The following is a 260,494-nucleotide window of genomic DNA, read 5'->3' on the forward strand; positions in this document are numbered from 1 at the left end:
AGGTTTTTTAATGCTTTTAAATTTTAAAAAACAACCTAAACCTCCTCCCTCAACCTTTTGGGAACAGCCCAGAGGTCCAGCCCTCTAGCTATCTGGAAGTATGTCGGGGTAAGCCCCTTAATGCCTCAATGATGCTTCTTGAGGACCAGCCCCATAGGGACATCTGCTGGGAGTCAGCCAGCAGGAACCTTAGGAGACATCATCTGTGCACACACACACACACAGCTGTCCGAGAGGCCTGGGAACTTCAGTTCCTCCTAGACTGTTAGAGGGACTTCTCAGTGCTGCTCTCCTGCCTAGAAACTCTTCTCAGCAGAACATGGACCGTTCCAACAGGTGCTTGGGAAGGGATGGGAGGGACATCAGTTCCACGCCCTCATGCTGTGCATTCCATTATGCTGTTGCTTTGACGCTGGCAGGGGCTCCGGCGTGACAGACGGGTTAAACACAGGTGCTGCTGTGGGAGTATGTCACTCATGCCACCAGCGACTCCATTATGTGGACAATTGATTGCCACGCACAGCAGGTTGAGGCTGGTACATGGAGATGCTACACCTGACGGTCCCAGGGATAGCTGCTCTGACAACTATGAAGCATTGAGTTGGCAGATCATCACCTGTTCTGAGATTCTTTGGGGTTCTAGAAGCTTCTTGGACGAATTAAACTCGAAACCCAAGCTCCTCCTGGACTCTGCTCCCCGAGTTCCTTTACTTCTCTGAAGTGACTTCGACTGTGGTCAAATTTGATACCCAAATGGGAGGGGCAGCAAGTAAATAGGACAGAACCGAACTGCAAAGCGGCCAGGAGAAAATACAGCCCCGGGGCTGCAGGCCACAAGAGGAAGAGAAATACCCACAGGTGAGAGGTTTTTGTCTGATATGTTTTTTCCCAGTGAAAAATGGCTTTTTGGTCCTTCATTTCACTCACACTCACACACAGGTCTGATATGTTCCAATTTGAAAACTACGTTTTGAGGGGGTTTCTTGTGTATTTATAATGAAAATCAAAAATCTCTTTACTGCATGACTTTTTTGTTAAGGAACAAAAATCCATTTCTATGATCAGCTCTCTTGAAAATATGCACTGATCTCTTTCATATCCAGCATTCTATTATCCAGACCTCTCAAATAACTGGCATTTTAACCATTAGTAAATTTGTTACGTTTTCCATAAGTACAGCACAGTGAAAGTAACTACAAATAAATACAGCAAATACTGGATAAGTTTACAGTGTGCGATACTACTGGTGTTGGTAAACAGTACTCTGCATACATTTTTGTTGCTTAATATCTAATCTTGTTTGTCTTAGTGTTATGCATTGCTAGGTATACCTCTCTTATCCGGAAGATCTGAATACCTGGCAATCTCCCGGTCCCAGGGCTGCCAGATATGAAAGTGTTTACTGTACAATGGGAGATGGTGAAAGCCCTGTCACAACTAAACAGCGCCTCCTTGTGGCTCATCTATGGAATTATCTCTATCTGATCTGACTCCCATTTGTGTCATTCCACTCACTCGTTCTCTCCCCCTCCACTTCCTCCAGAGCTGCAGCACTTTTCTCTTCATAGCGTAGTAGCTCTGGGCTTTTATTCTCCCACCCCTCACAACTCCTTCCCTGGATTGCTTTTGACTCCGTCCTTACAGCTTCCTGCTCTTCTCCCTTGCACAGGGGAGTATGACTGAAGGCTTTCCCCCATGCAGCCCACCAATCTCCTCAATGCATAGCTCCTGCCCAGTGCTCCCCCAGCTGGACTTCCTCAGCTGTTAGGCCCTCCTGTTCGCTGGGTTTGCACTCTGTGCTGCTTGAGGATAACTGGCCTAATTTACCACCTCAGGCATGTGCGCTGAAAATTGATCTTCCACTTCTGAACGATTATTCTGGCTTCTTCATAAAAGTGCACAGTTCAATTATTGATAGCTTCTAAGGAGTGAAAAGTTATAAAACAGAGTCAAGGGCATCATTCCAGGTGACCCGCTGTCATCCAGACAAGTGCAATGTTCTGCATGCTGTCATGAGAGCACAGGAGGTGGGGGACTTGCCCTTTAGACATAATGAACAGCTGTTTGGCATGTCTGCAGCCAGCTCTGACCCCTGTATACATGTGCATGATGGAGGGAGAGACCTAGTTTCCTAGGCTGGACAATGTGTTAAGGAAAGGAAAAATATTCAGACTGGGGGGGGGCAGGAGTTTGACAGTTGTAAGTATCAAAGTCAAGCAAGAAAAGCTCTTTGCCCCTTTGCGACTGGACATAGTATTAATTCAGAAGTGGAAAGAGGACTCCAGTGAGTGTTTATCCAGACTTCAATCCCACCATGCCATAAACACACGTGCCACTACCTGGTAGATCCTGCTCAGTAGGAGCATAGGATTAAGCTGGGAATGGGGGTTTTCAGGTCAGGACAGAGTTGGTTGTGAGACCTTTACAAAGTGCCTACCCCTGACAGTGCCTAGCTCAAGCCAGAACAATTAGCTCTCTCTCTTTTTTTTTTTTTAGAGGCCCAAATTCAAGTTAAATGTGAGTACACGGCAGTGTCTATTTGCCGTGATGTCAATAAATGGAGAGTAAGATATGGCTTAAAGAACAGCAAAACTCCCTGTGGGTGCAAACTCACTTAGAGATGGGGGGGGATGCTGAATTAATGTCTGTTCCTTTGTAGGACCCAATAGAATCTGCTCTTTAATTCTAAGATTGGGAATCATGGGACGCCCATGAGATTGTTTGAATTTAAGAAGAAGCTTGCTATGGTATCAATCATTGTTTGACTTGCAGTCAGTAGGAATTGAAAGTGCAAGGAACCCAGAGTCAGGCCCTCGCTAGTCTGAAATCAGATGAAGTGAATGTTTTGAAATGAAGATTGTTCATTTGAATCAGTTAAAATCTTTCCTTCAAGGATATCAGCACTTTTGACCAAACATTTCCTAACAAGGCTTTTTTGCCCAAAATCTCTCACAGGAAAAAAATGAGCTAACTGGTTCTACTACATGGATCCATTTCAGTGGTTTTTAAATATGTTTATTATAATTACTCTCCCTCTCTGAACTTTGGACACTTAAGCCCATGGTATGAAGGCTGGCTGGCTTAAGCTGGCTTTCCAGGAGTAAGGATACAAAATACAGTCCCAATGACAATTTTTTAGAACATCTTGAAAACTTTTCCAATATAAGCACCTAAATTCATATTTCGGCTTTTAAAGAGCAGTGGTCTGATTTTTCAAAGGCACCTGTGGTTCCCACTGACTACAGACCACTTCTTTTTCGATTTTGAGGCCTACATACAAAACCAAGTTAAAAGTATGGGATGAAATGCCTTGTCCAAGGATTCTCAGCCTGTGATCGTAGCAGATTAAAACCTGGTATCCTTTGAGTCCTAACCTCTGCTCTAACCATTAGAAACACTTAATTACTCTGCCTCAAATAAGTAGAGTAAAAGGATGCAGAGAAAATCAAGATCCAGCACAGATGCTATTTGAATAATGAACCAGAAACCATTTGTCTCCTCACCTGTTGAGTAACTGACCTTCTGGAGTTTTAGTGCCAAATTGTCTTGAAGGACACTGGTGTTATTCAGCTTTAGCAACAGTAAGGCATGGGAATGCTGTAACCCAGTGCATGGTCTGAGACCTGAACGTCATTGAGAGCAGCAAACTCACCATCCTGTGGGAGAAGTAGCAAGGACTTCCCCAGGCAACATGCTCCTTACCTAGATGTTGGCCATGAGGAAGAACCTGGCCTCACCTGGAGGCAGATGTGTGGGTTTGAAAAGACTGAAATGTAACTAAAACTGAGGACTGGAAATGAGAGGCAAAACAAAAACGTTTATTAAAATTACACTAGCGGGAACTTCTAGTGTCATAGTGACAGAGATCTGGTCATGACATTAACTGCACCTGAGTCCAGGCATCCAGGGGCCTATCCTGCTAACAAAACATTCTGTTAATGGATTCTTGCGTCTGTAAGATTTGTACTTTGCTCAAGGGAAATAGTCCAAATGAAATGCATATATTACAAAATAAATAGACTAAGGCTTTCCAAAATGCTTAGCAATTCTGGGTGCCACCTCAGACTGAGTCCTCCTGCAGACAATTTCAAGAGGTGTGGTTTTCAGAGGTGTCCAGTGCTGCTTGAAAATCTGGGTCCTTTTTGGTTGACTCGACTTGGGCTTCCAAATCACTTCACTTTTGAAAATGTCAACCTATATCCTTTCCTGTTACTCACACTTGCAATCTTAAAGCTTGCTAAATTATTGTAGGAGCTACCCTTTATCTGTTGCATGTCACTTAGTTAGGAAAGTAAAATTAGTAAGTGAAATTGGTAAGTTTCACCATTTTTCCCCCCAGTCTCTTTCAGTTTCTTCTTCTCCTGCCCTAGAAGTAGGGTGTTGCATTCCAATTGGATATGACTAGGCCAAGTTTAAATCACAAGAAAAAATGAAATTTTTTAAAATGTAGTGCAAATATTTATTTGTATTTAGTGATGTAAAGGATTGTTTTCAAAACAAAACCTGCATTCAAAGGAGCCACTTAAGGATGGCCTTTTTTGATTTACACAACTGTAATGGTTTTTCTTTTCCACTTTCAAAACAAGTATGGTGCTATGTGGAAAGCTGATGGCATTTCTTCAGGCGTTAATAGTTAGGGTTACCATACAAAAAAAAACATCCCTGAGAGGGAGTGTATGAGTGTCTACCAAACCACACTACAAAGCACGTTGTATTAATTAATTAATTAATTAATACAAATCACGTTGTATTAATGTTTTATAGTAATATTAACACAAGGTGACTTAGTAGATACTGATACTCCCCCTCTTAGGGGTGTCCTCTCCTTTGAAAGTTCAAATAGGGTAACCCTATTAATAGTGACACTAAGAGACCATAACTATATCAAACTGCAGAGGGCGTTGAACTCAAAGGCCCCCATGATTTATATTTCAGTGGCAGCTGTGTAAACTGACGTTTGGCGTTACTATCAACTACACCCTCTAGGCTCGCCAGAGACTATACATTGGACTGACCCACTGAAACAGGCCTAAGCTTGTCACGCATTGACAACAGTGTCAAATAAACTCCATGGGGAGCCCTGAAGCTCCTGCGATGGTTTGGGGCAGCTGTTCATTCGCCTGTGATTGTGCGACAAACGTCCCCTGCAGAGCCTGACTGTTACCTGGATGCACTATTGCCATCACAGCTGTGACTGCTGGCCCCTGCCTGCCTTGGCCGCCACCAGGACCCCCTCCTGCACCCCTACTGGGACCGCTGGCCCCTGCTGTGACCGCTGATAGACCCCCTGCTGCGGGGCAGGCCCAGAGGTCCCCGCAGGCCGCTGAGACCCCGGCCCCGGCCCTCCCGCGCGGCGGAACCTGGCGCTCGGGGCTGCGTTTCCGCCCGCGCCGCTCGCAGCGCAGCGCCGCCCTGCGCCCGGCACTTCCCGGCGGGGCCATGCAGTGAGGCGCCGGCTGGCCCATGGCGTCCCCGTGCCCGGCGTCGGCCGGCGACAGCGGCGAGGAGCCGAGCCCCGGGGAGGAGTCGGCCGGGCCGGAGGGGGAGGCCCGGGCGCTGGCGGAGCTGTTCGAGCGCGCGGCCGAGCGCCTGCCGGGGCTGGTGCAGGCGGCCAGCCGGGAGCAGCTGCTCTACCTGTACGCCCGCTACAAGCAGGTAAGGGCCGGGGCGGCTCCCGCGCGGCTCGCTGCGCTGTACAGCGCCGAGCACGCGGAGGCGGGGCAAGCGCGCCCTCGCCGGGCTGCCAAGGGCAGGGTCCCGTGGTCCCCCCGCCCCGCTGGCAGCGAGGAGCCTGGAAACTGCATCGCGGGGCGGCGTTTCTCAGCCGGGGTGCGTGTAGCCCTGCCTGGGCAGACCGGGCTCTTGCAGGGGTGCAGCAGCTCGGCTAGATCTGCGCCTCGTCGTAACATCCCGCTCCAGGAAATCCCGGGGAAAGTCAGTGCGGTCTGAAGTGACTTGTTTGTACTGCGTCGTGTGCCCTGCGCTGAAGCGTCAGCCCAGCGCCTCTGTTCCGCTGCTTGTATTCCCTAAGAAGGTGGTGGACAGTCAGCAGGAGTCTCCCGGGGGATTTTGGCAGGTTTTGGTTAAGGAAGTCGTTTTGAAGGGAGGTGTAACTTGGTGGCATGCAAAACACATGGGACTCCTGCAAAGGGTGCGGTGATCTGGAAAGGTTGAATGGCATTTGTTTCAAGACCTCAGATCAACTTTACCGCTGTACCACAGAGGTAGCCCTGTTCGTCTGTATCTTTGAAAACAAGAAGTAGTCCTGTGGCACCTTTTTGAGTAATAGATATTTTGAAGTATAATTTTTCGTGGGCAAAGACCCGCTTCATCAGATGCATGAATTGGGGGGGTGGTTTCAAAGGGGTATTTAAAGAGTGGGGTCCCTGTAAAAGGGAGGGCCGGAGCTGACCAGGTCTATTCAGTCAGGGTGGAAAAGGCTCATAATCAGTAGTACGTATGAAGAGAGGGAAAAACAGTTCAGATAAGACAGGGGGATATGGCCGATTGTCAGTCTAATGTGGAGATGTTAACACCTAGGGCAGAGAAGCTCCCTTTGTAGACTTAAGAGTATGTGTGTTACTGAAAAAAAAATTTTCGTGCCGCTATTCAAAGGGAAACGGCCGAGCTGTCTTTTTATATTCAAATTCAACACATTAACATGTGGTTTGAACCGGGATGGGAATTTTCTGAGTCACTATAGGGGCTTATCTGCATACTTGGCTTCATCTAATTCTTGACCTTCCCCCCCACCCCTCCACTCTCTGATTTGCTCATGTTGATCATTTTTTTCTGATTTGTCCTCCTTGATTACTGTTTGGTTCTCTGTGCCTTAAGTATTGAGTCTGTTCTAGTATGGCTATGGTCTGAAGAAGTGGGTCTGTCCGACGAAAGCTCACCTAATAAATTATTTTGCTAGTCTTTAAAGTGCTACTTGACTGCTTTTTTGTTTTGATAGTATATAGACTATCACGGCGCCCTCTCTGTTCCTTTTGTAAGGTGCGAGCCACTCCCAGTCTCTGTTTAATCCTTGGTTAATGGAGTCAAATTTGCAAATAAATTGCAGGTCAGACATTTCTCTCTCCATTTGATTTTTGAAATTTCTTTGTTTCAGCACTGCCACCCTTAAGTCTGCCACTGAGTGTCCAGGGAGATTGAAATGTTCTCCCACAGGCTTCTGTACATTACCATTCCTGATGTCTGATTTATGTCCGTTTATTCTTTTACATAGAGACTGTCCAGTTTGGCCAGTGTAAATTGCAGTGGGGCATTGCTGGCACATGAAGGCATATATTATATATTTATTTATATACATTATATATTTACCACTGTGTTTCTCAGCTTGTGGTTTCATACCTTAGCGGTATGCAAGAGAAGTGCTGGGATACTTATTTTTTTTTAAAGGGGTAGTTTATAAAAAATGCTGAGAAACACTCCCCTAAAGGCTCTGGATCTGGATAGTAAAGGGCGGGTGGGGATCTCTTGCATCTATTTATTGCAAAATCTCAGCCATTATAAAGGAGATTGTGGAGGTTTGTATTTTTCTTTTTCCTGCCTCACAACTCTTCAGTGCTGGGGGATGACACTGCTGTACTCTGCCTGGCTTTGAAGGGTATTTCAGCCTTTGTCCAGCCCTGCATGGACCACGTTGCATTGGGCTGGGTGCAGCAAGATAGAGATCGCCCGTTGTCAGCTGATGGCACAACGCAAGTTAGTTTTTCCTTACTTTAGGTCCCTTGTGCAGGTGATGAACCCCTCATTCAGTGAAGGGCCATGTGGGAGCATGGATGCACCCAGGCAGATCCTTGCTCCTGGACCATCAGTGCTCTTTCCACCCTTGTTTCACACCATTGGATATCTCAAATGGATCTGAGGACTCAACATTCAAAAGAACAAGCGAGTCGTGTCATCATGGAACAGGCATGTGAGGTTAATGAATCCTCTCAAGCAGCCAAATTTTGACAGGATAATCCACAGGGCTTCTCCGTTGATGGTGTCAAATGCCTTGGTCAGATCTATAAAGATGGCCAAGTTCTGCTCTATGCATTTTTCCTGGACCTGGCAAACAGCAAAGATTATGTCAGCGGTGCTGCAGCCTGGGTGGAAACCACACTGCACCACTGGTAGGTTCTCCTCTGAGATGCTGGTGATCAGATGGTTGTGGATGACTTGAGCTAAGATCTTCCCAGCAGTAGAGAGAAGGGAAATGCCCCTGGTAATTTCCACAGTAAGCTTTGTTGCCATTGTTCTTGAAGAGCAAGATGATTGTGGCACCTGCAAAGTCTTTGGGCAGGTCTTCTTCCCCGATGCTGGTCAAAATGCTGTGAGAGGCTTCAAGTGACACTGGTCTTGCTGCCTTGAAAATTTCAGCAGGGTTACCTTACCGTCCATCCAAGGGGCTTTGCCAGAGCTGGTTTTTCTGATTGCTTTTTTGACCTCGTCTGTTGTAGGGGCAGGTCAAGACTGTCTTTCGTGGATTTCTGAGGGATCTGGTCTAGGGCTGCAGGGTCGACAATGGAGGGTCTGTTGAGAAGGTTGCTGAAGTGCTCTCTCCACCTATTGTTGATGCTTCTCCCTCAGGAGGGTCATGTCATCTGCAGACAGGAGAGGTGCAGTACTTGGCTTTGATGGTCCATATACAGCTTTGATAGCACTGAAGAACATTTTGGAGTTCTTGGTGTCAGCGCAGTATTGGACTTCAGCTTTTCTCTCCCACCACTCATCTTACGTTTTATGAAGTGCAGTCTGTACCTGGCTCCGAAGGAGCTTGAAATGGTCATGTTTGGAGATTGAGGACTGACTGTTTTACCATAACAGAAATGTTCTGTTTTTCCTCTAAGATCTTCGTGATAGTTTTGTCATTTTCGTCAAAATGTCCTGGTGAACTCTCTTTTTTTAGTCCTAGTGTCGAGTCGACTTGGCTGACTCTGTCACCAGGGTTTTAAACTGGCCCCACTTTTGTATTAGGTCTTCAGTCAGAGGTCCATGGGATGGCAGCACGTTGTCAAGGCAGGCTGCAAATTGCTCATGATGACCAATATGTTGCAGCTTCCTGATGCTGAAGGAGAGTCTGACAACCTTGAACTTCTTGTGGTGCAGTGGTGTGATATGCAGCACAAGGACAGATCTGATGAGTCTTTGATCAGTCCAGCACCCAGCTCACCCCCTGGCCCTGGTGATCTTAACATCACAAATGTCTCGCCTGTGACTGATGACATAATCCATCGGGTGCCACTGTTTTGATCTCAGGTGAATCCAAATGGTCTTGTATTTATTGGCGTGCCTGAAGAGAGTGTTGGTAATCATTAGGTCATTTTCTGCACACAGGCTCAGAAGAAGAGTTTACTTTTTCATGTGTTAATTTTTCAGATGTAATAAAGCATGGTTAAACCACAAGATTGCACTGACTCTCGGGTGTAGTGTGTTTTTTAATTGTAAAGTATACTGTAGCACTGCTTTTATGCTGGGTCTGGGTCAGTCTGAGTGACATCATTCTCCTTGTGATCTAAAGGGGGAGCACCATGTCACCACCTCATGCCTCTCTGGCTTTCAGGGTTTAGGATCCTTCCTAGCTGGTAGCTTATGCTGTTCCTTCTCCTCACCATACCAGTACTTGCCAGTTTGCAGGCTGCTTGCATGGAGATGGTCCCATTATCGTTTAAGACTACCTTTAAAGCTGTGCTACCAAATTCTGAATCTTGGGTGCAAGATTGACTAACCTCAAGCAATTTGGTGGATGTGAGCTGATAACCTGAAGTCTGGAGATCAGCTGCTTTACTGTTTATTTCATTTGCTGAGTAATGTGAAGAAAACAGATCACAGAGCATGATTGTTTGACGTAAATTGGAGCTTCTGGCTTCTTCATGGCAAGGACCATGGCTTAATAGAGACTTCCATAAATCCCTTCCATTCAGAATTGTGTGGGTCATCTCCCCAGGACTGACTATCACGCAACAGGGCTGTGACAAGTATGAAAATTGCCAGCATTGAAAAGTGATATTAGGGAAATCGTTAATGTATTTGGGCCATCTTTTAATGCAGTTTATCAACTTTAAACAAGGTGGGCCAGCAACAAGTGACCAATCAGTCGTCCATGGACAATGGTGTAGGAACCTCTGACTTGAAACAATATTTGGAGCTCATGTTTTTCTGCTAGCTCTGTACCAGAAGCATTCTTAGCCTTCAGTTTTAAGGGCAAAAAAGCTGAATTTTTCACAAATTGTTTTCTCACAATTGTTTGCCAGGAATTTGAGTTAAACACTCAACTAAAAGTTCTTCTGTTCTCGGCTGCTCTGGTTTCAGCCTCGTGTAATGTCAGAAGCCTACTAGTTCTCCAGGGAGTTGAAAAGCAAAATGTGAGAAGTAAAGACCTGATTTTAGCGTAAAACAAATCAGGCAGTGCCCTCTTCATGCTCATCCCCTGTCTTGTTATTGGACATAACTCCTGTAAGCCAACTTAAGGGGAGGGATAGCTTAGTGGTTAGAGCACTAGCTTTGTAAGCCTAGGGTTGCGTATTCAGTCCTTCACGAGGCCTTTCAAGGTTCTTGGGCAGTTTAGATTTTTTAAACTGCAGCAAGGGAGGTTTAGGTTGGACATTAGGAAAAAGTTCCTAACTGTCAGGGTGGTCAAACAGTGGAATAAATTGCCAAGGGAGGTTGTGGAATCTCCATCGCTGGAGATATTTAAGAACGGGTTAGATAGATGTCTATCAGGGATGGTTTAGACAGTGCTTGGTCCTGCCATTGGGGCAAGGGTCTGGACTCGATGGCCTCTCGAGATCCCTTCCAGTCCTAGTATTTATTCTATGATTCTGTGATTGATTCCATGATTCTTAACATGTCCTAATACCTGAGATCAACACCACATTTTTTCCTTTTGCAGATCGTTTTGAAGTCCTATATCTGTGTTGATATCAGTCATGCTGTTGCTATTGTACAGGTGGAGGGAGGCAATAAATGCCAAATTTAAAGTGAGGAAACTATTACCATGTTTTGAAGAGGCTCTTAGGCTAGGTCTACACTAGACCTGAAACTCAATTTCAAATACAAAATTCTAGCTACAGCAATTACGTAGCTAGAATTGATGTATCGGAAATCAACTTTTGTGACCGTTTTCGCTAAGGCAGATCAACAGGAGTGTTTCTCCCGTTGACCTCCCTTACTCCTCAGGATAGCGAGGAGTAGAGGGGTGGTCGTCAGACCCCAGACAGATCGATTTTGTGCGTCTCTACCAAACGCATGAAATCAAACTCTAGAAGATCGACCCTGATCTTCGCAGAAGTGTTGACGAACCCTGAGTAAATAATTATTAAAATATTAGGAAAAGTACATGAATGTTTCTCAGACTGTTTTGTGTGCAATTGGGATATTGGGCTATAGGATAGCCAGGTTGAGGTACGTTACTTTTATGGTAGGTCATATTTTATTTAAATTTATCTGTTTCTATAAGTATCTACTCAGTACCTCAGAGGGCAGGAGAATCATAGACTGGTAGGGACCTTGAGAGGTCATCGAGTCCAGCCCCCTTCCCTCATGGCAGGACCAAGTATTGTCTAGACCATCGCTGATAGACATTTATCTAACCTGGAAACTGGGCCCCCTAGAGCTGAGTGTAGGTGCCTGTACAGCTTGAGTTAAAGGCCAGCCAGAGAAAATGTTTAAAGCACAATCTACATCAAAGTCTTCATAAGATAGGGTTGACAACAGTTTAATGAAATTATATCCAACTCCCCATCAACAAAAACCTGTTTTAACCAAATACCTTGCTCTGAAGGACAGCTGAGAGATGTGATTCAAATGAATAACATTTACCATGAAACAGTAAATCAAATATTTTAGAAAACTTTTCGTTTTTAAAAAAAAAAAAAGAAAACCCTATTACAAGTGGTCAGCAACCAAAATAGCAAGAAGAGCCATTTTTTTCAAATGCAGTAAAAAACTCAGTAATTCACAAACCACAGTCCATGTGAATGCGACTTTATTAGCAAGCCGATCGAAACACTGATACAGTATCATGTCCCACAGTGCAGATCTGGATATCTGATGATATGAATTGATTAATAAATTATAATGATAAATTAAACTTTATCTCTCTCTACTATTCATTGTAACAACTAATCTTTTTCTTCTTTAGGTCAAATTTGGAAACTGTAATACTCCCAAGCCCAGCTTCTTTGATTTTGAAGGGAGGCAGAAATGGTAAGTAGAAATCCTTGCAATTCCTAACAATTTCCAATTTTATGTCGTATCTTTTAGACTGCTTGAACTAGAATATTTCTTTGCATGTATCTCTCTTACTCTCACGACTAATGATTACAATAATCCTTTAGGGAATTATTAAATTGGTGTTGCTGTTCTGCTAATTTACTGTTGGGTTGGGTTGTAAATCAGCAACAAATAAACATGAGTGGGTGAAAGAGGTTTTTTTCCTAAACCTGTCTAAAGGATTGATGGCTTCAAAACTGGGTAAAAAATGTCTTCCCGTTTCTTGGTGTATGTAGGTAGGCTTGCATTAGGCCTGATCACTGTGTTTCATTGGTGACAATGAGTAAGAGCTGGATGTATCCGTTCCACTGAGTGGGTCATTTATGTTTTGCTCTGAACCCAGGGAAGCATGGAAAGCGTTGGGAAATTCAAGTCCACATCAAGCAATGCAAGAATATATTGCCACAGTGAAAAAACTGGATCCCGGCTGGAATCCTCAGGTAGGATCAATCGAAATAAATAGTATGCAGAAATCAAGTAAACACACATCTTTTTGCATATCTAAGAGGGTGCCAGGAAGATGTAATTCACTGCAGAGGAAACTTAAAACTACTCCATCTAAAAAGTTAAGTAGTATTTCAGCCCCCAGGTTTGTCACTTAGATATATAAAGGTTTCATAGACTCTCTGGTGTATGGGCATTGTCTCATTTTAAGAGAACTGTTCTTTTAACCGGTATCTCCTTTAACTGGGCACCATTACAGCATCAAAATAGTCTTTTGTATGGTGTGTGACTTAGAATTACAGAGGCACTATGGAATGTCTACTTGCTCTTTTACATCTTGATTTTATGACAATAGAAAACTTGTGGTTTTGTTACTCCTCTACCTTAGGAAAGAGAGTTCTTGTCTGAGTATAAGACTTGAGTTCTAATTCTGGTTTTGACGCCTCCTTTAGCTTTACAGTAGATGCAGCATTTCTGTGCCTCAGCTTCCTTGTCTGTAAAATGGGGATACTAATGTTCCCTTGTCTTAGAAGCATGTTGTGCAAATTACCTAATATTTGCAAAGTGTCTGGAGGATGAAAAGCATTATAGAACATCTCTAGAAAAGTAACTATGCTCTGTACAATCCCATTAACATACAAATGTCAAAGTGATTTGCCATCCTCTACCTCACATAAAATCTTGTCTGATCTGAAAAAGCTATGCAAAATAAGGAAAAAAATCCAATAAATATTGATCAGTTAAAAGCCTGAATGAACAAAACCACCTTGCAGCTCAAGTATTTCTCATAAAATGGGGGGGGAAGACCCTTTCCATAGCTTATAGATGCAATCACTGTAATTCAGTTTCTCTTGATACATAGAAGTCTTCCCACAGAAATGTCGTGGAATGCGGCAGGCTCATCCTCTGTTAGTGGCCGGTTCTGAAATGCGTGGTAATTCTCTGCAGCAAATAAAGGAGCTGGAAATCTGGCTGGTTTTCCTAGCAAAGAATGAATGTGTCCAAGCATGATTAACCCCCCAGTGTCCTGCACTATGCATTCTGCCCCCTTGACTCCTCGGGGAAAGGTGGATAAGCAGAAGCCAGGGTATGTTCTGGCCATGCTAATACAGCTGTTGGAGGTGGTTTCCTTGATTGCAGTGTTTGGGAGGTGAAGAGTTAAAAGGACACTGTCAAAAGCGCTGGACTTAAAAATGGACCTGCCTTGATTGTGCCAGTTCAGAGTTCTTTCCTTGAGGAGTTAATTGCGGCATTTTCTTTTGTTTCTCTTCAAATTTATGTTTTAAAAGCATATAAATTTCATATTGGGAAAGAGTGCTGAATGGTTGAACTCCTCTATTCATATGGAGAGCTGGCATTGTTCTCCACCCTGCCTATTGACCTAGAGGGGAGCTCAGTCCTCAACCTCATTTAATCCTGGGTGCCTGTGAGGCTACTAATAGCAATAGTGATTTTTTCCATTTTGCACCCTTGTCCACTAGGAGGTAAATTGAGATCAAAGCCCAAAAATACAGTGGTGTGACACTTTGCAAATTGCATTTGTTAAATGCCATGCAACTTTGACAGGTGTGTCAGGCGGCAGACCAGTTTGGTCTGTATCGTAGGTCAAAGCAGTAGCATGCAGACTTGTTTGTTGGGAATTTCACATTTCTCCATGCATTCTTCTTTCTCCATTTCATAGAAAAGTTTGTTTGAGGGGTTTGGAAGTGGGTCACTCTTAAGGCAGGTAGGACCCATCTTGTCTTACTTTGCTAATTTTATGCAGGAGTAAGTGCCTCTCTCCAAGAGATTTTAGCGGTCCTATATCTTTGAAACCACAAAAGCGGATGGTTGAGGCTGTGTGGATTTCCTTTTCAGTAGGTATTTTGCTATCATACTTCAGCAGACTTGAGTGTTTTAGATGGTCACATATGCAGCTGTGAATTTCCTTGTCAAAGCTTCAGCGATAATAAGCGTTTTCTACTTGCTTTCAGAATTCTAAATATGATGACAATGAAAATAATATAATGATGATAATGTAAGTCATCTGGCTTGGCGTGCATTCCCCATAGCTTGTACCCTAAATTTATATCCTGGTTGTGTCTGTTGCTTTGCACACCCCTTGTGAGCGAACCAGCAATCAGCTGAACAAGGCAGGGAGGTTCAGCATTGGAGGAAAGTAGCCAAAAATAGAATGGGGGAGAAGAGAAAGTTGCTACGTTCTGCAGAACTTGTGCAGGGAGAAGGTGATTTTTAAACCACAGTTAAGAAGGAGAGAATTATGAATTAATACATTAAACAGCAGTCTTTTGTGCCCATGTTGTTTTCCATTAATTGTCTGTTGTTTAACCAAGTTAGTAATGGCACACGAATGAACCAGCCCTCCCCTTCTTTCCTCTCTGGGGGGCTGATCCCATGTTCTCTGTACAGTTTCATTTTGTTGCACCAAGGCTACTGTCCTGCAGCCACAAGAGGGAGCTCTGTCATCATAATTGCTAAGGTATATTTTTCATGGACAGGTGGTAAAATAATCGTCATTATAGTCTTCAAATTTAAATAGAGTTTAAGAAAGATGTGTGCATATGGTACAAGATACTTAGTCTCTGTCACTATCTTTTTCCTCCTTACATGGTCAGCTGGTAGGTCTGCACTCTTCGGTTGGTTTCCATTCTAAATAGATTGTGAATCAGAAACAATAGTTGTGTGCATCTTATGGGCTTTTTGGAGAAGAAAAGGCAAGGTATCTTATTAGGAATCTGAGAAGTTCAGCTGTCCAAGCGGGATTAAAAATGCCAGCTTTATATTTTAAAAATAGCACTATCAGGTTATAAACTTCCCTTGAGAGTCTGTTCCAGGGGTCGACAACCAAAAGTGGAAGAAAAGCCGTTTTTTTTCAAATTTAGTAAAAAAAAACTCAATAATTTAACAGCTGCAATGCATGTGAATATGAGATGGTCCTTAAAAATAACATCAAACCATACTTTCTGTAACATCTGTTTTAAGAACAGTGCACACATCCCACAATCCAGTGCGCACATTAAGGGGGGTGTTATCTAATGTTTTGAGATCACGTGTTGTTTGCTATTTAGATATGAGTTGCTCATTGTTGGGCTTTTAGATGTTTGCCAAAACATTGGAAATAATCAGGAGGGTTTTTTTACTTTGCAGTTATAGCATCAGGAGACCCAAAGAAGTCCTTAAAGAGCTGCATGTGGCTCCGGAGCCTCAGGTTGCAGACCGTAGGTCCACAGTGTAGTATGTTTCATTATCAGCAACACTTTCCTGATGTTTATATGCATTTTCCACTTAATTTTATAAAAACGTTGTAAAAATACAACCTTTGTTCTCAGGGGATTTCTGATGCCATCACAAAAGCTCCTTTCAGATTTAAAACTCAACGCTTGTCTTACAATTTTAAAAAAACTATGGTACAAGTATTCAGAGACTCCATAGTTCTCAGGTACAGAGTGATGAGGGCTGCAGCAGGGAAGGCTGGCAGAGGTTCCTTTTTGTGCTGGTGTAGTCAATTATATCTGTCTGTCTCTTTAATTGACTAGACTTTATATGGAATTATTTATTCCCCACAAATCTGCAATGCACAGAGGGACAGACCAGAGTCTGGCTGCAAGCAAAGTTAGGGTACATTCTGGGTTATTGCTTCTCATACCGAGATGAATATCAGCACGTTAAGTGCTTGGCACACAGTTCATGCAATAAAAATAAATAATGTAAATAACTCAATTTCTTTCAGCTCTTTCTTCAGTTCAGGCCTTCCATTTGCCTCAATTGGCTGAAACTTTGGCACTTCATGGCTCTCAATTCTCCTCCTTCCCGTTCTTAGCTTGCAAATCTGTCTGTTGTCATCACTGCAGGTCTTCCTACATTCAGCATAGGCTTATTTCCATCTTTGTTCAATCTTCCTCCCAGCCTTTCTTCCTTCTTGAGCCAATGCAAAGTTCATTTCTGTGTGGCCTCAGGTCTCCACTGCTGCATGCCTCTTACTAGGAACAGGAAGCATGATCACATTTCCCTGCGTCCAGAATCTATTACTGCACTGAGAGAAGCATTTACCTGGCTTATTTTTTGCAGCATGGAGCAGTGGAACATTTGACAGGGAAATGTAAAGGCCCAAAGAAACATCAACGCATTTTCCCTTTGTAATGGAACTCTGCCAGTTTTTTATGTCACTTGCGGTTTACTAGCTTGACCGATAACGCAAAACCTGGAATTCTTCATGTGTAATAAGGAGTCGGGTCATCTAAGGCCAGGGCAATGTCTGCACACCAGCCAGGCAAAGGAAGAAGAGAGCTCTTGATTCCAGAGGGGCCCCAGGATTTCCAGATCTTGCTGAGACTAGATTCGTGTCCCCCTTAACATTGCCAGCTGCCTTATCATACACATACAAACACCCCTGTCTGCTCATCCCATCCTCCCTCCCTCCCTCCATCACTTGTTCTTCCCCACCGTCACTCACTTTCACGGGGCTGTGGGAGGGGGTATAGGCTCTGGGCTGGGGCAGAGGGGTTTTGGAGTTGGGGAGGGTGGTTCCAGGCTGAGCCTGAGGCAGAAGATTGGGTTGCAAGAGAGGGTGTGGAGTGCAAGTTCTTTGAGAGTGTTTGGGTGCTGCTGGGGATTCAGGGATGGGGCAGAGGGCCTCAGTCGCAAGAGGGGCTGTAGGATATGGGACGGGGTAGGAGGGTGCTGGCTGTTAGAGGGGGTCAGGGCTGGTGAGGGGGGCCAGAGCTGAGGTACAGGAAGAGCTGAGGAGTGCACTCCCTGCTGTCTTGGCTCTGCACCGCTTCCAGAAGCAGCTGGCATGTCCTTGCAGCCAACAGGGTGAGAGGGCTCTGAGCTGCTTGTGGCTGCAGGCACCTCCCCTGCAGCATCCATTGCCTGCAGTTCCTAGCCACTGGAGGTTGCAGAGTTGGCACTCGGGACAGGGGCAGCACACAGAGACACCTCCCCAGTCTGCCTGCTAGGGGCCGCAGGGACATGTTGGCTGCTTTTGGGGAAGACAGGAAGCCTGCCTGAGCCCTGCTGAGCCACTGGACTTGTAAATGGCCTAAAATTTCCTGGTTTGGCTTCAGTAGACTCTGGGAAATAGAGCCAGGTTCTTTGACCCCCACTGAAACAAGGAGCGTGGGCAACCCTAATCCCCCTTTCTGAGCCCTTCTGGGCCTTCCAATTCCAATGCCGAGATTTTCGGGGAACAAATGCACAGTTATATTTAAGGCTGTGCTGTTTTTAAACTCTTCCAATGTACTTTATGATGACTAATTGACATCAGTAAAGGACAAGTGCTGTCTTGGTTAATGAGCAAGCGCAGAGCCCAGAATTGAAAGCAGCCACCTGTGGATCACTGGAGACACTATACATCCCTTCTGATAAAAACCCAACAAGCTTGAAAGCAAGTGAGGTTTTGGGAGTAACATATTGTTTCTACAGGCAGAGAGTGGATCTGTAAAACCGCTTGTTTGGAATGAATGGGTTTTTGGTTGAACTCTGTTTCTGCAGAATGGTCTGCAGGGGGCAGTATTTCATAACATGGCAGCTGGCCATTATGATGTTAATAGGTTTGAATGGGTTCCTGTCACTGTTGAAATAGCCTTTCTACACCACGTTTAAAATGTTATTCCTCACTTGCTTGTACCTAAAACGCATAAGAGAAAATTCACAATTCAAGTATACTGTGAAAGTCTGGAGAATCCGTTTCTTAAGCACAAAAATCTTGTCCTATACTATGACTCTAGGTCCCTCAGATGGAGCTTGATGTTATACTAAGGAAATAATCAAGAAGTGAATACAGCTTGTTTTAAATTGGTTAGTATTTCATATTTCTTAGATGTTGGTATGAACTAAAACTCCCGACTCCAAACTCAGAACCTCCGTAATGACCCAAATCAGAACTTTCTGTATCCAAATATCCCAAAACTTTGAGTATGAAATCCAAACCAGAGGATTTACAGAGCTTGGTGCTTAAATGTGGCTTGTTAGAGGGAGTTTTGAACAACAAATTCAGATTTGCGGTTTTATATTGGGCTCTTGTCTAATGTTTTTATTAACAAGGGGGGGTGGTAGATCAGGCTCATGTTATTCCTCTGAATCTACAAGCATGTTACTTGGTGTCCAAGGTAGAGAGAACTGCTGTAGTGGAAGAATTTAAGCAAATAACTTAAGTAAATTTTATTGAAGAAGCTGTGGCCCATAAACAACACCAGAGCACTGATCATGCCTTCTGAGCTTTTCCATCACTCAAACAGATGTCACCTTGTTAATCTGGCCAAGCAGCCGCAGTTTACAGTCGGGAGTGAAAAGCAGAGTGATTTGGGAAGGATTACAATGGGGGTGGAGAGAGTATGCAAAAGATGTGCTGGGTCTGTGCCTAATGTGAAAATACCATTGATTACATTCTCTTATATTTTTGCTGAGATGTAAATATCTCTATTTGTGGTTTACCATCCGACAGGAAAAACTAGCTCCCTTCCGAGAACTAAGCCACCTTTAGCATTCCATGCATGTAAAGCCTTTGGAAAATTGCAAGTCCATTTTGTTTTTGCTTTTTTTTTTTTTAAATAACAATGTAATTGAAATGTCAGAATTAGGTCTGACACCTTTTTGGTTAACTCACTGCTTTCTGCCTTGCTGTTGTGGCAAATATAATTGGGTAGGTGGAGTTCCCTTGTCTCTCAGATCCCTGCAAATCTGAACTTAAGGATGGATTTCAGATACAGTTCTGAACTGCTTGGATTTTGTCTTTGTGTTTTAATTGACTTTTTTATGGCGATACCGCCTTTTGTGGCTTTTACCTGAAAATTAAATTGGTCCTTAAGTAAAATATCAGAATCTGTTATTGGGGTATTGAAAAAACACATACACTTTCAACAGGAAAATACTTAATAGCTGTCTTTTAAAGTTAAATAACTCATATTAATGCCAAAACCCTCCAAAAACTAACAGTAATTATTTTTTAAAAAATTGCTTCAATTGGTACTTGGGAGTGGCAGTGCTGGATGGGAAGCACCAGAAGCTATAAAAAATGACTGCGTTCACCATCATCCCACTCTATGATCTCATTTTTAGCCATCTTGTAAGGTGTGTTTTAAATTTACATCTGGATTGATATGTGGCAGATTTCACCCCCAATGTAAATTAGAATGGTTGTGTTATGAATCCTTCCAGTACAAGGTTTATAATGGAATCCAGCGGCACACTCGTAAATGTGGTGTTATAACTGGTACTGCAGTTCCAGCCCACACCATACTTTTTAGTGCTGGCTGTTTGACAAGCTGATTCATAGCTAAGGTTTTGCTCCCATCCTCCAGTGTTCAGGCAGATTTATGGACTGGTATTTTTGTGATTCGACACCATGAATCCATTCAGTTGGATTATCTGCTGCAAGGCACGAGATTTTTAGTATACAGTGAGATTCTTCAGCCTCATTATTTTTATGCCAGTTGGAAGAGGGAGCATTCATACCCTGGTAGTTAAGGAAGAATGTCTCTGAAAATGTGTGTGTAGGGAATAAATGGAGGGTTTCCTCTTGTAAGAATCTAAAATGCACACAAAATGCGGATGAAATAAAGCAGATGATCCTGACCATAGACCTCCTATCAGTTCTTTGTCAGCACACAGCTTTAGAACATTAGTACACATTATATACTAACATTTCAGCTGCTGGGCTGGAGATCTCATGAACCCCTGCAGCTGCAGGTTCTGTAACGTTTGAGTTGGCTCTGCCCAGTGAGTACTTGTTGTTTTAAAATCCTAACTGTGAAGTAAGGTGCTTTTGGTTGTAAGAATAGTAGTACGTGTTACTATAGATACTCCTGAAAGTACTTTTCTTGGTCTTAGGGCAGTGTTTCTGTAGTGATTTGTGGGAGCCCAAAAGAACTGTCATGACCGATTTGGTTTATTATATGTACAGGTTAAGCATTTATGGACCTTTACCAATTTGATTGAAAATATACTTTAATAAAAACAATTTCTAAATCATTAATGAGGGGGATGCCCATTTACGCAGTTTTATGAAGCAACATAACACCACTTCAGAAGTACTAGCTATACTCATAACACCCATGCAAGGAAGGGTCCAAAGTCGTCATGCCCATCTTTGTGGTGGGGAAGTAAGAGAGAGATTACAGAGAAGGAGCCTATGTCATCCCCAAGATTAGGCTGCTACAATCTGGTGGATGACATGGACTTATACGTAGCACCTCCCTTAGTTTTCTCACCACTGTGGGGTGCGGATCTTATTGTTGAGGTACTGGTGCTGCTGCAAGAACCCTGTCTAACCCGCTAGTGACAAAAAAGTTAAACGTCTGATTCCAATTATTGGCCAGAAATAGGATAGCTACTGTGAAGTTGAACCTTATCTTAGGGAATGTCTAGTATAACTTTTCAATTTTAAATTAATCCTTCCAGGTCTGAATAATGTTTTAAAAAAAAAACCAACCACAACTTTTTGTAGGTCCTACTCATAAACAGAGCTGCACGCAGAGTCCATCAGTTGTCTGACTGGACCATTCTTCATTATATGCAACTGCATTGTGTTCATGATTAGTTTAAGCTGTAATTCTTTCCAGATATGAGATGTCATGTTACCCACCTGAATTCAATTAAATTTCAAGTTAAATGGTAGCAGCTACAGCTCTTTAACTTACAGGTTGAAAACATCCCTTTTTAAAAGTAAATTGTCTCCTGTCTCATGCATGCTAGTTTTAAAACAAACTAATGCAGATTAGTGACCACTTAATAATGGACAACAAAAGCCTTAATATACTACTATGAACATGATACACCAATAAATGGAAGAGCGAAAAAGAATAGTAGAATGGTTTTTCTTTTGTTTTTGTCTTCCACTGACAGATGTCTCTGTGACAATCTGGCAATTATCCTGCCTGAATCTGTAGTCTGAGATGGAGGTATCTAAAGTGCCGTACCTTGGGCTGAGAATGCACTGTTCTAGCTAGTAAATATTGTCATATGCCCTGAATGCTAATATTTGTGGGGCTGTCAGCAGTGCTGTTCTAGGTGGCTTTCCTTGCCTGCTGTCACTGGAGCCACAATTTACAAGGAAGTGTAGAAACAAAAAGCTAGACTTGGAGTAGGAGTTCCTGTTTCTCTGAAATCTGGTTGTAACCCCAAATTCCAGATAGACAGGAGGACTTAAATGCAGAGGTAGTATCTTATACAGTAAATATAAACAATCAGAATCGGTCCCGGTATACTGTACTGCATGAATTTGTGGGCTGTTTTGTGTTGTCTTTGATTTTATGTCTCCTTAGAAATTTATCGTTTCTCCATTTTATTTATGACATTGCAGTCCTCTTTCAGGCTGTTGATTGAAATAAAACACTGTCAATTTATAGCATGTGTTTTATAAAGGTGTAAATTTGGAAGAAAGCAAACTAGCGGTACAAATGCTTGTCCAGATCAAGACGGCTGGAAACTTGCTTTGTTAAAGTTCTGCTCTTGTATATTGGTTCTTTTACTTACCGTGTTCTGAAACTAATTATAGAAGTCCACTTCCTTGGGAATTAAAAATCTTAGTTGGCTCTTTGGAGAGGTAGCAAAGATAAGACTAACTACACATGAAATCGTTTAGAGAGAAGAAAATAACCTAGTAAATCCTATCAGATCTTGCCTGGAAGCGTGTTGCATGGCAGACGATGAGTTGTCTCAATGGTACTCCAAAAACTGTGTGTTATTGTGGTGACGACTTTAATAAACTAATAGTAGAAATGTTCATTTTTTTCCTAGTTGAATGATCTAGTGAATTCACTTGTGTTGCTTGATCTCGTTAATTACTAAAGGTATCATGTACCCCCTATAATATATTTTAATAACAGTTTAAAAATGGCGGCGTTCTTGTGACGTCTTAATGCTGAGCACAGTGTCACGATGTTCTTCCTCTATTTAACCTGAAGATTGTCCTTTGTATTCTGTGTTTGAGATAAGTGGAACCACTTTTTAGGTGGCTCAGCAGTAATTGCCATGAATTACAATTTAACATTTTAATATCTGGATCTAGTTTAACTCAGAAGAGCCCTATGTTCTACAGAGGGTCTTAATCTGCCACTCTCTTGCATCCAGGTGTAGTTCCTCCCCCCGCCCCCATATAGCTGCTGATAAGTGCAAGATTCCACTGAATCTTTATCTTTCCTTTTGGTCTCTCCATGTATTTGTAGAAAAGTTGTTAATGTTTGTGAATCTGAAGACTAAATTAAAATAAAAGGAACAGACAGCAGAAGTCTTAAACAGTGAAATTTCTGTATGAAATTACTGAGTGCATCAGCTACTCTTAAATGCATTTTTTGCCCGTGAAAGCATATGCCCAAATAAGTCTTTCAGGCTATGTCTACACAAGAGGTTTTGCTGCATGCCAGGTTCCGTGGAAGTGTGTAACAGTGCTTTTCTGGCACATCCAACAGGAGATACTTTTTAAGCTGATACATACAAAAGTTGTTTTGTATCTACAATAATTGTTGAAGCCTTTTTTCTTTTTAGTTCGACATAGGCAAAAGGCTGTGGGTGTTGAAGTGTTTGGCCATTGATGAAGTTTTGTTTTTAAAATAGTGGCAAGTCTAATTTTCTACACTGTGTGCAGAGATTGTCTGCTTTTGCCCAAAATACACAATTGTATGTGTCTGTGAAGGAAGACATTCAAGATGCTGGCATCTAGTGATATAAACTTGATAAAAATTTACATCGGTTCTGGTTTTTAAACTTCTTGTACATTTAAAGCAAGAAACTGTTGAAGTATGTTTTGTTTTGTTTGTTTTCTTATAGCTGGTCACAAGTATCACATCTGATTAAATTAGCACAGAGAATTATTAGCAGAGCCTCCATATAGTCTGTGATCCTGTGGTCATGGAATTTCCTATAGAATCCATTTCTTGTTGCACAAACATGGCTACCTCTCTGTTACTATTCAGAATCTAAGTTGTCATAGTTGTGTGGATAGTTGTAAAAACAAACTGAGCCCAGGTTGAAACTTCAAATTTATTTCTGTGTAATTACATCACTCAGGGGTTTGACAAATCCATGCTCCTGACTGATATTGTTATACTAACCTAACTCTGATGTAGGTAGGTTTGGTTAGAGCTTCCTCTGTCAACATAGCTATCTCCAACATGATGTTAATGTAGAACATTTTCACCAGATGGGCTACAGCTGCATCACTGTAGAATTTTTAATGTAGATTAGCTCTAAAGTACTGCAGCAGTGCAGCTACATCTATGTACTTGAAGATGAGCCCTTCATCTGTGTACGTGAAAATGAGCCCTTAACGGTAGATTACTTTGATCTGGCCTGCAAAATAGAAATTGGTCCAGTAAAAGATAGTACCTCACCCATCCAATCTCTTTACTGTCTTGGGACTTACCCAGCCACAGCTACTCTGAAGGCAACCATCATGCCACAGCATTTTGGGAATTTATATGGAGGATATGGGAAATATTACTGGCACTAGATCCAGTGTCAGCCAGTAGTAATGCCTTGTGCTCCCTTTGCAAGATATTCTGACTGCTGTAAGTTAATCTGTGTCTCCATTCTGGATGCTTTTCAAAGTGTGTATATTTTCAAGGCTTTTGACCATGCAAAGATGTATGAAATCACTGAGTGCAGCTACTGTTTGCTGAGCTTCCGGTTGGCCCTCCTGTTGAGTGGCTGGGGAGTTTGGCCACTCTGTCAACAGAGCGGATTGCTCTTTTGATCCACTTTTGTGTATGGACGTGATTTGTCAACAGAAGTTTTGCCGGCAGATCTCTTCCAACAGTAACTTCTGTCGACAGATCTCTGTAGCATAGAGGTAGCCTTAGTCTTTAAGGTACAACAGGACTCCTTGTTACTTCTGTTGTCGTAGACATACTACCTTTTCTCCGTAGAATAGCTAAGCACTAATCCCCAAATGTGATTACGTCACAATTGTTAATGAATACATTGAAGATGAAATGGCTGTCATATTTTAAAACCAAAGCTATTTTTGAATCACAGTCTCCTCCAAATCATGACATTAGTAAGTATCTATCTTTTTATATTGCCCTTGTCCTGTAAATGTAGGCTTAAAATAGTCCATGCAGGCCTAGCTCTTGTTTACAAGGTGAGTTTTATAAGGACCAGAAAAATTGGGGGGGTGAGGTTAATGGAACCATTGAAAGAGCTTAAATAGACTGTTGCTATAACATAAAATGAGTGTATATTGTACTGGAGAACAGGGAGAGAGTTTAGAGAACAGTTTGCTCAAATTGAACAGCTCATCAGCGGCCTTTTGAAAACGTTCCAGGTGCTGAGTCATGCGTGCACTCACTTGCTGAGGCGGCTCATTTTTTAGAAGCATTTTTTTAGAGAGCAATATTAAAATGGAATGTTTACAAAGAAAGCTGTTTGGGAGGGTTCAGTTGTCTTTCGTGAAAGTTGATTTTACAGAGGAGTCTTGTAAGGGGGCTGCTATTTTAGTGTGTGTGTGTATTTTTGTTTTGTTGTTATGAATCTGTGTTCAGCTGTTTAGATTCTTCAGTGGGTGGTGTGGAAAGATTTTTATGAGTGCTCTTGGAGCATTTCGCACAATGCTTGGATTTTTTAAAGGGTAAAGATTCTTTGGGTTTTCAGTGTGGTGAGCTCCAAGCGTTAATATTTTACCCTCACCCACATCGTATTATAGTGTGAAGTTCACTAGTGCCCTGCACTGCAGACTAGAAGGAAAATACCGTGGAATAGCACATTATTTGTTCCTTTTTCATGCTTCATTAGCCATCCTGTCAAAGGAAGCACCATCCCGCATTGTTGCTGTTTTGGTAGCCTTCTTTCATATATAGAGAGAGACACCCCTCTTTGAGGGCTTTGGGTCCTGGACCACCTGCAATACTCTCCTCTCATTCACTCTTTGGGTATTGGCCTTAACTAGTAAAGGAAAAGACAGCAGCAATTACAACACACACAATTAACGGGCTTCTAATCTCCAGCCTTGCGTGTAATTGCTGCTGTCAAATACAATTAGTGTCTGCCTAAGTTTCCTTCCTTGGGGGATGGCCAGGCCATGACACAGAGGGAGGAAGGGAGTGTCTAAAACTTCAGGAGGGTGTACGTGTTCATGCTGCCTCTCTAACAATCCTTTTTTAAGTTGTGTCCAGGTATGCTAGAGCATTGTGTAGTAAGAGGAACAAGTGAAGTAGGCATAGAAACCCCCTTACTGGATTTAAATCTGTGAAAAGCTTTTCATAAGCTCTCCTGCCCCCTTTAAACATTATACGCTTCCTGTGATTGTCAGCCCACTTCAGGATTTTATTTTTACCATTATAATGCCACAGGTTGCAGGGCTCTGCTTTAGATCAGCATTGTGGAATTAATTCCTCATTCAGTACATTGAGAAATTGGTGCAGGCAGTGTTATGGGTTGCCATTATTGCTAATAGGACTTATCCATGTAAATCCACTCATACTGGATAAGAAAACAGGCTTTTGAAAGCCCCTAATATTGACATGCAAATGGAAACTGATATCCTAAGATTACCTGAGAGGGTGAGTGATTTTTAAGATCATTTCAGTGCAGTGTTTGTGGTATACTTAGCTGTTTCCTCCCTTTCTATGATATTGGTTGAGGGTGAATTGAAGAATAGCTGTCTTGCAGCTGCACTACTGAGTTCTAAGACGAGCCTGGGTTGGTGGGCAGAGATGTTACAGATCTATTATGAATTTATAAAGTAACATGTCTGTTCTGTCAGGTTTTATCAGCAAGAGGGTGAGAAGGTCCCAGATGGCAAGTGGTAAAGCCACAGGTGAATTACGCCGCTCATCCAAAATAGGAACTGATAAAATGCGGCAGGATCCTATATTCTGTATCCTGCGGAAACTATTTTAGAAAAAGATTGTGGTTGTCTTTGGTTTTGTTGGAGGCTTTTGTTTGTTTTGTTTTTTTTATTGGGGCTTATTCTGCTTGTAAAGCCCAGGTACCTTTGGTTACTATGAGTCCAGCAACGTTGGACTTAAAGAACAATGAAAGCAAATGTGTTAAATAACTCTCTAAAGGTCTCTGAAAATAGCTTTTTCTTTACATTAGGCTAGTGATTCTCAGTCAGGCAGGTTTGAGGGGCTCCGCCAAGCAGGGCCAGCATTAGACTTGCTGCAGTCCAGGGCAGAAAGCCAAAACTCCACCCCATGGAGCTGAAGCCCAGGGCACCAAGCCACACTACCTTGTACTGAAGCAGAAGCCCAAACAATTTAGCGTTGCCGAGTCCTGTGTAGTGTGGGCATCTGGGTAGGTGCCCTTCTTGCTTCCTCTTACCACTGGACCTGGGATTTATAGAAAACCAGATGTAGCAGCAGAAGTGGGGCATGGAGTTTTTGTGACATGTTGGGGGGGGGTCTCAGTTCCCTGGGCATTATGCTGGGAACTTCCAAGGATAAAAGCAAATGAAAGCCAGGAGCCTCCCCTGTTCACTTATGTAAAGCTCCCATTTTTAGTCCTGTAAAGTCACATGATTTTGGACGTTTGACCATACTAGTGATGCAGGCCTGAATATTGACAGGTTAGAGCCTTCACCCAGGCTACGTCTACACGTGCAGCCAACATCGAAATAGTCTATTTCGATGAATAACGTCTACACGTCCTCCAGGGCCGGCAACGTCGATGTTCAACTTCGACGTTGCTCAGCCCAACATCGAAATAGGCGCAGCGAGGGAACGTCTACACGTCAAAGTAGCACACATCGAAATAGGGATGCCAGGCACAGCTGCAGACAGGGTCACAGGGCGGACTCAACAGCCAGCCGCTCCCTTAAAGGGCCCCTCCCAGACACAGTTGCACTAAACAACACAAGATACACAGAGCTGACAACTGGTTGCAGACCCTGTGCCTGCAGCATAGATCCCCAGCTGCCGCAGAAGCAGCCAGAAGCCCTGGGCTAAGGGCTGCTGCCCACGGTGACCATAGAGCCCCGCAGGGGCTGGAGAGAGAGCATCTCTCAACCCCCCAGCTGATGGCCGCCATGGAGGACCCAGCAATTTCGACGTTGCGGGACGCGGATCTTCTACACGGTCCCTACTTCGACGTTGAACGTCGAAGTAGGGCGCTATTCCTATCTCCTCATGAGGTTAGCGACTTCGACGTCTCGCCGCCTAACGTCGAAGTTGGTGCCGCTACTTCGAAGTAGCGTGCACGTGTAGACGCAGCTCCAGGGTAATTTTCTAAAGGAGCTGGGTTTTACTGTTTTGAGGGAGAAACAGGAAACATCTAACAGGGTTTTTCGCCTCTTTTACAGTGTGCATTAGAAGCCATTCAGGGATTTGTGATCTTAGCTGCACTAGGTAGAGTGCAGGTGAGGCAATCAAAGGTATGTGCTAAATGCACTTTATCACCATCACAGCCATATAAATGTAGGGCAGGAAGGGACCTGGAGAGGTCATCTAGGCCATTGTCCTGCACCGAGGTATACACAGGGCCCTACTTAATTCACAGCCATGCAAAATGCATGCTGGATCATGAAATCTGGCCTTTGGTGTGCTTTTATCCTGTAGGACGTAGATGTCATGTGGGAGACCAGTGTTTCTTAAATTGGAGGTCCTGACCCAAAAGGGATTGCAGGGGGATCACAAGATTATTTTAGCAGGGTCACGGTATTGCCTTTCTTACTACTGCACTCCATTCAGAGCTGGGCAACTGCAGATGAGCGGTTCTGATGGTAGCTGGGTGCCCAGCTTTGCAGACAGCACCTTGCCAGCAGCAGAGCAGAAGTAAGGGTGGCAATACCATACTGACAGAGACAAGCACCTGCAAGATCTTTATCAAGCATTCTTAAAACTAACCTGGGTTAGTACAGAAGCAGAATGATAGAGCCGGATGAGTACCCAGAAGTCACTTCAAGATAGGCCCAATAAGGAAAATAACAGAACTCCTACAGCTAAAACCCCTCCAGCTAATCATTGACAGTGTATGACCTATCTGTTCACATGTCTATACGAGTGACACCATCACAGGACCCAATGACATAAGCCAAAACATTAGGGGTATATGCACCTGCACATCCATTAACATGATATATGGTGTCAAGTGCCAACAAGGCCCCTCTGCCTTCTATATTTGTGAAACCAGACAGCCTCTGTGCCAAGAGATAAATGGACACAAATCAGACATCAGGAATGGTAACACACGCAAACCTGTAAGGGAATATTTTAACCTCCCTGGACATTCAATAATGGCTTTCAAAGTAGCCATTTTTCTCCAGAAGAATTTTATCACCCAATTACAGAAGGGAACATCTGAAATGGAATTCAGTTAGAGATTTAACACCATCAACTTAGGTTAACACATTACGAGTGCCATTTCCCACTATTTGGTATCTGCATTCTATATCACATGCTATTAATGAGACACATCCGGCTGAATTTGCTTCATTAACGGGTCCTACTAATGGCAATAACTTCATTTGTGTGGTTTTTTTTTGTTTTGTGTTTTTGCAGCTATGCATATGTTGTATTCTGTAATTGTAACTCCAACTCATCTGATGAAGTGGGTTTTACCCTCAAAAGCTCATGACCTAATAAATTTGCTGGTCTCTAAGGTGCCACAGACAGTCGATTGTTTTTACAGTTACAGACTAACATGGCTACCATACCATGCCATCCTTACTTCTGCACAACTGTTGGTGGTAGCTCTGCTTTCAGCGATCACTGCCTGGCCAGACTACAGCTGTCCAGTTCTTAAGGCAGTGTGACTGCCAACAACTGCGCAGAAGTGAGGGGAGCAATACCACAGTCTCTATACAATAACCTTTCACCTTCTCCCCGCAACTCCTTTTTGGGCCAGGAGTCTTACATTTACTACCCATGAAAGTTCAGGTTAAATAGCTGAAATCATAAAATTTACCATTTTTCAAATCCTGTGACCATGAAATTGATCAAAATGGACCATGAATTTGATAGGGCCCTTGGTATGTGTATTCATGTTGTACAAACATGTTGTAAACTGGCAGAGTTCCTACTGTGTCCCGAACAAAGGCTAGACCATAGTGTTAACTCCTTCCTGGGATGTGGCTTTTTGGGTAGCTCTGATTTATAATAAATGTAAATTTCAGCCAAAGCTTTCTCCCTAAGCGTGGCTATTGGTAGGATTTCTCTGCCCCTGTTTCAGTCTCAGACAAAGACACTGAACCCTCTTTTGTTCCCAGATGAGTTGTGCCCAGTGAGGTTCAGAATTACTTAGAGCTATTGAGCAGCAATTACTTTGTGTCTTCATGGAGGATTTACATTTGAATTTATGTTGAATCAGCAGAAGGCGGCTGAATTTCTCTATAGACCACTTTGTTGCATATGTGTGTGCATTTTTTTTGTTGTTATAAAAATGTACATCCAAATAAAAGTGCTTATCTCAAGCTGTGAGCTCAATTAATTTGTTTACATCTGTGCAAAAATAACAAATCCCAGCAGTTTATCCTCACCCATGTAACTGGCATTAAGAAACAAAGAGTTACCTCTTAACATTTCTCCCTATTCTGCTGGAATACACCAATTCTCATCCCACTGTCTGGAAGCTCAGAAAAATAAGTTAGCTTTATTATATACTCTCAAAGTTAGCAAATGGACAGTTTTTCAAGGAGAAAGTGCACTCTAAAGTCCAAGGCTTCCCAGAGTGCATATATGTCTGTGTAATATGTTGTTTGTTCTTCCTTTTTCAGAAAGCTAAGCATGATAAAACCATACTCTCTCTCTTATCTTTCAGTCATAATTAGTCTTTCATATTGTCAAAGCTTGTAACTGGATATGAGCTGGTGTCTCTTTGAAAAGAAGCTAGAGCTGGAATTGTCAGTGAGGCATTGGGCCGGGTTTTTAATGTGTCTGTCATTGTATGTTAACCTCTGAACTGGGACCCGACACCTCTTTTATGGCTGACAACAATTTAAAGGTATGCTTCTTGACATCATGCATAAAGGAGTAAGGAGGAGTGGAGAAGAAAATGAATTAATGATGTTAGCAAATATTAGTCCCTATATTTCCATTTCATTCAGAAAGAGACTGTCAGACCTGCAGTCCTCTGGAAAGCATTGCCGGTGACAGCCAGTCAAGGTCTGATTGCACCTTGAATGAAATGGGTCTTTTATTGACCTGTACAGTGTATTGAGAGAAGAATCAGAAGTTGCTGTCTTAATGTTGCAAGACACCACTTGCTTTGCTTCTGGAATTCTTGATGGTTGGCATATGTGCTACAGTGATCCTTATTGGCATAATGGAGTTGACGATGCCTGTGTGTGTACATGCAACCTGGGGCGGAGATGTATAACATCTTTAATGTGTGCACAGACTAAACATGCTCTCGTAGGAGAATATGGTGTTGGAAGGTTGAACCGGCAGATGAGCTCTGCAGTAGCTTCTGTCAACAGGGCTCTAGTGCAGTCTCTGTAGGAATGTAGGACTACCTCTCTGTAAAGGAACCGGAAGGGAAGGTGGCCGTGAGAATGCTGCCTTCCCCTGCCGTGAGCAGCAATCCCTCTTGGAGCACTGAGGGTGTGATGGGGTTCAGGGGTCCCCCTGCACTGCACCCCGTCCGCTGGCAGGAGTGACTCTCACTCAGCAGGTACAACAGGAGGTTTATTAGGCAACAGATGCCCAGTTTCTCACAGAAGCGACAGTACAGCAGTCAGAGACAGTCCTTCCAACCCGTCCTGGGGAGAAGACCCCGAGGGATGCCCCTCTGGGGTGTAGCTTTCCCCTTCCCCAGGCTGGCTGCCTTCCAGCTCCTCTTCCCCTAGCCTCTAACTGCCGCCCCCGATTCAAAAACCCAGCTCGGCTCCTCCCTCCTCTTTGTTCAGGGCAGAGGTGTTACCTGCCAGTTGTAGCCCCAGGGTCATCCTTAGCCACTGGGAGCCGATCTGCTTGCCTCTCACATCCAGCCTGACTCACACATGCACACCCCCCACTCCATCACAGAGGGTCTTGCTAGTTCAGAGAGGTGCAGAGAAGTGCAAACTGCAGACCAAATCAAGTCCAAGCTGTCCTTTGACTTTCTGAGACCTGATGGTGAAACTGACCAGAACATGGCACTTTAAAGCTAAGGCAGATACTTAGGGCAGCTAAGAAGCTAGGGAGCAATGAACAAGAGTTCAGAATGGAAGTGTAAAATATCAGTGCCCCCTAAACACATCTCCTTCGTCTCTTCTGGGTGTCTTTTTTGTGTCCATCCATGCTTGTGACTCAAGAGCTGTCTGATGACCTAACTCTCATATTACACAGATCTTTTAAACTTCTGACTCAGGTATAACCCTTTCCCCACCTTTCCGTCCCTTTGTTGTATTGTTGTTCCTCTGATTATCGCTTTTATGGTTCTGACCTGTTTCCAACTCTTTGGGGGAATTTTTGCCTGGATGGAATTTAGGTTGCAGGCTTTTTAGGTTTGGGGCTATGTTATCTTTTAAATTACTGCATAGTTCCAGATATATCTGTATGTTACAGAAACAAAAAAAAAATTACCAGTGCACAGCGTTTGAATTGCATAACTCCCATTGGCTTCTGTGGGAACCCCCAGTGAAGTAACAATGCATGGTTTTGAAGACAGAAAAAAATAAGGGGAAAATGAGAGCTTCCACTTTGTGGTTTTTGGTGGTTTTCAGCAGGTTTGGACACTGTGTAATGTTACTTTATACAGACGTTCAGCTGAAGACCAGGGTTCCTTTCTGTGTGTAGGATGTGGCCTAAAATGAGTGATTTTTACTATGAAGAACAACTGTAAAAATGGCACCTTTTGATTCATTGGGCCTGCTGGAGTCTGCGTGTGTTTGGAACCTTGTCTGTTCATGTGGGTGACAGTCAGAAAGCTCTCCAACACCACATTCTAGAGGCCACTGTCTTCTGACCCCACTGAGGAATAGCGAAAGAAATTACACTGTCTACTCAAGCAACTCCCTCTTGTAGCTCGGGACCAAATCTACATAAGCACATCCCCAGAGCTCCAACCTGGGGTAGTCTGTCTGCCACTCAAGATACGAAAACCTAGGAATCCTGGACACCCATCATCTCAGGAATTGGAACCCTTAAAGTGGGACTGTCTGGGTACATGGCTTTCATCCTCAGACCTGATGTTATCAGCATACTTAGCTTTCTCTGAGACACCACTGATTTTCTGAGGACACTAAAGTGCATGGGTAGTCTTCCTTGAAAACACCCTCCTGGCCACCTTGGATGTAGAATCTCTCTACACCAATATTCCACATGAGGATGGAGTACAAGCTGTCAAGAACAGTATCCCTGATGATGCCATGGCACACCTAGCAGCTGAGCTATGCAAGTTTGTATTCACCCGCAACCTTTTCCACTGTGGAGAAGAGCTATACCTTCAAATCAGTGGCATCATTCTGGGTACCCGCATGGCCCTACAGTCTGCCAACATCTTCATGGCTGACCTAAAACAATGTTTCTTTAGCACCTGGACCCTAGTACCCCCTCCTCTACTTGTGCTACGTTGATGACATCATCATCATCATATGGACCCGTGGAAAGGAGAACCATGAAGAATTCCACTGGGATTTCAACAATTTCCTCCCCACTATCAACCTCGGCCGGGACTAGTCCACATAAGAGATCCATTTCCTAGACATTACAGTACAAATAAATGATGGTCACGTAAGTATCACCCTATAGCATAAAACATACTGACCGCTATTCCTGCCTGTATTCCTTGAGCTTCCATCCACGACATGTCACATGATCCATTGTTTACAGCCAAGCCCTAAGATACAACTGGATCAGCTCCAAACTCTCAGACAGAGACAAATACCTACGAGATCTTTATCAGGCATTCTTAAAACTTAAACAACCACCTGGAGAAGTGAAGAAAAAAACACCAGAATTTACCTTCTTTAGGATAAGCCTAACAATACAGGCGACACCATCACAGGACCTAACCACATAAGCTACAACATCGGGGCTTGTAGACCTGCACATATACTAACATGGTACGTGCCATGAAGTGCCAGCAATGCCTCTCTGCTATGTATATTGGACAAACCGGACAGTCTCTGCATCAAAGGATAAACAGGCACAGATCAGACATCAAGAAAAGGAATATACATAAACATGTAGGGGGGCACTTTAACCCCCCTGGGCTGATCACCCTAATTTACAATGGCTAGTAACTTCCTTCTTTTGCAGTAATTTTCTAATATATACACCTGCCTTGTATTTCCACTCCATTTCAGCTGTTGAAGTAGGTTTTACCCATGAAAGCTTATGCCCTAATAAATCCGTTAGTCTCTGTGGTGCTACAGGACTCCTCGCTGTTTTTTACAAACATAACTTGTTCGTACTGCAGGTCTGATGTAATTTAGAGAGCATGAGCTACAGTTTCTGTCCCATCGTCTACATTATCACAATAGTTTGCTAAGATGTACTTAGTTAAACCTGTGCAAGTCCCTTGAAGACACTGGGGTTTCACATACAGTAGAGTGGAGATAATTGAGGGAGAGATGGGGGGGTATAGGGTTTTCAGTAAGGCTGCGATGGGAAGAATGTATCTTGTATCTGAGCCTAGGCTGTGGTAATGGAGCTGTCAGTCAGGGAGAAAAACTTTTTAAAAAAAATCTAGGGACAATAAATAATGGAGCTCCACAGTGCCATTTTTATCACCACACAGACCAAAAGCACATTTAACAAAGTATTCTGAGTAGAACTGAGGCTTTTCCTGCTGCATGTGGTTCATACACTTTTTTCCTTCGTGTGAATGGATATGAAGAGGCACATAGTTTGCAAGTTCATTGAATAGTCATGGGCTACATATAAGTTTGTCTAAATAGCTCTCTCCTAATGTACTTCCCGAATTATTCTAAGAATAAATTCAGACAAATTGGGGCTCTCTCGCTCTCTCTCACACACATATATAAGGAGGCCCTTATTAGTGTCCTGATAAGTTACTACCCTTTGTGACAAATTACTCTGTGTTGTAACTTGATTGGTTGCTCTGGGGTTGCAGTTGTGATTCGTTTAGCCCAAAGAGTTTTCTGAGGTGTGAAAAAGGTGATGTATTTTCTTAAGTGTTTTGTGTGTGTGACTGCAGTAAGCCAAAAAACTGTGTGGGAAGAAACAAATCTATCAGAGTTACTTTTTTTTCTTTATTCCTTCCAAGAAACATAGACAAATGATTGCTGTCCTTTATCAGCATCGGAGGGGAGAGGCTGGCTGTACATAGCATCATGTTATAGAAAGAGCTCTTGCATTTATTAGCTGATGAGCTGAAATTAATTTTCATCATTATTGTAGAAGTAATTGATGGATGGTATATAAATGTGAGGTTTTGTGTGAAAGACTTTTTAAAGGGAAGTAAAGAAGCTAAAATCTTGTGGTTCCAGGAAAACGTGTTGTATCACTTTGCTACTGTAGTTCTAGGAGCACTTTGTGACATATTTGAATAGTTTGCATAACCCTTACTCATACTCCATGATTTTGTAGCTATCTTTCAGTAACTTCCCAAAGCCAGCTACATTTTTTTGGTCAAAGACCAGGTTTAAGGTGGGCCAGTGATGGAAATCCTTGCAGAAACAGCACCGTATATATACTTTCACAAAAGCCATAAGATACCCTTAACCAATTTATTTCTCTCTCATGTCAACAGAAGTTAGTCCAATAAAAGATATTACTTCCCCTACCTTGTCTCTCCAATTTCATTTAAACATTTTAGTCCACAATTGACAAATTGTTTCTTTAAAAATACAATTTCCATCTTCATATGTGTTTCTGTGGCTATGTTATTGACGCATGAGAATCCAGAATAAATAACTGTGTATGCAATTTGGGAGAGAAGAGAGAGAACATATAATACACATCTCATGTTATCTTCTCATTACTACCCATTCACAGATTTTCCTTTCTCGCACACAAAAGGCATTTTGTATAGCTTCTTCCTTCACACAGATCATCACACAGCACTTCGGAGCAGGAAGGAAAACTGTTTGCAAAACTGGACTCTTACAAACAGAAAGGAGGAAACACCATACTGGTTGGCGGTTGAAAGTAGAAAAGGGATGAAGTGTTAAATAGTAACAGCGAAAGTAAATACTCTTCAAGCTGCAGTTAGGGAAGCCTGGAAAAAGAGAAGCTCAGGCTGTGTACGAATAGGTCTAACCATTCAATTAAAAAGGACTAACTATTCAACTTTATTTCCACCCTAAATGATCTACGGAGGGTGAACAATGATCTCACTGTCGTGGACTAAGCGTAATCATTATTAACACAGTGCTTTATGTCCCAGTCCTTTAAAACCTTACAAGTCCAGAGGGAACTTGTCTTTGTGAAACATATTTAAAGAAGATAGCAGAAGTCCTTACCTCAAAGCCTGCCTTAAGAAAATAAGATCATGATTCAGCAAGGTTCTTTAAGCATGTGAGTAGTCTTAAATACATTAAAATCAAGGGGACTATCCATATATGTGAAAGTTGGGCATATGTTTATGTTCCCTACTGAACTGAGACCATTAAAAAGACAGGCAAAATTTGTGATAACAGTCACTACTTACATGAATGAATAATTGCGTGAATCATTGCAACCAACAGAGAAATATAAATAATCTTAAACATGCTGATTATTAAACTAGCTTCTTATAATTCTTTCAGGATGCAGGTTTCTAGAGACTGTTCAACATGGAGTGCTGCAAGATGAGTGTCTTGTGCTTTAGTCTGAACTTGGAACACTGTTTATTCAAAATGCTTGAAAAAGTGACAATTGTCCTTCTAAAACAATGGATAGTTACATGCTGTGCAGATTAGCTTCATTGATAGTGTTCTTGTGCCTCGTCTAAAATGCTGGAGCTTGTAGACTCATACCAGGACTTCGGCTTCCAGGGTATTAAGACCCCTTTATTGGAACATAAGCTTTCATGTGCAAAAACCCACTTCATCAGATGCATCTGGCGAAGTGGATCTTTGCCCACGAAAGCTTATGCGCCAATAAATCTGTTAGCCTGTAAGGTGCTACAGGACTTCTTGGTTTTGTGGATACAGACTAACACGGCTACTCCTCTGATGCAAGACCCCTTTGACGCACAGACTATCACTGTATGTTCGATACATTGGCTAAGTAGTTTTTAACAGTATGCAAACACGGTGACAGCTGTAGCCGGATGACAAATAACAGGAAAGAATTTATTAGAAAATGTCTTTTGATAACCTATAGGGAAAATCAGAGGCATTTCCATCTGTTAACTGTTGTGTGTTCACTCTCCAGTGTTGTCTCCGTATCACACATTCAAGGAACAACAGAAAAGTTACATGAGTAGTGTTATTAATTTCAATGGGATTCTTTGTATAAGATGGAGTTAGCCTGACATTGAATAAAATTTGACCCAAATTTCAACATCGTGAAAATATTTTTTTACAAACTGAAAGCCAATGGAAATGCTTCCTTGCCATTTATTTTTTCTAAACAAGCATGTCCGTAGTGTTTGCAACACAACATGGCAGTATTGTGATGGGATAGGAGAGCCTGAAATTGAAACGAACTAGTCCATACTCAGAGGAATGCAGAAAGGAAACATGCAATTAAAAGTAAACTAGATTTTTAAAATTTTCATTTTAACTAATCTAACGTGCTGGTAGCAATAGAGGGAAATAAACCTGGACTTCAGATATTTCACTTTTTAATAAATCTGTAAATTCAGGGGTCATACCCTTTGACTGGAGAAATGTTTGTATAGTTACTGTTTTTAACAAAAGGAACACAATGATCTAAGAAACCAGGGCCATAATAAGGCCTCACCTGAAACAGTGTGTGCAGTCCTGGTCTCTTACATTTCAGAAGGATGATGAATTCTGATTGAAGCTGGTGCAGAGAAGGGCTGTTAGGATGATCTAAGGCAGAGATGAGCAAACTTTTCTTGTTGGGCCCCACTTTTCATCCCTACAGTTAGCAAGGCCCCTCAGCCTGTCTAATGTAATCTAAACCAATGGAAACTTCACTTATGTTCATATGAAAAAAATAAAACAAACAAACAACCTTTTGGCGTGTGTAAGAAAATAAGGATATAGAATGTAAAACCTTTATTAATGTGAGCACACAGACATAAAAGGAGTAACATATGAAGTTTCACACCACTCTGAGCCGGCCCACCCCTTGCTTCGCTCACCCCCATCTAAGGAATGGAAAACCTCTAGCTTATGAGAGACTGCTCAAAGGGATTACTTCGCTTTACCCAGCCAAAGAAAGGCTGAGGGGATATAAGATTTCTCTCTATAAATATAACAAGAAGTCCTGTGGCACCTTATAGACTAATAGATCATTTGGAGCATAAGCTTTCATGGGCAAAGACCTGCTTTGTCAGACATCTGATGAAGCGGGTCTTTGCCCGTGAAAGCTTATGCCTCAAATGATCTGTTAGTCTATAAGGTGCCACAGGACTTCTTGTTGTTTTTGAAGGTAGACTAACTCGGCTACCCCTCTGTTACTTGTCTCTATAAATACTTCAAAGGCATGAGTACCATGGAAGAAGAGGAGTTATTTAAGTTAAGCGCCAATGTGGGCACAAAACCAAATGGTTATAAACTGGCCATCAACAAGTTTAAGCTTGAAATTAGATGAAGGTTCCTAGCCATCAAAGGGAGGGTAGTTCTGGAAATCGCTTGGAAATGCTACCCGTTATACGATGTAATTTAATTCTGTATTAAATAGATTTATAAAGGTGAGCTTTTCAGTCTCGTAATCTGACATGGTACCTCCCAAAGGATTAGCCTAAGTGGTCAAGGCCGAGAACGCTGTGCCGGCAGTGCACTCATTCTTGTGAGGTGGGAGGGGGAGAAAAGGTGCTTCGTTGGGCCTCTCAGGAGACTTCCTCTGAATGGTACTCAGAAGAGCACAGATTGATTTTTGAAGCCCTGAGATGTCACAGGAACGTGAAGTGTTTGAGCCTGGTGGTGGGGAAGCGAGAGAGAGGACCCTAGAGAACCATGCCCTGCCCCCTAAGAAACAGTTGCAGCATGAGGCAGAAGAAGTCCGAAAGCCATGTCACACTCTGTTTTTGTCTTTCAGATCCCAGAGAAGAAAGGAAAGGAAGGAAAAAGTGGCTTTGGAGGCCCAGTGGTCAGCTCGCTGTATCAGGAGGAAACCATCAGGTGACTCTTTCGTCTTTTATCAGTAATATGTTTTCAGTTTCACTTCCTTGAAATTTCCTAAGCATGTTTTTAACCTCAAACAGACGTGGTGTCAACTCCGGCAGGATAAGAACGGAAAAGAACTTTCCAGGTCTGTGGTCATATAAATCAATACAATCTGTATCACTGTCAGGTGCTAACTTTTCCCAGCTTGAGGTGTAGAGGAAAGAATGTGTCTTCTGACTTGGCTGTTACACAGCTACAGAGGGCACTGTCTGTTTATCCGCAGTTATCCAAAAAGGTTTTATTTTCACTTACAGTTGTTTCCGTTAATAATTTCAAATTTATGTGTAGCAATTCGTATTTTATAAATGGACACTGGGCACCTTCATTTAGGAGGTCTGTCATGTATCTGATTTAATTTTTTCCCTTTTCCAGCTTGCACAGCAAAAACTACTAAGCGAGAATGGCTGCTGTTTGATAGCTCAGATGCTTCTTCTGAACTAAAATATAAAAGAAATTTCAATGTAAAATAGATAAGACTGAAGCATTAAAATATCAGGTAAACTGGAAAAAGTCACAAAAAAGCAAGCAGTCCTGTAGCATCTTAAAGACTAACAGTTTTATTTATTAGGTGATGACCTTTCATCATAAAACCCACACAAGCTCATTACCTAATAAATAAAATTATTAGTCTTCATGGTAATACAGGACTGCTTATTTGTTTGTGAAGCTACATGCTAATATGACCTGTCCCTTTGAAAAAAATCAGCAAATGGAAAATTAAAGGCTCTTAGAGCAGTTGTTGCTCTCTCGTGTTGCAGACATGTGGCTGTGTGTGTTTTCTCTTCCTGTGTTATGTGTCTTGCATCATTCTGATCTCGGAATCAAAATATAAGTAAACTTTGACTTTCTAAAATATCCCACGCTTGGTGGGAAGTATCTTAGAGTTCATCAGTGACATGGCCTTTGTGTGACTTGCAGTGAAAATAAATCATCAATAGATGGTTCTAAGGTTCTGTACAGGGCCCTGAGCTGGGTATTGATAGTGCTTTTTTTTTTCTTAACTAGCAAACACAGCAACGATTTTGTGCTTCAAACACTTCTTTGGGCATAGCATCTTATTTTACTGAGGACTGGAGGAGCTGGCCAGGACTCCACAGTTACCTCTCTAGCCTGTGCCTCAGGGCCAACAGATCTTTAACTTCCATTTGAACAGTCCCCAAAGATGGGCAGATGTGACCTTGGTTTTGCATATCATCTGCAGAACAGCAGCTCTAGATGCCAGCAAACTCTCCTCCTCCTATCTCAGTGGTGGGGAACCTGCAACCCGCGGGCCTCATGTGGCCGATCAGGGTTCTAAGTGTGGCCCGCAAGACATTTTGTTTATTGTTGCCCATGGCAGGGTTGCCAGTTTCCTCTGGTTTCTGTCTGCATGTTTTTTTTTCCCCTACTGGTATTTACTAAAGCGACATGTATTCAAAATCAAGGGCACGTGAAGTGAGGCCTGTACTGGCTGCACTCAACGTTGACTGTGAGAGCTGTGTGCTCCCTTCTCATCCAGTCAGAGCGCTGCTGTGGTTCAGTCGTTGCACCTCGCAAATTCTAGGTACGCACGCGCAGTAAACAGAACTACCCTATCCCAGGGGACCGTCTTGGTTGTTACAATCTTGCGGCACACTCAGATGGAGGGCCACTCATGTGACCCACTCGCTAGCCTAGGTTGCCCATCTCTGTTCTACCTTGTACTGCCAACGTTAGGTCTGAACCCGGGTCCTTGAACTCAGAACCACCTGACGCGGAGATAAAAATGCTGCTGACTGAGCCACAGTGGCACGTTAGACTCTGAAACAGACTAGTCAGTGCTGGATGTTGATCTTCAAGTATGTTTAACTCCATTATCCTGTCAGAGTCCATGGCTGCATGGGTTAGTGCCTCTCTCCCCTCTTATTCTTGTTGCGCAGCAAGTATGGTGGTAGCAGAAAATATAATTCTAGGTGGTTTCAGTAGTCGGAGGAACATTTTCTGCAGTACGTGTGTAGTAATCAGCATGCTAGTGGCTGAGCTGCCTGAATGTTCTCCTGGACCTTCTACAGAACATTTTTGTTCTTTGCACTCTAAGACCTTGTCTACATGCACAAGTTGTACCATTTTTGTTATTCTGGTCTTGTTAAAGTAGTACAGCTCCAAGAGCGGGCATAGTTATACTGGTGTATTATTTCTCTTTGTATATGGGCATAAATTATCTAGGTATAATCACATGCATAGCAGGAAAGCAGCATCCACCTGGGGATTGTATAGGTATAATTACATTGGTCAGAAATCATACTCATAAGTGGCATAGTTTTGCCAGTACAAAAACTATGGGTAGACCAGAGCTCTCAAACTCATGGCCCACAATCTGGCCCCCATGGAGCTGCCAGCATGTGAGTCCCTGCAGCCCTGGAGGGCGAGGGATGCTGTCCCTACCCTTCCTCTAAGCCCATCCCCTGCTCCACCACCACCCTGCCTCTTCCTGCCCCTGCTCTATCCTCTCCCCCTGCCTTCACATCCCTTCCATGAAGCCCCCTTCCCCAATGGATGTGGCCTCAGGGGATTACTGGAGAACTCCCCTCCCGCACTCACTGCAGTGGCAGAAGCCGTAGGGAAGTAGAGCGATGCAGCAGCCTGTGCACTGGTCTGGTGTCATCTGGAAGATGGTGGCAGAGCAGTGCTCCAGGCGGCTGTCCTGATCCATGTAATGGACTGGAAGGCTCTGCATACACCTTTCCTGAGCCACCAGGATGTGCTAGCAGGTATCATTAAAAAAGAGAGAGAAAATAAGACAAGGAGCGTCTTACTGCCCCTATATAAATCTGTGGTACACCCACATCTTGAATAGTGTGTACAGATGTGGTCTCCTCACTTAAAAAAAGGTACAATGGCACTAGAAAAGGTTCAGAAAAGGGCAACTAAAATTATTAGGGGCTTGGAACAGAACCCCTATGAGGAGAGGCTAAAAAGACTGGGACTTTTCAGTTTAGAAAAGAGGAGACTGAGGGGGGACATGGTAGAGGTATATAAAATTATTACAGGTGTGGAGAGGGTGAATAAAGAGAAGTTATTTACTTGTGCCCATAATACAAGAACTAGAGGACACCAAATGAAATTAATGGGTAGCAGGTTTAAAACTAATGAAAGAAAGTTCTTCTTCACTCAGTGCATAGTTAACCTGTGGAACTTCTTGCCTGAGGAGACTGTGAAGGCCAGGACTATAACAGAATTTAAGAAAGAGCGAGATAAAGTAATGGAGGTTAGGTCTATAAAAGGCTATAAACCAGGGGCTAGGAGTGGTGTACCTGGCCTCTGATTGTCAGAGGCTGGAGATGGATGGCAGCAGACAAATCGCTTGATTATTGTCTTCGGTCCACCCTCTCTGGGGCACCTGGCACTGGACACTGTTGGCAGACAGACTGCTGGTGTGGACGGACCTTTGGTCTGACCCAGTATGGCCATTCTTATGTTCTTATGCCTAGGGACAGCAGGCAGGGCTGAGGGACATGCAAGTGGGGATCGTGCAGAGACCTCTGTCAGGAGCCCTGCCAGAGGTGGGTGTCCACTGGCCCTCCAGGAGGATCTGAGGACTGGTGCTGGCCCTAAGGTATTTGAGTTTGAGATCCCTGGCATAGACCAAGCCTAAGAAAGAAGGAAAAGGCATACTAGGCAACTGAACCTATAGAAGCATGAGCACTGATTTTTATCAACGTGTCACAGTAAAGTGGGGTTCACACTGGATATAGAGTAGCATCACCTTGCCCCAGAAGAGGGGTCAGCAACCCCCGGCATGGGTGCCAAGAGTGGCATGTGAGCCAATTTTCATCGGCACATGAGGCAGGAGCTCAGCTCCACCCCATCTCCCCCATGCAGCCGGGAGCTTGTTCAAAGCCATGATGCCTGTGGGTTAACAAACGGCCAGCTAATGCTACCTAAATTGTAAAGCTCTGCATCTTAATAATTTTATTATTATTACTATTTATTTATTTATTTATTTATTTATTTATTAATGACGCTGTTGTAAGTAGGACTATTAGAGACTTTTAAAAGTATCACCAGCACTCAGACCATATATAGAGCTCAAAAGGTCAAATGTCGGCATTCTGCCTTGGAAAGATTACTGACCCCTGCCCTAGGAGTTGGATAGTTGGGTTTAAGGCTGTGATTGAATGTCTCCCGCCACTCTCTAATAACAGCGCATAAGCTAGAGTTGCACGCAAGGGTGTCACTACACGTTATGAAGCGTCTTGGGTTTTTTTCTTTTTAAGATGCCTTGTATGGGAGGGGGAAGAATCAAAATACATTCTGATCCATGTTTGCTCCTAACCACAGGTTCTGTTCTCTTGCCATTGCTTCAGGTGCTCAGTGATAAGCCCTGTTTTTAAAATGTGAATGCCATTATATGGTGAAATTTGTATTTTCCTATTGCACACCAAAGGCAGTAATTTCTTTGCAGTAGTCAGTCACGTCAGGAACTATGGTTAGAGTGGTGTTTCTTAAACTTCTTGGCCACATCTACATGGCCCGGGTCATCAGCTCCGCTGCTGGCAGAGCCATACTAATCAGGTTTCTGGAAATTGCAAATGGCCTCTCATTTGCATACTCACGCATCTAATTAGCATAGCCATGCAAGATTTAGCTCTAGACAGAGGAGTCTGCCGGCAGGAAAGGCATAAGCGACTGGTGACGCAGGGTTTAGCTGGCAGAGGCATGTCTACACAGCCTCTTTCCTGTCAACAGACCCCTCTGCCAAGAGCAAAATCTCTTACAGCTGTGCTAATTAGTCATGCAAGTATGCAAATAGGAAGCCATTTTCAATTTCCAGAAACCGGCTTAGCATGGCTCTGTGGGCAGCCGAGCTGACGACCCAGGCCGTGTAGATGGGGCCTTTGAGACCACAGAGCAGCAAACACTAATATTTTTTGTGTGGAATAACTATGAAAATTTTCTTCAAAAAATGGTTGTCAGACCAAACAAACCCAAACCTATACAGTAAACCCAAAATGAAGTAATTCAGTTAGGCATCATAGCAACGAAGTAACATTGTATCTGGTTTTAACAACAGAAAATATATACATGCGCTGCTGCACGTGGCTGCTAGTTGCTATGCTGCTGCATAGATAGGCAAAGAAGATTAGAAGAGAGGGGAGGCTAGCACAACCCTAGTCCACCTAGCTGTGTTGCTAGACTACTTCCGCTTTTGGAAGATAGAGGAATAAAATTATGTTTCAATATTCTCCATTGTTGTTGTTATCATTGTAAAATGGTTATTTATTGTAAAATTTGGAGTTATTTTTCCAAACCCCTGTGGCACAGCTGCAAATTGTTCATGGAACACCAGTGTTCCGTGGAACATCGTTTAAGAAATACTGGCTTAGATAATGTGGTGCTTCTCAGTAAAAGATATGCAAACCTATTGTGGAAGAGCTGTAACTGTGGAGCTGTATGAGGGGAAAGAACAATTTAATATCCTGATCTAGCAAATACTTAAGGACATAATTTAAGTACATAAATTAGTCAGTTGTCTTTGGTAGGGCTATTCACATGCTCATAACTAAGCACAGATTTATTTGCAGAGTCCTAACATCTGGGAAAAAGACACCTACTGTAGAACATTCATTTTATTGAATCCATCATCATTGTCACAAGATGACTGTCACAAAACTTAGTTTCTGCGGGCCACAAGAAGCAAAGAATTTCAAAATGTACTGTTGTGTGCTCCCCAGAATTCAATTGCTGCAGAACACATAGGGAAGAGGGTATTTTTTGAGCGAGCCAAAACCTGAAGTCAGTGCTTCTTACATGACCAGTATCTAGACTTGTACCCGAAAATAGACAGAGGACCAGTGGAGAATCCTGGTGTTTGTTTAAGAGGCAGGTACTGTATTCTACCGTGAAGCCTTTGAAGGGTCCTCAGACATAGTCCTAAATAGAATGCATCACAGTAGCCCCACAGGCTTGGTTACGTGCCAGGAAACCGTATGAGAAATGAAAAGTTGCTGTCTCCAGGGTCAGGTGCAGCTGGTACAAGACACTTTAGGCTATTGAAAATATGTTGTAACCATTCCCAGTGGTAACAAGAATCAGCCTTTCTTTAAGGAAATAGCTAAAAAGTATCAATACTGTACAATGCAAAATTATAATTAGTTATTTAAATCAAAGCGTCTGGCATTCTGATTGAAATCATGATTAAAATTTGAGATTTAAATCAACCCACGCTGCTGCCGGTATTTTTTCCATCTTCAGATTAATCCAAACAAGCCATCTAGCCTTTATTCAGAGCCTAACTTTGCTAATCTGCTTGAAAATGAAGGAATCCAGATTTAATGAGAAGATAGATGTGGACCTGGGTATCTTGAACAAATGGCTCCTATGTCCAAAACCTCATAATCTCTCCTGGCAGCATCTATATACATACATATTGACCAGAAACCGAGTGACAAGAAGGAATCCCTGCACGGGTGCTGGAACAGTTTCTGGTTTTGGTTTTTGTTGTTTTTATCCCAGAGGTCGGGAGACCAAAGCCACGTATTCGGCTGTTTTTACTAAGTCAAGTTAGCACCCCGACAGCCTAAAAGCCTGCATGTGAAAGCCATGCAGGAAAATGAGCAGTTGCCCACCACAACCCTTCTCATGAAGAAACAAATGGAGCAACAGTAAATCAATACCATCTGCTGCTAAAAGGAGCTGAGGATGTACCACCGACACTTTGCAATTCTCTGTGTCGGAAGCTGTTGAAAGCGCTAACAAATTCATCCTGGAATACTGTACATCAACAGGTGATTATCTGCTAGAGAAATAAAGAGAGCATTTTCAAAATTGTGTTTAAAACTGTGCGCTTAAATGCATATTTAAGTGTCTAGTATGGAATCACGTGTCCAGTTTTAAAGTTTGAAAATGTTGGCGATTCTGCAACATCTTTGTCATGTACAGGACTAAAGCCAGATAGGGACCTAGGAGTCTAGAAGAATGGTATTGTTGATGGACTTGGCTTTGGTACTTTTTCAGTGATTTTCCTCAAAGGGAAGATGTGAGGCAGAATGAGGAAAAAAAAAAAAGGCAGAAAAATATTACACCAAGTCTGCAAGTACAAATAACAACTGCTTTAACTCAGCCAGTTTCTAAACTGATTTAAGAATGTCCACACAAGGAAATTGCACTTACTTATCTAGATCGGTTTAGAAACAGATTCAATTAACCAGTGCATTTAAATGTGTATAGATCAGCCCTCAGTAACAAGAGGAGGTTTCTTCTTATTTGTTTGGGGATGACATTGTCCTCCCTGAGGAGTCATTAATAATTGTGTCAGTAATGATCTGGAGGGCCCCTCCCCAACTCACGTAGAACAGTTGCCGCCAGGTTGTAAGGTGGTTGAGATCACAAGCCTCCAGGTCAGAACTGTCTCCCCTTTTCATTGTTTGTAAATTGCCCATCACAGTTGAGGCATTAGAGAAAAACAATAAGCAGTGTTAAATGGTATAGCACAGTGTTTCTCAAACTTTTTTATGAAGTACTGCTTTTAAAAAAAAAAAAAAAAAAGAAAAAGTAATTAGAAGAACCCCCACTACCTACAATTTTCAGACACACTTTTTTTCTACCATTACAACACATTTGTTTAAACAACTTCAATCATGACTGGTTGGTTGGAAGAAATTGTTTATAGGCAATCGACTTGCCATTGGACTTAAGATTATCCTTTTTGCACAAATAAAAAAAATTAGATGACAATAAAATAAGTCCATTTTTATTAATGAAAAAGATTGAGACACACTGAGATAATGTACCCTCTGGAAGAGCTCTGCATACATGCCATGGGTACATATACTTCTGGTTGAGAACAACTAGGGTGTGTCTAAGCTAGGCACTACTTTGAAGTAGCCCGCAGAGAGTCTGCACACATACTTCAAAGTTAAAGTAAGGGAGCCCAACTTCAAAGTTCTTTCTCCATTCCCGGGAATGGAGTAGTGCCCTACTTCAAAGTAGGATGTGTGTAGATGCCTAACTTCCAAGTCTGTTACTTCAAAGTTGTTCTTTGAAGTAAGCAACTTCGAAGTTATTTTTGTAGTGTAGACACAGTCCTAGTGTGGCAGAACTTGACGTTTCCTCTTAAATGAAGGATTCAAAATTTTCTGTTTCCAAGCCATGTGAAATAATGTAAATGGTCATGATATTTCCTGCCTTCACATAGCACAAGCATTATTTCTATCTTCTGTTTTCTTAAAACTCACATTGCTAGTACAGAATTGGTGAATAATGGAACTGATTTGCGAACAAAGTTGCAGCTGAAACTTCGGAAGTTTGGTCAATGAACACTGAAGTAAGGTTGCCTTCTGTGTCAGTAGCAAGAAAAAAATAGTAACATACAAAATGAGGGACCGCACCAAAAATACCATGGAACTGAAAGTAGTCACTGTAGGGTTTTTGTTTTTGCTATGTTTGATTTTTTTTTTTTTAAATATAAGCAAAAATAATTTACATCTGGTATTTCCAGCAACAGGTAAGCGTTGTGGCAGAGACTAACCAGGAATATGAAAATAATGCAATACTGCTGTGTGGCCACTTCTTTTCATTTAAAATAAGTAGTTCCTCATAGTTCTGCAGGTGGGGCTTTTCACATTAGCTGTGTCTACACGTGCACGCTACTTCGAAGTAGTGGCACTAACTTCGAAATAGCGCCCGTCGCGGCTACACGCGTCGGGCGCTATTTCGAAGTTAACTTCGATGTTAGGCGGCGAGACGTCGAAGTCGCTAACCTCATGAGGGGATCGGAATAGCGCCCTACTTCGACGTTCAACATCGAAGTAGGGACCGTGTAGACGATCCGCATCCTGCAACGTCGAAATTGCCGGGTCCTCCATGGCGGCCATCAGCTGGGGGGTTGAGAGATGCTCTCTCTCCAGCCCCTGCGGGGCTCTATGGTCACCGTGGGCAGCAGCCCTTAGCCCAGGGCTTCTGGCTGCTGCTGCGGCAGCTGGGGATCCATGCTGCAGGCACAGGGTCTGCAACCAGTTGTCGGCTCTGTGTATCTTGTGTTGTTCAGTGCAACTGTGTCTGGGAGGGGCCCTTTAAGGGAGCGGCTTGCTGTTGAGTCCACCCTGTGACCCTGTCTGCAGCTGTGCCTGGCACCCTTATTTCGATATGTGCTACTTTGGCGTGTAGACGTACCCTCGCAGCGCCTATTTCGATGTGGTGCCGCGCAACGTCGAAGTTGAACATCGACGTTGCCCGCCCTGGAGGACGTGTAGACGTTATTCATCGAAATAGCCTATTTCGATGTTGCTACATCGAAATAAGCTATTTCGATGTTGGCTTCACGTGTAGACGTAGCCATTGTGTCAGATGTGCTTCTTGAGCGTTGGTTTTCTCAGACTTCAGTTTCCTGATTCGTCGTTTCTGAATAATTAAACTAGATAGATAGTAACAGAGAGGAAGCCGTGCTAGACTATACACACACCCCCTACCAGCAACAAAAGAAGAACTCTAGATAGATAGGTTGGAGAACATTCATAGGGCTCTTTTAAGAAGGACACCCTTTTCTAATAAAAATCTCCGCCGTGTGTGTTCAGAAGGAAAGGTCATTGGTAGAGTGTTGTGTACTTCCTAAGAGGCTCTGATTTAAGGGTTAGATATAAGGGTAAGAACTGGACGTAGAACAAAAAACTAAAATGTCAGCAAATGCTACTTCCTTTTCCCCGCCTACCCCACTGCAAAGATTTGATAGTCCCCATCACGCTTAGTAGTACACCTGATGCCACATAAACCATCAGAATTTTATTAATCTCCCTAACAGAGGCAGCCATCTGGCCCCCGCTGAGCCAGACCACGCTAGGGCAAAACTGGAATGATTGATGGGCTCTGGAATTGATTAGTTGTTCTGAGAGACAAATGAACTGTTTTGGCAGAAAATACCAGGGGTCACTGCCTGTGGTCAGACACAAAGGCCTGCAGAATTTTAAAGAGTTGTTTCCCCCCCTAGGCTTGTAAAGTTGCTATTTCTTCCCGGTAATGGATTTTGAAAACATCCCAGTGATTTAAGAGTGTGTGTTTTCTTCTTTGGGAATGCGTTAATCTTATCTGATCATAAAACTGTAGAATTAAGTGTAAAAATGAGACTGACTGTTCTTGGTTCGTTGGAAATGAAGGGCTCGTGTATTGTTTGTGCATGCAGAGTGGATGCAGCGCAGGCTGTCACTCACACAAATGTTGGGCTATAAATTCCCTCTGAAAGAGCTCCTCTGATTGGAGAAAACCAACCAAGCTGCAGTAGTATGCATGGCCCTTTTGCAAACAAGAGCAGTGATTCAGAAACAAAAGACCCCCAGATCCAGGCAGGCTTTTGAGGGTGTTTTTCGGCTTAATGTTGTTTTGGTGCAGCCCCTTTCATGTGACACGTGTTACCTGGAACAAGACTATTGAATGGACGTTTCTGTTGGTTTGCTCTAGGTTTCGGTGCATCCACTTACTGCCTCTTCCCCCTCCCCCACATGGCTTGAATTCGTTTTCAAATACTCAGCTAGCAAAAGACATCCTTGGGCCGGGGACGAGCAAACTTTTTACATTGGACCCCACTTTTCGTCCCTGCAGTTAGAACCCCCCCGCAACCTGTCTAATGTAATCCAAATTAATGGAAATTTCAGATGTGTTTATATGGGGGAAAAAATCACCCCCCTTTTGGCACCCCCTGTATGAAAATAAGTCTGTAGAATGTAAAAAAGTGTATTAATTGGTATAGAAATGTGAATTCACCTACATTAAAAGAGTAACACATTTCAAGGTTTTTAATGAGACGGATGAACCTGAGACCCAGCAGCCAGTCATGCTGGGCCCCCTTACAAAATTTCATGCCCCCCTCACGAGGGGGCCCACTTTGCACACCCCTGCCTTAGGCCATGGCACCCTGTCATAGGGAGAAAAGATGCTGTTAAATGGCAGGCGCTGTTTGGGTTTTAATCTGCTGCTCCTCATCCAGCAATGCTGCTCATCTCCAAAATTGCACGTGCATTTTTCTGAGGGGCGGGGGAATTGGCTGACACATGTCTTATTACGTCCGGAATGCTCCCTGAGGACAGCCTAGGAGTGTGCTGGCAAGTGGGTAACACCTCCCTAGGGGGAGCCTGCCTCTTCAGAATAAACTTGAGTTATGGATTTATTCAGCCTGTAAAACCTCAGCTGGCATAAATAATAGAGAAAGCCCGGGTTTGTTCTGTGGTGCATACCTCGGGGACGCCTGCCTGCCTCCCCTCCTCCCGCCACCTTTTCTTATGAAAATGATCCCAGTTGCACTGATAGATAATAACAACACCAAGCAATTAAAAGCGATGGGTGGCTGGAGAGAGGAGAAAAGGTTCAGTTAATGAGCTTTTCCTCTTCCTGTGCCCAGGAGAGCCTTCGAAGTGATGAGGCGATTAAAGCGAAGAGATAATTATAGATTAGGTGGAAATGGGTCCCTTGGGGCGAAAGGGCCTTGACTCAAATAGTAACTGTTGCAAGGGTCTCCTGGCTCCCATGGTCTCCTTCCTCGCTGTGCTTCATTGAGCTTCGGTAGGCTCAGCAGCTCAGAGCCAAGCACTTGGGCAAAGCCACCTGTTTGCCGCCCACCACTCTTCCTGGGCAAGGTGCTGTGCTTCGACCAACTCTTTTTGCACAAAGCCATTTTTGATGAAGTCAGCGAAAGGGAGAAGGACAGTGACAGTGGTGGAACATGGGCATCTGTTTGCTGCTTTATTTTAAGGATGACCTGCAAAGGGGGAGAGTCACTGGGTGATGCGCTTTCTGATGTAGAAAGGTCTGAAAGCTGTGGAAGAAGAGAAATTCCTTACACTGTTTACACGTAAGCTATGTTGGTGACTTCCATTTTTTTCCTCTGTGGATGAGTAGAGAACCAGTATGAGGAAGCAACGTCTGATAAATTGATGACAAATTGTTGTATTCAGGCGCTGTCAAAAATCTTTGGTTTAACAGATGCTTAATTCAAACACCTTATAGAGAGATGGAAGAAAAAATCTGTTTAAGATTTAGTTCACCTGCCACATCCTCTCTTCTAAGAGCTGAGGAGGTTCCCACTCCACATCTGCTGCCTCCAGTGAATGCTCCAGCAAATTCGGGGAAATTCAGACTCCACATTCCTGGTAGTTCTCTGAGGTGATGTTAGTGGTGTGAGAGGTGCGGGGAAACACCTTCTTTTTTCCTGTCTTTGGTAGCAGGAGTGGGGCTTCCTTTGTTCATAATAAGGAAGCAATGGGAGCACAACTTTGTGGTCAATTTTAAGCAGACACTGATTCCAGCCGACTTCATTGGTTCAGTAAAATTAAAAGGTGACTTTAACATTACAGATATAATTTACGGAGGGAAGCAAAACTTCAGCTCCCATTTCACAGCTTCCCTATCACGTCTGCACCTTTGCAGTAATAAGTCGTGTGTGTGTTTCCATGAACTTCAGTTTTGTGTTCTTTGCAGTTTGTAGCTACCTTACATTAGGTGTTGTCTGTCACTTTTGTAACTTATCAAAACAAAAAAGAAGACAAGTAGCACTTTAAAGACTAACAAAATAATTTATTAGGTGATGAGCTTTCATGGGACAGACCCACTTCTTCAGACCATAGCCATACCAGAACAGACTCAATATGTGATCTGAATCGGGATGGGAATTTTCTGGGTCATTATAGGGGCTCGTTTGCATACTTAACTTAATCTCATTCTTGACACGCCCCCCCGTCCCTCTACTCTCTGATTTGCTCACGTTGATAATTTTTTTTCGGATTTGTCCACCTTGATTTCTTCTTTTGGTTCTCTGTGCCTTAATTATTGAGTCTGTTCTGGTCTGGCTATGGTCTGAAGAAGTGGGTCCCATGAAAGCTCATCACCTAATAAATTATTTTGTTAGTCTGTAAAGTGCTACTTGACTGCTTTTTTGTTTTGATAGTGTATAGACTAGCATGGCTTTCTCTCTGTTGCTTTTGTAACTTAATGTGGGGGAAAAGTGTCAGATTAACAGGGTAGTGTTTTAAATCTTCCATTTATCCTTGGTACCACTCCAGCAGCATCAGTGAAACATTTCCTGTCTGACTCTGCTAATGTGCTTGGCTTCTCAACTGGCCGGTAGGCTCCATGGCTATTCACTTCTTGGCCTCTGCGGAATCTGCCACCAAAGGTATCAAGGTCATTTGTGGCGTGTACAGGCATCAAAGAGGGATCATATTGCTACTCAGTTTGCACATTCTCTCAGACACTATTTTCCAGTAAAAATAAATAATTAGAAAAAGCCAAATCGTCACCATTCCAAGTCTCCACACCTGGAACTCCCATTGCATATTCCTTATATGTGTCCTCTACAACCTCAAGCCCCATATCGCCACTTAACACATTAATAATTCCAGTCTTCATCTGCATTTGGTTCAAGCCACAGAGGTGAGAGCCTCTGGTTCCCATTATTATTCTCTCAGGAGCCCAGCTTCTTAAAAAACTAGACTTCTTTCCTTCTTTAACATGAAGTCTTCCTGTATTTGTGAAAACATGTAAACACATAGGGGTTAGATCTCTTTTTTCATGTCTAAGACACACAGGAAACAACATGAGTAAGTAAAGATTTGCTGTTTTCTTTGGGATTAGTATACACCTTCCTTCCATTTATGTGTATCTGGGACCTCTAACCATTTTGATCATTCATTTGTATATTTTTGGGTCGGTGGAGAGCTGAACTTGTTTTTGTCAAATTCAAATGGAAATGCTAAGGGCATGATTACATGGGAAAATGACCAGCTTAGCTATTCCAGAAATATTCTGCTACAGCATTCCAAAATAATTCTTCCATGTGAACATTTTTCCAAAATAAAAGTGACTTCATTCTGGAATAATTGTTCCCACAGAGGAGGTATTCTGGAGTGGCTGAATCACATAGAGCTAGCTATTATGGGATACCTATTCTGAAATGGCTGCTCTGGTGAGTAGCCTCTGTGTAGATGCAGTTCAGTATCCTTGGGGGAGAGTTGTAGATTTTATGGGGAACTTGCTCTTTGGTGGTCTGGTCTAGAAGGTTTTGTTGGTTTAACTCCACTGGTGTTGTTAAAACAGATAAAGTTGCATTCATGCTAAGGAGGTTATGTCAGTACATCTACTGGTAAAGCTTATGTCTTTACCAGAATCAGCATAAGAGGTACAGGTTGAACCTCTCTAATCCAGCAACATCCGTAATCCAGCAACATTAGTAACCCAACATGATTTTAGTAAACCAGGCATTACTTATCTTGGGTGTGGCCAAATTTCCTGTGGTCCCATAAAGTTTGTTTCCAGCCACCAGTCCTGACTCTCAGTGTTCTGCGCTGTTGTTCAGCTGTAATTTACCTCTAAATGTCTTCTAAGAGCCCAGTAAGCATGGAAGTGTTGGTAATGTGCTAGATAATAGTGACCTCCCATGGTCTCATGAATTCTCTCGTTTGGCGCAGATCAGGTTCCAAGCATGTCAGACAAGAGAAGTTCAAAGTGTAGCAGTATAATTGTATCCACACTAGAGTTTATACTGGTAAGAAGTGGCAACCTTAAGTGACACAGCTGTATCATTATAACTCTTCTACACTAGACCTGACCTACTGCATAAAAAATAATGTACTTGGGTCAGAATTTTCCTGCTCTGAAGTGGGTCTGCCCCAGAAAAGCTCATAACCTGATAAATTATTTTGTCAGTCTTTAAAGTGGTACAGGACTGCTGTTTTGTTTTGAGTTTCTTTTCTGTGACCCAAAGAGAAAAGCTATTGATAGACCCAAAATATTAAAAATTAATGGTGCCTTTCTATTAATCAAGTGAAGATATACAACGTACCTGATATTCAACTATCAATAAGATTTATGTTAGAAGTTGATATCTTAATAATTCTATCCAATGAAGCAGTCGTCATTTGTGCTAAGCATACCTCTGAAGACTGTTCATCTGAGACTTGATCGTAAGTCAGCAGTGTATCTTAACATTCCCAAATACCAGACCTGTAAATGAGCTATCGGACTCTGAACCTTTCTAGTCAACAACTGTGCAGTGCAAGCAAGGTAAATGGAAGGATCCTTTGCGTGCAAAAGAGAGGGTAGAGATACCAAATAGGTAACATTCAAATCGAGCAGAAGGTCAGAGAAATGAGTCCTGGCAATTTTTCTACAGCAGGAGCTCAGGAATGGAATTTTTTTTTTAAATGCTTCACTGGCATGGAGGGAGGAGAACAGAACTGTGATCTGAGGAACCAGCATAATTCACAACAAAGTACTGAAAGATAGAGAGTGAAGTAAAAATTGCTTCCTTGGAGCACTGCTTGTTCTGTACTGACCACACCTATTTCAGCATGTCAGTTCATTACCCCAGAGTTCAGAGCTGTCCTATCTGGTATTAAAATTTCTCTATATTTCTATTCTTTTGGGGAGACAAGTTGGGTGATATAATAATTTTCACTGGACAAACCTGTATTGGTGAGAGAACCTGTCTCTCTGGTAAACAGAAATTGGTCAAGTGAAAGACACTACTTCACCTAACTTGTCTTTGCAGCAGCCAGTGCCTGAAACGGCCACCGCTCTGTTACATACATTTCTTGTGGAGCCCAGGTCAGAGGGCATTAGTTTCCGGTGCTTCTCTTCATTTCCCATTCGACTGCAATGCAGGTGAATGTTATTTTTTCTTTTACTTTATTATTGGTTATTTCAGTCTTCCAAGAGCTAACCAAATCAGCGTGCTGCTCAGGGACAAACTAACTACTGTTGCATTCTGACACCATGGGATTGTTCTTCCTGAAGCTGTCTTACAAGAATGCGGAATCTTCTGTTCTGCATTAGTGGCACCTAAACTAACGAACTTCGTTGGCTATGACCTTTCCCCTGCAAGTTCTCCATTTCCCATAAAGAACTTCCTTCAAGAGAAAGCTGTGTTGCATTCTATTGCTCTGCCTCTAGATCAGTGGTCTCCAAGCTTTTTACACTCAAGATCACCCTCATTCACTGTCATCTAGCTGGGAGGAGGGGATGAAGGTTGCAGGTAGGTGCTGGGAGGGAGTTTGGGTGCAGGAGGGCGCCCCAGCCTAGGGCAGAGTGTTGGATGCAGGACGTGATCAGCATTGTGGGCTCTGGGAGGGGGTTTGGCTGCTGGCTCAGGGCTGACACAGGAGTAAGAGTGTAGGATGTGGTGGGGAGGTGCTTAGCACAAGCCCATCCTGGTCCATAGCATGGTGGGGCTCAAGGAAGCTGCCTCTGACTGCCCCTGCACTGCCCCTGGCAATGCTGGCTGGCTGAGATCAAGCTCACCCTCTGTGTGTGGCCCTGGAGAGGTTGGAGGAGGTCTCCATGGGCTGCAGTGCAGCCTGTGCCTGAAACAGTTTCCTCCTTTGGCCTGTTCCTGGCCAATGGAAGCTGTTTGGACCATGCAGGAGGCAGGGGCAGCCCTGAGCTGTCTCACTCCCCCAGCCCTCCCAGGCTGTTGAGAATGTAGCTGACTGTTTCCTGGACCAGCATGGGGCCAGGAGAGGCAGCCAACCTGAGGATCACGTGATCAATTCACAGAAGCTCCATAATCTACCAGTCGGTCACAATCAACAGGTTGGTGACCTTTGCTCTAGGTGACTGATACACTGCAACAGCAATCAAATCAATTTGCCGGAAATTAGGCACATGTAATGGAACAGCGAACCAGGTCCATTTTTGAATTTCTGCAGCACAGTCAAACATCTGGTAGCAGAGGCAGAGCAGTTTGGGAAGTAGAGTTCAGTAAGGGCTGTGATTTTTATTTTTTTAACCTAATTAGTTATGCTGACACAGTCCTAGTGTGAACACAGTTCTACTGGTATAAAGATGTTTATTCAGTGTAGCTGTTCCCTTTTCCCGTTGGCATAATTGTGGCCACACTAGAGGCTGGCCCTGGCATAGATAAAGTGGAACAACTTCAGCGTGTGGACAAGGTCTTTGCACAATCTGTGTAGTGTCACAGTGGCTTGACTACTGTATTTTATTGAGTCTAAGCGTGATATGACTAGCTGCATTTATACAATACAGAGAGATTGCCACAAAGCTCAATTTGTTCTTAGATCAGTGGCCCAAGTTGAAACTAGCTCATGCCCATCTTCTGCGATAGAAAGCAGATGCATATTCATGTGCAGGGAAATTGACAAATTAAGGTGCTGCAAGTGTCTGAGTTATATAAATAGCTCCCTAAATGATAGGAAGGATGCAATGGCCAGTTACAACATATTAAACCTTCTCTTCTTACCAGCCAGTAGGAAACAGTATTGTTAACAGAGTTAACAAGACATTTAACAGCCCTTCATGGCAGCATGGAAGAGCTTTTTTATGCCCAACAGCGAGGTGTGTATGACAGAGGATGACAAATGGGCCTTTGGTGTCCATTAGACTTAAGGCAATAAATGCTCGTAATCACGGCTGGGGATTTACCAGGGCCACTCCCATTGTATGTCAGTGGGATTTGCAGGGTGAAATAGGAAGTCTTTGCGTATCACTTTGAAATATTATCCCAAAGAAAGCTTTAAAAAATGTTTCAGCAAAGCTGTCCAAGAGATGGTCTCATTTTGGGTCACGTGGGCAGTTCCTGTGCCTAGAGCCCTGCATGGATACAAAATTTGTATCTTCTTCCAATCCATAAAAGCAGTCTGTGGCTGTCTGCATCTGGGGTGCAAGTATCTTCAGATATAGAGCAGATATCTACAGACTTGTAGGGCTCCCCTGTTCTGAATGGCAGCGATGATGTACCCATTTCCTTGGAAGAGTGAGGGTTCTTTCCTGAATACCGTCTTCTGTTTGACACCCTGATGTTGCTGTGAACCAACAGATCCATGTCCTCTTCAGGTTGATGGTGTGTGTTGCTGTAAGGTGAAGTCTGTAAAAATGGTTGCGATGAGTATGGGGGATGACAGAGGCCCCCCAAAATAATATTAAAATGTCACTGAATTTCCCTTCCAGTTATTGGAGGCCAAGGGAGAGGTGCATAGGCAATCTTCTCAGAGATATCCAGTCTCCTCTCGTGCCAGATTTGTCAGTGCCATTGTAGTGAATTATAGTGTCCCAGACACCTCCAGCGAAGGAATCGGGCAGAGAGAAAGCTAATTTTAGAAAAAAAAAGTTTTCTGTCTTTGCCACAGGTGGTGATAGGAGGAGAAGTTTAGAAAAGGCGTGTGACATTTATGTGGGAGTTTGCTTATGTTACTGAGGGTCAAAAAAAAGGACTATGGTGGAATTTCTGGGATTTGCAATAATTTATGCCAAGGCTGAATTTGTCTTATATAGTCTCATGTTCCTGATTTCTTGTGTGAGTTTATTGAATTAAGTATATATGTCTTTTTCTTGCAGAATACTGTTCAAACTAACACGTGTTTCTAGAGCAGCAGGCTGAGTGGTGTTATATCAGGAAAACATATCAGTCTACGGCTATGCCTATACTAGAAGCATCTGTCTACAGAAGTTACTGTCAACAGGGAAATCTCAACGGAACCTCTATCAACAGATTGCTTCTACACACGACTTGTTCTGTCGACAGAGAGCTACCAGACTGCACTGCTCACTGGTGCCAGAAAGCGAAATGGCAGCTCTGCAAAGAGGGTTGCCCAGCAACCGGAAGCCCGCTCTGTTGACAGAGGTGTCTACACTGCACTTCTGTTGACATTATTCTGGCGCGTAGTAATGCCTCAAATTTTTGAGGAATAATACTGTCGAGGCAAGTGCGGAGTTCCGTTGAGAATCTGTGGACAGACGGCCCTTCTGTTGACAAAATTCTCTAGTGTAGACCCAGCCTACATGCAAAACATTGGAATTCTATTCCACTCCAGTGTTGCTCTTGAAATGAGTGGGTCTGCAGCAAAGCTAGCCTCCGTGTGCAGCCTTTGTGTCATCCAATAAGACAACATCTTTTTTTTTTTTTGCTTTTGTTTCCAATCAGGGAGGAAGACAAGAACATATTTGATTACTGCAGAGAAAACAACATTGATCATGTAACCAAAGCCATACAGTCAAAAAAAGTGGACGTGAATGTGAGAGATGAAGAGGTATGGTGAAAAAGTAGTCCATTGATCCTCTGTTGGATTTGTGTTTTAATTCACTCTCCCCTTTTTCTAAATTCCAATTTAGAATTGTTAAAAGAAAGGAGCTAAATAGCCAAATATTGAGGGGAAAAACAGTAATACCTTTCCAGTCTTGGCTGAGATTTTAGTAGTAGGGACTTACTAATAATAATGCCGTGTCTGTGTCAGGATGCTTCCTTCTTGCGTATCTTGAAGACCCCATCTGGGACTCAAAGTAAGAGCTGGAAAAAGCCACATTGGTGCCCAATAGCTCTTTCGCTTTCAGTCTGGCTGGTATAACAAAAGCAGAAAACAATGGGTTTATTGTATGGAGTTGGCCAATCAGTACTGTCTGCCAGGCCATTCAAGATAAACTAGTCTGGACACCTGGGATTCCCTCCAAAGCTACACCAACTTAGACAGAAAGACTGGAGGGTACTTCAGATTGGAATGTGTTGTTGTCTCTCCACAGTTAGGGTGAAAGAAAAATTCTAAGTTTGTCAGTGTCACTAAAAGTGTGCCCACTGTTCAGTGCTTTTCCTGCTTGCAAGCCCGGGAAGCAAAAATCAAATGTCACTAGGTTTCAAAACTGGGAAAGAACGAACGTGGTCTTATCATCACAGGACTTAACATCCACCATCCATTAGGGGCTCCTTTACCTGCACATCTACTAATATAATATATGCCATCATGTGCCAGCAATGCCCCACTGCAATTTACATTGGCCAAACTGGACAGTCTCTGCGTAAAAGAATAAATGGGCATAAATCAGACATCATGAATGGTAATGTACAAAAACCTGCGGGAAAGCACTTCAGTCTCCTTGGATACTCAATAACGGATTTAAAAGTAGCAGTCCTAAAACAAAGAAATTTCAAAAATCAAATGAAGGGAGAAATCTCTGAGCTGCAACTTATTTGCAAATTTGACTTCATCAACCAAAGATGAAACAGAAACTGGGAGTGGCTGGCCCCTCAGAAAAGCCGCTTCTCTGCCCTGGGTCTTAAGATCTCCACATTAGACTCTGACAATGGGCCACATCCCCCCTGTGTGATCTGACTTGTTTTTCCCTCTTTTGATACATACTACTGATAATGGGCTATTTCCACCTTGACGGAATAGACCTTGTCAGCTCTGGCCCTCACTTTTACTGGGACCCCACTCTCTAAATACTCCTCTGAAACCCCCTCACTCATGCATCTGATGAAGTGGGTCTTTGCCCACAAAAGCTTATGCTCCAAAATATCTGTTAGTCTGTAAGGTGCCACAGGGCTTCTTGTTGTTCTCGAAGATACAGACTAACGCGGCTACCTCTCTGATAATGGTCTTGACTAATAATTTTACAACAGCCATAAAGAAAAAAATGAGTATCTATGTTACGAATTGGTCTTGTTTGTCAGTACGCATATCTACTGTAAAAGCAAACACTCGACTGGACAAACACAGTTCTGTTGTTCAATTGGTCTGTGGCTAATGATCTCCCGGCTTTAGCACAGTGGTTTCAATCCTTGTGCACTGCCACCTAGCCCTGCCCCATAATCCATCCAGATACCTTTCCCCACTGTTCCCAGCACATTGTACTTTGGTGAACAGATGAAGTGCTTACACATTCATAGACTGAGACGCCACAAATTCAGTTGGGTTCTCTTATAGCTCTGAGCAGATTTCTGCCCTCTGAGCCATGACAGCCCCGGCTGGGGTGCTGAATGCTGATGGCACAGCCTTTTATTATTAATCAGGAATTGATGTGAATTAATTTCTAGGGGGGGAAAAAGGGAGAGGGGAGTAAAATCAGGGTTAGAATTTCACGTCATCGATTAAAGAAACCGAGACTGTTTGCCATGCAAAGGCAGTAGAAGAATAGTACCAGTCAGCTCCATCAGTCCTGGCAGTGACTACAAGTTAGAAGGTTAAACAGCACAGAAATAGCAGAACTGCTCCCACTAACTACAATGCAGTTTAGGAGTAAAAAAATTACTTGAGATCATGTAGTGATCAGTGTGTGATAGCGTCAAACGAGCGTTGCTGTATTCTCTCAGAAAGGGGAGTCTCTTACATTGCCCCTCTTCCGCAAGCTTATATCTCCCTGAAAGTTCCCCTTTGGATTACAGTTTCCCAACCTTGTTCTCAGCCAGAAATTTGTTACAAGTTGAACCTCTCTAATCTGGAACTCCCTCATCCAACATGTAATCTGGCATGATTTTAATTACCCAGACAACCACTTATTGTGGGTGTGACCAAGTTTCCCGTGGTCCCATACAGTTTGCTTCCAGCCACCAGTCCTGGCTCTCGGTATTCTGTGGTGTTATTTATCTGTAATTTGCTTCTAAATCTCTTCTAAGTGCAGTGAAAGTGTTGGTAATGTGCTTAACAATATTGACCTCCTGTGGTCTGGCAAATTCTCTCGTCTGGCACCAGTCAGGTCCCAAGGGTGTTGGAGTGTAGAGGTTCAACCTGTATTATAAAAGTTTATCAGTCCTTTAACAATTTGGTACACTTACCTTGGTCTGTTTCTGCACAGTGTAAAAACATAGGCCTGACCATCAACCCCACAGCTACTCTAGTTGTGCTGAGGCGTGTGAGACAGTTCCATAGCTGCTGAAGAGCCCTAGGTTTTGCAAAACGACTACCTTTGCCCCATCTCCAGGTGAAGTGAGTATATCTTACTGAGGGTGTAATAACCCAGAGTAGTTTTCTTTGAAGGAGATGTATCTGTCAGTGAGAAAAGAAGTGTTTAGAAATTACACAGCTCTTTGCATATGACAGCAAACACTATCTACTATTCATCACCAGCAGAAGTTTTCCACACCATATCCTGAAACCCTCTGGAGCCTTGTGTACGTTACAAAATTTCGCAGAAAAAATCCCATTGGTCCAAATCCCAGGGCTTTCTGGCCTTCATATTGGGTATGCATATCTGTGCTTTTGCAGAGCATTATGACGTTCACTTAGCATCCATGTGTGTTGTGCTTGTTTCCAGCTAGTATTATCAGTCCCTTGTTTTCGTGAATGCCAAAGTATCACTATATTTTTAATAAGTCAGCACTGCCCCCACTGCTCTCTGTTCAAACCTGCTCCACAAGCAGAAGGCTAAATTATTTTTCTGTGTCCTGCAGCTCAGGTGAAGTCTTTTAGAAAAGAGTATCTATTGAACCTTTGGTACGTCAGTACATATACAGGCATAATCTTATACTTCTATTATCCGTTTCAGTGTTACAGTGCAAATGCATTGAGGTAAGTCCAAAAGGTACTTCTCTTGCGCAGCCAAACAAACCTGACACAGTTGATTTAAATGGATATGCATTTAAATGTTTGTAATGCTGTTGTATCATATCAGGCCCAGGATACAAGAGAGAAAAGCTAGTTAGGTTAATGGTTCTTATGGCATCCACTCCTGTTGTTGGAAGGGACAAGCTTTCGAGGTTCACAGAGCTGTTCTTCAGATCTGAGGGAGGAAACCTGGTTTCCTGGTTAACCGAAGTTAGTCCAATAAAAGATTACCTGCCTTGTCTCTCTCTCAAAACTAATATGTCAGCACAGATACATACAAGTAAGTGCAGCTTGTAAGGAATTCAGTTGTTATGGAATAGGGTTTGCTGACAGTGCAACATTTTGTAAAGAATCTGTGCACATCCTTTTTTTGTAAGATAATGACATTACTGAGTTTTTTTAAACTGTTCAGATTTTTCCTCACATAATGTATTACTAATGCTTATAATTATATCTTCTGCATTTTGTGCAAATCATACCTACCAATTTGGAAATACAAGATTAAAAAAAAGTACAAGATAGTTGTACATACATAAAATGTGAAAACTCCTACTTATTAAAAGCAAAACCATTTCAGAAAAGGGTACTACATATGAATATATTTGAAATATCTATGGTAACCATATCTAATATATATGTAGCTAAGTAAAGTAGTATAAAAAAGATATGGTTAGTATTTTTGTGTGTGTGTGTGTGTGTGTGTGTGTGTGTGTGTGTGTAAATTTGTCAATTATACCTCTAATTACATACGTATTCTTCTCACATAAAGAAAAGAACCTGTTGCTCTTTCTCAGTTCTCCAGAAAGAACACAAGCTAATAGTTCAGGTACAATAAACTTCAGTTTGATTTAAACAAAGTCCAAGAGGATTATATAAAATGCCGGATGTTAATTATTATGGATAGGTTCCCATTTACTATTTCTAAATTGCCTAAAATTCAGCCACATAGGCTGTGTTGGTTTAAAAAGAAATAGGCCCTAATGAAAGCAACTGTTTCATTGTATACAAGGTTGTATGCAAGTGGCAATAATAAAATAGAGGGTCCAGTGTCACATTTTAGCTACTTTGTCACTTTAGAGTTCATGGCATATCCTGATCAGAATGAGATTTTGATGCCTTTTTAACAACAAAACAGTTCCCGCTTTATTTTATTTTTGTTTTGGAAGGTATTCAAGTCGTCTTAGAATGTGTCCTGAGCTGTTGAAATTTTGTTTGTTTTGAACTTGTGTCAGAGCACACAGAAACACACTTTTTATATTATAATAAAAATCCAAGTAAACAAACACACATTTCTATGCACTGTGTTTATATGAGATTCAAAGCTTTTAACAAAGACCCATCTGCTTTATACCGGCTTACCTCCATCTTCTGCATTGAGAGCAGTGTCATTGTAGCCATGGCTCTATCAGATTGTCCATGAGGGGTGGAAGCCTTGAATGTGAAAGGATCATGTTCCACCTCCCAGCAAAAGTTCCCTGGTATTTTTAGGAATGATGGGAAAAGAATGTGGTTTGAAAATTACTCCCCACCCCACTCCCAAACACACGCCATTTAGAGGTCTATGAAAGCTCGTAGATTCCAAGTCAGTTTTGTTCCACTTAGTTTAGCTGTAGTCCTGTTTCTTTCTCTCGGTTAATTGCGACTGTTTTCCAACCTCCTTCTACAAGGACTTGAAAAAATAAATTCACAGGTAACCCCTCCTCCCTCACTTTGTTTTTTGGACAACGTGTGACTCATGGGCTACGTCTACACGAGCCCCAAACTTTGAAATGGCCACGCAAATGGCCATTTCGAAGTTTACTAATGAAGCGCTGAAATGCATATTCAGCGCTTCATTAGCATGCGGGCAGCCGCGGCACTTTGAAATTGACACGCCTCGCCTCCATGCGTCTCGTCCCGACGGGGCTCCTTTTTGAAAGGACCCCGCCTACTTCGAAGTCCCCTCATTCCCCATCAGCTCATGGGAATAAGGGTACTTTGAAGTAGGCGGGGTCCTTTCGAAAAGGAGCCCCGTCAGGACGAGACGCGCAGCGGCGAGGCGTGTCAATTTCGAAGTGCCGCAGCCGCCTGCATGCTAATGAAGCGCTGAATATGCATTTCAGCGCTTCATTAGTAAACTTTGAAATGGGCATTTGCGTGGCCATTTCGAAATTTGGGGCTCGTGTAGATACGACCATGGTGGAACAAAATTTATATGCCATTGGCTTGAGAAACTGCTAGAGAAGTTGGCCAAGCTAGTGGTGTTAATCCAAACAAGCGGAAGATTTAAGAGGCTGGGCCAATACACTGGAGCTAAATTTATGTCTCTTACTCAAGATTTGAGGGACTGAGAAGACTGAATCCTCTTAATAACTTCTACAGCAACTGCGTATGCTCTGCTGTGCTGCTATACCACCGTCACCACTAACATGCATCGTATATTTTGTTTGCATTTTAATTCAAGAAGGACATTGCTGTAGCATATATTTTCAAATTCTAAATGCTACTTGTGCCAATTTGAGCACATCTGTGTTTAAGCATTGTCCAATAAACAGTGCTACCATAATGAAATAGTGATGGAGGGGGCCCTCCAAGAAGTCCTGATGTGTAAGGCCTGGAAAATTTACTATGTATTTTATAGAGTTTGTATCTGTCCTTCCATCCACCTGTGAATCTGTTTGTTCTCCTTCCTGAAGAAACAGTAAGAGCTAAGACCATCAAATTTGGTATGTAGCTTCCTCTTATCATAACTTAAAGCCAGGTCGGGGTTTGGCTGTGCCAGGACAATAGGATTTGCCGGGGGTTTGATGGCTTCTCCTCAAACAGAAAGGGAGCGTTGCAGGTCTTTGGAACCAGCCAAGGAATGAGCCTGGACAAAGGGTGAATGAGAGCAGTACTGAGGTTTGTTTAGTGGTGCAGATTCTTAACGGTGCCCTTTCACTTTTCCCCTTAAACAATGGCATGTTGTCCACCCTGCTTTACAAACACTAAGAACAGAGGATTGTTGGTCCCTTGTCAGCTGTTGCTCAAATTCAAATTAATCCTTTTTTGCCCACATTTACCACCACTCCATGTTACCTTTATTCCACACGTGTATTTTACTAACCGCCCCTATTGGCTTAAAGAAAAAGGGGAGCGAGCTGTCAGGCACACACCCATGCACACTCGTCCTCTTCTGCACTCACACACTTACATAGGTGAAGTCATGCAGGCAAAGAGCAGCGTAGGGACAGCAGTGGAGGAAGCCAAGGCACAGTGGATCCTGTGTGTCGGCCTGAAGTCATGAATCCAGGGTGGCAAGGTGATTGTATGACCCCTGTCCCCCTACCTTGTCAGCTTGCTCATCCTGGGGACAGGGGGAGGGGCTCTGGCCACCTCCTGCCTCCCCAGCCAGCCAAGACTAACTCCTGCAGAGCGGTGATGGCCAGAAAAACTTGCCAATAGCTTTGCACCCTTCTTTTTGTGCATTTCAATTCATAGCTTTTGTCCTGTCCCACTGCCTCAGGATCCTGTATGACCATGAGTCATCAGTTCACAGTAGATGGGACTTCAATCGTCTCTTGATGGGGCCTCTTTCTCTTTCTTGGTTGGGTCTTTTGCAGGCCTCCATTCCTATTATTCTCTGGCTGTCAGGGTGCTGCTGGCACCTGGTCGTCCAGACAGGCTGGCTTTGGGGACTCATTCCACTGCGTGCGCATACATTCATATGAAATTGCAAACATATCTAACTTTCTAACAGCTGGGATTTCTTACAGACTTAAGGTATCTCTAAGCAATTTCTTACTAACGTATATACTGAATACAGACCTAGCAGCTGCTTCAAAGCAAAGCTCATGAAACAAAATATGACAATATAGAGCAAAGCTAAATCGATAAAACAAAGCTACTTTTACGAAGCTTACAGAAGTTACAGGACTGAAAATTCCAGAGCTTGCATCTGCGTTGCACTGGACTGAGCGGAGGCTTTATACAGCTGGGAGGGCTCTGATAGCAGCGTTGGTTCAGTTCCAGAATTACCGCAGGAGGGCAGCAAGTGTGCCAGCCCTGGCGAGCAGCCGCTAGCCACTAAGTGCTGCCCCCTTTGCCCAAGCTGCCCTGAGGAGCAGCTGCCAGGCAAGCAGTGCAGTCCCTGCTGCCCCGGCGGTCCTGGGGAGCCTCCCTCCCAAACCTCTTCCCTGACTCCTGCACCCCTCACACATCCCAACCCTCTGCTCTGACTCCCGCATCTCCACACCCAACATTCTGCCCTGATTCCTACACCCTTGCTCCCTGCCCTCATCCCCTTCTTGCACCCCCCACAGCCCTAGCCCCCTGCCTTGAAGAACCAGAGCAATGCTGGGCAAATCTTCTACTGACTCATAAATTAATGGCTGCGAAGATCAGAAGAATTTAGAGATTCCAGAGCTGATATCCAAGATTCACCCGTTGCCCAGCACTACAACTCTTTATCTATTGCTACCCTTTTTTGGTTGCAGTCAAAGATGGTAAATAGATTTCCCTTGATTCTTTAGGTGTTAAATCCATTAGCTTTTGCTGTTCACGTTTCAACTTGATTTGTTTTTTACGTCTCCAGATGCTCATAATTTTGAGTTTGCTTTCCGGATAACACTTTAATTCACAAATACCTTGGCAATACATTTGATTATGTCGTAATTATATTGGGATTCCTTTGTAACTACTTCTGTAGCAATGATGTACTTCTGTCACTCACTCACTAATTATTTATCCAAAAGTAAATGATTGTCTTTTTAACAATGTACGTTTACATAGTACTTTTCGTCCAGCATTATGCCATCCTGCTTTACAGGCTGCATTTAGGGATTGCTTGCCTGCTACTAGAATGCAACCATTTCTCGAGTGAAACATGACGGTTTCTATAATAGCAGCCAGCTACAGTGTAAACCATGTAGGGCAATCACTGAAAAATATTATAACCATTGCAGAGGAAATATAGGAAAGCAAAGTATAATTAGTGTGACATGCCTAAGGTACGATCCAGACTGAGTAGCTATGGCACATCTGCCTTTAACCTGGGGTTCCCCTTACAGTTTTTTGCTGCTGTAGTCTCCAGCCTGGGCTGTTCACAAACAGCCTCCAGCATGTATGTTACTCCCAGGTGTGTCTTAATGGGTGAATGTCTGCCAGCCAGCCACACCTTGGCTCTTACCAGCCGTGGTTATACTGCATGATGACCACAATATGTTCCCAGTCTTCCGTTGTCTCCCAGAAACGTGTATTTTGTACTGTGCATGTACCTTGTTACACCGAGTGGAGTTTCAGATACACTTCAGGTGCATCTACACTAGGAACTAACTTCGACGTTAGGTGCTACTTTGAAGTAGCCTGAGGAGCGGCTAGACATGTTTGCCCTTACTTCGAAGATAACTCAGAAGTAAAGGAACCCAACTTCGAAGTCCTTACTCCATTCCTATTCGGCGTCCCAGCCACCAATTCCAGAACACATGGGCATCATAGGCCTTCCCGGCCACCTCACACGCATGTCCATGAAGCAGCCTCTCACATTGATCAGGGCCTGGAGGACCAACAAGTGGTACCCCTTCCTGTTCACATAGGCATCTCCGCTGTGGTCTGGGGCCTGGATCACGACATGGGTTCCATCCATCATGCCAAAACAGTTCGGGAACCCCATTTCCTCAATCCTGGCAAAGGCGGCATCCAGGTCTCCGACGGTGATGACACAGTGAAGGAGCACGGTGTTGATAGCTCGGATGACCTTCAGGGATGGAAGGAAGACACGTCCATGAACGCCAGACCGGGTGGTCCCCTTCCCCATGCCTGGCAGGGCCCCCCACCCCATTGCCCAGTAGCCCCCTCCACAAGATGGGGTCTGTGGTCTGAGCCAACCTTACCTCAAGCTGCACGGCCCCAATGGTGCCCTTGCCCACCCCAAACTGATGGCCGAGGGTCTGGTGGTTGTCAATGGTGGCCAGCTTCCACGCTGCTTTTGCCATCATCTTCTGCATGGGGCGCGCAGGCTGCATTCGTGTGTCATGGTGCTGGAGGACTGGGGCGAGACAGTGGCAGAGCTCCTTTAGTGTCCGCCTGGTCGTTTGGAACTTTCTCAGCCACTCCTCCTCCCAGTCCCCCATTCTGTGCAGGCGGGAAAGGCCCATCAGCGCCAGATCACAGGGGGTGGGGGTGGGGGTAAGGCAGCATGGCCCAGCCAAGGGCCTGCACGACGGGGCCCATGTGACCAGTCCTGGCATGCTGCTGAAACACGGCAGCAAGCGGCATGGCCAGCAGGCTGGCCACAGCAGTGAAGGAGATCCATCCTCCAGGGAAAGCAGCTGGCCAGGTATATTGTCCATGTCTTCTCCCTAGCACGCAGTCTACCTTGCAGTGGCCAGCCTGGTAGCCCTGAGCACATGCGGGGGGGGGGGGGGTGTTGGGAGGGGCCCTTTAAGGGTTGCAAGCCCAGAAGGACTTGTCGGGTGCGATTCAGTCTACTTCATTTCCTGGCCTCTTACTTGGACATAGGAGCTATTGGTGTGTAGATACTTCCTTTCGAAGTACTGGGACCCTACTTTGAGGTAAGGGTGGGCAGCTTTTTATGTGTAGATGCTCAACTTCGAAGTTAGCAACTTTGAAGTTATTTTGTCGTGTAGACACAGCCTTCAGTTTAAACACACTGGATTAGATAAAATAATAAACCAAGTTTCTTTTAAGTGAGTACAAAGGATGGGACATAAAAGAAATGGTGGAAGCATGATGGGGCACATGAATGTTTAGAGAACACACACAAATATCTCGTGACATCAGCTACAATAGTACCACGTGAAAGCTCGTTCTCGCTCCCGTGTGACATTGTTAACAAGAAGCAGGCAGCTTTATCTCCTGCAAATGTAAACAGACTTGTTTGAGTGATTGGCTGAACAAGAAGTAGGTCTGAGTGGAATTTGTAGGCTCTAAAGTTTCACAGCATTTTATTTTTGAATGCAGTTTTTTGGTACCTGATTCTACATTTTCAAATTAACCTTTCACGATAAGAGATTGCGCTGCAGTACTTGTATCAGGTGAGTTGAAAAAGTCTCTTGGTTTTTACAGTGCAGATGTTTGTAATCAAAAATAAATATGGAGTACTGTACACTTTTTGTATTCTGTGTTCTAACTGAAATCAGTGTATTTGAAGATGTAAATAAATGGGATTCTGTTATTGTTTACTAGCTTGATTGTTTAATTTTTTAAAATTATGTGATTAGTCACAATTTCTAATTGTTTGAAAGCCCTGGTTTAAAGATACAAAGAATCGTATTTAATCCTTTAATTGCATGATAATTACTGTGTAATTTTATTACCCCACTGCAATTAGATAATCACAGTTATATTATATGTAAGAAGTGTTAAGGCAACTTTGCTCCCTTTAAATGAAGTGCCTCTGGTTCCTGGAACAGTTAGTTGTCTGTAGCACAGAAAAATTTGGTTTACCTGCCCAGTGCATATCCCACAGCTAAAGCATTCATGGATTAGAGGTGAAGTTAAGATACTTTGTCTATCAGTATTTCCCCACTAGGTTGAATTCTACTCTTCTCCTTTCAGACTTCCACTGTGATATTGAGTGTAAGAACATTAATCATTAAATTATACTAATATTGGATGTCAGTGTCATCTGTACTTCCATAGAAAGTAATTGTGAGGGAATTCATTCTAATTCAAGGTTAATTAGTGTACCATTAAAATAATGTGTTACAGAAGTTAATTACTTGCTGGGTCAAAAAGTGTGGTAAAAAGCTGAGTGTCTAATGTCTGAGATCGCATTTCCCGACTCAAAATAATGCTCTAAATCTGCCACCTTACTGAAAAATATCCAATATGAAAAGTGAGAGAGATTTAGTCACTGGTGTCGTCTTGTCCCCCTTCTGCTAGTAAATTTTTGGCACCAGCTCTGGGAAATCAGGCGCACCGCTCCCACTGATAAATGAGTGAGGTTCTCCCTTTGACAGTTTCCCCCATCCCTACCCCCCGCCCTCACTCCTGCAGCATTGGAAGCTGTATGTCAGGGGTAGCTTGTATCTACCCTGTTTTGGTTCTGAAGGGCCACAGGTGCGTTGAAATGTACATTGGAAGAAGCAAGTTGCTGTGAGAGTGTCATAAGGCAGCATTATGATTTCTTGCTTTACCTCAGCATGAGTTTAAAAGACCCTTCTGCAGGCGTGTCACACACCGTATTAAATCTGGAAAAATTTATGTTAACGGGGAGTTTAAGTTAACAGCTATAAAATGTACATGTTATGCTGGAAGTGCAAGTGATCGCTGGGGCAGCACAAATGCCATTTAAAAATACCATCTACTTTTTCTTTGTTTAAATGAAGATCTAAAAGATGCCAATTTATAATATTTTCCATAGTTGATAGGAAACATTTTAGAGCTGTTCATTAAAAGGCTCTATAATTGGTTTCGGTGGGTTTGGATTCTGTGCATGTGAGTAACAAGAAAAGTCTTCCTAGGCTCAGCGGACAGCACAGCTATTGTGGCTAATAACATATGGAAGAATTGTGTTTTGGTTTCCAAATACGAGCTCTTTTTTTAAGCACTTAGAGCTTGGGCAGTTGGTTGGTCCTGTGTTGAACTGATTCTCAGATATAAGCCTAAACAGAGACCTGAAATGCCACACCTCAGATTTTGCAGGTACAAGCGGAACTTCCCTTGTCCAGCACCCTCGGGACCTGAGGTACCTGGCAAGAGAATTTGCCAAATGATGGGAGGTCAGTATTTTCTAGCACATTACCAACATTTGCACTGTTTACTCAGCTCTTAAAAGACATTTGGGGGTAAATTACAGCTAAATTACAGCACAGAACACTGATGGCTATAAACGAACTTCATAGGACTATGGGAAACTTGGCCACACCCATGATAAGTGATCATTCAGCTAACTTAAATCATGCCGGATTAGGAGTTTGCCAGATGAGAGTGTTCCTGATTCAAGAGGTTCAGCCTGTAGTCCCTAGCCTTCTACAGGGTCAGATGAAGACTGCATGTGAACAACCCCAAACTTTGATGAGGGTCAGCTCCAGATCAGGACTTCACGGCACGATGGGCAAGTTGGGATGAACACAGGGTAGGAAATTGCTCCTTTGCGATACATACTGCATTGCCCCATGCAAACTCCCATTTTCCCCCACCTCTCTTTCAGCATCTAGTGCTTGATCACTTGAAGCAGGTTCTTACAGGTAGAGAGATACCAAAAGACAAAGTAAGGACAACTTTTTAAGACTTCTGAATTGCTGAGTGCTTTCTCTTTCAGAGCACATTGTTTTCCAGCTAGCCCCTCTAATTAGGTGAATAAAGATGTGCATTGGGGAAGAGTTGGAATGAGCTTGAAGGGGAGTAAAAAGGCTTTTGTGAAGTGCTCCTTTGACTTAATTCAGTCTTTTGCCTCGGTTCATTTGCTTAATCCCTGCTTAAACTGGCATAAAGCAGAGCGTTGAGTTTCATATGGGAAAACCGTTCCATCCTCTGATCACGACAGCCTCGCCCTGCCCATGGCAGGATGTTAAGCTGTGTGTCAATCAGTCCTCAGAAGAGGACTACTTATTTCCCATGTCCTTGACAAATAGATGGATCTGAACTTCCACTAGTCATCACCTCAACTAAGGTGGGTGGCAGAGTCATTACAAATTGTTTTTGGAGCTATGCCCAGTGACTTCAGATGCAGGGACACACTGAATTAATAAAACAGACAAAAGAAAGGTTTCAATACATTTTTTCTGATCTGATGACACCTGGTTGTCCAGATCCTAGTGACTTAGGCTGAGAATTGCAAAGCCACCAGGGGATGTGGGTGCCTAACAGAGGTGGGAAATGTAACCCCAAAGTTATGAGAGTAAAAGTGCAGTTGCTTTCACTTGTGGATACTTGAGTACATTCTAAATGTGATGTGCGTGCGTGTGTGCTTTTACTCAAGTAATTTTCCAGAGGGACACCGGTGACTTGTACTTGACTACGTCCATCCATCCATCCATCCCCCCTCCCCCTGCCCCAAGCAGCTGCACTTTTACTCAAGTAACTTTTGGGGTACTTTTTCCACCTCTGATGCCTCGTTACCATTACTTTTATTGAGAACTGGGCAGTCATATGCCTTGTGCATCTTTAAAAATCTTTAGCCTTAGAGATCGACCCTGTTCTGTTAAAATCACGTGTGCTGAGTGAAATCCTGATGCTGTTTAAATGGCAAACCATGTTCTGGTCTCTAGCTTTCTCCATTCTCCCTTGTGCTGTCACTGACTTGAGTGGGCATTTTGGGTGCAGAGGAGTGCAGAAGTAAGCCTGTGTTGCCCTTCTGTGGCTGGCGCTCCTGCTCTCATGGTGTAAATGTACAAATAAGGATGAAATGGCCCATTCTAATTGTGGCTTTTTTTAATGTTCTGTTTTTAGTAATTTGTGACATCCAGGGTTCCTGTAGTAGGGCTTTGCATCTCATTACAATAGCTTCAGCTGACTTCATTCTTTTTTTTTTGGTAATATTTCTAGGGCAGAGCTTTGCTCCACTGGGCAAGTGACCGAGGACATAAGGAGCTGGTCTCAGTACTGCTACAGCATGCAGCTGATGTTAACAGCCAGGTAAGGAAGGGATGGAAAACTCACTTAGCAGTGGTGCATGGTACTATATCTTCACCAAAAACTTCATTCTTTGTCCCATCAGTATTCCACAGCAGCCTCTTTGAGTACTGAATACAGAGGAGCCCACCTGAGCAGAACATGTGAGAATACTGAACGCATTAAAACAGATTTCCAAACACAAAAGTGCAGTGCACCTTTTCAGTTAGAAGATGAAATTTCTTCCTGCAGTAGAGTCTTTCACTTTTTGGTGATCAGTTCAAATCTGTCTTGGGCTAGGCAAGACCAGAGATCTTTCCTATTACTAGATGTTTGGTGGCTTAGAATAAATGAGTAGTCTCTGTCCAGTTCCTTAACATCCTATTGTTTCTGCAGAGTATTTGGACACTGGAGAGAGAACTACACAAAATTGCACTGCAGGAAGAAACCTATTTGCCAAACAGTAGAACACAATAGAACATTCATATATTATAAGGTACATTTCTAACCCAGATCACTCGAAATAACGTTTTAGATTACAGTTTTGGAAATTTGACACTTACAGTTGGATCTTGCTTTATAACGTAGATGGGATTTATAATCCTGCTGTAATTAAGGGTTCAACCTTGCTAGTTTTAATCATGTTCAGAAATAATTGTCAAACATGGTTCAAGAACCATGACTGACAGTTGGTTTTTTTTTCTGTATGGGTGGTTGCTTGCATATCCCTGTCTAGTTCATGTGTGCAAGCATGTGCAAGTTGAAAACTGAGCAAGCCCAAACTGATGGTCTTTCGGTATCCTGATAAATGCTTTGGAAATACTTCCCATAGGTCACAGGAGTGCAATAAGCTATGTGGTAGGTTTTTTTGACTCAGTAGTTGCATTGTGATGGTGGAAGTAACAAGGCTGAGCTTTAAACATGTTTAAAATATTGCTATGTGCCCTGCTATGACATTGCCATAACAAGGATACGTATTAAGAGAAATGGTTTGTTCCATTGAAGTCAGTGTGAGGGTTTGGGAAGGGACCTGTGATTCTTTGAGCATCTCATTCCTAGGTTTCTGTTACACTGACTATTTGAGGATTTTATTCAGTGATCCTTCGTGCACCTTTTGGAAAAAAGATAGATTTTTGGAGGGGCCAGAGATTGTTTTGTACAATGCTGGAATTACGTTCATGCTTTCCCTTGCTCCAAGATGAGGCTAGACATCATACCTTCTAATCAAATTGTGTGTGATTTGTCAGTCTGTGAACCTTTAGAAATAGCATGATTTTGGGTGTGTTTTATTCTCTAACCCTAGGGGATATCTGTTGCTTGGAATTCTGGAATAATGGTCCCTGAAAAATCATCTCTTTCTGATGGTTGTATCTCACGTCGCTTAGTGCACCAAGAGTGTCTTTAGCTGTAAAAGTATGACTTTAGCTGGAGGAGAATTATCTGTATTTTCTCTGTTCCGTCACCTTCTATTACTATTTCCTCTTTTTTTAATGTATTGCACATTTTTTCTAACCTGATTATTTTTGGCCAGTAACAAACGTTTAATAATAGCTATAGAAAGAAAATCAATCTTGGATTATTTTTCCACTTTGATAATAAAGGAGATCTTTTTTTTATAGACATATACTCAGAGAAGGCAGACGATTCTTAGACTTGTATTTTCTCTCTCTCCTCAGACTTCTACAAGCTGAGGTAAGATTTTCAGGATTTCATGGCCCAGTGTTTACTTTTCACGTGGACCTTTTCCCTAAAAGAAGTACTGTCTAAAACCCTGTCGGAGGGTGAGTTCTTTGGAGGAGCACCGGAAGAGAGATGGAAAAAGTTGTGCTTGCTAATAGGTCATAAACACTAAAGCCCCTGCTGCTCGTATATATTCGTAAATGCAGTTAATGAGTCGGCAATAAAGAGTTGGGGGTTAAGTATAAGGGACTCTAGTGATTTGCATTATTGGAGCTATCATTTTAAAACAATGAGCTTACCCTGAAAGTTCACATTCCACATGGGCCAGGCTCTATACGAACTCTCTACCCTATGTGCATTGATTTTCTTCCTGTTTCATTCACACATGTTAAACTCAGGCAAAATAACACATAAGACAGATACAGCTCTTGGAGCCTGAGAGTGAGAACACCAGACAGCTGAGAGGGAGGTTTTATTTTTTGTCCGCAGAGGTTTGATACCTTTCTAGGATATTAGAAAATAATACATCCCTCCCAAGGGCCTCCTGCACTTTTTAGTTAGGTAGACGGTGGAAGTTCTTTCCCCTCCTATGTTTCTTATGTATCACCGATGTTCTAGAATAACGGTTAGCACATGGGTGACTGGCACTGGGACCCCTTTATTTTGCTGGTTTAAACATTCTGCCTGATCTTGAGCCAAGACTCAGTGTTTCCTTTGTCTGTAGTATGAAGAACAGCTATTTTTATATGCAATCTCTGAGTGCTAAATAAGTGTAAAGAATTGTTTTATTATTTGATTACATGTACTGAGGTATATGAGCAAGGCCTGGGGGAGAGACTCCATGGTGCTGTTTGGTCTTGTGGTAGTCACAGGGCTCCTTCAGTGCAGTAGTAGATTGACTGTCCTTTTTAGACAATGATGCTGTGAGTTTAAAAAAGGGAATTCATTGTTGTCCACTGAAAGCCTGCATCTCTGATTGTCCGTAATTAGCTTAAAGAGTATGTTTGAAAAGAGGGGGTAAGTGATTGACTTAGGGGAGGGAGTGGCAAGACACAGCAGACTTCCCTGCTTTTTGTTGTAAAGGGACATTTATGTAATCGAATTACCTAAATCCTCAGAGCCAGGGGCCATTTCGAAGTGGGTGGTTGGGAGGTGTTTAGGAATTCTGCTGGAAACACCCAGAACCCAGGGATCCTTCCAAAGCCAGCTTCCTAGTGCCAAGCCATTCCATTTAGAACAACCCGTATTTATTGAACAGCGAAATAAAAGGAAAGGGGAGCTGTTCCTAATGTTGCATTGGGCCTATGATATGCAGGCTGTTAGCCTATGATGCATAATGCACCCTTCTTGTCTTAGAATCAATGAATGAACCTGTAAATATCCCTGCAGATTTCCAAGACCAGCATCTGGTGAAGTGAGTCTGTGCTCATGAAAGCTCATGCTCAAAACTTTTCTGTTAGTCTATAAGGTGCCACAGGACCCTTCGTTGCTGTAAATATCTTGTGTCTCTTATTCATCCGTGGAGCATTGTTTCTGTTGAAATAGGTATGTCTTGCTCTTTGTATGGGGTGGTATTTTCTGTACAGCATGTGCATCTGAGAACAGAGCTCTCAGCTACAAACAGGTTCCCATATCTCTAATAGGAGAGGTCTCCTGAGTGGGTCCCGGGATGGGAAACTTGGTCACTTGGAGTGTTGTGAATCAATTTAAAAAAAAGGGGGGGTGGGGGGAGAAAGAAAGAAAAAGAAAAGAAAATGTAAATGCTATGCATGTAAACCATCTTGTGCTGGAGATCATTCTGGACTTGTTCTCTTTTGCAGGGGGTGCAATAGTTTTAAAGCATATGGGGTTTTACTCCTATTCTATTTCAAAAAAAGGTTATGTGAACTCTGATCTAATAATCTGTCAAATGATAGAGAGCATGACAAACAGTTCCTTCATGATGATAACATAAATGCAATGAGCACATTGGGGTTTTGCCTTTTAGTGGTTGTGTTTCTATGCAGGCCAAACACTGGGAGACATAGGGAATGTGTGCTGTCACTTGCTGCAGCCTGACTTAGGTTACTGAGGAGAAGAAAGATAAATATCAAGCATGAACCTGTTGACACAGCAAAAATTCCATACTTTTATCTAAAACTCCATTAGAGGATGGGTTGACTCTCATTACATGAGGTCAGGTAAATCAGGTTAGGTAAAATGATCCCATACCAAAATCCAGTCTTTTGAGAACCTCTGCTCCTTACAATGTTCTGTTCCAAACTGGGTCCTAGTCTGAGCTGCTGGCTAGGAGGGTGTTTATGTGTCTTTATCAGTCAGCTTTCTGTCCTTCCCTTTGCCTTCTTTCTTCCGTCATTTTGTCCATACAGGTGTTTGTGCATTGGTGTTATTAACCAATCTGTTCTCTTCCTGATGACCAGAGGAAGCTAACTCAGGGAACACCACCATCCACCTATGAAAAGCCAGGACAGGCCAAAATAGGTTACCATACAAATCCAACATTAACTCATATTTTTCATTTTCTCCGTGCAATTCAATGTGAAACAGCAATACTGTGCATTTTGCCACTCTAATGTGATGTGAGAGGCTGAAAGTCAGCAGACACATACATCTGTTCTAGGCAAGTAATACTACATAAGTGTTCTCACAAGGGGAAGAAGTACTGCGGTGTCTCTATCATGTAACAGGGTGGGAAAAGGAAGGTAATTCTGTAGAATGGACCATGCAACTGGTTTATTTTATGTGGACATTTACACCATGGAATTTGAGCTGCACATAAATCTTTCAGAGAAGGATTTAATGTCGTCAGAATGACCTTCTGGACTTGCCATTTGAAGTCCATTCTTCTTCAGCTCTTCCCTCTTCATAAATCCAGTGGATAACTCTTTCTCACATCCAGGATAGTTAAGACAGAAATTGTGTTTCAGTTCTATCCCATGTTACTTATACTCAGATGATCCAGAACGTGTCATCTGCTGAAATCTTCCATATTTGTCCCATGCACAAGGTTAAGTGTAGGTTTGTATAGAAAATTTTTAGTAAAATCCTTTGGTTGTTTTTGAACCTGTCAAGTGTAAAATAAAATCACATCCTTCCAACTTTTAATTAATAAACAAATAAAATCTGACCACACCTTTAGGAAGAAGAACAGCAAAGCCGACTGGTTGGGAATTTGAAAAGTTTTATAAATGTCTCCTGTTCTCCCATAATTCTGGTAAACTCTGCAGCATTTGTGCATATTTTCTCTGCTTTTCTCTCTTTTAAAACATTACGCTCATTTGAAAATTGCAGTGAAAAAATGTTGGTGTACAGTTAAAGAAGCACTGTCCACAAATGTTGAATGCGTCAGCTTTAAAACAACCTAAAAGATTGTCTTCACAGTTCACTATTTCATGGATTCTATTGAGTCATAAAACTAAGCAATCCGTGAAGAAAACCAGTTACTTTGATTTTAATGTTAATAAACAAATTCTATTACAAATATATATTAGATCATAAGTGTGGAAGTATTTACTTAACCATCATTACTAATTGACACCAGTTGACCTTTGCCTGACCAGTATCTTTTAGTACAGAAATGTGCAGACTACTGATGGTTATAGGAATTGATTGGTCTTCGCTCACAAATGTCTGCTGCTTATACAGCTGATGTCTTTTTATTTAAAAAAGCAAGAAAATAAATGCAAGACCTTATGTACAAGTGACATATGATGGTAGCGTAATTTAGTATTTAGAAATCAGGAAATATTAAAATTAAGGGTGAGTGCATTGGTATAGCTCTGCTCTTTACATTATGTAGGTAGTCCGTCGTGTCTGGTGATGACGTTTTGAGCTTCCACAGGCTCAGCAGTTGTGCACTTACATGTGGCTGAGGACTTCAAGCTTTGAACGGCATGGGCGTTCACCGTGGGGGCAAGGGAATTGTCCTGGCTCTGTTGGTGCGGTTGCTGCAGTTGCTTTCTTCCTCTCACAAGCATCAATGAGGCGTACGCGTCCCTGCTCTTCAAAGTTGCCATACTTGTGCTGTACGGGAGCACACCAGCTTGTTTGGTCTTTTGCATGCTACTCCTGCTGATCTGGTTTTAAACCAGCATGAGCAATGTTGGCCTTCATGCAGTCTTTATATCTCTTGCGAGGCCTACCTTGATTCCTTTTTCCCTGGGAGAGTTCACCATGGAGGATTTGCTTAGGGATTCTTGACTGCTCCATTCGTATGATGTGCCCTGTCCAGCAAAGCTGGGCTTTCAGAATCATGGCTTCGACGCTCGTGGTTCCTGCTCTGTCCAGGACTTCCAGGTTCGTAACTCTGCCCTGCCGTCGAATGTGCAGCATTGACCTCGGCTGCCTGTGTGAAAGCGCTCCAGCAGTTTTACACGTTTTCAGTACAAGGTTCAGGTTTCACAGCCATACAGGAGACTGGTCACAACTACAGCCTTGTACACTTTCAGTTTAGTGGGCTGTCGGATACTGTGCTGATTCAACACTCGCACTCTCAGACGTCCTAGTGCCTGACTGGCCTGGCAGATTCTGGCATTGATTTCTTTGTCAAGGGAGCCATCATTGACTATCACACTGCCAAGGTACTTGAACTCCTCTCCTGTTTTTAACTCTGTTCCTTCAATGAAGATTGAAGCGGTGAGAACAGCAGATCCTGGAGCAGGTTGAAACAGCACCTCGGCCTTTCCTAGGCTGATTGTCAAACCAAAGAGGCGAGTGTCATCAGCAAACTTGTTGACAATGAGCTGGAGATCAGATACCTTGTGTGCCGTAAGTGCCCAGTTGTCGGTGAAAATGGCTTCAAGGATGAGCCTCTCAAGCGTCGCATCACTTCTGTCTTGCATTATGACATATTCCTTAATTCTGTTGATCGTGGTTGATCTTAGGACTTGTCTGTATTAGGAAATGGAGCAGAACTGCTCTTCTAGGGGATGCACTAATTATTCCAGAAGACTTCTTTTGCACAACAACACGTCCACATGATCAGCTGTTCTGAAACCGTGGTCCATTTTCCTGAGTGGACATGCTCTAAGATACATGCATCTCTGGCTGCAGATAAACGTATATATTTTGAGGAAACGAGATGTGATCACATGATTGAAGGCAATATTGGGTCTGTGCATGCCCATTGGGGCAGAGATAAAGATGTGCTCAATTCTTTCTTTCATTCCGCTCTACTCTGCGCTGGTTGGGCCACAGTTGGAGTATTGTGTCCAGTTCTGGGCACCGCATTTCAAGAAAGAGGTGGAGAAATTGGAAAGGTTCCAGAAAAGAGCAACAAGAATGATCAAAGGTCTAGAGAACATGACCTATGAGGAAAGGCTGAAAGAATTGGGCTTGTTTAGTTTGGAAAAAAGAGACTGAGGGGGGACACGATAGCAGTTTTCAGGTATCTAAAAGGGTATCATAAGGAGGAGGGAGAGAACTTGTTCTTCTTCGCCTCTGAGGCTAGAACAAGAAGCAGTGGGTTTAAACTGCTGCAAGGGAGGTTTAGGTTGAACGTTAGGAAAAAGTTCCTAACTGTCAGGGTGGTCAAACACAGGAATGAATTGCCTAAGGAGGTTGTGGAATCTCCATCTCTGGAGATGTTTAAGAACAGATGAGGTAAATGTCTATCAGGAATGGTCTAAACAGTACTTGGTCCTGCCATGAGGTCAGGGGGCTGAACTCAATGACCTCTCAAGGTCCCTTCCAGTCCTCGCATTCTATGATTTCCAGATATTTGAATACAGTAGGGTCGCAACATTTGGGAGGGTTTTGTGTTGAGAATGCTCATGATTGTTGAATTTCGCGAATATGGCAGCCACTCTGCCTGGAGCCTGGCTGCCGGCGCTCACCACACCAGAGTCCCAGGGAAGCGGTGGTTGCCAGCGCTCCTGCCTGGAGCCCCAGGGAAGCAGCCACTCGCGAATAATTGAATTCACGAACCTTAAGTTCGCAAATGTGGGGACCTTGCTGTACTTAATTGTGCAACAGTAATGTTGAATTAATTTAGCCCTTTGCATATAACTTTCATCATAAATCTGCCATACAATCCCAGGAAAATCTTCTATCATTGCCTTGTGTTCCTGTATATTAAAAAGTGCTTTTCTCCATAGGATAGTTTCATTTTGTTTCTAATATTGCTGAGAATATCACTGAGAAGTGCTCTAGGTCTTTTCTCCCGGGAGTAACGACATGTAACTTGTCTTGCTAATGATTCTGTTTACAGATTATCAACAGAGATGCAAGTAAAGTGTTCAGGTCTGAGAAACATTGTTTATGCCCCCAGTTTTCAGTTTGTGCCTCAGTGGAGGCATCTGAGAGCTCAGTAGTCAGGTCTCTTGGATGAGATCACATCTTTTGTTCTTTCTTCATCTTTTGTTCCTCCACATCGCTATTAGAACCGTGAGGCTTCTCCCAGTCCTTGCCACCCCTTTAATTGAACTGTGACACAGATAAAGGATGACAACAAATATTCTCTCTCCTCCCTTTTCCACCAGGGCCTAAGAACCCTATTTCAGAAGTCTTTCAGGTTCTTCCCAGTTCAGCGTCCAGAAATCTATGCTCACAAAGACGAGGTCTCCTCCATGGCATTTCAGAGTGTTACAACTAGGCAGCACGATTGTCTTATGTCAAAACTGTTCATCTTATCATTTGCAGCAAGTTAAAAAAAAGAAAAATTGCCCTTCCCTTTGAGGATTGTCTGGCTTGCAGTCAGGCCCATGCATGGAATTTCTGGCTTTGCAAGATTGCTTATGTTACGCAGCCGAGAGCAAGTTAGTGAGTTTCCCACCTGCCTCTCCCTCCCAGATCCATATTGGGGCAGGATTTTTTGGCAGACCACTGGGCTGCTTGAATTGCAAAAAGAAAAGCTTTCTAGTTTCCCTGTCAGAGCTCTTGCCGTCTTCTTTTAACAAGCCGTAGCTTAGTCTTTTCTGTCGATTTGGATGCTAACATGTTTTTGAGTCAGAGAGTTTCCAGATAGCAGGACACAACGTAGCTGCCCCCTTGTAATACCATCTTGCACATCCTTATGGGGAGGAGGGGGAAACCTCTTTTCAGATGGAGACAATACAAACGTAATAAATGGCAGGGAAGGTTCATCTCCCTCATGACTCAATCCTTCTCAAATAACATTATTATTGACTGGCCTATTGGTTGCCAAAAAGGAAAATCAATTTTAGTAGAAGTATTTGCCTGGCTGTGGCTCATGGTACTAACCCAGCACAGACAGGTTGATTTTATCAACTATCTGAAGACTAATTTCTACTATTAGCCAGAAATTATGGATATGTCAAAAATTGCTTGGTATTCTAGCTGTTTTCCCTCTTACGGTGCATGGATCTAAAAATTCTTTTGCAATTCATTGTTCACCCTCCTTCTTATAGTGATTGTACAATAGTGAAGTGCATAAGCTGGCGCATGTGGGTGGGGGTGGGGGGAGCACTAATGTAGATGTTAAAATGTAGCTGGCATTGATGCGTCTTTTCCCCTAATTCGTACCCTGAGGCTATGTCTATACTAGAAGGAAAGCTTCTGTCGGCAGATCACATCCACACATGAAAGCGGATCCATCTTTTAATCTGCTCTGTCAACAAAAGGGCCCCCTGGTGTGTCTGCGTGGCTTTTGGTCAGCAGCTTTTGTCAACAAAACGCATTTTGTGGGTAGCTGCTTTGCGAGTTTTACTGACAAAACCCCAGTTGCGTCTACAGAACTCTCTAGTGTAGACTTAGCCGTAATGTAGTGTGTGCCTTATCTTCCTAGGCACATCCAGGAGATTTGGAGAAGATCGGTTTGTACACCTTGAACCTCCAGGCTCAGGGTCAAGAGGCGCTACAGCTCAGGCTGCACTAAAGATGGCGTAGTGCCGTCAGTGGTGAGTGCTCTTACAGAGAGGGCACCCCCAAAGCGTGGTGTGAACAAGACAGAAAGTTCACTTTGCTATTACTGCAACAGTGCCTGCCCACTTAAACAGGAGAATGAGATTTCTAATACTGCAGTGCGTGCCACTACAGGCTGAATCTTTCTAGTCCAGCCCTCTCTGGTCTGGCAACATCCATGGTCCAGCATGATTTTACTTAGCTGGATGTCCACTTGTCATGGGTGTGGACAAGTTTCCCCACAATCTCATAAAGTTGGTTTCCAGCCACTTGTCCTGGCTTTCAGCATTGCTGTTATTTAGCTGTAATTTACCCTTAAATGTCTTGTAAAGAGCCCAATAAGCAGTGGAAGTGTTCGTCATGCTGCTGGACGATATTGACCTCCCGTGGTTCAGCAAATTCTCTCGTTCAGCGCTGGTCAGGCCCTGAGGGTGTTAGACCAGAGAGATTTAACCTGTATTATGGCAGGATGGTGTGATTGCAAATTACTGAAGAAACTAAAGGTGAGGAAAAGGGAAACCGCAGAGCCCAGCATTCAAGTACCAGGGATGAGAGCAACTTTTACCTATAAAATGATTATCCAAGACAGCTTCCTCTTTTTCTCCACTCCTCCTTTTTCTGTACGGCCCCACTAAGCTCTGATAAGCAGCTCTCCAAAGGCTCCGGAGACATATATTCCTGCACTCTTGACATTGTTGCCAATGGGTGTGAAATCCATTAGCCAAAAGAAAGGAAAGATCTGCTTAGTGACAGAGGGTAGCTTTCAGCATTAAAGCATTGACTTGGTGCCAGTCACACAGTTATTGGAAGTGGCACTGCTCCATGCCTCTCCCGCAGATCTCTGTGGAATGTAGGTTGGCAGCAGGTTGAATGCTAAGTGGTCACCACTCAGCAGATGCTGCTTTTAACTACCAGGAGGGGGAAAAAATCCCTTGCAGCAGAAACATTTATAAAACGTTCACAGGCTTCTGCTAGGACTTCAGCTTCAGTGCAGTGGTTTACCTCAGTTCACTCTTCAGCTTCGGCATATGAGAATCCTTGAGCAGCCTCTGCCGATTGTTTAGGTAAAGGGCTCTTCCTTCCAAAAGTGCTGGATTTTGATGAGTCATTCCTCCGCTTCTCACAGCTTGACATCTGCAGTTCGTCTTTCTCTTGCTCCTTTTAGGCTTTGGAATCACTCTCTTGCTGCTGGATGTGATCGCTCAGTGGTTAGAGCATTGGTCGGCTAAACCCAGGGTTGTGAGCTTGATCCTTGAGGGACCCATTCAGGGAACAGAGTAAATAGATGTCAAGGATGGTGCTTGATCCTGCCAAGAGGGGCGGGGGCTGGACTAGATGACCTCCTGAGGTCCCTTCCAGTTCTGTGAGATGTGTTGACCTGGCAGTGTGTGGCAGGCACCACTCCTGCAAAGGACAGCCAGTCACACACAAGAAAAAAGAGGTGGGCTTTTAAAATTGTTCTGGTGGGATTTTGTGTGTCCACTTCATTCTTCTCTCTCGTTCTCCCCTATACAGCATATGATTGCTCGTAAACCCAGGAGTAATTAGTAAAGATCTGCTGTTGTCTGGGGGTCTCTGTAGGCCACCTGCTGCCTGAACATTGAGTGCATCTTCTGGGGAATTTTAGGCTTTTTTAAAGTCAAGTAACATAATGATTAGGAATTTAGCAGGTTTGACGTTCAGGTACATTTCAAGAGGTTTGGATGTTTATCCCCATTTATGAAACCCTGCCCAAGACCCAGCATCCCCAAATAGCCCCGCTCTCTGATAGAGTCCCACTGTCGATAGCTGCCTCTTTTTTTAGTGGCAGGAAGGCAGGAGAGTTGAATGACCTACCACCCTTCCCTGGCAGTTTGAGGCAGGATTGCAGGCCTATCTCCTCCTCTCTAATGTCAAATATTCAAGGCCTAAAGTTTGACTGGTGTCATATTAGCTTTATTCTCTAAATTTTGAATTTGTTTCTCTTAAGCCATCCTGCTACACAGAATTGCCTCTTGCAAACCCACCCTTGCTCCCACCTTGGTACAGGTGGAACCTCTCTAATCGAGCACCCTTGGGACCTGGCTAGTGCCTAATGAGAGAATTTGCCAGACCATGTGGCATTACCAGCACTTCCACTGCTTACTGGGCTCTTAGAAGACATTTAGGGATAAATTACAGCTACATAACAGCACAGAACACTGAGAACCAGGAATGGTGCTGGAAACAAACTTTATGGGACCACGGGAAGCTTGTCCACACACCCATGATAAGTGGTCATCCAGCTAACTAAAATCATGCCGGATTACGGATGTTGCAGGATGAGAGAGTTCTGAATTAGCGAGGTTCAACCTGTAATTCCAATGTACCTAAGAGCTAAAAAGAACCTACGTTTTGTGTTCTCTCTGCTGCCTCACTGTGTGCGCCATTGCCAGAGCAGTGCTTACTGAAACAAGCTGGAGAAGCAGTTAATTACGAGCGCTGTTGGAAATGCTGGTGAAAGAAAGAAGCCGTTTTAGCCTGAGGAATGAAAGCAGGGAAGAAAGAGGAGCCACAGATGCCTCAGTTCTGTTGCCTAAGTTCTGACCTGCTGTTTCTGACATCAGACAGGTCACTTCATCTCTCTCTTCTGCTTTCCCCCCTCTGAGAACATGGCCCACTTCCTGTGTTTGGAGTGAGGACAGGTTAATAATCGTGCAGTGATGCTTTTCGAGGCATGGCCTCTAGCTGGATGTGGAGCAGGTAGAGCCTCCAGTGAGAACACCATGTCTCGGTGGCAAAAGGCCTCTTGAAAAATCAAGAAGCACAATCTCGCTCCATACCTCATACACTCTTGTCCCTGGGCAGCGCTTGCTGTTTGTTGTCAGCTGGTTGCAGGGCCTTGACTTTGCCCCATTCCTACCTCTCTCCATCCACTGAAGCCAGGATTGGTCTTTGCCTTGTACGGGGGTGGAAATACCACAGTTGCTCAAGGTGTGGTGCAGAGACTGGAGAGCAGATTCTTGTACCTTTACATTCCTCTGCGGAGAAAGAAAACTGTTACCCTGAGGGCTTGACTTTGCAAAGTGCAGGCACGTAAACAGGGCATGTAAATCCAAGATAGAGCATTGGCCTGGACAGAGCAAATGGAACCTGACCCTGTGTTAATGAGAGCTTCTGCACAGCTGCCATGCCACTGCTGTCTAGTAGCAGAAGAGCCAAAGGGGAGACATGCAGCTAAGTAGCTCGTTAGCATGCCAATTACAATTAAGCTCCTGTCTGTTTGGTTATGCCTGTTATCTACCCACACCCTTCCCACTTTTCTTCTGCACACTTAGGAGTACAGAAGTAGTCTGTTACTGTAGGGCCTGAGACTTACCATTCAGTGGTGTGTGCCCAGAGCTTTAAGGCCTTTAAGCTCTATCTCCTGTCCAAGTACTTATTTGTCTTACTAAATGTGTTGTTTTTTTTTTAAATGAAGCCGGAATCTCTGGGCCTTTCTGCATTGTATTTGTTTGTGCTTTGAAATATATTAATACACTTCAGTGCAGCTTGGTGAAAGGTTTTGGCCTCCTCTTTCTCCCCTCCCCCTTTCTCGCTTTGTCTTGGGGTCATCAGAAAAACCACGTGGCCAATGTGTTTAATCACCTGTCTAATTTGCACATACATTGTCCACAATGCTCTAAACCTCATTCAGGTGTTCCCAGCTTAAGGAAGGTCAGGTGTGAAAACACAGATTGCTGCGGGCAGCTGAGCCTGGTTTCCAGGTGAGGTGAGCACCGAGTGATAGAGGCAGCCTGCAGTGGCAAATTGTTTCCTTAATCCCAGGCTTTGCCTTGCAGGGCTGGAGGAACTGCCTTTGCTGCACATCTCAACTGTGCCTCTCTATAGGAAGAGCAGTCCTTAAAACACGGATCACTTTGTGCACTCAGCCTTCCAAAAAAAGCTTTCCCCGTCAGAACAATTTCAGTGACTTTAGAAGTGTTTCATTCTGTCTCCATAAAGGCGCCTGTTTTATAGGTTTCTGCTTTGGACAGGATTGTTTTACTACCCAAACACAGCCTCTTGTTCATGTCTGATTGACTCTCATCTCTTGAGTATTTGGGTCAAAGAAGGATGTCATAATTCAAGAAACCAAACAGATCCTTCTGATTCATTTTACGTGGGACCTTGATCTTTCTTCCCGCTTCAAGTAATCTTTCAGCCACTTTACGTGCGTGGGAGGGGCGAGGGTGGGAGTGGGAGGGAGAATTCCTTTTCTATGCGTGTTAGTTTTCTTCTGTGTTTTTAAAATAAAGTTACTGCTGGCGGTGATTACTTCGTGGCTGTTTGGTTCGTAAGTGAAACAGAGTGAAATGAGTATGACAGAAGTAATAATACATGGAATTGGTATATGGCTTCACTGGGGGTTCTGAACCCAGGCCTTCAACCAGGTTCAACCGAGAAGTAACTGCTTCAGGGCGTTTCCTGTAGAAAACGGTTTCCCAGACTTTATATAGTTGGAACCTGGTTTTTTTCAGTACCTTTTTTTGTGGCCTAAAAATATAAACACACACATAAAAAAATGAAAAATGAATACATTTTCACTGTTTATTATTTATTCACAATGATACATAAATTGTGATATAAAATACTTAAGTGCCTATTACCTTAATTACGTGGAAGAATACAAAATGTACCAAATTAACAGGATCACGTGCGATAATTTGTGTATTTTCTAAGGGTTGGTATTTTTTTCCCAAGGACCAGCGCTAGGCCGCAGACCACACTTTTGGGAATGCTGTTGTAGGAATTTATAATTCTATCCTGAGGTAACTCTTGAAGCTAACAGCTAAGGAGTTCATTATCCCAGGATAGAGTTCCCTACTGAAATGTGACCACATCTTCTTGCCTCAGGGCTTTGATTGGTTGTTATAAATAGTTCTGTATCGATTAGCTTTCTAAAAACTAGATTGTATTGAATACTTGGCGTTAGTTGGGATTCTGACAGGTTGATGGTCAAAAGTGGAGGCAGCTATTTTGGAGCTATCGATTTAGAAATCTGAAGGCAAGTCAAAGCATGGAAATGTTCATAATGTGCTGTTATTGAAAAATAAATTAATCATCATTATGCAGATCAGCTAGTTTTCCTCCTTTCAGCCTATCAGGAACTGCATAATTGAAAAATAAGCGTGTACTAATGGGTCAGTAAATCTGTAGCATGTCTGCAATCTGACTGGTTGGGACAATTCCATTTCGGTATCATCCTACGTAACCTGACTTTTTGAGGTATATTATTGTTTTTATATGGAAAGAGATATAATAAGGATAATGTAGCTAACCCATGTGGTTCAAAACTTCCAGTCGCCGATCAAATTCCTCTGGTCTTCAGCCCATTTTATGACCGTCCCGCAGGCACTCTTGCGAATGTCAGAACATATAGATATTCTCTACTTGGAGACATTCAGTTTTGTCCACCAGCCAATTAACTAGCTCTGTGAAAAGTCTGTATTGGATACTTTCTAATAATAATTCCTGCTTACAGACAAGGCTGCCCTATCCCCTTTCCATCTCCCACTTGTCTATAGTATATTAGCCCTCTTAGATTATTATATGCCTAATGACCATTTCATTATTGCTAACTATCTTGTTGATGAGCTACACTAATAAAAATTAGGGACAGCAATGGAAAAAAGGGTGCTACAATGCACTCACTTCTAAGATTCCTTTATAGGATGGGCACATTTTGGAAGCTGAAGTCATGGGGGATAAAACTCAATTAATGAAGACAAGTTAAAAGAGAAGCAAATGAGGCAATCAGACTCAGAGAAATTGGTATTGGCAGGTTCTGAATGATGCTCCTAGATGGGCGATCTTTCAAAATTCTTCCTTGCACGCTGCTGCTGTCTCTTTATTTATTATTAAAATAGCATGATCCATGAGGCGCTTGGGGTGAGTCCTGGCCTAGCTAATTCTAATTAATCCAGTCAGAGAGAGCACCAGGGTAAGTGGAGCAGTCTATCGGATTGAAATTCATAACTTAATTGAGGTCAGAGTCCTAGGCTGAAAGAACAAAAGTCTTTCGCTAGGACCAAGCAGATCAATAGCAATAAATATCTGGCTTGGATACAAGTAGCTTATAGTGACAGATTACCTGACACTGGCCAGAGGTCTTGGTCTTGTTAACGGCAGAGTCCTGAGACATGTATCCTGTACAAAGACTCTAGATGATGTACCTTCCAAGCCTTAAAGAGCTCAGAATGGAGACCAGTGATATATATGAGTGCAGTTTATAAAAACTCCAAGTAAGTACTACTGAAATGGCACAGAGTTGGATTCAGTTTCTTGAGATATGGGTCTCCCTTTAAGTAGGGCAAGGGCTTGTGTCACATTAGCACTGACTGAGGTCAGAAGAATTTGCCACTGCTTACAGGAACTTGGAGCTAAATCACTAGCTTGTCCACAGAAGGACCTTTAAGATCACAGGGAATTGAGCAGATAGATTGATGGCCTTTTTGCCACGTCTGTATTTGTTGTATAAGTATTTATATAAGGAAGAGAGAAGCAAGTGGAAGGAGCAGAGGGTAAATAATCATTAAGGTATATATATAAACAGTGTTATACAGTCCTGAGAAAGGGAGATAGTGATTCCCCTGCCCTTCAGAATAGCAGTCACAGATCTCAGTGTGGCTCTGAAACTTCCACTCTGGACATACACTCTTATATTTAAAATAAAATTACTACAGTATTCTACAATAATAGCCTCTTGTACTGTAGATCTGCATTTTGGACAGTTACAGTTACCTGTGGCATTGATTCCTGAAATCTAAACCAGGGAAAGCAGCAGGTAGAGCCATGCTAAATTGAAGTCTGAAGGACTAAAGTATGCACATAGGTTTGTCCTAGAAAGTTCTATTGAGATACATCATGAAATGTCACCCTATATTAGTTTGTATTTTTTAGAGGGTTTAATGGTAAGACGTGGCCAGCCTGAGGGACTGATGTCCGCTATGTATAGGACAGGCATTGCATTTTGCCAGAAATAAGCATTTCCCTTGATATTGTCCACCTAATAGATGTCAACACTATTTAGAAGATGCCCCTGTAGGGATTAGAGAATAGGTCAGACTCCTTGTTCATTGAACCTGATTCAGATTTAGTACAAATCTGACTTGAAGATATTCAGTTGCCCTCCTCTAGTACAAGGTCCCGTCACGACGAGTACCAGGCGTTCAAATGGCTGCTAACTCCCTCATGTTTCCTTTACCCCGACTCCAAAGAGCACATACTGTTTTCTGCTACCGGACCCTCGCTTCATCCGGTCTACAATGCGCAGTGTGTGGAGAGTGTGAAGTGAATGTCAGACATTGTGTTCATTTGAATCATCCCTGTTCTGTGTGGGGCTTTCTGTTTTATTCACAGCACAATATCCAGCCTCCTCAGTCTGAGGGCAGGGAGTCCAGCCTCTTCACTACTGCTTTACTCATATTGTGCGTCCCTGCCCAATTTAAACCCCAGGTCACTGGTATGAGGCCTGTGGCAATTAAAGACAGTTGAAACGCATGTCACAGGGAGCAGAGTTAAATCGTAACCTTGGCTTTTCCTCATTTTTGCATATCATATTTCAGCTGAAACAAGTTTTGTTAATAGACCTGTAAGAGACCTTGAGGGGTCTTCAAGTCCAGTCCCCTGCCCTCATGGCAGGACCAAGAACTGCCTAGAACATTCCCCATAGGTGTCTGTCTAACCTGCTCTTTAATATTTCCACTGATGGAGATTCTACAACCTCACTAGGCAATTTATTCCAGTGTTTAACCACCCTGACAGGAAGCTTTTCCTCATCTCCAACCTAAACTTCCCTTCCTGTAGTTTAAGCCCATTGCTTCTTATCCTGTCCTCAGAGGACAAGGAGAACAATTTTTCTCCCTCTTCCTTGTAATGCTCTTTTAGGTACTTGAAAACCACTGTCATATCCCCTCTGTCTTTTTTTTTTTCTTCCTAAATTAAACAGGCCCAGTTCTTTCAGTGTTCACTCATAGCTCATGTTCTCTAGACCTTTAATCATTCTTGTTGCTTTTCTCTGGCGCTTCTCCAACTTCTCCACATCTTTCTTGAATTTCCTATTTAAGGAGAGATGATCAGGAAGAACTTCCACCACATGGAATCATTTGCTACAAATTCCTTTTCCTACACACACATGCCCTGAAACAATAGAAAATAATTAAATCATATTCAGAAGTAAGAAATCCCTCTTTCCTTACACACTGGCACGTGTGTAGCTTCAACGAAAGGCTGTGGAAAGTAGGGGCATGAAAAAATTCTGTAACTAGTGCTTGGCTGAAGTACTTGTTGAGGAAAAAGTTTATCTGGACCACAACTACTTCACTGTGGAAAGGCACATCTGTGACCCAGAGTGTCTCCTTGCTAAATTTCAAAATCCTACCAGCTCCCACTGAGGTCAAAGGACTGTTCACTTGGCTCAGTGGGGTTCTGCAAATTTCCACTGATGTAACTGAGAACAGAATCTGTTATCTTTTCATGAGCTGTTAGACTGATAAAAGTAAATAACACATCACTGGCTTGATCATGTAAACCCATCACATGCAGAACACCCGTTGATTTACAAGGAGGTGATGCTCTGGAGACTGAATTGAGAGTCAGGAGATCTGGCTTCTGTTCACAGCTGACTGCAGACACTTTGCATGACTTCAAACAAACCACTTAATTTCTTGGTCTCAATGCCTCATCTGTAAAATGGAGAGACAGTGAATTCTTCCTCTCAGGAGTTCTTCTTGAAAGGTGCAGAAATGCTGTAGTGATCAGGATCGTAAAAAACCCCTATAAGTGAGATGAAACAAGTAAGAACTGTATTACTTGCACAGAGGATTTGCAGGATCTTACTCCACATCATGCACATTTCCATGCTGCTCAGAAATGTACCAGAAGAGGGAAGACATGCGAAAGCTTAACTTTCAGGGCTAAATGAGGAAGGGGTGTATGAGATGATGTAAGTTGCATATTAGTAAGTGTCTAAATAGTGTAATTTATATGCAGAGAGACTGGAAGAATGTGCAGATTAATGTGTGTCAGAATACCTTAATTTATGCTTTTTTTCCCCCTCCACCTGTAAGCTTTTGCCCCTTCACATGTAAATTATACCCACTTGGATTCTTTCACATCCACTGATGCATTTGTAAGTTTCACTGTCTTACACCTCATTTCTGAGTTTGGTGCAAAGTATTTACTGTGCTGTCGCAGAGAAATTGCTGTGGTTAACTCTGACCAGTGCAATATTTTGGTTCAATTACTGCAAAGAAGCGATAGGGACAAGATGGAAAAAATCAAATTCAACAGGGAGAGAAATATTTTGAACAGATGTACTAAAAGGTGCACCAGGAAGTATGTGACGTTTCCTTCTCCTTAAGTAGATGTATGCTGTTCCTGTTGAGTGCCAGAAAGGTGAAGTGCTATCTTTTATTAGGCCAACTTCTGCCAGAGAGAGAGACAAGCTTTCAGGTGTCTCAGAGCTCTTCCTCAAGCGTGGAGAAAATAACCAGAGTGTGGCAATACCCCAAGGCCATGTCTACATTCAGGGTTGATCTTCTGGGGGTTGATTTTGTGCATCTGGCAGGGATGTGTGAAATTGAACTCCGGGGGGGTCGCAGTCAACTCCTGTATTCGTCACGAGACATGAGGGCAAGGCAGGCTGCCCACTGATCTTCTTCAGTAGGGTCGACCAAGTAAGCCGGGCACAGATATGTCGATTTTAGCTATGCAGTTGCCATAGTTAGAGTTGCATAGCTGCAGTTGACTTACTTTGCCTAGTGTAGACATAGACCAAGCAAAGAGGCAGGGAAGGTGAGAGGATGAAATAATAAAATTGATGATCAGAAAAAGAGTCTTATGTGTGCTTTGCTTCTGACCAGACCACAGTAATTTGTAATGATGATGCCAAGGTTAAGCTTAATGTAGGATTTAAAAGGATAGGCATTATTAATTTTCACAGTGATATACACATGACTCTTCCATTTACGTTAGTGGGAGTTTTACATGCATATCTCACAGCTGACTTTGTCCCTCTTTGCGATCAGCAAAAAGAAAAACTGCAACTGTTGATGATAATCACAGTCTTTGAGAGATAAATTCAATGATGGAGAAGAATTGGGAGAGTTTTGAAGAGGAAAAGAGGCAAAAAAACCGGTTCATTTGGATAGGAATATATCTCAGCTATACTAGGAATTAAAAAATAATCTTGGGATGAGGCAGCCACGTAATACAGACGTTGAGCTTCAAACTTATTTTAATTTGAAACTTCTCATGGTGACACTGAATTTCTGGAAAGATGTGCTTTTCAGTCTTCTTCCGGGCTACTACTCCTATGGCTGGACCAGATATAAGAGGGAAAGAATGCAGCAAATGGCCCTTTCTTTGGAAAGAGAATAGAAGAAGCACCCCAGAATGCCTGGTGTTGGATGCTATGCTCTGGGATGTCATCCCTGGCTTGAATGTAGACGTTTCAAGTCTTATAAGTCTTAAAGATGCTATGGATGACTGTTCTAAGTATGCTTTAGTCGTGCTCTCCCAGTTGGGGAATTATCAGTTTAGGCTGGCCACAATTCATCCATCTGGTCTGACCCAGATTCCCCTATTTTACTTATTAACAATTCCCATGTGATCAAAATATTATGTACACGCATTGCTCTATAATTTCTGCTTTACTTGTGCCTTTCATTGAATATCATTCTAGAGAATTCTTGACTTTTAATTGATGTCAGGTACGAACTGATATTGGGATAGTGAACTTGGAGTTGCTGCTAGTCTGTTAATGGTGCCAGATGATAAGAGAGCACATACGGGATCATTTTGTGTGTATGTGTATATTGTTTTTAGCAACATTCTCTCAAACGTGGGCAGGTTGGCAGCGCTGCCGTTCCATTAGAATGTTTGTTTTCCATTGCCTTAGGCGAGAAAAGGTGTTTCAGTTTTCTGAGAACAGCAAAACTGGAACAAAGGGAAAAGGGAGTAATTATGGCCCATTGACCAGAAAAAATGCTTCCATGAGAACGGGTATCCGTGTATATCTTCATCGTTGTGGTTGCTGGATTTTCCTATTGTGCTGTCTGTCCATCTCCATTTTGTTGAAATATGCCAACCAACTGGAACTCAGTTCTCTTCTAGGTGTCCTTCACAATTACCCTTGGGTAGCTCTTCCTCACTTCCTTTTTCTTTTCTTGCAATTCTAATAATAAATTTTTTTGCAGCTTCATTGTCCAGCTCTTAACTGTTGTCCATCATCTGTCTTAATGAGCACCTGCATTTTGCTTCCCTAGTCCTTGTGGCTAAGAGTACCCACAAATCTCTCTTCTCTTAAAGGTATCTGACTCTCCATCATATTTACTCCATGGTAACAGCTAGAGAAGAGGGAAGGTAAAGCAATAAATAGTTTACCTTTGGCACTGGGGTACTGGCAGTGCTGTAGACGATTTCTGAGCAGTGGATTAGATCAAGGTTCAAAACGCTTTAAAGAGGTATCTGTTAAATCTGTCTTATTTTCTGATAGCCAACAAGTGGCTCCTTTAAACATCTAGAGTTCTCTGGGGATTCATGTTATTAATATCTGAGTTATGATAAGGTGGCTGTGCTGATGCCTGGTTTTATAGGCAGCATGATTAATTTTTCTTTCCTTTTTTAATACTTCTAAGCCTGATGCCTCTGCACGTCCTCACAGGAATGTTTTGCTGCTCTGATCCATTCTCTATGTCACTCTCATTTTCCAACTAGTTGATTCAATAATGTCATGGATTTTAGTTCCACCAGTGGCACAACTTTGGAAGGGTCTGGAAGTGATGGCCTTGAAATGTGCAATTCTGCCCCTGCAAAGTTCCCTGGTAGGTTTAGGAGCTCAGTGCCCGGTGTTCTATCAGGAATGTTTTGTATTTAATATTTCTTTCTTCCTGCTTTACAAACTGTGTACATACACCACCACTGAAATGCAGATATTTCTGGGGTATAAACTGGTCACAGGTAGATAACTGACTCAAACTATGTTGAACAGTTGATCAAGGAGGAAAGATTGCGTCTAGGGTGGCGAGAGACTGAATCATCGCCGAGGCTGTCTCTTACCTTTTTAGGCTGCTTCAGCTCCCAGCCCCAACTCCACGGCAAGTCCCTCCTGACCCAGGCTATGGGGAAGGAAGAGGAAAAGGAGTGGAGGAGGGTGGGATCTCCCGGGCAGGAGTGGAGCTTTTGTGGAGAATAGGCAGCACAGGGGTGCGGCCTTGGGTGGAGGCGGTGGGACAAGGGAAGTTCTGGTTCTTCTGCTGGACTCTCTGGTTCTTAATTATTACCAAGCTGGCAACCTTAGTTTTGGCTGAGAAAGCTAAGACCTTAAGAAATATACTCTGGGGTCTGTGTGGGTTTGATTATTACGAAAGACCTCAGTGTGCTACCCTTACTAAAACAGCAGCTTCTTCCCTTACACAGATCTTGAACATTCAAGCAGAGCAATTCTGATGTCCGGTTTTCAGAGTCTCGTTCAAAAGACTCAGTCGCCTTGGGTTCGATTTCACTAGCTTGGCAAGCTTGAAGGTCAGAGTTGTCCGCGTCAGAATCGGATATGTGGCCCAAGGAGTCAACGTGCTCCAGTCCGTTGCCCGCATCATTCTGCCGCTTCCTCCAGTAAATAGAATAGATCCGTTTTTGGAGCTGTAAAGAATTACATTTGTATTTGTCATCAGCTGTTTTCATCCTGATTGCGCTCGCCTTGATTTCAAGGGATTTTTGCTAGAGGTAACTACCAAAAAACAAGAAGCTCAGCAATTGCTGAGAAGTGTGATTTAAGATGAGGGTATTGACTTTTACATATGCTAATTTTTTTTTAAAGATGGAGGTCTTAATTCGCTAAGCTTAGAATCTAGATCTCCCTAATTTCTTAAAGGGCAGATTTAAATCTATTATATTCTGCTCTGTTTATGTGTAATGCAGCAGTGATATATAGCATAGTATTAACCCTGTTGCAACAGATTTCTCAGTCCAAATAAATTTCCACACAGGGGAATCCAAGCCTCTTATTCTGACTGAATTAATTACCCTTTTTTATGAGAATAGTAAACGATCAAGAATACTGAAGAGTTTTTACTGAACTTTCTCCCCATAATATTTATATTAAATTGACACTACTTTAGATGTGTATTAATCAGCAGTGAACAACAGGCAGCCCTTTAGCCCACAGTAGAGTGGGAATTAAGTTAAAATTACACTGAGTTCAGGAAACAACTGGTGTCACTTTATTGATACATCTAACTGAGTTATATGACACGGTCAAAGAATTGTGACCCAGTAAAATAAATTGTTCCATCCTAATACTACCCTGTCTTCATTCTTTCATCCTAATGTACGCTCTGGGGCTGTTGACTTGGTGCACTGTTTTAGAAATGGCTAACGAGAAAGGGGGCAGATTCAGCTCTGGTCATGCTTTACCGTTCAGTAGAACGTTTCTGAGTGTCACAGCTGCACTAACCATGCTGTGATCTTTGTTGCCATTAAGTTGATTATGCCTGCACAAGGCTTCATCCAGCTCATCTTGCAATATCACAATGGGTGTCTTCACGTTTTAAAACCATTTAAAAAAAAAATTCAGTGAGCTCAACTTTATTGGGCTCTGGAAATGGAACGAGCCATTACAGGAGTCCACTCTTTTTGGATGTTTCCTTAATACAGAAAACTTAACGGTGTTAGTGGACTCAATGTATTCATTAATGGATTCATCCTTGAACCTCGAACAGGACATTGAATGTACATTCGCATAACTGCTACACAGACTGATAGGTTCTTTTCTGAGTCTTGCTGGCCAGAAGTGGACAGGAAAGGAGAGGTTCTTTTGGGAGGAGTTTATCAACTTTCTGCCTTTACCACACTCATGTAAAAAGCTCTTTATTACAACTTTTCTAATTAACATGTTCCCCATCGCCTACAGCCAGCAATGAGATTAAATTCTGTGTGACCACAAAGGACGTTGCATGATTAAAACCCTCTCTTAGAAATTAACATATCATAGCTCTGTAGTGCTGTTCCTCTTAACAGAGAAGGGCATTGTCTCCTGAACACTCATGATGTGAAAAACTCCATAGAAAGCCACTTACCTATTGTTTAGTTTTATCCTGGTGCCCATCACCATGGTATCTGGGTGCCTTCCCTTTAAAATAAGTAGTGATAGTGAAGCCCATAGTTCACACTATGGCACCTCTTTATTGGGTCAGAGCTCTGCTTGGGATGGGGCATTTCGAGGGAGTGGAGATAGGGGCTGGAGAATGAAAAGGGTATTCCAATGGTGTTCCTTAGGGTGGTAGGGCTTTTTGGTTAATTGCTTTGGAAATAGACCTTAGACTGATATCCGAAGCTGAATTAGAGCCAGTGAAAGGGACTTGTGCGCGGGTCTGATGTACTCACAGTGACCTGAGCCGTGGAGAAGACAGGCAGCCCTGTCATGCCAGCTGGCATCTGCACATCATTGTCACGTTCAGCTTCAGATGCAGTGAATTACAGTAAGCCAGCCTGGAAGTGATAAAGACGTTGATTGCTGTGGTCGTTGTCTTGTCCAGGAGGAAGGGATAAAGTTTCCTGTCGGGATGGGGGGTGGAAACTCTTGCTTACCTGGTCATTCAGGCTTAGTGTATAATTCCCAGACCCTGAGGCTTCATGTCTCCCTGATCGTTGGGGAGTAGAAGGTGGAGACAACATCTTGGCCAGTTCTTTGGTGTCTTTCCCCATTCCAAATGAGCTCTTTGGTAACTGGAAAGGCGAAAGAAATGATGCTGCCTGTTAACATGTGCCAAAACTGTTCCCTGTGAATAAATCTTTACTTTTAATGGGATCAGTTCTGCAAGGTGCGTCTGCAGTCATGGGACGTTAGCGCCTTTCACTATCAAACCCCATTTAATTTTGTTTTCCCTTAGACCTTTTCCTCGGCACAGCACTTTGGAAACTACGTAGACTGTAGGCCCAACCCCTGCTGTAACCCTCAGTCACATGAGTAGTCTGACTGCAGCCATTGCGTGCGTGAGTATTGGTTTGGCCGGCCCTATATGGATGGGACCAAGGCTACAGAAAAAAGGTGCACGAGTAGGGATTTTCTAAACAGGCTATATGGACAGAAATTATGCATTACTGAGGTTCTGTTCAGCAGCACTACCCAACAATGGAGGACAAGAAGTGGAGATGACCACCATGTTGCTTATGTTGCCGTGATTGTTTTTCTTAAAGATCTGCTCAGGAAAGACCAAAGTGGTGTTTTCAGTGTTTCTCCAGCTGTTTTATTCTGCGAATTATGGGTCAGATTCTCTCGTAGTGGAATTCATTGACTTGGACTTTTTTGTGTTATTTATGTCTGAGGCCAGCATGCACATTCAAAAAAAGAAAGGGGGAATCACGTATCATGCTTGATTTTTTTTTAAGTAGATATTCAGGTCTTATGTAATCTTATTTTTTTCCTGAGAGAGGTGAAAGTAGCTTATGAAACCACACCTCAAGAAAGTGCTCATTTAGAGAAATGCCTTTTATTTAAGTTTTATGTAAAATTTTGGATTGGTTTTGTTAAAATTTAACTCAAATGCCAGACAAACAGTTGGAAGAAAACCTGACAAGGGTAAAATGTAGCCCCTTAATACCCAGCCCTTTCATTTGATGGCAGACTGTGCACGCCTGTCGGTATGTCTGTGTCTTACGGAAGAAACTTTCTGTGAAAGGCTGACCTGATGAGACATCACTGATATTCTCATCTTAAAAAAGGAGAAAAAGTTCAGGTCTTATTTGAACATCAGGAAGAAGCCAAAAAAGTCACAAACCTAATCCCCTTCTCTCCCTTGTTCAGAGTGACCTTTGAAAATATTGATCTTTTCATGGATCATGCCTTCCTTCTCTTCCTGCTAGTTGGGTCTCAGAACTTTTCTTATTGCAGACCATCACAAAGGGCTCCAAAGAGCTGATTTGATTAAAAGAACCATTGCTGTAGTATGTCCCTGGACTTGCAGGCAGCATAATCATGCCCTCTCCTCTTGCAGCCTCACCAGTCCTTGTCAGTTTTCCTCCTGGGCTAAATGGGTCCTGATTTATTATTAGCACTTGTAAGGAAATGGAAAAGGATGGATTTTTAAAGCACTAATTGGTCTTCTGTTATCTTAGTGCTGCTGTGTTTTAAGCAGTAGATTCAGCCTGTATTACTAAAGCTGTTCGCCAGGGCTGATGTTGTGATAGTTGGAAACAGGCATAATTTCAAGTCTTCCACAATGACATTTTTGAGGCATCCAAGAGGTTTTCATATTGCTAGGACATACGTTATATATAGCAAATGAGGGGCTTTTCTGGAGCTGTGGAGCCTTAGCATTTGAAAATGAGCTGTTCTAATCTCTTCATTTGGCACAATTGTTTCCACTACTCTTCCGCACTCCTGATTTGCTATAATGACAGCAGCTGAATTTAATCAAAGGAACACAACGTGCAGCCTCATCAAGATCTTGTTCTCCCTGTTGTGGATTTACAGATGGGTCGACAGCAAGCACCACAAAAGCACGCTACGTAGGCCAGTTGTTAACTGAGTAAGGCATCTTCTCCAGATAGCTAGCCTGTGCCGCTCAGGAGCCCGTAGTCCCTTGCTTTGTTTCTAAAGTTCTGTCTCTGATCCCAGTTCAGAGCACTGCTGCCATTCTTCAGGCTAGATCATTCTGTGTTCTACATCATGATAACACTTTGCAGCTTGACAGCGTGTCCTATCTGAGGATGTCAGACAGTGGCTTTGAAAAACTAGTGAGTTAAACTTAGTCTTTCTGTGAAGAAGGCAGGTGGTGTTATCACTGATTTACAGATTGGGAAACTCAGGCAGTGTTTATGGCAAAGCTAAGGGGGAAAGCCAAAGATCCTCTTCTCTCAGGGCTCTGCCTTTTTAATTGCAAGACCTTCCTTCCCCAATAGTGCATTTGACTGTCTTGTTGGAAGCATTTTCACCACAAGGACTTGTGTTGTGCTGTACTTTGTGCTGCTTGCCTGGTGATTGGCTCTTCTGTGTTTGCTTTTCAGTTTAAAACATTTTTGCCCTATCACTAAAAGTGGAATTGGGATGGTTTCCAAGAGCACTAACTATTTCTCCTGCCGGCCCTGGCTGAGAATCTGGAGACATTCAGGAGGCTTGGTTAGAACTGTGCCCTCATTTCTACAACTACACCTGATCATGGTCATTTGCAAGTAGTGAAATCGTAAATAATAGCCGCCATTAGAGTGGAGCTGATTTTGGTCAAAATAATGCAAACACCTGGATGGGCCATGTTCTACTCTGTCTGCTGAACTGCTAGATAAAAATCAAAATAATCCCTTTAGATTACCGATGTAATACCGAGTGGACGTTTATTCTACAGCGACTGCCATGCAGTTAACCATTCACACAGTTGCTCATGCAACTCACAGATGCTGGAGTTGTCATTTGTTGAGGAGGGGAGCCAGGCGGGGGGGGTTCTCTATGTTTTAATTTTCCAAGCTGCTGCCAGCTTAATCCCATGAGCTCGCCTCCAATAATAGTAAAGGGTAGGAGCTGCCTTGCCGTGCTGGCTGCCGCTTGAGAATCACTGGTTCCTAAGGGGCGCTCCTAATGGAATTCGAGGCTTTTTCCGAGGGTGCTCATTACGCAGCCTGGGTGGGTTGCATGGGGGAGGAGGAGCGGGACTGCGGGTTCAAGGACACGCTCCCAGCTTAATGTGCACAGGCATGCTCCTGCTCGCTCCCTGATTGGCAAGGTTAACGCTGAGAGGCTGCAGCTTTTTAAACTGATTTGATTAGAACCAGTACTTTATCCCTTTCACTTCCCCCCTCCCCACTACCACCACCTCCTGATCCTTTTAACACAGCCCGTGGTCCAGTAACCATTCGTTCCGATCTCTCCTGCCACCCCACCCCCCGAACTCTTTTCCCCATTTTCTTGCTGAATTTTGACGTTTTGTAGAAGAGATTAAGAGGCAGGTCTTGGAGGCAATATCTTCATCTCTGGGGGAGGGGGGGCGTTCTGACTAGCCAAAAATTTCCTCCTTTCTCCTGTGCAGTCTGCTCATTGGCAGCTGTTGATGGGTGGGGCTCTGATCTCTGCTTAGGAACCAGAGGGCAGAGGGCTTCAACTTTACTGAAGTGACCAGTTCAAAGAGGCAGCTTCTGTTTGTGAAAGGATGCTTTGTGTCCTGTGGGTCCTCTTTGCCGCAAAAGTGACCTGCCTAATTAATTGTGTGACGAGCCATACTTACCCCTCCAAAGTGACCTGCAGAGTGTGTGTGTGAGAGAGAGAGGCTGTGTCATCTCTAAAGCACTACCAGGAAATGTATTGATGTATCATGCCAGGAGCAACAGATATGCCAGTGCCAATCTTTTTTTCACAATAATCTCATTTTCTTAATCACCAACCTTGATTGGTTTTGCCTTCTCTTGAGTAACTTAACATGTGCATTCTTTAAAAAACAAAGCAAACACCACACGCACGCACGCACGCACACACGGCTAACACTGACTTTACTGCTTGTCTTGAAAGTCTGTTGCTGATGTTGGTTTCTAGAGAGTTGTCTGTCATACTAACAGCATTTGATCCAGTTTAATAGTAGTTAAAATAGTTGGAATTGCTTTGGAAGGAGTAGTAATCTTCAGTTGTACTGCTCGCAGTATGGCTAACAGAGTGATGTTGGTGTGAGACGGATAAAGGAAATAGCTTTGACTTTAAAGCTCATGCTGTTCCCAGAGAGCAGCTGTTCAATTTAGGCAGGCCCAGCCTTAAATGAACAGACCATCCTGTTTCTGTCTTTAATGTGTGTTCTCGGGCGAGAAATATAGCAGGAACTGTTGATTTTAAAAATATTAATGTTAGCTACCCACGTTTTGTGAGTGAGCCTGGGCTTAAATTTTGATAATCGTAAAAGAAAATGATGTTGATGGTCACCTCTTAGGCTATGGCTACACTAAGCTAAGAGTTGCCCACAGATATGTCGATTTTACCTATGCAATTGCTGTTGCTTTAATTGCATGTCTGCGCTTGGTTAACTTGGCTGCCTAAGCCGGAGAAGGTTGATAGGAGAGTTTCTCCTGTCAACCTCCCTTACTTCTTGCATCTCGTGAGGAGCAAAGGGGTTGATTTTTGCGCATCTCAAAATCGACCCCTAGAAGATTGACCCTTCAAGATGGTCCAGAGTAGTGTAGACTTGCCCTACTGACCACTTGTGCGAGTACACGGACAGTTGAGTGTTTCAGCAGTGCTGTCAGTGTTGGCTCTGGAGATGCCAAGGCTAGAAAACTAAAAGCAATGTGAGTTGTGATTGTCTTGATCTCTAGGAAGGGAACATTCTTCATATAAGCTCATGCACTACATCTGTCTTGAACCATGCAATAAGCACTGCTTATGCTCATGCATACAGTCTCTAACGTCTGAAATCCCTGGACTCTCTCTCAGTATTGAGCTAGCTTTAGTCATCTTTCAAATGCTCCTGTGAAACTTGAAGCCTCATACCAGCATACAGCCAAGAAGGCACAGGAAAACCTTGTCCATCTCTGCATCAGCCCTGTGGTTTGTGGGGAGGGGGCCTTCATCCACCTGCCCTTTCCTACAGAGTAGCCTGTTTTAGGAGAGAGGAAGGAAGGAAGGAAGGAAATCAGGATTACTGAGTTTCCACATTTGTTAAAAGTGAGTTGCAGAATAACTCATGCGTGAAATATTTGCAGGATAACCTGTCCTTTGCATGTGTGCTTCAGCTCTGCAGAAAGGCATTACAGCTGAATCTGCAACAAAGAGGAAGCCGTGCTAGTCTATACACTATCAAAACAAAAAGCAGTCAAGTAGCACTTTAAAGACTAACAAAATGGTTTATCAGGTGAGCTTTTGTGGGACAGACCCACTTCTTCAGACCATAGCCAGGTCTGGCTATGGTCTGAAGAAGTGGGTCTGTCCCACGAAAGCTCACCTGATAAACCATTTTGCTAGTCTTTAAAGTGCTACTTGACTGCTTTTTGTTTTGATAGTTGAATCTGTGGCATTCACCAATAAGTGCGTGAACCTAACGCAACGCACAGAAGACTAAGCAAAACCCCATCTAATGAAGTAACATAAACAGCATAGAACAAAAACCCTCCCCTACACAATTTATTAAACCTTGACATACTGCATTACTTAAATGTTATCGGGGAGAATTAAAACCCTTTTGACTGGGTTTTGCAATGCAGGGAAATTTTAGTGACATTTAAAAGGTTTCTCTTGTGTTACTCTAATAGGATAAATAAAAAAGGCTTGTTTTAGACCAGCAAATGGGGGGACAATCCAATTTCCCTGATTCCATCAAGACACTCTTAAAGCATTAGCTTGTGTGGTTAAAAAAAAAAAAATGACCCCTCTATCTGATGGTTTCAGAAAGTGTCCTGATGTATAGGTATTTACCCAGCCCAGCAGAGTGTTACGACAGCATGCTTCTCGGAGGAAAACGTCCACCAGTCCCAAATAAACTGTTAGTTCATTATCAAAGTGTCTTAGGAGATAACAGATAGCTGTGCTGTACCCTGCTAGTAACAAACTGCTGCAGAAAGGGGACCAGGAAGGAAACACAGCAGACAGTTTATTACTCACTGTAGCATTAAGCACATTTCTGCTGTATCTATCAGCACAGTTGTATTAACACAGTAAAGCAGCACTTCTTAACATTTGTTCCTCTCATGTCAGGGGAAAAAAAAAGTTGCATGAGATTGAAATATCTATTGTGTTAGAATGTACCCCCAAAAGTGCTCTTAAGTTTACATTTTTAAATAGCATTTTGGCACCTGCTTCTCTCTCTCTCTCTCTCATACACACACACACTGAACACTGTATTTGCTGTTGATATTTGTTTCTGTCAGTCGGAAAGATTAATGTATCAACACTTATTTTTGAGGGACTGCATGGCTCTGGGGATCAGTAATGGGAGAGCAGAGCCTTTCACCTCTAGGTCACCAACTGAACTCCGGCCCTAGTCCATAGTGACTGAAAGTACTTACCATCTACTTCTGTTCACTGCTCTACCGTATGCGAAAGGAGTTAGTCTCAGTTCTGTACATAGTGGGCAGATGTCCATAGCCCAGCAGGCTGTGTTCATAGCCGAACAGGCTCAGTGTTCCCCTAAGCTGGGCATTTGGGCAGCCGGTCAGGAGAAACTCAAATGCCACCCCACTGATTAGCAGCACCCACAGCTAAGTTTGTGTTTTGTTTGGCGGTGCACATTTGCACACCCCTCAGTTAACATAAAATTATTCTGCACATGGGTGGAAAAAATTTGCACATGAATGGGAAAGATTAGAAGGGACGTTGCCCATTGTTCAACTTTCTGTTTACCACCAGATGGACCCCACTCCTTTTGTTAAGTGTGGGCTACACTCGGAAATTAGGTTGGTTTAACTTGTTGTTCAGGGGTGTGAAAAATCTACACCCCTAAGTTAGCACAGTTAAGATGATATAAATCTTAATGTAGAGAGCACTAGCTTATTGGAAGACTTCTTCCACTGAGTTAACCACTGCATCTCAGAGGGGTGTTTTACTACACCAAGAGAACCCCTGTCTGCTAAAATTCCTTTAAGTGTCATATGAACAACAAAGCTGTTGGGAATTCAGAGTGAAACTTCATCCTTAACTCATGTGTATTGCAACCTAACTCTGCCCTAAGATACATGCACACTCTCACCTCAGAAGTGGGAGACCTGGGCATTATGCCTTAACATCTCACTCGGAAGAAAGTAAATATGTCAGAATGCCCTTTCATATCACAAGATTAATTGTGAGAAGGGGTTACCACGCTTGTTTCTATGTATATATTAAAGCAAAAGTGCACATGGAATCTCTGCAATACCACTTCGAGATTACATCAGGTCCCTTCATTTATCTGTGTCCTCCTGAAAGGGATTCTTTTAATTTTAAATTGAGACCACATTAGGACCTTGGTTCAGACTTCCACAAACTTCACGTCAGACGAAATAGAAACTGCAACCCAACTTAACCTGATTTTGGTTTTGCAAAACCCAAACCTGGCTTTAATGAGGTTTTGCAGGACAAACCCAAAGCGTTTTATCCAAGCCTTCCAAATATGCTAATTCTGGGTTTTGCAAAAATCAAGAAACTGGAGTGGTTTTATAGGGGTTCTGGTTTATCCAAACTGTTGAAGGTTTGTGACGCCAAAACATGGTCTCATAAACCTGGATTATGATTAATTTGAAGGGCACATAAAGGAAGCTGAATTTCTTCAGCATTCTGGTTTAGCTCTTGTGGAGTTTCACCTAATCCTCTCTTCACCTCAGCCAGCTGAGGGAAGACGGAGTTGGAACCTGAGTGCTCAGCCAACGTGTTGATTCAAACTTCTTTAGCGTTCAGCCGTTTCAAAATCATTCTTTGCCTACACAGCCATAGCCAACATTGTATCTTTTGGGCTGCTGAAATTTTGTCTTAAAGAGGCCACTTGAAAGCAAGAGGCAGTGCTTTGAAGATGTAAGGTGTTGAAAAATACTAAATTATCTTATAACTGAATTGTTTCAAATGTAATATATCCTTTGCATTTCCACAGGGCTGGGTAGTTGATTCTCCTGAAGGATTGAGAGCCTGTGCCTAGCGGGGGACTCCTCTAAAATGAGCTTGACTTTGCTTCGAAACTGGGGACTGCTACCACCTGCTTAATGCTGCTCTATGCAGCAACGTTTCTGCACACACCTCTCCTCTGTTTTAATCAGCTGCAGTAAGTGGAATGTTGACTTGGTAGCTGGTTTTGGATCTGGTGCGGCTGGGCTTTCACTCTAGCGAGCAGAGAGAGCCTTATTCTGCGAATCGTTTGATGGGCCAGTATGGCTGTGGTTTTGTTTAATCTCTCCTCTCCATTCCCCGCATGCTGCCCTGATATCCGACAGCCGGTCCACATGGGCGCCATGCCAGTGGTGACTTTACAGGCTTTGTGGCAGAGATTATTTAAAGGAGATTAACCCTTCTAAACCCCTTAGATTTTAATTATTTCTGTATGTATTTATAAAACCTGCAGTCTGCTAGTTCCAGGACACAACTGTCTGAGTGCCCATCCTTAACCTGGTTTCACAAATGTACAGTACAGGGCAGCTGCATTACACGACAGGGCCTGGTTTGGTCTGGTTTTATTTCTGTATTGCCATTCTGTTGTAGTTCACATCTGGAGAGGCAAAATAAAACGGTGGCTTCAAATGATAAAAAGGAGCTAATAACCTGAGTGATTTAGAAATCTGGCTATTAACACCATGGCATTCACTGAATTATTAGATTGGTGTAGGATCGTTCATTAATTGCGTTCTAGTGTTGTGCAAGGTGGCTCTTTCATCCCTTTACTCCAAGCACAAAGTTCCTTATTTCTCTTGTAAGGACTGTCCTTCAGTGTGGGGGTCTCTTTATAGTTGACTTATTCATGTGGCTTAGGCAGGCCTTTTATTTTTCTTTCCATCTTATTTCAGGTCTCCTAGACAGCTAGCATCCATAAGAAACATGCAGATTTTATTTCAACTTTGGTGTCTAGAATTTGTCTGTTCCCTGCAGGTGCCACTCAAAGGGAAAGAGAAGGAAGTTAGATGAGGATCTAGCTTCTCGCCTTGCCCCCTGTTTTTTTAATTAGTCCTGGGACAGTGTATTTTTAGGAGGGTCCAGGGGCTGAGGGTTTTTTTTTTTATTGGTGATCTGGGGTGGCCTGTTCTGTTGTGCACATGAGTTATATAATTCCAAACAAATGGAAAGTAATAGCTTTACAGTTTTCAGAGTTAAATGTGGTCTAGCTATTGTCTGATAAGAAGAGGCAAACAGTTCGTTGGAAGGGCTGTGGATGAAACTCTCTCTAAAGGTCACATTTTTAAATCAGCTGCAACCTGGCCACCCCTTTTGCAGTCCCCTTCTGTGCTGTCAGTTAATAGTACCTATGTGTCTGTCATGTGTTTGTGTTTTAAACACAAAAATAGAGGACACCTGTAACAAAGGAGTCTTTTCCATTAGTGCTCAGGAGTGTTAGAAAAATAAAGGCTCTTCAGTTGCAAGTCTTGAAACTTGAGGTTTGCCATTTGTTGTTGACCCTGGAGTTAATAAATAAATGAAACTCTCCTTCGGGATTCGATGAGTAAATTCTGTTCTTTGAAACTCTGTGTAGGTAGTTAGTCCCCCTTGTACCTGAGTTCTTCACAAATACTGCTTTCTATTTGCAGCTTCCTTGTGAGGTAAAGGACACTAATTCCTCTATTGTAGAGGAAAGACTGAGTATGTGAGTGATTTGACTAAGGCCACATAGAAATTCTGTGGCACAGCTAGGAATTGAATCCCGAGTCCTCGTCATCTCCACAGGACCAGCCTTCTTCCCTTATCCTGATCCTTGTCAGGAGCAATCAGACAAAGGCCAGGTCTACACTAGACCTGAAAGTCGATCCTAGATTCACAATTCCAGCTGCAGCTGTTGTGGATCTGGAATCAACATATCTACAGTCGCCTCGTCTGGCCATCCTCAGTAAGGGAGTTTCTCCCGTCCACCTCCCTTACTCCTCGTGATAATGAGGAATACAGGGTCGACTGTCCAGCCCTTGATAGTTTGATTTCATGCATCCTCACTAGACACACAAATCGATCTCCCAGTAAGTGTAGATGTATCCAAAGAGAGGGAGACCACAGTTCCATTAGCTGCTGTGCCCAAACGACATACTCCGATGCTTTTCACTGACCAGGTTCTATCATTCAGATAAAATTATTTTCTCAAAAAAACACTTAAAGGTATCTGTATACCTTAGATTAAGAACTATAAAGAGTTTTCACCTGCTGCTTGGGCTGCATTTTGCACTTTCTTTCCCAGAATGCAGTAAAATCAAAATATCAAGATCTCAGTGCAAGTTCTTCCCAGGCTGCCATCTTTTGTGAAAGAACGGACCTTAACGGGAAACCCATTGTAAGGAAGGTAGCAAAGAGCCATCTAGTCGCAATCAGATGATTAGTCAGACTACCCATCTGCCTCTCACATGGCTGTGATCTTGAACTGAAACTACAGGGGCTCCGTATTCAGACCAACACTGCTGAGGAAACAAAGGGTTAAATTTCCAAGCTGTAGAAGCAGATTGTGTTTTCCTTCTATGATCTGGGCTGACAAGACATCAGTATTCTATTCATCTGTTGGGAATTAGGCTGTTAATCCAATCAATGACTCTTGAGTGAGCTGCAGCCTGCCTCCCCCACTGGGGAACAATCGGATCAGACGGTAGATTGTTTAAGAGCACAACGCTGTCCCAGTGTCAGGTGGAATTCTCCAGCATTCCCTGGTGAATTGGGGATGGGGAAAGCTGTCTCAGCCCATTTATCCTTCTCCTTAAATAACCAGGTATCTGCCTCATCCATACTAAAGCGATAAGCAACTGTGGCTCCCTACTGCATTTGTCTGACTTTGCACTGACTGAGGGGAAGGAATTTCCCTAAGAAATAGTATCTGCGTCTTTCGATTCATTAATGTGTTACTTCAAGGCAGGAGAGACGTTCATTTTGTTTGCTTGGTCTCATTTGGATATCATTCCACGGTAATTGCCCTTCTGCAGTACTGCACAGGCTCGGCCTCTTCTGCAGCTTTGTGAGACGGCTGGTGAGCTATTCAACATTGGTGCCTTTCCAACTACGTCCAGAATTCTTTTTCTCTGAATGGTTAAGGAACACAAGGCCGGCCATGTTGCTTTTGTATCCCACCAATGTGTGTTGCCAGCTGACCAGGGAGCTGGCGTGAGCCATGATGGTGCATGGTTCCATAGTGACGTGCAGCAGAAAATGCTCATGAAAGCAATTTCCCAGTTAAAACAGAAAGCAGCTTTACAGGGTCATCCTGTTCTGCCCCTTTCTTCAATACCTACGTGCATTGTGGATAATCAGGGCAGATGAGTTTGAAAATACGAGCCATATAAATGGAAAATAGGCTAATAGAGTATCTGTAAACCACGCCCAGAGAAGCTTCCCAAACTTCTGCATAGCTTCAGAAAATCACTTCTTCAGCCAAATAAATTCAGTCACCCCTGAGGCGGAACATGGTCACTCTTCAGCCTTGTGGGGAAATGCCACATGGCAATTGTGCTAGGTAGTAATGATGCATGATGTCCAACAGAAAGAGCCCAGAGGAATTTAGGTGTCATGAGAACTACTTTGTTAGCTAGACTTAAAATCTCTGGGTTGGGTTGGGAAAACCTCAGGGCGTCAACTTCGCAGGCCAATGGAGCTTTGGTGCACCAACATCTTGGAGCTTCAGGAAGAGGCAAACAGAGGGAGGTTACTGGGCGTTGCATTCTCTTGGAACTGTCAAAAGCTGCTCTGGAAACTAGTTGCAAAACAAAGTGGCATGACCCATTAAAAAAAACCTGCCAGATAGGCAGCAGTGTGTGGCTAAGAGAACAATAAAAGAACAATGGTCCTTGAGTGAAGGAACTTCAGCTCCCGGCTCAGATTTTCAGTCTTCCTTTCTCTCACATTTCACGTGTAATCCAGTTTCCTTCTCAGTAGTGAGCTCTGCGGTCAGGGTCTGTACCATTACAAATATAGCAGTTGCCTCTCTGTGTGGGACTCGTTTACCTGTGCAGCTCCAACATGGTCTGTCCAGGTACAGGTAGCCAAAAGATTTCATTGCTAGCCAATCTTACAGCACATGTCATGGTGACCAAACTGCAGCTTGTGAGCCACATGTGATTATTTTGCTCTCACATCTTCTCTGCCTGGCAGCTGGGGCAGGGGTGGGAGGGAGCCTCAGGGGCTTCAAGTTTCTGTCCTGCCCAGGTGGTACAGCTAGCTGTGCCTGTCCAGCCGGGAGAGGGTTCTAGCCTCACAGGATATGCCTGCTGGGGCTCAGGGCTTCCACAGAACCAGTGCTGAAGCCCCATCACGTGCAACCCTGAGACAGACAGACAGAGATACACACACGCCTCTTGCCACAGGACTAAGGAGCCTAACTCTCAAACTTCTTAAGATTGTCGCATGCGCCTTGGAAGGTCAGTAAGTTTGGTTGCCCCAGGATATGTGCTCTAATTAGTCTAGTGTATCTTTTGCCCTCCCCATCCCCCTTCCCCTGCAAGAATAGGGGTTGGGAGGTGAATTACAAAGTGATTGGGAGTTTAGAGGGGTTTTTTGCGCCTCGGTGCATGATAAATACTGACTCAATCAGTGCAACACAATCTAAAACAGCAGGTCGCAATCGCGTTTTGCTTCAGTTAAATCAAAAACAGGTGAAACCCAACTGAAATTCTGCTTCATTGTCCTGGAGTCAGCAGTAGTCAGCAGTATGTGGGATTACATGCACTTTGAAGTGAAGATTGCCATGCTCCATAAAATCCAGAGCCTTGCACCAAAGCAGTGTGGTGTAACAGGTTACTTGGGGCGTGTCTACACTTGCATCCCTCTTTTGAAAGAGGAATGCAAATGAGGCAAATTGAAAATGCAAACGAGGTATAAATTTGCATATTTGCACCTCATTTGCATATTCTAATTTCAAAAGAGCTTCTTTTGAAAGAAGAAAGCCAGTGTAGACGCTGCTCTTTCGAAAGCAAACCCCATCTTCGAAAGAATCCTTCTTCCCTTTATTTAGTGAAAGAAGCTCTTTTGAAATTAGAATATGCAAATGAGGTGTTGAATAAGCAAATGTATACCTCATTTGCATTTTCGATTTACCTAATTTTGCATGCCTCTTTCGAAAGAGGAATACAAGTGTAGACACACCCTTGGACAGACTGCTCTAGACCCATGGTGTCCAGACAGTTCTGGAGCAGTAGCAAACTAACAACCTTATTCTGAAAACACATTTATTGTTCATGCCAACTCAACTGACCAAATAGTCACATGTGGCTAATGGTTAGCGTGTTACACCATCACTCCAGAGCCTGAGAAATTCTCCATTCGCCCCCAAAACAGGGATAGTTCTGGCAGTAAGGCAGATTTCATTCCCCTACTTCCCAGAGAACTAGTTACTAAGTTTGATCAGCTCAAACAAATTGAATGTATAGAGAAAGTGGCTTTAGAGTGGCTTTGCCTCTGAGCAATGCCAGTGCCTCCTCCATCACGTGAAATGTTCCTGCTGTGTTTTGAAGGTTACCGTGGTATAGCAGCAAAATAATAATACTCCAAGTCTTTGAAGAAAGATTGTGTTTATGGAACGCCGTGCAAAACCTGTGCTATGAGAAGTCCTACTCCTTGTCCAGCCGATCTGTAAGGCAAACAAGTTTGTTTATATTTATGGCACCATTGTAGCGGTAGTTGCAATGTGTTTACAAGCTAGATAGTCAGAACGTTCATAAGCCCCTTCATGCTTCATCCTGTAGGCACTAAAGTTTTATATTGTTTTCTTTCTGCATGCAGTTATGTAAGAAAAAATCTACATTTGAAAATTGTACTTTCACAACAGCGTTTGCATTCCTGTACGGTAAACTCTAGAAATGCGCGATTTTGAGTTGCGCTTAATTTGCATTAATATGAGTTAAGCACAACTCCGAATCCTGCTACCGCCAGACCCTGATTCAACACCGCCCCCTCCAGCCCCGCGCGGCCCTGGTTGACTCCTAACCCCCAGCCCCGGTTCAAACCTCTGGTGGCCCAGCTGACCACCCCCGTCCCAGTTCAACCTCCTGCAGCCCAGCTCAACCCCCTAGCCCCAGTTCAACATACACCCCCCTGCACGGGTCCAGCTCAGCACTCCCTGCATCCCTGCTGCCCTAACCCACCGCAAGCTTAACCTCCCTCCACTCCACACCCTAACCCACTGCCAGGTTTAACCCTCCCCAACTGCCTCCCTGAACCCCGGAATTTACCTTTCAAAAGGAGGTCCAGGTGCTCGTGCTACTTCCCTGGCTGCAGAACATGCATTCCGCCAGGGAAAAAAGCCACCTCCCAACTTACGCGAAATTCGAGTTATGCGAGGGTGCGTGGGGCCACAACCCTCGCATCACTCACGGGACTACTGTACCTGTCTGAGGTGCGTTGAGAAGTTTCCTTTTATCCATTTTTTCACAGCAGACGTCTGTAACGCGAGCGCTGTACACTTTGTATTCTGTGTTATAATAGAAATTAATCCATTTGAAAATGTAGTAAAGGATCCAAAATATTCTACTGGTGTTTAACAGCGCAATTAAAGCGACGATTCATCACTCCTGTTTCTAATCTCCTGATTAATTGCAATTATTTTTGACCATTTGACAGCCCCAGTTTTTACAGTCATTATTGTGACAAAAATTCCCAACGCTGAGCCTGGGACCCAAACACTCGTGCCGTTCTATCTCCTGCTACGCAAAATTGATACGCATCAGTTGTGGGTGCCACTTACCTGATAAGACAGTTGGCCCAGCTGCACTTTAAACATCATCTTGTCTTGTTTCTTTTGCTTAAATTACTCAGGAGCACAATACAATCCTGTTATCCAATAAAGTGCCCACTGGTAGTTAGATGTTTCTAGGCTGACATCTGCTGCAGACACTGCACGCTGTGAAATTACTTGAGCCTGTGTGAGTGTGTGTGTTGAAGATTTTGGTAGACCTTTGAGATTTTTAGGTGCAGGGTAGCTCACTGTGGAATGGACAACTCCCAACACAGGGGTTCCCGAAAAGCATCTGTATTATATATATGAACCAATAGTCATAATAAACAAAGGTAACTTCTTTCCCCTGGTCAATTTTCTTACTAATTTATGGGGTCCTTGTCATGCCAGAGAACGAGGACACTCCTTTCAAAGCTGATCAAGTCCATGGTATGCCTTCTGCTGTTCTGATGAATTTGCACCTTATGTTAGTTTGCAGGGTTAGGTGCTTTTTTCTTGTATCTCTTAGGTAATCCAGAGTATTTCTATGCAAGTGACTGGCTTCAGGCTCCAGCTTTCGTCCCCTTTTACCCCTCCTTTACTTACGCTACATCGATGACATCTTTATCATTCGGACCCACGGTAAAGAGACTCTGGAAGAATTCCACAGAGATTTTAACAACCTGCATCCTACCATCAATCTCAGCCTTGACTATTCCACACGAGAGATTCATTTCCTGGACACCACAGTACAAATCACTGATGGCCATATCGACACCACTCTCTACCAGAAACCCTCTGACTGCTACACTTACCTACATGCCTCCAGCTTTCATCCAGCTCACACCATACAATCCATCGTTTACAGTCAAGCCCTTTGATACAATCACATCTGCTCTGATCCTGCTGACAGAGACCGAAAACTTCAAGACTTCTACCAAGCATTCATAAAACTTAATTGCCCACTGGGAGAAGTGAAAATACAGATTGACAGGGCCAGACGAATACCCAGAAACCAGCTACTTCAAGATAGGCCTAAGAAGATAAATGATGGAACACCACTTGTCATCACCTATAGCCACCAACTCAAACCCCCGCAACTTATCATTAAAAACCTACAACTATTCTAGATCATGATGCTAAGCTCTGGAAGGCCCAAGGTGACAGGCCTGTCCTCTGCAATAGACAGCCTCCTAACCTAAGAGAGAGTCTCACCAGCAGTCACAGGCTACACCACAGTAATACTAATCCTGGAACTTTTCCTTGCAACAAGCCCCGCTGCCAGCATTGTCCACATATTTATTCTGGGGATACCATGACTAGACCTAACCATATTAGTTACAAGATCAAGGGCTCATTCTCATGTACTTCGACCAATATTATATATGCTATTATGTGCCAACAATGCCCCGCCACTATGTATGTTGGACAGAACAGGAAAACTCTTTGCCAAAGAATGAATGGACACAGCAGACATCAGAAATCTCAATACACATAAGCCAGTCAGTGAACACTTCACTGGAGTGGACCATTCTGTTAAAGACCTGAGAATGTATGTCTTAGAGCAAAGAAACTTTAAAAACAGATTACATAGAAAAATTTGTAAATTGGAGTTCGTATTTAAATTCGGCACGTTAACACTTGGTATGAACAAGGACACCAGTTACCTCATGCATTACAAGGACGGCTTCCCTTCCTTTGATGCTCGTAATTATCTCAGGCAAGACACTTAACATTCCTCACCCCACTCCTTCAGTCCTATGGACTTGATTTGTCAGTTTTTATTGCTGTTTTTTTTGGACCTCTGTACTTTTCAATGTCAGTCTGAACTGGAAATGCTACTGATCTGGTGAAGTGGGTCTGTCTCACAAAAGCTCATCACCAAATAAATCATCTTGTTCGTCTTTAAAGTGCTACATTTCTGCTTTTTTGTTTTGTTAGACTACAGACTAACATGCCTACCTCTCTGTTACTTTCCTCCCCAGTTAGACTCAAGGTTTAATTTTCTATAAAATGAGGGTAGCCACTTATTCTGTGGCTTCATACTGGAAATGTACTAAGCCATCCCATGATAAAGGCCAATATCCCATTATTAATATTGTAACCATATATAGAGGATGGAGTGATTTTAACATTTTCCGTACAGAAGTTTGTGCTTGGAAAATGTTCTAAACGTGAGGATCCCTCGTGTTTACCAGCCTGTGGTAATACCCAGGGTAGCGTTCTGTGGCCTGAATCCTGTAAGAAGCCAAGTGCTTCCTGTGATACACTGAGGATCTGCTTTCATTTTCCAGAGACTTCATATGGTATGTTTAACCTCACAAAATCAAGCTCTTGTTTTCCTAGATGAGACCAGGGAAGAGGGCACTTAGCCCTAGGGCTTTTGCTGATACAACCACTGCTGCAAGTGTTTCCTCAGCAGAGGCCGCAGGCTGTTGGCATATCTGTTCTTCCACTCTGTGAACTCTAGTCTTAACTGCATTATAGCACTCCGAATGCATTGGCCAATAGGTAGCATGTAGCTAGCATGATGTGTTGCTGTGATGCTGTACATCGTTTTAGTCTGAGGAAAGGTTTCCTCTTCCTTCATGTCCATGCAGCCACAGCTTTCTGCCTGTCATGGCCAAGTGTCAGAAGAGGCTGTACAATGGGTCACACAAATTCAGAGCCTGGGAAATGGTTTTAAGTAGTGCAGGTGGAAGCTGGGAATGGAGCATAATGTTTTCCATAATTTGTGTCTGAGGAAGTGGGGGTGCCCTCCGGATTCATTGGTTGCTTCAGATATATTGACACCTGTTCATCTTTTGTTTGTTTGTTTGTGTTTTTTGTATTTTTTCTATCTTTCTGTACTAGCTCTGCCCCTGCATCACTTTGGGCCAGTCGTTAAACTTCCCTTTGTCTGTAAAGTGGGGATATCATTCACTGGAATCTGTGGGAGAAAGTTGCTAGCTTGGAACTTTGAAACAGATAACACCAGGTCTGAAGAGTACTCAACATTAGTGCTTTGGGTTGGATTTTTCTCCCTTTAGTATAATGGCGTTTATTTGGTTGTACTGCCTTCTCTCTTATTTCTTTTTTCTTTTTTGGTTTTTTTCCCCCCAACTTTGGCTTTCACCTGACTCCCTTAAAAGCCTGACATAATGACACACAAGCAGAAGATCTCAAACGATGTCATGGAGTGGAGCAGTCTCCACAGAAATGTCATCTCATGGACCACCCATCACCTCTCTCTTGTGCAGAACACACACCAGTTCCTGTCCTTCTGGGGATTGCTGAGCCCACCTCCCCTTCTGTTCGTTCTCAAAGAATACCCAAGTCATCGTAACGGCTTACTTGGAAAGCAAATATTAGGAAATTAATGTATTTTGGCTTCTTTGTGATTTAGCAGATAGAAAATGGGAGTGTGGGCCGGGGGGAGCTGGTGGTATGTGACCAACCAACTTTCCATGGACCACAGTTTGGGAACATGGGATGTCGAAATACTTTTCTATCAAATTACCAATTTCAGCATTTATCAATAGACTCTAAGTCTTGTAGATAGTTTCAGTTCTACATAAATTACATTTAGTCAATCTTTTAAGCTAAAGCAGGAGAGCTATAAATAACAATGACAAACATCCCTCTGGCCTGGCCACTTGAAATGAAACAAACAAATAAAAATCATGATGCATTTAAATGGAGAAAAATGAACTGAGTCTAGTTGCAAAGCAGAGAAGTAAGATTTTTCACTTACTCCTTCATGGCATTAATTTCCATTTGGTTTTACATATTCCTTCTTACAGATTTCAGCTACCAGTGCAAACCTCCCCTGGCGCTACCCTGGAGGTCTCCTGTCAGGATCACACCCGAACAGCATTGGGCCTGTACCGCTAGTTAATTGCGGAGCTCTTATAGTCCTTTCAATGAGATGGTGCTTGGTCCTGCTGTGGGGGCAGGGGCCTGGACTTGACCTCTCGAGATCCTTTCCAACCCTAGAATTCCATGATTTCCCCTGAAAACCAATGACAGGCAATATCCAGGGGCTTCATGACTGCAAATATGTTCAGAACTATTCAGTGGAACTCACAAGCAGGATTATCAAATGGCCAGTGAACGCAAAACTCTCCAGGTTAGTTTGGGGCATTTAGCAGCAGCCGGAAACGGGGCAGAGTGGCTGCACCACCTGAGGAGAGAGATGGTGGCTCAATGTGCACCGTTCCTCCCCGAGCTTCTGGGAGAATAAATCACACCTGCTGCACTACCTGGTGCTGCCTGCCCTCATGTCTTCGGCAGGTTCCTCCATTGCCTGCTATGGCAGGGGACAGTCTGGCTTGTTATGCAGTCAAAGTTACGTTTGTCTTGCACTGTAACTGCAGGTTGAGCCTCTCTAGTCTGGCGCCCTCAGGACCTGAGCAGTGCCGAAAGAGAGAATTGGCTCGACCACAGAAGGCCAATATTGTCTCGCACGTTACCAACACTTCCACTGCTTATTGGGCTCTTAGAAGACATTTAGGGATAAATTACAGCTAAATAACAGCACAGAACACTGACGGCCAGGACCAGTAGCTGCAGACAAACTCTATGGGACCACGGGAAACTTGGCCACACCATAAGTCGTCATCTGGCTAACTAAAACCATGACAGATTATGGATGTTGCTGGACCAGAAAGTGCCAGACAAAAGCAGTTCAACCTGCAGTGGCTTTTTTGGTGCTTACCCCTATTACAGCAGGTTGAGATGTGGCCCATGCTCCTGGAAGAAGTGCAGATTCCTTGTGTTAAAAAGACTGGCTAGGGTTAATTTCAAGAATGTCTCTGTACTTCTTGATTCATTGTAAAACAAGGAGTGTTTCAGGAAGGCTAATGATATTAGATGATAATCATATCATGTTATTTCCCAGCTAGAACTGTGATAGGTATGTCCACAGCACTATCTGTGATTAGTTTTCAGGTGGGAGCACCTTAAGTTGAAGGATCAGAATGGCTGTATCTTAAGTCAAGCGCTATGTCTCTCTGGCACACAGCAGCTGGACACAGAAGCCTCATTAGCCATGGTGCCACACGAAGATAAATCCAAGAGAGAGAGGGATCAATCAGGGCATTGCAAGGCCCTTGATGAGTGACCATAGCTTCTGCTTTTTCAATTTCATTGGATTAAAAATTGTCATGGAGGAAATAGCAATTACAAACATAACATCTAAAAACTCTAACCTAGGACTGCATTTGGCCAGCATTCAGAATGGGGGGAAGATCCCAATGTAAGTAATAGGTTCTGTTTCTAGAACAATGAATTAAAAATTCTTTTTTAAAATAACACTTTAATCAAAGCAAAGCCTCACAGCCGCTGAGACTTAAATTCAATTCTGGGAATAATAAATGCCAAACAAATGTCTTCAGAACCCAGCTTTGGGTGTGAGTCTGATGGAACAAAAGTATATGGAATTTCTGTTAGCATGGGACATGGACTGTATTTGTATCATATGTGAAGGGAGTTGCCTAAGTCTTCGGTTCACGTGTTTTCATTTGGTTAGTGTAACTCAAATCCCCTTCCATAAAATTCTCTGCATGTATTAAACTCTTCTTCTCTAATAATTAATTTGTATTATCCCCACCTCTTCATCTCTGGTCATTTCCAATACCTTACTGAAGTCCAGAAAAGGGTCCAGAAAAGAGCAACAAGAATGATTAAAGGTCTAGAGAATGTGACCTATGAAGAAAGGCTGAAAGAATTGGGCTTGTTTAGTTTGGAAAAAAGAAGATTGAGGGGAGACGTGATAGTGGTTATCAGGTATCTAAAAGGGTATCATGAGGAGGGAGAAAACTTGTTCTTCTTGGCCTCTGAGGATAGAACAAGGAGCAATGAGCTTAAACTGCAGCAAGGGAAGTTCAGGTTGGACGTTAGGAAAAAGTTCCTTACTGTCAGGGTGGTCAAACAGTGGAATAAATTGCCAAGGGAGGTTGTGGAATCTCCATTGCTGGAGATATTTAAGAATGGGTTAGATAGATGTCTAGCAGGGATGGTTTAGACAGTACTTGGTCCTGCCGTTGGGGCAGGGGGCTGGACTCGATGGCCTCTCAAGGTCCCTTCCAGTCCTAGTGTTCTATGATTAAGTCAGTGCTGTATCTGTAACTTCCGAAGAAAGCATGTGCTTGAGAACCTCTCTGTGGCTCTGAATCTGCTCTGTTCTCCTTGGCAGGTCAAGTCTACCCTACACAATTGTTGACGTAAGTTATGTCAACTTACAACCACCACAGTAGTTCCATTGGTTTTATGTGTCCATAGTACACTGTCACCAGTAGCTCTTGCACCAATTTAGTGGCCAATGTCAGACACTGGGAAATGGTTTCTGAAAGGCAGAAGTTGTCAACATAAGCAGGGGCATGTATACACTGACACTGTGTAGGTGTATGCCTCAAATGGAGGTGAAATTATTAAGTTGGAGTAGTGGGTGACTTACGTCAACGGGAAGAACACTGCAGAGCAGACACTTCCAGAGGTAGGTACACTGCCTTGCGTCGGTCTAACTCGGAAATGTTGACCAGGCCTTAGTATCGAATAGTCAGTGAACGTTGTCCTCAATTGCCTTTATTTTGTTTGTGGTGTCTGCTATAGCAATCAGTTTACATACCCTAGCCAAGCATCCACTCAACGTGCAGCAGCAATCAAAAGAGTGAACAGAATGTTAGGAATCATGAAACAATAGGGAGACAATAAGACAGAAAATGTCATACCGCCTCTGCATAAATCCTTGGCACTCCCAGATGTTAAACGCTGCATGGAGATGTCATCACCCGATCTCAAAAGACGTACGACACTGGAATTGGAAAAAGTTCAGAAAAGGGCAACAAAAACGAACAGCTTGCATATGGAGAGAGATTAATAAGACTGGGACTTTTCAGCTTAGAAAAGAGGAGTAAGTGAGAATATAACAAAGTCTGTGAAATCACGACTGTTGTGGAGAAAGTAAGCAAGGAACTGTTATTTACTCCTTGTAACAGTAGAACTAGGGGTCCCCCAGTGAAAGCAATAGGCAGCAGATTTAAAACGAACAAAAGGATGCATGTCTTCACATAATGCACAGTCATCTCTTACCAGAGGTTATGGTGAAGGCCAAGGCTATAGCAGGGTTCAAAAAAGAGCTAGATAAGTTCACGGAGGATAGATCCATCAGTGGTTATTGGCCAAGATGGGCAGGGATGGTGTCCCTAGCCTGTGTTTTTCAGAAGCTGGGGATGTGCACCAGGGAATTGGAACGCTTGATGGTTACCTGTTCTGTTCCTTCCCTCTGGGGCACTGTCCAAAGACAGGATACTGGGCTAGATGGGCCTTTGGTCTGACCCATTATGGCTGTTCTTATGGCCTTAAGTTTGTAGTCACTACAGCAACTCAGAGAGAAAGTGCCAAGGTTCTTTTCCATGCTGAAGCTGCAGTAGTATTATTTCGGGGGTGGGGGGCATGTTTACACTTCTGGTGCTACCGTGGCATATCTTCAACTCCACCGCGGCAGTGATTATAGAGAAGATGCTTACTACGGCATCAGATTTTTTTTCCATCTTAATAAATCCACCCCCCTTGTGAAGCAATACTAGGTGGAGAAAAGGATTCTTTAATCAACTTAGTGGTGTGTCCACCAGGATTTAGGTTGGCTTAGCTACTTCTCAGAGTATGTATGAGTTTTTCACACGCCTGAGCAATCTAGCTAGGAAGAGCTACGTTTTTTAGCTGTGGACCTGGCCTGGGTTAGAAATACCTATTCTGTTCCTACTTAAAGCAGAATCTCCTAAAACATAATTGTTCCTAATCTGCTGGTCTGAAACATATTGTGGCTGGAGCAATCTCTGGTGGCCTGACAGTCAGTCTTGGATTGGGTCCCACACCTCTGCCCCTGGACTGTAGGTCTGGGCTGTGGCTACCCCTGCTGTTCTGGTTGGTGGCTGGTATCCTTCCCTCTTCTCTCCCTGCCAGAGCTGTCAGGAGGGGAGACACCCCACTCCTCCCTCCCCAACTCTCTTATGGGCACTTTCTTCCCTCCTGATCTGCTTTTGACTTCTTATCTCCCTCGCATTGTCTCTCAAACTCCTCCACCACCTCTCTCGTTCTTCCCCCAGCTCTGTTCGCCTCCCCCGCTTTTAAGCATGCTGCCAATCAGCTAAAGTGGTCCTTGTTAATTGATGGCCTGCAGCCACACCCTATTGCCTCCACCTGGGAATTTAATTAGCTCTTTCTGCTCTTCCCCTAGCCCAGGTTGGGTCCTGAGCTCACTTCCTCCTGGGGTCTGCTGGTCTGACCTTGTTACAATGGTCATTAAAAAGTGAACGAATTATTGTTTGTGTGTGGCTCGTACTGCAACAGGAAGCAGAGATCCACTGGGTTCATCTTCTGGCACAAGCGTTCTGCCATTCAGAGTGCTGCATTTTGGGGTGCTTCCTGCTACTTTTTCCAGCAGGTATAACATGCCTCCCACCATTTGCTGGCAAGCACTGGCTCCTGGTGACAGCCTTATTGCTTGTTGGCTTTGAGACCTGTACGTGCCTTGGAGATCACTGGCTGCATTCTCATGGGGTGTGCTGCACAGGCCGATCCATTAACTAACCATGCTTCTAATCGTGCTTAGCTGCACCTACTCTGATGGAATTTTGCCCAACGAGAAGCAGCTCTCCAGGGCTCTTCCTCTTGAGGGTTGCGAAACCTGCAGAGTGCCGGGCTCAGCTGACCCCCCTCAGTTTGACCTAGGTAATGTTTTTCTGATGGGGGCGGGGGGCACAGCTTTGTGCTGACTTCTGAAAACTGTGCAAAGGAATGTGCTCTATCTCAGAGCTCTTCAGACAGTACTGGCTTAGGGGAAGATTTTCAAAAGTGGAAGACTCCCAGGTCGCCTCGGAGTACAATCACTCCTCTGGGTGGTTCTGAAAATATTACCCTTGCTTGCCAGCTGGCATTCTGAGACTGCCACAGCATCCATTGTGCACTAAAACAGTAGCTCATGTGCAGTCCTGGATATCAGAACCTTGGTCGTTGAGAGAAGTAGTGCTGGCTTTGACACCGAGGTTATCGCTTATAATTCTGAAAAGCTGCCTGGGAATTTTGCCTTCATCTGCACAGCTGCCGGAGATCTTGCTTGTAGAGCACTTCCAGCAATGCACTGAGCCTCCTGCCAGTGTTGCATTGCAGTCAGAGGACTGGCCAGGGACTCCGCTTTTGGCCTCCGCGCTAGAATCATTGATTTTTCTGAACCAGAAGTGACAGGGCTCTGAGCTGAGTTAAACTGATGTTGGGATGTAACAAGCCGTTCTTAGGAGTTGCTGACGTGTGTACGCTGAGTGCCGGGCCCATGGAGAGTGGAAGATTCAGTAGAATTTTGACTGTGGTTTAACATAACCATGCGCTAGTTGCCTAATTTAATAAATTGCTCTGCCTGGTTGGTGGTTTACACCCCTAGATGCTACATGCACCTCTAAAACCAGTTCTCTTTGTTTTTCAGGATGGGGAAGGTCAGACAGCGCTACATTATGGTAAGCTGTATTGTAATACATATTTGCATATTAACTGCATGAGTTTTCTGTTTGAATGAGCAATACAATGTGTAAAGGAAATACACGTTGAACCTCTCTAATCCGGAATTCTCTCACCTGGCAACATCCGTAATCCGGCATGATTTTACTTAGCAGAACGACTGTTTATCATGGGTGTGGCCAAGATTCCTGCGGTCCCATAAAGTTTGTTCCCAGCCGCCAATCCTGGCTGACAAGTATCAGAGGAGTAGTTGTGTTAGTCTGTGTCCGTAAAAACAATGAGAAGTTCTGTGGCACTTTATAGACAAACAAATATATCGGAGCATAAGTTTTCGTGAAGAAATATGTTCACAAACAAGCATGCATCTGACAAAGCGGGTCTTTGCCCACGAAAGCTTATGCTCGAATATATCTGTTAGTCTATAAACTACCACAGGACTTCTCATTGTTTTCCAGTCTTGGCTCTCAGTGTTCTGAGCTGTTATTTAGCTGTAATTTACCCCTAAATGTCTTCTAAGAGCCCAATAAGCAGTGGAAGTGTTGGTAATGCTGCTAGACAATATTGACCTCCCGTGGTCTGGCAAATTCTCTCATCCGGCATTGCACAGGTCCCGAGAGTGCCAGACAAGAGAGGATCATCCTGTACAGTGGTTGAACTGGTTCTGGATATTGTGGCTAGCTGGCTGATAATTTCACAACCACATGATTGGTCTATCCAGCAGTATTTGCCTGAAGCAAAGGATGCAAATTTTATATTGATGTTATTTGTTTTCACAGGTTTTGATCATATTTACTGGTGGTAGAATTAAAAGAGGTCAACTCAAAATCTGGTCCTTTTTAAACAGGAAGGGAAAGTAAGGTGTGAGTTTGCAGCATAGTTGTATCCCACGGCTTTAGGGAGATGAGGCAGGCGAGGAAGTAGAAAAAATATTACCTCACCCATCTTGTCTGCTTGGCCTCTTGTTGCTTTGTCATAGAGCCACATGCACAACAGGGAAGCTCGCACACTGGTCAGGAGAAAGTGTGAAAACGACAATGCACAAACTGCTGTCAAGTACACAAGTGCCTAGGGAGGGGGAGAGGGAATGTTTTTTTCCTCTCCTTTTAATTGAAGTTGCAGTAACGATGGTAGGCGAGCGTTTGGGAGAGCTGTCTAATCACGGCCGTAGCGTTGCTGGGAGTAAAAGCCACTCTCTGTCCGCTCCAAGAAAGGCTCTTTTTAAAACTTGGGTAGGTTGAGTAAAAAATTATTTTAAGAGTGAAAAATATTTTACCTTCCGTTGCTTTTTGACACAATGTTTAATGCTCCCTCTCCCGTCTCCTCCAGGTAGGTATCTGCTCTTCTTAAGGCTCAGAGTGAAGCGTAACAACATTTGCTTGGATCCTTACTTCTCAAGTCCATTCTATCGCCATATGTTGTCCACTCACTGTTCTGCATGTGTCTGAATCCAGTCTCCAAGTCATTTCTTCTCTCACGCCCCATGTTGTAGCACTAATATGTTACTTGAAGTCTGAAAAGATCTGCTTAATTTAAAAACTCAAATGATTATGCTTTAGAACTAAAACTTACTGAAAATCCTCAAGTACAGTTGTTAGCAGGGCTGCATGATGGGGTTGTTAATTGCAGCAGAGAGGTACACCCGCTTGAGCAAAATGGCTTCTGTTGGGTTTGACTGCAGTATCTTCTTTGGCTGCCACTTTACAGTAGGGCGAGAAGTGGTTAATCCCAGGCACGAGGACAGTCAGAGGGGCTGTTTTGGGGGGTTTAACCAACCCCCTTCATGAGTTACTTTCATCTGACAGCTGTCCTTGTGGTGACAGCTCTCCTGATTACAGGAGGTGTCAAACTCGGTCCTAGATGGACTATAAATCCTGCCCCATTCGAATTGGCTCTGACCCTGAGTTTAATCGGAGGTTAAGTGGAGAAGACCCTTCAGCGTGTCCCTCCCAGACAGGCTGCTTATTACACGACCCACCTGCCTTTGCTTCCCTGAAGGAGTCATTGGCTTCTGGGCATTTGATGTTTGTGGTTATGTGCAGTACTTACGGCAGAGTTGATCAATCTGAGCATGATTTCCCTTTTGTAAATGCCCTGCTAGTCTCTGGTTCCTCCTCAGCATCGTTGCCTCCCTCCCTCCACGGGGAATACTAAAATCCAGCACCTCTGTGCCTCCCAGAGGAAATCAAGGCTTCTTCTTGCAGTTGCAGTCATGTGATTTCAGAGTGGGCAGGCTCTGTATTCCCAGGGGCTCTCCGTCTTCCTTGCGAAGCACCATCTGTTCTCCCTGTTCTGCGCTGTGGGAGGGGACGTTAGCATGAAAATAAAAAAAAAAAAATGAAATTCATCATGAAAACCCTGAGGATTAATGGAGTCGGCAGGCGAACTGCGCTGAATGGAAATTCATCTTCACCTGTGCCCGTGTCAGGGCCGCCCCTCTGGCACTTGACAAATCGAGGTTCCCAGGATGCCATAAATTCGGCAGCTGTTCCAACCTCTAGGGACTTGTTTGTGCTTTTCTGAGATGGGCTGATGACCACTTGGCTTTGCCAGTGTAGCAACCACTCCAACCAGTTGCCTGGTGCCAGGCCTGGACATGAGAGGTGCTGATTATTGGCTGAGCAGTTGTTTAGGGAGGAAGGTACTTATTAGGTACTTAGCAGCTAAGCTAGCTATTTTTCTTTGCAGTGTTTTGTGGTGGAGAATGAGGGCTGGTCTAAGCTAGGACCCTAGACTGGTGTGCCTACATCTTTCAGGGGTGTAAAATAGCAGCACCCCTAAGAGATTTAGCTACAGCTACCCAGCCCCTGGTGTAGAATTCATCCATCAGCATAGCTCCCCGCCCTCTCAGGGAGGCAGACGACAGGCTGACAGGCAATCCAGGGCTATCCGTTTCACTAGTGTCTACCATGAAGCTCTGAAGTGGAGATGTAGCTGGTTGTGTAAAGAGGTGTCACTTCGGAAAGGTGCAGGTTCTGAGATGTCTCAGTCCCAGCTGCTCAGGATCACCCAGACTAGCCTCCACAGGAAAGCAGGATTCTGGCTTCCCTCGCATGGCTCCCTCAGCTCTCCTGAAATGTCCCTCTCCTGAAGGTTCCCTGAGGGCTTGTTGGCTGTTGCTGGCTCATGCTTCGCTCCATTTGGCACTTCTCTCTCTCTTCCATCCACCTGCCTGCTGCTTTGTCAGCACTCCCTTCGCTCCTTGTTTTGCCGTCGGCACCGGTCGCGCCTGGAATTTGCTTTGCCTTAAACTTTGCTGCTTGTTCCTTTGGAGCTGTCACAAACTGCAGCGTAATGTAAAGACTGTCTGATTACTGCCTCTAATGCCATAGAAGAGTAAACCATTAAATTTGTCGGAAGGCCTGAAATATAATTAAAGCCAACAATTAATGCGCAGGACACTGCCCTCCTGGCAGATCAGCACTGAGACATTTGAAGTCTCACAGGAAATCTGCGCTACAAAGTTATTTTAAGGTAAAACCCATGAGGCAGATCTTCAGCTGATGTAAACCGGCACAGCTCTTTTCCTGCTGTTGGGAAATGGCCCTTTTTGAGCAACCCAGGTTAAATTGATTAGGGGTAAGATGTGGCAGTCTCGTAGCCAGTGTGTCCTGGCAGGAGGGGAGGGACCGAGAGTGGAGTTGGGTTTTGATTTGCCGATTAATGAGGATTTGAAGAAAAAAAGTCGTCGGTGCCAGCCTGGTATTTGCCACCTACCAGTAATGCTTCCTGCACACATCTTTGTGCTGGTAACTCCTGGGCACCACCCTGCAGGGGCGTGTGTATTTGTGGAGTTTTGGGGTAGCATTTCTTTTTTCCTGGAAGATGCCTATGGGTGGGGAGTTTGTGGGCTGAGGCTGGGAAGTGAGGAAGTGGTAACACCTCTGCAATAAACATAGCTCTAAGGAAACCCTGCCTCCTGCTGTAAGATGAGCCGAGGGGCATGTGGAAAGAAGCAGTGGGTGCTAAAAGCCCTGCCTTGTTCAGTGTGTGAACATTCTCACGGAGGCAGCACTCCATAGGACCCTAGAGTCCTTGTTGCAGAACCTATTAGAAGGTCAGGGCAAAGAGGGATACAGGTTGACCCTCTCTCGTCCAGCGACATCCATAATCCGGCATGATTTTAGTTAGCTGGGTGACCTCTTGTCATGGGTGTGGCCAAGTTTCCTGCAGTTCCATTAAAGTTTGTTTCCAACCACCAGTCCTGGCTCTCCATGTTCTGTGCTATTATTTAGCTGTAATTTACCCCCAGCTGTCTTAGAAGAGCCGAGTGAGCAGTGGAAGTGGTAATGCTGCTAGCCAATATTGACCGGCAAGGTTGGTGGATTAGAGAGGTTCAACCCGCATCTTGTTTGTATGGTCCCTTCCCTTTGCAGTGGTGACTCCAAATCCAAGTAATTCATGCTACGTACTCCCCAAAGCGGCACTGGCCATATCCTGCCAAAAGCCCAAACACCATTTCCTTGCCCCAGAAATATGCAGGGGAAGGATAGGCTGCCCAGTACCCCACCTGAGCACTAACAGTAGCTTGGAGGCAGAGGGCAGTCACCGTTGCATCTCTTGGCTGCCATCGCTGCTGAATTGTAACACCCAATTCACTCTACCCTTTGTCTCCAGCCTCCGCCTGTGAGTTTTTCGACATAGTGGAGCTGCTGCTGAAAGCTGGAGCCGACCCCACCCTCTTGGACCAAGAAGGCTGCCTGGCCGAAGAAGTGACAGACTGCAAAGCAATTACATCCATGCTACAGCAGCACACAGCTGGCAAAACCTAACGAGAAGGACTGCACCGGCACGGGGCTTCACGAGTGGACAGCAATGGCATTAAACCCCTCCATTCTAACCCTCTTTAATATGCATTGTTTTTTGAATCAGGACTGACCTTTGGGTGGGCTGGGAGCCTGGCAAAACTCCCAGCATACAGCTTTGGAAACAAGGGGCTATGGGAAGGAGTTTAGACTCTGTATAATAGAATCCATTTTTGCATGCTCTGGCCTTTATTACGGGTCTGGGGGCGGGTGGGGGGATTCAGACAACTTTTGACTATATTTAGATGTGGCTGCTCTTTTGGGAAAATATACACGAGTAGTGGGAGGTGAACAAATGAGCAGGAAAGAGTCGGATGCGACCAGAGGAAATCTTTGGTAATCAGGTGCGCCACTGAAGGGAGCCCAGATGTATTTCTCTGGCCCAGACAAATGCTGTAAATAAAAGAGCACAAGGCCACGTGTGGTTCCTTTCTGCTTTTTGGATGTTGGGATAATGACCTAATTCCTGCGACCCGATTGACAGCAGGGGCCTTTCAGGTCTCTCCAGCACACGCCATTCCGAGGGACGTTCTACAAAGCGTTCTTCAGAACAAAAATGACAAAAACAGAGCCTGAGCCGGAGCCGTTTCCAAACCAGTTCTGTGGGAGGTAATGGGATTTTTAGTACAGGCTGAACCTCTCTAATCCGGCACTCTCTTGTCCAGCAAGATCCATAATCCACAGTGATTTTAAGTAGCCAGGCAACCTCTTCTCATGGGTGTAGCCAAGTTTCCCATAGTCCCGTAAAGTTTGTTTACATCCACCAGTCCTGGCTCATGGTGTTGTGTGCTATTATTTCATGGTAATTTACCCCTAAATGTCTTCCAAGAGCCCAATACACAGTGGAAGTGTTGGTAATGCTGCTAGACATGTTGGCCTCCTGTGATCCAGTAAATTCTCTCATTAAGCACCAGTCAGGTCCTGAGCGTGCCAGACAGAGATTCAACCTGTATATGTCACTCCATAGTCCAGATATGGAGCACATTAGTGCATCTAAAATGAAATTGAGACAAAACCTTGGTATCTTGCCCTTCTCTTGAGTGAAGTCACAGGGAATAATTTTATCTTTCAGGCAACTGCTTATTAAAGGGAAAATACGTCAGAAAAAATGTTGTTAATTTTATCTCCAGCGTCTTGCCCTGTGGCAGTAGTTCTCTAACAATAAAAACACGGTTTGGTCTTGCAGTGTAGCAAGAGCTGAAACGTGTTTTAACGCTCCATGAGGCAGAGGCAGATACTAGTGAATTGTAAGAGCTTGCAAAAATCTTTCCGAAACTTACTGGCCCCGGAGTGAAGGCTACAGAGCCATTAGAATTTGCCATGTTCTACAGACAAAATTTGGATCCACATCCATATTTACAAAAATGAGCTACGGAAGTCCGCACCCACATCTGCAGAAGCAGATATCTGTGGGTATAAAGTGGATATCCGTGCATTTGCAGGGTTCAATCCATTAGGAATAACTTCCGTTTCAGAGGGGCTTGTGGAAGTGCAGAGAATGTTTATAATTCCTAGTGTGTTCTTACTCTTTGTTAACCATGTCCCCATACCATGCTGTGGTCCAAGTCTACAGTGGTAGCACTGCTCAGGGATGGGCCAGAACTACCTACCCTGCCAGGCCCAGCCATATTTTGACTGTCAGAGCATTATGGCACAAAGAGGCACCATTAGGAGTTCCTCAGTGCAGTCGGCTCGATCTTCAGAGACTCTGAACTGCAGTGAAGAGAACATGATTCTCTTGGATACAGTGTGTCCACAGCCGGAGACCCATTGAGTTAAATGGGAATTGTCCCTAAGGACTGACTAGCAGCAAAAGATTTGTGACTTTGGTCCATTGGCTATTACTGAAATATGGCACCAGAGCCTTGTTCAACCCACCAAGATTTGCTGTGTGTGAGCAAATCTCGCCCTTCCTAGCAGCCAGTTACATGCCTAAACTCAGCAGGTGCAGAGGGAGGTCATCTATGCACATGACAGTGTAGCATGGCACAGCTTCCAGGAGAAAAACCCAGTTTCTGTGCAGTTTAGTGGTTTGTGAGCATGGGATGTGTTCCCCTTATTTGCCATGGGATTTTCTTGATTGTATCCAAGTGTTCTACAACCTCCCTAGACGATGTATTCCAGTGGTTAACTTCCCTGACAGGAGGTTTTTCCTAATGTCCAACCTAAACTGGACTTGCAGTTTAAACCCATGCTGCCTTACCCTGTCCTCAGAGGCTAAGGAGAATACACATCCCCCCCCTCCTCTTTACAACCCCCTTTTTATGTTCTTGAAAACTGTTACCGTGTCCCTGCCTCAATCTCTTCCCCCAGATTAAACAAACCCCAGTCTTCCCTCATAGGTCCTGTTTTCTAGACCTGTTGCTCTTCTCTGGACTTTCTCCAATTTGTCCACATCTTTCGTAAAGTGCAGACTCCAGAACTGGATGCAGTGCTCCAGTCGAGGCCTAAGCAACGCAGAGCAGAGTGGAAGAGTCCCTCCCTGCGGCTTGCTTTCAACGCTCCTCTTGATACATCCCAGAATGACGTTGGATTTTTTTTTTCCCCAACAGCGTCTTACTGCTGACTCGTATCTAGCTTGTGATCCACTGTGACCCCAGATCCCTTTCCGCAATCTCCTTTGTAGGCAGTCATTCCCCATTCTGTGCGCACAACTCAGCCTTCCTCAAAGAAGTACTTTGCAGTTGCTCATATTGAATTCCATCCTAGTCGCTTCGGACCATTTTCCAGTTTGTTTAGATCATTTTGAATGTTCATCCTATCCGCCGAAGCCCTGCAACCCCTCCCAGCTTGGTGTCATCGGCAAACTTCATAACAGCGCTTTCTATGCTATTATCTAAATCGTTGGTGAAGACAATGGAACAGAACCAGACTCAAAACTGATCCCTGCAGTGCTGCATTCCATGTGCTCTTCCAGTTCGGCTGTGAACCACTGCTAACGTCTCTTTGGGCATGGTTTTTCCAACCGCCAATGCACCCGCCTTGGAGCTCCATCTATGCTGGTTTTTTCCTGGTTTGTTTATGGTGTATACGTGCAACCGTATATAGGTAGGAAAGGAGAATTTTGCACCCTAGTTCTTGACATTTTTGCCAGGGGATCTTGGCTTTGATGCCTCTTTCCTGGCTTCAGTGAAGTTGTTGGTCAGCATGTGCCAGTATTACAGAAAATAAACTCCTCCCGCTATTTACCCGTACTGTTGACCAGAGAGCCTGGAAAGGATGGTCTCCACCCATGCTTTAAGCTAGTCTGTAGAGAGGCCCAGTGAAGGACAATAAGACAAAAGTGTGCAGTGTTGCACCCAGTGCTGGGCCTTTTCTCTGAATAAGAACATAAGAACGGCCACAATGGGTCAGACCAAAGGTCAGTCTAGCCCAGTGTCCTGTCTTCTGACAGCGGCCAATGCCACATGTCCCAGAGGGAGTGAATAGAAGGGGTAATAACCAAAGTGATTCCTCTCCTGACATCCATTTCTGACCTCTGACAAGCAGAGGCTGGGGACACCATTCCTACCTACCCTGGCTAATAGCCATTGATGGACCTAACCTCCATGAATCTAGCTAGCTCTTTTTTGAACCCTGTTGAAGTCCTGGTCTTCACAACCTCCTCTGGCCAGGACTTCCACAGGCCTAGTGTGTGTGTGCTGCGCGAGGAAAAACTTCCTTTGGTTAATTTTAAACCTGCTACCCATTAATTTCATTTGGTGACCCCCTAGTTCTTACGTTGTGGGAAAAGGAAATAACTTTTTCCTTATTCACTTTTTCCAAACCAGTCACAATTTTATAGCTGTCTATCACATCTCCCCTTAGTCTCCTCTTTTCTAAGGTGAAAAGTCCCAGTCGTTTTAATCTCTCCTGTTCCAACCCCCCACCCACCACTGTTCCAACCCCCTAATCATTTTTGTTGCCCTTTTCTGAACCTTTTCCAATGCTAATATATCTTTTTCGAGATGAGGTGACCTCAGCTGTACACAATATTCAAGAGGTGGGCGTACCGTGGTTTTATATAGAGGCAACAGCCTCTTACGTATATTTATTAATATTTTTCTTATTTATATAGATCAACAGCCTCATTTGAAGTGTCAGATTCCAAGTGGGCCAGATAAGCACTCATGGCCCTCACCCGGTGCTTGTGAAGTAAACAGGAGTCTTCTCCTTGACCTAATGGGCTTTGGATCTGCTCATAGTTCACAACTTGAAAACTTTAAATGTGAAATTGGGCTTCTGGGCTACACATTTTTTAAGTGTGGTGGGTTGAAGATGCTCGTGTTTGCTTATATACACTGCCAGTCCCTTTAAAATGATGAAGCAGAGGCCCATTTGGAGAGCCACAAATATTAAGTGGAGCTCTTCTTCGCTTTGGATAAAACAGCGGGAGGAAATTATACGTACTGTGCAAAGGTGGTACGTTATATCGGCACTGTGAGTATATGTATGATGTGCTGTAAAAACAACTGCATCAGGTGGCTGTAGTAACCTGGACTCTCACATGCATGTTCTTCAGTTGGGAATGTCTCAATCTAGGACAGAGTAGATATAGTTGTATGGTACCAAAAAGTAATTAGCAGTTGCTGTGTAGCTTAAGAACGAAGAGCACGCCGCTTCAGATTTTGGATATTGTGTGTGAAAGCCTGGAAATGGTATGACTTGTCCTCATTCCAGCAAAGCAGAACAGCAGAAGCTCTGGATTTGTGCGGTAACTTTTTTAAGTGTTGGTTCCTTTTGCGTAGAAAAGACTGTGATTCTTATGTGTCTGTTTCTGTTTGTTATGAAATTGTTTAATCTCTGGCTGGGTCTAACCACATGAGAGTTTTGGAGCATTGGCGGGGATGTACATCCAGGCGATACACATACCATGCTGCTGAGTGGTTGCAATTGCTTCCTGAAGATTCACTAGCTCCCGGGGAATGTTACACAGTAACCACAGAACAGGCTTGGAGGATGAAGCTAGAGAAGTAGCTCCAAACTATCTGGAAGAGTGGAGAAAATTCTTCGGTAATTGCTGTTAAAAATTAAAATTTACCCCCAACAACTAATGGAGTTTAATTGCAGTTACTTGAAGTACGTCTTTCAGCAGCGACTGGAAGAGTCTCTCTCCCACCTACCCCCCTAGCTAGTTTTGATTAAAGCTCTGGAAAATCCAGTGGTATATCCCACCATTCTTCTTGGGAATGCATTACAGTAGTGTGAAATTGGGCATGGCTAAGAGGAGTTGCCAGATCTTGTACAATCACAGAACACTAGAACTGGAAGGGACCTTGAGAAGTCATCGAGTCCAGTTCCCTGCCCTCATGGCAGGACCCACCGTCTAGAGTCCGTAGACCATATCTGATAGGTGTCCGTCTAACCTGCTGTTAAATATCTCCAGCGATGGAGATTCCACAAGCTCCCTTGGCAATTTATTCCAGTGTTTAACCACCCTGACAGGAAGTTTTATCTAATGTCCAACCTAAACCTCCCTTGCTGCAGTTTAAGCCCATTGCTTCTTGTCCTATCCTCAAAGGCCAAGGAGAGCAATTTTTCTCTCTCTTCCTTGTAACGCTCTTTTAAGTACTTGAAAGTTACTTAATGTTCCTTAATCTAGGCCTCTCACTGACCGGGCAATGAAAATGTGAAGACATTTTGCTGACTGGCCACATCTGTCTTTGTGACTCTGGTTTGCAGGGGTCTGCAATATTTTCTTTCCTCTTACGTGAAATGCAGTAACAGCCCTGGCGTCATGTGCCCACACAGGATACCAGTGAATGGCTTTTAAATGGATGTCAAAATGGATGGTAGTCAAAGATGCATGATAATTTTATCACCTGGTTCCACAATGCATCGCAGGACTGTCATTTATTACATGGGGCAGGCCTACACAACAGGGGAAGATGGATTTCAGGTGTGCAATTTCAGCTATGTTAATTATGTAGCTAAGGTCCACATACCTTAATTTGGGCTTCCACACCATCTCCCCTAAGGGAGGTTGATGGGAATCTGTGCTCCCATCAAATTCTTTGACTCCTAGCGGGTGGGCAAGAATACTGGGGTTGAGACAGGCGCTCTACAAATTCGATATAGTGTGTCCCCACTAGACATGCTAAATCGAACTCTGGAAGATCAACCGCAGCAAGGTCGATTGTCCCTGTAGTGGAGACATGCCCTAAATCAGTGGTTCCCAACCTTTTCACTAGTGCAGACCCCCAATTACCCCCCAAACTGTTCATGGACGCCCCCCGTAACTCCCCCCAAGCCGTTCACAGACCCCCCCAATCACCTCCCAAACCATTCGCCAATTCTAGCTTCTGTGTACACTTCATTCAGTGAAAAAGGACACCACAAGACAGATTTTCGGACAGCCATCAATAACATTATTGGAAGATATTTAATTTAAAAATAAGAATAGATTGTAACTTCACAATTTATTGAACACTTATTTTTGATGATCATTTTTATATATCCTTTCTTTTTTTAAACTGACCCCCTTGCATTAGCCTCGTAGACCCCCAGGAGTCTACAGACTCTAAGTTGGGTACCACTGCCTTAGATCTGAACTCTGTGTAAGAGCAATGTGTGTATTGCCCTCTCTCTCATGGGAATGTGCCTCTGAGCAGACTGTGCACACGTTTGTACAGTCCTGAAAGTTTGTCAATTGCTTTTGGATCTGTTGGTGCATGAAGGGATATAAACCCAAGATCACTGGGGTTATTTATTTTGGATCTGTCAGTGCATGAGGGGATATAAACCCAAGATCACTGGGGTTATTTATTTTGGATCTGTCAGTGCATGAGGGGATATAAACCCAAGATCACTGGGGTTATTTATTGTGGATCTGTCAGTGCGTGAAGGGATATAAACCCAAGATCACTGGGGTTATTTATTTTGGATCTGTCGGTGCGTGAAGGGATATAAACCCAAGATCACTGGGGTTATTTATTTTGAATCTGTCAGTGCATCAGGGGATATAAACCCAAGATCACTGATGTTATTTATTTTGAATCTGTCGGTGCATAAAGCAATATAAACCCAAGATCACTGAGGTTCGTTATTTTGGATAGAATGCACTACCACAAGAAATGAAGATGTTTAACTAACTTTGTTACCTGCCTTACACCATTGTGGGACTGGGTAGAGGTTAAAGAAGAGGGAGATCGCCTCCCTGTACTGCTTTAACGTGCAGCCACCCCCTTGTCCTTGCCAGGGATTTATTTTTCTCTTCACTGCGAAGGTTATTCCAGTTTGTGTTTTAATCTTCCCTCGGGGAGGTTTGATTTGATGGACAGTTTGTGTAATAAAAAGCTCTCTTAAAATACCTGTGCACAGCCATGCCCACAGCTTTCATGCAGTACGTTTGTGGCACTCAGAGCTTAGGCCTAGATACGTTTATAGCACTTTAGGTCTGTTTGTGAGTTTGGAGCCCTTCCAAAAAATATCGAGTGAGCCATATATTATTGTTTATAATCTGCTTTATTCTGCCAGGCCTTTCCCCAGCAGCCCTGTGGATTGCTGTTTAAATCCCTCAGCGCCTTTAACTACCGATACACAAAGTGGTTAATGCCCATTCAAACTAAGCTTGGCAGCCAGGCTGGGAAATCACTTTAATTGAGAAGCTTTAAATGTTAAAATGATTAAAATATATAACCTGCCACACCCTGGGGTAGGAAGGGCCTCGCTCCACGAGCAGGAGGGTTTGAAACGCTCCCCCACGCATGAGCTCTAACTGCAGCTCTGGGCAGGCCCCTGACATGGAGAAAGCGCTCATTTCTGTTCATGCTGCTGGCTGCTGCAGTCTTGGCTTGCTGCAATGCTCTGCTCTCTGGCTGAATGGGGCTGCAAGCAGAGCCAACAGGGAGGAGTGGGTGGAGGGCGTGGGAGGGGATGAGGCTCACTTTTACCAGTCCTTTCCATTTTTTTAGCCACACAAAGCTCTCATCTCCCTGTTTCGGTTCCATTCACCAAAGCAGCCGTGTGTTAAGGGCCTCCTGGAAAACCACTGGAATTCCCGCTGCTGGAAGTCCTCTCCTGGCACGTCCTGCATCAGCCCAGCTGGGCTCGTGTTGAAATGTGACTGAGGCCAGCAGCATTGCAGCAGGATGGCAGAGAGCTGAGTTTGGCCCAGGGTCAGGCAGATGCAACATACACCACGGCAGAGAGGAACCTCCCTCCCAGAGTTCCCTGTGAGCTGAGTGCTTGGGTGTCTGCCCAGGAGACATGTGGGTGCTGTCCAGCTGATTAGCACAGCGCCCACAGTGGACAGCATGGGTTTCTATTGGTCATGCACGTCTGTGCATGCCTTGGTGTACATAACAAAATTTATTCTGCCAAGGAAAGGGAAAATATTGAGGGAACGCTGCTCCCTCCAATACCAGCATGCCAGATATGTGCCTGGGGCCATGTTGCTCAGATCCTTCTGCTTTGCAGGGATGTCCGTCCTGTTAGTTACTTTCCCTGGCACTGGTCTGGTCTCAGAGCAAGCAAGAGGCTCAAACAGACCATGGGAGTTGTGCTGTGTAGAGTTGTGGGATGGGGAAGGGAGTTACTATTGATAAAGCAACTCAATTAGCATTTTGAGGCCAGTCAGGCTGGGAAGATTTAACCAAGGCAACAGAAACAAGTGTTGCATGCCTTGTAAGCATGGGTCTGCCAACAGAGGGGGTGGGATAAAGAGATGCAGTGAGCCACTCAAAAGGACGTTGTTCAGACCGTGTGAAATACCATGTGTGTGTTAGTTTTCCTCCTGTTCTACTTGCAGTTTTAATCCCCCACCTCTGCCCCAGTGGGATCCCAGCTGGTGGTGCTGGGTTGGATCCCATAAGAAGTGTTTCTGCTTACCTGTTTGCTCCCACCTTGCCATTCTAACACAACAGAGGCCAACCTGCCTGCGGGAGGGTTGCGGCCCTCTCTGGGCACCAGCCTCTTTGCTGGAAGGGCCAGGCAGAGCTTTGGGGGCTGTGTTGGACAGGTTGGTTTCTAGAGTGATTATTGATGCCCCAAAAATGAGTCACCCCTGACAGGGCATTTCAAGGAAGGCCACAGCCTGTTAGTTGCTCTGGTGCCAGACTTAGACCCAACCCCCTTTGTGCTCAGAGTGTACAAACACAACGGTGTGGCAGTGCCATTTATTAATGACCTTTAGTCACTGAGAGGCAGAGCTGGAAAAACTACCGAGGAAGTTACTTGAGTGAAAGGGCAGCTCCTGGGGTAGAGGGTACTTAAATACAAGTCACCGCTGTCCCTCTAGGAAACTACCTGAGTGCAAATACGCACATGAACACACACAAGTCCCATCTTTATTGTACTCAAGTATCCAGAAGTGAAAGCAGCTGCACTTTACTCAAGTAACTTTTTTTGGGTACTTTATCTGTCTCTGCCGAGGGGTGCCGAAAAGAGCGTGGTTAGGCCCCTAATGAATTCATGGTCCATTTTGGTGAATTTCACAATCATAGGCTTTTTAAATTTGTAAATTTCATTATTTCAGCTCTTTCAATCTGAAATGTCAGTGTTGTGATCATGGGGGGTCCTGACCCACAAAGGAGCTGGGGCTGCAAGGTTATTGTAGGATAGGTTACACCACTGCAACCCTTACTTTTTCACGGCCTTCAAAGTTGGGTGGCTGCAGAGCAGAGGCTGCTGGCCGGGAGCCCAGCTCTGAAAGCAGCAGCAACAAGAGAGAGGTAAGGATGGCATGGTATGTATTGCCACCCTTACTTCTTCCTGGCTCCCCGCAGAGCTGGGCCCTCAACCAACAGCTGCCACTCGCCAGCCCCGCTGCTCTGAGGGCAGCAGCGCAGAAGTACAGGAGAACTGGTATGGTATTGCCACCTCACTTCGCTGCCACCACTGCTGGCAGGCTGCTGCCATCAGAAGTGCGCGCCTGACCGACAGCCACCGCTCTCTGGCCATTCAGCTCTGAAGGCAGCACAGAAGTAAGGGTGGCAATTCTATGGTGCACTCCCCCCCCGCCCCAAAAATGACCATGTGACCCTTCCGGCACCTCCTTTTTGGGTCAGGATCCCCAGTTGGAGAAGTGCTGGTCTCCCCCCTGAAATCTGCATAGTGCAAGGTGAAAGCACACAATTTCCTGGGGGAGACCAGATTTCACAGTCCATGACACAGCCGTCCCATCCGTAAGATGAACTGGGGCAGGCACCCCAGGCCCTGCCCTGTTGGGCGCCCTGTGGCAACCGTCCTGTGGATCAGTCGTGGGAGGGCGCATTGAAGGTGACAGCAGCAGGGAGTGTCCCCCCCCACCAGCCTCCATCCAGTACACGCCACCCAGGCAGTGTGAGCTGCAGCCTGCTTGGCTCCACTGCCCCCTCATGCCCGCTGGGGCTCGCTTCTGTGCAGCAGAGCAGGAGGGTGTTCAGTGGGCCAGGAGTGTGGAGTGCCGGTGGCTGCCCTGAGGCGGAGGGTGCGAGGGGAGGAGAATCCCTATTAATACCACTGCCGTGCCCCACCCCAGGTAAGCCTCGGCCCGGGTGGTCAGGGAAGGTGTAAGGGGACAGGGTGGGGGTGGACCAGAGCAGGGGCAGGGCCTGCAGCATGGGGGGGTTTCCCTGGGGCCCAAGCGTGGGACACTGGGGAGGGTGGTTGCCCCACGGCCCACCCCCCACTTGGGAAGTCCCTAGCTGCCAACTTGGTAGGGCCCTAGGTATGGTACCGTATGCGCCTCCCAAGGCGTTCAGCTGCTGCTCCTGCTCGTCTTTCACCGTGCTCTCCCCTCAGCCCATCCTCAGCTGGCATCCCCTCCACCCCCACTCTCCTCCTCCAGTGGCAGCTCTTCCCACGCTCCCATCTCCCCCGCAGCTGGGCCACGGCTTTCCCTCCGGTTGGCCTTGGCCTTGGGTGCAAGGACTAACGAGCAGTTTGAGGAAGGGCCTCTCGTGGTCAGTGACCAAAAATATTTTCAAATGATAAAAGACCCTGGGGCTGGGGTTCATGGGGGCCGGTTCTCATCGCACAACAAGATCTAGAGGTTTTGTGAAGGTTCTGCTGGGAGATAGGCGCCCAGTTCCCAGGAACTCAAAGGGAGTTGGGCATCTGCCTTTCCCTTCTTTTGATAATTTCAGGCTCAATTTCTCCATGCTTCAGGTTCCCCATCAGTAATACAGGGCAGGCAATAGAGACCTACCTCAGAGCAGTAGGGTGAGGCTTTGGGGCATAGGAATGGCCAGTCTGGGCAAACTAGCTGCCTACCAAATCTCTTATCTTGTCTCTGGTAGTGGTTGGCACCAAAGGCCCTTCAGTAAATGACACAGTTCACTAGTGCTTGGAAGCTCTTTGCAACCTTTGGAAGAAAAGTGCTATGGAAAGGCAACAGTGTTAGGAATTGCCTGCAGTCCATGGGCTTGGATTTAAACTAGGGGCCCAGAAGAACAGGCAGAATACATCAGCTGCTAAAGAACTTTCCACATTTATTTCATGTCGTTTTTTCGTTTAGACCATACACATCTCATGCCAACGCACAGGAGGCATAATACAAAGGAATGCACCAGGCTGTGGTTTGCTTTCCGAAGACACATGGCAATAAGTAAGTGTTTAATGATTTATTCTTTTTTTTCCCCCCCAGGAAACAAGACTTCACTTTTGAAACTGTACAAAATTTACACTGCTGGGGCCGGCTGTGGTGGGCTGGGGAGAAGGGATTGTTGAGCTGTGGAAAGGAGCTGGGGAGCCATTTAACTGCATTTAAAAACAATACAAGCCACTTCCGTGCTACAGGAGCCATGACGCGATGTTCTCTCTTCTGCTGCTGGTGCAGGTGAGCCTTTGTGGGAGACCTTGTGGTCCCAGGTGAGTTCGCTGCAGGGAACTAGCAGCAGGGATTGGGAGGAGGGTCCGGGGAGCTGTATCAGTGTGGCTGGAGCAGCTCTGGTGGAGGGGACCAATCCGGGCACGAGAACGCATGCGTGGCTGAGGATCCTTTTGTTTAGCTTTCAGCGGGTGCAGAGGCCTTTGACAGCTGGCTGCAAGCCACAGCCCGTTTCTGCTGTACTGCGTTCTTCAGCCCACCAGCGCAGTCCTTAAACAGGGGCCTCCTCCTCTCACGCTCACACACCTACCTCTGCTGACTGGCAGGGCCAGAGCAGTGACTTGTGCGCTGCTAGCTAACAGCATGGAAGACCTGTGTGATTGTCCGGTGGAGTGCAAATCGCTGGAGACAATGGGAGGCCCTACATTAGACCAGCATCTACCAGCATGCTCTGATGGAGGACGTGACTCTTCAAGGGCCATGACAGGAGGAGATAGATTTCTGTGTGCTTAGTCAATGCAGTTTCTGGTTGCGAGCCAGTGACTGGTGCCTGGAGGAAAGTTGTGATGCAGAGAGAGTTCTCTAGGAAACATCTGCTGGTGACCTATCAGGTGAGCTTGCGCACTCGGTTGGTCACAAGCCGCAGAAGTGGGGAAGCAATGGTCATCTGGCACTTGGAGGGTGTACTCGATAGGGGGCCGCACATGCCAACTGGCTAGAGAGGGAAGGTGGGACTTCTGAAAGCTCTCAGATGCCTTTAGGAGCACAAGTCTATTGAAAGGCAATGGGACCTCTGCTTCATTGAACCTGAGGCCTCCTTGAAAATACGCCCATAAATCCATAGAGAAAGTCCTGTGGCATTCACTAGAGCATGTCGGCCTTTGGCCATAGAGGGCCTTAAACCACCCTTTAGACCTTGTGCACCGCAAGAAACGAGCTATTGAGGGGATCACTCTTGAGGAGATTCTACAGCATTTTAGAACCATTTCTACTGAGCTCTGGAGCAGAGAGGTGGCCTCAGAAAATGCACTCACCACCCCACTGCTAACGGGGGAGCTTTAATCTCGCTGATGTGGAACACGATGGGAAGGAGGACATGGCCAGACAGGTTCTGGCCGGGATAAATGCCCCAGGACAAGCCCTGCAGGGACCATGGCCACCTCCGTGGGTTGCCAGCCCATGCCAGGGTCCATAGCACGGTGTCTTTACCGCTAGTGTTACCCACACTAACTGGCTGAACGCTAGCTTGGGTTATCACCCATCTGAATTCAGTGTAGCACAGCCGGACACACTGAGGTCTTTCTAACCTTACCACGCCTAGGCTCGACTGGAGCTCTACACTCCATGTGTACGGCTCCATTGACGTCAGGGGCTGTTGTCTCAGATGGGCTTGGTGTGCTCTCCTTTCTGACAAGCTCTCCCCTACACAAGGCTGCCAGCACCATTAGCATCGCAGCAGAAGTGAGGCCATATTACAGCTGCGTGTGCAACACCCCTGCATAGGCTGAGATGTTTCAATGGAGAAGACCCCATGTACCATTAATGGACTGTGGTGAAACTCGCTAGCCAGAGCTGAACATCTCAGCCTGGTCATTCTCTTATGCTTGAGCTGCTACATGCATGAAGGCTCTGCTCTTTGTATTGCTTACCGTGCAGTTTAAGTAACATGTCCTTTTCTGATTTTGATCTAACCTATTTGGCATAAGTGGTTCTTCTCTCTTCCCTGGCGCCATTTCTACTCGTGGCTTTTTATTGCCTTTTATTATTTTTTTAAAGTCACCCGTTTGTGAGTTCTCCCAGCCCAGTTTCACCAAGCAGCTTTGGGCCTGTCACGGGGCAGGTTCATATTCGGGGCCGGGATGCTCAACCATTGCTACAGGAAAGCAGAGGCCCTGTGGCATCTGTGGATGAGTGTGTGTTTGCAAAGAGCCTAGCAGAGCTGGGGAGGGAGAGCACCGGTGTAGGTCAAGATTTCCAGGTGAGCCTGGAGCTAAGGCACCACTCAGGTCACCTTCTCCCTTCCAGCACCCCCGTTGGACTCTCAGCATCTCTGTCCTCCAGCACACAACACATCAAACAGCTGCATTTACAACATAAGAGCCCTCTCCCCTGTCACTGAGACAAATGCCACTTGGTGTTGCTTTCTGGTGATGGGATCCTGAGGAGCAACACCCCTGTGGCGCTGAAGATGGAACCAGTTCCAGCGTTCAGCTGCACCAGGCTTCTGCACGCAACAGGTGGTGTAGAACTGTTGGCTGTAAATTAATGGATCAGGCCCATTCTCCAGGAAGCAGGATGGGAATCTCACGGGAGTAGGCACCCACCATCTCTTGCACTAAAGCAGTTCTACATTGTTCACGTCTCTACGGTAGGCAGCTGGGCAGCCTGGAGTCCCCCTGGAACCCAGTAGCTGAAACCAACCCTGGAAAGCAGACGACGGCTTTGCAGGCTCAGCCAAAGGCACCCCTCGCTAGCTGGCTTGGTTGGTTTGAGAACCATCTTCATCCTCACCCCCATTTGGCTTTACTGACTCTCTTTCCATTACACTTTCTCGCTCTTCGACTTGCTGCCTGATCAGCCAGGCCAAGGAGCTTTGTCTGGTGGGGGAACACCTGGCCGCCTCCCAAGCCAAGAAGTATCTGCTAATGCACCAGCTGGGTGGAAAATGACCGTGGGAGGATATCTTGAACAATCTCCCATGGACGAATTCCAGCTGAGCTTACTCAAGGCCTGAAGAATGAACTCACTTCGGGTTTGTCTGCACTGGAACAAGGTGTCATGTTGGACTGGGATGGCTAGTGTGGTGTGGTAGACTGGCTTGCACAGCTGGGACTGAAGGGACCTGAGTTCTAATCCTGACCCTGCTATTAAATTACCCTTGTGGTCTGCAACACATCTCTCCATTTCTCTGTTTCCTATCCCACAGGTGCCCTGTCTCAGCTGGGACCAGGCAATGTCTGTACAGCACCAGAGGACCTCTGGGCCCATACTGGAATGAGAGAGTAATAACTTTTCTCCCCCTGGGTGGTTGCTATTTACTCCACCCCTTAAGGTCAGCCCCCTGCCTTTGGTGACGGTGTAATGCTCAGTCAGCCAGGCGTGGCTTGGGAAGTGCCACATTTCCATATCTTCAGGGAGCGTTCAGTGCACAGGCGACTCAGGAGAGCAAGGGGTTTGGAGGCATTTATAATTTGTGAAAGAGTGCCAACTGACCTGGAGTTCATAATGGCCGAGATCGGCTGAGCCAGCCAACAGGTGCTTCAGAAGCACTCAAGAGCAAAATGTTTTTGACCTAGAGAGAGTGGATGGATTTGTGGTTTGCTATAAGCCTGCAGCCTGAGAATCACGCCCTACCAGCCAGTATGCTGTGTTCAGAAGGATATCCACTCCCCAAAAGAAAAGCGGGGCTGGGAACCCACACTGTCAACTCACAACCCTCCAGGAACCCTGCAGCGGTGGATTCCCATTGGTAATGATGGAAACTTGGTGCGGTATGTCTAGGATTCTTGGAGGTTGCTTCCTGCCGCTTTTGCTATTCCAAGCACAACTTTCAGGCCGAAAGAACAAGTGGGACGTGGTGGGAGAAGATGCTTAAAAAGGAGGATGATCCATTTCATCAAGCCAAGAGGCAGGACTTGTTGGAAAGTCTGGATAGCCTACGCTGCTTCCTGTAGAAATATCAGAGGTGGGTCCCCCAGCCATTGCTCGGAGCGTCTGGCTTACCCCCTGCCCTCCATGTGCTAGAATTCCCAGATTAGTGTCCATGGTGTAATCCAGACCATTGAGCAATGAAGTATGGGCAGGAAGGGATGATATGGATGATGGAGACTGAGGAATTCCATAGGGGCTTCCATCCCTCAAGTCCTGATAAGATTGTCCTGTCCCATCCATGGAGAAACTTCCATTCATTAACTGTCCACTAGCAACATCCCCAACAGTGCCGTAAATTCTAGTGGTGTGGCCAAGCTCAGAGAGGATCTGATCTTCTGTGAATGAAAGAAGGAAGATCGATTTAGGAGTGTAAAACATCCTGTGGTCATCAGCAACTCATCAGTCAGGGCCAAACGCCTCTGGGGTACACCAGGAACGAGTTGAGCCATTAGCACATGTGCCCAGAGAAAACCGGCCCTCACTCAAGCAATTGCAAAGAATCCTGAAACAGCTTCTCACCGGCTATGAGTCAGGAAATCACCTTGGCAATAGAACTGTGACAGTTTATACCAGCTGTGCTTGTGTGCTGTTGACTTTGAGGAGTAGTTGGCCACAGTCCAACCATTTAATAAAATCCACATCTTAGGTCTACCCTTTTGCTCACCCCATCCCCTTCTGCACCTCAACACTTTGACCCAGTCCTGAGCTCCCTACGGCACCCCCAGTCCCTCATCCATGGCTCACTCCAGCATCTACAACCTCACCCCCTTTGGCACCCAACCCTCTGCCCCAGCCTGCTGAGAGTGAGGGAGGGGCACAGAGTGAGGGGACAGGACAAAGTCGTTCGGTTTCATCTCATGCAAAAGTTGGCAGCCCAACTTGGTGCTACATTTCAGCGCTCTTCAAGACCCAGCCCAGCAGCCTGGGTGCTGAGGAAAGGTTCCACAGAGACAGTCCAGAGAGCCTGGGAGAAGGTGGTGTGATACCAGTCTCCACCTAGGCTGCCACCCTGGAAACTGAGGCAGGAACTGCTCCAGCTAAAACCAGTGGCAGCGATGCAGGCAGGCACTGTGGGCTGGGCACAGAAGGGGACGTGGGATAAGTAGGCTGCCGGTCCTGACCTGTGCCTGACCATTTCATTAGGAGGTTGCCACGTGAAGGCAATGACGACTGTGGACCACTTAGGTGGGGCACCTCGGCTAGTGACTGGCCTGCATGAGTGGCCCTCCTTCATCTCAGTGGGCTGCAATGTAGTTCTGAGTATCAGAGGGGTGGCCGTGTTACTCTGTAGCCGCAAAAACAAAGAGAAGTCCTGTGGCGCCTTATGGCCCAACAGAGATATTGGAGAATAAGCCCACGAAGGCTAATGCTCCAATACCTCTTAGTCTATAAGGTGCTCCAGGACTGCTCCTTGTTCTTGCAGCATTGTTGTACCCACGACAGTCTCCCGCGATAGCGGAATCTTGAATACTTAGAATTGGCGGGGGGGCTGATTGAACCAAAGCAGTGCTTTGATTGGACGCAGAGGGATGCACACGGCTCTCACAGCCAATGCCGTGTGCAACTAGCACGCCCCTCACGGCATGGACACATGGAGGAGGGGGCTCAGGGAGGCAGGAGAGCTCTGGCCGGGCTTGCGAGTTCTGGGAGTGCGGCCGGGGATGAGGAGTTTGGGGTGTACGAGAGGTTCAGTGTTGGGGCTGGGGGGTTCAGTGTGCGGAAGGGGCTCTGGGCTAGAACTGAGGGGTTTGGGGTGCCAGATGGGGAGTGGGGCCTACTCCACGCATGCACTAGTAGCCAGCCCCCTGCTGGAGGGACCTTTGCTCTAGGTCAGCCCAGCAGTTCTTTCCTGAGTAAGCTCCCGCTGCCTTAGTAAGTGTGTGTCAGTTCCTAGCTCCGTTACGAGAGGGCTTCCTGGCCCTGCATGATGCAGGACAGTAATCAGTCATTTTCCTCCTGTGCAAAAATTCCCCCAGAAGCCAGCCACCAGCCCAGAGATTGACTCATACGTCTGCAGAGGGGATGTGGGTTTCGAGGGTCATTCCTGTTTCTGGTACAGGAGAAATCCAGGTGCTCTTATCACCGACGTGGGAGCCCCGAGCTGGGCTTGGGACTCATCCCGCCTGGCAGGTATCTCACCAGGCCCACCCATGTCCTCCCCACTTCACCTCCCAGCCCTTCCTGCCTCGCTCACCTCGGAAGCTCAGCTCACTGTCACTAACCCCACAGTCCTCAGCCGAGCTCTCCTTCTCGTGTTTGCTGCCGCCACGGGTCCGCTTCACGCTCTTGTAGAACTGCCCCCAGCGGTGTCGCCCGGCATCCTTCTTCAGCCGCTTTTCTTTGGCCCGCCTGTTTTGAAACCAGACCTGGAGCAGCAAAGGGAGAGACAAAGTCCCAGAGAGCACCCAAGGGAGCACACGCAAAGAGAGAGAGGGCTTGCGGGCTGGCTCCCCACCTCCCCAACATGCCAGATGGTTCCGACCAAGGAGCCCAGTTTCTCTCTAGCTTAGGGCAGCAGTGCCTGTGGATTCAGCATGGAGCTTTGCCCTACTCTGAGGGGTTCCAGCTTGGACACAGTGTGTAGAAATGGGCCCACGCCACGAGGCTCAGAGCCAGAGACGCACCCAAACCTATCCAAGGTTGAGACGCCGCATTCAGCCCCATAGAGTGGGCCAGTTACCTCCTGCTCCCTGCAGGATCTCCTTGGCAAATGCATCCAACAGGCCGTGCCCATTTTTTTTTTTTTTTTTTTTGCAAACTCGTACCTAATTCACTCCTTACTGCTAAGAAAGGAGATTTAACTCCTCGGACCAGATCCTGTGCTGTGACCAAGGTGGTGGATGGATGCATCCCTTGGAGCTCCGGTGAAGTCAGAGGGGCAGTACTCAGGCAATGCAGTCCTGCCACGGGTTGACAGCCACAGGATGGGGATAGGGGGGAAACCTTACAACTTATCCATTTTTCCTGGCCTGACTTCCTCCCATGCTGCCGTGGGATTCAGTGCGGAGGTTACGCACTGCAGCTTGGCTTGGTTGGACAAGGAGAGCATGAAAGAACCTTCAACCCCAGCAGTCTCACCTGCACCACCCGCATGTCCAGCCCCGTCTCCGAAGACAGCTGCTCCCGCACGTGCCTGGCGGGTTTGGGCGAGTTTTTATAGGCATTTTTTAACGTTTCCAACTGTTTGGCTGTGATGGTGGTTCGTGGCCTCTTGGCTCCGCCTTCTGAATCATCTGGAATAGAACGATCCGTTACCAGGTTGGAACAGACCCCATGAAATAGGAGCTGGCTGATGACCAGCACAGAAAGCAGATTGAAAATCTAAAGCAAAGACGCAAGTTATTTTAATTCGTTTTTGCTGCTGCTGAGCCGGGGGGGAGGGGGGGGGCAGGGGCGGGGGATGGGAGGAGTGAGAGAGGGGCCTGCAAAATTCAGCCCTTGCTTGTCAGTGACCTTGTCTTGAGAGGTTGGTGGCTTGCCAGGTCTTGGAGGACACAATGCGACAATACTGATTTCTCAATAGAGAAAAAAATACGTAATCCGCTCTGTGTAATCTATGTAATATGCCACATGCTCTGTAGTGTATCCCTTCAGCTCCTTGTCCCATTGTACGCCATGGTTATGGAGGGCCAGATCTTCAAGGTATTTAGGTGCCTGACTCCCAGTGACTTCCCTCCATATCTTTGAGGATCTCGGCCTAAGGGACTTGTCCCCACAGATCTTTTCTTCTCGTAAGGATGAACCTAGGAACATTCTAATTCCTCTGCTTCCAGTAAGACAACCTGGCTCCATTTTTACAAGTTCTGGAGTCTACCCACCAGACTTTAAAAGCACGGTGGTCTCCTTAATGAGTTGGGGTAACCCCTTAGCTGGAAAACATGAATTGCTCGCATATATTAAGCACATATCTGGCGGTTTTTGACAGCATAGGCAGAGATGCTGGAAGTGGTGCTGTTTTTCTGTATTACATAATGGTTAAATGAGATTGTGAATCCAAACAAAAAGGAAAAATAAAACTCACCCAAAGGTTCATAACTTGAAAATACATAGCCAGATTTTGACCCAAATTGGCAGCCAGCTGCTAAATACAACTGCCCATCCAACTATGTACTCAAACCAGTGCTGTTTTGGGAACTTTGGGAAATATTTTGCCCCGTGTGATACGTTTTATGCATTTTCCTGTCATTTTTGCCCTTGATTAAGAGAAAAGTCTGTGGTCACATGACAGTAGGAGCTTGTTTGTACCAGGTAATGCATCTAAGTGCTTGTCATGTTTTGTAGAAAAGTTTTTCTGCCTGCTGTTTTATGAATATTGGCTACTACCCAACGACTCCTTCATCGGTAACTGATGTTAACACAGCATACGCCATGTTGAACTGTTTTCAGGATATGTTCTGCTCTCTAGGTCAAGACTGGACCTATGTTGTGTATGGTGAACCAATCTACTGCGAAGCACTGTTAATTAAATAGGGGAATCAAGACAGGCTTGATGATGAAGATGGGAAGAAATGGAGCAGATGCCAGGGGTGCTACAAGAAATTTGATGCACGAAAATGGGTTACAGCAGATCTTTTTGGTGTGGAAACCAGCATCTGTGAGGCATCAGGAAGGCTGTAAGAGGGCAAGTTTATAACTGTGGCATGAAAACCCAATAACTTATGAATGAGGTGAAGACTCACTTGAAATGGGTGGCAGTTGATGATTCCATCAACCATGATGATTGTCTCAAAAGAAGAGAAGAGATGTGTCTTAGAGAAAGCTCAGAAGCATGTGGATGTTTTTGAAGACAGGGAGCAAGCTTATGGAGAAAACAGAGTGGAAGCACAGAGCATTCTGGCAGAGGTGAAAAACAGTACCTGAGCTCCTGGGGACATTGCTCAAGAAAAACGTGTGTAGACATGTTTCCATCCTGGGAAAACAGGCGACACATTGCTCTCAGCTGCTGCTGGAGTACACAGCAGCAATGAGAGACGACAAGAAGTCCATGGAGCTTGAGACAGTTTTCAGCGCTGATCCCACTATGACAGGATGGTCATATGAAGTATGCTGGGTGGGTTGTGTAAATGTAGCAGGAGCAGCTCTCTGGAGGAGGAGATGCCATATATATATTGTGCTTAAGTTGATAGGGTGAAGGAGAGCTCCAGATGTCTGTCTGTCTGTCTGTCTGTCTCTCTCTCTCTCTCACACACACACACACACACACACACACACACACACACACACAGTTTCAGGCCTCAGTGTCTCTGCCATGCACTGAGGTTGCTTGTTCTCAATTCTCTGCCCCGCTCTTGAGTGCGAGGCTGTGGGCTGCATTGATGATGTTTATTCTGCATCCCCTACCCACGTGTCAAAAGCATGCCCAGTCTCAGCTCCCATCAAGAGATGCTGATGGGATGAACCAAGCGTGCCCGTTCTCAACCTCAGGGCTATATCCTTCAGCATGAGCCTTCTCAGGTCCCTTGCAGGCACAGTGCTGTTTGCCTGAAATAGGGACCAAGTACACCCTGGCAGTAAGAAAAGGTTCTCCAAATACATTAGGAGCAAGAGAGAGAGAATTAGTGTTAATGATAAACAGATACTCGGCACAATTAATTGACAATGGGGGGGGAACATCAGGAGAAAAAACGTTGTTCATCTCTGAGGCTAGAACAAGCAGCAATGGGCTTAAATCGCAGCACAGGGATTTAAATTAGCTGTTAGGAACAACTTCCCATCATGGTGGTGAAGTACAGAAATAAATTGCCCAAGGAAGTGGTAGAGGTTGGAGATTTTTAAGAGCAAGTTAGCCAAACACCTGGCAAGGAGAGTCAAGATCAGCAGTGGGTAGCCTAGGCTAGTGGCTGGGTGCATGAGTGGCGCTCCTTCATCATGGTAGGTTGCAAGATTGTCATGACCGAGACGGTCTCCCAGCACAGGCTAGTTTTGCTGACTGCACTTGCATATCTAGAATTCGAAGGAAGTGCCCGTTGAGTCATAGCAGCACTTTGACTGGCTGCAGAGAGAGCACACGGAGCTCGCACACGCCGGCACGTGTAAGCCACACTCAGCTCTCTTCCCGTGCTTGTCCGTTTAGTAATACTGGCATGAAAAAAGCTACCAGAAAGCAGCAGAATCTGGCAACTCTGTGAATGGGCAACAGTTAACAAAATGGGCCACACACAGAACCGGCATGGGCCATACGTTGTCCACCATTGGTCTAGATAATACCTCGTCCTGCCATGAGTGCATTGGGTTTGACTCGATGACATCTCAAGGTCCTTTCCAGTCCTATGAGTCTTTGATTCTGTTCACTAAGAAGATAACAGATACACCATGTGTGCATTAGGCTTATGTTTCCCTAATGGTGGTTTGAGCATTGGCCTGCTAAACCTGGGGTTGAGAGTTCAATCCCTGAGGAGGCCAGTTAGGGATTGGGGCAAATGGATGTCAGGGATGGTGCTTGGTCCTGCCAAGAGGGCAGGGGACTGGACTAGATGACCTCCCAAGGTCCCTTCCAGTTTTAGGAGATGTTTATCTCCAATTTTATTTATATATAATATAACCAAGCAGAGGACATCGAAAAATATGTTTTATAATTAGTGGGTAGAGGCCAGATTAGCTGCATAACTCCATAAAAAGAGCAGACACAAAAGCTTTTCTCAAATCAGTACATTCTACACATAATGACAATCATTTTGATGCATTACGTGGTATAAACAAGCCTGTGCTGTCCTGTGACTACAGGCACTTGTTTTAACTGAAGGCAAAAATGTATGGGATATAGCATGAACATAGCAGCCGAGGCGAAATATTTCCGAGGCACTCCTTTGAGTGCATCGTTGCATGGTCAGTTCTGTTTAGAAACTTGCTGCCCGTTTTGTTCAAAAGTAAGCTCGGTTTCAATAAACTAGTGGCCTTTGGGTGACTCTCTGGTTTGTTCAGATTGGATGCCTGATAACTTGGAAACACCGAGAGAGAAAAAAACAGCACCACTTCCAGCCTGTCCATCCAACCCACTATTGCCAGTCGTGTGTGTGTGTATTATATGGTAGCATTTTTCTAGCCGATGGGTAACACCTTGGTGCCCAAAATAGGCTCAGGTTGGTTGGCTACAGGGGCCTGTGAGTGCCATGGGGGCCTTCCAAAATAATGCCTCAGGCTGGTAAGGCCAGGTTCGGTTTTGGCTGTAAATCTATGTGCCTCGAGGGTGCGGCTCCAACAAGGTGAGGGGAATTAGCATTTGGTTGCGTTGACGACCCTTTTGCCTATGAGCCTAACTTTGTCTACGGAGCTGTGTACAGCCATGGCTCCAGACGTGTCCTGCTCTCAGGCCAGGTCTACACTAGACCTTAAAGTCGATCGTTGATACTGCAATTCCGTACCTGGAATCGACGTATCTAGGATCGACTTATCTGACCGTCCTCCTTGGGGGAGGTTGATGGGAGAACCTCTTGAGATGGAGGAGCTCAACTCTCAACCTGAGTTCAATTTTGGCATCGAACTCCGGGAGATCGATCCTGAGAGGGTGGAATTCCACTGAAATAAGTGCCGAGGCGCCTGCACCTTGGACGGGAAATTTTGTGCCTTTCCCACTGGTTACTGAGCTGTCAGTTGCTCTGACACCGAGCCCGTAATGGAATCTAAGTAATATTACATTTGTGCCCCACCCCCAGCCAGCACAACTCGGCATTGCATCACCCTAAGCAAATTGATTAGGTCAAAATAGAGTCCTTAATTAATGAGAAGTCAGGGCTTGTCAACATGAAATCCATTAAAGACCAGTTCGGTTTTAATTTCAGTCAGGCGCGGTTGGGATGTCCCTGTGGATTTATTACCATTTGGTGATCTATAGACTCACTCATCCTCCCGCCCCCATCCTTGTTTTTTCACTTCCACTCCCCATTGGTTCCCCATTTGGGTCATGTGGCGAAATGGGAGGCACTGTGGAGCGAGGGCCAAATGCTGCTCTACCGTAAGCTGTGTACCCTTCACGAGGGCTGAATGTGGCTCATTTTGTCCCCGTGTCTCAGACCTAGGCCTGGCCTCTCAACGTTCAGCTTCTCAGCATAGTTCTACCAAGATACTGGAGGGGTCACTCGCTTCTGGGGGGAGGGAGAGTTGGAGTCTCGTTTAACAATTAGCTTATTTTACTGATGCTGATGAAAGCCCCGTAGCACCTAAAGACTAAGCAACTCATGTATTAGGTAACGAGCTGGTCTGGGTCAGGCCTACTTAAGTTCGCTAGTCTTTAAGGTGCTACAGGACTTCTTGTTACTTGTGAAGCTACAGACTAAGACGGCCACCCCTCTGAATCCATTCCAACCACAACATGCTTTACAAGCAAAGGTGTACGTTCTCCCCAGGGCTACACCCATACCCCCTCGCGGGGCGCAGCCAAGGGGCAGGATTTGGCCTGGTCTACAGAGTCACTTCATCAAGCAATGAAGTTCAGCAATTGCAGGCTCTGAAATGCTTCTCCGCTGATGGCTTGGGGGCAGGAAACCACTCCAAACTCCCTACCCACCTGAAATAAGGAGGAGAATTTAGGGGAGATGGGCTTACCACACACTAGCGGACTCTCACAGAAGCCTCACTGGGTCTTTTCTGGCCAGAAGTGGTAAGCAGCGCTGGTGAACCTCATCCAACAGACAGCAGCACAGTGCCCCTGCCCCAGGTCTGGTTCTGTATTGAACTGGGGGAAGTCACACCACCTCCTCACCCAGCACCATCACTAGCTATACGACTTGGAATTCCCTAAAGGTCTCCTCTCAGCTCCTTCTCCCAGCTGGGGGTGGGGTAGCTCAGTGGTTTGAGCACTGGTCTCCTAAACCCAAGGTTGAGTTCAATCCTTGACCAGGCCATTTAGGGATTTGGGCAAATAGATAGCAGGGACAATGCTGGGGACTGGACTAGCTGACCTCCTGAGGTCCCTTCCAGTTCTAGGAGATGCACATCTTTAGTTACATGTCATGAATGAGCACAGGGAAGGTGTTAATCTTCTAAGATAACCTGAATCCCAGGTGAGCCAATGGGAGTGAAGTAATTCTGTTTAAACTGAGAACAATTGCCGTTCCCAGGGCTTTTTGTCTCTGCATAGGGTAGGGAGAAAGACCCAGAAGGGAGATGGCTCCCAGTCAATTGAAATAAAACCAAAGTATCCTGACTGTTGCAAAATCAGCCATAGAGGTGTAAGCACCAGGGAAATGCATAGTTAGATGTGTTCAGCTTTCTAGTTATTTTAAATTTGGATGGGCTGTGGCTTGTTACCTTGTTCTCTTACGGCTGCTCTGTTTTTCTCTCTCTCGTGTTTTTGTTTGACTTGAGATTTTCCCCCGTAACTTTTAATCCGAATCCCAGGGAAATATTTTTCTCTGCATCCAACCCCATGATTTATTTTTTCTCCTGTTTTATGACTCAAACACCTTTGTAAGCAACCGATCTGATTTCTGCTCTGAAAGCCAGACTCTTCTCAGGACACAAACAGCCAGCTACTGAATGGGACACGGATTTCTGGGTCCAAGCTCTCTCCTGAAGGGAGGTTTAAGAGCTTGGGGTACCCCCACAGGAAGACATCTGTGTGTCTTCTTGGGGTAGGGGATTTTGTCTCATGTGGTGGTGGCAGTGAAACTACCCCCAGGGCCAGGGAATCTGTGACCCTGGGAAGTTTTAAGTCCAGCTCTATGTGCATTCCCAGGCTCTTTGTTTCCTGAAAGTCGAGCTGCAGCTGCTGTCCATTCTGCACAGGACTTGATAATTCACTTGGCCTGACTGTCATTGCCACAGTAGGGTTAGGAGTTTTCAGGTTGGGAACAGAGAGTAGGAAGGTAAAGATACGTCAGTTTGGTTTACTCACAAATGTTCCCGCTAACCACAATGCAAACTGAAATGAGGCTCAGCGTCCCCCTGGAGCTGCGTGGCTTTATACACGCGAATGGCACAGCTGATCTCAGAGGGCCTCCTCGTGTCTTAAAGAGGGGCCTGTGCCAAAGTGCATCACTGGAGCCAGGAACAAAGCCCCGTTATTTTACACGATAACGAGAGCGGAGCGTGAACTTCAGCCCCCGAGCCCAACACCCCCGCGGCACTGGGAGAACCAGGTCAGAATGGGGCTCTGCATATCGCAGTTTCTTAACTCACTATAGACACCAGCGGGGCCCTTAAAACCCGAAGCTTTGCAGAGGAACCGAGCATCAAAATCTGCATCCAGACACGCCCACTGGCCTCCTCTGGCCCGGCACCTACCATTCTGCTTGGCTGTCTCATAGTCCTCCTTGCACACCAGGCGCCCGTCTTCCATGAGGTAGAACTCGTCGCCGGTGGCCAGCTGGCGGTTGCAGATGATACAGGCAAAGCAGTGCAGGTGATAGACGAAGTCCTGGGCTTTCCGGACCACCTGGGTGGGGGGGATTCCCTGCTGACAGGCTGTGCATTTCGTACCAAAGCGCCTGCAGGGAGGACAAGGGGCCGCTCTGACACGGGTAAAGCAACAGCGCGGAATAAGGGCGCAGGGGAGAAGGCGGCAGCGCTCGATGGAGGAAGCCCGGGCAGAGGGTGGGAAGGGAGGGGCAGAGTGTAAAACACCAATCAGCCTAATTGTGCATGGCCCTTCACGCGGCACAGCTCTGTCTTCCTCAGCGCCAGAGACCGGCCCTAATGGCGCTGAAGGGTTCATTTTTAAGGGGCCTTTTAACGAATGCTCAGAGGTGGGGCAATTTCCCCCCTGCAAGGACAATCCGTATTTCATCCCCAGTCATGCCCAATGAATTAACGGCGCCCGCAGCCAGCATGGCGGAGCCAGTCACAATGAGGGGACTCGTGCACTGTGACAACACCTGGCAGAGCTCCGCCACAGCACAGCCGTGTGTGTGTTTGTTTTCTCTCCAGCGACTCCCCTGCGGGGGCGGGGGGGTCCTGCGTTTGTACGCCTTGGAACGCCTCACTGTGAACAGGCGTGCCTGAGCGCGAACAGGCAATTTGCAGTGGGATGTGAGAGCCAGGCCCTTGCTGTGCCAGCGAGATGGTGGCTGCCTGGGCAGGTCCGACTGACTGTTTATGGAGGGTACAGCCGGAGCCAGTACAGCCAAAGCGTGCACAGGCGGCGCGTGTACAGACGGTGTGTGTACAGTCAGAGCCAGTACAGTCGGCGCGTGTACAGTTGCCGCGTGTACAGCCAGTGTGTGTACAGCTGAAGCCAGTATAGCCAGCGCCTGTACAGTCGGCGCGTGTAAATTCGGTGTGTGTACAGTTGGTGCGTGTACAGTCGGAGCCAGTACAGCCGGCGTGTGTACAGTTGGTGCATGTAAATTCAGTATGTGTACAGTCGGAGCCAGTACAGCCGGCGCGTGTAAATTCGGTATGTGTACAGCCGGCGTGTGCACAGCCGGAGCCAGTACAGCCGGCGTGTGTACAGCCGGCGCGTGTAAATTCGGTATGTGTACAGTCGGCGTGTGTACAGTCGGAGCCAGCACAGCCGGCGCGTGCCGATGACCGAGTGCACGGAGCGGCTGAGCCCGTCTGGCTGGGCGCGAAGGTGTCCGTGTGTACGTGCGCCGCCGGGCGGGTGAGCGGAGGGTGTGTCCGAGCGCGACTTCGTGGCCTGACGCCGCCGCCGGCTCCTTTTGCGCCCCAGCCTGGCGCGCGCGTTTACACACGCCGCAGCCGCCGTCGGCTTACGAGGCTCGCTCAGGACCCCGGGCGCGCGCGTGCGCTCGGCCAGCCGCCCGGAGCCCCAGCCGCCTTCCCCGGAGTGACCGCTGGCGGGGGCGGGGCGACAGGCCACACGCCACACACCCCGTGTGCAAGGGCCGCCGCTGCGAGCCAGGGGGCGCTGCACCTCCTCGCACGCCGGCGGTGGGAGCCGGGCGGGCCGGGGCCTCAGCAGCCGCCGTCTCCTCCCCGGGCGGCCTGAGGGGGAGCGGCGCCGCGCGGGAGCTGCAGCAGCGCCCCCTGCTGGGGGCGGCCGGGTGGGGGTCGGTTTCCCCACAGGAGGAGCGCTGGGAAGGGGCACAGGGCATGGGAGGGGGGCGCGGGAGAGCGGTGCAGGGCTTGGGGGCCCTAGGGAGGACCAGGGGCCATGGGGGGGGACCGGCACTAAATGCAGATGTGCCCAAGGTGCTGCTTTCCCTCGGGCCGGCCCTGGGCAAGACACTCCCCCAAGACGCCCCTCCAGGAGCGGGTCAAGTGCAAGGGACAGGAACTCCCCCCACTTGTCACTCCTGTTTGGGGGGGACGGCTCAGTCACGTCTCCTCCTCCTCCCTCCTGTGAGCCTGCTGCCCCGGGTGCTGCTCCTTGGCAGGGCCTTTGCATGAAGCTGCTTTCCAGGGCCGGGGCTGTGACAGTCACCGGAGCTGAGCACGGAGCCGTGTGTATTCGTGGGGCTGGGGCACCAGCCACCCGTACAGCTCCCCGTCTGGCTGCAGCGTGAGCAGTGCGGCCCATGGGACACCCACCCTGAGCAAGCGGACAGGCCGGTGGCGGGGCTGGACGTGACTTTCTTCACTGTCACATGCAGTGTAATCTGTGCTGCCAGCGTTGTCCCAGATGAGACCGGGGAGCTGAGTGTCTGGCGCTGTACATACACAGAGCAAGGGAACAGTGCCCGAGAGGTAGCCCTGGTCGTCTGTCTTCCAACCAAACAAAACAGCCATTTGTTCGGCCTTCAAGTGCTACGTGGCTGCTGTTTTGATTACGTTGCACGAGAGACAGTCTCTTCCCCAAAGAAGGTACAAGCGAAATAGACCACCCCGCCACTGGGCTCTTAGAAGACATTGAGGGGTAGATTACAGCTAAATAACAGCCCAGAACACTGAGAGCCAGGACTGGTCTCTGGAAACAAATGTTATGGGCCCACCGGAAACGTGGCCACGCCCATGATAAGCGGTAGTCCTGCTCACTAAAAATCATGCCAGATTACAGACGTTGCCGGACGAGAGTGTTCCGGTTTAGAGAGGTCCAACCTGGACTGAACCACATTGTCTTAGGGGCATTTTGCGATGAGACCAGTGTTGAACAGCAAGCATGTGAGAAACCAAAATGTGGTTTGGAAGGGGTGAACAAAGTAACCTGCAAGGCCCCAGGAGTGGGTGAAGGGCTCAGTCTGCCCCTGCTGGCTGGGGAGTAACAGAAAGTGTGTGGCTTAGCCTGGGGCAGAGGGGTGTCTTAGCGACGGCCTGCTTTTGTGAGTGCCAGGAGGGGGGTGGGGTTGGGGGTGGGGGTGGGGGTGGGGGGAGGTCACTGCAGGCTGAGCAACAAACAACCGGCACACCACCCAGCTACCAAACTGGAGTGACCAGACGCACGGTCCACATCTGTTGCACGAGAGGCGTGAAAGAGACCATCTGGTGTAAATTCCTGCTGCAGCCAGCCAGTGATTCATGCCGGGGTCACGCGAGCGCAAGAAAAATGAAAAATAAATGGACTTCGCACCACAATTTTCAGCCAGAGAAGCAATTGCCTTGATTGTAGGATTTACACCACTAGCTCGTGAAAGCGGCTGCAGCTCATCTTTCACAGCCTGCCTGGCTAGTAAAGGCTCACGCTGGCTCCCCCTATGCTACAGCCCTTGTACGTGCAGTTACACCAGTCACAGCCCCACGCCTCTAGAAATGCTGGTTTGACACTAGACGCCTTGTCAGCCCAGCCTGTCATATGGTGCTTGCTCATGCAGCCACCAGCACTCACACGCCTCTGTTCAGTGCCAGCGTCGGCGTGGTGGCAGAGCAGCCCTGACGCTGGTAAGCACAGCCAGCCAGTGAGCATGGCCAGCAGGGGATAGGCCGGGGCATATGGCCAATTTGCTAATTGAGTGCACATAGGTGCAGCGACAGGGGAGTATACAGGGTGCTAAACTCAGTGTGCCCTCTCTTACATCCATGGTGCAGGGCCGAGCCAGTGGTCCCACTAAATTTTTTTCCAGCTATGTGCAGAATAAAGTTTATTGTGCGCACCAAGGCATGTGCTAATGTGCACCACCAGCATAAACACACAGACTGCCAGCTGTGGATACTCTACTAGTCACCGGGCAGGACCTGCCTGTCTCCTGGGAGCATGCCAAGCGCTCAGCTTCCAGGGTCACCGGTCAAAGCCCCCACTGGTATGCATGTGAGCTCAAGCAGCGCCCCCCCGCCCCCCCCCCCGGCCAGCAGGAGGGAGCTGCCCACATAGCCCTCCTGTGTGTATTGTCTCTACATAAAGAAACCTGGACGCATGCGTAAGGCTGCATCGTGCGAAGATCCCACCACCACCATTACCCCAGTCACAGAGTGTGTGTGTGTGTGTGTGCATGCGTGTGCACGCACGTGCGCACATGCATTGTGGCATTTATAGCATAGATCAGAGCACCCCCCCATCACATTCACAGTGCTGAGTGAATGGGCCAGGGTCTCCCAGGGGAAAAAACTGTGTGCGCGCACGCACACGCGCGCATGTGCAACCATCAGCCATGTGCTTGGCATGCTCCCAGGAGAGCGAGAGCTGCTGCCCTGCTGCTTACCAGCATGCCCACAGCTGGCAAGCTATGGGTGGTGCACATCCCTACGCCTCGGTGCACATAGTAAAATTTATTCTGCACATAGTAGGAAAGAAATTTGAAGGAATGTGGCCACCGAAGGTGTTAGCTGTACTAAGGCACCCCTGTGGATACTGTGCATGGCACATGTGTTTGCCAGCTTCGTGCACACTCAGTTCATACCCTATCTTATCGGGCGCTACCTTCCCTGCCTGCTCAGGGTGCTGCATTCAACAGTAGCGACAGGGGGAGATCGTGCAGCTTTGCTCCGTCTGCAGCAGGAAGCCACAGCCCAAGTGGGGAAGAGAGGCCACTGGTGCTCCACCAGCTGTCCCCACCCCCAACCCCGCCTGCTGCCACCACAGCTGCCAGCCTGGAAGCTCCCACCCGCTGCACCCAACCCTTGGGCTGCTGCTGCCCAGACAGCACCAGCCACCTGTGCTGCATGCGGGGGGGGCCGGGGGGGGGCCCTGCACTGGCTTTGGGCTGCCTCCTGGTATCTCAGCAGCCGGGGGAGGTGGGCAGAGTATCTGAGGCAGGTAAACCTTGGGCTTGCAGGGGCCTGGGGGCTGGGGGTGGGGGTTTGTGGGATTGCGGGGGGTAACAGCTTGCCACTTTGGCTAAGCCTGAGTCACCCACCCCTGGGGGGGTGGGGGCGGTTTGCTGGCTGCAAGCCCGCCTTCATGGCAGCCTGATGCTGGCCCCAGGCCGTTCACTGCAAGGACTGTCTCAAGGCAAAGCCTGGCCAAACCTACAGCGGCACTAACAATGTCAAGACAGCAAAGAACATGGAGGACCTCAACCCTGGCCTCGTGGTCCCTGCTGGGGTCGCGAGACGACCATGTGATCAGCTTTTTGGACTGCTAGGAGGCCACACTGGGGTAGAGCAGGACCAAAAGATGGGAGCAGGGTGCAAAGGTGGGAGCAGGCTCAGGAGGAGATGGAGCCTCACGAGCGATGCTGGAGTCACCACGTCAAGGCATTGCCGTAAATGAGGACGTCTCTAGCAGTTGTCCCAAGCACTCACGCCCCCAGCTCATGTCTGCACCCCGCCCACAATGCAATGGCAACCCCAGGGTCCCCTGCACACAGCCAGGTCACAAAGCCTCCAGCAGCTTCTGCCTGAAGGCACAATGCACAACCACACTTCAGTGTTACTGCCTAACTGGCAGGGTGGTGCCACACTGGCACAAATAGCCTTGGAAGATTGTGGGCTCTCCATCCCTGGAGCTCTTTAACCTCAGGTTAGACAGACACTTATGGGCTAGATGGTACTTGGGCCTGCTGTGACGGCAGGGGGCTGGAGTTGATGACCTCACGAGGTCCCTTCCAGTTCTAGTGTTCTATGATTCTATAATGTATCTTTTTGCCCCTGTGAACAATGTGAAAAATGCTCTGCCCGTTTCCAACAAAAAAAGCCATGGTCTTTAATAGCCCTTGTCGGAGTGTATCAAAGACCAGGAAACACAATAAACTATGCAAATACACCTTAGAGGGGGCTACTATAAGGTGGATGCAAAACTGGCTGGATAACTGTACTCAGAGAGTAGTTCTTAATGGTTCTCAATCCTGCTAAAAAGCAAAAACAAGTGGGGTTCCTCAGGGGTCTGTCTTGGGACGAGTTCTGTTCAATATCTTCATCAACTATTTAGATATTGGCATAGCCAGTACGCTTATTAAGTTTGCAGATGATACCAAGCTAGGAGGGGTTGCAACTGCTCTGGAGGATAGCGTGAATTCAAAATGATCTGGACAAATTGGTGAAAGGGTCTGAGGTAAACAGGATGAAGTTTAACAAAGACAAATGCAAAGTGCTCCACTTAGGAGGGAACAATCAGTTTCACACCCAGTCCATTTCTCCACAGGCCACTGCCTTTGGAAGTGGCATGCTAATACACAGCGTGAAAGATCCTAATGAGGCGCAGATGCAAATTCCCCATGTCTCATTAACATAATGTCATGTGATTTGGAGTCCGGAAGACCATTCTTCTGAACTCCAAAACGCTGTGTAGCAACACAGCCCTTGGCGGGGGGGGGGGCTCCCAGAAGGAAGTCCTTCTTCTGGAGACCCCTTCTTCCTGAAAATTTTTGGGAAGAAGGGGCCTCTGGAAGAAGCATGTCCTTCTGGAAGCCCCCCGCCCCCCGGGGGGCCACGCTTCTACACGGCGTTTTGGAGTCCAGAAGACCATTCTTCCGGATTACAAATCACGTGACATTATGCTAATGAGGCATGGGGAATTTGCATCTGTGCCCCATTAGCATCTTTCGCTCTGTGTATTAGCATTCAGAAGTGGCCTGTGTAGAAACAGCCATATGGAATGGGACCCAACTGTCTAGGAAGGAGGATGGCCGAAAGGGATCAAGGGGTTATAGCGGACCACAAGTTAAATATGAGTCAACAGTGTGATGCTGTTGCAAAAAAAAGCAAACATGATTCTGGGATGCATTAACAGGTATGTTGTGAGTAAGCCATGAGAAGTCATTCCTCTGCTCTATTCTGCGCTGGTTAAGCCTCAGTTGGAGTATTGTGTCCAGTTCTGGGCGCCGCATTTCAAGAAGGATGTGGAGAAATGGGAAAGGGTCCAGAAAAGACCAACAAGAATGATCAAAGGTCTAGGGAACATGACCTATGAAGAAAGGCTGAAAGAATCGGGCTTGTTTAGTTTGGGAAAAAGAAGACCGAGGGGGGACATGATAGCAGTTTTCAGGTATCTCAAAGGGTGTCATGAGGAGGAGGGAGAAACCTTGTTCTTCTTGGCCTCTAAGGATAGAACAAGAGGCAATGGGCTTAAACTGCAACAAGGGAGGTTTAGGTTGGACATTAGGAAAAAGTTTCTGTCAGGGTGGTCAAACGCTGGAATAAATTGCCTAGGGAGGTTGTGGAATCTCCATCTTTGGCAGTATTTAAGAACAGGTTAGATAAATGTCTATCAGGGATGATGGCCCCAGGCCGTTCACTGCAAGGACTGTTTCAAGGCAAAGCCTGGCTAAACCTTCGGCGGCACCAACAACGCCGAGATATAAGACAGCAAAGAACATGGTCCTGCTGGACAATGGCTGTTGCTGGACAGGAGAATGCCCGTTTGGGGAGTTTCAGCCTGTACAAGAATGCATTTCTCACCTTCAGGAGCAGCACCTCCCTGCCCAGCCTTTTCCAGCAGCCTCCGTCTGCACAAGCTGAAGCACCATTAGTCGTCATATGACCAGCTAATATGTCCCAGGCCACAAAGCCCCCAGTTTAAATAGCAGCCTGATGGGGGCAGGGGACAAACCAAAAAAAAAGAGGCTTTCTCAGGGGCAAGCAAGAGTGATTTTTAGGGCTTTAGCTAGCCCACCAGTCAGGGAGATTTGTAAAGTGATCAGATCTCCCGGGGCGGTGGGGGGGGCGGGGGGACTGTGTTCCCTCTAATTTTGTCCATCCATGGGTGGAATAAATTTTATTTTGTGCACCAAGGTTGGTGCAGATGCGCACCACCAATAGAAACACGGGCTGCCCACTATGAGTGGCTGTGGACACTGAGCTGATATGCTGGCTGGCACCTGAATCTCTCCAGGGCAGCCACCGAAGCGCTCAGCTTCCTGAGAACGCTGGTGGCGAGATTAGGCTGGAAGGAAGCTGGATCTGCCCAAAGAGGTGGGGTGCTGTGCTGAGGCCCCAGAGCCATTCATTATGCTCATCACAGCATTCATGAACATCCCCCACTTTCCCAGGAGCTGCATCGTACACGGCCTGGTGCAACACCACTAAGCAGAAGGTAAGTAAGCAAAACCAGGCGCTTATTTCTGCTGGGCAGCCTGGGCAGCCATTTCAGCACTGCCAAGAGAGATGCAAAGGGCTGGTGATATGGAGGCCAGCCAGTCGCTGGATGATGAAGCCAATGGATGCCAGCAAGGTGCAGGCAAGTGGTATAGATACAGCCTCCAGAGGGGAAAATAATACATTGGAGGGATTCTTCACTACCAGCCTGGGGCGTTAAAAGCTGTACCGCCACACAGCCCTATCCCTTGCCTGATCTGGGGGCATCGGGCCACCCCCACGGGCAGAACCAGCTGCCCCAGCTCCTGCCGTGTTCCCAAACCCAGAGCAGACGATGGCTCCTAGGTGGGCCAGGCTCGGCCCCACCAGGTTGCAAGACGAGGTGATGATCACTCCTGCTTTGTGCTGGTAGTGCCCTGTGATGAGGTGACGGGACCCTCCGCCTGTGCACCAGCTCTGTGTCCCCTTCCAGTGCGGCAGGAACCTCCAGCCATCCTCAGCCTCAGACCAGGGTTGCCAGCCGGCAGTCAATTTACAGCCAGGCCGCACGCAATTAGCCGAAATTGGCCGTGTCCGTACAGGCCTTAAAAAAATTTAGGAGTCTGTAAATTTCATAAAAGTGCAATAAAATTCCCCAAAACAACAACTATTCTCCAGCCATCAAATGTCTTCTGTGCGGCATCCGCCATTTTACAGCAGCTCAGTGGCAACTGGATGTTTTAGTTGTTTGTTTACCTCAATGGCTGAGGTGATGTAACGTGACTCACATGGTATCATCTTCATTACCCAGCCTTTCGGCCATTTATATCGTCTTCATATCATATAAAAAAATCATGTCTGTAGAAAAATTTGTCTGGCTGTAAATTTTCCCCATTTTTGGCCGTAAATGAAATTGCTGTGGGTTGGCCGCCCTGCCTAAGGCCCACACACACCAGTTCAGCCAACCTTGGCCTCCGGAGAGTGACGCAGGCTTACAGCCCCCGAGGAGCTTGCCCCGGCCCATGGGAGGATCGGCAGGAACCAGTGTGGGGCCCTCTTCATTTGCCCCACAGAGCAGAGGCATTTCTACCTGCCCTGCCTTTGCAATGGGGACCTAACCACAGACAGTGAGTGCTGCCTGACTAGGTGTATGCGTCACCGGCTGTGGCACTGAACAGCCATTAGAAATGCCATCATGCAGGTGGGATAGAACCCTTCTATTACCCTTGTGGCACTATAAAAGCCCCTGTCGTGGCGTGTGCCACCACAGCAGGGGGGTTATTTGGTCCAGTGCTGGCCAAATTCCAACTTGGGCAATTACTTTCTGCTTTGCTAAACTCCCTGGGACTTTTCAGCTGGATACAGCATTGTTCCCCAGCCCGCCCAAATTATCACATAAGTGTTGCTGTGGTACAAGCAGTCAGGAAAGTGCTTAGGGCTGCTCTGTGAGGAAAAGCGCCAAGTCGTTCTGTTTAACGGCCGGGTGGGGTGGGGGGTTCAGTACAGCAGCTGACCCGATGACATGGTGCCTCTGCTAGAAGGATGGGGGGGGGCGGGGGCGGGGTGGACACCTGGATCTTCAGCAGTGCTGCATATAATAAGGATTTTTGATGTGCACGGCCAGCAGTGCCACGCATAACATGAAATGACACAGCCCTGTGCCAGGTCCCCCCCCAGCTTCACAGGCAGGCACCTTCCACAATGCCTGTGCCCTCTCCACACTCAGGCTTGGCCCTGCCACTGCCTTCAACAGAGCTGCCCAACACACATTGCTCCAGCCCGGCCCCCTGAGGTGGTCAGCTCACCTGCCGCAGGGTTCCTTTGCTCACACTCATGTAGCGAAACAAACCAGTGGTCCTGCAGCATGTTGAAGACTCACAAACTAACGTATTAGGTGATGAGCTTTCCTGAGGCAGACCCACATCTTCAGCGCTGGTGCTAATGCTGTACTGGACATTTCCAGTATATCTCCCGTACAGCACAAGCTCAGATCTGAAGAAGTGGGCCGGATGCATCGGGCAAAGGGGGCCGCTGATGCTGCAATAAGTCTGTTAGGCCATAAGGCGCCCGAGGACTTCCCATTGTAATCACAAGGTGGTCACTGACGTCTGTGCTGAAGAAATTTAGGAGCCAGAACGTTGTTCCCCAGCTGGAGTTTGGCCAGAACAGCAGGGTTAGCACACGCGCAGAAACTGCTGTTGGACCTTTTCTCGCCACTGGTGAGCCAGGCCCCAGAGTCATATTTCAGCCATAGAAGGGCACCACAGCCACTCACTGCCCCACCACGGTGTTAGGGAGGACCACAGGCAGTCCCAGGGGACATGGCCCTGGAGATATAAGCTATCCGCACCTCTAGCAATACCACACCAAGGAACCGCCGAGTTACCCCCGCGGGATAAGAACTCAGTCCATCTAGCCAGTAGCCCACCTCCAACTGGGGCCAACATGGCTCCTGCACCACCCACCCACTCCAGCAATGTGCCATGTGTACAGCCAGGCACAAATGTGCAGCTACAGCTTATTCACACGCCCAGACACAGCAGTGCCACCGCTGGGAACACTGTGGGAGACAGAGAGGAGATCGGAGGGTTGAAAAGGACTGTCTCAAGAGAGCCCCAGAGAGGTACAAACCCAGCTCTTGTGTTGGCAACGCTCACCCAGGTCCCAGCCTCTGAGAACCACTTACTACTACAGTTCCTCAACTCACAGCTGGTTACTGAAGTCCCATCAGCTCTCCCCCACCAACACGCTCCTCCCTGTTCCTGGCTGCTTGGCCCACCAGCTGATCCCAATGGCCACTGCTCAGGGCTGTGTTCCAAGGAGGCCACGCGGCTGGCTGGAAAGACAGGCTGGCACTGCAAACCCAACATACGTCTCCTGCAGGGCAGAGCGTACCCACACTCCCCACACTCCTCCTCCTCTGCCTGCCACCGGCTAGGAACACATGGGATCTAACTCCCAGCTTCTGGCTTCCCTGACAGCAAAGCTGGGCCCTGACACCAGGGCATTGAGCCAGTGCTCAATAGAGATAAGACCTATAGGACGGGCCCCGCCTATGCGTGGCAGTACCATGGACAGCTCCACATTCAAAGCTGGTGAGTGGCTACATACTAAAGCAAAACAAAGCAGCAGGAGCATAACACTGGAAGACTAACAAAAGGATTTATTGGGGGATCAGCTTTCGTGGGACAGACCCGCAGGATCTGATGAAGTGGGTCTGTCCCAGGAAAGCTCATCACCGAACAAATCATTTTGTTAAACTGCTACATTTCTGCGGCTTTGTTTTGTTGGAGTCCAGACTAACATGGCGACCTCTCTGTTATTACGTACTATAGGTAAATGTTGATGAACTGGTAGCAGAGCCCTAATCTAAGGGGTGGACTCTGCTGCCAGGAAGGGAAGCTCTGGAGCAGTGGTCTGCAACCTGCCGGTCCAGAGCAACATGTGTCTCTTTAAGGACTTCTTTGTGGTGCCCAATTCTAGGCAAATGCAAAGTGAAAAAAAAAACCTTCTGATTCTTTCCAATAAACAGTGAATGCTTAAAAGCCCAACAGTGAACAACTCATATCTAAATAGCAAACAATACATGATCTTGAAAGGTTGGCTAACTCCCCTGTTTAATGTACATTGTGGGATATGATGCTGTATCTGTGTTTTGATCGTGTACTAAAGTCTCGATTTTGAAAAGGAAAAGAAAACTTGTGGCATTCCTACCGCGAAGAGCAATGGGCACTTTAAGAAAAAAACTGAAATTAAACAGGGCATAAAATTGGCAGAATTAAAGTGGGGTTGGAATGGCTGCAGAAAAGGGGAAAGCTGAAGCTGCAGACAGAGAATTTCAAACTGCATGGACCCGATCCTTTGCATTTATATCGCGATCAGCTGGGATCCTGTTAGGTCTCCTTCGCAATGAGAAATTCACCACCACCGAAAACGCCAAAATGCAATTGCGAGTGAAGAGGTAAAAAGTTTGTCACCATCCTGCATCAAACAGGTGTCGCATTACAAATCATTGTGTGAGCTATTCGTAACGCATGGGTTACAAAAAGTGCCGTTTGACTTTATTTATGAAGGCCCATCTTGTATTCACGTGCATCGCAGCGCTTGAATTATTGAGTTTTTTTAGAGAATTTGAAAAATAATGGCTCTACTTGCTATTATCATAGCAGAGGACGCTACTGAGGGCACTGCCATGGGGCCCTGTTAAACGGATGCCCTTGGAAGGGGGTTGATTGCTGTATACGGCAGGACACAGCCCAGGGCTGAGTTGTGAAAGACTTTCAAATTGACTTAGCACAGGCGCGTACATTTGACCAGATGGGGGCCCAAGTGAGAGGTGACCCCTGCCCCTTTACAGACCCCGCTGCAAGCTGTAAATTGCCAGCCTTGTTCTTAAATTGGATGGGAATTTGTGAGCTAAGACTAAAGGAAACTGACAAAAGCCAAGCACCTCACAATGGTCAGCACCTCTGTTTTTGGATGTCCAGCATGGAGCACCTCAGAGGCGTGATTTTCTCAGAGGCTCGGCGTTTGCTGAACAGAGCGCCGCTTTTCAGAGGTTACAAACTGGACAGGTCAAAAACAAGGAGAAAATGAGCAGTCACTTTTGGAAATCTTGATCAAAATGCTGGCAGTGAAAAGTTATTTCCAGGTGAATCATTACTGTCTGGCCATCACAGAAAGCCGGATGAATTCTGTCCGTAATACGGCATCTACATCATCTCTCTGTCTTAAAGCATTCCACGAAACAGTTGTGAATTAGCTCTCACATCGAGCCTGCCGGGTAGACCAGCACTAGGAATGGTTCAGGCAGCTGTGGAAACCAAGGCTGAGACTAATTACGGGACAGGAGCAAAATATGTGGTCACTGTTGCAGGCCAAGGAACAAAAGTCATTTGTGTGGAGAAGGATTAGCTTACTGAGGCACAGGTGGAAAGAGCCCAGAACTGGAAGGCAGGAGACCTGATTGCTGTTCCCATCCCCGCCAGAGATCGGTTGTGTGCTCTCAGCAAGTCACTTCTCTTTTCTTTCCCTCTTGTCTGTCTCATCTACTTAGCATATATAGTCTTGCGGGGGCAGGGACTATCTCACCTAGCACAATGGGACCCTGGTCTTAGTTGGAGCCTCCAGGTACTTACTGATAGAAGCGTAGAAGAGTAAGGTTGGTAATGACCTCAGGAGGCCATCAAGTCCAACCGCCTGCTCAAAGCAGGAACAATCCCAACGAAATCATCTCAGCCAGGTTTTGTCAAGTGGGGCATTAAAAAACCTCTAGGGATGGAGCTTCCACCACCTCTCTAGGTAACACGTTCCAGTGCTTCACCCACCTCCTAGCGAGTTTTTTTTACTAACATCCAGCCTAGACCTCCTCCACTGCAACCTGAGACCATTGCACCTTGTTCTGTCATCTGCCACCACTGAAACAGCCTGCCTACATCTTCCTTGGAACCCCTCCCCCCCACTTTTCAGGTAGTTGAAGGCTGCTATCTAATGCCGCCTCATTCTTCTCTTCTACAAATCAAATAATCCAAGTTCCTTCAGCCTCTCATAAATCATGTGCCCCAGCCCCCTCATCATCCCATTGCCTGCCACTGGACTCGCTCTTATTTGGCCTCATCCTTTCTGTAGTCGGGGGGACCAAAACTGGAGGCAATATTGCAGATGGGGCCTCACCAGCACTGAAGAGAGGGGAATAATCGTTTCCCTCGAGCTGCTGGCAGGGCGCCTACCAATGCAGCCCAATATGCTGTTAGCCTTCTTGGCAACAAGGATGCACTCTTGACTCAGATCCAGGTTCTCATCCACTGTAATCCCCGGGTCCTTTTCTGCAGAACTGCTGCTCAGCCAGACGGTCTCCAGCCTGCAGCCATGCTCGAGTATCGCCCATCCTCTGCACGTCCTTGTTGAACCAGGCCTGATTTCTTTTGGCCCACACCTAAGCAAGGCGCACCAAAACCAGTGCGCACAAGCTGCAGCCCCGTGAATTAGCAGCACGGTAGTTACAGGGAGTGAGGAACTTGCTTTACAGAATAAATGAAAAGCGGGAAGAGATCTGCATTGGCCGAGTTGCCCTACAGAAGTGCAAGGGATGTAATACAGGGCCTGACCTTCCAAAGACTGATGGGTAAGAGAACCAGCCACTGCGGTACCAAGTGTCAAAGCCCTGGTATTATGACCCCAGCCAAAGGGCTATCAAACATCAGGAGACAGGTGTCAGGCACAAGCAGCCGGTGGGTTAGGCATGGCCAATAGTGAACACAAGGTGAACCATGACTAACACACAATGAAGTTGTTTCCTGCTATTGCCTCTCTCACCTCCGCCCCACCCTCGCTGGCTTTGTCCATGTGAGCATGTTGGGGCTCAGCTGGCTTTTCGATGTGTGCATGCAGCACCTTGCACACCAGCACTTGAGTCCTGCTCGGAGCCAGGAGGCACCGCTGTAACACTGATCCTCATACCAGCTGCGTGCCAGCTACGCCACCGTCCCTCAGCTGCAAACGGCGTAGGGCGCCTGCTAACCTGAGCCAAACAACCGGGAACCTCTGTTAGAGCAGTGGGTGGGTTCAGGAGGTGCAGAAGGGCTGACGGCCACTGCAGGACCCAGGGCAAGCGGGGACGGAGGGCGGGGGGCCTGGCTCCATGGCCCCAGAAGGGGTGTGGCCAATGGTGGACTGGGCGTGGCCAAGGTCAGTGAAGTGCCTCTCAGATAGTGAAGCTGTCCCTCCCACCCAGAGTTGCATGGAGCAGTGCTGCCGAGGCATTTCAAAGTGAATGGGGCCACAGACTCTTTTGCCCACCCCCCTCAGAGGGCCTCCTCCTGCAGCATGCCAACCTCCTCCCGTTCCTGCCCCTGAAACAGACAGCTACGATCACCAACAACACAACCAGCCGTCTGTCCTACAGGCTACACCGACACAGCCGGGTGCTGAAACACACGGCCTCTGAGATGGGCCAGCTACAACGACAGCACTGAACACAACTGAGCCACTTGCTCGGAGAGTCTGGACACTTGTTATCTAAGGCAGGCGAAAAGAGACCATCACTCATGCTTAGCCTCTCTGGCGCCTTCTTTCCAAGCAACGCCAAGTGGAATGCTTCACTCTGCCACAGACTTCCCGTGCAACCTAGCACAGGTCACCTCACTTCTTTACATCTCAGCTCCCCTGCGGCCCACAGGGGTTAACAGCTCTGCCCCACCCAGGGGCGTGGGGGTGACACATTCCATCAAACTCATGATCGCCTTACTCCAGCCAGTTTCATAGGCACACCCAGTCACGAGAGGAAAGTAGTGTTAATTCTAGTGTAAGATACAGAAAGGGAGGGTTTTTTAAAACCCCCATTCTACAGGTGATGGAGATACAGACAAGCACAGCTGGGACTAGAACTCAGGCTACTGAGTTCAGACTGTTGCTTAGCCACCTGTCCCACAGGTTGGCACCAGCCTGCTTCCTCTCAGGAGCTAAGTGAGCTCAGCTGAGCAACCTACTTAATAGGCAAGACCACCTTGAGCTGCTCTGAGTTTGCGACCCTAGAAACACACTGTACACATGGGATAACATCTCCTGCTACACTGAGTGCTGGAGAGGGGGCCAGACTTCCTGGCCTATTCACTCCCCCTCCTCTCCTCCCTGTCCCACCCCCGCCCGACCTCCTGTTGTAGAAGGACAGGGAAGAGGCTATGCAGGGGACCTGTTGCTAATGCCCTGTTCTCTTGGGGGACAGCTTGCATGGAGGCTCCCTGGGGGGTAGCCGGACATCTTCGAAACCTCGGAAACCTTGGCCACCCCCTGTCCCCACGAGGAGAGAGTACAGTCATGCATCCCTTCCTGATGGCCGGCGCCACGACAGCAGCCAGTAAGGACGGCCGCCTTTTGAGCTCATCTAGATCTCCTGCAGCAAATGTGGCAGATGGCCCAAGGAAACAGGTGCAGCAGAGGGAGGTCTCTGCCTGCCTCATCCTCCTCCCTCAAGCCTTGTGGGAGTGGTTTAGACCAGGCCAAAACCCACCAACATCCCCTGGACTGAACCTTCTGGTTGCCCTTGTTGTGCCGTCCTGCTGCGAGGGGCAGCCATGGGATGCTCACATGGAGCTAGCCAGCACCAGCCAAACTGCTACACAGAGGCAGAGGAACTGCTCAGTTTAACCAACTGGGATCTTCACATTGCCTAGGTCTCTGATTGCCTGGGGCTGGTGATGTCCAGGTAAGTCTGGAGATGGTCTCACGGCCATCGTGAAAGAAACCCAAAAAAGAACCCAAGACCGTAGACTCTGCACCCCATTTGCCAGGGACTGGAGGACAGGGAAAGTCCTTTTGCAGCTGGGGGGATACCAATCCCTTCACAGCTCATCAGAGAACTATCCCCCTATTTGAGGGATAAGTTGCTAGATCTCCCAGCTGATGTAACTGAGCCACAGGGCCCTGCTTGAATTTTGTATCAACTATTCCTGACTCGTCTGGGTCCTGTTTGCTGTCCTGAGACTCCTTTCGTGCAGGGTAGACATCTCAACCACACCCCAGGTGCACCTGCTCCAGGGTGGCTTTAGAAGGCGGAGCTTTATAAATACGCTGGGTGTGAGCCGGCAAAGAACCTCATGGTCTGGGACTCTGTTACCAGGGGGGAAGCAATATGAAAATAGCCGCTGGTGTCAGATGCTGCGGACCACTCAGATCTGGGGCCCAGGTAGAACAGCACATGGTGATGTGCAGCAGTTAATACAGAGCTCTCTCCACAGAAGGCATTTGCATTACACTGTCTTTGTGCCTCTGTGTATACCCCTGCCATCTGCCTGATGGCTCTGCTAGCATATCCTATGTGCTCCAAATGTCCCCCGTTCATTTCTTTTCCTCTCGGTCACCCAAAGCTGTCTGGGGCCAGATCCTCTCCTGCTGTAAATCAGCATCATCTCCTTGTCTTCAGCGAGCTACACCAACTTCCCCTAACCGAGGATCATTCATTTATTGGTGAGCTACAATCTCCACTAAGGATCTGATCCATACATTTCTAGGCAGATTCTTTGGTGGTATAAATCAATATCACTCTATTGATATCAGTAGAGTTACATCACTTTAACCTGATGAGGATCTGGCCCAGTGTATCTATCCCTATATCTAGATGGATAAATAGACATGAAATGCCCTGTATACAATTACTGATTTTTTTGCAGTCTGGGGCTAAAATCTGTTGCTAAAAGTCTGTTTTTCATTGCAAGGAGAATGATCTTTCACCGAAGAGCCCCAGACAGCACCGGAGTTGATCAGATAACTGGGAGGCAGGTATGCAGTTTGCAAACAGCCTAAGTATGAATTCAATAAGGTTTTTACCCTGCCAGGGAAAAAATAGATCCAAGGAACTGAAGGCAGCTAAATAAATAAGCGAACCGCAAAGACAGGAGATCGTGAAAAGCAGCAGGGGACTGGAGACTTTGTGTGGGTTTCGCCTGCCCTCTAGCTCTGAGCTGAACAGATGTGCTTGGTGCAGGAAGGGTGATTAACAAGCCGAATCCTTAGTCCAATTTGGGCTTTAAAATGTAATAGGGAGGGAGGGTTGGGGGAAGGAGTATTAGAGAGATTTGGGTCTCTAAGACGGTTAAATCCCTACAAATAGCATTCAGCCTGTGGCTGTTCTAAACCCACAAAATTCCCTTTATTTAAACACTCGGGCTTAAAAAAATGTACATATAAGATGATTTTTTTTTGAGAAATAATGCTTAAAATTTGTCCAGTGGCCTGGACCAGTGCCTGCTTCTGGCCCATCATCCCTTGTGTTCCATGACAGCTGCCTGCTTTCCTTTTTCCTCCAGCTCCACCCGCCTCGCATGGGCTGTAACCCCCACGCAGCCAGCCCAGGTGAGAGGCCAAGCGGTTCCCCTCCTGACGAGACCCAGAAAAAGAGGCACGTGTGGTAGTGGTAACCGGGGGCTCCCCAAGATGACAGGCATCTCCTGTGATCCGGGCAATTGAGTTACTCTGAGCTGCTCCCAGGAGGGGAGGCCAAAGCAGCCGCGTCCTGGTTTTCACTCGCCCCGAACTGTGCCAAAGCAGCTGCAGGGGCAGGTTGGGATTCAATTAGGAGAAATATTAAGTTAGCAAGGGATTTGGTTCTAATGCAAAGCAGCTTGGAAGGATTGTTGGGGTGAGTGCAGGCGGGGAGTTCCCACTGCACGGTCTCCTGTCCACAGGGGAGCTCTCTCCTCCGCCTGGCGCAAGCTGGGCGAGAAGGCCCAGGCCCCCGGCGCTCGGTCCTCCCAACGCAACGCAGACGGTGGCACTTACTTGAAGAAGTCTTCCTTGCAGTACACGCTCCCGGCTCTGGAGAAGCACCGATCCGCCAGCTGCATCTGGCAGTCGGCGCATTTGAGGCAGGAGCTGTGCCAGTGTCTGTCGAGGACTTTCAGGATGAACTTATCCAGGATGTGCTGGTTGCAGCCGGCGCACTGGGGGATCTCTGGCGAGGCAGCAGTCGGCGGGGAGGAAGGGAGAAAAGAGCAAGGTCAGTGAGGACCAGGCACGAGAGCGCCTTGGTGGTCTGTCTCTCCCTGCTCCAGAGCCGGGCACCATGTTACAGATTAGCAGCCAGGGAGCTCAGCGTCCCCATCCCTCTGGGTGCACCCTCGCCCAGGCCCTGCTCTTCTGCTGCTGCAGCTGCACATTAGGCCTGTGCTGATGTGTTACCCCTCAGGAATGCCTGGAGACCCCAGCCGGGATGGGACCCCTCTGTGCTTAGCGCTGCACAGATAGAGGGGAGAGGTCTGTTCAGTGGCTTCTGTTCCCCTTCCCCATCCCCTCATGCAGCTTCCCCCTGCCTCACCTCAGCTCCCATGTCCTCCTGCCCCTCAGCTCTTCCCCCCACCACTCTTGGCTGCCAGCCTTCTCCACACTGCCCCCTGTGTGTGGGACAGCCTCCCAGTCCCTGGGTCCTACCCGCCCCTTCCCTTCCTCAGCGTCCCTGCTTAAAACTCCTCGCCCCCCGACCTATCGACATCCAGGCCTAGCTCTCCTGGCCCAGTGAGCAGGAGAGGGTCTGGCAAGACCTGTGTGACACGAGCTCCCACAGAAGTAGGCCGGCGCAGACCCTCCGCTCTGGGGCGAGTATGCTAAGTGGTTGTGGACAGGTCAGCTCCAAGCTGGGCTCCCCCTGCCCATTCGCACTAGCAATGCCACAGAAAGTGGGGTGAGAGCAGCAGCTGCCCGCGTGCTCTGGTGTCCTCATGCCAGCCTCGAGAAGAAGACCCGGCCTGCTGCTGTTATGGCAGTTTCGGGCTGTGCGTGAAACACCGTGTATTGAATTTGAGGCAAAGGCCTGGGTCCGGTGGCCTGTGCTCAACACACGCACACACTACCTAAGGAGAACATTGTGGAGGTTGTAAAGATCCCCGCACGGTCTCTTCCCTTCTCATCCTCACCCACACCGGCCTCCAGTCACCACCTTCCCCGTCCCCACGTTCCAGTCTCCTCTTCCAAGCCCGGTGTCCTTCCTCCTAGTCTCTTTGCTCAGCCAGTCACAGATCTCTCTTCACACTCTGGCTTCTGACCGGCTGTGTCCCCCGCCCGCTCCCTCTTTCCCTCACCCCACTGTTCCCTGCCCCCATCACCACCTGGCTTCCATCTCAGTGCCCAACCAGGCCCAGCATCATCTGGTCTCCCCCTTGGTTACCAGGCCGTATCTCCACACCAGCTCCCAGTCCCACATTCCTTCCTCGTGATAACCAACAGGATCCAGTTTCACTTGTCCAACCAGGCTCCATCTCCTAGTCTACAGAGCTTCCTGACAAGCCTGCCTCTTGTCCCCTCAGTTCAGGCAGCTTCCTCCTCTACCCGGCCAGGGTTGAGGACGGGGAGCTGTGATAGCACACGAAGAGACAAGCTTCCCACCCAGACCCAGCACTGCTTGGCCTGAAGGACCCAGGAGCTGCCATCACTGGGACAGTCCTGCAGATTCTGGAGAATGTCCCTTGTGGATGAAGGCTTTGGGGAATTAAGCTGAAGAGGTCACAGGTCTCTACTGGGCTTGTGCAAACTGCGATTTCTCAGAGGCTGGAAACCTGAGTGGTGTTTCGCATAGATAACAAGATGGTTTTTTTCCCCCACCTCTGAGTGTCCCTGGTCCAACGCCTGGGTGCACTAGAGCACCAGAAACGTCCCCTGAATTTTTAAACATGAGCAAAACAACTTATCTTATTCCCCACTGGCCTTTTTGGCTCAAATTTTCCAGAATAATTCAGCCTTACCCAGGCACCCAGCAGGGAAAATTTCAGCCCAACCAGCCAAACTCTGGCAGAATCATAAGCAACTGAAAACAAAAATCTTTGTGTGTCAGGCAACGCTAGTAATAGGTGACATTACCAGAGCCTGACACAAACTGAGCACCCGTTAAAAAGACACCCAACAGTTTTATAACTCGGCAGTAAGAATACGTCTTTGACCCGAAGGGAAGTCAGCCTGACGTTTGTAATCGAGAACATTGTGCGCTCGTGGGTTCTAATGCAAAAGCTTTCTTGTGCAAATCCTCACAAAGTCAGCATTTACCAATTGTACCCATGTACCCACCACGTGGAGCCGGGAATGGGGCAGCAGCACCGTGGGTAGGGCTCTTGGCTGCCCCAAGCTGCATGGCACTGGGAACAGGGGTGCGGCCCTGCACGTGCTGCTCCGGGCTGCCTCACCCCCTGAGGAACAGGGAATGGGGCTGCTACCCTGCCCTGAGGGGGTGGGGTCCTGGCTGCAGAAGGCAGCTGCCCTGCAGCACAGCAGGGCTGGGGCTACTTCCCTGGCGGGGGGGTCTCCCTGGATGGAGGTGCAGCTGCCCAAAGAGGGGCAGCAGGTCCCCTTAAAATCTTAAACTAGGAGCAAGTGGAGGGGCATACATATTACCCCCTCCCCACCATACCCTGCCTTACTGTATGGCAGGGCCCCACCCTTCCTCTCCTGCTGCTGCCTGCATGCCTGGAGGGTCAGTACATCTGCAAGTGCTTTCCAGCCAGCACCTGGTATCTGCAGCTGCTTTACCAGGTATCCTGTATTTGGCCCAGGGATATATGGTCACCCTATTTTGAGGTGGGACGTGTATCCTACCTTGTCCCTACCCCTCACAAACCATTGTGTCAGGCTCTGGTAATGTCAACTATTACTAGCGTTGCCTGACACAAAAAGATTTTTGTTTTCAGTTGCTTATGATTTTACCAAAGTTTGACTGGTTGGGCTGAAATTTTCCCTGCTGGGTACCTGTGTAAGGCTGAATTATTCCGGAAAATTTGAGCCAAAATGGCTCAACGCTTTGAAAAATATAAGGCTGGGGAGAAATAAGATGAGTTGTTTTGCTCGTGTTTAAAAATTCAGGGGATGTTTCTAGCGCTCTAGAACTGGTAACGACTTGCGAGAAGGCAGCCCAGCAGGGGCCATGAATAGGGGACAATTAGCCCTTTTATTAAACTAAGTCAGAACGTCTTCCTGACACCTGAAATATGGGACAGTCCCGGCAAAAACAGGCCAGCTGGTCACCCTGCTCAAAACATATGCTCAAAACAAAACAAATCAAATCAAAACAGATGCTCAAAACAAAGCATCTGTGCCACAACTACGTAAGTGCTGCTATAAACCACTATATTAACTCAGTGTTGATATGATGCAATATAGGTCTTATTCGTTAGCATGACTAAAAGCAGGAGCGTCTACAGCCTAAGTTAAAGGAGTAACTCTGCTAGCCAGCAGGTATAGAAGGTTCTTATCCTCGACTTCGAGAAAGCAACAGAGACATGCAGTTTGGGAGTCCCAGCTCGGTGGGGAATGTTGCAAATGAAGACCAAAAAAAGTGACAGAATGAAAGAGTGATACCAGCATAGCCCTAACAGACCAAGACCAGGGGACTCATTACGTCCAGGAAAAGCAAGATTATGCCATTTGCTGAAACATCTAGGGGCATGGTCAATCAAGACTGGCAAGCCCAGTTGGCCTAAAGGGAGACATGATCTACAGCTATGCAAAAACTCTCCTACGCTAGACAGACCTCTTTCTGACCTACATTGTTATATGGTTTTCCTGGGCTTTGTCACATGGTTGCCTCGTTCCACTCCAAAAGTGGCTGCATTTCACTGGTGACTGAAATAATCCCACTGTGCAGCACTTATATTTTGTAAAGAGCTTTCGAAATGCTGTGGGGGGAGATGCAAGTATAAAAGCAAGATACATCTCTAGCGATCCGACTCGTATAAGATGTCTGTCTGCAGACAGACAGCTTATATAGATCTGGATAGTGAGATATTTATCTCCTTTTCTATCTGCCGATAGTTCGGAAGAAGCAGAGAGCGCTGTAAAAGTCAGCAGGAGAAGATTGCCCTCTAAAAGCAATGAGCACCGTGCTGCCATGCATGCATAAAAGATGATTGATTTTACAGAAATATGCCCCCTAGCAGGAGTATAATATCACACGAGATGCTTGTTCATCGGCTCTCCCTTTCACTTGTCTCTTGGGCAGCTCTGTGGTAACAGGACGACTGACTAGCGGGTAAATATTGGGGTATTTTTATGCTACCACAAATCCAGAGAAGGTTCAGGAAAGAGTTATCTAACTGTACCGAAATGAAACAGACAAGCCGATTGGCTTATTTATTTATATGCTTTGTAAAGCTCACTTGCATTGGCCAGACGGCAGACAGTTTTCTCTGAGAACTCGATCACCTGAGCTCTCACTTGTTTGCAGGGCTGTTTTGGGGCGGTGTGGCTGGCTGCAAGGATAACTGGCCTTGGTTTAGCGTCCGTCTTCAACGGACGCTAAACCAACTGCAACAAAACACAACGAAACTTCTGTGCACGGAGTCCCAGGGCTTGGGACTGCGGCTCAGGCAGCTCAGGATGCAACTAGCAAGGCAGACATTCCTGCTACAGGTAGAGCCTGAGCTTGGAGATCCTGATTGTCTGCAATGTGAGCCCAAAATCAACAGGGCTCTGCAACTCAGCATCGTGGGTTTCTCTTTGCGGTGTAGACACAAGGCACTGAGCTGCCTTCAGCTCATGCCTCTGCCACAGCTTATGGGTGTAGCCTTGGGCAAGTCTCTTAATCTCAGCCCTGCCCATGGATCGCAGGCTGATGCTAATATTGTTTTATCTATTGAGCTTTCAAGCCATTCAGGGCAGACATCATCTCTCACACACTCTAGCACAATCTTGGTAGCAGCCTCTAGGCCCCATTCTCATGTGAATTAAAAAAAAAAAAGAAAAAGAAGTTTAATTCTTGATCCCCTTGAGCCTTGCATGAGCCAAGTGGCCAAACCCAGAAAGGTCTTGCTGGGTTACAAAGGGGGTTCCCTCCATACCCTTGGGAGGCCCATGTGACACAAGGCAGTCGGAAAAACCGCCCCCAACAAAAAAGGGGAAAAATATTAAACAGCATCACTGCACCCACTTGGTCTGTTTAAATGGAATCACCTTGCTTGGGGGTCATCTCTCCCCACTGCCATCATATGGCTGCAGAATGGCTTTCATTTATTTCATTTATTTTAACTAAATTATTTGGTGTAATAGGAATCATGTTAATGGATTTATACACTGTGACCAGATTACTGTCTAGCTCTCTAACAACAAATGTCTCAGCTTCACCCCTGCGCTTACAGTATTTTTGATAAATACTTTATCTCGGCATTTGTCTTTTAGGAGCAGACAGTTATCCCACACCACACATAATTAGATTAACGGCACTGCTTAATTGACTGCATAGCTGTCTGTACAAATTCACTCCACTTGTCTTTATACAGATACATACTTGTCCATCCAACCAGATAGTTACACTGATCATGGCCTGCAAGTAACACTGTCCAGTAAGAGGAGACAGAATTGGAATTCATTTGCGAGTTTGACATGTTTAACCTGGGTCTTAACAGAGATCTCAATTATCTTATGCATTACAAGGACAATTTCCCCATCGTTGATATGAGCAGAGATGGCTCCCATCCCACTTAACATAATTTACTTCCGCCACTGGTTCTGTTAACGATCACTAACTCTCCACGCTTTTTCTTTTCTTACTTACTTTCTTCTGTTTTTTTTCCTTTCTCCGCCCCCCCGCCCCGCAACTCCCTGCTATTTATTTACTCTGTTTTCTTGTTTTTGCTCCAGAATCTATGCACAGTAGACGGTCAATTGTTATTAGAGACAAATGCTGCTGGCTCTGGCTATTGGCTGAGACAGGGTCAGACGAACCTGAGACCTACAGAGAAGAAACCTCAGCATGGAGTGATCCCGCCCAGGCTGGTTCTGATACCTTATGGGAATTACAATCAGCCTTACAGCACAATGATAAACAGTAGCACACGAGACGGTTGATGTATGTAATATGATTGCACTGCAAAATTTGTCTGCATCTCTGCACACCTAGTCAGACCAAATTCTGCCATGGCACTTGGAACCCATCCTGGCAGGCTTCTAGCATACTTTAGCAGTTGGCTGCATAAAAGGATAAAAGTCTACTACTGCTGGCAGCTGGGACAAGTATTCTTTTAGCTCAAGAGAAAAAAAAAACCAAACCTCTTGTTTTTATTGCTTGAAGTCCTTGCTTCAAAGCTGCTCACGAGCGAGCCAAGCAGAATTCATGATACTGCGACAACATTATTATCAACAGACTGAAGCTGGTTACTGATTTTTTTTTAAGCAAAAATATGAGCATTTACTTTGGGAGGGGAAGAAAGGCCCCACAAGATTTTATTGAAAATAATCTGCAAGTCCCTCCGTGTCTTGAATTTTTAATGCACTCTTCAGCCAATGTTGAATAAAATGAAGGAAACGCAGTTTGAAGTTGGACTCCAGAAATGAGTTACTGATGGATTTCTGGCTGGGATTTGCAAAAACAAAGAGCAATTTCGAGTACCTCTGAAGCTGTGTTTACACTAAGAGATAAAATTGGATTGAAGGGAGTTAGCTCAATATTAAAACATCACTGTCTTCTCTGTAAATACCATTAGCTGGATTTATTGAGCCCTAATACTGATAACAAGTGTTACTATTACGGGACAGGTATAGCGTCAATTTCAAATTTTGAATACAGGCTAGCGTGGAAGTGCCATGTCCTTAATTCGAATGCATTATCCTCCAGAAGTGTCCCATCTGTATCCCACAAAGCTATGCGGTAACCTTCCAAGTATGGCACTAGTTCGAAGGGCCTGATAGCAAGAACAGACTAATAGCCACCCTCTGACCAGAAGACTGCGCCAAATTGACTGCAGATCAAGGCACTCACATCACAGAGGTGCTGGAAAGCTGAGTAAGTGAATGCTCTGGGCTAGGACCTGTCCTTCTGCTGCATGTTCATTGGAGGGGAAAGAGGCCGCAGGAAGACAATCCCCCAGGACACACAGCAGAAAAGGGTGAAGCATGGGGCACGCTGTCAAACCCCAGGACACCCAGCACATTTTTCGCTAACCCTCGAACAAGGGTTATGCAGCCACATCTGATTCCTGAACCGGCCCATGCTGTGTGACTCCAAAGAGGCATGGAGCTCTGACAAGTATGACGACGTGTAAGGTGATGAATGGCGTGAAAGAACAGGAGGCGAACAAGGGGGCTTTCCACAGATTCCAAAGCCAGAAGAGCCCATAATGATCACCTAGGGTATGTCTATACTTACTGACAGATCGACCCATTGAGGGTCGAGCTTCTGGAGTTCAGTTGGGAGTGTCTGGTAAAGGCCCGTGTAATCGATCTGGCCGGGGTCTGCAGTCAATCCCCCTATTCCTGCTGTCGAGAGGAGTAAGGGTGGTCGATGGGAGAAATACTCCCATCGACCTCCCTCAGTGAGGACAGACCTTATGGTTGACTGAAGCTATGTCTATTCTAGCTATGCAATTGCCATAGCAAGCATTGCTTATCTGCAGTCGACTGCAAGGCCTAGTGTAGACCAAGCCCTAGTCTGACCTCCTGGCTAATACACACCAGCTAATAAATAATTCCAAGACCAGCTCTGGGAGAGAAGATTTGATCCTTCCCCCCGATGGCAAATCCACCGCAACCCTGAGCGAATTGTTCCGGTGGGTAATTGCTTTACTGTTTAAAATCTGCAGGAAAGCATGTCTGGCTGTATGGCTCCCAGAGCTGCCTGCCCAATGGAAACCCACCCAGGCTGGAAGCTTTTAGGGGGAGGGAAAGTCCGTGCATTGAGCAAATACCCAGTTCTCCCTATAAGCACCAGCCACAATGTGGGTCTCAACCAGGAGTACCTGTATCTCTTTGGGTACTCACAGATCTTCCAGGGGGTACACATCACCTCACTTACCTATTTGCTTAGTTTTACAACAGGTTTACATAAAAAGCATTATCAAATTTGGTACAAACAAATTTTATATAATTACTTGTTTGCACAGGTCTGTATTTTACACACACAGCTTTAAATACACTATTTAGATTCTAATTCACGTATTTGAGAATTTTACAGTAACCATGAGAAGGGAAGCCATTGGTCAGTAATAGAGTTTTGCGACCTTTTTGTATTTGAAGGTCTGATTTTTGGAAGCAAGTTGTTTTTAGAAGTGAGGTGGCAACTTTGGGCTTGCATGCTCCCATCGGACTCCTGAAAGGCAACACTAATCTGGAAAGGTGGAGAACCACTGCTCTGTAATATTCAGGCAATTATTCAGAAAATGTCTTCAAAAGTTCTAGAACAAATGTACCAGTAACACTGCACTGCAGTACGCCTTGCTGTGATACAGTAAAACAGAAGTGTTGCAATGGTAGAAAAAAAAGTGTGTGTGTGAAAATTGTAGGTACTGGGGGGGGCGTGCATAATTTTTTTAAAAGGGGTACTTCATTAAAGAAGCTGAGAAACACAGAACTACCTCAGTCCTAGCATTAAAATAAGTCTGGTGAGGCCTCAGTTTCTGGGACCAGTCCTTGGTAGGTTTCAGAGTGATGGATTGATGGACGCTGCCTGGTCGGTTTGGGAGCCATTCACCAGCAGCTCATTTTAGATCAGGGCACTGGTTGGAATAAGTTATAATAGTGGCTTACTCTTTCTGGCACCATCTATCCAGAGGGAAAAAAATGCTAATTTGTGAAACAAAATACTATATGAAATTCATGACATGTATTTGTCTCTGAGAGGAACCACAGAAATCAAATGCAGCCCCGATTCAAGAGAAGCCTCACTGAGCGGGATCCCAAAGCAAAGCAGAGTCCCTAGACCTTAAGTCCGCAAGTCTGAATTTTACAGGTGGTCCCTGTTTATTTTATAGGCTGGAAAAAACCCTTCATCTGTGCATGCTCTTGAAATCTGGGGTATTCCAAATCTGGCTGGATTTGGAGCATGAACTTATTTTCAAGCTATTTCACAGTTAAAACACAAGCAAATTGTTTTATTTCTCCCATCGCTCACACGCACGTGCACGTGTAAACACACACACACAATTTATAGTAGCTGTGCTGTGGGACCTCCTTTTAATAAAACAAGATCTAATGTAACTACCATCTAATGGAGCTACTCCTTTAAAAATAACAAGGTTCAATGCTGACTGAAGCGGAGAGAGCTCCACAATTTTTCATTGCAACTCACCCTTAGAATTGCTTTTCCCATTCTAGGCCCTGATCTGTGTTTACGGGGAGGTCCTGACCCTGTAGGTTTTGCTCAGGCACGTGCACCAGTGAGAATTCCACTTGAGTGGGAACTGAAAAATCAGACTCTATAGGAAAAAAGTAAATGACCACCCCAGCAGCGTTCCCTGTAAGCTGAGCACATGGGGGGCTGGCCCAGAGATTCAGGTGCTGCCCACCTGCTTAGCAGAGCACACACAGCCGGTGGCTTGTGTGTCTATTGGTGGTGTACAGCTGCACATGCCTCAGTGCACATAACAAAATTTATTCCACCAAAGGCTGGGAAAAAATTTAAAGGACCTTTGCTCAGAAGCCACTCTCTGTCTAATCCAGCACCCCACTGACTTCAAGGAGCTGTCAAGCTGAACCCACTGAACGGGCCATTACTGAACTCATGTACGGCAGCATCACCCCAAAGCATGAGTGAAGCTCCGGTCCTGTTGTGCTAAAAGCCATACAAACTCATACAAAGGCAGTGCAATCAATATAGACAATGTTTCTATATTCAGACATATTTGCTGCTTTAGTATGATTTTAAATAAAGTAAAAGCTAGGTAATCCCATCTGCCTTTCCAGCTCTTCTTCATTAATTGCTCTGTTTCTTATCTGCCTCCCAGGAGAGGCAGTGAGTCTAAAGTAGTAGGCTGATATACAAGATACAAGACAGAGGAGGGTGGGAGAGCGCAGTGGTTTGAGCATGGGCCTGCTAAACCGGGGGTTGTGCGCTCACTCCTTGAGGAGGCCATTTAGGGATTGGGGCAAATAAATGTCAGGGATGGTGCTTGGTCCTGCTGAGAAGGTAAGGGGACTGGACTAGATGACCTCCCAAGGTCCCTTCCAGGTATAGGAGATGTATATCTCCAACTATATACATTACCCTCACATGGGCATGTCATCTCAGAGTTCCACAGACTATGGACCTACAGCACCAGGGACATGCAGCACCCTCTGGGGATGGAGAGCCCTGGCTGACTGTTGATTGCACACTGCACAGCCACAGAGGAGAAGGCATTTGCTGACCAAGGACCCTGTTATGGGATGCTTAAGGTCCAGGCACACCAGACAGGAGCTCTGTTTTCCATCTGTCAGTGGAAAGATTCCCCCATGGTCCACATGGAACCAAATTGTAGCTAGCTAGAGACAGCGGCTACTGCATTCTTTTCACACCCAGAACTCACTTCAGTGCGAACTTTGTGGAGGTAATTAGTGCTGGATTGGGCTCATAATGTGCAGCAGTATAAAGAATTTACTGCCAGGCATATGCCATCCCCACGTTACTCAGTGCCTGAGCTACAAGTGAATTATGCAGCTCTTTCCCCAATAAGCAGCAATGAAAACTTTATAGCCTCCCCACCATCACCTGTTTTGTTTATTTCACTAATTTTTGTCCTTTAAAAAAATTCCTGCTCTGCTATTTCCTCCTTGAAGTGCATTAGTTACTATGGAAACAGTGATGTCATTAGCATGGAAAGAGCTTAGCGACAGCCAGAAGTACTGAAGGAAGCCGATGGGAGTTTTGCCTGAGCGAGGACTGCAAGATTCAGCCCTGTATTGTTACATGACATAACATGAGATCAGGTCAGAATCAGAGCTAATCGTTGTCTCCCCAGCAGTAGTCCCATCGGCTTCAGCAGAGCACTGCCCATTTATGCTAGCTCAGGATCCGGCCTGATTTTATTTTTGTAAAGGAATTTCAGGTGCTGTGTTGCAGCTAAATGTCTTCAGACAGTCCCAGAGTCATTATTCAGACTGGAGCACAGACAGGACAATCAGATTCAGGGAAAAACTACACCAAGCAAAAGAGGAAAAGCGCATGACTGCTATCACTGAAAAGTCCTGGCCATATGCACAAAGGACTTGAGATTCATTTTCATGGTTTGCTCTCAGCAACTCAGAATAAACATTACAATCTGATCTATCATACAGTTGGTTGCATGTATTCACATCTGCCCAACTACAAAATGCTTAGATAGATAGATAGATAGATAGATGTGGTGTAGGGAGATGGATAGATAGCTAGATTTACCTGTCTTGTTACTAAAGATTTCATTTGGAAACCCTTGTGTAAATAGGACACCTTCTCTCACCCTCCAGGATTCCTAATACCAGTTGGAGTTCCTGAACCTACAAAAAGTCTTGGGACTGGACAACTGGGAGTTCTGCTATGCACTGGGAGGAGAAGCAATGGGGGTTTGTGCAGGTGTAACTCACCCACCTTAGTGTGGCTCATGTCTCATATAATGGCAGTTAGACCACTTCACAGAGAAAGAATGAGTGGTCTTTACAGCCTAAGCTGAGAAGTAGATGGCTTTTAGTTCAAAGTGCTGAGGCACCTGCTCTAAGCTCACCTTGCAGGGAACACTGCTCCTGGGGGTGAGCTTTACTCTAGCTGGCCTGAGAAAAGACTGCTTCAGCCTTGCCATCTTGAAAGGCTTTGCACAAGCTGACCCATTAGAAAAACTCTGCCAGCTGGAAGGAATCTATGAAAACCCAAGTCCTGCCCAGCCAGGTTGCTCCAGGGTAAAGAGGGAGACGTCCCTCCAAACACTGATCTGGGCTCCAGGTTCCATCCCTGAACTAGGGTAAGGCTCACTCGCGGGGAGAGACAACCATTTATCAATGAGCAGTGAATGTGCTGTCACTCAGTGCTCCTGCTGCTGGCCTAGGCAGGCCCTGCTTCCTCTTGCCCTGCACTGCACTGCTTCCAGCTTCGAAGGCCTCTCCCTCCTTCTACGTTTTAATTCCAATGAAGCTGAGAATTCTGTTTTGCCTCCAGTTTCCCGGAGCTCGCTTGCAGCCTGAACAACGCTCCTCCCTGGTTTTCTGGGGCAGCTGAGTTAGTAAACAGAATAATAGGAAAATGGGGCTACAAAAGTGCTAACAGACCATCTCCTCTCTTCCCTGGGAAACAGTGTGGTACTGCAGCCTGCAGTGGCTTAGCCTATTTTCCAGATGATGGGACCTCTAACCAGGGCCATCCTTAGGATTTATGAAGCCCTACTCAGTGCTATTAAACTAATGCCCCTGTGCCAAATGGCAGCCTGGAGCGGGAGTGGGGGCTGATGATTTTTTCTTACAGATGCAATTTTCTAATCCTCAGGAAAACACTAACAAAATGGTTTTAAAGCAAATCTTAAACTACGCTCCTGTCAGCTAACGCAGGAAATTCACAAGCTGACAGTCTATACCTGGGGCTGGCGTAAGGCTGGTAAATGGCTTCGTTACCATTTGAATGGCTCTTTCACAGGTTCTGTGTTCTGTTAACTAGAGGGGTGGTTGGACATTAAGACCCCGCAGCGCCCCAAATTTTCAGCTACCCTACACCACTGTTCCTTAAACTGTGTTCCATGGAACTCTGATATTCCATGAACAACTCCCAGGGGTGCCTGCAGTGTCTGACCCTGTTTTTGATATTATGCACTGATAATGACATATATTTTCTGTTATTAAAGCCAGACACAATGTTACCTCTTCATTGCTATGATACCTCACAAAATTACTTTTGTTTGTTTGTGGGGTGGGGGTGGGAGTTTGTTTGTATTTAGTTAGTTAGTTCGGTCAGCTAATGTTTGAAAAAAAATTCATACGTATTCCACATAAAAATATGTATTGTTTGGTTTTCCATGGGCTCAAAAAGTTTAAGAAACGCTGTTCCACCCAGTTGCATATTCTGTGGATGGGTAAGGAGGGCCCTGCTTCTAGCACCAAGGGAGGCTATTCCACAGCCCAGGGGTTAGCAACCAAAATAGCAAAAAGAGCCATTTTTTTTTCAAATTCAATAAAAAACTCAATAATTCAAGAGCTGCCATGCATGTCAATACAATCTGGGCCTTCATAACTAAGGTCAAACCGTACATTTTGTAATCCTCTTTTAAGAACAGGGCACACAGGATTTGTAATGCGATACACCTTTAGGGAAGGACATTCACAAACTTTTTACATATCCTATTTCCTCACACTTTATGTGTGCCTTTGTACCGCCGTCTTCCTGACTTTCGTTCCCTAACCTACTTTACTGGTGCCAATTTTATTTCATATTTAATTTCCATTCTCTTTCTTAAAGTACCTGTTGCCCTTCACAGCAGGAACCCCGCAGGCTTCCTCTTCCTTTGCACTATCAAGACTTTATGAGCAACACCATCAAAACACAGATAGGGCGTCATACCCCACAATGCACTGCACATACTAAAGGGGAAGTTATCTGCCATTTCCAGCTCACATATTATTTACTTAGAAACGAGTTGTTCCTCGGTGGGGTTTTAGACGTTTACCGTTTAGCAAATAACCAGGAGGGTTTGTTGTTGGTTTCTACCCTTTGCAACTATGGCATTAGGAGCCACAAAGAAGCCCTTAAAGAGCCGCAGAAGGCTCCAGAGCCACAGCCCTGCCACGACCTAACTGATCTCACCAGTATTATTTTTCTCTTGGCGTTCACCCTGGTTCGCCTTTGTTAATGTTGTCCTATTGTCCCAGGCGATATCCCTGCCCCCAACCTAAACATAGTCTCTACTCCTGATTTGCCGTCATGTATTTTTGAACTCTGTCTACAACCCCCTCAGTCATCAGGCAACAAGAATCGGTTGATTCAATTATTCCGAGTAAAGGGTCTGATCCACACCCACCCCACTGGGACTTTTCCCATTGACTTCAATGGAGTTTGGATCAGTTCCCAAATGCCCCGTTACCAAGGTGCTGAGCCCCCTTCTTGGGGGCACCCAGCACTTCCCCGGATCGGGCCACAAAGATATCGTCCCCCGGACTAAAACACACATCGAATAGAAAAAACTGGTGCGGGGGAGGAAGACACTGGGGCGGTGCTGGCGTCCTCTGCTGGAAGGGGGTCATATTCCGCCATTGCTTAGCCTGCGAAGAGCCGCCTGGGGAAGGAAGGCGGGTGATCGCCCGGCGGTACGATCCATTTATCTTCCCGGGATCACCCGTGCCGCGCTGGTTAAGCTCCTGTCACTTTTCCCATTACTGAGAAGTTCATCATTCAACCCTAAAAACGTCACCCCGGGCTCGCAGCTCAGAGCAATTAAAGAAGCATCGCGTTTAAATCAGCCGGCTGTCGCGATCGGAAGCGGCGTCGGGCCCGGACGTTCCATCACCGCGCCCTCGGGCCGGGCGGGCGGAAACGGCCGCGTTCGAACCCATTGTCTGGGGCGCGGGGGGGAGTTCGAACGCGCCAGGGCTGCGTTCCACTGTGCAGGCTTGGCCGGCGCCAGCTGGGAGGAGCGCTGCCGGCCTGGCTTTGGCAGCGCGCGTCGGTTTCACGTTGCAACCGACCGTAGGCGAGAGGCAGCGGACGGCCGGGGCGCGTGGCTTCTGTGCGCTGTAGCAATGGCACGAGTCGCCTTTGCAATGGCACAGGGGGAGGCCGGCCGGGCACCGCAGGTTATCCTCGACTTCCAGCCCCCTTGCAAAAGCCGCGGGGCTCTGCCCTGGTGCAAAGAGCCTCCGTCAGTCCCAAGCCCCAGGCTGGCCGGCAGCGGAGTCCAGAGCGGAAAACACAACCGGAGTTTGCATTTATAAGGGCGATTGCTCCCCAAGGAGGGATCCCACGCGCTTCCCAGGTGTTAGCTCCGCTCTGCTCAGGAGAAACCAGGGAGTAGGTCACCGCCCTCCCCCTGGGTCAGGCCCTGGCAATGGAGGGCGGAGTGCCCCCTCCCGGGGGAGGTTCATCTGGTTTTGTGTGACGTTCCCAGTGCCCTCCCGTGAGGGGCGAGTAGGGGATCTCCGCCCCTCCTGAGCCCCGCTGCCCGGAGCTGAACAGAGCCCAGCCCCAGCCGGCCACGCGGCGGGGAAAACTAGACCCAGCCTGGCTAGTGTACAAACCAACCACCCAGCGCTGTAGGACGAGGGGGCGCGGGGCCAGGCCAGCCGGGTACCCCTTAGCGGGCTGTGCTCTGTCAGGGCTGCCGCTGGGTCAGTTACAGGCACGCAGCTGGGTACAAGCGGGTGAGACTCAACCGAGGGGTTCTCCTTTGCTCGGCTTTGGATCCCGACCGGCTCCGCTTCCGCTGCGACGGGCGGGGATGCGAGCCGCTTTGTGCCCGGCCCTAACCCAGCGGAGCCGCCCTTCTCCCGCAGACAGCGACGGGAGCAGCTCGCCAGCCCCCCCGGGGCCTTTCACTGTCCGCCCGTCGGGCGAGCTCCGGCCAGCTAGAGAGGGAACCTGCGGCAAACTCCCCCTTGGACAGCTCGCCGCTCTCCCGTTGAGATCGCAGAGCAGCACGGCGGGGAGGGGTGGTTTGTCTGCTGGCTTGCAGCTAATACCTAGCTAGCTGGATGGGGTGTACGGGGGTGGACAGCCAGATCCGAAAAAAGATGTGTGTATGGGAGGGAAGGACGGAACAAAAAAACCGGGTGTATGTCGATACATAAAGGGGATATTAGATCGATAAATCAAGTGTGTGGGAATAGATAGCTAGAGAGGGTATAAGCGGCCGGACAGATAGCAGTTAGATCGAGAGATCGGGTGTAAGAGATTAGATAGATAGATAGGGTATATGGAGATGGACAGATAGATAGAGGGTATATGGGGTTAGATAGAAGAGAGTTATGGGGCTGGACCGATAGCTGATAGATCGGATGTACGGGGCTGGACAGATGGCTGTTGAATAGTGGGCTTGACCGATAGCTATCAGATCGATAGATCGGGTGTATGGGGCTGGACAGATAGGTGTTAGCTCGATAGGTCGGGGATACGGGGCTGGACAGGTAGCTGTTAGATCGATAGAGCAGGATAGGGGCTGGACCGGCAGCGGTTAGATCGATAGATGGGGAGACGGGGCAGGACCGGCAGCGGTTGGATCGATAGATCGGGGATACACCTGTAGCTGTTAGATCGGGTGTGTGGAGACATATATTTGAGCCCCGGGTTCTGGCGGCGCTTGTTCCCCGGCAGAAGGCGGAAACACATTATTATTTCGCCGCGGCTTTGCTGGAAATCGGTACAATCCCGGCGGTGACGGCCCGGCCCGGCCGCCGCGCATCCCGCCCCGGTTCCATTCCGAGAGCTCGGGAGTTGCCGCGGGGCACACGGAGCGGGGCAGAGATCCGCCGGCTTCCCTCCCTCCCCGGCCTGGGGCGGGAACTCTCCGACTTGTGCTCGGGTCTTCCCCAGGCTGCTGAGCTCCCTGGCTGGCAGCCGGAGCCCTGCGGTGGGGGTGGGGGCGCCCGGCCCGGACACGCCGCCTTGTGAGGCGGCAGCGACCGCCTGGCAGCCGAAGCCCAGCCGGGCACAGCCGCTCGGGGTGCGCAGCGGGAGTCCGGGCCCGATCCTGCCCCAGGGAGCTGCCGCACAACGCTTCCCCCATTTAAAGCGCCCGGCAGGTCCGCCTCGGCCCTAGCGCGCACTTGGCACCACGCAGAATCGGGCCCCTGGGGGCCGAGGTGGGGGCTCAGTGCGGGCCACAGCCGCTCAGTTGGGTCCTGACCGACAGCCCCGGCCGGGAAATAGCCGGGATCGAGCCCTGAGCAAAGCGCTGGCTCGGGGCAGCCGAGTCCGGTCTGGGCGCGCCCGGGCCATAGCTCCTCTTTAACGACCGTCTAATTTCCTGAGCGCCGGGCGCGATCGGCGCCGCGCCCCCGTCGGCGGAGACAACCCCCGGGGCTCGGACGGGGGTGGGCAGTCCCGGATCGGGGCCGTTTCCGCCTCCCCCGACCCACGCGGGTGGTTTTTTTCGTTTGCGGTATTTCTTCCAAGGCGGGGCTGGAAGCCGGGAAGCTGCCGGACAGCGCAGGCGGGAGCTGGGCGGGGCGGCGGGGGAGAGGGGTGAAATTAACAAGGGGCGGCCGGGGGCCAATCGCCTCCGGGGAGTCTCGGCCAGGGACTCGCCAACCCCCAGGTCAGGGCAGGGCCGGGCGGCTCTGACCCGGGCAGGTCGTGTTGACAGACCACAGCTGAGATTTCACCCGCTTGCAGCCCCCGCCTCCGCCCAGACCCGGTCACGGCGCAGCCTGCAAAAGGCGCTTCGGCCGTGTCGATTTCTCCTGGAGCTCCGAATCGTTCCGCAGCCGCCCGGCCACACAGGCGGCCACCCGGGTCCGCGCCTCCGGGTTCACGCTGCTCGATGGACAAATGCGGGGACTGAGCCACAAAATCCGCCCCCGCCTCTCCGATGCGAAGGGCCCGTCTGGTCCCCGGGGTAAAGCCGTTTACACGGATGTTCGATCCGGAGTCACTTCGAATGGCATCGAACCCCGGCGCGGGCGCGAGTCGGGGGAGGTAATCCGCATCGTTGGGCTTTGCCTCCTGCCTCCGTGGGTGGCATCGCCGTCGGCTCAGAGATGCCTGGATCTCCTCCTTTCCCCTGCCCCGACTTCCTCCTCCGCGGGAACGGCCTGAGGCGCGCGGGGTGGAAGGGAAGTTATGCCCCAAGGAGGAGCGCTGGGCGGCGGGGGAAAATGTCCTTCCCCCGCCTGGCTCCGGGATCGATGGAGGAACTCACCAGCCAGCCCCGGGGGGGCCCCATCCCAGCCCTGCGAGCGGCCTTCCGGACCCCCGGCTGTTCATTCCCCCGCCGGGGCAGCGCAAAAGAGCCACCGGGTAACCGGGATGGGAATAGCACGGGTGGGTTTCCCGCTGGCCTGGGACTCGGGGGGGCCACACGTGGGCTTCACCCCCGGGCTGCCCGGCCAGACGGTCCTAGAATTCCAACCGTCCCCTCTCGCCCCAGCTGAGAGCCCCGGGGGGGGGGATCAAACACGCCCCCACCCTCGCCCCGTTTCAAACCGCTCGGAACGGGGCTGGCTACCCGGGGCAGCCCTGAACCCGGTGGCTGGAATGCAGAGCAAACGGGGAGCGCCTCCCCCAGACCCGGGCCGAGATCGGGGTCGGCTTCCAGGCCCGGGAAGCTAGCGCGAGCCGGGAACAACGTGTAACACCCCCGTCGGGCGGGGCCGGGCCCCGAACCCGCGAAGACGGGAGGCGAACTCTCCCCAGCCCACAGGGCGCGCAGGGGCCATGAAATTGACGAGCCGGTCGCAAAACTGGCTGGGGCAGACAGGGCTCTCCGGAGAGCGGAGACCCTCCAGCCCCGCACTGGGAGGGGGTGAGTTTTGCACTTACTTAAACCAAGCCAAACACAAGCGCCCCGCGAGGAGAGCCCGGCTCCGAGAGCCGGCGGGGGAATGCGGTACCGGATCGCCCTCTGCTCGGCCTCTCCCGCCGCGCCGCCCTGGGCACCTTTCCAACGCGAAGGAGGGCGGGGAGGGGTGGGGAGGGGGGTGCTGCAAATCGGGAGAATCCGGCGGCCGGAGACTCAGAAAACCCGAGGGCCGGGACCGGCTACCCGGGGGGGGGGGGTCCCCGCAGGACGCGGGAATCGCTGGGAGCCTGGCGTGCCGAGAGCTGCTGAACTCTGGAGCTCCTGGAAACCGCTTCCAAGCAGGGGGTGCTACTGCACCTCCCCCCGCCCCCCTAGTCCCGCAGCCAGGAGTCCCGAGTGGCAGGACTCAGCGCAACGCCAGGGCTCCGCAGCCCGCAACGTTTCGCCTGAGCCCCAGGGCCAGCGGGGCAGGGTCGCTCCCCAAGCAGAGAAGGGCCCGGGCCCCCCGCTTCCAGGTCCACAGGGCAAGGAAGCCGCCTGGGCCACAGGCCAGGGCACAGTGCGCGTAAAGGGCGCACAAGTGCCGCTCCCTCCTGCGCGGGGTGATGCCCGGGGATGGATTGCTGCAGGGGAAGACACTGGAAGCGCGAACAAGTCAAACCCGGCCGGGAAACACACCGGGCCGGTTCCAGCCCCAGCTGGGCAGCCAGACACCCACGGAGCCGTTCGCCAGCGCGCAGGCGGGGATCCGGGCCCCGGGGGCTGAACGGCCAGACGGGTATTTAAAGATCAGCGGCTCCAAATCTCGGCAGGGGCAGCACAGACCTGCCCGGGAGGCTGCGGGCAGCGCGGCGCGTCCGACGGCGCTTGGCAGCCGCCGGGAACCGATCGGCGGGACCCAGCCAGCCGCGGGGGTGTAGGGACGCGCCGCAGGCCGGGCCGCGGCGGCTGCAGCCCGAGGGACCCCGGGTGCTCGCTGCAGGGGCCCCCACCCGAGCGATGGATCGGAGCCTCCCGCGGCCCTGCGGCGCCGGGGGAAGCCGGAGCCCGGGGCAGAGGCGGAGCTCAGTCCCGGGGCGGGGGGGTCAGGTGCTCCCCGGGCCGGGAGTGGGTGAGCGCCAAGGATCTCCAAGCGCAGCCCCGCGGGGCGGCCGTTCCCCGCGCGCGGACACCTCCCGACCCGGTTCTCCCGGGGGGGGACGCGGCGCTCAGAGCCGAGCCGGGCCACGGGCACGCAAAGAGCATCCGTGGGGGTCCCGCTCCTGAGCTCCCCCAGCCAGGCGCGCCCGGGGGCCGTACCCAGGGCTGCTGGGTCGGTGCGAGGCTACAGATGAACAGTCCCCCCCGGCCGTACGCGCGGTGTGTCCCCGCGAGCGCGCACACGCCAACTCCGAGGCCTATGTGCGCTGCGCCTCAGCCGCTGAGAGAGGCAGAGTCCTAGGCGCGAGCCTGGCTGCGTCCTGCGCGCATTCTAGTGGGCGGCCGGAGCTGGCCCTGGTCCCCCCCGGCAGGCCCGGGCCCCGTTCCAGCTTACACACATTGTAACACACACAAGATAATAATACACACAGACAAACCCATAATATACACACACAGCGACACACAGACAAACAGACAAACAATATACACACACTCAATGATACACACATTTTTATACACAGACACATTATAATACACAGACACACATTATAATACACACACATATATGTCATAATATACACACAATGTAATCATAACAAACACATTATAATATACACACACTGTGATACACACACTCAGTTATACACACATATCATACAATATACTCACAATATAATACACACAGACAGAGAAACAGATGATAATATGCACACACTCAGTGATACACACATTATAATACACACACACATATCACACGTACACTCATGGGGATATTGTACCCACATAATACACGCATACGTAATACACTATCACATATAATACGCACACATACAAACACATCGCATATATGATATGTTGTGACGTGATATTACACACACACTTCCCACCCACGCAAAGTTCCAGCACACACACTTTGTACCACACACACACACACACACACACCGGCTAACACGCTCGCGCGCGGCCAGCTCACACCCCGTGTGCACCCGCCTGCGCACAGCCCGGGAGGGGCGCTTGCCCCCGGCCCGGAGCTGAGTCCCCAGCCTGGCCTGACCGCCCCGTTGCACCCCCGGATGTGCCCAGGAACTCCCGGCGGGCGGGGGCGGGAACCCTGGGCACAGCCGCGGAGTCCGCCTCCAATTGACACCGCTCCGAGGCAGCGGGGGCTGCAGCCCTGGGCTGGGGGGGTCCCCACGCCCCCGGGGTCCCTCCGCCTGGGAGCGGGCGCTGGGGGGGGAGGGAGGGGACTAACTTCCCGCAAGGCCGGTTCAAGCGGCGCTGGGGGCCGCTCACTCCCCACCTCGCCCCTCCCCGGCGCTTCCCGCCCTGCTGGGCCCCCCCCCCGACTTTCCCCACAACAAACAGACCCACCTGGTCCGGCCCCCGGCGAGAATTTGCCTCCCACGCAGCCCCCCACCCCCCCGCCGCCGCCTTACCTCTCCGGAGCCCGCACCACCGCGCCCCCCGCCCTGCACCGCTCCAGCCGCGGGGTGGGGGGGAAGGGGAAGTCCTTACGCTGCACGGGCAGGGCGAGGATCTCGGGGAGCCCCTTGCCCGGCCCTTCTGGGGCGAGCGCGGCGCTCTGCATCGTCTCCGGGACAGCCGGGGTGGGGGGTGGGGGGATCCCCGCCAGCGGCTCTGGGGACTGGACGGGAAGCCTGGGCTGCGCCCCGGCCCCTGGTGCTCCGGCGGTCCCGGCCGAGCGCAGCCCGGGCTGGAGCGACGCTGCCGCCGCAGCGCGGGTGGCTGGAAGGCTGCTCCCCCGAAGGCAGGTTTGATTCATTCACACTGCAGGGAGTGAGCGTGACGTCACTTTTCCGCAGGGAGGCCCCGCCCCCTCCAGCCAATCCCCTGGCGCGGGTCAGGAGCGGGGGGCGGGGACAGCTCCAGCCGACCGGCCGGAGGCCTGAGGGGAAGAAGTTTGGGGCGGGGCCGGCAGGCGGAGGGGCCGGGGCCGCGAGGGGGCGGGGCTGCCTGGCTCCCGGCCCCGCCCCTGCCCGCCCAGGGCTATAAAAGCCGCGGCAGCAGCAGGGGGCTCCCACTGGCCCTGCCCCGCTGGCTGGGTCCTAGCCTCCCTCGCCTCTGGCGGTGCCAAACCCCTTCCCACGTCGGTCCCAGCCCCCTCGCCCCTCTCTGCTCCGGTTCCCTCCTCCCCTTCGGCTCAGCCGCCCCAACCCTCCCGTCCCCACCGGCCCTGCGCTATCGGCTGCCGTCCTGCGCAGCCCCCCGCAGCGCGCCCTGCGCTCCGGCTGGGGCTGGCGCCCGGTTGGTCCGGGAGGAAATCCAGGTCTGCCTTTCGTTTCCACCGGGCTCCTCGGCTCTTGCGGCAACTCTTCCCCTTGATCCGGATCGGCCCCGTTCCTCCCCACCCCCTGGACATACCGTCCAGCCTCAGCTACCGGTTTCCCACCCGCGGCCTCGTGGGGCGTCCCTCCGCTGCGTGTCCTCCCGCAGAGCGCCCGGTTCTTGGCCAGCTGACCCGGTTTAATGCTCCCCCCACCGCCCCTAGGCGCTCCGGTTCCGCGCCCAGCGATAAACCTTCCCCGGGCGGCCCCGCGCCGAGGCACCGACGCGATCTTCGCCCAGGGGGAGGAAAAGGGGGCGGAGGAGCGGTCCCTGGAAACGGGGCTGGCCAGGGGCCGGGGCACAGTGAGTCCCACACACCCCGGCGTGGGAAACGGGGCGATTCCGGTCTCCCTTTGTGAAACGCCTGGCGAGCAGAGATGCCCAGAGATGACGCTGAAAAAAAATACCCGGGTGGGATCCAATGGGGGGGGGGATAAATCCCCGATTTTCCCAGGAACGGCGGAATCGACAAAAGCAGGGATCGCGTTTCCATCGACAGCAAATAGCCAATCTAGTTCCGGCGCGGGAGAGGCTGGAGGGCGCCCGGGCCCGCCCGCCCGTGGGAGCCGGACCGCTGGTCAGTTTCAGCTGGTGAATTTCCCCCCGGAGCCTGCCAAACGGTGGGGGCGCCGGGTGTCCAGCCCCGGGGCTTGCTGGCTTCGGAGCAGACCGGTGCAGGCTCCGGGCAGAGCTCAGCCCGCGGCGGTGCCGCTAGCACCCCAGTCCCGCACCTGGATGCGGGAGGGAAGGGACCCTGCGGAACGCAACGCGCTACCTTAAATAGAGCCGCCTTGCGCCTAGTAGCAGGCGGCTTTCCGGAGGGGGCTGCAATTCAGGCCTGGCGCACCTAGCCCCGGAGGGGAACAGCCTTTGCAGGGGAGGGACGAGCCGGCGGTCAGGACCGCGAACAGCGACTTCGGGGGCGAAACAAACCCTCCCGCGGCATGCGCGGGGCGCCGAGCCCCAGCCCGGGCGCAGCAAACGAAAAGCGGCCGCGTTTACCTCTGGCGGAGGCATCGGCGGGTTTTTCAGGGGGTTTAACAGCGGCTCGGGCAACTACCGCCTGAAATCACCCAGCCCGGCGCCTCCCCCGGGTTTTAACCGGCAAAGGGCGAGTGAGATCTTGGCGCCAGGGTTCCCACCCGGGGATCTTTCCCCGTTATCGCCGGTCATCTCTGAGCTGCAAGTGTCCTGCAGAGGGGAGGGGGACTCGCCTGGTTACCCACGCGGGAAAGGGTGTGACTCAGTGTACCCAGCCCCGTCCCAGGGACAGCTCCGCGGGCAAAAAAAAAAGCACCCTTACTCCGTTTAGCCCAGCTGAGGCTGCGCCCTGCCTGGGCTCCAGCCTGTCCCGCCGCTTAGAATAACTCGTGCGGAACTTTGACCCGCCATCGGCCCGGCTGGGGTGATCCCGGGTCCCATCCGCCCAGCAGAACCCGCCAGGCTGAATTGTTCCGCTGAGATCAGTAGGTGGGTAGGACAGAAACACTGGGGATTTCCCAGGCGGTGAAAGGCACAAAGCGAAAGGGCGGAGAGAATTCGGAACCACCTGGCTCGTAAATTCGATGTCTGCTAAACCCCCCTCCCCAATCAACACCAGCTAGACTGGAATTGAAACACAGAACTTACTAGCCAGAGTGGGTCACACGCGGCGAGATTCGGCAGGTGAAATGTTGATGAAAATCAAGATTTTTTTTAAAAAAAAAAATTAGCACAAAGTTTGCACAAAAATATTCATCCCGATGTTAGCCCAGTGCTAAAGCTGGTGGGGGTTTTCCAACATCGGACCCAAAATGCCATGGAAGGGTCAAGATTGGCTTCACAACGTTCACAAACATATTTTAAGAGCCTCTCTGTTCATTGTGCTTGTTTGATGAAACCAAACGCTGGGGCCAGGGAGCAAAGGATGGCAGAGCCCTTCGAAGGAACAGGACCCCGTACGCCCGAGACAAAGAGGCAAATAATTCAGGTATAACGAGGAAACCATCCCCAACTATCCAGAGGGTTCAGGAGTTCATGTGAGAAGTTACACACTCAACTCCTTCAGATGCACATTATTAATTATTATTATTTATTTTAAATAGCTTGCAGGGTTTTTTAACCAGGACTTTACCTATCATATGGATGCTAGCCCTGTAACCAAATGTTTTACAACGGGAGAGAAGAAGCATCTCAGTTTACAGGTTTGAAAACCGAGGCAAAGAGAAATTAAGTGACTTGACCTGGACAATCCAGTCAGTGGCAGAGATAAGACTAAAACTCAGAGGCCGTGCCCTGGTCTTAAAGCCTCACAAGATTCAGACTTCTACCTCCATGAGCCCAGTGGGTAGGTGACAATCACCAATGAAACTATTGTGCGATGGCCATGCCAGTTAAATGAGGAGGAGGAAGGAAAAGGGACACACGCCCATGGATGTTAAAAAGAAACAAGAAAAACCACTTGTACAGTTGTGCAAGAATATTTTGATATGTTTCACCGCTGAGCAGCTTGTCTGTTTAGTTACCCTGGTCGTCACTGTTCCCTGTGAGCTGAGCCCTTGGGCAGTCACCCAGGGGAAAGACAGGGCCATCCAGCTGCTTAGCAGAGGATCCACAGCCCGACTCCCTTTTTACAGTGGTGCACATCCGCACATGCCTCGGCGCACACAAAATTTATTCTGCACAGGGATGGAAACTATTAAAAGGGACCACTGCTGGTCATCAGATTGACAACAAGCACGGGAACGCTTCCCCGGGTCCTTTTATTTGGAGGGAGGGAGAGAAGAAGACGACGCTAGTGGAAGAAAAGGGGTGGAGTTAATTCCTGAAGTTAAATCATTGACGTTCAGTGCAGTGAAATACTAAAGGTGAATTCGGTCAACCTGACTGTAAACTGCAAAAGAATAGGGGGAAATGTAACGCCTCTGCAGACAAGGAATACCCCTCAGGACTAGGTCAGCCAGTCTGTGAACAACAGCAGCTCTATCGATCTAGCAGAATCTGCTCCATGGAAGTGGTCTCAACAAGTTGCCTTTGTCCCACCCTACCCACTACAATAAGGAAGAACAAAACGCCGAAGCTAATGGGAGCTAAAAAAACCCAGCAAGGTTCTTCTTTGCTAGCATTGGAGCCAGGCGCCAGAGCCTGTATCAATAGTGTTCAAAATTCTGCTAGCACCTGCTATATGGGAAGTTGCTGGCAGGGACTGATGACCCCAGTGAAATGCAGAAATCAAGACACCTATTTCGTTACCTCCCCAGAACATCTCAAAGGCCGTGTGTGTGTTTGTTAGGGTTCCTATGGGAGCTGGTTCTGGAAGCCATGCAGGGAGGTAGCCCTAATGTCAATTCCATAGCATGAGCCCACGAGATTGGTACGAAGTCAGGCGACTGCAGGTGACTTCAGCTGGGAGAAAAGCTATTCTGGAGGAGGAAAAGCCTGTGGGTGCAGGGGGTGAGGGAGCAATGGATGAAATGCATAAGCAAACTGGAGGGGGTACGTACAAGGAACATCAACCAGGTGATAGCTGGGGGAGAGAGAGGACAGGGGAGGCACAAGAGTATGGAGCAGAAGTGGCAGCCTTGCATGAGAGACCTTAAAGGTTAGCAGATGACCAGTATTCACTGGAGAATGGATTTTCCCTGGCATAAGTTCCTTACTCTCCCCAAAGGCATCACAGGATTAACAGATACACTGACTCACATTTCTGCTTCTATTGCCTTCTGTGACCCCCCTGAGGCAGATCAATGTCACGAGTCCCATGTTACATATGGGGAAACTGAGGCACGGGGCAATCAAGCGACTCTCCCAAGGTTGCAAAGTCAGTCTGTTGCAGAGGCCAGAGAACCCAGATCTTCTGGACCCCAAGCCAGTGTCTTGCATCATACTCTCCTCTGAATTTAACCCCAAATCCCTTCTAGTGGAAATACCATCCCTGGCATGCTAGTGAATCTAAATTACCCCTCCTGTTTGGGAACAAAGAAACAGGCAACTAGAGAAGGATCCCTTCATATTCTCTAATTATTACCCTCTGTTAGCTGAAGCATCGTTTTAGAAATAATTCAGTGGCACGTACGTAGGCTAGAAAGGACTAGAGTTTTATTGGGAAATGTGGCTTAACATTGATTTCACCCTAAGTTCCTCAAATGCAACTGCTGCAGAAATCCAACAGGAGGAGCACACGGAAGATGGACAAAAATATTTCCATCAATAACCAAATTTGTAGACAGGCAAAGTAAGAAAAATGCAGCTTGAGAACTTATTACAGTTTGATTTAAAGCAACTTACTTTATGATGGTGACAATGTGTGTTTTAATGGGCCTAACCTTTCACTTTCTGAAGCTCATTAAATTATTGTCTGCTCTGCAGCCACCAGGGTTTCCAGCAATGGTGAACATTTAAATTGAAAAAATAGGAAAAAAAGTGTAATCCCTTCATTTTGACCAATGGAAAAATGTAAATAGCAGCTCTAATTAATTCTTTAATTCATAAAAATAAACATCAATATTATCCATCAAAATATATTAAAAAATCAATTCCAAAGAGCATCTGCATTCCACTAAAGCCTTTTATTGCAAGGCAAAGCACATTGTTCTTTTAAAAAATTAAAGTGCATTAAATAAAGCAAATAAGACTGGTGCATTGCACGGATAGGTCGTTCCAGTAGGAGTCTGGTGGTGGAGAAGACAAGAACAATTGTGCTTATTAGAAGAGCTTAATTTAACTACAGGATCCAGATGGAGTCTCCCAAAGCTTTGCAAAGAACTCCACCTCTAAAAGATGCTGAGTGACAACACCCTCAGCCAATGAAGTATAGGCTGAATCATGCCATCAGAAAATGACCAGCCTCCCTCTATACATAAGCCTGGGGGTGCAATCCAGTGTTACTCAGGAGTGCTGGACCCCCTAAAGTCAGAGCTCTGAGACTTTGGCTTCACTGAAAGCCGAGCTCAAAGCAACAACCAGGAGTTGATTCATCTTTGGGCATTCATCACAGGTGCCTCAGCCAGCGCCTAGCAACTCAAATGTGAGAAGCAAAGTAGGACCGAGTGACAGCAGTTCAGCGCTCCCATAAGGCAAGTTGTGCCATTGAAAACCAATTGTGGCTTACTTTAAAAGGAGTTAAATCATCGGCCCCGTTGCTCCACACACAATACACTTCCACACCCCGCCGCCACCGGGCTGAGAGCTGATCCCTAGGAGCCATGCACCTAGCATGAGCCCCTCCTTGTAATAACAGCCTGAAACTCAGGAGAGCTGGTCACATGAACTTTATTTCCAGGCCTGTCACCTGACCTGGGCCAAGGAGTCCAGATGCCATGAGGACGCCCCGGGTCTGCAACCTGGAGCTCCGATGCCACAGTTGGCTCTTTAAGGACTTCTTTGTGACTCCCGATGCCGTAACTGCCAGGTGAAAAAACCCTCCTGGTTATTTTCGAGAACCAGTGAACGTCTAAAAGCCCAACAAAGAGCAAGGCAGATCTAAACAGCAAATGAGGTGCAAGCGTGACACTTTGGATAACTCCCCCTTTAATATGTGCAGTGCATTGTGGGATGCGATACTGTATCAGTGGTTTGATGGTGTTGCTAATAAAGTCTTATTCACATGCACTGCAGCTCTCCAATTACTGAGTTTTTACGCCATTTGAAAAAAAAGGGCTTTGTCGCTATTTTGGTTGTTGACTCGGGGAATCAGTGTTACACTCAGCTGCTTTCTGCCAGCTAATAGCTATACATGTGTATGAGCCAATCTGTATTGGACAGCTGCTTAAGAGCTTGCGTTTCTGACAAGCAGGAATGTCTTCCAATCAGCACCCGGGAATCAAACCACCGTCTCTTCCAGGCAATGGCTATACATGCAAATCTCTCGGAGGATTAAGCTGCAGTCACTGCCAGGCCCTGGGATCTCGGTGCTAAGCCAGGGGGAATCATGCAGCAGTCACCCAAGCGCAAGGAGCTTGAGAAACCAGCTCCTTGGGTGGAGGTGAAGAGGAAACCACTGTCATCAGCACAGCCTGGCCCTTCACCCCTCATCCGAGCCCTGGCCTCCGAGGGGCGGTAAGACCCCCACACTCACACAGACACGCAAACCACTTGCGGATCAGAGTGCGGCCGCCTCTGGGGAATGGAGCTGCAGTCTCTGAAGGACAGGCCGAGCTGCATCTCTAGGAATCAGGGAGCCCTTGCTAAAGCAGGGCTGCAAGTGCAGCACAGATGAGGCGACGCAGTCTCAAAACCATTACACACACAGATTCCAGTTCACAGGAGTCTGCCCATTCTCTTCCCCCAGAACTCTTTGATTTCTCTTGCTGGCTGGATAGCCGCTCCTGCCCCAGCTCCGCCTCCTCAAGGAATTCAATTTTTGTTCATTTTCTGCTTTACAAGATTGATATAGACTGTCTGCCCTGGTCAATATTACTCATGGCAGCCAAGGAAAAGCAGGGAGGCCAATGCCGCCCCAAACCTCAAGGGAGCTTCCAGCTTCCCAGGGGCAGGTGCTAGGAGCTGGCCAGTGAGAGAACAGGCTCGCTCATCCCCCTTGGGTCTGGCTTTCCACGGCCTTCCAGTCATCTGTCACCCAGGCCTCTACCCTCCGCGCTTCTCTTTTGTCTCCCGACCTTCTCCTCTGGCCATCTGGAATGGACGTGCTTATTCTTCAGTCATCTGTCTGGTACAGAAAACTAATGACAGAGGTGGCAGGGTGAGGTGAGCCAGACAGAGAAGAGATCTGATGCCAGGGGTTGTCTGTCTGCCCACGCCCCAGCAGACTCCCTCCTTTCCAGCAGAACTAAGGGGGTCTTTTGAAGGGAGAGGAATCCCCCTGAGGACTTGCTTTGATTTTTGAAAAGCTGACTTTCTGCAGGGGAGCGTTGTCTTTTTGAGGGAAGGAACCAGGCACTTTGTTCGAGTGACAACCCTACGGCCCTGCTGAGGAAAGCTGAGTGTTTGGGCCAGCCGCTCAGGACAAATGAAGGTGCTGCCCAGCTGAATAATAGCAGAGCACCCGCCGTTAGCAGTGTGGGTTTTTTAGCAGTGGTGCACATCTGTACATGCTTGGTGCATGTAACAAAATTTATTACACATGTGGATGGGAAAGCTTAGCAGGAACACTGCTGGAGCCAGGAGCAGAATACCCCCTGCCTCAAAGGCACCTGGGCACTCAGATGTTTTCCCTTCTATTAAGATCACCAGGTTTGCAGGTACGAGCCACAGCCAGCCACAGAAGCAGTGGGGAGGCCGACCCAGGCACGCCCTTAGGCTTTTCAAAGCCATTGCTGGGACCCCTCTGTCAATGACAATGTTAAATTACGTCCTGGAGCGTGAGCGAGACCCATCTTCTGGTTCTTACATGTCCGTAAAGTGTTAAAGCTGCTGCAGCCATGTCCTGGGGCAGGCTCCCTACTTCGCCAGTTCTTCACTTGGTGGAAGTGGGCACTGCTGGGGGCCAGGCAGGTCTTCTGGGAGATTGGCTGTGTGCTCCCAGGTATCCTGGGTACCCGCAAAATCCTTGGGAGAGCAGAGCAGGTGACACATGATTCCATTAAGGGTGAAATTCACCCCCCCCCCGAGCAGAGTACCAGCATAAACGGGCACATCCTCAGCTGATGGCTTGGCAGTGCCATTGCTTCACAATGGAGCAATGAAGATCAGCCCCCCCCCCATATCGAACCAATTGGGTTTCAGTGGGACTTAGGAGCAGTGTTCCCTGTAAGCTGAGCAAGTGGGTGGCCACCCAGCAGAGATTCAGGTGCCGCCCAGCTTGTTAGAGTGCCCACAGCCACCCACAGGAGGCAGCCTGTGTTTTGAATGGGTGGTGCACATCTACCCATTCCTCGGTGCACATAACAAAATTTATTCCATACACAAATGTTTAAAAACAGAGGGAACATTGCTTAGAAGGTGCACAGGTTATGTGTTGGCTTTCTGCAAAGGCAGGAATTTTGCCTACTTGGAGCTGCAGCAGATCATTTTCTAGAGAGTTGCCCTTCCCTTGTTCTCAGTTTCGTCTCCCGCCAGCCCTCATAATCCTCTGCTTGTGGGTCTGTAAGGCTCCGCTTGTGGCATCATAATCAAATCTTCCAGCAGGCGATTTGTGATGTCACAAGTGGAGATGGATGAGGTCACAAGGCCAGGATAATGACTTAAGGTAGGGAACAAACAGAAGCCCAGCGCTCTTGTAAATACACAGCGGTCATAACAGCAGAAACACTCTGACGTTTGGAGCTGTTGTCTAGTTTGTGCTTGTGTAGCACCTGAACAGCCATTTCTACTTCACGCATCTGCAAGAGTGTGCTCCAGCCCAAAGCTTATGCCCAAATAAATTTGTTAGGCTGTAAGGTGCCACAGGACTCCTTGCTGAAACAGACAAGCATGGCTCCTCCTCTGAAACTAACATAGTGAGGGCCTGCTATTGGGTACGACTCTGAGTTCAATAAGCCATGTAGTTGAGGGTAAGCAGAGTTTGCTTGCTTTGCACATGGGGAATACGCAGTGTTTGGGTGAGGCGAGTTTACACACTTTTACCTGCTACACCAGTGATAAATCTTAAGAGCAATAAGGAACATTTAGCTCCGAGTTTCCCAGCAAGCAGTGCTGGCGCCCAATTGCAAAGCCCTTGGTGTTGAATTGTATCTGCCTCTGTGTTTGTACAAAGCTTAGCACAAGTGGCCATTGCTCTGACCAGGGATGCCTAGCTGCTACCAGTAATATTAAAGAAAAATACGATGAAATAGGACCCTGCCATTCACACACACACTCATTGAATCCCCTTTGGAGAGAAGGTATCATTATTAGCTTTGATCGTCATACAATCAGGCTACGCGTCTTCACTACGAAATAAATTCGACTTTCTGAAATTCGAATTCATAACACTGGGTTTGATGAATTCGAATTTGAGTGGCCTCATCTCCCCACGAATCCCCCGCAAAGTCGAGAGTGCTCCACCGCTAAATCACCAAAGCATGACTGCTGCAGCAGTGCATTGTGGGAACCTATCCCACAGTTCCCTCAGCCCCATAGCATTCTGGGTTTTTTTCGCTGGTGCAGTATGGGTAGGGCGATCATATCTCCCTGTCCCAAAAGAGGGACAGGGAGATATGGGGGGAAGGGGTGGCTCCACCAAGCCCCAGGAAGGAGGCAGCAGTCCCCAGCGCTCCCCGGGAGTCCTGGGAAAGCAGCAGCTGCCACCTCCCCAACCCTGCAGTCCTGAGAAAACCTCAGCCCTGGGCAAGCCACAGCTGCCAGGAGCACTGGGGAAGCTGAAACCACAGGCCTGCTGGAGCCCCAGGGAAGCTGCAGCTGCCCACCCACCCGAGCCCCAGGGAAGCATCAGGTATGTGGCAGCCACCCAGGTTCCCCGCACTTCACTGAGGCTCAGAGAGCTCCTGCCAGCAGCTGTGGGAAAAGGTCAGCTCAAATACAGGACAATTAGTCCCTTTAAAACAACAAGTCGGGGCACCTTTTTGGCATCCCTAATGTGGGATGGATGGTCACCCTAAGTATGGGGAAAAAAATGCCCCGCAAGTGGTTGTCAATATGTGGTGTCATCTTCCCACATTGCATTGCCCTCATCCCCCACTCCCGTCGACAGCCAGCCCCCGAAATCTTTGCTGCGGGCAGGGCCCCAGGTGGTGGGAGCGGCTGCTGAGAAAGAAAATGAATTTGCGTTCCTGATATCATGCAAATTCAAACCCGCAGGCTTCCTGTTACTTTACTTCCCACACACCTGGAGAGCAGCGAAGATGCAGCCGGCCAGAACGGGCAATTGGGGGCCTTGTGGGACACATGTGGGGCTCCTCTGGGGGCCAATAAAATTGGTCAAAACAGAAGCTGTTTCCACACTACCCTTAATCTGACCGTTTAGATTCGAACTGCCCGTTAATCCCACCTGCACTGTCGGTGTAAGAATATTGGCCGTAATGCCCCCTAAATTCGAAATAATGGTCTTTGAGGTGTGAACAGTCAGGATTTAAACTCGAGCTAAGCGCCTTAGGTATGCTGCAGGGTAGACATAGCCTCAGAAAACCTCTCCGGCCCCAGTTCAGAAAGGGGTTTTGCACACACCTAACTGTGGGTTTAAGCACCTTGCTGACTCAGATCCTGTGTGACAACTACCCAGAGGCCACGCCAAGGCTGGAAACACTAGACCCATGCTAGACAGTGGAAAGAGTTTTGAAATCACAGCAGCCTTCTCCTCGGCTGTGGCCGTCGGGCTGGTAGTCTGAGCTCATCAAGGCTCATGCACCAGCCCATCCTAGCATGCAGTGGTGTCGTAGTTGGGTTAGTCCCAGGATATCAGCAAGACCCGGTACTCAAGGGTACGCTCCAGCCCTCCAAAAGCACCCCACTAAAGGGCATTTCGGGCCTCGCCTCCATTGGACTGGCACAGTGATAAAGCCCCTTTCATTATCACAGCCCCAGAAATCCAGCCCACATGGAGAGACTCCACAAGTCATTGATGGCTGGGCTCTGGCAAACAGTGGAGGGCTCAGACTGGTTCCCACTGTTACTCTCGGCCCTAAAACATGCTGGTGGGTTGTGCTGAGCTGCCAAGGACTGTGGAGCCCGAGCTACTGTCTCGTCCCCAGCGAGCGTCCATCCGTGCAGGGGCTGGGGCCAGCGTTCTGTCTCATTTTTAAACAGCCATGGGTGGAATAAATATTCTTGTGTGCACCAAGGGCATGCATGGCTGGGCACCACCAATAGCTACACATGTTGCTGGCTACCGGCGCTCAGCAGCACCTGAATCACTCCTGGGAGGCCGCCCAAATGCTCAGCTTCCAGGGAACACTGGCTGAAGCGCATGAGTGGGGAAGCTTCATTGGTGCTGTTTGGGGGTGTGCCTATTCTGGTGAGACGCACAGGACTTGGCTTCCTGGGCTGTCACCTTTCTCCAGCACTAAATCCAATTTAGCAAAAGCCCAGGCTGGACAAATGCCTCCCCAGGGCCCCATACACACACCTGTCAGTAATGAAAGATCCAGAAGGGATGTAAGATGCCCTTGGTCGGCCTGGAGATCCCACTTCTCAGGTCAACCCGTCTCACAAAACCACAGCTCTCCCCTTTCACAAGGGGGCTGTTTTCCCTTGATGAGCAGCGGGGAGGGAGGGGAAAATACACCACCAACTGAAAACCCAGACTACCAAAGGGCACAGCTTCACCCCAGAGCCAGCCGCACCACAACCAATGTGACCATCCACTCCCCTCCCAGATCCAGGGGCGAACGCTCGCAGCCGGCAGAGCCGAGATACAGAGAACAATCCACTTCCCACCCTTCTAAAGCCGTGTTTCTTAAACTTGTTGAGACCCCGGAGCACCCAAGAATGTCATCTTTTATGCAGAGCACCGATGACCATTTGCTTAAAAAAAAAATGGTTGGCAGACCATAAAAAGGCCAAACAGCAACAGCTGCAGTAAAGCAGAAATGAAGTCTTTGAATTGGCAATGAAGAGCTAACACTGTGCCTGGCTTTCACAGCAGAAGCTATAGCCCATCAGTGCATTTTTCCAAAAGTGCATGGCAGAACATAGCTTAAGAAACACTGTTGTGAAGGAAATCAGATGCCCCCTTCCCCCTCTCCCACCCCGCAGGACTGTTTGGTGACAAAAGCTGGGCTGGCAGGAGCCCCCCTGGGATGCAGCTGGCCAGCACCCACAGCCCGAGCGGTGAGCCCTTACCAATCCCACAGGCAGGAATCCAGGCGTTCTTAGTCATAACTAACCCGCAGCAATGTAATGGTGTAATGGCCCCTCCCCCACTACTCCAGCACTATCCGCTGGGTACCCCCTCATCCGGCATACCCCCTTCCCCTGTCCAGAGGGAGCTGCGAGGGCTGCAGCCAAGTACAGAGCATTTACAAACACGGAGCGTCTGTACTCACCAGCAGAAGAAGCAAGAGGCTCCCGTTTCAGGCACTGCAGGGCAGGAGGCGGTTTGGTGATGGAGAATACTGAAATGTTTGCTCAATCCAAGGTACATGCACCGCTAAACCTCCATTGAGGGGCCTGGGTCCTTGGGAAGAACTAATTTAAGTACCCCAAACAAGGCGGGAAGGGTGGCAGGTCTCCCTGTCGAGAAGGTCCTTTGATCCCCCTCGGAAGCTGGGAAAGTGACTGTGTGTGTCGGGGGAGTTGGGGGGTGGGGGGCTGTGTGGAAACACAACCTCTGAGAAAATTAAATTGCATTTGAGGGCAAATTCTATTAGGGAATAGCGCCTGTCTCTCTGCAGCCTGGGTCCATTTAGGTAATTAGCTGCAGGCCAGGAAGCTCCATCCAGGAGTCAGTGGGCAGGGGAGGGAGGACAGAGGGATAAGAGGGGGTCTCCCTGTTTCATATGCATTTGAATTGACCCAGGCAGCCCGGCCGTTATCCTACTCTCTGTTACCTCTGCTCACCTGGGCTTCATCAGAGATCCCCGCATGTCTCAGCTGCTGCTCCATGTTCAGTCCCACCTTCTGACTGACCCAGCCTTGGGATCGCAGTAACCCTCTGTAACACTCCTCGCCTGGTCCTGACTCCAACTCCAAACCCTTCCTGCACAGATGGGCTCTTAGCTCAGCTCATCTGGGACTTTCTGATGCAGGACAATTCCTTTCTCCTAATCAGGGCTTTGCCCTCATGCTTTCCGCCTTTATATCATTATACTTCCTAGTGGCTCAGGATCTGCTTTGCCTGTCCCAGTGAGCCTTCATGTAACACCGGAATAAGCCCATTCTCCCACCAAGAGGCTGGAATCATCTCATGGTAAAACAGAGAAATTGGGGGATTAGCCCTTTTCCAGCCCTTTTTCCATATCCCAAGATAACATCTGCATGCTTCAGGAACACACCCAGAAAGAACCTCTATTCACAGGTGACAGAGAAATCCAGTTCAGAAGATGATCAACCATCAAATAAAACAATGTTATAGCATTCCACAGTTCTCCCAAACACCCTATCTTGCAGTGTTTCACACCATTACTGTTGCATAATGCAGTGTCTTCCTGATATGTAGACCACACATTCAGAGAAAGTTGAGAAAAACAAAGTCCATAAACCAGAAGGTTGCAACAGAACACTACTTTATTTCTTACGCTGCAGAAGGCTAGCCCACAAGGACCCCAAGACAGAGAGAGACAAAGCAGGCTGCTCCCTAAAGCAGAGAGGCTCAGCCCAGCTCACCTTACTCCAGACTGGAACAGAAAGAAACAAAGCAGGCTGCTCCCTAAAGCAGAGAGGCTCAGCTCACCTTACTCCAGACTAGCTGTTGGCTGCCTGATTGCTGCTAGGCTCAGATCCCACACATCTCTACAGACCCACATACCTCCTCCCAGTCCTGCAAGCAAAAGCAAGAAAACCCCTGCAAGGTGAAGTGGCAGGTTACAGTGAGAACACAATGCAGTAAACCCCTGGAATGCTGGGGGAAGCCAGGGAGAAGCCACGCCCCTTCTCCCACAAACAGGCTGGAAGCTGGGGAAAAGACACACCTGGCTCCCAGAGAGGTGGGGAGCCAGGAACCAGGCTGCCACCTGGTTCCTGGGTCTCTACCTCACCGTGGGAGTCAGGAAACTGACCGGCACCAGCGCTGGTCAGTCTGCTGTCTCCAGTGAGCATGGGGAGCTGGAGCATGGCTCTCAGCTCCCCCAGCTCCCAGGGCACTGGAAACTGACCAGCGTCGCTGCACTGGTCAGTTTCCTGGCTCATGAGTTATGTAAAAATTCATCTTAGGCAGAGGTTGCCAAGAACGCAACCTCTGCATATGTCGGGGCTCTACTGTACACCACACTTCCTTTGGAAGCAATATCTTAGGGAAGAGGTTGGCAGTGACCTCACAAAGGCCAGAGCCTCCCAGCAATCCAGCAAGCTGGGGAACACCTCCCTGGCCCCAGCCCAGCAAGACAGAGCTGCTCACCCAGACAGCTCTGTCTCAACCTTAAGCCAACAGAGTGGCCGCACTTGGTATTTCTCCAAGCCAGGTTTAAGCTCAGGATGTGTGTCTAGGGGTTTGGGGGCTTCGCTCTTCCTCCTGAGCCAAAGCAGAGTTCTTCCCACCCCTTCTTCCAGGCATGGAGGATCACCAATCCCTCAGCAGCTGAATCAGAATTGTCACCTGGGGTTTGTCTACACTACAGAGTTAATCTGGAATAGTATATTCCAGAGTTATTCTTCCAAAAGAAGCTATTGGGAAATAATGTGTCCACACTACAGGGAAGCCCCGACCTAACGAAAACTTATTCTGAAATAGTGCCTACCCAGTGCCAGTTCCTGAGGGCCAGCCGAGACCTCTCCAGCTGAAGGAGTCAGAAAAGGAGCTGTCCCTTTTGGGTTGAATACACTGTGAGGAAACCCCTTTATTTTTCTTCAAGTCAGCCAGCACTCACAGCACTCGTCATGGCATTTGTTCTATATCTGAGGGTTATACTCTAACCCACCTCCCCTGTCAAGGGCTAAGGAGAGGTTTGGGGAGGAGAGAAGTGGAGAACTTATTGAGGTTTGAGTGTTTCAGTTAACCTCAATCCTTTCCGTCTCGAGTCTTTGTTTCCTGTCACCAATAACATCATCCTCTCTATTATGTTGATCTTCCCGAGTGTGGCATTTTATGTATTAATGTACTCAGTTATTTGGGTTCTGGGTGAAAGCTTGTGGACCAAGCCCAGAGAGGAATCATCTTGAGTGGAAACATCAGGTGCTAATGAACCCTGTGGGAGAAACAGCACCAATTAGCAAACACCAGGGAGGAGGCTGGAACCAGGCCTCAGAAGAGGAGCTCTGTGGGGTGTGCATACAGCACCCCTTTTCAACAGCAGCCCCATTCAGAAGGAGAAGGAGAAAGAACCCCAGAGAGTGGACGTTATGGGTGAGGCGAAAGGAGAAGCTGGAGGAGGACCATGGTGAGACCACATAAAGCAGGAGAAAGCCAGCATCACCAAGAGACCAGCAGAAGGGGAGTCAAGATGGATAGAGACACCAAACATCGGAGAAAGGAGGGGGCTGGATAGCAGACAATGAGGGCAAATGTGGAAGAGAAAGAGAAGGAGGAATAGAAGGTTAATGAGCTCAGGACCATCCCTCTCTGCTGCTTTTCTTGTCCTGCTCCCACGGCCAACTTTCCTTCCTTTTGTCCATTTCAAGAGGACAGTTCTGGGCTTTCGCTCTCTGACAACTGCTGACTGTAACTCTCTAACAGGAGAGAAAGGGACAAAGGAAAGAACCTAAAATGCTCTAGCAAGTGGGGACCTGGAGAGCCACCAGAGAATGGACTTGTTTGTCCAGGGCTTGAGCAGGACAAAGCTGTTTGGACAAATAGCTTATCTGATGAACAATGCCATTTTGATTGACCTGAAACCATTCACGAATTTCACACGTCTTTCAGTTACTCAAAAAATGGCTGCGGGAGGAGGTGGTGGTGTCCCCGCTGCTCCATAGCCTTACACCCAGCCCTGAAAGTACTAACCTGGACCATGAAAGACTCAAGTTCAAATCCCCACTCTGGTCCATAAGGTAAATATCCTGAACCACTTGGTAATAGTGACTATAATTCAATTGAAACATCCTTGCAGGGGCCAAAATATCAAAGAAATTAACCACAGTAGTATTTAAGTTCAAAAAGAGGGAATGACACAAAAAAGGGGAATCTAACCCAATAGAAATTAGAAGGAACAGTCATTGGAAAATGCTTCAGGCTGCATAGAAACTTTAAAAAAAAACCACAATAATAGAGACTCAAACTACTAGTATATTCCCACAAGGGGAGGAAAAAAAACATTCAGAGGAACAAGGAAGTGCCACCATGGCTACATAGCAGAGTCAGCAGGGATGTTAGAGACAAAATTATATCCTTGGAAAGCTGATAGCCAAATCCGCTGAAGAGAAGAGAAAGGAGCACAAGCTCTGTCAATGGAAAAGGCCAATTAGGACAATAAAGAATTCGAAGAGCAACAAGCAAAAGGCACAAAAAACTAACCACATTTTAAAAAAATCGTGCATCGATAGCAGGAAGCCTGCTCACACAGGGGCTCCCAACCTGGGGTACATGGACCCCTGGGAGTCCACAAGAGTATTGCAGAGGGTCCGTGAAAAGAATAAAAATGATCACAGAAAATAAAGTTTCAATAAATTGCAGTTACAATCAATGCTTACTTTTAAATTAAGTAGCTTCCAATAATGTGATTAACTGCTGTCTGAAAACCTATGCAGCGATTTCCTGTTTCATTGAATGAAGATTACAGAGCAGCTAGACCTGGCTTTGATGGGGAGCTGTGAATAATTGGGGGGGGGCGCGATTGGGGTCCACATTAGTGAAAAGGTGGGTGCCACTGTGCAAAACGATCGGTGGAACTACTGGATGAGAGTAGTGGAGAAGGAGCACTCAAGGACAACGAGGCCATTGTGGAGAAAGTAAATCAGTTCTTTACCTCAGTCTTAACCCCAGGGGATGTGAGCGTTTCCTACATCTGACCCGTTCTTTTAAGGTGACAAATCTGAGGGACCGTCCCAGACTGAGGAGGCATGGAAGCACACAGATAAAATGAATAGTAATAAGTCAAAAGGACCAGATGATACTCACCCAAGAATTCTGAAGGAACCCAAGTATGAAATTGCAGCATTACTAACTGGTGTGTAACCTATGACTTAAATGAGTCTTCTGTACCAGATGACTGGAGGATAGCTAATGTAATATCAATTTAAAAAAAAAAACAACTCCTGAGCCAATCATGGCAATTGCAGGTCAAAAGCCTTATTTCAGTACCAGGCACAATGGTTAAAATTATGGTAAAGAACAAAATTGTCAGACACATAACTGAATGTGATTTGTTGGGGGGAAATAAATGTGGCTTTGGTAAAGGGAAATCATACTTCGCCAGTCTATTAGAATGCTTTGAAGAGGCCACCAAACATGTGGACAAGAGTGATCCAGAGGAGGAAGTGCACATGGACTTTCAGAAAGACACGGACAAAGTCATGAAATCCAAGAGTCATGAGACACTAGAACTGGAAGGGACCTTGAGATGGCATCAAGTCCAGTCCCCTGCCCTCGCAGGGTAGGACCAAGCTAGAACAAGTGGGAAGGTCTTCGCATGGGTCAGTAACAGGTTAAAAGCCAGGGTTAAAAAAAGGGTAGGACTAAGTGGTCAGTTTTCACAGTGGAGACAGGTAAATAACAGGGTCACCAAGAGATTTATATTAAGATGAGTGCTGAGCAGCGTAGTTATATGATTTGAAAAAGGGATGAACGGTGGGCTGGCAAAGTTGGCATTTGATTGGGAATTACTCACGACAGTTAAATCCGAAGCTAACTGCAGAGGGATCTCACAAAACTGGGTGCTGAGCATGGGTAGCAGTACGGCAGATGAAATTTCAAGTTGACAAATGCAATGAAATAGGGAGTGGAAAACATAATCCCAAGTATACACACAAAATGATAGACCATGTCACTTAAGTAAGAGATCTCTGAGTCATGGATAATTCGCTGGAAACATCTGCTCAGCCTTCAGGACCAGTCAAAAAAAGCGAATAGGAACCATTAGGGAAGGGATTCACAACAAAACAGAAAATACCATAATGCAACAATATAAATCCATGATATCTACTCACCTTGAATACTGCATACAGTTCTGGTTGTCCCAACTCAAAGACAAAACAAACACAAATTTAGAACTGGAAAAAGTACAGAGAAAGCAACAAATGAGGGCTAAAAAATGGCTTATAGATGATGAAAGCTTAACAAAGACAGGGCTAGTTCAGTTTAGCTAAAGCCAGCTAAGTGAGGCTTTGATGAACGACTATAATCCTGAATGATGCAGCAAAAATGTGTTATTTAGCCCTTCCCCAAGCACAGGAATCCAGACTCATCCCATGGCAGTAATAGGCATCAAATGTAAAACTTGTGGAACTCATTGCCAGGGGATATTGTGAACAGCAAAGATGTGAATGGGCTAAAAATAATGAGATAAGGTCATGGACCATAGGGCCATCAATGGCGACTTGTCAAAATGGGCAGGGACACAACCCTGCACTAAAGAACAGATGGAGATGTTTCAGATCTGATTTGCCCTACATGGATTTTTTTTTTTTCAGTTTTTTGAGACTGCCACGAAACTGAAATATCAGTTCTTCGCCCTGCTCCACCCAGGATCCCCTGCCCAGATGATGGGCCCCACAAGGTGAGATGTCACTTACCACTGCATCAGCTGCCCATAGCAAGACCCCATCATTGGTCGGTGGTCCATGTGACATCAGCTGCTGCCCCTTCTTGGGCAGGTCTTTGTATTATTAAATGCCCAAACACGGTTGAAAGCTTTGGATGACTCTGCAGAGTGGGCCGTGCACATTGGCTGGCTGAGCAAGGCTGGCATGGGTGGGGAGCTGGCCAGAAGAACAGCCATAGTGGGCAAGGCTAAAGGTCCATCTAGCCCAGTATCCCGGTTGCCGACAGTGGCCAACGCCAGATGCCCCAGAGGACATGACCGAACAGGTCATCACTAAGTGATCCCTCTCCTGGCATCCATTTCCAGCCTCTGACAAACAGGTTAGGGGCGCAACTCCTGCAGGATGGAGTCCTCCCTGCATTCTCTGTAACCTGCCTCTGCGAGGGAATAGCTAACAGTGCTGAGAGACTGATCACATGGGTGTTTTAAGAACATAAGAATGGCCATGCTGGGTCAGACTAAAGGTCCATCTAGCCCAGTATCATGTCTGCCAATAGTAGCCAGTGCCAGGTGCCCCAGAGGAGGTGAACCGAAGTCAATGATCAAGCGATTTGTCTCCTGCCGTCCATCTCCCGCCTTCGACAAAAGGCTGGTCACCATACCTTACCCCTTGCTAATAGCCATCTATGGACCTAACCTCCAAACATTTATCGAGCTCTTTTTTAAACTCTGTTAGAGTCCTGGCCTTCACAGCCTCCTCTGGCAAGGAGTTCCACAGGCTGACGGTGCGCTGTGTGAAGAAAAACTTTCTTTTATTAGTTTTGAACCTGCTACCCATTAATTTCATTTGGTGTCCTCTAGTTCTTATATTATGGGAACAAGTAAATAACTTTTCTGTATTCACTTTCTCTGCACCATTCATGATTTTATATACCTCTATCATATCGCCCCTCAGTCGCCTCTTTTCCAGACTGAAAAGTCCCAGTCTCTCTAGCCTCTCCTTATATGGGACCCGTTCCAAACCCTTAATCATTTTAGTTGCCCTTTTCTGAACCTTTTCTAATGCCAATATGTCTTTTTTGAGGTGAGGAGACCACATCTGCATGCAGTACTCAAGATGTGGGCGTACCATAGTTTTATATAGGGGAAGTAAGATATTCTTCCTCTTATTTTCGATCCCTTTTTAAATTATGCCTAACATCCTAGTTGCTTTACTGACTGCCGCTGCACACCGCGTGGATGTTTTCAGAGAACTATCCACTATAATTCCAAGATCCCTTTCCTGATCTGTTATAGCTAAATTTGCCCCCATCATATTGTATATATAATTGGGGTTATTTTTCCCAATGTGCATTACCTCACACTTACCCACATTAAATGTCATTTGCCATTTTGCTGCCCAATCACTCAGTTTGCAGAGATCTTTTTGAAGTGCTTCACAGTCTGCTTTGGTTTTGACTGTCCTGAACAGTTTGGTGCCATCTGCAAACTTTGCCACCTTTCTGCTTACCCCTTTCTCTAGATCATTTTACAGTGGTGTAACTTGCTGTCTTTGGCTGGGGTCGAGGGGCAGGTGTTTCTTCACACCCCATGAGTGAGAAAGTGACAGCGCAGTTTCTTGCCAGTGTAGACAAGTCCTAACCCTCTCAGCAAGATGGGACACAAGCTGGGTCTACACCTACCGGAAGAGGGATTCGATCATTGGCCATCATCCAGGGTTTTCGATGGAGCACACCTAGTGGGGGAACACACAAAATTGAACCGCCCAGGACTCGACAGTCGGCCCTGGCGCTCCTCAGCATCGCAAGGTGGCCAGGAGAGTTTTTCCCGTCGACCTCCTGCTGTGTGGATGACCAGAAAACGATCTTCCATATAACAATTGCAGCTGTGTAATTGGCATGGCTGGAATTGTGTTGCTCGTATGCATCAGAGGGGGTGGCTGTGTGAGTCTGTATCTGCCAAACCAGCAAGAAGTCCTGGGGCACCTTATAGGCGAACAGCTATTTTGGAGCAGAAACTCTCGTGGGCAAAGACCCGTTTGGTCAGATGCAGCTGCGCCGATAAATCTGTTTGTCGATAAGGTGCCTCAGGCCTTCGCATGGTCTCAGCTGGATTTTTCAGTCTGGCACAGACCTGGCTTCAGTCTGGGACTCTTTGCACCGGTACCGACTGCACTGGCAAAGCCGAGCTGAGCTGAATCGGACGGGGCGTTAAAATCAGCGGTTGCTTTAAGTGGGGCTGCAGCGGCATACACGGCTCTGAGCGTGGGCCCACGTCCCGCGTGGCAGGAGCGGTGCCTTTCCCTGGTGGCTTGTAGCATTCGGGGAGCTAATAGAACTCGGGGGCAGCTGGCTGGCATGACGGGCCTCCCTGGGCAGGGCTATACCACGCTGGCCACGCAGCATAATGCTTGGAAGAAGCCATGAGCGGCTGGGGCCGGGGGGGTGGGTAACTGCAGCTATTCAATTGTATTGCTCTGACTCAGCCACCAGCCCCCAATGGTCCCAGCTCCTGGCTGTGAGCAGTTTGCTGGAATAAGGCAGCCCTGGGACTGTCCCCTGCAGCTGGCAGGAGCTGCCCAGAGCGGCTGTGGGGGTATTTCATGCTCTGAGCAGCCCTCCCCCCTTCCCCAGCCACTTGATGGCCGAGGGGCCCAGCTGGTGGGGAGGGGAGGATCCCTTCCATAGCGCTGACAGGTGCCCTGGGGAAATCAGGGTGAAAGGCGACTGAGGCAGCAGCAACTCCGCTAATGAGCAGGGCCCCACCCCAGCTATCAATCACCAGCCTGGGGAAGGGCACAGCCCTGCATGAATAGCCTCTGGGGTGTACAGGCCTGGCAGCCGTTCGCTCTGGACACAGGGCAGGCGTGGGGCCGGGCTGCCACCCACGGGCCTTGTGCAGATGGGTCTTGACCTTACCGGGAGGTTCCCCTCCTGGCCGCCAGCAAACGTGAACCTCTACAGGCACCGGGGTGGGGTGGGGCGGGGGGGGCGGTGCAAGGCTGAAAGAGAAGCATTTGCTTTCACCATTTCAGCTGCTCGGTTTCCATCAGCAGGAGGAGGGCAGGTGGCGACTGGCTGAGCGTCAGGGCCTTTTACAGTGTGGGGGTCAACGGGTGTACTGCTGCACTGAGGGGGTGTGGGGGGGGCCTCTTTTCGGCCACTGGACACACCAGGGTAGCTGTAAGAAACAGGAAGAACAGCTCCGTGGTTGGAGCATGGGCCTTGTAACCCCAGCGCTGGGGGCTCAATCCTCGAGGGGGACATTTAGGGGCCGGAAGCAAACAGGTTTAAAAAAAAAAATCTGCCAGGGATGGTGATAGGCCCTGCTGGGAGCTCTGGATTCGCTGACCTCCGAAGGTCCCTCCCAGCCCTAGGAGGGGTATGCCAGCTCCTTTATGGCATGAAATAGGAGCTGCAGGCAAGGCACAAGGCCAGTCAGGCAGTCGTGATGTGGGAAGTGGGTTTTGCTGGGAGCTGGTTGCAAGCACAGAGGGCTGGCGGTGGGGGTGTCCGAGAGATCCCCAGTGTCAGGCATAGGGGCAGCTGTTGGGCAAAGCCCCCAAGAGGCTTGGACCTGGGAGCAAAAAACTTGCCTCCCGCCTAAGGGAACCGTTTGAGTCCTGCTGTGCTCAGGGAAACGGACATTTGTAACGTAGTGGGATTGCAAAGCAAGACTCCACTCCAGCACCGGGTCGCCGCCTCCTGGAGCCGCTCGCAGAGCCCCGGCGATTGCTACCTGCACTGACGGGGTCGCCTCATGCTGAAACAAGGGGGAGGCTGAAGACTGTGGTGGGGGATTCCATTCCCTCGGGAACAACTGGGAGACACCAACTTTGGGCCTTATCTGCCCCACTGAAAAGGCAAACGGCCACCACTTGTTTGGGCAGCCGCCTCGCAGAACCCAAGTAGGAGAGTCTCTCGCCAGGGCCAATTCAGCACAATCCAGAGACAGGGCAACTCCATCCTGGGGGGAGCACCCCAGCGCCTCCCTTCAGCTGAGAGACAGGACACCCCCTCCCCACAAGCTGCTCCATAACCCTCCTCTCCCTGACAGGGGAGATGCGCCTCTCCAAGCTACGGTGAGGCCCCACCGAGTTCTCCCTTGGCAGAGCCTCGTCCTTGCACTCTTGTTTCAGAAGAGCAGCTAGAGGCAGAGAGGAGGCTGGGGACCTTGGGCCTGCCCCACCCAGTGGCCCTCTGCCCCACCACAACCCCCCCCCCCCAGGGTGATGCCAGGTCATTAAAGCTGAGAGCAAATGAAGAAAATGAACACTGTTGGCGATTTCTCTTTTCCCTCCGCTTTGGAGACACACTGGCCTGGCAGGAGGCCCCATAATTTCCATTTAAACCCTCACCCCGCTCCAGCCAAGCAGAGGCATTGGCTCCTGCCAGCTCCCCCCTCTCACACTGGGGAAAAATTCAGCCCAGCTCTCCCCAGCTTGGGACCTCCCTTGCCTTCATCACCACGTAACCATGCAGAGATTTAGCCAAGGGGGCAAGGACATATTGGCCCCATCTAGCAGGTGGGGGGACACAGAGGTGATGTGACTTGCCCAAGGCTATGAAGAGAATCTGTGGCAGGGCAGGGTATGAACACTAGTAAGAGGTAAGACTCCCCCTGACTTGTCCCTTAGTCACCCTTTCCCCGTAGCCACCAGGGGCCCAAGCCCGCCCTAAGCAAGTGCAAGGTGGGGGAGGAAGGAGAAGCTGCAAGCCCCCCAGAGCCACCGCCTCCTCCTTTTCTGGGGTCCCTCCGGCTCTCCCCACCCCCACCGAGCAAAGTGAAGATGTCGAGAAAAAAGGCTCCAAATCGGATTGACACCCCCTGCCCCCCCCCGTAATAAAGTTTATTATCAGCCGGGCTCTAAGCCTTTTAAATCCCCCCCAGCATGAGGAGGGCCGGGATTAGAGGAGGCCGGCGTAATCCCAATGAATTTGTTACAGGCGGATTTAGCCAGCGCCAGGGGAGCAGATGGCCCAGGGCCCAGCCCTGCAAAACAACCATTTTCCTTAATGATTTGTAACAAGGATAAAAGGGCAGGGAAACGGGGCCAGCGGCACTGGGGTGTGGGGCGCACAGCCCAACCAACAGGAGGCTACGCAGGCACCCTCACTGCTTGCGGAAACAACCGGGCTGGCGCAGCCCCAGCGAGATGCACAGGAGAGGACACGGCCTGCCCCACGCGCCTCCCTCCCCGTGCCAGGCGGCAGCACACACCCAGCCCTGCAGAGAGCATGAATAGCATCTGCTGGCAGCAAGGCCCAGTGTATGCCGGGTGAGCCCCTGCCTGGCACCGCCTCACCCCATGCCCACCCCCCCGCATCTGGGGCATGCAAGCCCTGGCATTGCTGAGGCCAGGACAGAGCCTGCTCCCAGGTACAGCTCAGGGGCCACTGAAGCGCTGGTGATTGGGACCAGAGGCAGCCACTACTCGCCTTCCCCACAGCGCCGCTGCAGGACAAGCTGCCCACCTGTTGCAGTGCCTCACCACACCAGGCAGGACCCACGCCGGGAGGGCGGGTGTCCCTGTTCCCAGCTGAGGGCTTGGGTTGCCAAGCAGGGGATTCAGGTGCTGCCCAACTGATTAGCCTGTGTTTCTATTGGGGGTGCACATCCACTCATGCCTGGGTGCACATAAAATTTATTCCACCCATGGCTGGACATATAGACAAGGAAGTCCCATGAGGATGGGGCCTGTGCTAACAGCGGTGCCATGAATTGCTCACCAGGAGCCGACCGGAGCCCCACCTGCTCCATGGACACAGCCTGTCTGTCTACAGGCGAATCAGGCTAACCCCAGGTGAACAGATCCTGTCATCTCGTAACCACGCCCTGAACCTGTTCACTCCCTGCTCATCAAGGACGCATCCACCTGTGAGCTCTCATTTCCAGGAGCAACAGCAACAGCCAAGCACCTGTTCCCTGTGGAGGCAGCACCCTGAGCAGCTAGGAGCCAGGGAGACCCAGGAGTAACCAGCAGGTGTGGTACCTATGCTTGGTTCAGTGCTGTTGGGATGCTCAGGGTTGGACCCTGTTGAGCTACCCACTATTGCAGGCTGGTCTCCAGCCCACCACAGCAGAACTCCGCAACCAGCTGAGGCCTCCTTTCTTTGCCAGGCCAAGTGCCACAAAGGTTGGGGTGGATTAAAACCAGCCAACAGGGAGGGGACAGAAGGATGTTCCTGCTCCTTCCCTGGTGGTGCTGGTGCAGAAGTTTCAGTCCCTTGGGGAACAGAATGTGGTGGAGGAGACAGAACATGGGAGATGGAGAGGACAGAAGAGGTTCAAAGGCCACACACTCCTTGTAACAGGGGTGCTACTTCAACAGCAGGGGAGCGCCAGGCTTTGAGCGACGGGTTGGTGAATTCTGGAGCGAGGGTGGGGGTGCCCATGCCCCAGAGGGTCCTGCAGACAGAAAAGACATGGGGGCCTTGCAGGGATTTCTTCCAACAGAGGATCCCCACCTTGGAGATGGCTGGTAGCTCACCGCTCCACTGGACAGGCGTTGGCAAGAGCTGGAGTTCAGCCGCTGAGGTACACCCTTCTGCCTCCTGTCCAGAACGCACAGTTCACGCACACAAGTCTAAGCCAACACCGCAGATCATTTATTAGTAAAAATAATTTATTCCCCCAACACAAGCGAAGACAGTCCCACCTGGGAAGCCACCACGCGCAGAGCCCCGGTGGTGGCAACCTGGTGCCAGAGGAGGACAGATCACAACCCAACCACCATTTCGAAAGGGGGAAAAAACAAACCAAACCAGCAACTCAAAAGAAATGGTTCTCCTCCACCCTACCTGGAACAGAAGGCCCCCTAGGTCTGTTGGGGCAGAGAGGCTCAGACTGGGATAACACACCTACTCCTGGGCACAGTCCCAGGAAGTTCACAGCAAGGTGGTCACCCGAGCTCCAGGACCTCTGACTGGAGATGACGAAAGGAAGGTAAGCAAGCAACAAATCAGGGAGAAACCCACAGGGGAGCTGAGAGCCCATGTTTTGCAGCTCAGTTCAGAGGTTAAACAACAGGCACATTTCAGAAAGGAGCAAAGAACTCAGCTATCTCCAAGGGAGATGTGAGACATCCTGGCGGGTTTAGGTCAGATGGAAGGGAGACACAGAAGCCGCACCACTCCCAAGGGGACGACCAGGCTATGGTGAGTGAGGCCGAGGCTGAGTCCAAATGTTCCCAAGCATCAAGTTGGGGATGGGGGCAGAATTCTAGGTTGTCCCTCTACCCCCAACTTGCAGGGCCCTCCCCTCTCCTCGTCTCTCCCACCCTCCTGGCTAGTTTTCACAGGTGAAAGGGAACCAAGAAACGACGTGCTGCTTACACCCTAGTGCCTGTCTGCAGGAGGGTGGACTGGATGCACCTCAAGATTGCCACAGGAGCACCACCAACGGTGGGGAGAGCGCAAATCAGTCACTAACATTTTTCCAGCTGTCTGACAGAGGCATAAGCAGCCGAGTTCCCTCAGCGGTCCTGCTGGTGACAGGGCCGCCCAAAACCACAGCCCCAGGGAGACCTTAGCATTAACTTTACTGGCCCCTACCGGCCAGGTTTGCAAAGGGAACTGGTGATCGCAGATACTAATCTTGACATGCCTCAAAAGGCCCCTGAGAGTCAGGGTCATCTGGGGCATCTCAAACAGCCCCATCCAAACGTCCGGAATCGGGGTCTTAAAATGAACTCCATGACCCCTCTGCAGGCAGCCTAGGGGGGCCTGGGGTTACTGGTAGGGTACCAAGAAACACTCCTTCATCCAGCTGGCCTTTGCACCCCACCAGTCAAAGGCCATTAGCTCAGTGCTAGACGGTCCCTGCCCTGCGCACCTCACTCACTAACCATCGCAAAGGAAGAGACGGGATGGGGAGCCAGGAAGTGATGGCGAAAAAAGGGGGTAAGCTGAGGGACTAGGGTTCCCCCATTCCCATTCCTCGCAGGTGGAACAGCGCTGGGGTAATGGCCGATCCTAAAGGAAATCACAGCAGCGCAGGCCTTCCTTGGTGAGTCCATTCAACCACTTTTCCTTGTACAAGGGAAGTGTAGCTATAGAGCTGGCCCCGCGCCAGGCAGCAAACAGAAGAGTTCTGCTGTCCTCTAACGTCCTGGGTGGGACACCTCCTCCCCCCTCTAAAGCATGAGGGTAGCAGCAGATCTCTCCAGCCAGTCCAGGGGTGGGACGCTGGCCAACGACCCAGGCAGATGCATATCCCCAGCAGCTGGAACGCAGGCTGCCGCAGAGGCCGCCCTGCAAACCTCAGGAGAAAGTGGAGGCAACCGAACACCCTCAAGCACAACGTGGGTGGTACAGAATGCGAAGCTCTACTCAGTCACTCAAGGGTCCACTTCCCTTCCAGCCCACGCACGCTCTGGGTTTCAAGGACGACGGCCATAGCAGCCTTAGGTAGCCACTCCTCCCCTGCAAAGCCTGGACTCAGTGGGTCTCACCCCCATGGCTGTTCTCTCTACCCCCAGACCAGGGCAGAGCCAGCAGGGGAGGAACCCAAGAGCACGGAGCAGGTGGCATTGCAGGAGGGGATTGAGATGCATTAGGCTAAGGAGCGCGGTGGCTCATGACACAAATAACATGGAGGGGGGGAGAAATGCGACAGGTCAGGCTTAAGGTAAACTGGGTTAGCCCTGGCTACGTGGCTTCCTCTGCACCTGTCTGCACGATGCGTCTCTCCAGCCAGGGGACCACACGTACCCTGAGCCGGGCGCTCGCCAGCTGGCCTACAGGTGGGAAGGAATCAGCTGGCAAAGTCCTGCACCCTCCAGGGGCGCCTTGTGCTGGAGGTTTCCAGTGGCCAGGATCCCCCTGTGGTAGCCCTGCCCTCAATGTCCTCATCATGGACCGGCTGCCCGATGGCAACTGCCACGGAGCCGAGGTGGGCTGGAAATGGAGGCAGAGGCTGCATGGTAACCCCAAGCCACCCAGGCCCCCCACTGCGTGGTCCCCCTGGGTCCGACCGGAGGGAATTTGGAGTCTGCTCCCACTCTGGGCTCCATGCAATGCAAGACGCAACAATGGTAGTGACATGGCCGGCTCGGTTCCCCTCCTGCTCTGCCCCAGCTCTAGGGGTTTCATCCCAAAGGGCCTTCTCTACACAGGGACAACAGAGCCGCCCCCCGGAGACGGGTGCTGCAAAGAGGCCTTGAAACCAAGGCATCAAGAACAGGGCTGATCACGTCTGCTCTCCTTCAAAGGGTTGTAAGTCCCACCCCCTGTGGGGCGTGACTCATCAATGGCTCCGCCCCCAGCCCCGCCCCAGCAAACCCTGAGCAATGGCGGAGCTGCTATAAACCAGGAAGCAGCTAGATCCCCCCTGACCCCTGCCCCAACTCAAGAGCAGCTCCGCTACAGCTCGCTGAGGCGCTCCTGGGGCTCGGGATGGCTCCAGGATCCCCGAAGGACTCCATGGCCATGCCGGTCTGACTGGACAGCACCGCCATTGTGCAGCTGGTCCAGAAACCAGCCAGCTGTACTAGTGGAGAAAGTCCGGGGCTTCTCCAGCCGGATCCCTGGAAGGAACCCTCCCCACCTGCCCCTGCAACGTCACATCACCCCACCCCTGCCACCCGCGGTGCCCCTGCCTCCGTCTCACGCTGTGGGGAAGCCGGGGCGGCCCTTGCAGTGCCTGGTGCGCATGCGGAAGAAGGCACACATGCCCAGCAGGCACATGGAGGACAGGAAGTAGAGGACGATGCACAGGCTGATGTCCAGGTGAGAGAAGCCAGCTCCCAGCATGTGGAGCAAACGACTCCTCCTCAGGGCCTCCCCCTTGTCCTCCTGCAGGGCCCCCACGAGCTGCTTGGAGCCCAGCCCCTGCCACCTCAGGCGCTCCCAGGCCGCAGGGTAGTCCAAGACCTGGAGACCGTCGGCGGCCGCCAGACGCGGGAGGGTGTCCCTCTTGCTGAGCCGCTGCACCTTGTTGGCCGCCACGGCTGCGGCCTTCAGGGCTTTGCTCTTGTAGTGCAGTTCGCTGAAGAAGTCCAGGTCCACAATGTCCTCGCCCGGCGCCGGCGGCTTGGGGTTCAGCCGGACAAAGCTCGGCTTCCGCGGCTCCCAGGCGCCTCGTCGGGCCGGGCCGGCTGCCTCCGGTCCCTCACGGGTTCCTTCTGGCTTCTCCTGGCCCTCCTCCGCCCTGTCATTCTGTCCTCTTTCCTCCTCCTCCCGCCCCGGGGCCCTCTCTCCAGCTTCCTCCTCGGCCTCCCGGCTGTGCCGGAGCAGCAGGGACCTCTCGGGCTCCGTGTAATCCAAGACGATGTTGTATGGGGAGTAGTGGGCCTGGAGGAAGCGCAGCACGGCCCCCTCGTCCCACACGTGGCTCTGGTGAAGCACGCGGTGACACGGAGGGCAAAGGTCTGGGGGAGGCCATTGCACCTTGGGGAAGACGGGGTCCTCCGTGTCCGCACCTGGAGATATCGGATGGAGCAAAGGCCTCAGACGCAGCCCAGCAGGACGGCCCAGGGCATGTCACCCTCTCCACCGGAGCCCTGCAGGACGGGGGCTCCCACGCCTGCTGGAGCTCAGGGACACCCCCAGCGCCCCAGCCCTCGCCCGCTCTCCTTGCTAGCGCCAGACTCCCGCGGGGCCCACGCATCACCCTGACTGGCAGGTCCATCAGCCATCCCGGATGAGGGGGAGCAGGTGCGTAGGATCCCCCAGACCAGGATCTCGCGGACAAGAGCTGCAGCCCCCCGACTCTCCAGCCCGGCCCCTCAAACTCGCCCCGGCAGGTTTCCTCTGGCTACAACAGGCTCTGAACATTCCCCGCCTGTCCGCCAGCCTCAGCTGAGTGCCGTGTGGTGGGCTGGGGCAAGGCTGCCCGGAGGGGGAGGAAGCCTGGCGGCTTACTGCCTCCTCCTCCTCGCTGTGTCTGCCCCGGCCCCCGTGGAGCTGGGCTGGTGCGTGATGGGGGAAGGACAACGTCTGCGCCCCATGTTAAACGGAGCATTTGGAGCCGTCTGAGCAGGAGGGTCCTGCCAGGGCATGTGCCGGCTTTTCCAAGCCCCCCTGCGGGAAGCTGGAGGAGATTTAACTGCCTCTCTGGGGCGGCTCAGCCGCCAGCTGCCTGCTCCTTTCACCTCAGCAGGCTGTGACCCCGCTGCTTCCCCGCCACCCTGCAGAGCGCTCGGGGCTGCCCAGCTCCTGCTTCGGCAGGCGAAAGGAGCAAAGCTGGCAGCCCGGCCTGGCTAGAGGAGACCTAGCACCAGCACCGCCCTGACTCCAGCCTGCCTGCACTCAGCCGGCCCCCTCCTTCGGCAGCCACAGGGTCGGCCTCCCTGCAAGGCACCTCGCGCCGCTCGTGCCTTGGCCAGGCCCAGCCTCAGCAGCTTGACCCCCGGCTTACCTGCCAGCCGAGCGTTGACCTGGTTGTGTCTGGACCAGAGCCAGAGGGCCGCTTCCTCCACGCTCCTCACCCTGGCCATGGACTCGGCGGCCATGGCCTCGAAGTGCCGGGCGCACTCCCGGCAGCCGAAGAAGGACTGGATGTACTTGCGCATGGCGGCCAGCACCTCCAGCGGGCCTGGAGGAGGAGCCCAAGGGAGCTTGGTCAGGGTGACCAGCTGGAGAAACCCCCGTGGCTCTGAGAGGCCCTGTGCCCCATAAGCTCCAATCCTGCTCCCCAGTGCAACCTGGGTTCTTGCCGGACTGCTGGGAGGGTCCCTGGGACGGGCCAGCTCAGGAGCAGGTGACCTCAGCTCCACTTGGCCACTGAGACAGCTACGTGGTGCCCAGCATGAGCTGCCCAGAGCAGTCAGCCCCCGGCCCAGGGAGACACTTGTTTAACCCACACCCTCAGCGGCTCGGGGGCCCCCGGGGCGAGTGTCCGGGCCCGGCACTACCGAACAGCAGAGGGCCTGGCGGAAGGCTGAACTCTGGGCACAGCTGATGATGACAAGGGCCAGGCTCTAAGATCCCACGAGGCAGCCCAGCCCTCCGGGGCCTGCGGGGAACCTCCGGCTGACACGCCCGAGGGGGAAGCAGCATGAAGTTCGTGCTGGTGGGACCCAACATGCTGCAAGAGGGGGAGTGTGGCCGCAGAGCCGAGGCACGAAGGGTGCGGTGAGAAATGGGGGAGCTGACAACGGGGCATACCAGCTCCCTCGCCCAGCCAGGGAACGCCCTTAGCTTGCTGGCCTGAGCCTACCTCCCCGGTCTCCATCCCATTTCCCAGGCAGCAGCAGCTCCGAGGCCACAGCCAAGGGAAGCTACCAAGCTGCCTCCCGCACCATCGTCCGCGCAGCCCAGAGCGAGACCCTCCGGCGTGTGCCAAGGGGGCCATGCCTGGGGTGGCCCGTTTACCTGTGCTCAGCCAGGGGTACTTGGTCGCCTGCACCGTCAGGAGGTGGAAGAGGGTCCAGAGGGAGCATGGGTAGCCTCGGAAATGAGGCGCGCTTCCCTGGCAACCCACCCAGGTCACGTTGTCCGACAGCACCGCCGAGGCTCGTCCCTGACGGGGGCAGAGAGAGGCGGGTGAGCGGGCCTGGCCGGGGCGGGAGAGCAGGTGAAGACGGAGGGAACGGGGCGGGGGAGAGCTGAGGCTGGGTGGGGGCAGCTGTCTCCACGCGTGGAAATCTCCCCCAAGCGACCCACCTCTTTTCTGTTGGTCAAGAGCAGCTGCAAGGCCCGGTAGGGAATCCTGGCCGCGCTCTGGCTCCTCAGCCACCTGTCCAGGGAGCGCAGGAAGTTGCGGACGAAGGGGCGGCCGGGAAAGTACTGTGGCAAGACCAGAGAGGGGAAAAGCTGCATCAAACAAAGGCCCTGCTACTCCAACGGAGGGGGAGAGACACCGGCTCTGATCCCCGGGCTGGGGACGTTCCGAATGCTGGGTTGAACGTGACGGGCTTCAGGGCACAGGTCAGCCCACGGCAGGGAGCTCCTCGGCACCACTCTGCGTACGCGCCCCTGCGCTGGGAGGGAAAAGCACGGGGGGGCAGCGGCTCTGGTGAGTCCCAGGCATAATGGGCACTGGGTTAGAGCAGCCGACTGGGGGGTGCCTGGCTGGGACGGGGGCGTGCACTGAGTAGGATATGTTATATACACCGTACGTGGCCGCTTGCGCTCTACCCGCAGCTGCTTGGCTCTTCGTCTCCTGGCCACCCCGGCCCCCAGCGTCAGTTAGTTAGTGACGCCATCGCATCCCCCCGAGCCCTTTGCCAGACTCTCCCGGCAGGAGTCACCCCAAGGCTCTGCAGGCCAGGGGGAGCCCCGCTCGGTCTGAGGGCCCCGGCACACAGCGGCCCAAGCAGCAAAGCACCGCGATGGCCTTTCGTTTGCATTCGAGCGGCCGCCACGGCGAGTGAGTCAGCCTGGTGGGCCACGACCCAAGAGCCAAATCCCACCGGTCACTCCCAGCAGCCTCCGAGGAACGCGGAAAGCTCCTTTGACAGTAAGTCCACTCCAAGCCGATTAGTATCAGCACCTGAAAACCGCAAGCGCTTGAGGGGGGCTGGGAGCAGCACACACAGAACCGGAGAGGGAGAGACCCACGCCAGGGACAAGCGCCAAGAGAGGAGACGGTGGCAGTGGGGAAGTGGAAAATGAACGAGGAAAGACAGCGAAAGCAGAGGAGCATTGGGGTGTTACGGATCTGGTCTGCCAGGACACCTCGTTACGCTGCCAACTGAACACAGGAAACTGCACTGAAGGCCCCCCAGAGGACGATGGCTGTCAATCCCGCCCCCCCGGGGCCTGATTCTCCTTTCAAAGCCCCCCGGGGGACACTGGTTGGGGGGGGTGGGTAGCAGTGCCCCGCCATCGCCCCCTGGGAAACACAATCGTGAAGGCTCAGAGTCTGGCCCTGGAGAGAGGATCAGAGCAGACGATAGGGTGGCAGCCGCGGGGAAGGCCCCAATTCTGGTGACGCTGCACCGTCTAGTGGTGAAACTTGAAAACAGCATCTCAGGCCGCGCACAGAATTGTGTTTAACTCAGGCTAGAGCAGGGATGGGCAACCCCCAGCAGCTGGGCCTGGCGTTCCTGCTCTGGGAGGCGGGTGATTCATGGCACCCAAAAGTGCTGGGAAAGGGGGGGGGAGCAGGTGCAGGGCACATGGGGGGGCAACCAGGGGCCCACAGGTAGAGACCCACCACTGGTTCACAGAGATACCCTGTCACCAGCCTGAGGAGACAGAAGGGGGAAGACGATGCACAAGAATGGTTCCCTCCCCATCCACGCCCTCCCCATCTCCTCACCTACACCCCATCCACGCCCTCCCCATCTTCTCACCTACGCCCCATCCACGCCCTCCCCATCTCCTCACCTACACCCCATCCACACCCTCCCCATCTCCTCACTTACGCCCCATCCACACTCACCTCATCCACCCCATCTCCTCACTTACGCCCCATCCACACCCTCCTCACCTACGCCCCATCCACAACCTCCCCATCTCCTCACCTAGGCCCCATCCACACCCTCCCCATCTCCTCACCTAGGCCCCATCCACACCCACCTCATCCACACCCACCTCATCTCCTCACCTACGCCCCATCCACGCCCTCCCCATCTCCTCACCTACGCCCCATCCACGCCCTCCCCATCCACACCCACCTCATCTCCTCACCTACGCCCCATCCACGCCCTCCCCATCTCCTCACCTAGGCCCCATCCACACCCACCTCATCCACATCCACCTCATCTCCTCACTTACGCCCCATCCACACTCACCTCATCCACCCCATCTCCTCACTTACGCCCCATCCACGCCCTCACCTCCCCATCCACGCCCTCCTCACCTCCCCATCCACACCCACCTCACCTACGCCCCATCCACAACCTCCCCATCTCCTCACCTACGCCCCATCCACAACCTCCCCATCTCCTCACCTAGGCCCCATCCACATCCACCTCATCTCCTCACTTACGCCCCATCCACACTCACCTCATCCACCCCATCTCCTCACTTACGCCCCATCCACGCCCTCACCTCCCCATCCACGCCCTCCTCACCTCCCCATCCACACCCACCTCACCTACGCCCCATCCACAACCTCCCCATCTCCTCACCTACGCCCCATCCACACCCACCTCATCTCCTCACCTACGCCCCATCCACGCCCTCCCCATCCACACCCACCTCATCTCCTCACCTACGCCCCATCCACGCCCTCCCCATCTCCTCACCTAGGCCCCATCCACACCCACCTCATCCACATCCACCTCATCTCCTCACCTACGCCCCATCCACACCCTCCTCATCCATGCCCACCTCATCTCCTCACTTACGCCCCATCCACACTCACCTCATCCACCCCATCTCACCTACACCCCATCCACGCCCTCCTCACCTCCCCATCCACACCCACCTCACCTACGCCCCATCCACACACCCCTCATCTACACTCACCTCCTCACCCACACCCATGTCCTCATCCAGACCCATATCTCACTCCCTTTCCCGTCCACTGCCCCATCTCCCGCCCATCCACTCACATCTCACCCTTTCCCGTCCACTGCCCACCCACAGCCACCCCCACCTCATCCCCCTTCTCTCACACACCCACACACACCTCTGAGCTTTGCAGGGAAGACGGCAGCTCATTTGGTGCCTCGGGCTCCTTGTGCATTTTCAGCCTAAGACTCTGTTCCCTCCCTCCGACCAGCTTTGCCTCCTAATCCGGAGCAGCCATTCCTGCCACCGGCCCACACCGAACACACTGCACCCGACGGACTGCTCCTAGCAAGCTCCCGAGCCCAGGGGACGGGTGCGGCCACACCCCTGCTGCCCTGCTTTAGCCGCCTGCGGGTCCCACCCGGGCTGCACTCTGCTGGGGGACAGTGTTTTGAATGGGCGGGCGGGGTATGCACTTAACAAAATCTTCTGGGGCTCAGGCGGAGTGAGGGATTGAGAGCATTAGCTAAAGCCAGGCACCAAGCAGGGTAGGTGCTAAGCAGCTTTCGACCCCGCCCTGCACGCCTGACTCATACTGACACTGGCTAGGCTAGTCCTGCTGTCCTCCCACGCACCTTCAAATGAACCTCAGCCTGCCCCATGCCATCCTCTGCTGGTCGGAGACCCACTCAGTTCCTTAACAGGCAGAGCCGCCCAGTGGGATTTATAATCATGCGGCCGTTGGGAGAAAAAAAGAAATAAAGCGCCAGGCTGAGAACGCAAAACTCGGCGCACTCATGAATTTAGATCACTGGATTTTAAGGCAAAAAGGGCCACAGAACTATACCCAGCAATCTCTGCAGCACACCTCTTCGGTCAGTTTGAGAGAGAGCATCTCCGTTTGCAAGCCCGCCAGCTGCGATTAAAAGGCTTCATATGATGGAGAATCTGCCTCTTTCCTAGACAAGCCGTTCCAAAGGCAAAACCCTTCCTGGTTACAAAAAAATCACATTTCACTTCTAGTCTGAACATGGCTCGTTTCTGAGCAGCGGATCTTGTCGGGCCTTTTCCTGCTCTGGTAAAGAACCCTCCGTGATCAGAAAGCTCCTCCTCATCTTTTAGATCATGATCAAGTCACCTCTCAGCCCTTGCTCGGATAAACTAAACAGCCTGAACTTATGACAACGCTCACTAGAAGCCCCCGAATTATTCTGGCAACTTTCTTCCGACTCTTTCCAATTTTTCAATTCAAACCCAGGCTTCCAAAGGAAATAGGCTAGAGAAGTGGTTCTCAGCCAGGTCTGCAGAACTCTTCCATTAACCTCGTGTTTCTCAACCTTTCCCATGACCTAAACAATATTGGGTTCATCTAATTTTGAGTTATTTATCCTTTTTGCACAATTCTAAATCCAATGGCAAGTGGATTGCCTGCAGGCAAGTTCTTCCAACCAACCACTTAGGATTAAGTTGTTTAAACACACTTGTTGCAACGGTAGGAAAAAAAAGTGGGTGGGTCTGAAAGCCGGAGGCACTGGGGGTACTTTAGGTGGAGAATCACGGGGCTGGAGGATAACCCCACGGAGCCCAGGTGGAGACTGCTCCAGACTCTTTCGCTCATAAGAAGGTTCCTTGCTCTCCCAAAGGCATGGCTCCTCAGAGCACTTCTGCAGCCCTCACAAAAGGGGACTTCCAAAGGTAAGTTCTGGAGGCTGGCATGGGAGAGAACAAACCGGCCAAGCCAGGTATTCCCACCACTTCCAACGAGGCCCCGCCCCCTTTGTCTAACAGAGCCCCGCCCCTTCCAATGAGGCCCCGCCCCCATCTACCAGGGCCCCACCCCTTTTAAGAGGCCACGCCCTGTCTAGCAGAGCCCCGCCCCTTCCAACCAAGCATAGGTGTGCAGGAGCCCCCAAAGCCGCTCATTGCTGGGTGACTGCAGATCGGAGCGCACAAGGCAGATGCTTAAGGCAGGGGTGAGATTAGGAGGAAAGCGGTTGCATCACGGCAGGCGAAGGCTGTGCCTCGGTGGTGCCACCTCGCCAGAGGCTCGAGGGGGCATGGCCGTGACGGGTGGGCGGGGTTTCCAAAGGCTGGTGCCCAGACGTGATGCGATTGGTCACCTCACCAGTGCAGGCTGGGAAGGGGCATGTACAAGTTTCACACCCGCCCCAGGCAGCTGTTGCAATTCCTACTTCCCGGTTAGCTACACGCAGGCCCCGTATTCACCATCGAGGCTTGTGCGGAGGTAGGGGCTGGAGCCAGAGCCGGGGGTTTGGTCCTGCCAGCGCCATGGGGCTGGGGCCTGGACAGACGGACGGATGGTTGCAAGGGGTGCTGAGACAGGTTCCTCTGCAGCCCCGCTGAGCATGGGAGGGGACACACTGCACCTCCTTTGTTCTGGGCTCCGGTTACCAGCTTCCCACTCCTCGAACCGACGCCAGGGGAGCGTCTAGCAGCTGCCACGAGGGGCAAGTGACGCCCCCATGTCCACCTTCACCCTGAGGGGCTGCAGACCGGCCGGCCTGGCCTGGCCGACGACTCCCGGGCGCTCACCTTGGCCAGCACCGTCGTGAAGTCCTTCAGGGCCCTCAGCCGCTCGCCCGTCAGGACCGAGTACCGAGCCACCTCCACCCGCAGGGCGTAGTGCAGAGCCGACTCCAGGTCGGCCATGTACAGCTTGGAACTGCAGAGTGGGGAGAGGAAGAAAAGGCCTTAGCAACCCGCCCCGGTGCCCCCTGGGAGGAGGAGCCGTTGCGTTACCGCTGCGAGTCCTGGCCCCTTCTCCTGCCAGGGGACACCTGGGCTCAGCCCCAGCCCCAGCCCCAGGGAGAGCCCAGCCTCTGGTTCCCTCCAGCCCTTCCCAGGCGCGTCTCTCCCTGGTAGCGTGGCTCCCCCAGGGCTGGGGCCGACGGGGCCCACTCACTTCATTTTGCAGCTGCAAGAGAATAATGGTTGGACTTCCATAGCCCCCATCAAAGCACACCCAGGAGCAAAGGGCCATCTCCATCTACAGGGGATTGGGGGGGGGGGGGATAGAAACTGGGGTGGGAGAGGGAATGCGCCCACCCAGGACAGCGCCAGGGCTCAGACCCGAGCAGAATGCAGCCCACCAGGCCCCCTGCAGGCCTGCACTGGGGCAGCGAGCCCTCCCTCCCCACACGGGGCAGGGCAACGGCTCCAGCAGCCCTGGCTGGCCAGGTGGAGCCAGGAGCATGACCACCTCTCTCCCTGCCGCTGACCCAGCCTGGAACCTCCCCCTCCTCTGAGCGTAAGCCCCCGGCAGTCCGGGCGGAGCAAGCAGCTGGGACCTCAGCAACCTTCACCCGCTTCTTCTGCCCCACTCCAACCCTCCCCCGAGCCGGGGAAGCCAGGCAAGAGCCGCCCGCTAGGCATTCACGTCAGCACCTCTGGGCTGACTGCTCCTGGGGAGCAGGAGCTGCGCTCCCCTGCCCTGGGGGCCACCGTCACCAGCTGCTGGTGGCTGGCAAGTGCTGTCTTCAGGAAACCCGCCCTGCGTCGTGTCTCCTGCACTCCCTCTGCACCCACCCTGCGTGTGCAGGGGACTCCACAGCCTGGGGAGGCAAGCTCCCAGCCCCGCCCCTTCCAAGGAGGCCACACCCCCTCTGCCTACCAGAGCCCCGCCCCTTCCAACAAGGCCACGCCCCCTGTCTACCAGAGTGCCCCCCCCACCCCCACCCCTGCCCTTCCAAAGCAGGAGGCCAGCAGCCTGAGGGCCTCCCTCACCACCAGGTACAGCAGCATACAGGGGAAAGCAGCCAGTTCCCGCCCCAGAGAGCCCTGTGTGGGGCCAGAGCGGGGAGTGGGGCCGGGGGCTGCTCACCGGTCCGCGTGCCTCCGCGGGGCAGGGGTGGTGCTGACTGTTGTGCCTGGAGCCTGGCTCCATCCGTAAGGGCCTCGCGTGACCCCAGGCAGCCCCCGCAGGAAGGAGGTGTAGAAGGATCGCGCCTCCATTTGCCTGTGGGGAAGGAAACGGGAACCCGTGAGGGGCCTCTGCCCTTTGCACAGGGAGGCTCCTCCGAGCCTGTCCACACCCCCACCGCAGCTCCTGGTCACCCGCAGGCAGGCGGCCGGGCGCGGCGCCGGGGATGCACACAACCGGGCCTGGAAGTGGCGGTGGGGGAGATTTGCTTCCTGGGTCTGTGGCTTGGAACTGCAGCCCCTGGCACCCCACAAGTTCTGCGTTCACCCACCCGTCCCTCCCAGCCGCTCTCACCCATTCCTGGTTATTCCCCTAATGCACGGCCGGCCAAGCTCCCCGAGCACGTGGCCCGGGCTCCTTCCGGCCCAGCCCCGCTGCTGCCGTCGCAGCGCCCCCCGCCTCAAGCGCTCAGCGGGAGGCCCCAAGCAGGCCCTGGTCCCGTGGGCGTTGCAGGCCAGCCAGCAGGAGGAAGGGCCCAGCGTCCCCCAGCCTCACCGTCCCCTGCAGCCTCCTTTCACCCCAGGCTCTGGGGTGGGACGCGCCTGCCCTGGGAACGCGCCCCGGGGAGGCAGGAGAGCTGGCGAGCAAGCGCTCCGAGGGGGAGGCGGATGTTCGGGTGCAGGGAGGCAGGCTGGGGCTGAGGGGAGAGGAGCACAGGGCTGCCACCGCTTGCATCCAGCCACCCTGGCAGCTCCAGGACGTGCCGCTTCCTCTCCCCCTCCGCAGGCCGACTGCACCCGGCTTTGCCCACGTGGGCTTCCCCCCTCCAGGCTTAGGAAGGCACTGGGCTCGGCGCAGGATAACCTCCGGCCCTGGGGGGGTGTTCGCCACCTCAGGACAGCTCGGCAAGCCGGAGCGAGTGGGGGGGGCGCTCCCTACTTCACCCCCCTCTCCCCCCCCGAAGGAGTCAAGCTGTCAGGCTCGGGGAGAGGCAGCGACAGGAAAGCCCAGGAGACCCAGCAGCGAGACGCTGCCCCTTCCCTCTCCGCTCTCCCAGGCCCCGCGCGCCCACCAGCAGATGGTGGAGAGACGGCGTCGTCACAAGCAATTTTCCCCTCCACCGGCTCCGCGGCAAGGACACAAAGGCTCAGCTCGGGGGTGAAGCTGGCATCAGCAGCTGCCCCCCCCGCCCCGTTGCAGCCTGGCACACCTGTCCCCTGCCTGCCAAGCCGCACAGGTGAGATTTCAAAACACCAGACCTCCCGCTAGGGACAGCCCGAGCTCCCTGCTCGGCTGTCACCCCACAAGAGCCCCTGCTCCCCAGCCCCTGTCAGGGACGCTACACGTGTCTGCCTGCCCCCTTCCCAGAGCGCCAGCCTGCCATCCATCATCCGCCCGGGGTTGAAGGCACCATCTGGCTGCTTTTCCTAGCGCCGTTCAGGAGCAGGGACCCACGAGAGGTGCCACGTCCTGGCGCCTTTGTTCTCCGCCAGCGTTTCAGAACCAGCCATTGTCTGGCTCCTAATGAACCTTCCCGCAATTAGCAAACCGAGGGGGTGGAGTGGAGAGGCCGGCCAAGGCTGGTGGGTGGGGCAGAAGGTCCAAGACAGCCTGATGCCCTGCCAGCTTCACCAGGTCCACCGACGTGCTCCCCAGCCAGGAAAACACCAACTGGCTGGGCTGAGCCCAGAGGATTTCAGCAGCTGCAGCTGGTGGGGAGCTCTGGGGAGGAAAGTCACACCCAGCACAGGACCACGGAACTGGAAGGGACCTCGCAAGGTTATCGAGTCCAGCCCCTGCCCTCACGGCAGGGCCAGGCCCTGTCGAGACCATCCCAGACAGGTGCATGTCTGAGCTGCTCTTCGAGATTCCACCACCTCCCTAGGCAATTATTCCCAGGTCTCAACAAAGGAAACCAGGCCAGGCCAGACAGTGCAGCTCCGGGGGCGCCAGGCCCTGGCTTTATCTCTGCCAGCACCTGGGTTCGCACCCCATCCCTCAGGGAAGGGGCACCTAGAGTTTAGCAGAGAACAAAGCTCTGGACAGACCCCAGCCGGGACGGGAGAGGGGCTGCCCCAAAACCCCCTCAAAGGCCCTGGGGTCTCTGTCTAAGGGACGTGGATGGGAGAACCAGCCCCTAAGCATCGAGGTTCCCAGTGCAGCGAGTTCGCTCCGGCGCCAGCCCCACGGAGCCAGGATTCCCCCTCCCCGCCCCCCAGCCCAACCCACCCACCAGCAGCACACCCACGCCGAGGCCTGGCACGTCCCAGCCGGCAGGGAAGGACTCACACAGGAATGCGGCTGACGGCCCCGCTGCTGCGGAGCAGGAAGGCGGAGGGGAAGGAAGTCACACCGTACTGCCGCACCAGCTCCGCCTCACTGCTCAGGACTCTGCGGACGGCCACGTTCTCGTACTGTAGCATGTCCAGCGTCACCTGCAAGGCAGCGCAGACCCGGGGGGGGGGCGTGTTAGGCACTAGGGAACGTGACACCCCAGGGCAAACCCACCGATTAACCACCGGGTTAGGGGCCGGAGGTCCCTGTTTCTCAGCAGCTTGTCCTGAGCCTGGGATCCTCTGCTGGGACCCACTGAGGCACGTGGTGAGAGGCTCAACCTGTCCCGGGTGCTAGGGCAACACAAATACAGAAACCAACAACACCCACCTCTCTGCCCACAAAGGAGCCGGTCGTCTCGAAGATCACCGCCAGGTATGTGACGTTGTTTCTCTGAAAGAAGCCGCGGATCTCCTCCACGCTGCAGGAGAGAGCGACAAGGGTCTCAGTGACCCGATCCGAGCCGGTGAACACGAGCCCTGCCAGCTCCACGCCCAGCAGCTGTGCTGGGGGCGGGGGCCTTTGTCCTTCCCGCCAGGAGGGAGTGGAACCCTGAGTCCAGCTGGCTTTGTCCCCCGGGATCAGCTCTGCTCCTGTCCTGTTCGGCTCACTGGCCTGGTTTTCGGCTTCAGCTCCTTGGCTCTAAGGGACCCTGCTAGGGTCAGCCAGCGGGAAGGGGGCAAGGTGGGGGGTAGGCGGAAGATTGCCCCCCGCTCCACTGTCCTTTGTGGGGCAAGCCTGAGCATGGGACACTGGGCTTCACTGCCCCACTGCACCTGTGGCGTCTGACTGCCTCTGCCTGGGGCTTTGCAGTTTTCACTCGGGGCGATACATCTGCCTTCACCAGGGAGTGGCACAACAGTGGATGCCGGAGAAGAGCAGGGGCCCAGCGAGGTGGCTTTGGAAGCAGAGGTGCTGCTGGGAGCCCAGGTAGCAATGCTGAGACAGTGGGAGGAAGGGTCCTGCAACGGGGGGGGGCGTAACAGCACCTCGCTGGGGCCGTCCTGCCCCTTCACTGAAAGGCGGGAGGGGATGGCGAGGGCAGGGCAGTGAAACCCCAGGGTCCTGCCCGGCCGGATGCACAGGGAGGAGCCGTCAGGTCGGCCCCTTGGCACACAGAGGAGACGGGGCCCGTGGCTGCCTGGGGCTGGGCGTGCGTATGCTCACACTCGCCCGGGCAGGACGACGGACCCGAGACAGAGCAGGGGAGTTCCTTCCATCGGGCTCTGCCAGGCTCAGATCCACGAGAAAGGCCTTTCCCCACAGGCCAGCTTGCAGCCAGAGGGGCTCCCTGCCTCGCAGCAGGGCCTGGCTTCGGGCTAGGCATGGCAGCCTGGGTCAGCCAGCCCCAGAGCCAGAGGACAGCAGGGACTGCAGCTGGCAGGGCAGGGCAGGCCAGAGAGAGCAGTGGGCCCTGACTCAGCCATCACACCCCTGCGCAACACATGGGGCCCCGGGGAAGCCCCCAGCCTCCTGCTCCAGAGGCTCACACCGGTGCCCTCCCCAGGTCTCCCACCCATCCCGTGACACAGCACAGGGCACCCACAGGTCTGCCATGTGAGCGACACAGGACATGGACTTCCCAGCGCTGCGCCCGAGCGGTCGCTCTACTCCGCCCCGTAGAGCGAATTGGGGCCCACAGCAGCCTCCCGGTGAACAGGCGGTGCCGGGGGATTCCAGGGCCTGGCTGCCCCTGAGCATGTGGGCAATGGCACAGCAGCCTGCCCCACGCCCCGCCCGGCCTCTCCGCAGCGCCAGGAAGCGAAGGGGCCGCCCCACTTCCCAGGCCAGGAGGGCAGTGAGGGGCACGGAGGAGGAGGTGCCTGTGTGGTGGTGGGGGGGGGGACACCACAAGACCCCCAGTGCTGCCACACCAGGCCTGTAACACCCCCTGCCCCACCTCAGGCCGTGTCGCTCGGGGAGGGGCAAGCGGGCAGTGCTGAGTGGAAAAGGGCCGTGGCTTGGGGTGGGGGTGGTACTTGCAGCAGGGGGTTACCCCAGGCCCCACACTTGGCCCACTGGGGGCAGGGGGCTGCCCCAGGCCCTGAGCCCCCCTGGGAACGTCGTTCCGGGCGGGCTCGTTAGAGACGACCGGTGGGAAAAAGCCTGGTGGGGAGACGGCCCTCCCGGGGCTGCGACGCTCCCAAGAAAGCGACGCCAAAGGCCCGTGCCCTTGGCCGCCAGGCCCCGGGGCGTTATCCCCTCGCTCCCACGCCAGGATCGCTTCCGCTCACACCTCTGCAGCCGCTGCCCCGGCACGTCCGCAGGGGCTCTGGGCAGCAGGGCCCGAGCCAAGGGCAGGCCCCGGGGTCCTGAGGCAGGAGGCCCAGTTCAGCACTCCTGGGCTTCACTTCCACCCCGCAGCCCCACACCCGCTGGGACGCCCCACCCCCAATAACCTGGCTGGTTCCAGGGGCGGACAGGCCGGCGGCCACGTGTCCTTGTGCGTCTCCAGGCTGGTGATGATGCTCTGTCTCAGTTCCTGAACGCTGCTCCCGGGGTCTGGAGAGGGGGCGGAACGGAAGAGCTCAGCCCCACAGCGAGGTGGGCAAAAGACCCAGGGCTGCGTCCATGTCACACCTGAGCCCAGCGTCACCAGGGGACGACACCCCCGCAACCCACGCCGGTGCCGCTCTGGGGACCCATTAGCAGCACTGACAGAACTGGGGCTTTTGCAAAGCTTCAGATGCCCGGATCATTTATTCGCTGCTGAGCGTCACCCCAGCCTTCCCACCCTCACCGGGGCAAACCACTTCCTGGCTCTCCCCAGGCCTGTGGGCTGCAAAGGGGAAGGGAACCCCCCCCAGCAGGGCGAATTCCAGCACGGGACCCAGCCGGGGCAAAGAGCCGCGAGGTTTCGGTTACTCACTGAAGAGCCGTATCCCGTCGGCAGGGCTCTTGGAGAAGGCCTTGAAAAACTGCAAAGGAACAAACTGGCGTTTGCAGGAGCCTGGGGAGAATGTAGAACTACAGGCATCAAAACCCAGAGCGCAGCATGGGCCAGGAAGCAGCTTCAGCGGAGGGCAACAAAAATGATGAAGGGCCTGAAGCACACGGCCTAGGAGGAGAGGCTGAGGGATTTGGGCTTGTTTAGTTTGCAGAAAAGAAGAGTGAGGGGGGATCTGATAGCAGCCTTTAACTGCCTGAAAGGGGAGCGCTAAAGAGGATGGAGAGAGAGTGTTCTCAGTACTGACCGATGGCAGAACAAGGAGCAATGGTTTTAGTTTTAGCAATTAGTTTGCGGATGACACAAAACTAGGGGGAGAGGTAGATACGTTGGAGGGTAGAGAGAGAATCCAGAGGGACCTGCATAAATTGGAGGACTGGGCCAAAAGAAATCTGATGTGGTTCAATAAGGAGAAGTGTAGAGTCCTGCACCTGGGGCGGAAGAATCCCAAACATTGTTACAGGCCGGGGACCGACTGGGTCAGCAGCAGTACAATGGAAAGGGACCTAGGGGTTATGGTGGATGAAGGGCTGGGTATGAGTAAACAGTGTGCCCTTGTAGCCAAGAAAGCTAACGGCATATTGGGGTGCATTAGGAGGAGCATTTCGAGCAGATCTAGAGAAGTAGTTATTCCTCTTTATTCGGCACTGGTGAGGCCACATCTAGAATATTGTGTCCAGTTTTGGGCCCCCCCAGTATAAAAAGGATGTGGATTTGCTGGAGGAGGTTCAGCAAAGGGCAACAAAAATGATTAAGGGTCTGGAGCACATGACCTATGAGGAGAGGCTGAGGGATTTGGGCTTGTTTAGTTTACAGAAGAGAAGACTTAGAGGTGATTTGATAGCAGCCTTCAACTTCCCGAAGGGGAGCTCTAAAGAGGAGGGTGAGAAACTGTTCTCAGTGGTGTCAGGTGGCAGAACAAGGAGCAATGGTCAGAAGTTGAAGCGGGAAAGGTGTAGGTTAGATATTAGGAAAAACTTCCTCACCAGGCTGGTGGTGAAGCACTGGAATGCGTTGCCTAGAGAGGTGATGGAATCTCCATCCCTTGAGGTTTTTAAGTCCCAGCTGGACAAGGTCCTGGCTGGGATGACTTAGTTGGGGTTGATCCTGCTTGAAGCAGGGGGCTGGACTAGATGACCTCCTGAGGTCCCTTCCAGCCCTGCCATTCTATGATTCAGGGGGTCAGGCCTTGGATTAGGAGAGCTGCATTTTGTCCCCAGCAATGCCGCCAACTTGCTGGTGCTGTGGGATCCCGGAAGCTGTAACAGTGTCACATGGGGACTGGGAGCTCCTGGGCCACACTGTGCAGCTCTGCCTCCGTTTCCGCGTCTGTAAAATGACATTTGGAAAGCGCTTTGGGAAGCAGGGCTGAAGGACGCTGTACGGACGCTCAAGTTAATTACTTTCCAAAGTGAGTTCAATCCTACCTAATAATCTTTAGCGCTTACACAGCTTCTTTATCAGCAGCGCTCAAAGCATTTTACAAAGGCAACCAAGATCGTTATCCCCATTTAAAAGATGGAAAAACTGAGGCAGGGGGCAATGAAATCTCTTGACCCAGGCCACCCAGGCAGCCAGTAGCAGAACCAGGAAGAGAGCCCAGGCCTCCTAAGGGCTCAGTCCAATGCTCGATTTACTAGTTCTTCCTGATTTATAAACAGTCTCTGGGCACCCTCAGAGCAACCACTGGCACAGGTACAAAGTTTTGTATATGTATCCGCCCACTGCAAACTCAGAGGAATACCAGAGATGCAAATCTCCTCTGTTGTCTACCTGCCTCCTCAGGGCACAAACAGACCCTGCGTTTAACCTGGAAGGGCCTCTTGGCACCGCTAGCAAGGGGTGGGATGGAACAGGGGGAATTCCAGCACCAAGGTCCTTTCTCCAACCGCCCTCCAGAGGCACACCTTGCAACCTTCCCACCAGCAACCTGCAGAGTCCCAGCGGGGGGCTTTCAGTAAGTCTGTCTGCGAACCTGGCCAGCAGGGATGGAGCACAGGTGCAAAATCATTCTCGTCTGCCTCACCAACTGCCGAAACAGCCCGCTCAGCCCAGCGCCGGGGAAAGCACGTCAGCCACAGCACATGGGTCAGCTTCGCCTCTCAAGCAGGGAACAGCCACCTCCCTGGATCCCCTTGCAGGAGACGCGATTCCAGCTGGTGGCCCGGGGGACGCAGAGGTTTACATCAACCTGGCTATTGTGATCTCAGCCAGAGAACCCACCCAGCCCTGGATGAGCACCCGGAACGGGTGCTGGCTGGAATGTGGGCATGACCCCCTGCAAAGGCCAGGGCTGCTCTGGCAGGGGGCCGCCAGTCTTTGTGCTGGGTGAAGTCCTGTAGCACAGACAGCCACCCCACAGAAGGAGGGAACGGGGCATGCTCTCGGCTGTCTCCGTCGCTTGGGAAGCTGGACCAATGGGTCCCTTCCACGGCGACCCTGGCACAGACAGGTGGGCAGACCACGCCGCCCCAGAGGTTCTCCCTAGGCCGCTGGCTTCTCCAGGCTGACCCCCGGCCGGCTAGTCCCCGGCAGAGCCTTGCTATCAGCCACAAAACAGTGACGCAGAATTCACGGTCCGGAGCCAATCAGAGAGGGGTCCCCCCCTCCCACCGTCAGCATTCGCAGGTAGACCTGGCTCACCTGGGGCCCAGCGTCCATGCAGGAAGGAGGGGTGGGTCAGAACCGCTTATCGCAGGACATCAGGGTTCGAGTGTGTCCCGACCATATGGGGGGCAGAGGGGGAACCCTTCCTGGGAGGAAGACATCCCGGCACAGCATTGGGCTCCAGCCCTCTGCAGGAAGCTCTGCAGACAGGCAATACGTGGCCGTGTTACTGCCTGCCAGCACCGGGGATGCAGCCCCACCCCCGGAGACAGAGACTAGGCAGCTGCTGATGCTCCCGGTTCAGCCTGGCTGCAGGTGGGGGAAGGCTGCCATCTGCACACACCAAGGCACGGCAGCCAAATCCTCCGGTTCCGGTGCTCGGCCAGGGGGAGCATCGCCAGGCTCGAGGGCTGCCGCCCACGGGCCCTCAACGGGTGCCGGGCGGGAGAGAGTCCTGCGACCGGCAGCTGCCGACAGCTGTGCGTCGCTCAGGGAGCTGCGGCTCTGTGGGGGTCAAGGGCGGCAGCGGGGTGGCCACGAACAGGACTGTGCCGTCAGCTCAGAGGGGTGTGCCGCACAGGGGACTTCCCTCAGGCTGCTGCTTACCTGATGCACCAGGACCCCAGGCGAGCGCAGGCCCGGTACACAGCGGCAGACTGGCGGTCACCGCAACGGGCCAGGAGGACAGGCTCTAATTTTTCCAGCCGTGTGCGGAAATAATTTTGTTACATGCACCAAGGTATGTGGAAACGTGCACCATCATGGAAACACGGGCCGCTCTGCTGATCAGCTGGGCAGCCCCTGAATCTCTCCTGGCCAGCCACCCAAGGGCTCAGCGTCCCTGGAACCCTGCAGGCCAGTGGACGAGTACAGGGGGGCTGCTGGGGAGATGACCATCAGGTTCTCCTTTGGCTGCAGCCCAGGATTGCAGCCCACCTTAGCCAACCGGTGAGCTCCCAGCCCCGGGGATCATCCACCCTCCCTCTTGGCTGGCCCTTTGGGGCTCCGTGGGTCTATGCAGCCAGGCCCCAGCCCGCCCCACGGCACCTGCTGCAAAGAATAGCACGTGTTCTGTGCGCCAGGCTCATTCCTGACCAACTGGCTGATTGGCTCCAGGCCTGGGTCACTCCTGTGTTACCGCAGTTTTCCACCGCTGTAACTCTAGAGGACTCGGCCCTGCCGAAGCACACTCCCAGGGGGTTTGCTGCTAGCTGCATTCTCCTCCGCCCCGGCCCAGGCAGCTGGTGACTGGGTCAGCGGAATCTCATTTCCAATGTTTGCCAACCAGGCTGGGCTGGGAGCAGCAGCTGTTTGCAGAAGGTGTGTGTGTGTGTTTGCAGAAGGGGGGTGTGTGTGTGTGTGAGACACACACACCACTCCTCACCAATCAACGGCCTTGCAGCACGGCCACATCAACAGGTCTCCCCGGGGGTTTGGAAACCTGGCTAATGACAGGCTCAGTGCTGTGTCTTGGGCCAGGGGAGGCATTTAGCCAATCAGGTCCATTCCTGTGGCATCTGAGGTCACTGCTCCAGCTCTTGGTTCTCCCACTTCAGCGGCCAATGGAAGCCCTCAGTGTATTTGGGGAGGGGATGCCTCATGCAATGCTCCCTCTAATTTTAACATCCATGGGTGGAATAAATTTTGTTACATGCACTAAGAGATGAGTGGAGGTGCACCACCAATAGACACACACCCTGCCAGTTGTGGGCACTTTGCTAATCAGCTGGGCAGCATCTGAATCTCTCCTGGGTGGCAGCCCAAGCGCTCAGCTTACAGGGAAGACTGATCTCAGGGTGCGGAGCTGTTCTTAGGCTGAGCCCAGGACTGCAACCACCCCAGGAGCCCAGCAAATGTTTTTCCAGCCAGCCATAAAAGGGAACCCAGGGTGGATTTTCACAATCAGCCTCTTCTCCAGCCCAGCCACAGGGCTCCCCCAGCCCAAGGAGGGCAGGTGGGAGGCAGAGGTAGCCAGCTCAGATCTCCACCCTTTACAACACCTCCCACCCCAAGGGATTTGGTTGTCCTTGCAGAGGCAGACAAAACTCCCAAGCTCCGGAACAAACCAGCAGTCCTGTAGGACTTGAAAAACGAACAAAATAATTTATTAGGTGATGAGCTTCTGCCCCACGAAAGCTCATCACCTAATAAATTATTTTGTCAGTCTTTAAAGTGCTACACGCCTGCTGGCTTGTTTTGTAAGAATACAGACGAGCAAGGCTACCTCTCGGTTACTACACCCCAGAATGTTTCTTCAACCACCTCATCTCTTACTGAAATGGAAATCACAGAATAGTAACAGAGAGGAAGCCGTGCTAGTCTATACACTATCGAAACAAAGAGCAGTCAAGTAGCACTTTAAAGACTAGCAAAATAGTTTATTAGGTGAGCTTTCGTGGGACAGACCCACTTAGACTAGCACGGCTTCCTCTCTGTTTCGATTTAAATCACGTGTTTATGTGCCGATGGGCACAGAGCGTTCACCTGGAGCTGGCTTAACTGCTTCCAGGACGACTTAATTGCCCGCTTGGAATTCTTTTGTGAGGCTTCATTTGAATAACAAACAAGCCCAGCAGACAGACTCCTTCTCTTGCTGGACTTTGTCTCTTTTGAGAGGTATCTGTAAGGCCCTCTTCTTACTGTTGCTTTACTACTCAGAATTCATTAGCAGATGTAGGCTGTACAGCTGGTACACCTAAATCCTCTTCCCTGACTTGTCTACACTGTGGTTTGGTTTGCTTTCGCAGAAAATGCCGTTTTCCGGAAAAAAAAAAAAACAACCTTGCATCCATACGGGAAAGCTTGTTATTGCGGAACAACACAGCGTTTAACGCGAAACAATAACTCCACCAAAACAAACGACTTTTGCCAAGCCCTCCATTTCCCTTTCAATGCATCTGATGAAGCGGGTCTTTGCCCAAGAAAGCTTACGCTCCAAAATATCTGTTAGTCTGTAAGGTGCCACAGGACTTCTTGTTGTTGTTTTTGACGAAGCGGGTCTTTGCCCACAAAATCTTATGCTCCAAAATTTGTTAGTCTGTTACAGGGATTCCCAGCCTATGGGTCAGGACCCAAACATGGGTCACCATTAGATTTTCTAAGGGTCACTGGCTGGGTGGCTCTGAGCTGCATGTGGCTCTTAAAGGAGCCATTTGCAGCTCTGCTGCTGCTCACTCCTCTGGCTCCCAGGCCCTCCCCTTCCTTGCCTTGATGAAATGAAACTCAGTTTAACAGCCGGCAGGAGAGATCCGGCTGTTAAACCAATTCAATTGAGTCCCGTTTCAGTGCAAGATCCTGCAGGTGGGCACGCCTGTCCCACAAGTTTTCTAAACCTCTGGCAACCCTAGCTGAGAGGGGTTTAAGCTGGGGGGGCATAGGGGGGTGTTTTCGCAGGGCAGACCCTGCTCCCCTCGCCGGTTTTGAATTGCCTTGGGTCCCAAAGTCCTCCTGAATTGTCAAAATGGGTCCCCGTCTGGAAAAGGCTGGGAGCTGCCAGTCTATTAGGTGCCACGGGATTCTTGTTTTTGAAGGCAGACTAACTGGGCTCCCGCTCCGAAAACTGACTCAGTGTGTACTAAGCAGAGGTAATTATGACTTAATCAGCCTCCCTGGGAGGCAGCCCATCACTGCTCGTATTTCCAAAGCGGGCGCTCTCATGGGAACGCTCCATTTCGAAACGCTCCTGCAGCGTCAACGCTCTTTTCAGAAAGAACCGATTTCGACGCTCGACGCAAGTTGTTTCCGACAAACCTGCAGTGTGCACAGAGCCCTAGAAAGCGGCGACGGAATAATGTAGCAAAATAAAGTCGGTTTTGTTAGAATACCCGTGGGTTAAAGGTCCCAAAGCCTCTTTCCCTGTAGATTTCATCTACTCTGGCACTTTTCTTAATCCCTGACGGTGCATGGCGCATATTAACCCTCGCACATTCCTTCGCACAGGTGCCACTGTGTCCGTGAGAGATTTGCAGGAAAGTGCAACCTGCGTCTCTGGAGTGGAAGTAGGTCAAGTTGCAAAGTATAAAGTGGCTGATCCCTCATTGCAGCAACTTATTGCTTCACTCCATTGACGGGAACAACCTGGAACAGACCTTAATGTTTTCATCTACGGAAAAGGACGGGGAACTAACATCTCCACTACATTTCAAGGGTCCCCAGAGCAAGGGAGACGCAAGGGACGTCGCTGGCCTTCGAGACAGGTTTCTGCAGGTACAGGCCAAGGCATTTTAAAAACTACATTAGCTCTTTGGGGAGTAAGAACATAAGAATGGCCATACTGGGTCTGACCAAAGGTCCATCTAGCCCAGTATCCCGTCTGCCGGCAGTGGCCAGTGCCAGGTGCCCTAGAGGAGGTGAACCAAAGACAACGATCAAGCAATTTGTCTCCTGCCATCTGTCTCCAGCCTTTGACTACAGGCTAGGGGCACCATACTTTACCCTTGGCTAATAGCCATTTATGGACCTAACCTCCAAAAATTTATCAAGCTCTTTTTTAAACTCTGTTAGAGTCCTGGCCTGCACAGCCTCCTCTGGCAAGCAGTTCCACAGGTTGACTGTGCGCTGTGTGAAGAAAAATTTTCTTTTATTAGTTTTGAACCTGCTACCCATTAATTTCATTTGGTGTCCTCTAGTTCTTATATTATGGGAACAAGTAAATACCTTTTCTGTATTCACTTTCTCCGCACCACTCATGATTTTATATACCTCTATCATATCGCCCCTCAATCGCCTCTTTTCCAGACTGAAAAGTCGCAGTCTCTCTAGCCTCTCCTCATATGGGACCCGTTCCAAACCCTTAATCATTTTAGTTGCCCTTTTCTGAACCTTTTCTAACGCCAGTATATCTGTGATCGTACCAGACAAGCTAGCCTAGGAGAGGTGGGATTGCTAAATAATTTAAGCCTAACTCCTCATGATCTTGTGATAGAACTGTCAAATTTCAGGGTGTTTTTAATCACCCACTGCTGAAACATCAGAGCGGTGGGGAGCAGGATGAAATCCTGAGCAGGAGATGAGCAGATGTGGGAGTGAAAACTCCTGAATTGCCTACCCAGCACATGTAGGAGTGGGCAACTCGAATTACCACAGGCTCACTTCCTGGGGAAGGACGGGGGGAGTTCAAACATCAAGAGGCCGGTCTACAAAACAGAATATCTATATGGATATCGGCCACACTCATAATCTCTGATCTCCTGAAATTGGCGCTGCTGCGAACCGTTGCACTGAAATCCGACTCGCCACGTGGCTGGGGAACAAAGGGAAGTGAGGTGGTCAAATTTCATCCAATCAGGAGTGCGCATGGGTGCGGGGAGGGAGACGGCTCGAGGCCCCTAGACTCTTCCGATGCCCCCACACTACTGCACCAGGGCCTGGGAAGTGACATTCAGTCTGGTTGTACCCTGGGGTTTATGAGCACTGGGAAAATGCAGGGCTGTCCTTAGGATTTACAGTGCTCTAGGCAGCACTATTAAACCGGCGCACCTACGCCAACCACAGCCGCGGGCATGGGGATGATTTTTTAGAGATGAGATTTTATAGCGTGTCGCTGGAGATTAATGCAATGTTTTAAAAACACATTTGAAACCAAGGCCCCGTCAACTGACGCAGGAAATTCAGGAAAACCGACCGACAAACGCCCCGTTAAATGGCTTTACCCTCACTTGAAAGGCTCTTTCACAGGGTCTGCTACCAGCTCTGGTGGGGTCTGGCACTCTTAAGTAAACTCGATCCTCTCCCAGGGAAGTAGAGCCGCAGAACAAGGATAAGAAGAGCCCCATGGCAGACATTAAGATACAGCAGTGCCCCGAATTTCCTGCTACCCTATGCAACTGAATAGCCTGCGTATGGGTGAGGAAATGAGTTGAGTTGTAAAGCACGTTAACAAACGCATCTGAATAGTAACAGAGAGGTCACTGTGTTAGTCTGTGTTCTCACAAAGCAAACCAGCCGTCACGCTGCACTTTAAAGACTAACAAAATAATTTATTAGGTAATGAGCTTTCGTGGGACAGCCCCACTTCTCCAGATCTGTCCTATCTCCAGACCAGTTAATGTTATATCTCCAGATCGGAAGAAGTGGGTCTGCCCCACAAAAGCTCCCCACCTACTAAATTATTTTGTTAGTCTTTAAAGTGCTACAGGAGTGCTGCTTTGTTTTAACACCTTTGAATTAACAAGATTTCAAACACCACTCAGCACCTGGAGAAGGGCCAACCTGACCTTGCTAAGGTTCACGTTAGTTTATAACAAGGCTCTGTTCAACCAGAGGTGTAGCCATTTAATCTGTAGCTTCACAAACAGCCAGCAGTCCCGCGGCACCTCAGGGTAGGTGTACCCGGCAAAGTTATTTCAAAATAACCATCCTAGCGGCTACACGACGCAAACGCTATTTCAAAATAATTTGAAAAAAATTGAGATAAATAATTTGAAATAATAAACTGAAATAATTTTAAAAAATAATTTGAAATAATTGAAGTAATGAAAAATATTTGAAATGAAAGAACAACAGCGGTTGCCTTCTTTCGAAATTGGCAAACCTCATTACTCTCTAAGGAATAGCGCCCCCTCGGAAATAGGTATTTCGAAATAGGTGCTATTAAGACAGGGAATAGACCCACTTTCAAAATAAGCCATTGTGTGCCCAATGGCTCGATTGCGAAAGAGGCTCGACTGCGTGTAAGCGCTGTATTCCTACGCAGCTAAGTGACATTTCAAAACGCTTTTCTGTGGGTAGCAACGTTATTTCCAAAGAAGCTATTTCAGAATAGCTCTTCGAGAATAGCTTATTTCCAAATAAAACGGCTGTGACCCTTAGAGACCAACGCATTTATTAGGTTAGCTTTCGGGTTTCTACACCTGTTCATTCCCCCTTCAGAAAATAACTTTTTGTAAGGGAGCAAGAGGAAGGCCAGGCAAGGCAGGGGTTAAAGAGGGCCTCTTTGCTCAATTCGTACCACCCCGGTTCACCTGCAGCCAGTGTTAGGTTTGGAGGGGTTATAAAAGAGAAGAAGGTAGTCCAGCTAGGGGCTCACCAGCCAAGAGGCAGGAGCTGGCTCTGGTGCATGCAGGGCCTGAGTTAGAGCTGTTACCAGGTCGGCGGTTGGAGGAAGGGGCCTCTGAACCTTTCCCCAGGCGGCGGGTGGGAAGGGAGAACCCCAGAAAACCAACCCCCTGCAGAGGGGAAGCTAGAGTCTTGGGGCAATGCTCCAAACTAAAACTACAGGCTTTAAGGGGGGATTGCAGACCTACACCCCAGGTCTCCAGGCTCCACAAGGGGCCGATCCATTAGGCCATCCTGCCATCGGGGGAACCACTTACACCTTTTTTCTGGCGGGAAAAAAAAAAGCATCCACACTGTTGGCCTGGACTAACGCAGCATTTAACTCGACACACGAATGCCGCCAAAACAAACGACTTTTGCCGGACCCCTTTCAAGTTCGAAACTGACACCGTGCGCTGCGCGGAGGTAATGACGACTTAATTGGCCGCTGGGGAAACATCCAGCCACTGCTCTTATGTTGAAATTGGCCTCGAGAGGGAAAGCTCCATTTCGAAATGCTCTGGCAGCCCGACCGCCCTTCTCAGAAAGAACTCGCTTGGACGTCAAAAGAAGCGGTTTCTGGAAAACCCTGCCACGTGGGCATCGCCTTGGGCTGAAGCAGTGGGTCTTACCCACAAAAGCTCACAACCTAATAAATTTGTTAGCTTCTGAGGTGCTAGAGGATGGCTTGTTATTTCTCAGGCCGGGAATATTCTTCAACTTCCTTTGGCTAAGCTAAATACTGAGCAGTGTTTGAATGCCATCTTTCACCACTTATCCTCCCAGCGTAGCTAAAACCACACAGCCTGGCTTCCCTGCCAGACAGGGGAGGCTTTTACAGCAGGAAGAGCAGCGCGTGTGAAAGAGCCTGCTGGGTTAAAAACCACCTGTGTCTTGTCTCCAGCAGGGTTTTATAGCCGGGGGCAGGGGGGAGCATCCCCGGGCCCTTGCGAGTCCACAATAAAAAAAATCTCCCGTAGCTCCTTGGCTGGCAAAGCCACCCAGATTCTGGTCCAGCTGTAACTTCAGCCAGCTGACTGCCCCTCCGCTCCAGCGAACAGCCAGGTGTGTATGTTCTAGCGCAGCCATTGAGGTCTGCTGACAGGAACAAGGGTTGGGGGTGAGGGACGACGACGAGGGGGCAGTTACACTGGGGACCAGCATTTCAAAGGGGCCTGGAACTCCAGCCACCACCGCCCTTGGAGCGCCAAGCCCCTTTGACATGATACAGCGGCTCTGCTCCAGCTGCACATGGCTGTAAACGAGTACATGGGGGGGGAAGCAGCAACACAGTCCGGGTGGCACTGAGGGCTGAATGCCGTAGGCCCCGCCCCTTCCACAGAAAGCCCCGCCCCTTGCCATATGCCCCGCCCCATCTGGGATGCAGAACCAGGCCCCCCTGCCTGTGGCAGCCATCAGCCCCACTGCCGCCATTCATAAAGTGGAGATACAACCAAGAACCAACTTCAGGGACTGTCAGCCCTGGAGCCTGGGATCCTGTTCATTAACTAGCAATAAATTAGCTCCAGTTACAGCTCAGCCAGAGCAAGCTCAGCAGCTAGCGCAGAAAGTAACAGACACAGAGTGCCCATAAAATTCTCCCAGCTTCAAATACTCCGAAGAGACCCGGGAAACACACTGATCTTTGCTGAGGACTCGCTGTTACCCTCTCTTCAAAGGGCTTGGTGAGAACAGCAGGAAATGCCAGTGCAGGAGGCATTTGAAATGGCCACATGCTGCAGTCCCCTTTGCTTAAGACCAAAGGCACTCGCCCGCCGAGCTGGAATGGGTTCAGGCACTGAGCGTCCCCGGTCCTTGGGAACAGAACACAGCCAGGACACGTGGCGTGCCAGGGTGACAGGAGGAGTCTTGCGGACGCAGTCGACCAGACTGACTTCGCTCTCCCTTACCACGCTCCCAGAGACGGCTCAGTACAGGGACTCCGCAACAGAAGTGCAAGGAAGAAAAATCACAGGGGACCTTTCCCTACCCTGCTGTCCTTTTCCAGCCCTGCGGATAAGCCACCGTGTCAATAATAATTATTAACAGCCAAGCTTTGCATTTGAACTCGGCGGCGCTTCCCGGTGACGGGATTTCGCCACCTGCTAGCGAGGCACCTCGGAGGCTTTAGCAGCCTTGTTTACGTTGGACCGGTTTTTGTTTGCATAAGGAAATAGTTAAATGAGCCGTATTTACACAATTTCTGCTGGGCGCGGGACCAAGGGGCGGGGTTGCTGTTTGACTGCCAATAGCTACAGGACTGCGCAGGATGGGATGCTCTAAAAGCACTTATCAGATGGGAGCAAGTTATAACACATGGAGATGCACATCTCAGAGCGGGAAGGGACCTTGGGAGGTCACTGAATCCAGACGCCTGCCATCTGAGCAGGAACAAGCACCGTCCCCTTCCCTGCACCTTCCTATTTGCCCCAGATCTCTAAATGGCCCCCTGAAGGATTGAACTCACAACCCTGGGTTTAGCAGGCCAATGCTCAAACCACTGAACTCTCCCTGCAGCAGCCTGGGGAAGAGACACCAAAGTGAAGGCCTGGCCCTTCTCACGAGAGCAGAGGGGTTAAACTCCAGCCTCCTGGCCACCGACCTCTGGGCCTCGCTGCGTTCTGCCAGCCCAGGTCCCTAGGGCCATCTCGCTTGGCTAGAATAGTCCTAGATGCCTGACAAAGGCTGCTGTGTATGCGCGACACTCCAGAGGTGGCTGCACTTCAGGGCTGGGGGAAGCGATTCCCACCTGCTGCCCCGCGGGTCTATGGGGCGCGATACAGGATGAGCTGACAGAGAGGAAGAGGCAGGACGTGATAAGTGGCTCTCCTGCGTAGTCAGCGCCCCAGGACCCATCACGGGCAGGAGCCCTGGGCTCCGTGCAAGGCTCAGGGCAGTGAGCAGCAAACCAGGGACAAAAGCCAGCGGGGCTGCCCGTTCAGGAGGGCATCACCGCCTCGAAACACCCCAGCCAGGCTACCCTGGCAGTGCCGCTGCTGCAGACACAGGGCTCTTTCTCCCCAGGGCACAGCGCAGCAGACCGGACCCCAAACCAGCGCAGCTGCTCCAGGCGCCGTATGGTCGACGCTGCTGCTCAGACCCACACCAAACCATGGGCTGGAGATGGGCCCACAGGAGAACCGGTCAGAAGCCTACTGGGGAACCGGCCCCCCAAGGCGTCCCAGGGTGCAGCCCCGCTGCCATTCAAAGCCCTGCCTCAGCAGGTAGTTTAGAGCCTGGAGAATACTGGCTACGGACCCACCCCCATCCCAGCTCCGCTCCCGTACCCCCGCGCTCACTTTACCTTCATCGTCGGGTAGCCGGTGATGCCGAATTTCTTGCAGACCTCCTGGTTGGCCGCCTCGGCACAATCAATGCCGCCCAGGCTCACCGCGGGGCGCCATGCTGGAAAGATAGACGGACCTCACATTAGCAGTCCTGTGCCCCCCTCCCGGTCACGCCACTCTGCCCTTCCAACAGGCGCAGCCCCTGGGGCAGAGCTCACTCCAAACTCCAGGGGCTGCCGTTCCCCAGAGCCCGGCCCAGCTTCACTGGGCACAGAGAGACGCCCCGGCCAGGCCAGCCACAGACAGTGAGGCAGGAACTACTTGGACATTGGAAAGGTTGGGAAGGTCCAGGTTGAACATTAGGAAAACTTTTTCACTAGGAGGGTGGTGAAGCATTGGGATGTTCTACCCAGGGAAGTAGTGGAGTCTCCATCCCTGGAGGCGTTTAAGTCTCGCCTCTACAAAGCCCTGGCAGGGCTGATCTGATGGGTTTGGTCCTGCTTAGAGCAGGGGGCTGGACTTGATGGCTTTTTTAGGGCTCTTCCAGCTCCATTGTTCTATGATTCTGTGACATGCTGGACCAGGGCTAAGTCAGAAGTTCCTGTTATACCCTCCGTACCAAGATTACGCAGGAGCAGGTTCTGCTTATGCCTCGCCGTCCAGACTTCCAGCACTACCTGCCTTCCCCTCGTGACCAAAACCTTCCCCTTTCCATCGGGAAGAAATGCATTATGGATACGCCGGCCCCCACCAGGCTCTGCTTTTCACGTGGTTCCATGGCCGGGAGCCGAACCCTGTCCTCCTCCTCCGCAGAGCGACACGGCCCTGCTCGTCCGTCCCAAAGCTCTCTGCAGTCCCGTGAGCCGCCACTGAAATGCGGCTGGCTCTGGGCTACAGCCCGGCAGCCATTCAGCAGGGCCCATTAAGCGCTCCCCGACAGCGCAGCACAGGCAGTCAAGTCAGGCCACTTGATTGATGCCGCACGAAGAACGCGCCAGCAAATGCTGTCGGGGGGCAGTATTTTGACAGAGGCTGATAATGCTCAGAGCTGGGGGCTGGTCAGGAGACCGGGGCTCAAGCCCTGAAAGCGCTTGTGCAGGGGAAGGGCTGGGGAGGTGGCCCAGGACCCGTGCGTCCATCTAGCAGTCCAGTGAAACAAGCACCACGTTGAGGCGGTGCTGAAGGGCCCCCCGAGAAAGTCACCCACACCACTACCTGCAGCTCCTGCCCTTTGCCTGGGAGGGGTCACCTCAGAGGGCAGCCCCCCGGGGAGGGCTGCAGGGCATGGAAGGGTTGACAAGAGGCGGGTACTACCCATTGCACGGCCATGCACTGAGGGAGCTGAGATCTGAGCAATTCGAGCCGCGCTCAGCCCCGCACAACCCCTGGCCGCCGCCACACACGCTGGGCCCCCTCACCCCAGCCCCCAGCCAGAGCCCGCTGCCCACATACGCAGCTTCCCAGAGCTCCCGGCTTCCCCCTAAAAGCAGCTAGACCCGCTCTGCAGAGACAGGAACCCCCCCCGGCCGCCGCAGCGCACTCATGGCTCTCATCTACGGGCCAGGCGCCAGGCTGGGAGGACTGGGCCCTTTTGTTCAGAAGAGCTCACCCCCCGCCGCCACCTCATGCCAGGCACAACCGGGACCCGGCCCCTCGCAGCGGCAAGCTGAGCCGAGCCTCCTGGGAGGATAACAGCTCCAGCCGGGTGCCAGGAGTAGAGCCGGGCAGGAATCCAAGGCAGAGCTGTTAATCCCTCTTCCATAAACAGCCTCTCTGGCAGCAGCTATGAGGCCAGAACTCTAGCCCTCCCCACCTGCGGGCACAGAGGTCCCTGCCTCCCCCCAGCGCCCACCAAGTCTGGCCTCGCTCCGAAAGACCAGCTCCAGGGGCCCACCCCACCCAGCGGCTCCCTCCCTGCCTCGGGTTCCCCCCACCACCGCGCAGCAAACAGCCCCTGCCCCGTTTGTTTGAACGGAGCCTCTTGGCTCGGAAACGAGCCTGCGTTCACCTCCGGAGAGCCCTGGGGATTCGGGAGAAAACGACGACGCTCGGCTAGAAAAATGCACCTCCCCCCCCGGGCCCTGAAAACTCCTGATTCAGCTCTTCTGAGCCAGAAGCGGCAGCCAGGCCCCTGCAGGCATCTCTGAACGCCACAGCCCACCCCAACCAGGGACGTGGAGTCACTCCCGACCCAGGCGGCAATTCCCCCAGGCGGTGCGGGAAAGGGGTGCGACAGAGGGGGCCAGGAGCAGGGAGGGACACGGTGACACCTAGTAGCTGTTCTTCTGTGGCTACGTAAGCTCGCGTGGCTGGGAACAGGCAGGGGCAGCGTGTTACCGGTGTGCAGGACGGGCAGCCGCTAGCACAGGTCACACCGTACTGTTGATTGAGCCAGCCCCATAAGAGAACCTTGTGCTGCAGCACCTGGGGATGGGGAGGGTTGGAGGTCAAGTCCCCCAGTATAGTCCCGCCCTCAAACCACCACATAAACCCCATTTGCAGGGCTCAGTTTGAGTGGCAGCTCTGCGGCTTACTGTCTGAGCAAGCCCCGCTGGGCATCTGAGGACAGATGACAGTGCTCCAAAAGGTGCATGCTCCCTGCCGAGACGGACAACCACGGGCTCCCTGCTGCAGGCCATTGTCCAGGCACTCAGAGCCGGCGAGCTCTTGGTAATTGGTTCTCAAAGGTCCAGCGGTAACAGCACCAGAATGGGCCTCGGGGCCGGGGTGGGAGGAATACCAGTACTGCCCTTCTCACCCCAGTAACATGACTGGGGAGGCGAAGGGGGCAAATGCCCCTGGGCTTGGCGGCCCACAGGTGTCAGGGAACGGCGGGGAACACCCAGCACCAGAGTACAGGAGGTGATTGCCCTTTGCCTCGCCCCTTCCACTCCTGGCCCCTCCCCTTCCAGGCCTGGAGCCCAGCTCCCCCTCCCACCTTTCCCTGGGGTCCTGCTGCCTGCCTGCCTCTGAGCCTGTGCCACTGACTCAGTTTGACCCCCTTGGTCAAGCTGCAACGACCACGAGCTCCCAAACATCTACACCAAGGCAGAGCAACGCTACAACACCCTGCTCTTCCAGTTACACCAGTGCTGGGCTCTCCCTGCTGACTTGCATCACGTTCTCCTGTTCCCCTGCTGGGGTGCAGATCTGCCAGGGCTCTGATGTCCTGGGACGGGCTTAGGACACGAGGCACAGAATGACTCCCCCCCCGAGCAGGGCAGCAAAAAAGCCATGCCAGCAGCACGTAAAGCAATAAACGATGCACAGCAGGTGATCGGGGCCCTGCTCACCTAACTCAAGAACAAGGGGACAATCAAAACTTAAAGGCAGAAAAACTAAAACTGGACAGAGGGAATCACGTTAAAACACAATTCACCCATGATCCGAGGCCAGGTGCTTAGCAGGGACTCAGAAAATGCCTGGACCAGCAGTTCAGCATGTTTGTTAGGATAACATCTGCAAAGAGGTTTTAGGACACTGGTTTTAACAGTAATCGAGTTGACAGGGCATCTGGGGGCAGGTGCCTGGCATGGGGTGAGGGTACAGCTATGACTACTCGGCTACTTCAGACAGGAAAAGTTAGAAAGCCCATAAACTCTCCGGCCTCAAGGTGTGTATCAGCTATTGCCCGGTGGAAGCTAAAGTTCCCACGTGGGCAGAGTATTCCATAGCGCCCATTTAGGAGATAGCTAAATGCACAGGTCCCCAGCCACTGATTGGCAGCACCTTGGTCCCTCTTCTCCTGGGGAACAGCTGTCAATCTCAGCTTGCCGTGCAGCAGTTTGGGATGGGGAGATGACAGGTAACCAAAACTCTTCCCCATGTGGCACTCTGGGTGAGGTCTGCTGAGGCACCAATGGGATGCCGGCACCCAACGGCCCCCTTCATGCCCATGGAAAATCTCCCCCAAACTGGACTGGAGCTCCGAGGTGGCTGGGTGCAAGGAAAGAGGAGCGTGAGTTTCCCTGCGCAGCTGAGAAACCACACGCAGGAGAACCCCTCCCCCCCTTCCACCCAGGCAAGGTCTCTGGGAACAAACGCTCCATCATGTTTTCACACGACAGCCCAAGCTGGCTTTGGCAAGCTGGGCTCTTCCCCGCTCCAGGAGGTTTCACTTGAAAGATCAGCATTTACCCAATTACATTCATGGAGCTTTTCCAAGCCTGCTTCATGGCCTTCTGCAGCCATCAGCAAGCGGAGACCAAATTTTCTAGCGTCCCGAGTTTAAACACAGCCTCTCCTGCCAGAAGTGAAACGAGGGGGGAAAAATTGCAACGCCAAGCAAATCCAGCCTGGGGCTGCGTGGGTGAGAGACTGGAGGACAACAATGCTTATCAGCACTGAAAACACGCTGCCCATGGCCAGCCCCGGTGCGCTCCACCTCCAGCTGCATGAGCTGGGTTCTGCCAGCACACATCAGCGGGGAGGGAAATGTGGGTTTTGAAGAGCCTGCTGGGAACATGTCGGCAGGAGGCTCCAGCTACTCACCCTCCGCACAGCGTACGTGCGACAGCACAAACATCCTGGGGGACGGAGAGCTCGGTGGTTTGAGCACTGGCCTGCTAAACCCCAGGGCTGTGAGCTCAATCCCTGAGGAGGCCGTTTAGGGACTGGGGCAAATAGATGTCAGGGGTGGCACTTGGCCCTGCCAAGAGGGCAGGGGACTGGACTAGATGGCCTCCCGAGGTCCCTTCCAGCTGTCGGAGATGTGTATCTCCAATTACATCTTACATCTATCCTGCTGGCAAAGCGCCAAATATGGACTTCTGGGCCAACAAGAGGCCAGGGGCGTACTGCATCTACAGAGCCAATAAGCCCAAGGCCAGGAGGGACAGGGGCGATCATCTCCTCTGGTCTGTATAACTCAGGCCACCAGCGCCCAGCTCCTCACAGGTCACCAGCTGTCATCACTAAGCGTGTTCCTGTGCAGAGGGCTGAAGGGCTGTGAACTCACCCCAGGGCTCCAATCAGCAGCTTCCTCCTCTTAGCTCCAAGTATTGGACCAGCAGCTGCAGCCTGGGCTGAGACACACTGCTGGGCCCAGCCCAGCCCGCGGGGGTCCAGGCACGCATGGCCACTGTGTGCGCAAAGTTCATGACCCTTCACTTCTGTTAGTTCGCGGCCCTGGGCGTTTCACTTTGCAGGTGTCTTTTCTCGAGCAACCTCTGGAAGGCTCGGGTGGGGGGGGGGGTGCAGGGAATGACAGCAAAGGTCCCTGAAAGGATCTGAGGTGAACCAGATGCTGGAAGCTCAAGAGCATCAGAGACAAATGACTGGCTGACAGCATCACACCACAACCTGGGCCCACAGCACACCACTCTGGGTAAGCCCAGACCCCAGGCAAGCTCTGCTGCACATGGCCCACCCTAGCTCTCCCTGGTGGTGGAGCTGGAGAGGGCAGTGATAAGCTGGAACGAACTCTGAGCCGGGGATGCTGTTATCATGGTCAAGCTACAGTGGAGGCAACCCATGGATCAGAGGCCTGGCCCTAGTGTGTGTCAGTGAGTTGCTGGGTGATCCTGAGCATCACACATCCTCTGACGGGTTCACCCTTCTATGAGCAGGGAACAATGCCTCCCTTCGACAAATAAGGAGTGTTAGAAGCCAGATCCCTGATGGCTTATAATGGACTCTGAGCTCCCCAGATGGGAGTGAAGGATTGTCTGGCTATGGCACGTTCTCCCCAGACCCTTCAGGACGATGCACATGGGAAGTGCTAAAAAGACCTTCGAGGGGACGAAAGGGATCTCTTAGCTCCCTCCTGGACTGGACTATGTCACATCAGTGGCCAGAATCAGGGCACAGCACCAAAAAATACGTGTGAGCGTGAAACAACGCTCTGCCAGCCAGTCAACGCGAACCTCTGGCTGTAATCGCCTCAGCAAGGCGGCAGTGTTTACTGCACAGGTATGGGGCTTCTACTCACAACTCTGCCACTGATCCACTAGGGAACCTTGAGCAAGACCCTTAGCCACTGTGATGCAGCTTCTTGATCTGTGCAAGGAGGATAATTATACTTACCTGACTCACAGCAGCTGCCAAGATTCAGTGCTGGGAAAACTCTGAAGGCACAAGCCCAAACCTTCCTACTACCTCAGGTGCTAAGCATGGCCCTGCCAAGCAGGTATTTTCATGGGAGACCTCTGAGGAAATGAAGGTGCTGGAGGAAGCAACGTGAGGGGCTCCCCCACTTCTTTCTGAGTCAATCCTGAGCCAGCCATGGCCCAGCGACATCCAACCGGCTGCCTGAGCTCTTACCACCTGGGGGACACCGGGTGCCTCCCATGACCCTGCCTGTTTCCAACCGTGCAACTTTCTCCACTTCCTTCCCCCAACTGCCACTTGGCACCACCCCCCATCTCCAAACAGCCGCCACGTCCAGCCAGCCGTGCTGCCATCGCCGCCACCTGGGTGGACAATTCCTGAACACGAGAATGTGCCCTGGGATGCCCCCGCGGGGGCAAGTGCTCAGCCCACCTGCTCCCCGCCGGGGGCGGGGGCAATCCCCAGGCATGCGGGGGGCACCAATTCACACAGAGCCACCATGGTGACAGGCGCTGGCCCAGCCTATGCCCCAGGGCAGGGACTCAGCCTCTGATCTGCCAGGCTCCAGGCGAGGTGGGGGAGTCCAACACAGGCCCATTGCCCAGGGCAAAGAACCAGCGGGAGCCCCTCCGAACCCCCCTTTCTCCAGTAGCTCCCAGTCTGCTCCGGCGCTGCAGGGGGTCAGACCAACCCCCCCAGCAGCTGGTGGCGCAGAGGGGGTCGGAGTTGCCCCAAAGTGTGAAAAACCACCAGCCTCCGCCCCGGCCGCGGCTGCTGCGCGGCAGCGAAGCAGGAAGGGGCCCGGCGGGCGGCTCTGCCAGCAACTTTGGGGAAGTTGTTCTCCGGGCGGCTCAGCCCGGGCGGCCGAACCCCCCCGCCCCCACGGGGCTGCCCCGGCCCTGGCGGGGGCGGCCAGAAAGGGGCCCGAGAATGCAGAACAGGAGCGAGAAAAGGGGTGTCCCGGGCGGGGGGCGCGGCAGGGAAAGGCCCGGGGGGGGCGGGGGCCCGCACTCACCCTGCACGTCGGCAGCCAGCGCCCGCCACGTGGGGGCGAAGCGGATGCAGTGGCCGCACCAGGAGGCGTAGAACTCCAGCAGCCAGGCGCTGGGCGAGTGCAGGACGCGGCGCTCCAGCGTGTCCGCCTGCAGCCGCGCCAGCGGGTCGGCGGGCAAGTAGAGGCCGCCGCCGCCGCGCTGCGCCCCGGCCAGGGCGGCGGCCAGCAGCAGGAGCAGCGGGGCGGGCGGGGGGCAGCGCGGCCTCGCCATCGTCCGCCGGCGGCGGCTGAACTCCGCACCCGGGGCTGCCGCTGGGGGGAGGAGCCGCGGGCGGGGCGGGGCCGGCCGGGCGCCTCCCCTTCCTTCTGTCCGACCGCCGCCACTGCGCCCTGGGAGGCGGGACCCGGCCCCCCGCCCCGGGACAACAGCGGCCGCGCCCCTGGGAAACGACCCCTCTTCCCCGCGAGCCTGGGGCTGCCCCTGCGCTCCTCGCTCCGGGCAGGCAGGCGGGCACCAGCCCCGGCGCCGGCGCTTGGGCTCCCGTTGTGCCCAGCCTGGGCAAAGGTGGGCCCCGGAGCCCGCCTGTACCTGCAGCAGGGCCGGAGCAGCTGCCTCGCCCGGCCCTGGGGCAGAGGGGCGACGCTTCGCCCCACCGCAGTGAAAAGGAGCCGCTGTACAGCGGAGGGGGCCCAGGGCCAGTCACTCTGACCATCACCGGAGCAGGTGCCAGACACGCACCCAAAAATAAACAGGTGTGATAAGGCGACATACACCCGTGGGCCAACCTACAGCGTCCTAGATCCACACGTGCCAGAGGCCGGCCCCAGGCCACGACCCTTGACAGACAGCCCGCATTTGAATTATCTGCAAGAACACAACACAAATCAAGGGGGTCCAGGCGCCTGCAGTGGCGTGGGACAAAAATCACCAGCAGGTCGCTTTTCAGACAACTTACTGGCGTGCAGAGTGGGCTCAGGTTCTCTCCTCAAGCATTTTGCTGCAGCCCTGACATGAGAACTGTACTTGAAAGAAAAGCAGTGGAAAATTCTCAGCTGAGTCCTTGGGTATGTTCCCACTAGCCAGCTTTTCGCGTCAACACAGCCCTGTTGCTAAAAGTGACCACAAAATACTTCCGTCCCAGCGTGGCTTTTGCTTGGCGGATAGGAAAGCACTTCTGCAAAACTTTGTCATTGGGGAGGGAGGGTGTTACACACCCCCTGAACAACAAATGTTTAGCTGATCAAGTTCAGCTGTAGCCATAGGCTCAGTCCTCTTCAGGTGGGCTCAGTCCACAGGGGTCTGGGCCCCTTTGAGGCCCCTAGGCGTAAGAAAAGTAAAAGAACAAAATAAGGTTCCAAAAAAGAGAGAGAACCTGAATTTGCATCTGACAAAGCGCGTCTTTGCCCACCAACATCTGTTTGTCTATAAGGTGCCGCAGGACTTCTTGTTGAATTTAAAAATGTTTTTCTAGCCCTCTTCTGTGCAGATGCATTAATTATGGAGGGAGAAAGCTAGCTTTTGTGCAACGTCACAGTTGCTATTAAGCATGGCACACCCCTATAAATGCTCTTGTTCCAGAGTCGAACAGTAATTGTTCTTTACCTGCTTCAACATGTTGAAGTTGTAAAACTTACCAAATGCTAAAACATGAACAGGGGGTCTAAGTTTGAGGCCAAGGCCAAATGGCCCTCCTGCCCTGCCCCTCCCCCCATTGGCCCTGGTCCCCAGGACTTGGGTTTTAAGGAAAATATCAAACATGATAAAATCACAATGGGCAACACTGAATCAGGCTGCAGTATTCATTGTGTTAGTGTAAATAACTCCAATCTCAGGTGTACAAGATGAAGGGTTGTCCAGGAGCTAGGATAGTTGACCTACAGCTAGGGAGACCTCCCAGTCAAATCTTGTTCAACTACAGGCTTCTTGCTTGATCTTGTGTGGGTTATTTAATCTCTTGGTGCCTCCGTTCCACTTCCGCACAATGGGGATAACCAGCGCTGTTCAGTCTCACCAGGGTGCCGTGAGGATAAATACATTAAAGACTGTGAGGTACCCAGATGTTACAGGGATGGGAGCCAAAGCTCTTACTTCTGCTGCAAAAAAATATTCAGCCACAAACATGAGACAGCACTAGCTCTGTGGTAGAAAAACTTTGGGACAAAAGTGTGACATCTCTGGAAACGAGGGGCATTTGAGAGGCCTGCCAAGACAGAAGGTAATTTTATCTTAAAAGCTCAGAATTAAAATAGATTTTAAACACTAGCCCTATTACCCAAGACTAAAGAAGGAAGTTCAACTTAAAAATAGATAGGACCTACCTAGTTATTCTAGGACAGTATTTTTGTTCAGGGCATTTGACTTGTTTAAGGACAGCCACAGCATGGAAATATACATGAAATTAGTGGTCACAGGCATCTTTCTGTGCCCCAGGTAATCTTTATTTTTCCATTCTGGTAGAAACCACTAAACCCACATTTAGGCTGCAATATAGAAACAGACTCAAACATAGATCCTGCATGAGCCATCCATCCCTGGGGAATCAATTCCATGCCCCATATTTATTCTTCCACCTTGCTGGAAAAAAAAATTCTCCATGGTTGTCACCTGCAATGGAAATTGGCCAGTTTACACCAGCAGAAAATGTGACTCTCAAATATCTCACTGAGGGATATTTTTCCCTTGTGCCACCATGACACTGCTGGCCTTTGCACTCTGTATATTAGACTCTCATGCAGTCCAGCTGCCTTTTAGCACAATGCTCAGTGAAATTGTCTATTAGCACCCCCCATCCAGATGCAAAACTTAATGGGCAATTAAAAAAACATGGAAAAGTCAAAGCACTCAGAGTGCCAGTGACAAATGGAACTAGGTAGTGACAGTTTTGAATTTAGAACCACTGAACAAGACATCACGGCCTGAGTGTCTAACCTGCTTATCCATACATGTCTATCTAAAGTGATAGCCCCTCCCTGGCTTTTAGAAGCTCATTGACTGCTTGGCCAATGCCTAGCATTTGCCCTTCCCTATCTTTCCAGGGGTGGGCACTGGGGAGCAATTCAACAACAAAGTGCTTAGTATGGCTTCTTCTGTGTCTTGATCTGATTTTATGTAGATAAATATGGAGGGAGGGATGCTTGTTAGAAGTATCAGGACAGCACATCACTGGTTAGTCTTACCACTGTCATTCTGCTCTTCCTCCAAAGGCAGGCTCATCTGCTGGGTGGCGCTCAGCGCAGCCGGCGCTCTGGGCTGCTGGTTCCCGGTCGGGCCCCATGCAGAGTGATGTCCAGGTGCCGAAGGGTGTACTTAGCTGGCTGAGCAGGGCCACTGCGGCCATCACGGCCAACGTACGGTGGATCAACGTGGCGCTGGAACGGAGTCTGGAGGATAAAGCAACTGTGGAGGAGCTGGAACAAATGTTGAAAAACTTTGAGTCAAACTAGCTTTGGGATCACCCCAGAGAGAACTACGACCACAGCTTTCTGCTTCTGAGAAACGTGCCTAGGCTCGATATCAAAGAGTGTGACTCAAACAGCTCAAGGACATCCTGGCTTGTTGCCAGCTGGAGATGCTGCCTTCACAAGGACAGTAAAGATACTTTTGGGTGCTGGGTGGCACTTTTGCCTCATGACACTTCCAGATTTTCCAGTCACTTTTTGCTCTCAGAGATAATAAATGGAGGATACAATCTCTGACAAAAAAAAAAAAAAGCCCCATTCCAACGGTTTAACAGACATTGCAAGTGCTCTGGGGCAGGAATGCAATCACCCTTTTTCCTCAGAGAAGCATGTTTTAGGGCATTATAAAGTCACACACAATCATACATAAAAGCAGACAAGAAATTAACACCTGGGCCTTTTTGACCGCCTGTGTTTCAGAGCCACTGGCCTCCCAGGAATCCTTTCTTTAATAGCTGTCTGGTCTCAGAAAGCTCATCCTCATCCAGGGCTACACCCAGGGCTTTAGCATGAATTGCTCTGCTGGAAGAACAGGATTTTGAGAGGACATTAGCATTCCAGCACTTGACAAAAGACACAGCCAGCTCTTGCATGGAGCAACTGTACATGATGTGATGACTCGGCTTCCCTGAGCAAACTGGCTTCATGCCGGAGGGATGTTTTAACTTAGCCAGGCCCTAGTTCTGACCAACTTTTAGGTGCTATGACAACAATAATTGTAACAAATACAAAACTGCAAAGCTTTCATCTAATGAAATACTAAGGAACTTCAAGTATCAGAGGGGTAGCCGTGTTAGTCTGGATCTGTAACAGCAACGAAGGATCCTGTGGCACCTTATAGACTAACAGAAAAGTTTTGAGCATGAGCTTTCGTGAGCACAGACTCACTTCATCAGATGCTGGTCTTGGAAATCTGCAGGGCCAGGTATAAATAAACCAGAGCAAGGGTGGGGCAAATTCGATGCCCTCAGCTCAGGCTTAAACAAAGACTGCGAGTGGCTGGCTAAATACAGAAGCAGCTTCCCCTCCCTTGGTGTTCACACCTCCAGATCAACTGCTGGTAGTAAGCCTCACCCTTGCTGACTGAGCTAACCTTGTTATCCCCACCCTTGCTCTGGCTTATTTATACCTGGCCCTGCAGATTTCCAAGACCAGCATTTGATGAAGTGAGTCTGTGCTCACAAAAGCTCAGGCTCAAAACTTTTCTGTTAGTCTATAAGGTGCCACAGCACCCTTCGTTGCTGTTAAGGAACTTCAGTGACCCTCTCTGTACAATGCTTTAATTCCCAGGGAGGTTAGTCAGGAAGACAGTTGGTTAGTTGGCTGCCAGCAATAATACGAGAGCTGAATTTTGTGTGACAATTCCAGTGCATTTATGAGACAGTTGCTTTCAATGCGCATGGATTAGCAGACAGCCTAATGCAGTCCAGCAATTTTGGCTGGCTTGCTCTAGGAGCCGGGATTAGCACGTAGCTCTTCCTGCTCTTGGAAAGCTTATGACTCTTGGGGCTTCCTAAACGTTACTGCCCTCTGGTGCTTATGGATAGAGTTCCAGGTGGCTCTCTCATTTATGGTAATACACCAAAGTCCTAGTAACAGAGAAGGAGCCGTGGTAGCCTATATACTATCAAAACAAAAAAGCAGTCCAGTAGCACTTTAACAGAATAATTTATTAGATGATGAGCTTTCGTGGGACAGACCCACTTCTTCAGACCATAGCCAGACCACAACAGACTCACTATTTGGTTTGGCTATGGTCTGAAGCAGCGGGTCTGTCCCACGAAAGCTCATCACCTAATAAATTATTTCGTTAGTCTTTAAAGTGCTACTGGACCCCTTTTTCAAGGTTCTAGTCAGCACCAGGCTTCCAGTGTTAATACAAATAAAGAGACAGTCCCCAGTCTCAGTGCAGTGCTCAGAGCAGATGAGAATACCCAGGGGGATGTGCTCAAGTCCTTATCGTCCAACCCCGGTCCTCACCCCGCCATCACAAATACCTTTTCTTCAGTGCTAAGGCCATCAAAGGACCTTGCCTCCATTACAAAATAACTTCCTTGAACTGTAGTTGCAGTGGAAATGGGTGTTTATCGTTTCTCAAATGCCATCAGAATGATTCAACGTGTCATAGAAGCCTGCCTCAGCTTTTTTTTTTTTTTGGTTAAGCAAGACATTTCCCTTAGGTGTCTCTTTGTGCTTATTCCTTCTTCAAGACAGGACATGCTAGTCGCAGTGTACGGAATGGAAGGAGACTCCCATTCACTTGGCCCTTTCAGGCTAGGAATAATTTGATTTGATTGGTTAAGGTCATCTCTGCTCTAGCAATTGCACCTTATAGGTCCATATGTAGGTAGGTAGTCCGTCCTGTCTGATGATGACATCTTGAGCTTGCACAGGCTCATGGGTTGTGGACTCGCATGTGGCTGAGGAGACCAAGCTTTGAAGGGCATGGGCGTTCACCGTGGGGGCAAGGGAATTGTCCTGGCTCTGTTGGTGCGGCTGCTGCTGTTGCTTTCTTCCTCTCATGAGCATCAATGTGGCGTATGCATCCTTGCTCTTCAAAGTTGTCATACGCATGTCATACGAGAGCACGCCAGCCTGTTTGGTCTTTTGCATGCTGCTCCAGCTGATCTGGTTTCAAACCAGCACGCGCAATGTTGGCCTTCACACAGTCTTTATACCTCTTGCGAGGCCTACCTTGATTCCTTTTGCCCTGGGAGAGTTCACCTTAGAGAAGTTGCTTAGGAATTCTTGACTCCTCCATTCATATGACGTGAGTGGCGTGGAAACAGGAGCAAAGCTGCACTTCCTGTGAAGCACTGGCAGATACTTTGCAAAGACCTTGGTTTCTCAAGGTGGGAGTGAGAAGACCTGACCCCCAACAGGGGGCTTTCACTTTTCTGCGGTAGAAATGACAGCATTTACTTTAGTGGTTCTTTCCCCAGGACACACTTGCATATGCCATTTTAAAAAGACAATAACTTGATTTAATTATTTTACCTTAGCATCATTAATTGCAAAAGTGTTAACATTCAATTACTTAATTCTTTGGCAGTCCTTCTAGAAAGGCCACATGGTCTCCTCTAATTAGCCCAAATTCATTGACTCATATTCTAACTGCAACTAAAGCATCTTTGTATGTGCAGTGATTATGCAAAGTGAAGGGAGGGCATCCACAGCGCAAATGCTTTGGCTCCTCACAAAGTGAAGGCCCATGTTGCAAGTTATTTTCCACACTGCATTCTGCCCCCAGGAGTTGCTAGATTCATGGAGCTTGTTATGACTATCCCCTCATCAGTCCAGAATGAAAGGGCTCCCACTATCTGCACAGAGAATTTCCAACTGGATAACCTCTTGCACCCAGGCATGCTACGACCTGGCAGGTCTTCAGCCTCCTCCACATTCCACCATGGTGCAGGCTTCTTTGGCAGCCTTCCTAGCTCACACATCCCCATCCCAAGGCTGAGACTTGGCCCTCAGTTCATACGTTAACGACACACTATGCCACGGATGGGCAACCTTGCATAGCATGGTCCACCTAAGTGGCTCTCCTTCACCTCAGTGGCCAAGTAGCCCATAGCCTACTAGGGTTCCACCTGCTGCCCCGTGACCATCTACTCAGCTCCCTCACATACCTCTTGCGCACCGGGACTAGGGCTCCCCAGCTTGCTTGGGAAGGGAGAACAATGGCCCTTCGGACAAACCGGTGACCAAATGTGGCACCTGTGAGGGCCTGGGGACTCTCTACAAGTTCTGAGGGAACCATTGGGTAGGCCAGAGAATTTGGGACCACAGCATCTGCTGCAGTCCAATCTGTTGCACCACAAGATACAGTGCTGTCAATGCTGGAGATTGGGCTGCTGGCACAGAGGCTGGTCCCGACAGTAGGCTCCTTGAATGGACGCTGGCCGGTGAGCTTGGTGATCCTAAGTGAGGGATCCGGTCAGGATGGTACCGAGCACTCCAGTGAAACAGAGAACAAGCATCCAGACCAGCTCCACAGTGACCATTGGTAACTCAGGAATTCATGCCAAGTTCAGGGCAGCGAGCAGG

General features: G+C 49.0%; 2 protein-coding genes across 4 annotated transcripts; one reads left to right on the forward strand and one right to left on the reverse strand.

The window, feature by feature from the left end:
• Nucleotides 1-5,420: 5,420 nt before the first annotated feature.
• ACBD6 (acyl-CoA binding domain containing 6) lies at nt 5,421-125,787 on the forward strand. Of its 3 annotated transcripts, XM_075003281.1 has the most exons (9): nt 5,421-5,655; nt 12,134-12,198; nt 12,608-12,704; nt 38,682-38,764; nt 57,687-57,792; nt 71,548-71,637; nt 96,045-96,117; nt 119,863-119,893; nt 124,509-124,672. In XM_075003281.1, the coding sequence occupies exons 1-9, from the start codon at nt 5,464-5,466 to the stop codon at nt 124,519-124,521; spliced, it is 750 nt and encodes a 249-aa protein (XP_074859382.1). In that variant the 5' UTR covers nt 5,421-5,463; the 3' UTR covers nt 124,522-124,672. The 3 variants fall into 3 exon arrangements, with proteins under 3 accessions (XP_074859382.1, XP_074859381.1, XP_074859383.1); XM_075003280.1 differs by lacking the exon at nt 96,045-96,117 and having other exon boundaries at nt 124,509-125,787; XM_075003282.1 differs by lacking the exons at nt 96,045-96,117; nt 119,863-119,893; nt 124,509-124,672 and adding an exon at nt 72,010-72,110.
• Nucleotides 125,788-218,102: 92,315 nt separating this feature from the next.
• On the reverse strand, nt 218,103-253,276 carry QSOX1 (quiescin sulfhydryl oxidase 1). Its single transcript, XM_075002755.1, has 12 exons — nt 253,007-253,276; nt 245,961-246,061; nt 232,937-232,985; nt 232,467-232,569; nt 230,398-230,488; nt 230,023-230,168; nt 227,695-227,829; nt 226,407-226,536; nt 221,115-221,237; nt 220,824-220,971; nt 219,868-220,044; nt 218,103-218,929 (listed from the first exon to the last, which is right to left on the reverse strand). Exons 1-12 carry the CDS (start codon nt 253,254-253,256, stop codon nt 218,115-218,117), a joined length of 2,268 nt encoding a protein of 755 aa, XP_074858856.1. The 5' UTR covers nt 253,257-253,276; the 3' UTR covers nt 218,103-218,114.
• Nucleotides 253,277-260,494: the final 7,218 nt, after the last annotated feature.

This window comes from Carettochelys insculpta, chromosome 9 (assembly GCF_033958435.1).
Source record: "Carettochelys insculpta isolate YL-2023 chromosome 9, ASM3395843v1, whole genome shotgun sequence".
NCBI lineage: Eukaryota > Metazoa > Chordata > Testudines > Carettochelyidae > Carettochelys > Carettochelys insculpta.

Bases quoted from the DNA above. Each gene is read 5' to 3' on its own strand.
- QSOX1 (XM_075002755.1), bottom strand. From the start codon at position 253,256: ATGGCGAGGCCGCGCTGCCCCCCGCCCGCCCCGCTGCTCCTGCTGCTG. The intron at 227,830-230,022 runs GTGAGTCCTTCC...CCTTCCCCACAG, and splicing joins GCCGTCAGCCGCATTCCTGT to GCAAATGGAGGCGCGATCCT. The intron at 220,045-220,823 runs GTAAACGGGCCA...CTCCTCCTCCAG, and splicing joins GTACCCCTGGCTGAGCACAG to GCCCGCTGGAGGTGCTGGCC.
- ACBD6 (XM_075003280.1), top strand. From the start codon at position 5,464: ATGGCGTCCCCGTGCCCGGCGTCGGCCGGCGACAGCGGCGAGGAGCCG. The intron at 38,765-57,686 runs GTGACTCTTTCG...GTTTCCAATCAG, and splicing joins TATCAGGAGGAAACCATCAG to GGAGGAAGACAAGAACATAT. The intron at 57,793-71,547 runs GTATGGTGAAAA...TAATATTTCTAG, and splicing joins TGAATGTGAGAGATGAAGAG to GGCAGAGCTTTGCTCCACTG.